The sequence below is a fragment of the Muntiacus reevesi genome, chromosome 5 (genome assembly GCF_963930625.1).
Source record: "Muntiacus reevesi chromosome 5, mMunRee1.1, whole genome shotgun sequence".
NCBI classification, from domain to species: domain Eukaryota; kingdom Metazoa; phylum Chordata; class Mammalia; order Artiodactyla; family Cervidae; genus Muntiacus; species Muntiacus reevesi.
In genome coordinates this window covers 37,679,611-37,916,088 of record NC_089253.1, presented here as the reverse complement: position 1 = coordinate 37,916,088, position 236,478 = coordinate 37,679,611, and the positions used below count along the sequence as shown (strand labels likewise).

Sequence of the window (236,478 nt, the reverse complement as noted above, 5' to 3'; positions counted from 1 at the left end):
GCACAAAAGCACCTGGCGGAGGTGACCGAAGGCGTTGAGAGGGAGCCTAGTTTCTGCCTTGCAGGTTGAGGGGGTCTCAGGCTGCCGCACCTGAAGGAAGGGAGGCTCTTTTTTCCTCCCAGAAGACTTTTGCTCTTCAGGTCTTGTGTCACGTGGGGCGTCCACCTAGAGGGAGGCTTGTTCTCATTCTCACAGAGGTACTGAGCCACCAGCCTTGAAACCAGCCCTCCACCCCTCCCCCAGGGTCCAGGGTCCAGTGTCCAGGGAGACATCCATTGCGGACCCTCCTCCGTCTGTCTCTGGAGAGAGATCTCTGTGATTTTTCCTGCCTGGCTGTCCTCCTCTCTCCTTTATTAATTTATTTTGGCCACACCGTGCAACTTGTGGGATATGGGATCTTAGTTCCCCAACCAGGAATCGAACCCGTGTCCGCTGCAGGGAAATTGCGGAGTCTTTCACCACTGGACCTCCAGGGAAGTCCCCTCCCCTCTCCTTTAAACTCTCCGATGTGGGCCCCAGCAGGGCCCCAGCAGACCTGCTCTGACCCCCTTCCCCATGCTATCGACCCACCTCCCGCTCTGGCCTGCCTGCCCCCCACCCCGGGGGCTTCCTCCCTCCCACACTGGACAGAGCGCTTAGCACAGGCCCGAGGTGACCCATTCCCAGGAGAGGAGACTTAGTCTGAAGATCGAAGCACTTTGCCCAGATGACGGTGAGTCCAGCCAGGCCTCCCTGACTCCACATTTGACTCCAGTCGTGCACCCCCTCCCCAGCCTCACCCCTCCTTTCCCGGCCCCCTCCGACACTGCAGGCACACTCTCGGCTTCACTGCTTTTATTTCATTAAGAAAGTAGCCGGGGAGCCCCCGGGGGATGTGAGAATAGGGACAGTAGCCGGCTCCTGTCCCCTGTGGTCGGCAAACCTGTGTGAACAGAGAAGAGGCCTGAGGGGCTCCGGGTGGTCCCTGCACTACCCCCCTCTCTCCTTAGATGCCCCTGACCTCCCACCCCCTATTCTGGGCTGGGGTCCCCGGGCAGGGCTGGCCTGACCCAGGACTTAGGCTGGGGGGCTGCCCCACAGTGACCACCCCAGCCTTGGGTGGGGGACCCCAGCCCCTTACCCAGGCCTCAGGCTCAGTTGGGCGCAGTGAAGTGGCTCCCGTGGCCGCTGGGGGGCGCAGTTCGGTAGAAGGGGTCCGCAGAGATCAGGGTTCTGCAGGGAAGAAGGGGGTTCAGGTGAGGGAGGGGTGGGGGGCAGGGAGCTCGGGCCTTCTCCCCCTCTGCCTGCCTCTCTCTGCGGAGACAGGGCTCAGCTCGGATGGCCAAACCACAACCAGTCTTTGCCTGCCAACTCCAGGCCATTGTTGGTGTAAATGTGATTTCTGAGGAATTGAATTGAGCAAAAAGGAGTCAGAGTGAGGAGGCAGAACCACAGTCATTCAGCTCTGTCCCCCCAACACCCCACCCCACCCCACCCCAATCAGCCAGGCAGGGAGCATGGTGGAGCCGGCTGAGCGCCCCGGGAACCAGGAGAGGGCAGGGCAGCAGCCGTGCAGAGGAGGGGTCGCTGGGGTGAGGAGGGCAGGAGAGGCAATGGATTAACCAGCGAGGGGAAAAGGGCCTCGCAGACGGACAGACGCAGGAGGGAGGCGAGCCCGGGGACAGGCGGCTGGACACAGCGAAGGACACAGCGGGGGCGCTCTACCTGCCCACGTGAGGGTGCAGGCGCCTCAGGCTCTCCGTGGGGTTGGGGGTGGCCTCCAGGCGGGTGACCGGGTTGTTGAGGGCATAGCCTCCCGGCTTCTGGGGCTGCAGGCCACCTCGAGTCCAGCCCTCGCGGTCCAGACCCTTGGGGATGTTCTCGAAGTATCTACGACACGGGAAGAAGGGCAGGTTGCCATACACTGGCCTCCGTCCACCTGGGCCCCTCGGCACTCTGCTCCAGCAGGAATCGGCTCCAGAGGAGCACGCACTGCCGGAGGTCCTCCCGCCTCGTTGGCTTTGCCCACGCCATCCCCTCCGCCAGGCTCTCCTGAAGGCCCTGTCCCCTTACTCCCCTCTTAGCCCGGAAGCCTGCCCTGAGCTGCGTGCCCCTCCTCTGTGCCACTCCGGATACTGAGACACACTCAGGAGTGGAAAGGACTTTTGAGAGATGCCTCCCTGAGTCTTCCCTGATGGTCCACTGGCTATGACTCCACACTCCCAATGCAGGGGACCCGGGTTCAATCCCACATGCCACAGCTAATAAGACCCAGAGCAGCCAAATACATATATATATTATATATAATATGTGCATGTGTATACGTGTGTGTGTGCGCATCAGTTGCTTAGTCGTGTCCAACACTTTGTGACCCCATGGACTGTAGCCTGTCAGGCTCCTCTGTTCATGGGATTTCCCAGGCAAGAATACTGGAGTGGGTTGCCATTTCCTTCTCCAGGGGATCTTCTCAACCCAGGGATCGAAACCACATATCTTGCATCTCCGACAGTGGCAGGCAGATTCTCCACCACTATATAAAAGAGATGCCTGCCTGAGACTTTCCTGGTGGTACAGTGGCTAAGACTCCACACTCTCAAAGCAAGGGACTCGGGTTCGATCCCACATACTGCAACAAGTAAGACCCAGCGCAGTCAAATAAATAAACACATACATATATACACACATGTATATATAAAGGAGATGCCTCCCTGGCCTGCGAATGTCTCAGGGGTTGGGAGAGGATGGGGGCTGGGAACTCCATCTCATCCATTCCCCTCTCGGCATTCGACATTTCTTCCATTTTGCCAGTTTTCACTGAGCTAGCCTGGGGCTGGGTTCCGAAGGTGCCAAGATGAGTAATATGTGGGCCTAGCCCTTGAGTTTACAAAGAAGGGGTACAGAGAGATAAATGAGAAAATCAGTGATCACAACCCCCGGGGTTCTTGGCGCAGGAGGAAGGAGCAGCATGCCTGATGCTGGCAGGAGCTTAGGAAATTGGACAGGTGGGTGGAGAAGGAGAAGGTGGGTGGCCTGAGCGGTCTGTAGGCGCCTGGGGAGGGGCAGGGACACAGCTGTCCCCCAGTGTCCTGAGGAAGGCTCTGCCCTCCTCCTTGCCCCCCGTGGGAACTGCAGCAGCCACACACACATCAAGATCTTGTTATTGGGCTCAGGCACCGCTTCTGCCCTCTGAGCCTCAGAGTTTCCATCCAAAAGAGGGGTGTTTAGCTCCAAGGATCTAGGGTGGGCGGGAGGGCTCCCTGGGAGATGAAGGAGCTGGGGTAGGGCAGTGTAGACACAGATGACACATGCTGATACACAGATGACAGGGGCCGTGAGGGCAGAACTTTCCTAAGTTACATCTCCTTCCTCACACTTGTACTATGCCCTCCCCACCCAGTGCTGGCCTGGGCAGCCCCCACCATGGCTCTAAGGCCGCTTCCTCCTGGAAGCCCTCCTTGATGCCCAGGACACTTACATCTTGCCCAGGGCTCACACAACACAGAGCTTACCTTCTGCGGGTTCGTGGAGCCCACCTGCCATGGACTGGATGTGTTGTCTTAGCAGATGCGCTATTGCTCCATGCAGACCCCATAGTACCCCTTTATTCCTGCCCTGCCCACCCATGGCCTGCACAGCATCTTTGGGAAGGCTGCCCTTGGGTTATTGAAGTTCACTTTGCCTGGGCAAGGAGGTACCTGGGATTTAATATCACCCCTGGGGACAGCTGTTAACCAAGGACTGGCGAAGGTGGGGTATGAATACCCCAGCTCTCTTGCTTCTTGGCCGGGATCATTCTGAATTGTGTGTTTTGCACTGGTTTCTAGAGTCTTCCCGTGGGATGTCTGGTTTAATAACACACTGCTGTTGACCACCAGCCCTTCCCCATCCAGCTTACTCCCTCCCTGACACCCTCAGGAAAGGGCCTACACCCAACTCCTCGGCTCGGGATCTGCTTCTAGGGGAATCACATTCATCAAGTGCTGGGTCCTCACTAATTAAACCAAGTAAACTCAGTACTTGTCCAGTCTCAGTCTCCCTGCCTGTAAAGTGGGTACCAGCTTCGCAAAACCAGATATAATTAGGGAAGGGGGCTCACCCTTGGTTGTAGGTGGTCAGGTAGCGATTGTCCGTGTCAGGGTCATAGGGGCTCCGGACATAGCTGGGGTTGTTCAGGCTGAACCCTGAGGGCTCCTGCACCAGAAGGGTAGAGCGGGGGCTTGTCAGGTCAGGAGGGGAGTGGGGATTTGGGGCTGGGGGCTGGTACCCCGACCTCACCTTGTTGCCCACGGTCTCCCGGCCAAGCAGGGCAACATTTGTCTGTTGCATCCTCTGGGGAGACTGGAATTGCCAATGGTTCATGCTGCTGGGTTCTGGGCAGGGAGGGGGCACCTGAAAGGAACAGAGCCACAGGAAGGGTGGCTGGGCGGCCAGGGCGAGGCAGCAGGATGGATGGAGGGCAGGCACAGAGCCCCAGCAGCCCCAGCCCCAGGACGGCATCCCTCCTCCTTCAACACCCAAGTCACTGCTCCGAACACGCTCCTCACTTTCCAGCCCCTAGGCCTTTGCCTCTCCACCCAGGGGTCCTTCCTCCACATCTCCAAAGATCCTGATTTTTCCCATCCTGCCTGGATCTAATGTCACCAGGTCCAAGAAACCTCCCTGTCCCCTCCCTTCTGGGTGCTCCCTGCTCTGAGGGAGCCCCCTGAGGCTACTCACTCTGGGATTCAGGGTCCTCTCGCTCACTCGGCTGAAGGCCGTCTCCCGCTCGGAGCCTCTGGCCAGCACCGGCAGGAACTCATCCCCCTAAGGCAGCAAGGCAGCCCCTGGCACAGCTTTCGGCATGGCCCCCACCGCCCCCACCAGAGGACTCCAGGCTGCAGCACAGATATCCGCCCCCCCCCCCTCCCCCCCGGCCGCTCTAACCCTGGCTCAGCTTACATGAGGGTGGGAAATGGGGAGAAAGTCTGACTTGGTGACACTCCGGCCGGGGAGGAGGACCTGAAAAGAGGCCACAGAGGAGCATCAGGCCAGCAGAGGCAGCAGCTCCTCTGTCCTGAGTGCAGAGGACAGCTCAGCGCCAGTGGGTATCACGGGACTTTCAGAGGAAAGGGGAGAGTTTGGAAGAAGGGAAGGAGAAGCATGGTGCTGAATGGGAACCAGCAGCCCAGGGTTCTTGTCTGAACTCCAAGTGACCTTGGCAACACTGCCTTTCTTCTTTGAACCTCAGTCGACTCATCTGTCAGATGGGGAAGTTGGACCAAAGTGGTGATTTTTGCCCAAGTTTTTTCATCTTGTGGTTAGACAAACGCATCTGCAGCATATACATATTTAAAGCTAGAATTGCCCCAGACTGGAGAGCTTCAATCACCTTGAGAGTCTAGTGGGTCCCAGCCTGACTTACTGGGTCCCCAGGAAGGGCCTGGGAGGGCGGCTGGAAGACGATGGGGTTCTTGTTGGACTCTTCGGTGAAGCCAGTCTCCTCCTTGGCACCAATTGAATTCTTCTGCAAGAGATCTGCAAAAGACAGCCCCCCCTTGCTGGCCTGGGATCAGCTGGCCCCACCCACATGGCTGCCAGGGGCTCAGGGTCCCAGAGGTGGGTAGGGAGACAGCTCCAAGGATCTGGAGGCCTGAGCCACCAGGATCATGGGTACTGGTGGGGGCTCCAGAGAGCAAACGAGGAGAGCAGAAGGAAGGGCAGGCCTCAAGCAGCCGTCCTAGGCAAGTGAGTTGTCCTTTGGAGATCGGCAGGCCTAAAGCACCGAGGTCAGGCTGGGGCAGATGGTTTCCCCAAGCTGCCTGTGTGTCCTGTTTCCTGCTGATGCCTTCGTAGTGTTGTGCCAGCTCTGGGGTCCCCAGGGATCCCCTCCCCAGGGGCTGGGGGTAGGGATGTGTGGTGGGACGGTAGCTAGGGCTCCGACTCGCGTCTGCCTACCTGGCTGATGTGACGGCTCCTTGAGATACTTGGAATTATACTCGGAAGTCATGAAGCGGGGGCCCTGGAACAGAGAATGTAGCAGTGGGGCACACGAGGTAGACGGGGGGCCTGCAGGCGGTGGGGGTGGCGCTGGCTCTTCAGTTCTCTGGGTTCTGAGTAGACCCGCTTGGTTCTCTGAGACCAGAGGGCCGGCAACGCTTCCCCCCACTCCCTGCCCCCACACAAATCTCTCTTTCAGCCAGCGTCACAGCACCCGAAATTCCACCATGAGAGCACAGCTTCTCTGTGACAATTGAAACTAAGTCACTTCCGGGCTTCCCTAGTGGTCCAGTGGTTAAGAATCCGCTGTGCAATGTAGGGGGACACCAGTTCGATTCCCGGTCCAGGAGGATCCCATATGCCACAGAGCAACTGAGCCCGAGTGCCTCAACTCCTGAGCCCACTCACTGCAGCTACTGAAGCCTGCGTGCCTAGAGCCTGTGCTCTGCGATGAGAGAAGCCGCCAAGGGAGGAAGGGGCGCTCATAGAGCACTGGGCCCCTGCAGGGGGTCAGGAGAGACGGGAGCTCGGGGATTAAATCCAAAGATACACATAAGGGTGCTCAAGGGGACCACTTTGATGCTGTCTTGGAAACACCAAATATCAAATCCTTGGCTCGCCCCTGTCTTTGTGTGGGCCCTGAGCCGACATTGAGCCAGCTACATGGGTGAGCCAGCTCAGAACCTGTCCCAGGGAGGAAGGAAGAGGTGGGTTCTGACCCCTCTGCCCCGCACAGGACCCGCATTGGGGTCACGCACTCACATGTCGGGCGTTCTCCCACTCCAGCGAGCCCTTGTTCTGCTGCTGGTGGAGCAGGGGCACATTCTTGGGCTCCAGCCCCGTGATGGCCTGGGGCCCATAGTCCTGGGTGTCAAAATGGACCTTCCTCACCTGGGAGGAGGGAGCAGTCAATTACTGTCCCGTTGAGGGGGTGGCAGTCACTTCCAGACTCTGATTCTGCCCTTGACCCCTGCAGAGGATCTGCACAGCAGCCCGAGGGTCCTTCTACAGTGAAGCTGGGCCAGACCCTTCCTCTGCTCAGAGCCCTGTGGTATCCCCATCATACCCCAGGTAGGATCCCACATCCTGACAGACAGCCCACAAGGACCTGGCTCCCCACTCTGCTCCAGTCTCCTGCCTCCCTGCTGTCCCTCCTCCTGTCAGAGGCTCCCGCCTCAGGGCCTTTGCACTTGCTGTCTGGATTGCCTGCTCCTCCCTCACTTAGCTGCATCTGGAGGAACATTGACCTCCCTCAAGTTTTTGTCTAATGTCACCAAAGCAAGCTCTTTTCTGACCCTCCTGACTTGCAGGGGCAACTCTTGCACTTCTTCATTCCTTGTCCCTTCCCTGTTATATTTTTCCTCCAGCACATATCACCTTCAAAAACAGAAGAGGTGGGACTTCCCTCGTGGTCCAGTGGTTACAACTCCATGCTCCCAATGCAGGGGACATGGGTTCAATCCCTGGTTGGGGAATTAAGACCGCACATGCCACACAACATGGCCAAAAAATTAATAAATAAAAACAATTTAAAAAGGTGCTTAGAATATATTGATTGCATGAATGAACGACAGCATCCATTCTCGTGGTGGTGATGAAAATAAGGAAGTGTCAGTTGTTAATTCATGTCCGACTCTTTGCGACCCCACGGACTATATAGCCCACCAGGTTCCTCTGTCCATGGGATTCTCCAGACAAGAATACTGGAGTGGGTTGCCATTCCCTTCTACAGGGGATCTTCCTGACCCAGGGATTGAACCCGGGTCCCCTACATTAGCAAACAGATTCTTTACGGTCTGAAACCCCAGGGAAGGTTTCATAATAAGGAAGACGGTCATACAATTACAGAAGTGAAGAAGACGGGGATGCCTGTGCAAAAAGTGAGCATGACAAAAGCACTGGGGATGGAGATGTGGAGGGGATGGGGGATCGTGGGGACGGTGTTGAGGTTGAGGGAGGGAATAGCACTAGTGGGGAGACGGTGATGATGGTGACAGGAGTGGAGATGGAAATGGAGAGGGACATGATGGGGCGTAGGGTGAGGTCAAAGTGAGGCAGGTGAGTGGACCACAGCCCACACTGTGGCTCCTATATGCCCAGTCATCTCAGCCTTGACCAACTCTTGGCAGCACAGCCCCACCCTCTGGAGGTATCCACACCTGGTCCACCCTCCAGCCCTTCCTTCACCCCAGACTAGGGCTCCCAGTCTTCCCTGGCCCTGGCCCAGCACTGACCTCCTTGATGGGGGTGACCGCACTGGCTTTCTCCCGAGAGTACCCAGAGCTGGTCTGGTGCAAGTTCCTGGGCAGTGGGTATGTGCCATTGGGCACCTCCAGGGGGCGGTAACTCTGACTGGTCACTGTCTGGAAATTGTTGCAGACTTGTTCCCTGAGGGTGGGGCAGGAGCCATTAACACCAGCGCCACCTGTCTTTGTCCCCTGCGGGGCGTCCTCCTCCCTCCAACCTCCCACAGCTGCCTCAGGAGTCTTCTTGCCTTTGGGTCCCAGGCTGAGGACCAGTCCCCGAGTCCCCCAGGACCCCAGACCCCAGGCGCGGAGGCTGGAGTTGGTCTGATGAGGTCCGATGGCCTTGAGGGCTAAGACCTGGGAAGGCAGGGGGTGAGGAGGGGTTGGACAGACTGTACCCCATGGCCGGGTTGTCCAGGGCATCGAGATGCGGTTGGTAGGAGACCACAGGCCGGTAATTTGATTTGTAGCCTGTGCCTTCGTGACTGCCCACACGGGGCTTGAAATCCTCCCGACCTGCCAGGTGGGAAGCAGGCAGACAGGACTGAGGGTCAGCAGGGTGGGAGAACAGTGACCGGGGCTTCCCAGGCAGGGCCAGCATACTCCGTCCCCACCCCCCAAGGTCTTAAAGGCTGTCCCCATCCTGTCCCATGTCCTGGGGCTGGCTCCTACACAAAGGTACCCTCACCGTAGGCTGTGCAGTAGCTGGTGGCGTAGAATTTCAGAGGGTCTGTGCAGCCCCCCGAACTCATCTTCACGTAAGGGGAGACAACCCCCAGGGGGAGTTTTCCCATCATAGTGCTGTGGGGCAGGGCCCCCTGGGGGCCTAGGATGGAAGCACACGGAGCCCTGCAGGTCTGGCAGCCCCAGAGCCTGCCCTAGGCCCAGGTTGTGGGGACCACGAGGAGGTGATGGAAGCCTCCACGCGGCCCTCTCCCAGGTCTGTGCCCTTCCACCGACACCCCGGACTGAACAAAGGACTAGTGGTCGTCAACACACAGCACCCTGTGTCTCATCTCGCTTTCCCCATACCTTATCATCCACCCCTCCCCCATTTTACAGCTGGGAAACTGAGGTCCGAGTGATGAAGGCTTAGCTCACAATAGGTGGCAGAGCCAGGACTCAGAGCCTGGGGCTCTGACTCCCCAGCCCCATGTGAACCCCCACACGCCCTCTTCTGGGGACTGAAATGGCCAGACTACTGCCCTCCCTGGGAATTCTTGGCCACCCCAGCTCAGAAGCTCATTCTCAGCCCCAGGCTCCAAGTCTGTCCCCTGGACTCCCCCACCCTGGCCCACCTCCCGCTGGAAGTTGGCTTGGCTCTCTCAAGCTCTCTCGGGGCCCAACCACAGCTGGCCCCACCCTCACCTGCCCTCCGCAGGGGCTCTGAGGTCAGGCAAGAGGCTGCAGGAGGCAGGAGCTGCTCCAGAGACGCCTGAGCCCTGGGGGAGGCGGCCAGGCCAGGAGAAACAGTGCGTTGCCAAGCAACGGGTGCCTAGCAACAGCGTCCCCTGGCCTCTCAAGCCCTTCTAAAGCCAGGGCCCACTGAGGGGCTGACCTGGCCAAGAGAGGAGGTCAGGAGCCGCCCAGGCAAGATCCTGCCTCCGAGGCTCCAGCCCCTATTGTGGGTCCCTCGCCCGAGCTGGGCAGAATGGCCGTCCGACCGACACAACATAAAAGATAATCCCGAACAATCACTCGCATTTATTGAGTACCCACTTCTCACCAGACACTTTACATCTTTTATCTCCAGTCTTCTGAGTAGCTCTTCCAGGTAGCTATTATTATCCTTCTTTTCACACAGGGAAAATGAGGCTTAGGCAAGCAAAGTGACTTGACTGGCCAGAGATCTCACAATCAGAAAATAGCAGAGTTGAGTTTCAAACGTGGGTGAGTCCAGATCCCACTCTTAAGCCTCTGGGTAAATTAATGTTTACTATGTTCTGCTAGAGCCAAATCTGTACCAAGCTCTTTTACACACATTACCTCGTATAATCCCCCAAACCACCCTCGAACTGGGTACTATTATTACAGAGCCAATAAGCCACAGCAGTGAAGAGTGTGGTTCAAACCTGGTCTGTCGCCTTCGATGAGTTATTTATCCTCTTAACACCCCCATTTCCTCATCTTCACTGAGGGTGTCCCTGGACCCGCTTCTAGGGCTGTTGGGAGATTTGATGAGAGTGTGGATTCAGTACCTAGCAGGTAGTTGAGACTCAGTTTTAAAAAGCTCTTCTCAGCTTTATTTTGCGATGGAAAAGGTGAGCCCTGGGCAGAGGCACCCAAATTAAAAGGGTATAAGCCAACGACTTCCCTAGTGGTGCAGTGGATAAGAATCTGCCTGCCAATGCAGGGGACACAGGTTCGATCCCTTGTCCAGGAAGATCCCACATACCACGGAACAATACTGCAACTACAGAAGCTTAAGTGAGAAGCCACTGCAACAAGAGGCCTGTGCACTGCAACCAAGAGTAGGCCCCGCTGGTTCCAGCTAGAGAAAGCCTGCACGCAGCAATGAAGACCCAGTACTGCCATAAATAAATAATAAAAAATAATTCAAAAAAATTTTAAAGTCCACGCTCCTTCTGTGAGGGCCCATTCACCTCATATTGACAGGCTTGTGAATGTTTAACAGTTAGATCTCTGGGAAGGGGGGCACTAAGCTGGTGGGGTTGGGGAGAAGTGTCCTGATTTGTAGCATTTATCAATTTCTGTAGAGAAGGAAATGGCAACCTACTCCTGTATTCTTGCCTGGAAAAATCCCATGGACAGAGAAGCTTGGCAGACTATAGTCCACGGGGTTGCAAAGAGTCGGACACAAGTGAGCAGCTAACACTTTCATGATCTAAACACTCATCACGGGTCGCTCTCAAATTACCAGTGCAGTTACTGAGAAGAGGACTGGGTAGACGGAGTCAGTAGCCCACCACTATATACTGTATAGTATTTCCAGCATCCAGATGCAATAGACGGAAGTAACCACAAGAACATGAACGACAGAAAAATGTAGGCATGCGATGAGAAGGTGATGACTTTGAAGTATTTATCTGCTTCATTTTTAATATAATTTAGTAGATTATAAGTTTATGTCATCGAGTTTTTAACAATGGCTGCATTCAGCAATCAGCTGGCATACTTCCTGGAAGTTTCCCCCTTCGGCTCTCAGGAGCTGTATGAGCTGGTTCCAGGGCACCCCTGCTCTTAGGGGAGAGTGGGATGTGAATGGAGCGAGGCCGCGGGAAGGGCGGCTGCCCTTGCCCAGGAGATGCCCTTGCTGCATTCACCCAGAGTGACTGACCCACCGGAGAAGGGACTGTGTCTCTACCCGACCCCCACAGGGAGGCCCTGGACCCAGAGGTGACCAGGCGCCAGTGGAGGTGTAACAAGCACCCGCCCTCCAGAGGGACAAGTCTGTTCGGGGAGCAGAAGCTGCAGGGACGGGGTCTTCCCTGATGGGCCAGCAGGGAGCATGGGCATGGTACGGACAAAAAAGAAGAAGAAAAAGGAGGAGCTGCAGAGACAGAAGTGAGTGTCCACAGCCCAGACTAACAGCCAGGAGCTCCCTGTCTAACGACAGACGCTCCCCTGAGCGCCGCACGAGAAACAAGACAGGGAGGAACAGGTGGGGATTCCCTTAGGACAGAGGCGGGAGGCTCTCCTCCAAGGCTCTCAGGGAAAGAGTTAAAGCAAGGGCTCAGACTCTGCAGTCAGATGGCAGGGCCCCGGCTCTGACAATTAATAACCAGAAGACTTGGTGCGAAGGCTTGCCTGGTGGCTCAGTGGTAAAGAATCCACCTGCAATGCAGGAGACTCAGGTCCAATCCCTGGGTCGGAAAGATCCCCTGGAGAAGGGAATGGCAACCCACTCCAGTATTCTTGCCTAGGAAATCCCGTGGACCGAGGAGCCTGGCGGGCTGCAGTCCATGGGGTTGCAAAAGTCTGACACGACTTAGCAACCAAAGCACTACCATGTTACTTGCGCCTCGGTTTCCCCTTCTGGAAAGTGGGGGTGATAAGGGTAGCTCCCTGTGGGGCTGTAACTGGCACCGAGGTGGTAGGTGCCACCTAAGAGTTGGGGAAAGGTCTTGGCAAAAGACTAGGTTCTCCCCATGGCACTGCCCTCTGGGAGCCCAAATCTACAGCAGTCTCAGTCACGGCCGGTGTGATGTAGCCAACAAAAGCTCACATCAGGACCCTGAGAGGACTGAGCTCAAACCCATGTCAGGGACCTGGTGGTCCAGTGACTAAGAATCTGCGCTCCCAACGCAGGGGGCCTGGGTTCAAGCCCTGGTCAGGGAACTAGATCCCACATGCCGCGACTAAAGATCTCGCATGCCGCGACTAAAGATCCCGCGTGCTGCAACTAAGACTTGGCACAGCTAAATAAATAAATATTTTTTAAAGTGCTTCTGTCACTCGTTAGCTGTGCGATCCCAGTTTTCACCTCTCGGAGCCCTTTTCTGCACCTGTATGGAAGGAACTCTGCATCAATGTTGCAGGGTTGCTGGTGAATCTCAAATATCCTTTGCACAGTGTCTACTAAGCAGTAGGCCTGCACCAGGCGGAGAGGAGGGAGGGCACTCCACGTGGAACTCCTGGCCAGGCAAAGGCGGGATTGCCTGGTCCCTGAGTCCCGAGCACAAAGGGGCTCAGCTAGGGGAGACAGCCTGGAGGGAGGCTGGGACTAGGTTTTCCCTTTCGCAGTGGATGCGAGGCAAAAGGGATAGTGAAAGGCTATTGTCCCATAGCGCTGCGTGGGGAGCTCTTGAACCGCTGGGGACACCAGCGTCAAGCCCACGAAAATCCTGGGGAGGAATTCTGGGAGGCGGCTGTATGTGTTTTTTTGCTGTGTGGCGACACCCAGCGGCCATCATACAGAACTGCAGGTGATCGAACGGCGCAGCCCTCATAATGCTGGGAGGCGCGGTTCCTGGAGGGGCGCGAGCAGAGAAGCTACTAGATCGCCCGGACACAGGCCACCCCCAGGTTCTCCAGAACCTAGGGGCCGGCCTAGGCCAGGAGTGCTCGGGTGCGGGGGCGGGGGCTCGGAGGGGTGGGCGCGGCACGGGCCGGGAGCCCACAAGCTGCGGGAGCCGAGGGGCTGCCCCACTGCTGCTGCTCCCAGCACTAATCCAACTGCTATTTGACTTTTGAACCTCTCACCTCTGGGCCTCAGTTTTTCTAACTTCCCCGTTCCCCTCTCGCTCCAGCCCCTGGCAACCTCCATGCGACTTTCTGTCTCTGTGAATTTGACTGCTCTCTGTTGTTCAGCTGCTAAGTCGCGTCCGACTCTTTGCAACCCCATGAATCATACAATATTTGTTCTTTTGTGTCTGGTTTTTTTCACTTAGCATGATGTCTTTAAGGTTCATCCCTATTGTAGCAGGTATCAGAATTTCCTTCTTTCTTAAGGTTGAGTAATACTTCATTATATGTATATATCACACGCTGTTCATCCACTCATCTGTAGATGGACACTTGGGCTGTGTGCATCTTTTGGTTATCGCAAATAATACTGCTATAACATGGGTGTACATGTGGCTTGTTGAGACCTTGCTTTCAGTTTTGAGGGATGCAACCCAGAATTGAAATTGCTAGAACTTCTAAAGTACATACTCATAACTTATAAAATCCATGTGCTGGAGACTGGGGTAGGCACAAAGGTAATGTTTCCTGACTTCAGGTGGGCCCCGAGGTAAGGGGGTTACTGGGGGAGGAGAATGATCTGGTGCTGCCCCCAGAAAAGGCCTGGGCTGAGTTCCTTTAGGTAAAAGAGGAAGAGGCTGGGATGCCAATGTCTTGGGTGAGCTGAGGTCACATCTCTCCTCCTTTCTGAGCCTCTTCTAGAACTTGGGCTTGCGGTCTGCCTCTGGCGCAAATGGTTCTGTGTGACTTTCCTTAATTAATCACCCTCTCTGATCTGGCTGTCCGTGAATGAGGGCGCTGGGCCAGAACAGGAGGTTTGGCGTGTTTGTATTTAGTTTGAGATGTGTTGTTTGTTTGGCCTCAAGGCCCTGGAACTCTTTCTTCAAATATACTAAAATGACAACTGGCTCAGTGTCTCCCCCATCCCCCTCATCTGTGAGACAGCAGGGCCCCAGTCGGCACTTTTTCCAGGTCCTTCCTCTCTGCCTTGTTACAGGGGAGTGTGGAGGGGAGCCTGCCTCACCTAGCCCATACTCAGCCTCACCCTCTGGGACTGATGGGACCCACACTGGCAGTACCTCCCAGCTGAGATCCTGAGGTTTGTCTGTGGAGGCCACAGGGTTTGAGGAGCAGAGCTCATCAAACCCCTCATTCTGCCCGCAGGAACGCTGTTTCTGAACCCAGATTCTCCTGAGCCCACCTGACAACCCTCATCCAGGCCAGGTGATCCATGTGATCACCTGGATCTCATCTGTTCGGAGAGACCCTCTGAGATGGAGCAGCTTGAAACTGGGAAATGATATAAAAAAGGTCATGGCAGGAAGGGCTGGCTGGGGCAATACCAAGCCCATGGGCCCCCTCTTGTCCGCGGCATGGGGGTAACAAAGTGGCCTGGATTTACACAGCCATCTCTCAGATCAGCCCTAGGTGGTGGGGTCCCCACTCAAGGGTTCAGGATGGCCAGGTAACTGAATCGAGGGAAGGGGATCTGGAGGCTCCTAGGTCTGAACAGCCTGGTCTTAGGATAGAAGCCCTGGGTTTGGGGCCTCACCAACCTGTGTTTAGATGCCAGCTCCATCAAGGACAACTTTCCTCCCTGTGACAGCAGGATGCCGCCTGCTCCCTGGGCTGTTATGAGAATGAAGTGAGGACTGTAAGTAAAGGGGCTCAGTGTGACCCGCATGGTGGAGCTGGTGAGTGATGGGGACTGGGAGTATTACGGGTATAGACAGACACTGGGTCCAGGGATCAGGCCAGTAGCCAGGCCAGGATGACTTCAGGTTTCACTATCGATTTTGCCCATTTCTAGCCTCTGCACTGTGACTTGGACCTCTTGGAAGGCCGCTGCTTCAGTGAGACAGAAGAGGCACCCAGGACTAGGGTCCTAAAACCTCCACCTTTGAAACATGCCCTGGAGGCTATGCTCCCTTAGCTGTCACCACAGGAACTGAAATATCCCGAGTCTAATGACCTAAGACCAACCCCTCTCCCTCTCTGTTTTTCCTAAAAGGAAATGATTCTCTTGCTGGTCTGAGCGCTCTCTCCCCCCACCTCCCACCCAGCTAGCATAACTTCCTGTAGTTCATTTGCACCCCTGTTGGTAGATGCTTCCTGGAAGAACTCTGCCGAGCGTATTTGATGGCTGTTCTGTTTCTGCCTGTTCTGTTCTTTTGCTGTCTCCTCTGGGGGAACTGGTTGATCTTGCACAGGGTTTAAAAATTCATGACTCCTGAGGAAGATGAAATGAGATGGAGCAGAAAATAAGAACCCAGCGCCAGTTTTCCAGCGGGACAGAGAGATTCTTGCCAGTGATCAGCAAGACACCGAGAACCGGGGGCGAGAGGAAGCCCTCTGGATGCACAGAGAGTTGGTTTTGACTCTCCACACACCTGATTTTCTGGGACCTGTGCTCGGGGACTCAGCTCCTCCAAGCCTGTTTCTTTAGCTGTCTGATGAGGTCGTGGTAGAATTCATACCTGAGGATTCGGAAAAGACAATGTTTAAGTGCTTAGCGCGTAGCCGGGTGTAGAGAAGGCACTCAATGAGTGTTTATGAGTCTTTTACTTTCCCCAGCCTCTCTTGCAGTTAGGGCCGTGTGGCCAGTTCTGGCCAATGTGCTACATAAGGAATTGAGGCATGCCGTTCCCAGTCTGAGACAGTCAGCAGTGGTGGGTTTTCTACTCTCTGTGCTTGGAGAGAGGAATGTCAGGATGGAAGAACCACAAGATGGAAGCAGCCTGGATCACTGAGTCACTGTCTGGAGGCAGGCTCTCCCTGAGAGTGGCTCTTCGCTCAGCAGACAGGGACGTGATAGAGAAACTGTGCTGCTTCCAGCCCCTGAGGGCTGGGATGCTGTTTACTGCTGCAGCAGAAGCAACAGGTTTTTCAGAGATTGGACTCTCCACACTCCTTCAGAGTCAAGCCTCTGAAATCCAGAGGCCCTTTGTGCATCCAGGGGGCTTCCTTTCGACCCCGGTCCTCAGTGTCTTGCTGTTTTTCAGAGAAAGAGAATCAATAGGATGTGTAAGAGTTCCTAACTGTGTATCTATAGTGGAATATTATTCAACCATAAAAAAGAAGGAAGTCCTGCCATTTGCAACAACATGGATGGACCTTGAGGGCATGGTTGTTTAGTCCCTAAGTTGCGTCAGACTCTTTGTGACCCCATGGACTGCCAGGATCCTCTGTCCATTGGATTTCCCAGGCAAGAATACTGGAGTGGATTGCCATTTCCTTCTTCAGGGGATCTTCCTGACCCAAAGATCGAACTCATGTCTCTTGCATTGGCAAGTGGATTTTTTACCACCAAGGAAGCTGAGGACATTATGCTAAGTGAAATAATTTCTCAGAGAAAGGCATACTGCGTGATCTCAGTTACATATGCAATCTAAGAAAAACAAACTCATAGAAACAGAAAGTAAATTGGTGGTTGCCAGAGGCGGAGGTGGGGAAGAGGGGAATGAGTGAAGGGTATAAAATTCTAATCATAAGATGAATAACTTCTGGGGATATAACGGACACCGTGATGACTACAGTTAACAGCGCTATATTGTGCACTTAAAAGTACTAATTGATGCTTTTGAATAGTGGTGCTGGAGAAGACTCTTGAGAGTCCCTTGGACTGCAAGAAGATCAAACCAACCAATCCTAAAGGAAATCAACTCTAAATATTCATTGGAAGGATGGATGCTGAAGCTGAAGCTCCAATACCTTGGCCACTTGATGTGAAGAACCAACTCATTGGAAAAGACCCTGATGCTGGGAAAGATTGAGGGCAAGAGGAGAAGGGGGCAACAGAGGATGAGATGGTTGGACGGCATCACCAACTCAATGGACGTGAGTTTGAGCAAATTCAGGAGATAGCGAAGGACAGGGAAACATGGCGTGCTGCAATCCTTGGGGTCACAGAGTTGGACACGACTTAGCAACTGAACAACAAGAAAGTAGATCTTAAAAGTTTTCACCATATACACACAAAAGGTAATAATGTAAGATGACAGATATATTAACTCACCTTACGGTGGTAATAATTTTGCAATATATGCATATCAAATCACGATGTTGTACACTTTAAACTTACCCATGATCTATGTCAATTACACCTCAATAAAGCTAGAAAATGAGAAGCAATAAATAAAATTTAAGATTTTATTTAAATTTTATGGGCAGGAAGTAGATTGAGAAATTCCTGCAATTCTCAAAGAGGGTAGAGCCCCAAACCCCTGCTTCAGATGCAATCAGGGAGGATAATGTGAAAGAAAGAGGCTCCAGTGACAAAGCCAAGTGCCCCAGAGAGCTGGTGAAAGGGGCTTCTTGTAGGAGAGCAGTCACGGGGTCTTCTCTGCCCCAGAGGAGGGACTCGCATGGTGTCTGCCCAGCAGGCTTCCAGACCATGGCTGCTGGCGCCTCCTATCCTCCTCTTCCCAAGAGCATCATTTTTTAAAATCATTTTATTTCTTTATTTGTTGTGTTTTTAATTGAAGGATAACTGCTTTACAGAATTTTGTGGTTTTCTGTCATACATCAACAAGAATCAGCCATAGGTATACCCATGCCCCCTCCTTCCTGAACCTCCCTCCCATCTCCCTCCCGCATCTTTTTAAAAATACTTTATTTCCTTGTGGCATGAGGGATATTTAGTTGTGGCATACAGGATCTAGTTCCCTGACCAGGGATCCAACCCTGGCCCCCCGCACTGGGAGCGCAGAATCTTAGCCGCTGCACCGCCAGGGAAGTCTCCTGTCCGCAGCGGCATCTTTACTGGGGTTACCCTGCCACTGCTCTGTGTTTGTATTCTGAGCGTGCAGGGGGAACAGGTAAATTGTCTCTTAAATTTGTGTATCTCTGGATCAAGAGGGGCCACATCTAGGCCCATAAAGAGACCTCAGGGCATCCAAGAGACCCTGGGCTAGAGGCAGAGATTGGGTTTTGTCTCTTAGAAAGGGGGTTCGTGTGTGTTCTGTGTAGAAAGAAGAGTGAATCAAATGCAGTATTTGGAGATCAGAGGACAGACCGGGATAGACTTCTAGGGCTCAGCTGCATCTGATTTTCCTCCCAGCTCCCTGGGAGAACGATCCTTTCCAGGCTCTTTGCAGACAGCAGGGCCACGTGATAATCTCCAGCCCACGGGCTGTGAAGAGTGACACGTGTCACTTCTGGGTTGAGGGGATGGGAGTCTTCCTCACTCTCGACTTCTTCAGGGGCAGCTGTGGAGACCACACACTGAGATGACAGGGCCTGGATGGCGGGGTCACCGCACGAAGGAGCTGTGCTGAAGAGATGCCCAGTTCACACTGGACTTGATACAAGTGAGGAGTCAACCTTACTTTATGAAGCCACTGAGATGTAGGGCTTTTATTGCTTATCATTGTCTAGCCTAAACTGGCAAGTACATTTCTATTAGGAAAATCAGAAAATCACAGCTGTAGCATGCCTAGGGCTGTCTGTGTGTGTGCAGTGGCTCAGCCATGTCCGACTCTTTTTGACCCCATGGACTGTAGCCCACTAGGCTCCTCTGTCCATGGAATTTTCCAGGCAATATGAGAGCAGGTTGCCATTTCCCACTTCAGGGAATCTTCCCAATCCAGGGATTGAACCCATGACTCTTATGACTCCTGCATTGGCAGGCAGATTCTTTACCACTGGGCCCTGGTTTGATCCCTGGCTGGGGAACTAGATTCCGCATGCCACAACTAAGACCCGGAGCAGCCAAATTAAATAAATCAACATTTAAGGGAACCTCGTAAAACATTCACACATTCTCCATTAACTTGTTGGGTCTCATGAACGGACTCCATCGGCCACACTCTTGAATGGTCTGGCATCCAGTAGAGAGAACTCCACAAAGAGCCTCCACCTTCATTTATCTGATCAGTCCATTAGTCATTGGATGAACATTAATGAGCACCAGTGACATGCCAGGCGTTATGTTAAAACAGGGGAAAGAATGGAGTGTGATATAGGGCCCCTTCCTCCACAGAACTCGTAGGAGGGGAGGGTTACACATAAACAATCTCTCCATGCTCCCCGGGAACCATGGAGGGTAGCAGAATGAGCAAGAGTATTGGAGGCTGACATGGTTGGGTTCAAATCCCAGTTGAATCCATGTAATACACTTGCTTAGAACACTGCCTGGCAGGTAGCAAGTTCTACACACACACACACACACACACACACACACACTCATGTACTTACCCCAGGCCTGGCTGACTGCAAAGCCTGCAAGCTAATCCACCTTAACTAATTTTTTTGACCACCTTAATAATTTTTTTGACTGCACCACGCAGCTTACAAGATCTTAGTACCCTAACCAGAGATTGAACCTGCGGCAGTGAAAGCACAGAGTCCTAACCACTGGACCACCAGGGAATTCCCAAGCATTATAATTTTTAAACATTATTGTCTCATTTTATTTCAGAAGTAAGCACACGAGTTTGATCATGACATAGAAAATCGTCCATCCTCCCTTCCAAGTGTCATCTCTAACCCCTCCCACCAGGTGCCCCCTGCTGCAGCCTCACGTCAAGACTTTGCAAACATGCCCTGCATTCTCGCGCTCACTCTGCCTGGAAAGCCTTTCCCCTGGCTCCGTGCACAGATCTGAGTAAGTCTGTTCCCTGATTATAGCTCTCTGATGGTTCTTGCAGGAAATGCCTCGAGGAAATCACTCTCAAGATGAATCAGATGGCTTGTTTTCATAGATGAAGGCCATTTTATTAAGTGGGATCTCGTGTATGACCACAGTTGGAAAGCGAGGCAGATAACTCAGGGCGGGGCTCGGTGCATGGGGGGAGCAGAATGCAGCGGCCAGGACAGGAAGAGATGAGAGCACTGGGCCGCTGGGCCCCTGGCAGAGGCCTCCAGAGGCCGTGAGTAGGAGGATACAGGCAGTGAGCCCCAAAGAGCAGAAGGTTCCCGAAGCAGGCAGCCTCCCTGAGCTCTTCCTGGGGGTGTAGACACACAGTTTTTGTAAAGCATTTATTTATTGGACTGTGCCAGGTCTTAGCTGCAACCTTTGGGATATTTTAATAGTGGCATGTGGGATCTGAGGAGGCATGGCAACCCACTCTAGGATTCTTGCCTGGAGGATCCCCATGGACAGAGGAGCCTGGCGGGCTACAGTCCATGGGGTCGCAAAGTGTCGGACACGACTGAGCGACTAACACTTTCATATTCACTAGGAACAGGCAACGTTGCAGCAGGTGAGGAGCTGGAACCAGGCTGCCAGGTGGGAACCCACCTTCCCACTCACCAGCTGACTGGCCAGCGGCATGACTCTTCTGCATCATTTCCCAGTTAAAGTGGGATGGCCAGAGTGCCTCTACCTTTCTTAATGAGAAATAAATGAGCTAAATTAGAAATTTGCTTCTCATGGTAAGCACATCTATTATTAGTCTCAGGACAAAGCTAGAAGAAGTGTGGTCTGTATTCCTGACACTGACCAGGACGCCGACCACATGTCAGCTTGTTTCTCCTGACACGTGGCCAATGCACGGTGTAGGTGGGGGGATCCCATGCAAACGTTACTGTTGAACGTTGAAAACTATTTTTTTTTTTAATGGGACAAACCAATAGAAAAGGGTATTGGAGAAGCCAGCTGAATTCTTTCAATCTCTCCACCTACACACATATGGCTGTTGGCATTCTCAGCATGGGATAATATCACAGCTTAAAGAGAAAACTGACTTAATGGAGAATTCCACCTCTATTTTATTTATTTATTTTGGCCATACCACATGGCATGCGGGACCTAAGTTCCCCTGACCAGGGATCGAACCTGTGCCTCCTGCAACGGTAGTGTGGATTCTCAATCACTGGGCCACCAGGGAAGTCTTCATTCTAGATCTGATTCTAGATCTGATTCTAGATCTGAATGGCATTAAACCAAGTATCCTTGGATGGCAGATGAGTCCTAACCAGTTCCATTTTTCTTAGGAACTATTTTTACATATGAACTTTTGTAACTCACTTAGACTACTTTTATTTGCACTTAATTTTCATTTAAACATTTTATTTAAAAAATTAAAATTTAATAAGATTGTTGCTGCTTTTTGTTTTTACAGTCACAGGTGTGATTTTTGACGGAGATGCCAAAGCAATCCAATGGGAGGTCTTTTTAATACATGATGTTGGAACAACTGGGAAAAAAAGAACCTGAAACTTTACCTCAACCACACCTAAAAATTCATTCGACATATAAAGATATGTTCGTGACTTAGTGACAAGCAAAGACTTCTTGAACGAGCCACAGAAAGCAATAACCATAAAAGAAAAAGCTGATAAATTGGACTCCATCAAAGTTTAAAACTTCAACTCTTCAAAAGTCTCTCTTAAGAAAACAAACAGACGAGCCACAGACTTGGGTAAAAAGATTTGCAAACAAATATCTGGCAAAGGACTGGTATGCAGCACATACAAAGAACTCCTACAATTCAATAATAAAATGACAATGAAATTTAAAAATGAGCTAAATCTTTTGAACAGATAGTCCACAAAAGAAGATAGACGAATATGGCCAATAAGCACGTGAAAAAAAAAAAATTCAACATCATTCACTGTCAAGGAAATGCAAATTAAAACCACAGTGAGGCAACAGGACATACCTACCAGGATGGCTGGAATTTAAGGCACAGACAACACAAAATGCTGGCAAGCCTCTGGGACAGCTGCATGTCTCACACGTTTTTGGTGGGAGTATAAAATAGTACATCTACTTTTGAAAAAGTCCTGGCAGTCACTTTGAAACTAGTTATACACCGTCCTATGACCTGACAATTCTATTTCCAGATGTTCACCAAGAGAAATAAGAACATGTGTTCAGAGAAGGACTTGTGTATGATATCTTCATTCATAACAGCCCCAAACTGGAAATAGTTTGGGTGTTCGTGTGCGTGTGTGCTCAGTCATTACCGACTTTGCAACCCCACGGACTGTAGCCCACCAGGCTCCTCTGTCCACGGGATTCTCCAGGCAAGAATACTGCAGTAGGTTGCCATTTCCTACTCCAGGGATCTTCCTGACCTGCAAACAGACTGTGGTTGAGTCAGATAATGAGTCAGGAATACAAATGGTCAATAATAAACAGGGACAAATACTGATGTATGTGATGACACAGATGAACCTCAAAATCATTGTGCTGAATGAAAGCTGCTGCTGCTGCTAAGTCGCTTCAGTCGTGTCTGACTCTGTGCGACCTCATAGATGGCAGCCCACCAAGCTCCCCCATCTCTGGGATTCTCCAGGCAAGAACACTGGAGTGGGTTGTCATTTCCTTCTCCAGTGCAAGAAAGTGAAAAGTGAAAGTGAAGTCACTCAGTGGTGTCCGACTCTTAGCGACCCCATGGACTGCAGCCTACCAGGCTCCTCCGTCCATGGGATTTTCCAGGCAAGCGTACTGGAGTGGGGTGCCATTGCCTTCTCCGTTGAATGAAAGCAGGCACATGTAAAAGAGTCCATACTGTGTGATTCCATCTATATGAAATTATATGGCAGGCAGAACTAATCCATGGCAGAGGAAAAAATCAGAGATATGGTTGCCTGGGCTGTAGGGAGGTGTGTTGTGGGGAATGACTGGGATGGAGCTTGAGGGAAATTTCTGGGGTGATGATAATTTCTGCATCTTGATGAGAGGTTGTTGTAGGTATTTGTCAAAACTCAGCAAACATACAATTAAGATTTGTGCATTTCATTGTATGTACATTTCACAGCAAAAGAAAAACTTAAATATAAAGTATCAAAGTCTAGTTAATAATATGCATTTTGAAGTATTTAAGGGAAATGTTCTGATGTCTATAATTTTCTTTGAAATGTATCAAAAACTGGGTGGATTTTTAAAAATATTTATTTGGCTGTGCCAGGTCTTAAGTTGTGGCTTGCAAGATCTTTTTAGTTGCAGCACATGGGATCTAGTTCCCTGACTAGGGATTGAACCCATGCACCCTAAAGTAGAAGCATAGAATCTTCGCCACTGGACCACCAGGGATGTGCTCTAAAACACTTTGGAGATGGCTATATGTTTGAAGTTTTTTAAAAAACAATTGTTAGAAAAATTCAGTAACGTCTCTCTTTTTTTTAATAGTTACCTTTTTAATTTTGGCAAGTGACACTATTGATGTGACTTTTTTCCATTTACGGTGATGATGTCATTTCCTTTTAAAATTAATTTGTTTAAATAAAAAGGAACTCAAGAGAGATAAGTAAGTAGATATTAGTATAGATGGCACATCGGCATAGATGGCAGAGCTCATGATGACAATGAATGAACAAGGTAAGTCTGGGACAAGGGGGTGCTGGGAGGTACCCAAGTTCTGGGGAGACCTCAACTTAAATCCTGTTTTGCTGCTTCGCAGCTCTATGGCTGTGGGCAAGCCTCTCTGAGTTTGTTTCCTCAGGTAGAAGTGGGGTGATGCCATCTCCTCTGAAGGGAGGCTTGTTGTGAGATGACCCAGGGAAAGCCTGGCTTGGGAGACCACAGTAAGCGCCACTCCACCGCCTGCATCTGGGAAGGCACTGCTACCCGGGAAAAGTCTGAAGGATACAGCCACGGCCGGGAGTATACATACTTGGTGGGGGTGAGTGGTGGGGAGAGATTCTAAGAAGGTCCACCACACTGAACGAGGAGTAGGAAAGCAGAGAGTGAGGGACTTCACTGGTGGTCCAGTGGTTAAAACTCTGTGCTTCCACTGCAGGGGGCACAGGTTCAGAGAACTAAGATCCTGCATGCCAAGCGGCATGGTGAAAAAAAGAGAAGGAAAGAAAAGAAAGAAGAGAGCCAGTGAATATGGAGCACCCACACAGACACAATTCCCAGGTACTTCTTCTTCCTTAGGGGAAATCTGAGGCCCACCCTCAGCAGGGGAGGGTGGACCCCAGCGGCCTGGACTCCAGGGCCCTCTGGTGCATCTATTTCCTGAAGCATGCCAGGCTTTGGGAGTTTGCTTCTTTTAGCATCTCAGGTCCTCCAGAGGCCTGGGCAGAGAACCAAGAACTCTCTCTACTTTCCACAGTAAGAGAGAGAGATCTAATTCATTAAAACCCTTCTCCCCAGTTAGAAGGCATCCAGCCACCTGGACAGAAGGGAACCAATCCTTCAAGCACACTGAACCACTGGATCTAGGCAGCGGGCAAAATCTCAGGACAGCAGGAAGTTCATGAAACTTCTGACTGACCCCTGCACACCCACAGCTCTCACTGTGGGGAAAGTTTGCTTTGAGCTCTGCACTCAGATCGACACATCAGTTTTTACTCATTTCTTAATTAGGAATACCTTCTACATGCCAAGTGATGTGCCAGGTACTACAGATCTCAGGTGAAGAAAAAGAGATCTAGTCCTTGTCCTCATGGAACTTGAAGTTCAGCAGGGTTGTTGTTCAGTTGCTCAGTCATGTCCAACTCTTTGTAACCCCATGGGGTGCAGCGTGTAAAATTCCTTGTCCATCCCAACTCCCAGAGCTTGCTCAAACTCATGTCCATTAAGTTGGTGATGCCATCCAACCATCTCATCCTCTGTCAGTCCCTTCTCCTCTTGCCTTTAATCTTTCCCAACATCAGGCTCTTTTCCAGTGAGTTGGCTCTTCGCATCAGGTGGCCAAAGTATTGGAGTTTCAGCTTCACTATCAGTCCTTCCAATGAATATTCAGGGTTGATTTCCTTTAGGATTGGCTGGTTTGATCTCCTTGCAGTCCAAGGGACTGTCAAGAGTCTTCTCCAGCACCACAGTTCAAAAGCATCAATTCTTTGGTGCTCAGCCTTCTTTATGGTTCAACTCTCACATCTATACAAGACTATTAGGAAAACCATAGTTTTAATAGTTTTATTTTTGGCTGCATTATATCTTTGCTGTGCGTGGGCTTCCTCTAGTTGTGGCAAGTGGGGGCAAATCTCGAGTTACAGTGTGTGGGCTTCTCATTGCAGTGGCTTCTCCTGTTCGCAGATCATGGGATCTAGGGTAGCTGGGCTTCAGTAGCTGCAGCCTATGAGCTCAGTAGTTATGGCGCATGGGCTTAGGTGCCCTGAAGTACATGGGATCTTCCCAGACCAGGGATTGAACCCATGTCCCCTGCACTGGCAGGTGGATTCCTAACCACTGGACCACCAGGGAAGTCCCAGAAATTTTTTTTCCCCCAGAAGGTTTGAATATCTTGTATTTTATCTATTTATTTATTTTAAAGGTTTTTTTTTTTTTTTTCAACTTTATCATTTTTGGCTGTGCTGGGTCTTCATTGCTACATGGGCTTTTCTCTAATTGCAGAGAGCAGGGGCTACTCTCTAGCTGTGGTGTGCAGGCTTCTCATTGCGGTAGCTTCTCTTGTTGTAGAACATGGGCTCTAGGGTGCATGGGCTTCAGTAGTCGCAGCTCCCAGGCTTTAGAGCACGATCTTAATACTTGCGGTGTACCAGTGTAGTTGCTCCAAGGCATGTGGGATCCTCCTAGATCAGGGAGCAAGCTCACATCTCCTGCACTGGCAGGTGGATTCTTTACCCCTGTGCCACCAGGAAAGTCCCAGGATTTTCATTTTTATTTAACAGCAATGGAAGGGTTTTCAGAAAGGGGAAGCCATGGCTGGTACCGTGAGTTGGAATACACTGATTTCAGGGCTGCAGGTAGAGAACAGATCTCAAGGGGGTTCAGATGGCCATAGCCGTTGTCCAGCTGAAGGATGCAAATGACTTTGACCATGGTGATGATGCTGAAGACAGAAAGAAAGTGGATGGTTTCAAGAGCTATTTTGCAGGTAAGTCCACCAGCCTTGGGATGTAATGGATGGAGAGGGAGCGGTTCAGCACAGTTCCTAGCTTGAACAACTGGATAGAGGCTGATGCCCTTCACTGAGAGACTACAGAGGAAGGCTAGGGAAGTTTTGGGGGGCCGGTGAGGTAGGGGTAATAGCTTCATTCCCTTTTGGACGTGCTGAGTTTGCAGAACCTTTGAGATACACTGGAGGAGACAAGCTGGCAGTTAGAAGTGCAGGCTGGAGCTCAAAGGACACTGTGGTTTGAAACACACACAGATTTGAGAATTGTCCACATTCAGGCAGTAATGGGGAGTTTCCCCGGTGGCTCAATGGTAACAACAACAACAAAGTGGTAATGGATACCCGGGTGTGGGTGAGATCACAAGAGGGAGTACCGAGAGAAAAAAGGACGACTCTTAGGACAGCATCAGGGGGAACTTCAAATTTAATGACTGCAGGGGGGTAGGGGGGGGGCACCAATGTGCCTCCAAATAGGTAGAGGTGTGACTGGGCAGGCAGAAGGAAACTCAAGGAAACGCTGAACCATAAAAGCAAGGGAGGTTTCTATCATTGGTCAGAGGGGACAGTAAAGCTTTGAATAATGATCACTGGATTTAGCAACTTGGAGGTCCTCGTGAACTTGGTGAGAGATGCTTTCATCAAACAATAAGGTGGGAAGCTAGAGAGGTGAAGACAAGGAAAGGATGGGAGACAGGGAAGTGGAGAGGAATGCAGTCATCTCTTGGAAGAAGCTGACTTCTGCAAAGAAGGAAAGGAAAAGGTTTCATGTGCCAGGGGCCACATTCACCCCGACTTTTCCTAGACTTAATTCTCAAGCCTTATTTGTTTTGCTGGTTCCCCTCCATGCCTCTCCCTTTCTCCTCAACATCTATCTTGAAGCTATTTGGAACAATTAAGTAGGAGACTTCCCTGGTGGCTCAGACGGTAAAGAATCTGCTTCCACTGCAGGAGACCCTGGCTCTGATCCCTGGGTCAGGAAGATCCCCTGGAGAAGGGAATGGCAACCCACTCCATTATTCTTGCCTGGAGAATCCCATGGACAAGAGACCCTGGCGGGCTACAGTGCATGGGGTCACAAAGAGTTGGACACGACTGAGTGACCAACACACAGACACAAGTAGGAGGCTGACCTTTAATCTGATCCTTCCTGAGACACTTCATCCAAGGGAAAGTCTTACTTTCAGGACTTTGTTGCCGGAAGCTTTGCCTACATCTTATCTTTGTCTATTTAGAGTATGGCTTTCTAACCCTGGAAGGCCCAAGATTTCTGGGTTCTATTTTCTTTCATACCTGGTGAATTTCAGACACCAGGTAATTCTTTGCTGAGCTCATCTCTTCCTTATAAATCCTCACCAATTGCAGTCAATAGTAACCAGCAGGAGTGGCTGGTTTTCTGCCTTCCAGCCTCTTCCCTGTGGGCTGTCAGCCTGGCAAACACATGAGCTTCCTCCCCAGTCAGAGCAGGCAGTAGCTTTACCCACGTTTTGCTAGTGCAGAACACACAACTCCTGCTTTTCAAGGGTCCTACCTCAGTTTCTTTGGTTGCTTCTGCTCAAGTGCTGAGCCAACGTCACCACAGGCGAGTAACTCAATTCCTCTGGGCCTGTATCTTCATTGGCAAAATGAAGACAACCGTACAACCTACTTCATAGGGCTGTTACAGGAACTGAGTGAGTCAACGCAGGTGCTGTGTTAGGCCAGAGTGCGAGCACTCAGTACATGCTGCCTGTTCAGATGGTTGAGGAGGAATTACATGTGTTAGGATGAGACGGACACTATGCTTATGAGAGCCTGATATACTAAGCAGCCGCCTTTTTAAAAGTACTAAAGTGAGGCGGTCACCTGCCCAGGAGACAGGGTGCTCACGCACACTGGCCGGTCAGTGATTCTTCTTCTCCATAAGCACGTTTATCTGGGAAGCCGGATTACCATCTGTGTCAGTTACCAACAGTTACCATAATAATGCTGCATCACAAATCACCCCAAAACTTGGTGGCTTAAAGTAATAAGCGTTTATTTACCTTAAGGGTCTCTGAGCTTGCAATCTGGACTGGGCTTGGCTGAGTTAGGGTTGGGGCCACTTGCCTATCAGCTGACTTCGGCTGAGGGGACAGGTATGACTTGGACATACGTCTCTCACTCTCTAGAAAGGTCACCTGGGGAGGCTTCCAGGTGGTGGCAGTAGGGTGCAAGAGCTCAGGCAAGCCCAATTGTGCAAGCGCTTCTCAAGGCCCCGCTTACTTGGTAACGGAGGTAGCGGATGGCTTCGGAGCACAGGCACTGTAGGCCCACTGTCCAGCTTCCAAGTCCAGCTGCCCCAACTTCTGGCCTCTGATTTGGGGCAAGCAGCTTAATCTCACCAGGCCTCTTTCCTCACCTGGACAGAGGAAATGATAGTTGTGCCCGCCTCGGATCCCTGGTTTGAGGCCTGAGTGACGTCATCTGAGGAGTGCTGGGCACGCCATCAGCCAACACCACTGGCCGTGATGACGTCACTCGGGCGCCAGGCACCGCGCCAAGCACTTCCCACGTGTGACTTTTGTCTTTGCGCCCACACATGAGGTGGCTCTTTGACCTTTCCTTTTACAGACGAGACACAGAGTGGAAAAGGTTAAACAGCATGCCCAAGGTCACCCAGCTGACCAATGGGAGAGCCAGGATTCTACCTCAGGCCCGTCTCCCTAAACTGCTCTGCTCTATTTCTCCAACCCGTGTCCCCGGGCATCACCAAACGTGGACGTTCCACAACACAGAAAGTAACTGAAACCTACTGGGAAACTATGTTCATCTTAACGTCATAATTTGCTTTTTAATGCTACATGCTGTGATGTGCAGTTGTGGAAAGTGTGTTTATGTTGTCCTCTTAAGAGAATAGTCTCATCCTTGGCAGGGATATCTGGATTTGGGTGGGACCTGGGACCCAGCTGAAGACTTTACTTCTCAGGCTACAAGGAGGTAGATCTCCCTCCTCCTTACAGATCTCCTCTTTGGATGCCTGATATTATTTATCTTCGATAGCTTCAACTTTTCTACCGTCCTCCCTGAAATGTCTGGTGCCTGACATTTTTTTTTTCCCCAGATATTTGTTTTTTAAAGGCAGAGGAGCACTCCTTGCCTCAGGTCACTGTCCCACTGATGCCCCCACGCCTGACAGGGGTGGGGGAGATCCTAATGCCAGTCCTCACTTCCAGAGGGTTCACTGGGAAACCAAACAAGGTGGCTTAACTGGGAGGTGATGAGCACTCTTGGCCCGACAGCTGCAGGATGGCAAGTCCTCCACCCTCATACGACCTCCTGTACTAACAACAAGTTACCAGACAAGTCTCAGCCCTGCTTGCTGTTTACGGCTGTGTGAGCTTCCCCATCACGGAACCTCCCTCTGTCTAGCAGATGGACGGAGAGATAAAAGTAAACTCTCAGTTTGCCCAGTGGAATCTTTCCCTAGGGCTGTTTAAAAGTAGGAGTGAGGTTTGTACCAGCTGCTGCCCTGGCTGGAGCTGAGGAGACGGGGCATGTGACCTCCAGATGATGGCTTGTGATGGTCAGAGGTGGCTCTGTAGTGACCCCAACAGATACGCCCCATCTAAGGTCCAGAGTTGGGCAAAGATTTGGCTTATGGATTTTGAAGACTTAAAATGATTAAGAGAATAAACGCTGGGGAGAAGACAGCTTTTACTGCCCCCATTTGATGTCTGATGTGGGAGCCTGCGTGACAGGTCTCAGGAGACCTCTTCAGGTGGGGTGTGGCAGGTCTCGTGAAACCTCTTCAGGAGGTGAGGGGCAGGGCCAGATGCCCGTGTGCACACGCTCTGAATGAGGTCAGCGAGCAGTGAAGTGTCAAACGGAGAGGAATGAGTCCAGATTCTGGATCCTCACAGATCCTTGGGGGGCTGCTCGCCTTTGCTGTATGTTTATTAATTTTAAAAAAATGTCCTGTGGCCAGCCAATTTCACTTAATGCCTAATAAAGGGAAAACTGTTTACATAGCACCCCTGGGTCTGACACTGAGCAGCTAAAGTTAGTAAGATCCTTCGCTTCCAGAAATGACACAGACCAGCAGCCTGGGAAGAAAACAACTTCTTCAGAAGCATGCCGTCCCCAGGTGAAAGTGGCAGCTGAGCCCCTTATATTAAATAAGACAAAAATCAGGCGAGGAGAGATCAAACCCCCAGGGGAAAAAAAAGCCCAAATTGCATACTTGGCTGCGGAGATTTGCTGTCCAGGAGTCCAGGATAGATGGGTCACAGCCCAACTGTCATGTGCGCTTCTGACAGCCCAGACATCTCTCTACATTAACATTCTCCTCACGGTACATCAAACAAGGCCAGAGAGATTGGCCAGAGCCTGTAATGAGCTCCCTGGGCCATCAAAACCGGCTTCTGCCCTCCATTTCTCACTCCCATTCCTTGCTTAGATGATCATGCTACAAATTTCTCCTTCAGAGGCCTCGACACCAGGGTCTGTTTTCTCTCCAGTCTTCACTGGTTGGTTAAGACACCCTGTGGTTCTTTAACAGGCCTGGCTTTCCTACCGGCAGAGGGCCTGGCCCTGCACGAAGCTCTGGTGACCTTGCTGACATGCCAGGCCTTTTGCGTTAAGATACAAGTTCTCAGACTGAAGCCATGACCAAAAGCTGACACCTAACATCGACCAAGAGCTTACTGTGTAATGAGGACGATGAAAGTCTTGAAACATGAGCTTTATCTCTTCATGTCTGATCTTCAGAAAAAGTTAAAACAGGGAATATATTCCCTGTTATATATACGAGGAAACTGAGGCTCAGCCGCATTCACTTACCCAGCAAGTGGGCAATGCAGCCAGGATCTGACTTGTACCTACTGCCAGCCCTGCTTCTGCCCTTAGAAGAGCCACCCTGGATGACCGAGTTCTTATTTTGGGAAGCACCTGGCGCTTCCTGTCCCCTGCATGACACACAGGTCACAGCTCAGACCTGAAGTCTCTTCACTATAACTTCTTAAAGCGAAGATTTCTACAGTTTCTACCAGTAAGGCAGCATGTTCTGGCAGATAGTTCATGAGCTTTGAAGACAGACTGAACTAAGCCAAGTTTTGGCTTCATGACTAAATAGCGACTCGATCTGGGACAGACCACTCTTTCAGAGCCCACTTTCTCATCTGCAAAATAGGCATGACAGCTTTTGTCTACAAGAGAGGTGGGAAGCTCTACTGAGATCCCGAAAGTAATGAAAGACTGGTTCTTTCCTCTCCTCTCCTCAGCCAAGGACCCTGAAGGGCGGGCAGGACCACACAGAGGTTCCGTGGGAACCCCACAGCTCCATGACGTGGGAAACAGGTACATCCTGCCTGTGTGGGTCTCCGGTGTTCACCAACCGCCTGCCTAGCAAGTCTGGCCTGCTTCCTCCAATTCACACCTGTGTCCTGGCCCAATCTGGGTGACATCTGTTCTGTCTGGATGACAGCTCCGAGGGCAGAATTCCTCCAGCGAGACAAAACCACCCTCCTAGCAACCAGAAGTCTTTTGGTTCTGGAGCTAAACACATTCTGCTAATTCATCCTAACATATTATTTCTTACACATTATCAGTTTATCAACTAAACCAATTGTGGAGACTGCAGAAATACAGAAAACGTTTGCTATAATTGATACATGGAGATTGTGACCTTGTAAAACTCTAAACATATGCCTGCATGAAAACACACAAAATTAAAATAATTGGGTGAGGGCTGAGGAGTTGTGATTTTCCTTTTTAAAATATTCTTTAATATACACAATCATCGTTCTGCTTATAAAATGAGCATTCTAGAGAAAATCTGCTGAGGATGCTAACTCTTAAGCAGCACGCCCACACTGTTCCTGCCCGCTGCCCTCATTCTGCCTGCTGGGCCTTTGAAGGGTTCTACTCAGGGGGCTTGGATCGGCTTCCCCTGGCAGAAAGAACCAACCCAGGCCGGAAGGGGGAATTTCACAGGGACAAAGCCCTGGCTCATCCGAGGAGCTTTCCACACAGCACAGGCAGCTGGCTGCCTCTTCACACCGAGCACACTTCTGGCTGAAGCAGTGAGCTGGCACAATGCTTCCTCCTATGGAGCCAGAGAGAGAGTCAGGCCCGAGCGACAGTAACATGGACAAACTGCTTCTGAGGCTTAGATGGGAGCTGAAGGGTCTTAGAATGAGGCACACTGAACATATACATGTCCTTGGAGAGAGGCGGGTCCAACACTGCAGGCAGGAACAGAGGTCTGGGTGGCCTGAGCATCTAAGGAGAAGCAGGACATCAAGGCCAGTACCCATCGCAGGCAATGAGCATCCATGGATCCCCCAAAGCCAGGCAGGCGGCGGCACGTAGCTCAGTGTGGCTTTTCAAAGAGGTATTCAAGATCCGGGGCCCGCAGTCGCTGCTCTTTGTTTTTGTTCTTAGCGAAGTCTCTCAGCAGGGCCATGACTTCGTTTTCAAATATTTCTGGGGCTGGTTTTGCTTCTGTAAGGATGGGCAAAAAGAATTACGTTGGTTAGTCAACTGTCAGATATATAAGGATTTTTTTCTTTTTTAATTTAGATGTTTATTTATTTATTTGGCCACACGGGGTCTTAGTTGCAGCACACAGGATCTTCGATCTTTGTTTCAGCAGGTAGGATCCAGTTCCCTGACCAGGGATCGAATCCATGCCCCCCGCATGGGGACCACGAGAAAATCCTGACGGTATAAGGACCTTAAAACTTGAAACTCTGGCCTGGTCTAAAACCAGTGGGTACACAGAGCAGCTGCATTCTTTCTCTGGACATACACGCAGCCTGCGCCACAGGCTGGCAACCTGCGGCAGCCGGTATCTGAAAAGAGTGTTATTGGAGCAGCTGCTCTCACTTGTTTACATATTGTCTGTGGCTGCTTTTGTGCGGCGATAGCAGGGCTGAGCAGTTGCCACGAGACCATATGGCTGCAAGCCGACAGCATTTATTATCTGGGCCAGCATTTAGTATTCAGACAAGCACAGCTGACCCCTGGCCTGTCCAGCCTTGGCTGTTCTGTTTTGCTTTGCCTTCGGTACTCCAGTTGTTTCTGGAATACTGTGTTTTTCCTTCTGGTCTATTAATTTCCTGAGGCAAAAGTCCTTGGGTGTTAAGTGATAGCAACTGATAACTCCGGGAAACTTAAAACATAAAAGAATTCACTGGAAGGCTATAACAGAGGCCATGAAACTGACATGAACCTGGAGAACCAGATTTGGATGGAGAGGCAACAAAGGCACCGAGAGAGCAGAGAGGAGAGGATGCCAGCCTCAGGGCGGCAGGAGAGAGTCTGGCAGATGCTGCACACCTCCGACCTTCTTTCCACCCCCGAGTCTCTCACTTAAGCAAAGCCTCCCAAACAAAGCCTCCTATTGGGAAAGCTTGGGTACTAAGCTTTGGAATTACCCTCCTAGCAACACTAAATACAACGTTAGGAGAGGGCATCCCTCAAAACAATGTCTGACTCTCCCTCATTCGGCACCCAGCTGGCGTCTGGTGGGCCTGGCGTCTGTTGTTTTGTGTGACAATCAGAGTAAGATCCAGGCGACTTCAGTGTCCCCCTACAATGTTGAAAACTGGACAGAACACCCCACTCATCCCAACAAGAAAAAGTCAGACAAATTAGAAACATCATAACTTTTTTGAAGTCATTAGAGAGCTGAGGTCACAAGCACCCAAAGAAAATAAAACCTAAGGAAAGAAAGGCCCCACAAAGGAGAAAACGGACATGAACACACATGCTCACTTGAGAAGGCACAGGCAGAAGGGCACTGGGCACCATACAAACAGGCAAGAATTGAGCTAAAGCTGTTCATCACCTGCTGAACGCCAAGTGCAGGTGAGCACGAGTGTAAAATCCCTGGGAGCCACAGACACAAGCGCAATCTGCCCCAATGGGCAGGTTCTTCTCAACAACCCCTCACTGAGTATGCTCACGATGAAGACAGTGTCCAGAGCAGGAGGCTGCAGAAAGCCTCCCTCAGTAATGCAGGCCAGGAGTAGGGGAAAACACTGCTCCCACCCCCCAAAAGCATAAACCCAAGCCTAGTCCTTCTTCTCTACACAACAAAAGCTTCAAGGGTCTGGGAATAGGTCAGTAAGTCCTGCCTCCCACAAGGCACATGTGAGGACCCGCTTGGGCCAGTGTAAGAATAAAAGAAAAAAATCCTCTACCCCTGTGGGACCAGCAGGATCACTGAAAAAGCCCTCCACCATGACTCACGGTCACAGGGCTGGAAGCTGGACCAGGACAACTGAGAACACCCTCCCGATCTCCTGTCCCCAAACTAATAAGCACCATCTGGAAATCAGTAGGTTTCTACTGCTGGGGGAGGGCAAGGGCACGGAGAGCCCTTTGGAGGCACAGAAGTACAGGAAAGTTCACATGGAAACACGTGTGCTCTGGTGGCTCAGTGGTAAAGAATCCACCTGCCAATGCGGAAGACATGGGTTCAATACCTGGGTCAGAAAGACGCCTGGAGAAGGAAATGGCAACCTACTCTAGTATTCTTGCCTGGGAAATCTCATGGACAGAGGAGTCTGGTGGGTTACAGTCCACCGGGTCTCAAAGAGTCAGACATGACTGAGCACACATGTATGCATATATACTGTAAATCCTAGGGCAACCACCAAAAAAATTATAAAGAGATATAAGAAACCAATGGTGGAAATAAAATGAAATTTTAAATACTCAAAAAATCCACAGAAATAGAGGGGGAAGAGAACAAAAAACAGACAGCAGAAATAGAAAACAACAACAAAAAAAAGATGGTAAGTTTTAATTCAATAACATTGGTACTTATATGCAAATGGCCAAAACATACCAATGAAAAGACATATTATAAGATCAGATTAAAAAGAATGACAATATAAGCTATCTATAAGAAGCTCAACAACAAAAAAAAGAAGCTCAACTTCAATATAAAGACAAAGATACATTAAAAGACTTCCAGGTTGGCCCCAAATATTTCCCCACTCCCCTGTGTACAAGCCTTGTGGAAACTAAGTGGAATTATGGTGTATAATTTCTTGAGAAGGGTCCATTAAAAAATGGTGTGTGCTCTCTTACTCTTTTTCCCTGGCTGAAATATAGACATGACAGATAGAGCCTCGGCAGCCATCCTGAGGTCATGAGGTAGCCAACACGGGGGAGGGTGAAGGAACAAGTCAAGGGGAATCTGGCCTTAATGACTCTGAAATCCCTCTGTGCGCTCTGGAGGGCCGAACTCTGAGCTTCTGTTATGAGAAAGAAAAACGTACTTCTGTCTTCCTTAAGCCACTGTTGTTTTGGGGTTCTTTTACTCACAGCCAAAGCTAACCCTAACTATACACAGTGAGAATTCATTCCTCACAAAGCTGGTGTCAGAGACTCCCAAGGACTTCATGCTAGGCAGTCAGAGCCGTCTCGTTCCACTTCATTCTTGCCCTGGTTTTTCTTCAACTTTCCCTTTGATGCTAGGAGGTTCTCATACAATTTCACTAAATTCCCTTTTTGTTTAAGTTAGATGGAATCAGTTTCTATTGCTTGCAAACAAAGGACCTTAACTTATAAGACAAATTTTGCACATTTCGGAAAAATCTGAAGAGAGGTTGGGTTGAGTGTCTATAAAAGAAAAACAAATTGCCCATGATACCTTTCCAGACTCAAATCAGACCACATCATCCTGTTTTTCACCTTATGCTGCTTATCATGCTCAGTACCTGTAGCCCAGTAGTAAATATCCCAGTCGTTACTGGGTTCATTGATCAGGCGATCGTAGAGGTTCAGCTGTTTCTCTGTCATGTGCTGCAGATGTTCCTTAGCGAAGAGGCTACCGTCAAGAAAGAGAAAGAAGTTGAAAAGGCTGTCTTTAGCCAGAGAGAAGCAACCCCCATTCTCCTCTTCCCCTACCTAAGCAGGATGCAGTTTTCCAGCATTCCCCTCTTCCTGCTCTCATAGAGCAGCCGGGCTCGTTTGGTTTCTATAGATTCATCAGTTCGCTCCTGCCATGGAGGCAAAGGGATTTCAATCATATCCTTCTGGGAATCTGTCGGGCTGTCACCTCTGTAGCAGCGTCTGCATGATGTCATGCTGAGAGGAGACACTAGGTGGCGCCTTGACAGAGCAAGCATCTGAAACAAAAAAGCCACGAACATCTTTTTTTCTCTTTTTGGCCAAGGCATGCAGGATCTTAAGATCCCCAACTAGAGATTGAACTCAGGTCCGTTGGGGTGAAAGCCCAAGTTTTAACCACTGGACTACCAAGGAACTGCCTCCCATAAGCACCTTTTTAACAAGGATGACCATCCTTGTCATTCACTCAGCACACAAACTGGGTGCAAAATGCATCTGATCTCCTTTAGACCTTAAGAAGTTGAGTTGACTTTGTAATAACTATAGATGGAGTTTAATCTTTAAAAATTGTGAACTACCATATTATACATCTGAAACTTACAAAATATTGTAAATCAACTACACCTCAATCAAAAAAAAAAAAAAAGAAAGAAATTATGTTGATACTGTCCCCACTACTGTCCCCACTTTACAGCTTAGGAAGCTGAGACTCAGAGAGGTTAAATGACTCACCAAGATCACCCAAATATTAAGAAAAATTCCTGAGGGTTGGAACCCAACTCTGACTGCAAACATGTTCTTAACCACTTTCCAGAAAGTCTCCAATAGAAATATTTTCTTCTTTCCTTGCATTCCTTTAGAAGTCTCACAATATGGTTTGCATTCTAGTCACGTGCCTGTGCTAAAATCTGAGGATACAGTGATGGCAGGGCCCCTAACTCCCCAAAGTTTCCCAATCTAGAGAAGGGCAAAAACTATCAAGATGCAATGAGAAGGTGGTAACATCAGCAAGATGGTGTTAACAGGAAGCCCCACACTTTCCTTCTCCTGTGGAGACACCAACTCCCAACACCACACATGGACCAGTTTCCTTTATGAGAAATCCAGAAACCAACTAAGAGGCTCCGGAACCTCAGGTGAGCACAAAAACAGCTACATCACAGCTAGAAAATTCATGAGCCTCATTCACCATAGTCCCTGTCCCTGGCTCAGCCCAGTGCAACTAGAGAAAATTCTCAGCCACCAGTTTCTCCCTGGGGAGGGAGTGAAAAGACTGAAACATACGTCCAACACGTGATCTTTCACAGGGAGGCCTGATTGACTAGTTTCCGTCCTGTTTGAATCGAAATGTGACAAAAAAGGTGCCAGGTTGGGGGCTGCTGAGAACTAGGTGAGGGTTTGGACTAGCACACCCTTACTTGCCATCGTCCCTACCTGTGGCTCAGCACAAAACTAGCAGAAGAAAACCCCCAGTTCTTGGCTTTTCTCTGGGGAGGAAGAGTTGGAATGTGTGTCCAATGTTTCAGCTTTTTGGGTAGCTGCCTGAAAGTAAGTTTTCTTTTTTGCTTGTCTCAGGGCACTAACAGGACCCAGTATACTCCAGATATCTGGGGGTCTCTGAAAACAAAAAAAGCTGGGTGGCTTGCTGCTGCTCTGAGGACCCATGGTGCAGCAGACAGAGGCCAACAGAAAGAAAAAGGAGCATGCATCCCAAACTCCTGCTTTCCAAGGAGCTGTACAAGAGACTAATTTCCATCCTGGCCAACCTGCAGCACTCATGGGAACTGGGATACTCCAGAAGCCTAGAATGGGCTGAGAAGAGCTGGGAGGCTTGCGGCAGCTCCAGAGAACCTGCAGTACCATAAACAGACACAAGAGGGAGCAAGAGATTATGAGCACTTGAAAAAAAGAAGACGGCAAATCCCTCTAGTTGGGAATTTACATGCACAAGTCTAAAGAAGACATTTCCATACAAAAGGTTTGAGAGACCCCCAGACTCTCTGGCAGGACTGATGGGAAAAGCTCTTTTCTTGTACAAAAAAAAGACTGGGAGGTGGTTATTTTTTCAAATGCATGGATCTAAGCACAAAGTTCCAAGGTGCATGAGAAATATCAAAACAAGGCCTAACCAAATACACAAAATAAACTTCCAGCAACCAACCCTCGAAACAGACGTATATGAAATTACCTGACAAATAACTCAAAAAAGTTGTCATCAAGATGTTCAGTGAGCTGAGGAAAACAACGCATAACCAAATACTGATAGAAAAAGAAAAAAAATTTTTTAACTGGAACTGAAGAATAACAATTTTGAAAAATTCACCACAGAGGTTAAACAGCATACTTGATCAAACAGAAAAAATCAATGAACTCAGTTTACTTGAGACTATCCATTTAGAGGAAGAAAATGAAAAATAAATGAGTGAGATAAGGTTGTGAGACATCACCAACCTGACCAATATAAATACTATGGGAGTCCCAGAAGGAGAAAAGAGAAAGGGGCGGGAAGATTATTTGAAAGAAAAATGGCTCAAAACTTCCCAAATTTGGGGAAAGAAATGGACATCCAAATTGAAGAAGCAGATGACACCACCTTAATGACAGAAAGTGAAGAGGAACTAAAGAGCCTCTTGAGGAAAGTGAAAGAGGAGAGTGAAAAAGCTGGTTTAAAGTTCAACATTCAAAAAACTAAGATCATGGCATCCAGTCCCATCACTTCATGGCAAATAGATGGGGAAACAAAGGAAACAGTGACAGACTTCTTTTTGGGCTCCAAAATCACTGCAGATGGTGAGTGCAGCCATGAAATTAAGACGCTTGCTCCTTGGAAGAAAAGCTATGACAAACCTAGACAGCATATTAAAAAGCAGAGACATTACTTCACCAACAAAGGTCTGTATAATCAAGGCTATGGTTTTTCCAGTAGTCATGTATGGATGTGAGAGTTGGACCATAAGGAAAGCTGAGCACCGAAGAGTTGATGCTTTTGAACTGTGGTGTTAGAGAAGACTCTTGAGAGTCCCTTGGACAGCAAGGAGGTCCAATCAGTCAATCCTAAAGGAAATCGATCCTGAATATTCATGGAAGGACTGATGCTGAAGCTCACCTGATGTGAAGAAGTGACTTATGAGAAAAGACCCTGATGCTGGGAAGGATTGAAGGCAGGAGGAGAAGGGGACAACAGAAGATGAGATGGTTGGATGGCATCACCGAGTTGATGGACATGAGTTTGAGCAAGCTCTGGGAGTTGGTGATGGACAGGGAAGCCTGGCAGGCTGCAGTCCATGGGGTCGCAAAGAGATGGACACTGAGTGACTGAACAAACAAAAAGGAGCCAAAGGACAGTAGAAAATAACACAAAAGCAAATGAAAGCACAAAGCTCACTGGTAAAGGTATCTTACGACAAACACAGGCTACTATAACACTGCAATGATGGTAGGTAAATCATGTTTAATTCTGACTTAAAAGTTAAAAGACAAAGACATTTTTAAAAAAGCTATAAAGTACACTAGTGGATACAGAATAAAATACGTCATTGTAATATCAGTAACATAAGGTGGGAGGAGTAAAAGAGGAGTTTTCGGATGAGACTGAAGCTATTATCAGCTTAAAATACATTATAAAATGCTTAATGCAAGCCCTATGGTAACCCAAAGCAAACATTTATGCACAACAGAAAACGAGAAAGGAATCAAAGCATGTCTATAGAAAAAAGTCAATAAAACACCAAAGATGACAGCAAGAGAGGAAAAGGACACAAAGCTACAAGACAGAAAACAATGAACAGAATGGCAACTCTAAGTCCTTCTCTATCAGTAATATTTTAAATGTAAACAGATTAAATTCCCCAATCAAAAGACACAGAGAGACTGAAAGGATTTTTTTAAAACCCACAAAATCCAACTATATGCCTCACAAGAAATTCATTTTAGATGAAGGCTGAAACTGAAAGTGTGAAACACATTCCACTGCAAATAGAAACCAAAAGAGAGTACAGATGGCCCTACTTTCATTAGGCAAAATAAACTTTATAAGTCAAAACTATCAAAAGAGATTTTAAAAGGCCATGAAATAATGACGAAAGGGTCAACTCGCCAAAAGGGTACAACAATTATACATACAACCAACATCTGAACACCCAAACATATGAAGCAAATATTGACAGATCTGGACAGAGAAATTGCAACACAATAGTTGGGGATTTCAAAAGCCACTTTCAATATGCATAGAACATCCAAACAGAAGATCAATAAGGAAGTAGAGGACAGGAACAGCACTGTAAGCCAAATGGGTCAAACATACATATACAGAACATTCCACCCAACAGCAGCAGAATACACATTATTTTCAAGCACTCTTAAGAACATTCTACAGGACAGAGAGCATGTTAGGTCACAAAACGAGTTTTAACAAAAAAGATCGAAATCATACAAGGCATCTTTTCTGATCACAACAGAATAAAACTAGAAATCAAGAGCAGAAGCAAAACTGGAAAATTCACAAGTGAAAATTGAACAACACCCTCACTCTTGAACTGGGTCAAAGCAGAAATCAAAAGGGAATCAGAAAACATCTGGAGACAAAAACACATCACAAAATCATGAAATTGGCAAAGAGCAGTACTAAGAGAAAATTTTACAGTGTTATCAGACTATATTTAAAACGAAAAAAGATCTTATGAAACCATGTGAAACCAAGACACACTAGAGAAGACTTAAAAAGAACAGAGGCTTAAGAACAGAGACAAAAGGCTCCCAGAAGCTGTCCGGTCAGTTCCACCTGGCAAATAGGTGACATCTGAATTGGGTTTCTCACGAAGACTGATGGGTCAACGATATTACGAGACAAGCACACAGCGGGCTCAGGCCAGGGTTGATGTAACCTGAATCTCCTACGTTGCAAGATCAACCTCTCCTTGGGTCTGCCCTTGCCTGGACTATATAAGACAAGTAGATGCTCTCTCGGTCTCCACAACTTCAGAGGAAGACAAGACACAGTTCCCACTGTGGCCTGCCCAGGAGTCTAGAAGCCCCATTCTCCTCACCCGCGCAAGAGCCGGGAAGACAGCGACCACCGCCATTTTTCCCAACCCGCATCAAAGGCCTACGGCCCGGGCACTTCCGGATACTTTCGAACACCAGTGCCGCAGACAGCGGCGCCGAAGACTTGAGCAGGAAGATGCGTCCTCGCGTATGGCGGAAGTGACTGTGCGTGTGACGCCGGCGGCGGGGGGGGGCGGGACCTGGGGCCGAGAGCGGTTCGCGCGCTTCGGGCCTAGTCCAGACTCGCCGCCGCCGCCGCCATATTCCCGGTAACGGGGGCGCGCGGCCGGGGGCCGGCTGGGCCGGAAGAGGGCTCGGGGACGGCGCTGAGGCGGGGAGGGGGTCGGTTGAGTTTGGGGCAACCGGAATTGGCGGGCGGTGGGAGGCGCGGGCCTTTGAGGGAGGGAGCCGAAGGCGTCGGGCCGGGTCTGTGGGGAGGGAGCGGGGCGGGCCTAGCCGGGGGCGAGGACTAGGCCTGGGTGGGGAGCGGAGGTGGCTGGAGCTCCGGGAGCCGCAGGGACTTATAGCCCGGACAGCTTGGGGCCTCGGCAGGTGCGGCGGACTGGGCCTGCGGGCTTCGCCGCTGTCGTTCTTCGCAGCGCCATCCGAGGGCCCGTAGGAGCAGAGGCCTGGACTTTGTCGTCGCGCCACGGGCAGCTGCGGCGCAGCTCCGGTCGGGCCCGAGGGTGATGGGCAGCGAGCCCCGCGAGCCCCGGTGGCCTGGGAGAGCGAGGGGCGGCGCGAGGCCGGGGGCGGGGCGGAGCGGGTGGGGCCGAGCTCGGACTGCCGGGATGCTGCGTCTCTGGAGACGGGAGGTTGGCAACCAGTGCCCTCCTTTCAGCCCGGGACCCTTATGCCTTGTAACTCTTTCTTTCTGGATACCGCAGTGGCATCTTTCTTGCCTTGTCCATTCTCCGGGCGCGAGATCTTTCTTCCGAAGCCATGTCAGAAGGAGTTGACTTGATTGATATATATGCTGACGAGGAATTCAATCAGGTGAGGAGTCCTCGGGAGCAGTGGGGTTTTCCTGTATCAGCTGAGGAATCACTTGCAGCAAACTTGCAGGGGTCCGAAGCTCTGTCAGTGGTTGAAGATTTGCTCGGCCTGAACACGTCTGTCAGATCTAAAATCTTCCCTCTAGCACAGACTTCCAAGACTTATGCCTATTCCGCTTTATGTCAGCTAAAGCCTCCAGGCTTACTTTTAAAAGATTTAAGAGCAATAAAAAATTAGGTTTAATAGAGTGGTATATCAACCTGTGGAACTTGTTCCTCCAGGAAGCCAAAGTTGGCCGTCAGTCTCCTGGAAGACTAGCCACATTTAAAAATCAGAATTAGGTGTTCTGTAGCATTCATGAAGACAGTGTTGATACGTGTTCCTGAAGAAATGTAGTACCCCTTCCCTTCATAAGGCAGTGCAAGTATGAAAGATAACTTTAACATTTAATGTCAGTTGTTTTCCAGTTGCTTTCAGCCTTCCTTCTTTCAGAAGTAGCTTGACTCTGGTCTTGAGAAGTCCATAGGCTTTTTAATGTTAGTTTTTTAGTAGTAAACTTTATTGATGATGTATTTGGTGGGAGGTGGTAAAGGTATTGGGCAAACCAGTTCAGAAGCAGATAGAGACCCACTCACATACTCTTGAGTTCAATTTGTTGATCTCTTTATGATATGTCAAGAAAATTATACAGTGATCTCCCTTGAAACAGTCATCTCATATACAGGTCAATTCTGAGCTCTTGTGATCAGGTCTCAAGAATGTTCCAAAGTCTGTATTTAAAACTTAATATCCTGCCTGGATTATTTTCAGCACTATTCTACTTGAGTAAATTGGTTTTTCCCATTTTCATCTTTCAATGGTTATGTGTAAGGACGTATGAAGAGGATTTAAAAACAAAACCAGGCTAGAGAACGAAAGCGAAGAAGGCAGTGGCAACCAACTCTAGTACTCTTGCCTAGAAAATCCCGTGGATGGAGGAGCTTGGTAGGCTGCAGTCCATGGGATCGCTAAGAGTCAAGACACGACTGAGCGACTTCACTTTCACTTTTCACTTTCATGCATTGGAGAAGGAAATGGCAACCCACTCCAGTATTCTTGCCTGGAGAATCCCAGGGATGGGGGAGCCTGGCGGGCTGCTGTCTATGGGGTCACACAGTCAGACACGACAGCAGCAACTTAGCAGCAGAGAAGAAAAGTGCTCTGATTGGACCCTGACTTTTTTTTTTAACTTTTTATTTTGTACTGGGGTATAGCCTATTAACAATGTTGTGATAGGAAAGGGACTCGGCCACACATGTATCTATTCTCCGCCAAACTTCACTCATATTCAGGCTGCCATAAAACATTGAGCAGAGTTCCATGTGCTGTACAGTATGGACCCTGACTTTGATATGAAGCAGCAGACAAGGTTTATATATGCCATATGTGCCGTTCCTTTCACTTGGCAAAAGTTGATCATTTTCCCATGTCTTGTCAGGCAAACTGCAGTCGTCTACATGTGGCTGCTGATTAACTTAAATACATGAAAATCTTTCTTTAAATTTCAAATAGGTCAATTATTTATGGATAAAAAGAAAGACTTAGTATATGTAGTTACAAACCATTTGCTTTCCTGAATTTTTCATATTACTTTGAATCAAGACTTTTACTACTTTTTATGTTATTCTTTTAAATATTAGATAGCAAGAAAAAAAGGTTCCCATAATTCTCTCCCATAATTCTTTTCTATTATTAATTTTAAAAGCCTCGTTTCCCTTAATTTCATTATCTGTGGGTTGATGACAGTGCTGCTGCTGATTCACTCTGGGAAATGGGTAGAACAGCGTCCTTGACCACATGTCTAGCCACATGTGAGATTTCATAGTTTCTTTTTTTTTTCCATAGTTTCTTAAGCAGTATAGCTTGTTGGTCATAGACAAGACATAGGTCTCATCCACTGAGTTGTTGGTCTCAACAATTTGGTCTCTGGTCTCCTCAGTTAAACAGGACTTTTGTGTGTGAAATCATGTAGATATTTGTACCAAAATGACAATTTGGTACTTCGTTAAGTTGAAGAAAGTATAGATTTCAAATGTCTTATGTCCTGGGGAAGGTCAGGAAAGGATGCTTTTTTCCCCCACAGATGAGTTAATTTTTAGCAAAGCAAGTTTTAGTAGAATTTGGAAGCTGCTGGAGAAGTGGTAAAAGCTCTGTTTGACTGGGACTTTTAGAAGTAAACTTAGATTGAAGGCTGCCAGTACAGATTATGTTTTAGAATGTTATAGGAATGTTACTAATTCACCCCAGTTCACCCCTGCACAAGAACCTTGTCATGTGTACTTTGCTCCCCAGGGGAAATAAGCTCTGTTCCTAGATGGAACCCTGTGGTGCTGACTCCAAATCTATTACAATATGTGCTGCAAAAGCCTTTTTTTGCAGAACTACTTCACTTCACTCCTGTTAGGGAGGAAACCTTGGAGTTCTAAGTAGGGGCTCTCTTGGGCTGAGGAGAGCAACTCAAAAAGTGACTGAAAACTGCCATCCCTGCTGAGTGTTTTGTCTCTTTTCTGTTTCTTGCGCTGAGACAGGCACTCTGCACAGTATGCTCAGTTTCCTTCTTACTTTCATCAGCAAATAGTTACTGAGCGACTTCTGTTTGCTAGGCATTGTATTAGAACTAGTGAGACAAAAGGGGGAAGATGGATTTGTGTGCTCAAAAGAGGTTCCATGCTTGGTGATGGACAGCAGTGTCCCGTGATAGGGAAGGAGAGTGAGGTGAGAATTGTGGGAAGAGTAACCACAAAGCCAAGAGCATTGAGCTTTGGTTATAGTTACAAGATAATTATGTCACATAGGTTGCTTTCAGAAAAAGCTTTATTACTGTGTCTTCTCTGGTGGCTCAAACAGTAAAGAATCTGCCTGCAGTGCAGGAGGCCTGGGTTCAATCCCTGGGTCAGGAGATCCCCTGGTGAAGGGAGTGGAAACCCACTCCAGTATTCTTGCCTGGAGAATTCCATGCACGGAGGAGCCTGGCAGGCTAGAGTTCATGGGATCCAAAAGAGTCCGACACAACTGAGTGACTAATGCTTTAGATATCAGGAAAGAGCTGGCAAGTAGGAGCATTGAGTATTCAGGTGGGGAAGTTCTTATTTAAATTCAAAATCATGCAAGTTCTCTTTTGTAAACCAAGAAGCTTCCTGAGACAATCACAGCTGTTCCTCTTCTATAAAATACAAACTTCTCCCTGGTATTAATTCAGTATTAAATACATCTATTTTAATCTCCTTGAAATCTTTGACATCAATGCCTGTAAAATACTATATTTTTCGCTTAATTTGTGGAATTAGATTTTGTTTTAACTGCATAAATCATGAGCTCATTTGATAATCAGAAAAACCTCAGGTCATTACCTGTTTTCCTGTCTTAGCCCCTTGATGTTGCTAGCAGATTTAGATGCAAATACAACTTGATACATTATTTCTTCAACAAAATCTTCAACAGAATCCTCAATAGGTCTGCCTTATGCATCAGAACAGTTCCTACAAAATTCTTTGAACTGAGGCTCTATGGCCCAGAGAGACCATTTGAATCTTGTGACAGTTTTGCATTCCTTGAATCCTTTTGTATTTCTTAAGGTGGTAAAATAATCCATACACCAGAGTCTTCTGGGATCGAGACTGTCATATTCTCTAAGGAACTTTGAAAGAGTAGATTGTTCACTGAGGCTTACGGTATGGGCAATTTCCTGGTGATACCTTTGATCTCTGAGCTGCCCATATCTGCATGTTCACTACTCAGTTATCAGCAATAGTCTTTGTTTGGACATGCATCTCTGAATCACAGATGCTTCATGGAACGAATGCCAGTTTGCTTCCACTGACCATTCAAGATTGTGAGTTTCCTTATTTAAGTTCCGTTTCACAATCCTTGATTAATTTTAAAAAAAGGTACCCTGGTTTGAAGTAGTGTTGTTTTAGGATAAGAGCGTTGAAGAGGATCAAGTGGTTTCCAAGTCTTCTTTCTACCTTGAACCATAAGAGCAAATCATATGTAGTGCATAAATAAATAAATGATTTGTCTAGAGTTAGGATTGTTTGAGACTTAGGCTGTCAAATATTTTACACACAAAATATTGAGTTACTAGCTGTGACTTTCTTCACCTTTTAAATTTATTATCCACCCTGTACTCTCCAGTGTTAGCTGCTCCCCATCATACTCATCCTTTTTTATGCAAGATCCTTATTTATAGATTTGACTACCTAATGTTCTTGTGCTTATTTACCTCCCGGATTCTTTTTCATGCTTTTTAAGTTGTCTAAAAAGTTTACTCCCTTTTCTCTTTCTGAGATTTTCACAAGGTTCAAACTCTTCTTTGGGGCTTCTAGAGTATTTGTAACATTTGAAATTACTTATATTATCTTGCTGTGCATGGTCTTCCCTTTTACTTCAGATAAACTGAAAAACTAAAAGATTGTTTCCAAAAGTTTCTGACCGTATGTAGGTCTAAGAATGTATTTTGTAGTGAGTCCTCTAGTTGCACTCCAGAATCAGGAATTCTTGTGATGGGGTTGAAGGGAGAAAGTTACTGGAGCCTCTGTGCCTGAGGTGCATTAGGGGAAATGATTCTCCTTCAGGGAACTAAGCAAGTTGCCAAATCAGGCTCTTTTTTTATTCCCTTTGTATAGATCTTTCTTTATTCCCATTTGTAAAAGACAGCAATAACATGAATGAGCTATAATGTCCCTAAAACACTCCAAATGTCTCCTTGTATCTGTTTTTTGGCAGTTTCATCTTTAGCACTGTTTGGATGTTTTAGACTGTTACCTGGGGGGGGGAAAAAACTTGTTTGATCCTTAAAATAAAAAGATCCTCTCTAAGATAATAACACTGAAAACTCTGAAACATTAAGTTCCCTTAATAGTAGTTCTTATGATTTTAGGAGTTTTGATGTGTGTTAGCTTGGTCTGCTATAACAAAATACTAAAAATGGGGTGACTTATAAGCAACAAACATTTCTCATAATTCTAGAGGCTAGAAGACAGATCAGGTTTGTGTTCTAGTGAGCAGCCTCTTCCAGTTGCAGCTTCTGCCAGCTTGTATCCTCACATGACGGAGAGCAGAGCAAGCAAGCTCTAATTCTTACAAGGGCACTAATACATTTCATAGGCTCCACCCTCAAGACCTCATCTCATTTTAATTACCTCTCAAAGGCCCCACCTCCTAATACCATCACATTGGGGAAAAGTGTTTCAGTATGGGTGTGTGTGCTCTGACTCTTTGTGACCCTATGGACTCCTCTGTTGATGGGACTCTCTAGGCAAGAATACTGGAGTGGTTGTCATGTCATCTTCCAGGGGATCTTCCCGACCCAGGGATTGAACCTGGCTGTGTCTACTGCATTGGCAGGTAGATTCTTTACCACTGTGCCACCTGGGAGGCCCTTCAAGGAGGTGTGTGTTTTGGGGGGGCGGGGCACATACAGTCTATAACAGTAATATATAACACAGACAAAAAGTATATCTCACCTATCTTCCAGAATGCACGTTCATATTCTAAATGGTTAGTATAATACAGCTTATGATATTTGTGCTTGTTCTGTTTCCTGAGCTTTATGTTTTAGAGAACTTTGACTGCTTTTGTATATCATTAGACATCTCTGGTATTGTTCAGAGATGTTTCTTATATAAATGTCATGGTAATGTGTTGGATCTGCATGTCATGCAATAGAATGTAGAAAGGAAAATCCCCCAGTTATTCACTTCCTTTTTATTGTATTCATTTTTTTATGGTTAATAGAAAGATGGGATTATACTGTGAGCTCTAGAGCGTTATTAGGTAGATTGGTAAGTTTTGTGTAGCTCTTGATTTTGGGAATAGTGTGAGATGTTGAAACTTTCACCAGTGTGAGTGTGGTCTTGAGAAGCCGGCTCCCTTGACGGCAGATGTCTCCGTGCTTTCTCGCCGTGCTGCGCTTAGTCTCAGTCGCGTCTGACTCTCTGCACCCCCATGGGCTGCAGTCCAACCGGCTCTTCTGTCCTTGGGGATTCTTTAGGCAAGAATACTGGAGTGGGTAGCCATGCCCTCCTCCAGGGGGCATTCCCAGCCCAGGGATCGAACCCCACTCTCCCATGTGTTGCAGACGGAGTCTTGACTGACTGAACCCCCAGGGAAGCCCCGTGCGTTCTTAGTGTGTTTGTTTAATCATCATGTACATTTTGAGTCTCACGGTTGGTTACAGCTAGAAACACTACAGACTCCTAATAGGGTCTTAAGAGAAACACCTACATAAACATAATTTTTAAAATTGCTTTACATGGGGAAGTTTTTTGAGTATGACGGGAAGTTTTTGTATGTTTTACAAAGTATTTGACTGTGAATTGTAAGTAAATTAGAGTGAAATAGAATGAACAAAATGAATGGTTTTCAAACCCACCTTTGCCAACGCCTCGTCTCTTAGGACCCAGAGTTCAACAACACAGATCAGATTGACCTGTATGATGACGTGTTGACAGCCACTTCACAGCCCTCAGATGACAGAAGCAGCAGCACTGAGCCACCTCCTCCTGTTCGCCAGGAGCCATCTCCCAAGCCCAATAACAAGACCCCTGCAATTCTGTACACCTACAGTGGCCTGCGCAATAGGCGAGCTGCTGTCTATGTGGGCAGTTTCTCCTGGGTGAGCCTGGGTAACCAAAAAGGCTTGGGTGGGCTGGAGGGAGAGCACTGGGAGGTGATGGCATTTTCAGAAACCACTGTTGCACTGTTTTGTGCTCTGATGGGGTTGGATTTCTTTTTCCTGGGATCAGGTTGGATTGATCTCTGAAAGAGAACTATCCTGAGGACGTACTGGTGCCGAAGAAAGCAATGATTAAGTGGGTAGTTGCTTTTTCTGCCATCTTGTTACTGCCCCTGACCCTGGGGCTTTATGTCTACCAGGGTCATCTGTGGGATGAGATTTCAGAGTGAACACCTTGAACTCTTGGTGGTCATTAGATGGTCCTGTGATAATGATGGGTGAGAGGGAGCAAAGACCTTGATAGCTGTAGTACATTCGGGGTAGGTAGTGATTGTTGTTCTGCAAAAGTTATTGTCTGACATGTTTTGGGGCTGGTGATGGGAGGTGGTTTTTTCCAAGTTAAGAATTGTACATACTGAGGGGAAAGTTGTTGACAGTGATCAACTCTGGCCTGTCAGATCTCCAACTAAAAGCTGCTAGTAATCAGTGTTTGAACTGATGATCCACATGGCAGTCAGAGTTAGAATAGGTTTTAATTTTCTTAGTCTCAGATATGGGGATTGGGGCAGAGGTGGGTGGTTTGCAGTTCTGTCTGGGTGAGGACAATATTAAAACCTGCTCTCATTGACATCCTGATGACCTTCTGGGTTTCCTGTGGGGGGTCATGGTTATGACTAGACTCCTAGGTTTGGGGGAAGGGTTTGGGACATTCTGGGGGAGGGGGTATAGCTCTTGACATTTCTTCCTTTTCCATCTTGCCGGCCCCAGTGGACCACAGACCAGCAGCTGATCCAGGTTATTCGCTCTATAGGAGTCTATGATGTGGTGGAGTTGAAATTTGCAGAGAATCGAGCAAATGGCCAGTCCAAAGGGTGAGGTCTGGATTTGAGAAGCCCCTTTTAGTTTGTAACCATTGGGATAACAGATCTGTACTGTTATTTTGGCCCTGTAATTTAATCCCTCCCACCCTGGCCCAGTTTACTGCCTTGGTTTTGACAAACCACCTTAGAATGGTGACCTCACTGCGAGGTAGGAGAACATCCATCCATTGAAGGGCAAAGAAAGCTGGTTTCTAATTTGAAATAGGAAAATTTTAGGCTGACACTTTTGTTGTTGATAGTTTTGTATATGTAATATAAGCAGAGTATCCTTTGCTTTACCAAAAGTGGAAGAGAATTTCTGTGTTTCTTGCTTGACTGTCTAGTAGATCTCACACATTTTTAATTTTTCTTCCTCAAGGTATGCTGAGGTGGTGGTAGCCTCTGAAAACTCTGTCCACAAATTGTTGGAACTTCTGCCCGGAAAAGTTCTTAATGGAGAAAAAGTGGACGTGAGGCCGGCCACCCGGCAGAACCTGTCACAGTTTGAGGCACAGGCTCGGAAACGTGAGTGCGTCCGAGTCCCAAGAGGGGGTACGTGGAGACCATCTGTATGCAGGGGGGGTATTTTGTGGGTTTGTTTTCTGTGCTGTAGGCTTGGCCTACACTGTGGAGGACTTTGGGGGAGGGTGGTAGTGATTGTGGGTGGCAGCATGGCAGTAGGTGAGCTAAAAGTGAGACTGACGTGCCAGGAGTCAGGTAGTTCAGATTATACATTTCTGCTGCTAACTCATTATGTGACCTTGGGCAGATCACTTCACTGTTGAGGGCCTACTTCCCCATTTGAACTGGACACAGTGTATAAAGTTCCTGTCACCTCTGAATTATGTGTTTCTGTTTAAAAAATCAGTATATAGCAAATGGACTTACTTGTAAGACATGTCTTTCTATCAAATACTAAGCAACCACGGTAAAATACAAATATGGTACATAAAGATGGCTGTAATCTTGTTATGAACATACATTGGAAGGGTACTCTTTAAGGAATCAACCAAAAGAAATGCTGGAGAGTAAAAATTTAACAGTGTTTCTCCAGCATTGACTAGGGGGGTTGGGTACCCTTTTGATTACCTGCTATTTTAGTTCACTTGGCAAGTGTTTCCTGTTAGTAAAGGATGTTGCATCATGCCACATTAGCCTGATGATGGTATGCCTTAAGTTCACCTTACTCCCTTTATTCTGACCCCGTTCTCACCAAGCCATCTTCTGATACTAGTTTGGTTTCCCAACTAAGGTCTTCTACTGGGAAGAGAATGCACTGACCAGCGACATGAGTATTCCAGTCTGCTTGGCAGTTGTGTTTCTCATTGTAAATTTGAAAATTGGCATTTTGGTTTAAGAATCAGTCTCTTGTGAATTTGAACAGTGTGAATCAATCTCCTAGGGTCCAGTCAACCCTGGACCACTGTTAAAATCTGTGTCTGAACCTGTGAAACCTGGGAACCAGCTTTGGATTGTCATGACCTCACAAGGTGCAGCTACCCTGCCTGAAACAGCCAACTGTCATTATTTGCCTTTTACTACAGTGGGGGCGATGGCAAAGTTTTGTTACCTACTTTCTGTAACTGCTTAAGTTCTTCTCTCAAAATAGTGCCTTGTGTTGACTGAGTAGTCTACTGGGACCTTGGATAGATTGATTGTAGGTGGAAATATGGTCACTTAACTCTTGCATAGGAACAACTATGTTCTTATAAGTAGATTGAGAGCCTAGATGGAAGTGTTGTGAGCTTCTACTGCTCAGTGTTAGAAGACACTACTTTTCTTCCTTGATAATGTGAATTTTCAGAGTCTATTCTGTATCAGAGTCATTGATTCAGCCCTTTTCTGACTTCCGTAAGATGTATAATTTTACATTTGTGTTGAATACCTAATTGTCCTAGGTGTAAACCACTGCGCTGTTTACTCCTGGGTTTTACCTTTCTTTGCTGGAATGATGGTGGTGATTGAGTTGTGTTTTTCTGCTCTGTCATGTTGATATAGTTGGACTCTGTTAATTCACTCAGTACAACTGATTGACATAGTCTGCTTAAAAATGGTTGCTACTTTTGGGATTTGTAGCCATAGCTACAAAAAAAAAAAAAAAAAAACCCTTGCTGATGTGCGAACAGTAGCTGGGAAGGTAGCTAACTTTCAGAGGATTACACTTGCTAGAATTCTTTCTTCAGTTTGAGAGAACTCAGGGAAGAAGCACGTTGCCATGTGTGTGAGACATGAAAAGCACGAGAATGCTGTGGTAGGCACTGGTGATAAACTACATTAGAGAAACCAAGGTGATTGCCAAAGGGATTAATTCACACTTAACACTTTCATCAGGAGTTCGGGTTTACTAACAAGTTTTTGTTTAAGGAGCACTCTTCTTTTCTCCTCTCCACACTTGTCTCCTGATGGCATCTTTTTACATACAAGACTCCCAAGGCCATGTTATCACATTCTTCTTTTGGATTTCACATCAACCAGGCTTAGAGTAGACTATTAAATTGGAAAAAGGGAACAAGTTTAACCCAAGTGACTCGACGGTATCAGAGCCACGTTTCCAACAGTATGCAGACATGTTTTGAGTCCATTTTGCACAATAACATACCACTGAACCATGATCATGTTCCTAGAAGGCTGCCCTGTGGGGTTGAGGGTTGGGACTGTTGAAATATAGTAGGAATTTCCCAGATTTCAGACATATTTTGTACCAAGCTTTTGCAAGGAGTCCCTGATGTCAGCTGTGTGCCATCTGCTCATTCTATGAGCTGATCTTTTCTTGGCTTATCTCCCACTTTCTGTCATTTAACTTCCAGTCTTCCACTTTTTGTCCTGTGTCTCTTCCTCATCCCAGTTACCAGTTTTGGTACTTGGATAGAAGAAGTGTTGTCCATGCCCTGCCTGTCCCTCCTTTCCTCCAAATTCACTGGCAAAAGTGCTAAGGCAAAGAGAAAATTTGAAATATATAAGCAGGATAGAAAAGGTTAACTACTATAAGCCAAGGAAAGAGTCCCTGAAATCCTACCAGAGAAAATGAGATTTTTAATCTGCTTGAATCCAGCTAAACAGTAATGAACACATTTCAACACTGTCATTTTTCTCGTGGGTTATTAAGAAGTTTCTGCATTTAAAAATAGAAAACAAATTTAAGGATAATTTAAATGTGAAGCACTGAGAGTTCTAGATAAAGAGAATTCTTTAGCACACATAATTTAGGGTGGTACTGCTTTCTGGGTTTATGTCTGAACTAGGTTGCCTCTGACCTTTCTGAGGCAGTAGATGATTTTACCTTCTTCTTCAGCCACCTGTCACCTTCCTTAGTGTGGTGTCAGGTAACTCTTGCTGACGGATGAACTTGTCCTGTGGTTATGTTTAAGGCTTGGGCAGTAACAGTAATTCCTTTTTCTTCGTAGGAATACCTCCACGGGCTCACTCCCGAGATTCTAGTGATTCTGCTGATGGACGGGCCACACCCTCTGAGAACCTTGTGCCCTCATCTGCCCGTGTGGATAAGCCCCCCAGTGTGCTGCCCTACTTTAATCGCCCTCCTTCAGCCCTCCCCCTGATGGGCCTTCCCCCACCCCCCATTCCACCCCCACCACCTCTCTCCTCAAGCTTTGGGGTCCCTCCTCCTCCTCCTGGCATCCACTACCAACATCTCATGCCCCCTCCTCCTCGATTACCTCCTCATCTGGCTGTACCCCCCCCTGGGGCCATCCCACCTGCCCTTCACCTCAATCCAGCCTTCTTCCCCCCACCAAATGCCACAGTGGGGCCTCCACCAGATACTTACATGAAGGCCTCAGCACCCTATAACCACCATGGCAGGTAAGGACTATCTTGTTCCCTTCAAATCTGAGCCAGGCATAGCAGGGTAGATAGTGTGTTAAGTTTATTTTGTTCTCCCCAAGGAAATAAGTGAGCACTGAACTATTGTGTTGTGGAAATTCTGTTGTCATAGTATTGAGTCCTGGGAAATAGTTAACTACCTGTTAGAGAATGTTTTTATTTGGTATTTTGTTTGCATCTTAATCTCTCACCCAGACTGTGTCCTTTGTATCACTTTTTTGGGTGGTTGATTAAATTGAGTGCTCTGAGTCACTGTTATGAGTGCTATGAGTGTCTAGCACTATGGGGTCATGCCAAAATTATAAAAGTATACCACATAAATCCTGTCTTTGCAGAGAACATTAACATATAAGACATGTGAACAGGCTGAGAATCATTTAAGACCGCATACAGGAGAGTGTAATTAAACAGCATAGTACTCTAGTGGATGGTAAGATAACACTGGGTGTGGGCAGTCAGGAGTGATATTATCTCTGTATTTCTGTGTGCAGCCGAGATTCGGGCCCTCCGCCCTCTACAGTGAGTGAAGCAGAATTTGAAGACATCATGAAGCGGAACAGAGCAATTTCCAGCAGTGCCATTTCCAAAGCTGTATCTGGAGCCAGTGCAGGTAACTCATCCTTAGCTTTGCTGCCTTCTGCTTATTTTCAGTTTTGTCATTTCCATTGGTAAGAAATTCAGGATAAAATTGGAGCACTGGTACATTTTGAAAATCAATAATAACCTGGTTTGGGGCTTTTGGGGAGCGCCACTGATACTGTTTATTTAGCCTGTATCTAGACCTGCCCCATGAAAACCAACTTAGTGTGTAGAATATAAATAACTAATACTATCTCATTGTGATGTTTCCTGCCTCCTGGAAATCTTGATCTCAGTGGTTGATCACTGGGTCTAGTGTCTGTGTACACCTTGGGTTTTTAGAACTGATGATGATGGTTGATATGGAATCTGATTATATTTGAGGATCGAGGCAGAGCTGACGGCATCCATGTAGCCTGTCCTAGAAAGAGACAAATCTGTTGGGTGTCATCTTAAGGCATGATACACCCTTACAGCTAACCTTTGCCCTGCCGTCAGTATTAAGTGGGCAGAACCAGCAGCCGTGCTTTTGAGAGCTGAGGAAACAGAATCTTTGGTTCCTAAGAGAAGAGTATATATAGAGAGTTTCCTGGTTCTAATCGAAGTTTCACATTGTAACACTAATCATATTCACTTTTCTTCCCGTGAGTTTCCCACATGAATGTAGATATAGATTGTCATATTTAGGAAATAACTATCTTCGTCCATTTTCCATAATTTCTCATCTTTACTACGAAATCTGAATGCAGAGTAAAGACAGAAAGCAAGTATATATTCTCTTTTTTCCACTGGAAATTTTCATTGACATCTGAGTAAATCTCTTTAAGTTAAAAAGTTACGTATGCTCATTGTAGCAAGTCAGATACACAGTGTAAAGAAAAACAGTCATTGTTCTCCACGATTCCTTCACATTGAGATGATCAGTAAGTGAACCTCTGTCTCCTCCCTTCCTTTGTTTTGTTCTCATTTCAGTCATTCAGACCACAGATATTTATTTACTGCCTACAAAACAGGCAAAAATTCCCTCCCCTGGTTGAGCCAAAATCCCAGCATTCCTTGGCCTCCACAGAATTGCAGTTCCTCCACAGTCTGTTTTGTTCTTTACTGCTCTACACGAGGAAGCTGCTGGTCCTGTTCACTGGACCCCTGCCTGGTTTCATGCTTTCCTTGCATTATCTTGTCCTTAAGGCTCTTGGCAATGCAAGAAAGCTTTAGTTAGAAGTGTGCAGGTACCCACCCCGATCACTATCCGTGAGTCTGAGTATTGCTCAGATGGGTGAAGGAGCTAGTTCTTCATGGCAGCATAATTTAAAGTGTGTGTGTGTGTGTGTGTGTGTGTGTGTGTGTGTGTGTGTGTGTGTGTGTGTGTGTGTGTGTGTGTGTGTGTGTGTGTGTGTGTGTGCGCGCGTGCGCGCGCGCGCGCGCGCCCACAACATAATGTGTTTTAACTATATGTTACTTTTGTGTATATACATATTTGGTTATAGATTACAAATAATTCAGACAGAACTATGTAGTGTTAATAAATGAAAGACTTTTCTACAAGAACTGTCAGTAAGACTACCACGCACAATGTAGTTTCTGTCCTTCAAATTTTTTTTTATGCATCATATATATATAATTTTGATTGTTTTTACAAAAATGGAATACTGTTTCACAGCTTTTTAACAATGTTCTGATCATCTATTATATAGCTAATACCTAACATTTATTGAGCCCTTACTGTGGGCCTGGCACTGTGCTTAAGTGCTTTACATGGATTGCTTTGTTTACATCCAGATTTATTACCTTATGCTTTTTAACAACTATGTAATATTCTGTAGAACCAATGTTCCTTAATTTATATAGTCAAACCCTGTTGAAGGAACTTTTAAGTTGTTTCTGATTCTTTAATACAACAAATGATGCTAAAACGAACATTGTTTAAATTATATGCTTGTGAGCAGAAGTTGAAAATTTTTAGAATTGCTAGGTCAAAAAGTGTGCACATTGTTTATTATAATGGGTGTTGTCAAATAGCCTGCAGACAATGACATACTAGTTTATACATCCATTAGCAGTATCTGAGAGCATCTGTCTGATTCCAGACCATTGGAATATCAGTTCCATACAGTTTTATACTTGCGACTCTGCCTCATATATACTGTGGTTCTGTGGGACAGCTAGTTACTCTTGATTTGTGTTCTCCTGAGTTCTCCTTTCCATCAGTTAGTTTACTGCCTCTGCTCATCCTTGGCCTTTCCCATCCGTCCCCTGTCAGGGGATTACAGTGACGCGATTGAGACGCTGCTCACAGCCATTGCTGTTATCAAACAGTCCCGGGTCGCCAATGATGAGCGTTGCCGTGTCCTCATCTCCTCTCTTAAGGACTGTCTTCATGGCATTGAAGCCAAGTCTTACAGTGTGGGTGCCAGCGGGAGCTCGTCCAGGTGAGTTGATAATTGCTCCAGTGGCGGCTAGCCCTGAGCAGCACTTTCCCAGAGGTTGACAGGGGGAGGAAAGGAACACAGGGTGTCTGGCAAGGACCCGGCTAAAAGAGCAGACCTAGCCCTCATGCCTTTAAGGGGAAGAAATTGATCAAGTGTTTACATTAAAAATGTTGTAATGTCTGAAATCTGTGTTGGGTGAGGCAGTGGGCTTATTTAGAAAGAAAGACCAATGTAGTTAAGAACATGGGCTTTGGAGCCATGCATTCTTGGATTTGAATTCTGCTCCTAACTATCTGTGTGACCTTGAGTGTGAAAGTTACTCAACTTTTGAAGTCTTATTTTTCTCATTTTTAGAAAGAGGAAATGATAGTACTTACCTTACAGATCTGTTGTAAAGATTAGGTGAAATAAAGCTTGTGAAGCTCTTGGCACTGTGCCTGATACATTAGTAAGTCTCAACAAATTTGTTCTTATTTTCTTTAAAAGACTAGTCCTTAAAGAGCTAACATCCTCAGACAGTGGGCCCATTATAGAGTAATAGAAGAGTGGTTTAACAAATAGTTGGAGACACCTCCTACCATATTCTTGAAAAAATACCATATTCTTGAAAAAAATGGGGTAGGTCTTCTGAGTGAGGCTGAAAACAATCTTTCTAATAGGAAAAGACATCGGTCCCGAGAGAGGTCACCAAGCCGGTCCCGGGAAAGCAGCAGGAGGCACCGGGACCTGCTTCATAATGAAGATCGGCATGATGATTACTTCCAAGAAAGGAACCGAGAGCACGAGAGACACCGGGATAGGGAACGGGACCGGCACCACTGAGAAAGGTGGGACAAAGCCCCGTCGCTGGCTTGTTGGTGATTTCTTATGAAAGAAAAAATATTGATAGTAAAAGTTTCTCCCTCCTTTTAAAGCAGGTAAAGGGGATGGGAGGACTTCCCATTTACGTAACCAGAAACTCAGGAGGGCAGATTTTCTGCTTGTTGGTGAGATGTCTCACCTTGAAATGGACCTGAGATTAAGCTATTTTTGCTTGTTTTTTTGACTGCTTTCACTTGACATGGTATAATGGCTAAGAACACAGTGTCTGCAGGTTACAAATCCCATCTCCTCCAGCCATATTATTTTCTGTTCCTCAGTTTCCTCATTTGTAAGTGAAAATAATAAAAACAACTGTCTCATTGGATTGCTGAGTATTCAATGAGCTAATTCCATATAGAGCATTTAGCTGTCATAGTATCTGTCACATAGTAAGTTCTTAATAAATGATAGCTTTTGTTACTGTTATTGTTATATTTTATTTTTTGCCATGCCAGGTGTGGGATCTTAGTTCCCTGACCAGAATTTGAACCTGTGCACCCTGCATTGGCAGTGCAAAGTGTTAACCACTGGACCGCCAGGGAAGTCCCTCACTGTTGTATTTTAACCCCACCAAACTTTCAAATGAAAAAATCAGGGAAATTGACCAAGACAGAAAGAAGAAAAGTAAGACCATTGCCCACTTGTAAGTTTTCAAGGTGCAACATTAATAATATTTTAGAATTAATATCTATTTTAAAAGATTTTGAAAATCAGGATACTTTAGTTAGGAGAAAGCGGATCTGGAAAAAAAAATTATCTTTAAAGCTTTAGAGACCATGTGGAGAATACTTCAATGGCAGGATATGTTTTGGAAAAACTCATTGACAGCATTTTTTTTTTTTTTTAATCAAAGCAAAAGCCAGGAGGGTTGGGGGCAGGGAACTAAATATGTTAACTCAAGTAATTGAAAAGTTGAGGTAGGCTTGGCCAGATCGAGGGACCTTAGCTCATTATTTTCATTCTCAGACACGCTCCAGGTTACATCCCACCATCTTGGCAATCCCATGTGAAACCAAGCTTCCAACAAAGATTGTTTCTGGTACATAAGCAAGCAGGAGCAGTTGTTATCTCTTGTTTCTTTGGAGATCTTTAAAAGTGGTCTAGACTCTGGTGGGGATGGTCTGTTTGTGGTTCCTGAAGGCTGTTACATGACCCAGGTGACTTTGGGGTCTCTTCTCAATTTTGTGATTTCACATCAAGTACATTAGGAAAATGTTCTTGGTTTTGGCCAATTTGGTTGGTCTGAAGTCATGGTAATTGAGGAGGGTGAAGAGTTGGGGTAGTTCTGTTTCATGTCTTTGGGGTGGATACATGGGGGACTGGATGAAGAAGGGAAAAGAAGCCCTTCCCCCTTCTCTGAGTGCCTGTCGTTCACAAGCAGTAGCTGTACTACAAACTGTTGCCTAATGATAACCTACCAAACTAATGAGAAAGGAGTCTTGTTATATTCAGCTACTGCCCTCTCGTTAGTTGTTTGACATTGTCTGCCATTAACCTAAGCAGAGGGACTTCTGTAGTCATCCAGTGGCTGAGACTCTGTGCTCCCAGTGCAGGGGTCCCAGGTTTCATCTCTGGGCAGGGACCTGGATCCCGCATGCTGCTACTGAGACCCAACAACAGCCACATAAATAAATATTTTTGTTTTTTTGTTTTTTTTTTTAAACTTAAGCAAAGTTATAGTTGGGAATTCTTTTTGTCTTTTTCTGTAGAGAGCAGATATATGGGGAAATGAAATTAACTAACATTTTTTACCTGCCTCCCTTCTCTGTTCTTGTTTATTCCACAATCTTGAAGTACTTGATATTACTGGAAATCTAAGATACCCCTCAGAAAATCAGCAGTTAGGTTATGGGTTCTAGATAACTTCTTTCTAGATTTTGCAATAGGTTGAGTTTTGAGAAGTGCCCATATATCTTCCAGAAAAGCAGGCTTCAAGAGCAATGGAGCCCACAGATAGCTTTGGCCTAATTCAGTCTCGGGGTGGGCAGGAGGGTGGGTTGAGTGGGTCTCTTGATTGAGCTCTTCCCTCCTGTAGCAGTAGCAGCACTTCCCTGTCTTGTTGGAGCTACCACAGTTGCTAGTGTTGCTTGTAGGTTCAGTGTCAGTCACCACCCTCCCCCAGTCCTGCAGCCCACCATGTGTGTCCTTTGCAGCTAGCTGTAAGAGTGACCAGGGAGCTGTTACTTGGTCTGTGCAAAGCATGGGACCACACTCAGCTTTGTAGTCGGAATGTGTAACTTCACGTCACTGTTCTTGGCGGCTTTGCTTGTCTGACAGCCCTTGATAGAGAACTTGTGAAGTCTACTGATGACTAGAATTTTGGGGGTTGAACATCTGAACCTTAGACTTTATTTTTATTTATTTTTATTTTTTTTGAAACTTAGACTTTAAAAGCTATCATCTTGCTTCGTTTTATCCACCTATAAAAATGGGAGTTTTCTTCCATTATGGGATGGTTCAATTTGGATATCTCTGAAAAATCCTGTAACCCAGTAGTTCCCAGAAAACAGTCATTTGGCTGGTGCAGGCCTATGACAGATGAGGAAAATTAACTCTTGAGACAGGTTTTCTAGTTCCCCAGTTTTCCTAGTCATCCTTTAGATACATTGGTTATTCCATCTGGATAATTAGTCTCATTTACCGTAAGAACTTCCAGGCTCTGTGTACAATACCTTTTAGTTATTAAAAAAATAGTATTTATATTGTATGGACAGGTGTTCCGGAGAGCAAAGGGTATGTTCTATCTAGAGGCAGCAAAAAACAGCAGCCTTTTTTTTGTCTACCCTTCCTCAGGATGGCCCCAACCTCTGAGGCTTAAAGTCTGATTGACCCACTTTGGCCTCAATCTGTTCAAACTTTACCACCAAAATGGAGCCATAACCTCTAAGAAGTGGGTGCTATTCAGTTGACCCTTGAGCAATGTAGGGGTTAGGGGAGCCAACCTCTGTGTAGTTGAAAATTTGAGTATAACAATCAGCCCTCCCATTTCTGTGGTTTCGCATCCATAGATTTCAACCAATCTCAGATTATATAGTATTGTAGTATGAATTTATTCAAAAAATTCTGCATATATGTGGACCAGTGCAGTTCAGTTCAAACCTGTATTTTTCAAGGGTCAACTGTAGTTTATTTCTGATGCACTAGTTTTCCTTTGAGTCTTGTTTTGTAGGAGCAGTTCCCAAATCACATCTCTTTTGTGGTATATGTGTGTATGCTTTGGAGTGTGAGGATATTCTTAGGTAGTCTGTGGCACTGACTTTTTGTAGATGTTTTAAGACATCCTATGTGATATATATTTATTCTCACTTCATTGCAATCCTCCTGATCCAGTGAAAGCTGAGCATTCTGTTCAGTTTTGGTTTAATACAAAGATTGGGAAACGCATGGATATAAACTGAGAAGGCCCTGAGGGCTTTCATTCCTCGTATAGAAATTGAGAGAGATACGTGCACACATAGACGTTTAGAGAAACCAGAGACCGTGACAGGCTCTGAGGACCCCAGGCTGAAATGGTGCCAGTGCAGAGTGTAGAAGGATCAGGCAGCTTATAAGTGTACTTTTCCTTTGGCTAGCTCCTCCGTGTTACCTAAGTGCACACATTAAGGTTGAGCCTTTATGTATAGGCCATGTTACCAGCTTGGGCACTAGTTTAAATCTTCAGCCCAAATTTCATTCCCCCTTTTCCTTTTCACCATCAGTTCTATCTTATATGGTAAGATTGCCAGGCCACCCCCTGCAGATTGGTATCACAGCACTGGAACAAGGGCTATGTACTGGGGACCTAAAGTTTGGTCAAGATGTGCAAGTGATGTAACAGTGCTTTACTGTTGAGCAGAAGATCTTAACTGTGCTTTTAGTGTTCTTGGATGGTGACTACTGATTGTTTTCTTTGATTTCCTGCTCTGCTTTCTGTTCTGGCCATATCACTCCTGATTGGTGTTGGAGTGCTTCTTGGTCCCTCCCCTACAGCCATCACCTGAGGGAAGACTTAAAATCTCTTGAGTTTTAGTACAACTTAGAACATCCCTGGCTCTATGTGTATAGCTATGTGTATGCTTCTTTAAAAGGAGAAAAGTTTAGTTTTTCGTGTATAAGTGCATACTCCCTGCTAGGGCCTCTTAGGTATTTGGGGATTAATGGATTTGGTTATGTACGCGCTTGTTTTCTTACCACTGTACCTCCCATTTCCAGATTTTCCCCCTTCCCCTTAAGGTAAGCTATGACTTGCTCAGAATAGATTTTCTGAAATAGTATTTAAAGTCACCATGCTCCCTTACAGCAACTTTTCTTGAAATGTAGTAGTTTCCATACTTTTCCAGGTAAAGTCCCCTTTCCAGTCAGACTGCTTTGATTCCTCATTTCGTTGTCACTGTTCTTCCCTCTAACCTTAAAGTAAGACGTACTCCTTTTTCCTCTCTTCTCCGCCAGCCATGCCCTCACTACTCACAGTGCCAGACATTCCCAGACAACTCTCCTGTTTTTTACTTTCCCATGTGTGCATTCTCTCTGTCTGCATCCTCTACTTCATACGTTTTAACTTTAGAAAATGCCACTATAATTTATTATAAGCCCTTGTTAATCAGAAAGTAACCTCTAACTTGTGCTTTCTTTCTTCCCTTCCGATGTTCTCATTACAGGAGTCTGGTTGGAAGCTAATGTTTTTTTAATGGACTTGCAACTCCTCACCTTGATCAGGACTAAAGGACGGAGGCCGCTCCACCCCTTCCCCTTCCTCCAAGCCCCTAACCCCTCCAGACACCCAGGGAATACCCTCTACCCTACAGGATTGAAGATTGCCTGGCAGCCCTCCCAGTCCCACTCCTTTTTGCCAGGGTAAAGAACCTAAAGACTTCATGTGGTTGGGAGGGTGGAAGACAGGAAGAAACCATGTCCAGGTCCCTGGTCTCCATAGAGAATGGTGCTTTGTCCAAGGAAACGTATTGAGTTTCTGATTCTCCAGGAGCAGTTCAGTGGTGAGGTTGATGGGAAGAATCCTTCCCAAAGAAAATGGATCCTCCCTGTGGGATCTAGGAGAGTGACTGGGTGTGCCAAATATGCCCAGGGTCCTGCCCTCAGCACTAGGTTTGATGGGGCCAAGAGGGTCCAAATCCCTTGCTAATATACCACTTTGTTTAACTCCTTTACCTTCCCAGCCCTTTGAGGAGGGACCATGGGAACGGAAACTACTTCCTGGAAAGCTCCTGTTCTTGCTTTTCCTCTTACATATTGACGGTTTGTTTCCCTAACCTCCCGAGGGCTCAAACCCTTCTAACTCCCTGCTGCCCAGCCTCCTCAGTGGACTTGCCCCTCCTAAGCAGAGAAGGCCCATGAGGTTGCTGTCTGCTGGGGGGTCTGCCGGAGCCCATTACCACCCTCTACTGCTTCTTGCTTGGTTGCCTGTTGCAATAACCAGCTCCATCCACTAGATGTTCCCTTTCCCTGGGGCTTTTCCATTTCACATGTGGAGCCCTTCCCCCAAGAAGGCGGCTTCCTTGTTTTAGAGGAAGGTACTGCCATTGGGAGTTGGGGATGTCGGACCTCAGCAGTGAAGAACCCTCATGAAGTACTAGGAATGGGGAAGGAGGCAAGTTGGGCAGGATATGGCCTACTTCCATAGGCTTTTCTTTTTTCAGGTTCGATGTGAGCATGGGCTTGCATCCTCCAGGTACATACTTTTACTTATTGTGGGATAACCTGGCACTAGTAAGTAAAGTCACAAAAATTTGGTATTTTTTCACCTTTTGACTTAATAGCTCCCCTCGCTCTGCCTGGAGGTACTTGCTGCCTCTGATAAGGAGCAAGGAAGTGGAGCCTGACCTGAATGAGCTCAGCTCAGAATTCTAAGGACCACCGCTCTGGGGGCCATTTTCTACACAGGCAAAGGAATTGCTTTTCCCATAACATCCAAATTGTGATGTGGTTGCTGCTGACAGAAGCGGCAGCAACAGGGTCCTGCAATACCCATGGGGCGACGGATGCTACTTCTTCTTGCATCTGTTAGGGCATGTGACATCTAACAGGAGACGTGGCATGTGAGATGTAGGGTCACTGGAGACCCTTCTGGCTCAGAGGGGAGAGACTGAATTGGACCGAACCCTTCCTCTGTTCCCTGCACGTTTCTGACACAGCCCTCAATCAGTCACTAAGGGAGTCCCCCCAGGGTTGGAGAGGCACATTCCCTTGGGACAGAGGCTACCGGTTGTAGCTTTTTATCCCCTGTCCCCCAACCCCATCCCCGCCTCCACTTCAGAATATGGCACTCCACCCAGCCAGCCAAGTGTTAAGTGATGTGCTTATCCTCAAGAGCAGCTCCGGGTGTCTTTTTAATGTAGAGAAAACCAAGTAAGGTGACAGTTTATGGCGAAGAAAATACATATAGAATACCAGAAAAGCCGTTTACCCGGAGAATTTTTTTTCTCCCTATTTTTTGTTTTGTTTTTACTCAATGACACAATTTTTAGTTTTATTTCCTGATAGCAAAAGGAAAGAAACCCAACCCTCAAAAAGGCCACGGCCCCGTCCCCCTGTTGTTGGTGATTTGTTTGTCTTTCTGATAGGTTGAAAATTGTGTAATAAACTTGATGACACTGTCAATCTTTTATACTGCATTGTATTTTTTTTCCTTTTGTAACAAAATATTTTTAAATAATAAATGGGGTGTGCGCTGTTTCACGGATTCCGCATTGCATAGATTTGTTGAGGTGTCTGGGACATGGGTGCGGGCTGATGTAGAGGGAGGGGAGTGAATCCCAGAGTTCTCAGCTGGAACTGGACGATGGGTGTGCAGTGTGTGTGGTACACGTAGGAGACCTCGTGTAATACTTTGGAGGTGCCCCTTGAGATTTAGCTTTTTTTCCTTAGCCATCTAAATAGCTTAATTCTAGGTCATCCTTTATCTTTCAAGATTCCTAAGATATATTCCCAGAATAAATGTCCTATCTTGTACAGTTGAGTTCTGATGTCATCAAGTTCATAAAGGGAAGAATCCTGTGCTGGGAATTAGGAGATAGGCTGGCTAGTGCTTCCTTCCACACTCTTAATCTATGACCATGGACAGGCAGCATGACCTCAGGCTTTTATCTGCAGGATGAAAATGATAGCTGTCCTACCTTCCACACTGGGATGTTTTAAGCGTCAGCAATAACAAATGGGAATGTTTTATGTAGACTGAATTGCTATCTAAATATAAGGAAGTACAGGTTAGAAAGCCGTGTTGTGGGATGATCCTTGGGATTCCAGAAAGCTGACTTTTTAAAAAGCCTGGTGAACAAGAGTTAACACAATGAAAAGATGAACAAATGACCAGATGATATACAATGTGTTACTGAGACCAGTAAAGGCAAAATCAGTATAAAAACAACCTGTAGTAGAAGAGAAATCTCCGGAGGGTCTACGATGTTACCAAACTTAAAAGGAAAAGTATCGCAGTGCCCCTCAGCACTTAAACCAGTATTCCCATGTTGAGTTCCGGGGTCACCTGCATCTCAGTTGTGAGGGCTCAGATGTGTGCCATGCTTGCTAAAGTGCCTTCCTCTGCTGCATCCACGCTAGTCTAGAAAGTCTGCTTTTTATGTTCCAGATGGCTTATGTGTGTGGGGACTAGAGTGTGAGGACTGTTAGACCAGAGAAGCAGATACATCCTGCAGTTTCCTGGGGGCTACCATGGGAATATAGAAAGGGAACACTTTGGGTCACCTCTGCCACTGCAGTCACCTGGCAGTTCTAGGCATGAGCATGAATATCTGAGCAACCTCTGTCAGCTCTCGTGACCAGCGCCTGCTCCTTTGTCCTTTTCCATTGTCCCAGAATGTTAGTTCTTCAGGTGTGTATGGCGTATGGTGGCTTCCCTTGACACTACGATGAGTACAGCCTGACACGTTAAACCCTGAAAGACGAACCGTGCTGATTCCATCCTCCACTGCCTCAGTTTCTATTGTATGATGTTCTCTGATGACTGTCCACACAGCTGGCTCTGACAAGCACCAAGAAGAATAGAACGTTTATGGGACTTCCCTGGCGGTCCAGTGGTTAAGGCTCCTAGCTTCCACTGCAGGGGGCACAGGTTTGGTCTGTGGTCAGGGAACCAAGAGCCTGCGTGTAGGGTGGTGGGCCAAAAATAAACTAGGAGGCGCATTTATGGAGCTATGCATGGGAAATGCAATGCTTTGAAGTACCCAAGGAGAAAATGTGAGGACTTTAACTCTGTGCCCCCCCCCCAAAAAAAAAATAATAATTCTGTGCCCATTTTTCAATCATTCATTGCCATCCACATGTGGTACCCATTGAGGACTGGGGTTGATCCAGACTGAGACAAGTAAGGCAAAAGTTTCTAACAAGTTAGTAACCAGTTGATGCTTGGCTCTGTTACTTCCTCATCTCTAAACCTGCCAAGTCAGGGGTGAGATTAAATTGCTCTCTAAAGCCCCTGTGAATTTTAAGCTGCCTCTTAGAACTGAACCTCCCATTCATTTTTCTGCATTGCTGGGAGGGTGGTGGTGGTTTAGTCGCCAAGTTGTGTCCTACTCTTGGCAACCCCATGAACTGTAGCCTGCCAGGCTCCTCTGTCCATGGAGTTCTCTAGGCAAGAATACTGGAGTGGGTTGCCATTTCCTTCTCAGGGGGATCTTCCTGACCCAGGAATTGAATTCAGGTCTCCTGCATTGCAGGCAGATTCTTTAACCACAACCAGTGAAGCTCTAAATGAAATAGGGAGATCAAGAAGAATGAGTTCTCCAGTTTGATACCAGTGATTTCTTCAAGGCTAGGTGGCAAAAAGGCAGTGTGAGAAACAACAGAAAATTGTATTCATGGGATATGTTATTGAAATGTCAGGGAAGTTCTGGAGTTTTTGTTACTGTTTCATGCTGAATTAGACCTATCTAATACAGTCTTTGGATAGACCCCAAAGGCAGCTCTTAGGCAAGGACACAGGGTCAGGAAACAAGAGAAAGCCTGGACAGTGGAGACCTTTGTAGGATGAGAATGAGCCTGATCACAGGAAAGAAGCAGTTAAAAACCAGCATGACATTCTTAAAGGCCAATTACTTTTTACTCTGAGTAAGAGCAGATAGTCTGGGATTCACCTGAGAGCAGAGGGGCCATATGGCTCAAGGTTTCCTGAAGTGGCTTCTGTTATGGCTTCTTGGAGCTAAAAAAATGGCTGCTATCATGTAAGATGAGAAACGGTTTTAAAGATGGTTACTTGGAGAAGAGAAGATACACATTTAGGGCAACATTTCTCCAGCTTAAAAAATAAAAGTATATGTTCTTTTTATGTTCACTTGAAAATTTAAAACAAATGACCAGAAAACATCGGGAAGTTTAGAATATGTTTCTTCCAATTAACCACGCCTCATCCTGGAACGATGATGATTATCTGTAAGTACAATGAGAGACAAGATGCTGGCTATACAACTACTGACCCTGCGTGCCGCAGCTACTGAAGCCTGTGTGTCCAGAGCCTGTGCTCTGCAACGAGAAGCCACTGCAATGGGAATCCCATGCGACACAATGGAGAGTAGCCCTCGATGACCAAAACCAGAGAAAGCCTGAGTGCAGAAATGAAGACCCAGCACAACCAAAAATAAATAAATTTTAAAAATATGCTGGCTTTGGGGCAGAGGTGAAGAATATGAGCGGTCAGGATGACAGGTCTGAAGAAGACACAGAAGCTGGCAAGGCCTTTAGGGATTCATTGAGACTGGGGCTGCGGGGGAAGAAATTCAGGAGGACACCTTCATTGCTGCCTCTGTGTCTGCACGGGTCACTAAGCTCAGCCAAGAACAAACCCTGGGGATAGTCTCTACCTTCTCTCAAAGTGGATGGAATTCTAGGGACAGGTGCCATAAGGAAAAGGCTACAATCCCCCACAATAGAAAATACATATTTATTATAAAATAATGTTTGTTTCATGATGAGAGTAGAAAAATAACACTATGAGCTAGTTAAAAAGCTCTGGAGCTCAGTCTGAGAAATGCGATGAGTGGCTTTTGATCACTCTGGGAGCACACCCTCCTGAGGCACCCCATGTTCCTGCAGGACATGTGGGGCACAGCACACACGGGGAGTCTGTGGCTCAGGTCCTGCTGGAAGCCCAGGGAGCCTGAACGGTCCACACAAGATGCTCTGGCCACGATGATCAAAGAGGAAAACCTGAGGTCAGAAGGGAGCTGGTTCCGAGAAGGGCCAGGAAGGCACCAGCCTTGCCCCTCCCTATTCTGGAGTGTAGAAGAGTCTCCTGGGCTGATGGTCCTGGTTGAGAAGACGGTGCCCAGTGGCCTTATGCTGGGTTTGTTCCCCAGGTCTCTGTGCCGAGGAAAAGCTGCAACCTTTCTCAGGACAACTTGGCCTGCCATTTCTCACTAGTGTGGCTGAAGTATCAGAGGTATGTATGGTCTCAGGCTGTGAAGGCTGCTGGCTGAAGTTTTTGTACTTCACATCCTGTCCATACTGATGGCAGAAAAAAAGAAAGAAAATGTTAAAAAGGCCAGTGAACAAGAGCAGCTGGCCTGAACTGTTCTATAATCCAAGTCTCTTGGCCCCAGAAAGCAAGAATATCTTCCCTAAGTGTGTAACTTCAGGAAAGACACCTTTCAGTGGAAAAAGACACTTTTCTCACCCTTAAACATCCTCTAGAGTCCAGACCCTTCAAGCTTTAGAAGAACAGTGAATCCCTCCCTGGGATGGGAACCCAACCCTCAGGTGATGGGAAGTGGCCCCTTAGCAGCAGTACCTGGAGAAAGCAGTCAGGGTGAGCACCTCAAGCAGGAGCTCTGAGCCACAGAAGAAGAGCAAGATGCCATTCAAGATGGCTTCCAGGCGGAGCACATAGGTCTGCAGCAGCAGGTAATAGGAGGCCATCATGGTGGACGGGAAGGTCAAGGCCACGCTAATACCAAGTGGCATCTTTCGCTGGCAGAGGTTTCCCTTTGTACCTGTCAGACACAATCCACGGAGTCAGCTCCAAGTGGCCTGCTTTCCGTGGCCTCAGAGGAAAAGGCAGGTGGGATGGGATGGACTGGCAAGCAGAGGCAAATGGTCCTGAATGGGGATGTGCAACTTTATTAACAGGATCCCACTGTGTTAAAAACAGGAGGCTTTGGAGCGGCTATGGGATTAGAGTCATTCGCAGAAAGGTCCTGCTCCCAGTCAAGAAACAATGGGATCTTTATTTGAGGAAAGATCTTTTTAATTATAAAAATAATATATAATCATTGAACGCTTGTCAGTTAATATAGAAAATATGGACTTCCCTGGCAGTCCAGTGGTTGACTCTGTGCTTCCACTGCAGGGAGCATGGGTCCAATCCCTGGTTGGGGAACTAAGGGCCCAGATGCCCCACAGAATGGCCAAAAAAAAAAAAAAAGAAAAAATATAGAAAATCATTTTAGAAAATATAGAAATTAAAAGACCCTATGATTCACCGTCTAGAGAAAGTCATTATTACAGGATGAGATATACTCTTTCAAACTTTTTTATGTGTATAGTCACGTGTTGTTATTTTCATTATTATAAAAGTAGAATCATACTCTGCATACTGTTTGGCAACTTATTTAACCATTTAACATAGTGAGACGTCTTTCCACAGGTAACTACCTTTTACTCTATCATAACTCTTTCCACACATAACTACCTTTTTAAATGGCTATGAACAATTCATTGAACCAATATCATAATTTAACTAATCCTGTATTGACAGGTTGTTTCTAATGTTTTGATGTCCAAAAATACATGGCAATAACATCCTCATATAGATATATTTGTGTATCTGTAGAAGTGTGTCTTTTTCAACCAGTTTTAGAAGGGAAATTGTTAATGTCTAAGAATATGAATTTTACCTGGTAAAACCATTAGCAAAAAAGGTTATACTAATTTATATTCCCAGGGATGAGGGAATATAAATACTCACATGAGTGTGAGACCATACAGAACTGTTTCTTACAATTATTTGAATACTGGGCATTTGGAAATCTTTTTAATCTGATGGGTGAAAATGTTACCTTGTTTTTCCAGTTTGCTTTTTGTTAGTGAATTTGGGCATTTTATCATGGTTACTGGTCCTTTGTAATTATTCTTATGTGAACTGCCCATTAGGGTTCCTTGCTAATTTTTTTTTCTTTCTTTCTTTTTTTTTTTTTTTTTTGCCATATAGCATGCAGAATCTTAGTTCACCAACCATGGATCAAAACCCAACCCCCTGAGTTGGAAGCTTGAAATCTTAACCACTGGACAGCCAGGGAATTCCCTCCCTTGCTAATTTTTAAAACTAGCTTTTTTTCTTAGCATTTTATGTGAGCTTTCTTTATCCCTTGTGATATGTGCTGAAAGTATTTTTTTTTTTCTTCAGTGTGTTTAAGGAACATTTTCAGGGATGACATATTCTAACTAATAAGGGCTTGCTCTGTATTTCCAGGAATACAAAACTTGTCCTAGAGAAATCCTTGTTCGGAGAAATGAAGGGGATCTTAGTGCTGACCTATGCAGGCATCTCCTGCCCCGGACATGGAGTTACAGATGAATCTATTCTCCCAAGCAAACCAAAGAGAGGAACAAGGCACTCTTGTAACAGTTAGACAACTGGGAAGGAATTATCTAATGTCATGTCACTGCCCACTTCTGGCCCTGCAGGGCAACACACAGATACATCTTGACCCAAAATATGAAGCAGCTTGAAACTTCAGAGAGGGGGTAATGGGATATACCACCAGATCCAATCTCTTGATTGGTGAGCCTAGGTTATGTACTTTTCCCTGTTAATCAGGTTACGGATACCAGCTCATCTCAGAAAGAATGGAAATATTCTTTGGACCAACACTCACCAAAAAATAGTCGAATTACTTCAATTCCGAGATACAGGAAGAGCATAACCACATCCAGGACTAGATTGGCTGTTGGATATGGGAGCAGGAGACCTGCCAACACAAAAGTCAGAGCTTGCAAACACAGAACAGTACGCAGGAGAACTCCCACACACGTGAGTCTTATCAGCTTTCCATGAACTACTTAGTGAGATGTGGGCAGGATCTGTTAACCTGATGGAGGATGTGTTAACTTGTTGTGGCTGCATTTCTGTTAGAGGGAGGCATGTTGTTATGGGGTTTTATTCCTAAATCGGAGAGTCTATGAGGACTCCACCCTCCACCATTATCAGCTGTACACAGGTACACAGACCACTGAATAGCTTCCAAGGATCATCAATGGGCTGAAAGTGGGGTTCAGCAAGAGGTGATGGGGGAGATTTGGAATGGAGAATCCCACATTTCCCAAACTTAAGAAATTCTTGCCCAGGAGCTTCCTACTAAATCATTCTCAAGAAATCAGCTGATGAAGAGACTTCTACCTTCCAGTGAAAAGAATCCCTAGGGGGCAGAAAAGAATAAAAAATAGGAAGGTTTTTGGTGGGAATTGGCTCTGTGCTGAAGTGGGAAGGGATGTGGGCAAGGGTAGTCAAACCCCAGGCCTTACCTTTATACAGAAATATGAAGAGTTCCAGCAGGAAATAGGTAGCATAATACCACCCATTCAGAAAGAACAGAATTTCCAGCGGGGTGGAGGACAACCGTTTACCTGAAAATGTGAACACAGAGAAAAAGAGATGGGCTGGAGGGCAGCTCAACCTCAGTTATTTCAACGGGTTTTTGTCTAACTTGAAGGTCGCAGCTAATGGAAAGGGCCACTTGGGGCACTTCTGATTGCTGATGAGGAGAGAGAAAGAGAGAGAGAGAGTGTGTGTGTGTGTGTAGGGTTGCTGTGTGTGTAGAGTGTCCGCTAAACTTGACTCTAGGCTTCGGGCGCGAAAGTCAAAGCCCCTTTAAGATCTAACCTCGTTACTATTTGGGAAGGGAAATTGGGGTGCAGAGGCCAGCACTGGCTTGTTTGAAGTCACGTTGCAAATTTGTAACTGAGCTGGCCTAGAACAGGCCCGGCCAAGAATTTGGGGGAATCTGAGACCCGCACCCCGAGACTTTCAGGAACTCAGGGAGGGTGAGGCTGCTAGACCCTGCTTTGGACAAGTGAGGAGTGATGTCCACAATACCCGAGAATAGAGCGTTTATAAAAGTCGAGCAATAGGAGAGAAAGGAGTGGAGTATAGAAGCGATCAGGACCAGCGCCTCACACACCTCCGTAATCTCACCTCGCGGCGCCATCTCCAGTCCCCATGGAAACTGCGTACGCGGCTACCTCTACTCCTGGAGCAGCGAGGCGTTGCCGGAAGCGGGGGACGGAGCGGCCCGAGATTCTGGCCTCTCTGCCCGCCCATCACACTCTATGGTTGCCTGGTGCGAAGGCCGTCTCGTTGCGTCCGCGCGTGCGCGCAAATGGCCTTTGCTGGGGTTTTGACAGGCGACCTTTGACAGGCGACCTTTGACAGCACAGTGGCCACCCACCGAGCTGGAGTCCGCAGGCCCCCAGGGCTGGGAGCAGCTGTTGGGCTTCCCCACCCAGAGTTTACAATGAATCGGCAGAAGTAGCCAATAGTGGTAATGTGACCACAGGATTGGCAAATAGGCCCTAGCCCCACGATTCTCTTTACTAAAGGTCTGACAATGCACGAAAAAAAGAAAAGTGAAAGTGTAGTCGCTCAGTCGCGTCCGACTCTTTGTGATCCTATCGACTACATATAGCCGCCAAGCTCCTCAGCCCATGGGATTTTCCAGGCAAGAATACTGGAGTGGGTTGCCATTTCCTTCTCCAGGGGATCTTCAGGACCCAGGGATCAAACTTATGTCTCTGGCATTGAGGGCAGGCTTTTTACCGTCTGAGCCACGAGGGAATCCCAAACAATGGTATGACAATGCAAGAAAGTGCTCTGGAAATGCGGGTTGGGGGTTGGGGTCTTTTGTCTAGCAAGCAGTCTTTTGGGGGAGGGTAATAGGGGATTTAGTGCGTCCGATTTATCAAACAGGTACTTAGAAGACACCAGAATTAATCAGAACTAGAGGCTTCTTTGGCAACCCACTCCAGTATTCTTGCCTGGGAAATCTCATGGACAGAGGAGCCTGGCGGGCTAGACAGCCCTGGGATCGCAAAGAGACTCCACTGAGCGACTGAGCAGGCAGGCAGAGGATCCTTTCAAGGAGCGTAAATAAGACGGGGAAGATGAAACATGATCACCACGTGACCCCTGACGTGCATGGGAGTTGGGAAGACAAAGTACTGTAGATGGGAACTGAGAGTTTTCAAGAGATGACTGGTGAACCGGGCTTTGAAATCTGATTATTGTTTGGAGCAGTTAGCATGTGTTACCGCCCACAGGGAAGGAGAAAGAAGAGTTTTGATTGGACTCAGGTTGACTTGACTGTCAGCCGCTGTTAGGGTAGGACAGAAAACTCAGCACTCTCAAACCAGGTAATTTGAGTAGAGTGACTTTTTTTTTTCAAGTGTACAATTCAGTGGCATTAATTATATTCACAATGTTGGGTAACCATCTGCACCATTTTCAAAGCTTTTTTCATCATGGTATTGGGAAGCTCTGTAAACATTAAACAGTAACTCCCCTTTCTCCCTGTAAACCTAGGCCCTGCTAACCTTTGATCTACTTTTTATTTCTATGAATTTGCCTAGTCTTTATATTTTAAGTAAATGGAATCATACAATACTTGTCCTTTTGTATCTGGCATAATTCCATTTAGCATGTTTTTAAGGTTCATTCATGTTATAGCTTATATCAGAACTTCATTCCCTTTTATGGCTGAATAATATTCCTCTGTGTGTGTGTGTGTGTGTGTGTGTGTGTGTGTGTGTGTGTGTGTGTGTGTGTGTGTGCGCGCGCACACCACATTCTGTTTATCCATCTGTTGACAAGCAGACATGAGTTTTCACCTTCGGGCTAGAAAAATGCTGCAGTGACCATTGGCATAGAAGTATCTGTGGAAGTATCTGTTTTCAGTTCCTTTAAATATACATCTAGGAGGGAATTACTGAATTTTATGGTCATTCCATGTTTGACTTTAAAAAAATGTTTTTAAGATTTAATGTTCAGATTTTAAAAAATGTGTTAAAAATTAATTGGGGCAAATTCTGTTACAAGTAGGGGTTAAGGAAACGTCAGTGTGTGGCACAAAAGAAACAGCAAGGACTGGACAGTCACAGATAATCTGCTCTCTTGTTAGTGGCATCTCATCTTGGGCAAGTTACTCATGCTGGAGCAGCAGTAGCTAATGTGACAAGATTCTTCCCTAGCACATCGTAGAGAGATGGCTTGCATCTTCCACAGAGAAAGTCCGACGGCCCAGGAGTTCTCCCCAGAGATCTCCACCACTGTACACCTTATTGCTGCTTCTGCTGATCGTAACTCACCAATGTGCACTGGCCTGGATAAGGCATGACCTCTTTACCAGTGAACATTTCACCTTGTGCACCTGCTGCTTACAAGATCTTCACAAGTGGCGGTTTTGGTCATACCTGATTGGTTTGTTCTGGAGAGATCCCGCAAGCACTGTCAGATGTTGAACACTGGGCCGAGGTGGAAAATGGTGTCATTTTGGCCATGAAGTGTCATGAAGTCTGCTGGTAAGTCTTAATGGCCACTCCGGGAGTCGCTTTCTGCCGAGTCCGTGGGTGAGGTGGTGTCAGTCACTGGCCCTGGGGCCTTAGCAGCATTTTGAAACAGTGTGTAGTCCCATGTTTAACTTTTCAAGGAGCCATCAAACTGTTTTCCACAGTGTCTGTAAGCATTTTACATTCCACCAGCACTGTACAAGGATCCCAATTTCTCTGCATCCTTATCAACACCTTTTATTTTCAGTTTTTAAAGTTATTATCATCACTCTCCAAGTAGCTGGGAAGTAATGTTTCAGTGTGGTTTGGGCCTGCAACCTTTTGATGGAGTCCTTGCACCTAGACAGACATCTTGAGCAATGGCATACAAAGATCCTTTTGGATTTTAGTGTACATAGTATCATAGCGTCAGAAAATAAAGATGTGCTACTTCTTCCTTTTCAACCCCTGTACTGTCAGTTTTTCAAGTCACCTTATTGTACTGGCTAAGACCTCCAGTATAATGTTAAATAGAAGTGGTGATGATGGATATTCTTACCAAACATCGGGGGAAAGTATTATATTTCACAATTAATATGCTAATGGTAAATTTTTCTGTAGATACTATCAGTTTAAGAAAGTCCCTTCTTCTTCTAATTTGCTGAAATGTTTGTGATACATTTTACTGGATGCTGTCTCTGCATCTATTGAGGCAGTCTGTTTTCCTCCCTTTATTCTGCTAATGTTATGAGTCACATTGATGTTTAAAGGTATAACCAACCTTGCCTTTCTGGAAAGAAACCAGTTTGGTTGTGATGTTGTGCAGAAAGGAGCTGACATAACAGGCCTGAGATTGCTATCCTTACAAGTCCTACTTGCTAGGTTAGCCTTTGGCTGGTGTCTGTGAACTTGTATTTCAGAAAGGTTTCCATCAATCCAAAATGTCTCACTGCGCCCCAATTGTTTGTGCAAACTATGTGGGTTATGCTGAACACCTGCTTCCTTCTGGAAGTCCGGATTTTTGGTACATGCTAGCAATTCTTAGGGCTTCCCTAGTGGCTCAATGGTAAAGAATCCGCCTGCCAGTGCAGGAGATGCAAGAGACTTGAGTTTGATCCCTGGGTCAGGAAGGCCCCCTGGAGAAGGAAATGGCAACCCACTCCAGTATTCTTGCCTGGGAAATCCCATGGACAGAGGATTCTGGTGGGCTACAGTCCATGGAGTCACAAAAGAGTCCGACATGACTTAGCAACTAAACAACAACAAGCTGTTCTTAGTTTGCAGATTTTTTTTTTAACCACAAGTGAATGTTATGAATTTTGTCACAGATACAACTAATTAATGATGAAATACTTTTCCCTCTTTATTCTGCTGACTTGGTGAATTTCACCCATTGATTTTTAAATATCAAACCAACCTTACATTCCTGGGATAAGCTCCACAATCTAGCTGAAGCTTAATCAACTAACTTTTCAAAGAATTAACTTTTAGTTTCATATATTTTTTAATCTATTATTTACCCATGTTCTTTTTTTTCTGGTCTTATGTTTAATATAGCCTTCTTTCTTCCTACTTTGGGCTTAATTAGCTTTTTCTGATTTAAGGTGAAAAATTAGACATTTGGTTTTAGATCTTCTTTTCTGACAGAAGCTGCATCAGATGCATTTTTTAAAATATTTATTTACTTGGCTATGTCAAGTCTTTGTTGTGGCACACGGGATCTCTGTTGCATCATGGGGAAGCTTTCATTGTGGCACATGGACTCTCTAGTTGTGGCAAGCAGGCTTAGTTGTTCTGCGGTATGTAGAATCTTAGCTCCCTGACCAAGAATCAAACCTGCATCCCCTGCATTGCAAGATGGATTCTCAACCACTGGGCTACTAAGGAAGCCCCCATGATATGGATTTTTAATGTTGTATTTTCATTATGATGTCATTTAAAGTACTCTCTAATTTCCCTTATGGTTTTTTCTTTGTGCTGTGCTATATACACTTAGTTGCTCAGTCATGTCCAACTCTTTGCAACCCCATGGACTATAGCCCGCCAGGCTCCTCTGTCCATGGGGATTTTCCAGGCCAGAATACTGGAGTGGGTTGCTATGACCTCCTCCAGGGGATCTTCCCAACCTAGGGATCGTATCCAGGTCTCCCGCATTGCAGGCAGATTCTCTACCGTCTGAGCCTCCAGGGAAGCCCGGTTTCTTCTATGATCCATGATGACTTACAAGTATAATGTTTAACTGGTAAATATTTAGTGGTTTCCCAGTGTGGCAGTTATCAACATACTGGTCCTCAGCTTCAGACAAACACCTCAGTACCTGTTCTGCAGTCATGGACTAGACTGAAAGCATGTCCCTTTCAGTGAGCACCATCTTAGGCTGCGTCAGTAGAGGGCACTGGATGGACACTGCAGGAAGAAAGGGGCTTTGCTTCCTGGTTCCAGCCTGCGATGTTTTGGTTTTTCTTGCTCCTGCTGCACAGTCAGAGGTGCATATGTGTGGGGACATCCAGAGGTGTTCTGCCCCAGCTGCGTGCCGGCAGAGGATGGGGAGCTCGCTGGTCTCTTAGCCCCAGCCCAGGCCTGGTGATCTTCACCTTGCCTCTGCCTCTCACCTGCAGCAGCATCCTGATCCCCCGTGTCCCCCTGCCTACCGGCCTTGGCTTCCTGCACCCCAGAGGTTGTTCCCTAGGGCTCTTCCCGTGTGAACTCCACACCCTCCAGACTCTGCCCCTGCCCCCTGCAGGAGTGCCTCAATGCTTCTGCACACCCGCTCACCAGTCTTGGCTCATTTCATAAAAGTGAAGATCCCTCGGGTTCTCCCAACAGAGACATGATGTGCCTCTCGTGGCATTCTACACAACATTGCATCTGATCGAGAAACTCATTTCACAGCAAAGGAAGTGTGGCAATGGGCTTATGCCTCTGGAAATAACTGGTCTTAACTACACATACTTCGTTGCCTGGAAGAAGGTGGTGTAATTGAAAAGTAGAATGGTTCACGGTAGACTCAGTTATAGCATCAGTAGGGAGACAACATCCTGAAAGGATGCGGGTTCTAATTCACGGAATGAAGTATGTCTTTGAATCAGAGACCATTATATGGTACTGTTGTCCCCCCAGCCAGTACACATGGGTCCAGGATTCAACGGGTAGAAGTGGGAATGACTTCTCTCACTATTACACCTAATAAACCACCCCCGGAGTTTTTTGCCTTTTACACTGAAAAATTTGAGCCTGCTGATTTGGAGATCTTAGTTCTCAAGTGAGTCATGTTCCACAAGGAGACAGAACAATGTATTACTGAACAGGAGAATGAGATTGCCCCCTGGTTAATCTGGGCTCTTTATGCCACTAAGTCAAAGAACAAAAAGAAGGGGGGGCATCCAACCTACTGACTAGAATGATTGATCCTGAGTCTCAAGGGAAAATTGGTTGCAGCTACACAAGGGAGACAAGAAGGACTATGTCTGGAACTCAAGAGGATGCTCTGGGGCACCTATTAGCACACCCATGCCCCCCCCTCCAAAAGCAGAACTCAGATACTTTAGGAATGAGGGTTTGGGTTACTCTAACAAGGGCTTCCCGGTGGCTCAGTGGTAAAGAATCCACCTACTATGCAGGAAACATGGGTTCAACCCCTGGACCAGGAAGATCCCCTGGAGAAGGAAATGACAACCCACTCCAGTATTCTTGCCTGAGAAATCCCATGGACAGAGGAGCCTGGTGGGCTATAATTCATGGGTCACAAAAGAGTCAGACACAACTTAGTGACTGAACAACAATAGGTAGAGAACCCAGAGCAGCAGCAGAAGCTCGAGCTGAGGGAAAGGGAATTATCAACATAGGAATTGAAGAAGGAAGCCATGGTTATCAACTACAACTTTGTGACCGGTTACAAAAGTGACCAATTACAAAAATGAGAGCTCTGGTAGTTTTTTGTGTTTCGTTGCTCCTTGCATGCCTGTGTTTTGGGGGCTTCCCTGGTGGCTCAGTGGTAAAGAATTCACCTGCAATGCAGGAGCTGCAGGAGACACAGGTTCAATCCCTGGGTTGGGAAGATTTCTGGAGGAGGGCATGGCAACCCACTCCAGTATTCTTGCCTGGAGAATCCCATGGACAGAGGAGGCTGGTGGGCTACATTCCGTGGGGTCACAAAGAGTCGCACACGACTGAGCGACTTGACACACGTGCATGTGTTTATCTGTATATACTGACCACTTTCTCCTTTTTACCTTTCTATTGACTATTGGAGGTCAGCTTCATAATTTAATCTTTATATAATAGGATATTTAGTGAGACCATGGCAAATTTGTGGAGTAATTAATATAGTCAGCTATGGATACAGTGACTGTTGGGACTGTATGTCTTCTCATTTTAGGGGAAGAGTGAGAACGTCACTTTAAAAAAATACATTTATCTATTTGACTGCATCGGGTCTTGGCTGTGACACGCAGGTTAGATGAGGCTGCAAAATCTTAGTTGTGGGGTAACCCTAATCCTAACCCTAGTTCCCTGACCAGGAATAGAACCCAGGCCTCCTGCATTGGGTTCAGTGCACCAGGAGGGAAGTCCCAAGAATGTCGCTTTTAAGAATAGATACATGTTGTCAGTAGGAATGCAACATGGAAGTTCAAATAAGTGTAGAATGGTGCGTGAAAGCTGAGTAGCTGAAAAGACGGACATGAGCTCTGCATTTACCTTCAGAACCTGTCCTGTGATTCTGGACTGGACTCGGCATTTCTCCCTTTCAGTGAGTACAGGGGTAAGCCCTGTCTGTAGAGGGCGCTGGAGGGATATTGAAGGAAGCAAAGGGCTTGTCTTCCTAGCTCCCATAAGCTCTGGTTTGTTTTTCCTGCTCCTGCGATGTGTTCTCAGCGGTGCAAGTGGATGTGTGTGAGGACAGCTAGGATATCAGATGGTCCTCTCCAACCACGTACCAAGAGCGGGCACTCCCTCGGCAACCTCGCGAACCTGGCCATGCCTGGTGACCACTTTGCGGTGGCCCTCCTGTCGAGGATACCGCGTGCTCCAGGCCTTGGCATGCATGGCAGTTCCCTAACTATGCACTTGCCCCCGCAGCCTTGTTTATCTCTGCCCTGGATCACCCTTCCCCAAGCCCTCAGGCATGGACAGTGTGCATCCACAGTGGGGCCCAATTCCACATGTCTGCTCACCAGCCTTGGCTCTTCTCCCCAGAGGGCTGATTCCTGTGGCCCTCCATGCCCTGCATGGACAGCATGCACGGCAGGCCTTGTGCACCTGGGGCATCCCTACTCTTTGGGGGCACCTGCCCAACAGCCTTGGCTCAGCTGTGCCCCAGGGGGTTGTTTCCTGCCTGGCAACTGTGAACCAGCTCTGCCTTGGCCAACCAGCGGACTTGTTTATTATTCAGTGGGCTGCCGCGAGGCCTAAACCCCAGATTTGGGGGTGGGGGACCCTACAAAGTTTGTCTTCAGCCCTCAGGTACCCTTTTAGAATTCTCTGTACATTTTTATAGGGCTTTCCAGGTGGGTCAGGGGTAAAAAATCTGCCCGCCAGCGCAGGAGACACAGGAGAGGCAGGTTCGATCCCTGGATTGGGAAGATCCCCTAGGGGAGGAGATGGCAACCCACTTCAGTATTCTTGCCTGAGAAATCCCATGGCCAGAGAAGCCTGGAGGGCTACAGTCTATGGGGCAGGGGGGGCAGGCATCGCAGTCAGACACGACTGAGTGACTAAACAACATTACATTTTTATAGTTCCCCTCTTATAATTTAAGGATTGTGTTAAACCTGCCATGTTTAAATTACTAGGTGGTTTCTGTCTTCTGATTGGACTTAGACTGAACCACCTAGTTATCTTATTGTTACTGATTTCTAACTCAAGTCCATTATTGTCAAAAAACATGCTCTTTCTCCTTTTTAAGGAGATACAATACTGATTACTGTTTTATGGTTCAGCATGTGGCTTGCACTGGTCATTACTCTGTGTACATGGAAAACACTGCATTTTATATTCATAGGTATTATAAATAACTTAATAAGAAAAACATTTTAAAATAGTCTTTATATTTACTCAGATACTATTTCTGATGTACTCCATCCCTTTCAGAGGATCTGAGTTTCCATCTGTTATCATTCCCCTTCAAGCCAAATAACTCTTTTAGCATTTCTTTATAGCGCAGGATTGCTGGCAACAAATTCTCTCAGTTTTATCTTATATCTGAAGTATATTTTTGGTAAATTTAGATTTCTGAGTTGACCTCTTTTTCTTGCAGCACTTTAGAGATGGTGTTACACTCTCTGCTGGCCTCTGATTTCTGGTGAGTAAGCAGTTGCTAATTGTTGTTCTTCTGTATGTGGTTTGTTTTTCTCTTGCTGCTTTCAAGATATGCTCCTCATCTTTAGCTTTTGACTATGATGTTCCTAGATGTGGCCTTTCTGTGTTAATCAAGGTGGCTTTGTGGAGTATCTAAAATCTGTACATTTCTTTTCATCACATTTGGGGAAATTTGGGCTTTTTTTTTTTTTCCTGCTTTCTTCCTTCTTTTTGCCTTCTAGGATTCTAATCACACATTTGTCAGACTGACATTATCTAACTGGCCTGGGAGACTTTTAAAAAAACTCTTTTTGTCTCTGTTCTGCAGTGTGGGGAGTTTCTATCAGTTTACTTTCTAGTTCATTGACCAGTTCTGTAATCTCTTTTGCTGTTAAATCTATCCATTTGATTAAAAATGTTTCAGTTGTTGTAATTTTTATTTCCAGAGTTTCTATTTTTCAAAAGTCATTTGTTTCTTTGTTGAGGTTGCCTATCTTTTTATTCACTGAGAACATAATTTCACTGCTTCTTTATTATCCTTGTCTGTTAACTCCAGTATCTGGGTCACCTCAGTATTGGTGTCAGTTTTGAACGTTAAATTGTGGAGACTCTGGTTTGTGTTATTTGTCTCCAAAGAGTGACGCTTCTTTTATCAGGCAGTTAGCTTGGGTGGACTCTTGTTGTTTAGTTCTTAAGTCCTTTCTGGCTCTTTTTTGACCCTGTGGACTGTAGCCCTCCAGGCCCCTCTGTCTGTCTGTAGGATTTCCCAGGCAAGAATACTGGAGTGGGTTGCCATTTCCTTCTCCAGGGGATCTTCCTGACCCAGGCATTGAATCTGGGTCTCCTGCATTGGCAGGCAGATTCTTTACCACTGAGTCACCTGGGAAGCTCATTTTGGGTGGATATACAGTGCAAATCACACTTAAGGGGCAGCAGCTCCAGTCTCGGTTTAGATTTTCTGTCTTTAGCTGAGTTGCTTGAATCTGAACAACACATCTGTGGTCCAGAGCTTGGGCAGAGATGTGGGCAGACAGAACTTGGTGGTTGCTGCCTCTTCCCCTCTGAGACTCCCATCTTTTCCTCCAGTGGCTTCAGTTGCCCTGGCTCAGTACTTGTACTGTGACTGTCCACCAGCATAATGTACCTACTGCTTTGTCAGCTGCCAAGTCATAAGCAGCAAAAATAGGAAACTTTCTCTGCACAATTTCCTCCTGAGTGTGAACTCCCCATCAAACTGTCTCCCTTCATTCTCCAGTAGTCTTTAAGTAGCTGTTTTTCATATCATGTTCAGGTTTTACAGCTATTTGTTGGAGGGGTCATTCTCAAGCATAGTACTCAGTCATTATTAGACATCCTTAGGTGTAGTCTAAATAACTAATCTATTTCTTCCATATTTTCCTCTATTTCTTGAACATATAAATTTAAACTCCTTTTCAACCTTCTCAACAATATTTGGCTCACCTGTTTCTATTTTCTACTTTTGCTCTGGTTTTAAATAATATGGTCTTATCTCTTGACTTGCTAGTGATTCTTACTGGAGTCAGAAATTGTATATAAAAAAAATTATAGCACCTCTAGATTTTTTTTTCCAGTCTTTTCTCTGTTACACCAAGAGAATGGGGGCTGATCACCTTAATCCACTCAGAGACCACATGGTTTGAGGTTGCACTGGGATTTTAATAAGCCTCAGTCTGCCTGTTTCACCTTGTTTCTATTAAGGAGCCCTACTGAGCTTTGAACTGAAAGACCTGTGTGTTCACCAGTCCCTGCCCCGTCATGGGTCCTGAATTCTAATCATCAGCACCATTAGTCTGCCAAAAATTCGATTGTGCTTTTCAGAAGTTTGAGGTCTAGCTTTTTATAGCTTCTGGCCCTATACAGCTTCAGAGTTTGGTAAGTATCTTAAAGAAGAAATGTGTTACGTCCTTGAGGCTCTTTCAGTCCCCAGTTTTGTTCTTCCAGTGTTATGAAAGCACTAAGGTCCACTGGCTCCTCTGGTCCCCTCTGCCTGGGCAACGCTTGGATCCTCAGCCTCTTGCTCAAACCGAGTCAGCAAATGCTCCCAAGGGAAAGTCTGCTGCAAACTGTCAGCTCACGTCCCTGGTTCTACTTCAGAATTTTAGGCCCTTTCATCATCTTTCCTTCAGCAATTCTCTAAGATCTTTTAAGACGACTTTCATATTTTGTCTGGTCTTTCTAGTTCTCTAATAGAGCATTGGTCAGCTAGAAGCAACTCCATGCGATTAAAAGTCAGCCTTTTTAAAAGTGTTTATTTTCTTCCTTTGATCTTTGAAAACTAACTGCCCCAAGCAATCAATTTACATCACATCTTAAAAATATATTCCTACTGCTAAGTGAAAAAAGAAAAGCAAACTATGTTATGGCATATTACCCATAATCACAACTGTATATAAGATATAAATACATACCATCAAAAATATGATATTATTCATTTCTGGGGTAGGATTAGTGATTTTTTCTTCTGTAAAAATGTTTCTGAAATGTTACACTGTCTGTAAGAAATTATACAACTAAATGTAGATTGTCAAGAGGGGAGGGAGAAGGAACTCAGTGACTGAGATACAGAAGTGGAAAGACTAATTGCACAAATATAACTTCAATTTTGTATCACATGAATGCATTAACTATCAAGATAAAGAAAGAAACAAAGGAAGAGGGAGGGAGGGAGGGAGGTGGGAAGGAAGGGAGGAAGGAAGGAAGTAACACACACATACACACACACACACACACACACACACACACACACACAAGGAAGGGAGGAAGGAAGGAAGTAACACACACACACACACACACACACACACACACACACACACACACACACACACACACACACACACACACACACACACACACACACACACACACACACACACACCCCACCCCCGCCAAGAGACTCCCGAGACTACAAAGTGGCATTTATACTGGGAGTGAGGAAAACAAACATTTGATTATACTCACTAGCTGCAAAGACTGCAGAGAACAATCCAGCCCTGATTCATTTGGGGGCACAAAAAATCTATCTTTCAGGGATTGTGATGAGCAAAGGGGATTATAATATTCCTGTAAGAGCTTTTATGAAAAGATTCAAAATTGGGCTATTGTCATTTTTTGTACAGACGAAGGTACAGTACACATAGATGGTGGTTTTGTTAGGACTTTTTAGATCACTTCTCCCAGTTAAGGGGATGAGATCTTAGGTATTTTCTTAGAACTCTGTAACTTGCTCTTAAAATATCTGATAAATCTTGACAGCACAGCTGATTAACTACAGCCTCTCTTTCCCTAAGACTTCACTATAGGCTTCTAAACTAGGGGTCAGCATACCATGGCCTGAGGGCACATCTAGCCCGTTTTGTATGGCCCTCAAGTTAAGATTAGACTTACATTTTTATGTGGTTGAAACAAAATCAATATATTTGTGACATGGGTCATTCATCTGAGTTTCATCTCTGGCTGCTTTTGTGCTTTGATGTCAAAATTGAGTAATTGCAACAGAGGCCACATGGCCCTCAAGATCTAAAATATTTACTATCTGACCTTTAACAGGAAAAGTTTGCCAACTCCTGGGCCAAAGTACTTTTTTTTCTTTTTTTTTTTTCCAAAGTCCTTCTGAATAATGAGTTTCATGGGGCAGCTCTCTGGTAGGGCAGACTGACCGCACCCTTGTCTTCTGCGAAGAAACCTCCTAGTGCTTTCCCACTCTGACACCGGGCTCAGTCACATGATTTGCTTTGACCAATGGGAGTTGAAGAGACAGTAGAGGCTTGAACTGGGGTTGCTCCCTACAGCTTGATTTCCTGCTTCTCTGCCCCCTGTCTAGTCAACCGACTCAGGCAAGCCTGCTGGACAATAAGTCATGTGAAGCAGAGTCATTCTAGCACAGGTCAGCCTAGGTTAGCCAGAAGTCAATGATCTCAAGATCATGACAGCTGCCTGGCTGACCCTCAGCTGACCACAGACACATGTGTAAGCCCAGCAAAAAGTACCCAAACCCAGCCAGATGAGCTGAGCCCCAACACTCAAGAGCCATGCCACTGAAATGTGGTGGTGGGTCTGTTACACGCGTCTATTCCAGCAATAGAAAACTGATACTACGGGCACACGAATGTTTAAAATTTCTTTTGCCAAAAGAGGCTAGGGAACATTTCACTCTCCTGAGGACAATTCTGGGTTCTGACAGGGGGAAAGACTGAAAGTCTGAAACTCCAGATAGGGGTGGGGCATCAGATCACATCTTGATTTTCTGCAAAACTTATCTTGTACTCACAGTGGGATTCAAGGAATACCCATATCTGCTCTGTGGCTCAATTTGCCCACTGGACCAAGTAGACGCTAAAGCTAGGCTAGCCTAGGACTTGGCATTCCTTTTAACCACAGAGGGATTGAGCAAGGCAGAGACTCCATCATTTATGGAAAAGAATTTATTTCCTATTTATACAATGTAAAAAAAAGTACCTTGGGTAAAAAATCTAAATGTCTGAGGTGTGCTCAGTCAGGAGCCCAGAAAAGTCACTCCTTGCATCCTTCAATCATTAGTGTGCAGTGCAAACAGAGCCGGGGCTGGGAGCTCCTCCTGTACTAGCGTCAGTGGAAAGTTCCCTTGGGAAAAAGCCACAGAGCCCTTGGTGAGGAAGAGGGGCAGAGAGAGAGAAGGAAATGGGGCAGGACTGAGGCAGGAGGCTGGGAAGGAATGATGTTCAGGAGTCTCTACTGGGGACACTTTAATTTGCTAGAGGGAGGCTCCTCCTCTTCACCTGCTGCACACCGACTGGCCGAGGCCTGTCCTCGGAATGTCAAGCTACTTCCTAGCACATAGGCCGACTGTCCCTCTGCAGAGCCCCCAGTGTGACTTCTGTCAGAAAGGAAAGGTGTTCATCGATGCGACAGAAAATGGTCACCTTCGAACTTGCATGAACTCCTTGCGCAGCCATAAAGAGTCCTGGTAGAAGCGAGGATCGCCCAGCCTCACAGCTGTCCGTTTATAGAAGTAACAGTACAACACTGCCGCTGTGGAGAATAAATAGGAAAGGAGAGTCAGGGATGCACCTGAGTATTTGTTTCAGGGGAAGAACATGACCAGACGAGGCCGAGGGGCCCAGTCCCATGATTTCCCAGTGACTCCCAGAAAGGGCAGAGGGCAGTAGTCTCTCCTGGTCTTGGCATGGCTGTTCCACTCCTCTCACGCTGGTTGTGATGGGCTGGGAAGCTAGGATCAAGGCCCTCACTGCCAGAGCCACAGGTGGGACCAAAGTGAGGCCTGAGGTTGTTCTGGTTCTTACCTAGCCTCTGGAATACAAACAATGTTTGAAGTCCATCTGTCCAGACAAAGCGGTTGGAGTTTTTCCAGCGTAAGTTCTAAAGGAGACATGAATAGACAGAGAAAGGTGAATAGCCAGATGACGCCCTGACATCTCCAGCCTGGTGAGGTGCAGAGATGCTGCTTGATTTAGTATTAGGCTCATCTCATCCCCTTCCACAAGCCAAAGGAGTGTTTCTCAAACAAGCTTCAACAAGTCCCCTTGTTTTTTTGCTGCAGAGGAAGTAATTCTTTTAACCCTGAAGGAGTAAGTTTGAACTAAGCCATTTATTTCCTTTCATCCCATTGCCTTGGCCAATGAGAAATGATACACACTATCTCAGGAGTTCAGCATGGTCACTGTTTTGCCTTGGAAATCTGAGGCTTGGTTCCTGGCAGATAAAGGCTTGGTGCACTCAGGGTTTAATCAGATTAGCAGTTTCACAGTACAAAGCCAGGACTATTTTGGCTCTAGGAACCTGAGCAGAGACAATCCTCTCTGGGAAGCACCTTGAGGCTTTGGCACTGTGCTGCTTCTTCCCTGCGAGTTCTTGTTCTCTCTGTGGAATCACAGGGGCAACCTAACGGGAGGTTTAGTCTGAGAACGTGCCTTTAGTAAAGAAATGACTAGAGAACCCTGAGGTTTTAATGTGTTCCATTAAATGAGTACAAAGAAACACATGAGATACCCACATAGACAGAATTTGTGGAGCAGAAGAAATCTGAAGGAGTTCTCTGGTGGCCCAGTGGTTAGGACTCCACACTTCCAATGCAGGGAGCATGGGTTTGATCCCTGGTCGGGGAACTAAGAGCCTATAAGTCACTCGGTGCAGCAAAAAAATCAAAACAAAACATGAAAAACAAAAAAGAAATCTGAAACCATGAAAACTGGATCTGCTTCAAGGCCTATGTTAGAACCAGAGGGAGGCATCTTGGAGGCACGTTCTCCTAATGTAAGTGATGGGGACACAGCAGAGGGCTTGTGGCACTCTTGCCTGGCTATTTCCCATGAGACACTGATGCCTAAGGATAGCCTGTATCAACACGTACCTGCCCAAACAGCTAATGATGGAACAGATTCAATTTCCTGTTTTAACCTGCAGGTCTTTGGGGGCAAAATGAATCAAACGTTCCACAAATGCCCCTGGACTCCTGGATACGGCTGTTCTTCAATACATAAGGCTGAGAAAAAGTGCCTTATGAAATTCTCATGTGTCTAGTTCCAGGCTGGACCACATTCATTTCACCTGTTTCTTATCAAGGATTCTGTGAGATAAACATCCAGAGATGCTGGATTCCCACAGATAAGACATCCCAAGTCCTTTAAGGACTCAGAGCCCCCCTCTTACCATGACCCAGACATGAAGAGAGATGCTCAGGGCGAAGTACACAGCTGTCAGGATGATGGTCCCTTTGAACTTATGGAAGAGGAGGTTGACCAGGCCAGCCTGGAAGACGAAGGTGTTGAAGAACATGAGGAAAATGATGATGATGTTGAAGAGGATTGCGATATCCTGGATGCTGCAAACATGGAAAACAAAAGGATGGTCAAATGGAGGCCTGGGGAGCACCCAAGAGTCAGCCCTGAATCCTAAGGGACACCATGAGGTCTGTCCTTACCTCTGAAAGCCCCCCAGAGGTAGTGTGGGTTTTAGACCCCAAATGACATGAAATTAAAACTGCCCGCTACCTACTGGTCCAATCAGTTGAATTTTAATCTATGGACAAGGCTTTCCTGCTGACACTCCCAACTCAACAAGCCTCCCCGGCACCTGTGAGAAGCAGCTAGTTTCCTCCTTGTATCCAGAAAATGCCAGCCTTGTCTGTCAAATAACCTGGTGCCTAGTGCCATTCAAGTGTTGGTTCAAATGTCCCCTCTTCAGAAACTTTTCTTTCACCCCACTACCTAAAGTAGCCTTCTCCCCATTCCACATACTTTATATCCACTATATAACATTTATTACTATTTGAAGTTATTAAAATATTTGTTGTCTCTCTCCACTAGAATGGAAATCCCATCAAACAGAACTTGTCAGGTCCACCACTGCAACTATAGCACTGTCTGGTAGGCTGATGAACATTTGCTGAGTGAAGACAGGGTCTAAAATTGTGGTTTTCTGTTTAGAACTTGTCTCATGGAGACTAAAAATCACTGTGGATGAAACATGACAATAGGTTCCATCCTCTGGGATGCATATATGTTATCAACATGGTTATTCTGGAAATTTCCTGGTGGTTCAGTGGTTATGAATCTGCCTTCCAATACAGGGGATGCAGGTTTAATCCTGGTCAGGGAACTAAGATCCCACATGCCACAGGGCAACTAGAGAGCCCATGCTGCAACGAAAACCCAAAACAGCAAAAAAAAAAAAAGATTATTTTTACTCAGGGCCAGGGCAGTGAAAGCGCCGAGTCCTAACCCCTGGACTGCCAGGAAGTCCCTGATAACCCCTTTACCTGACATTTTACAACCCTGTTTCATGGCACTGTAAGACACTTTCTACTCACAGATGGAGATAATGACAGTGTCAACAATCTGACCCTCATTTTCTATGCGCACTGCTTCCTGTGTTCCAAACCCTTGTTAGAAGTATATCAAAGCAAAACGGTGTATCCTGTGACATGTCTATGGACCATGGAGTACCCAAGACAAACTGCAATTTTATTCTCCCTGATATTTCTCTATTAATAACTTTAAAACGCTAAATCATGCTTTTGGGGGCTTTTTGAAATGATAGGGTTGAGCTGCCCAGTCCCACTCACATGAAGAGCACCAGCTGTATTACTGGAGCCATTCGGAGTAGCTCAGAGAAGGAATTGACAAAGAGGTCATAGGACAGCAGCAGGAACTGCAGGGAGAGCACCAGGCTGTAGTTACTGGTCTGGAGCATCTTCCTTCTGCTCTCTTGTGCCCCCAAGGGCACATTCCACAGTTCCTCAGAAAACAACTACTGGTCTACTCCCAGGCACTGAGTTCTTCAGAATGGCAGCTGCTTCCCTTGCTCTAAGACAAGGGTCTGTTAAAGCCCCCCCAAAAAAAGAAAAAGAAAAGAGAGAAAGGGAGGTTAGAAATTCAACAGTACAATAAATATTTACTTAGGACCTAATATATGCCAGGTACCATTGTAGGTGCTTCTGATACATCGATGACAAAACCAACAACAACAAATGCCAACTAGTCATTCCTTCCAGGGACCCTCACCCTCAAACCTGTCTCCGTGCCTGGAACCCTCTAAATGTAGAGCTCTTTCTAACCAGTTTTGAGTCCAAAGGAATCTAGAGAAAATACAAAGTGACTGTCTGGTCATGTAGTGATAATAATTCTAATTGCAGAAGCAAATCTTTGTATATCACTTACAATTCTAAGCACCAACATTTAAATCTCTCCATTACCCTTGAGGTGGAAGACACACTATAACTCTCTCCATTTTATAGAGGGGACAATTGAAGCCCAGGGAGGAAAATAATTTGTCCAACGTCATGCTAGTAATTGGCAGGGCTAGCGATCAGATCTAGGCAGTCTGGGTCTGGAGTCTGAGCACTTAACTACTGCACAAAGCTGTCTCTCACAAAACTGACAGCTTTACATGCAACTAGGCAGGAAAGGGCTTCTCAGGTGGTTCAGTGGTAAAGAATCCACCTGCCAATGCAGGAGACGTGGGTTTGATCCCTGGGTTGGGAAGATCCCCTGGAGGAGGAAATGGCAACCCACTCCAGTATTCTTGCCTGGGAAATCCCATGGACAGAAAAGCCTTGTGGCTACAGTCCATGGGGTCACAAAGAGTCAGACACAACTGAGCATGCACATGGGCAGGAAAAACATTTGCAAAGAAGTGGTTAATGGTGTAGGCAGAAAAAGCTGAGAGAAAATAGTGCTCTTATAAGGTTAAAGATTATGGTAGCGACACAGTGGCACCAGGTAAGGGGGGCTGGGCGTATATTTTCATTTATTTCAAGACAAAGAAGCTGCTCTGGGGTTGTCCTATGACCCTCTCCAGCTGGAGCAAATCCATAAGCAAATTTCAAAATGTTTTGAAGTGTTGCAGAATGATTAAATCAACATATGTAAAATGTTAGTTTACAAACTCTGCATATTTACGTCCTTATTTAATCCTATATCCATTTTAAGAACTAGCTGTTATTATGCTTATAACCCCACTTTACACAGAGACTCTGAGAAGTTGCAGAACCTCGTCCATCTCCACCTAATGATGTACAATGTGGTTTTCTCTGAGCCGAGTTTCCTTATTCATTAAATAACATTGATAGTATCACCTATGTACCCGCACCATGATAAACTTGTCAACCAAGATAAATTCCTTTAGTCCTCGAAACTACTCTGCAAGGTGGGAAAGAATTATCCCTGTTCTACAGGCAAGGACAGTGTCAGAGTTCAAGCCGTTCCTCCACGATTCACAACTAGGTGTGATACGAAAGCCCGTGCTCTTAACCGCTAGTTCACAGGCCGCCACAGAAGGCTGTTGTGAGGCTCCGTTAAAAAGAACCGCTCACTGCCATCACTAACGGAAAGATGACCATCACCTCGGGTTAGCGTAGTGGTGATCTCGCAAGGTAATGAAGCAGTTCGGTCTTCTCACCGCTATCTGTCGCGTTCTCTCGGTAGAGCAGAGCAATTTCCCCTACCCGTCCCAACCCACTTTTAAATGGGACTGCCTTAGCGAAAGACCAAAACCAAAGCAATTAACAACGAAATTCCGACTTCTGGCCTCTTTACACACTCCTCAACACGGACTCTCACCTCAAAGGCCCAACGTCGGTTGTCATGGGGATATCACCCTGGCTTCCGGAAACCGGTTTTAAATTCCGGAAGTAGATGGCGGACGCGGGCTCAGCCTGCGCCGTGCTACATGGCTGTCCTCGGCTTTCTCTCCCCGCTCTATGGCCGACTCGGCCGCCATGTTTGGGCCCCCGCTTTTCTGGGCTCGCCTCTCTCCAGGCCTTCCCAGCGTCGCCGCGGCCTGTTCCAGGGCTCCTAGATCCGGCCAAGTCCTCCCGCTCACACCGCGCGCCGCCTTGCGGAGGGCCAGCCCCTGGTCAGAGGCTTCGCCTCGGCCTGAACATTTACGCTTCAACGGAATCGTGGGGCTGAGGGTGAAGGACAGGGCCGACCCGTGACGGCGTTCCTGGTCCCCGGTACCTCGGGGTTGGGGAAGAAACGCCCGCGGAAGAACTGGAGTTGGGGATCAGCGCCTTGGCGCCCGAGAGCTAGGGACCCCCCCCCCAATATCCGGGACTTCATTTCCCAGGCGGCCATGCGCGCGACCGGAAGTATGCGCGCCTATAAGAGGACAATGCGCCCCTAATTTTTCGGCTCTAGCGCAGCGGTGCCTGGTGGTCGAGAGTGTTGCTGAGTGTCTCACTGCATCTTTCAGGAGCCTCGGGAGCAGCGGCTCCGGCGCGGGTTGCCAAGAGACGGGTCTCGGAGACCCCAGTCCCCTTGCGTCCCACTGTGGTTCGGGGGTGAGAAACAGCCCGGGCTGGGAGTTCTGGGACCTGGGTTCGAGTGCTAGCTCTGCTACTACCTCGTTTCGCGCTGTCACGACCCCTCTCTCTCTAAGTTTTCTCTCCTAGGAAATGGACACTATTCTCCATGCCCTTCCTTCCACAGGTGGTGGTTGTAAAGCACGAAAGCTCTTCGGAAGTCACAGTCAGCAGGCGGAGCCCCTCGCCTAACTTTTCACCCAAGGTTCAGTTCAGTTCAGTCGCTCAGTCGTGTCCGATTCTGCGACCCCATAAACCGGAGCACGCCAGGCCTCTCTGTCCATCACCAATTCCCGGAGTTTACTCAATCTCCATTGAGTCGATGATGCCAAGGTTAGCTGGGACCAAGGTGGCCCCGGCGGCGGGCGAGTGAAGGATCAGTCCCTGGGTTCCTAGTACCCTTCTCTGGATACTTCGGTCAGACCAGAGCAAAGTGCGAAGGGCGTCCCTGTAATCACTCTGGCGCTCAGGAGGACCTTGCTTATCTATCTCCTGCCTGTTATTTAAGGCCTCTCACTCCTGAGCCCCTGACTTTAAGGAAGCTCCTTTTGGAAGTGAGGAGTCTTTGGAGCCGAGGGGGACTCAACCTGGAGTCTTTTACCAGCTCTGTCACTCACTTTGGCCAAGTCACTTTCATAGTTTGGGCTGTTTCATAGTTTGGGCCCCCGTATTTTTAATCTGTAAGATAAAAGTTTAGGATTTGAGCTCTAACTCTGGGTCTCAAGATTCCTAAAGCCCCCCACTATTCATCTGAAAAGTGGGAGCAGCCAACTGCCTTCCTATGCCTTGATCTATTTGCACTTCTAAGTGCTTGTGAAAAAGTTTGGAATCGTAGGTTTTCCTAAGACTAGGGCAGAGTAGGGTATACCCGTTTTCTGCCGCAGGGCTTGATCTGTTTTAGTGCAGCCTGAGAGAATCTTTTTTGCTTAGGGATTGAGAGTGTATTAGGTTGGAGAGTACAACTCCTTAGATCAGGGTCAACAAACATGACCCACAGGCCAAATCTGGCTGACCTGAATGGGTTTTACATTTTTCAGTGATTGAAAAGAAAAGGATATTTTGTGATGTGGAAATGATATAAAAATTGAAATTTCAGTGTCCATAGTTTTTTGAACATAGCTTGTACATTTGTGAAAGTATTGTTTATGACTACTTTTGCAGTGTGTCAAGAGTTGATAGCACAGTTGTGACAAACCATATGGCCTGCAAAGTCTTAAGATATTTACTATTCTCACACTTCACAGGACTTTGAGGGCTTTTGTTTTCGAATGTGGCTCTACAAGTGCGGGCAGACTAGGAGCCTGCACACATCCTGAAATCTTAGCACATACTACTCTCGTGGAATAAATGGGAGGATATTCTTAGCATTTGGATGACAATTTTCACTGTGTTCTTTTTCTCTCCTTTTGCTCTCCATTTCAAGCAGAGGGAGGGCGCGTCTGTGTACTCTGAGCAGTAAAACATTCCAGCCAGTCTGTCAGGAAAGTGTCCCCTTTGTCTATTCCAAGTCTGTCCCAGAGCAGTAATCCAGATCTCTTCTAGGGGGGTGGATATGGTCCCTTTTGGATATTTTCTTTTTTCCTCTTACAAAGGGAAACAAATTAAAAAGTAGATACTAGCCAATGGATGGAGCCTGCTGATTGGGAGCTCCTTTGTGCTAACACTTCCCTGGAAAGGGGGTGATTGAACATCTGGTAACCTGAAACTTCCACTGCTCTTACAGGAACTAAGGGGACACCTCTGAGGCTGGGTAGCAAATCGCTGAGTTCAGCAGCTGAGTCCAAAAGCTTCCAGGAAGCAAGTGGCATGATTTTCTCCCTCTAACCCCCTGGAAGCTTATATGTTTTTTCCCCCCAGAACTCAAATCTTGCTTTCTCAGAGACTCCTGCCACCTTGGATCCCTTTTGAGAGCTCCGCACCTGTTTCTGGTTAGGTGGACTTCTGGCATCGAGAGAGCTGGCATGCCATGGAATCGGGACCACTGAGAGGCTTGGGCAGCCGTGGGGGCCATGGGCTTCAGGGTTTCATTAGTAGTTAGGATGAAATGCTGTAATACTACTAAGAAAACGTTAATAATTTACAATGTCCTTGTATATTTTCTCACTTGATCCTCTGGCAACCTGTGATCAAGTTAAAAACATGGAGATTGAAATGGAAATAACCCCTCACAGGATTGTCAAGAGGAGAACATGGGATCGATCATGTGTCTTAAGGTTCTGGTGTGATGTCTGTTCATAGCTGCCTTTCAGTAAGTGACATCCTGTTGCCATGGTTTTCTTTCAGATGAGAAGACAGTCCTTCAGATGTTAAGTGATTTGCTCAAGGAGCTTCAGAGCCTAAGAATTGGAGTCCAGGCCACTACTCTGTCAGCTTGTCACTGGGTATAAAGGTGAGGGTCAAATGTTTTATCTCCTTGGGAGTTCTTGGTGATTTTAGGGGCCTCTTCTCATGTTAGCTGGTTCCAGTTGAGGAACCTCAAGTTCTGGAAGCCATGTGTCACCTTCTTGCCCTGACTCCTTGGGGACAGTGTGCCTGCCCTGAGAGCTGTGTTCATGCTGAAAGCAGGGGCATCCTGTGGCTTTGCAGACTGCCTGCCAACCCTCATGCCCACTTGCCTGGCTTTTTAGAGCAGCTGCTTAGGGGGCTAGGTGTTCACCATGCCTGAAACCAGAGTTGGTTTCTGAGTTATCAGGTATACGTGGAAACCTCAAAATAAACTGTTTTCTTTCTAGATCATGAGTTCTTGCTTCCTCTTTTCTCCTCTGGACTTTCCCTAGAGAAGAGAAAGCAGAAGTTTCAGGTCTGGGGACCAGCTGCAGGCTTTTGCCCAATTCAAGATGTGGAGTATGGGGACTGGAGCAAAGACCCCATCTTACCTTCCCATGGGTAGAGGTCACTGTCTGGGGAAGAACTCTGTTGCGGAAGTGGGATCCTATAACACTTTTCTCCCAGGTGGCCTTATAATAGTGTGGAGACTGAATTTTGCCTCCTTATGTTAGAATGGAAGGCCTGGGCATTTGTGTTATCTAGGCTGGATTTTGATTTCTGCCCTTTCTTTTTGCGAGGAATGGGAGTATAATTCTTTACTGAAGAATTCTCTCCTCCTCCTGGGAGGGGAGACCCATCCTAGGGCCCTGTACTTAGCATCCGGCCACCTCAGAGGAGGCCTCTCTCCAGGGCCAGCCCTGGGGCTGAGCTGGCTGCACTGTACGCTGCCAGGCGCTGGGGCGGCGCCTCACTCTCACTCACTGTTCATAACTAGAGATGGGGTCCAGCCTGCTGTCAAGGCTTCATGGGACAGAGCCCAGGCTGATGGCAGGGGAACCACCCTTCCGGCCAAGAGCAAGGTCAGTGTTACCTCCTCTAGCCGGGGTGTGGGGCGCACCCGAGCCAGCAGGGATGTGTGATTTCCCCTTCCTCCAGGGCTGCCTGGTCAGAATGGCGGTGGGATGGTTTTACCTGGCTGTCCTGGCACTGTGCTCCCTGGGCTCCATGTGCATCCTCTTCACCGTCTACTGGATGCGGTACTGGCATGGTGGCTTCGCCTGGGACGGCAGCATACTCATGTTCAACTGGCACCCGGTGCTCATGGTTACAGGCATGGTGGTGCTCTACAGCGCTGGTGAGTGCGGGTCGGCAGCAGACACGTGGCATGGCCCGTGCCCGTGTGGGGCTGCGCTCTCCTCTCATTCTGACCTTTGTTACTGAAGGGTCAGGGCTGTGAGGGAGGGATGGGATGCGGTGGGTTGTCTCTGGGCCCAGCTGACATTTGGAAGAAGAAGCCTCGAGAACTGAGACATCTGAGAAGGGCAACTCCACGGATGTTCTTAGGTTTGCACACTTCCTGTTAAAGGCCAGATAGGAAATAGTTTAGACTTTGCATGCCCTGTGATCTGTGTTGCAACTACTCAGCTCTGATGTTGTACTGTGAGTGACCAGCGACATCACAGAAACGTGTGTGGCCGTGTTCCAGTAAAACTATTTATAGTGGTGGGAGGAGGAGAGAAATAGGTGAGGTACAGCGTTCCAGTTGCAGAATAAATGAGTCACAGGTACAGTGTGGAAAGTAGAGTTAATGATTATATATCTTTACTTGGTGACAGATCATAAGTAGAACTGTCACAGTGATCATTTTGAAATGTACAGAAATATTGAATCAGTGTGTTATGTAACAGGAAGTAACATAGTGCTATAGGTCAGTTATACTTCAAAAACAAACAAACTCATAGTAAAAGAGATCAGATTTGTGGTTACCAGAGGTGAGGAGTTGAGGGGAGGGGGAACTGAACGAAGGTCCTCAAAAAAGGCACAAACTTCCAGTTTTGAGATAAATAAGTACTAGGGATATAATGTACAACATGATCAATATAATTTTTAACACTGCTGTGTGTTAAATGTGAAAGTTGTTCAGATAGTAAATCCATAAAGTTGTCATCACAAGAATAAATTTTTTTCTATTTAATTCTGAATCTGTATGACAAGATGGAGGTTCATTAAACTATTGTGGTCATCATTTCATGATGTGTCTGCAGCAAATCATGATGTTCCACACTGTAAGCTTATGCAGTGCTGTATGTCAGTTATATTTCAGTAAAACTGGAAAAAATCAGTAAAAATTTAAAAATCAGTGTCATATAAAGTATTATTTAATATATATGATTTAATTGGGGTTGCAAAGAGTCAGACACGACTAAGCGACTTCAATTTCACTTTCCATAAGCATTAATTACCTCGGCATAAATTAACAAAAGTCATATAAATTCTACAGAGAAAAATGTATAAAACTGTATTGAGAGAAATTAAAGAAGCCTTAAATAAATGGAGGGATATACGACGGTGTAAGTGGTCTGGAAAACTAAACATTGTAAAGATGTAAGTTCCCCTGAAATTATTTTGTAGGTTAATTTCAATCCCAAAGCCTCAGTGCTTATTTTTGTGAAAACTGACAATTAAATTACCTTGAAATGCAAAGGGCCAAGATTAACAAGATTAACAAGATTAACAAGATTAATTAACAAGATTAACAAGAAGGTTTTGAAAAAGAGCACAGTTGGAGGGCTTACTCTCCCATCCAGACAGGTTTATTATTAAGCTACTGTAATCAAGACAGTGAGGCACCTACTGTATAACACAGGGGTTATATTCTCTCAATATTCTCTAATGGCCTGTAAGGGAAAAGGATCTAAAAAGGAGTGGATATATGTATGACTGATTCACTTTGCTGCACACTTGGAACTAACACAACATTGTAAATCAACTATACTCGAGTAATAAATAATAATAAAAACAGTGTGGTCATGATAAGTGAATAGACAGGTGAGGAAAGGTGGCTCTGTAGAGCTGTGGGACAAAATGTTCTTTTCAATAAATGATGTTCAGTCAGTCATAAGAAGAAAAACCCCTTTATTCCCCAAAACAGGCAGCGGCCTGGATCTGGCCTGGGATGGTAGTCTGCCAGCTGTGCTCTAGGAAGCATGAGGGTGAAGCCCCTCCTGGCACAGTCAGGTCCCGACACGAGGGATCTGCTTACTCCAGCCGGGCCATCCTTGCTTGCCCATGTGTCTGGGGCCCAGGTTGGTCTTACTCTACTTCCAAAATGGGAATTCCAGTGACATTGGTAATAGCAGCTTACCCTGTGTACTTCAGGACATCATCCTGTTTTGTTCTTACAGGCAGCTTGTGAGGTGGGCTCTATTGTTGTCTCCATTTTACAGGTGGGGAAACTTGAGATTTAGAAAGAAGATGCCAGGTAGCTGAGAGGCGGAGCCGGGATTTGGACCTCGGTTATCTGACCTAAAAACTTGTGTCCTTGACAGCTCACTTCAGTTGTGAGAGTTCTTAAAGTTAGATGAAATAATGAATGTGACACTGCTTTTCAGCCTATATATAAAAATGCATACACATGGCATATATTATTTTAATAACAGAATGTCAAGTCCATGAAAGCTGTTCCTCCCTCCCCTCGTTTTTAAAAGAAATTTAGGTTTTTGTTGTTGTTGTTTTTGGCCGTGCTCTGTGGCATGTGTGATCTCAGTTCCCTGACTAGGGATCAAACCCATAACTCCCTGCAGTGGAAGTGTGGAGTCCTAACCACTAGACCACCAATTCAGTTCAGTCGCTCAGTCGTGTCCAACTCTTTGCAACTCCATGGACTGCAGCATGCCAGGCATCCCTGTCCAGACCACCAGGGAATTTCCTAAATTGAAGTAGTATTGTTGTTTAGTCACTAAGTTATGGACTGTAGCCTGCCATTATCTTCTGTCCATGAGATTTCCCAGGCAAAGAATACTGGAGCGGGTTGCCATTTTCTTTTTCAGGGGATCTTCCTGACCCAAGGATCAAACCCACATCTCCTATATTGGTGGGAGGATTCTTTACCACTGAGCCACCTGGAAAGTCCGTTTCTCATATACAGTGATTCAGTTTTATATATATATATATATATTCAGATATTCTTTTCCATTATAGTTTATTACAAGATAGTGAATATAGTTCCCTTGTTACACAGTAGGATCTTACTGTTTATCTGTTTTATATGTAGTAGTTTGTATCTGCTAATCCCAAACTCCTAGTTTATCCCTCCCCCCGCTCTCCCCTTTATCATGATCCCTTCTCCCCCTTCATGAAGTGATGCCAGGATGGAAGATGCTGGGGAGTTGATACTGGTGTCCTAGCACTTCCTTCTCCCTGTTAGGAAGCTGTTTGGGAACACGGCAGGGTGACTCCCCTGATGCTTGGGTGAGCATAAGGGGAGGAGGCTGAGACCTGGGACTGCTCTCTCCAACAGCATCGCTGGTCTACCGCCTGCCCCAGTCATGGGTAGGGCCCAGGCTGCCCTGGAAATCCGGCCATGCGGCCATGCACCTGCTGGCCTTCCTCCTGACGGTGCTGGGGCTGCACGCGGTCTTTGAATTTCATAACCATGCAAAGATCCCCAATCTCTACTCCCTGCACAGCTGGCTGGGCATCACCACCGTCTTCCTCTTCGCCTGCCAGGTGGGTACTCTCTGTGCTCCTTGGGTACCCATTGGCTGCCCACTCCGGCTGGGGCTTCCCTGGCATCAGCACCAAATCTTCCTTCTGCTCAGTGCCTGGAGACAGTGTGGCAGGGTACATGCTGTAGGATCGGCAGTTTGAGGGGCTCTGGGAGGTTGGTGGTTCTCCCATTCACCCTGTTCTGCTCTCACCCCTCACACCACCCACTGTGGTCCTGGAGCGCTCTGAGCTAGTTGGATCGCAGTACGTACCAGGCTGACACTAAGTCACCTTTTCCACTACCCTTTTCTGTGAACCAGAAGCAATTCTAGAAGTAGTACCCACATCCTGATTTTAGCCCTGTACGAGTTGGGAGTTTTGTGAGCCAGGATAGGCAGGGAGCAGAGACAAACAAGGATGGCTGGGTTTGCAGGAGGGTGGGGGGTAGCCAGGCATCTCATGTAGGTGACGTTCCTGTTTGTGTCAGACCACAGGGAGGAGGCTGCAGTGCCTGGCAGGAGGGTTGAGCTGGGAGAGGTGGGCCAGGGTTCATTGACGAGTAGGGGCTGCAGCTGGGTGGTATGACCCAGCGTGCCTTTGGTCACACGCAGTAGTTGGGTATTTCCTGTGTCCACAGTGGTTCCTGGGCTTCTCGGTCTTCCTGCTGCCCTGGGCATCCATGTGGCTGCGCAGCCTCCTGAAACCCATCCACGTCTTCTTTGGAGCCTCCATTCTCTCTCTGGCCATTGCGTCTGTCATTTCTGGCATTAACGAGAAGCTTTTCTTCAGTTTGTGAGTGTGGGGGGTGCATGGGACCCCCAACTGTAAGGTGGGGGGCAGGAACAGGGTCTTCAAAAGATGGGTCATAGGACCTGACTGAGGGAGGGAAGCCTTTGGAGTTGAGCTCATTCCTGATCTGGATGGTAATGGACTCATCTTTCTTTAGGCTGAGATTGGTAAACTAGACACAAAATACTTACCCAGCATCAAAGTGATTTAGAACCCACTCTGTGGCAGAAACTATTCTAAATGTCTCAAATTTAATCCTCCAAGTGCCCTGCAGCATTGGTAATGTTGTCATTGCCACGTATAAATTAGGGAACAGAGGCACAGAGAGGTTTAGCAGTGTACCCAAGGGCACACAGCCAGTAAGTGGCAGAGCTTTGAGTTAGAGGACTAGAGCTCATACATCTAACCACTACCATTCTTCATTTGGGGAGGCAGTGGGGGTGCAGTGAAGAGCAAACAAGATTTGAGGTCACACCTGGGTATAGATCTTGGCTGTGCCATTTCCTAGTTGGGTAACTCAGGACAAGTTCATTTCATGTCTGGGAGCTTCAGCTTCCTCAAGGGTAGACAGCATTCTGCAGACACTAGTCATGGCAGAGACTTAGAAGGTATGTTAATATTCCAGGTTGCAGCAGGCCCTGGGAAGTCTTTCTCATCCTCTGTTAGTGGCATTGGGCAAAAACTGGTAGAAAAGTTGCTCAAGGGCCCATGTTGTTTTTGTCCTCCTCAGGAAAAATGGCACCAAGTCATACTCCAACTTGCCTAGTGAGGCTGTCTTTGCCAACTGCGCTGGGATGCTGGTGGTGGTCTTCGGGCTGCTGGTGCTCTATATCCTACTGGCATCATCTTGGAAACGCCCAGAACCAGGGATGCAGGCCGAGAGAGAGGTATGAGGTCTTGGTCTCCTGTTTCAGGTTGGGCTAGGGCCAGGTCTAGGGAGGGGTCACCCAGTAAAGGCTTGGGCTTTGCCAGGAAGACCAACCCAGTAATGTGGTGGGAAACCAAGTAGCTTGAAAGTGGGGTTCGGCTGGCTGATGGGGAGCACCAGAATGAACCCAGCGCTTCCTGTTGTGGCAAGTGCAGCTGCTCCTGGGGGCCTGTCAGCTGGGGGAGCAGGGGGTTCCTCCCCTCCCCAGATGGCTGTGGTCTCACAAGTGGAAGTGTGGCCTTACCTTCCCCAAGGGCGGGCTTGAGCGTGAGGAGATGTGCTGATTTCTGCTTCTCCAGCTTCACGGCTTATCTAGCGGGATGGGAACGTTCCTTGTGGGTGTGTGGTGACAGGTTGAGGACTTGAAGCATGTTTGGCCTGTTCTCAGCCATGCAGGCACTGAGGGATGGGGTGTGTCAGTTAAGGGACTCTGGGGCTTCCCTGAACGGTGTGGTGGGTGGACTTGGGGTTCATCCTGCAGGTTGGGGTCTGTCTGAGCAGCTCAGGCCTGGCAGGAGTCCTGCAGGTCAGGGGCCATTTTGACACCTGCTTGTCTTTCCAGGCCCTGTTGCATGGCGGGGAGTGAAGCAGGAAGGGGCTCCCAGGAGCAGTTGGTGTGCAGTCTGGACTCCTTCCCGAAGCTCTGCTCTCGCTGGTTGCGGGCCCATCTCCCCTTGCCTCTGGGTGGGCCTGCTTTCCTCGGTGGCTTTGGCTTCTCTGCCCCTTCTTGGCATTGACTTCTCAGGTCCTCTGTTGACTCCCGGCCTCCTTGCCCTGGCTGCTCACACCGCCACTGCTCGTATGAAGTCAGGTTTGCTTCCCCCCACGTGCCTGAGGATGTGGTAGGGAATCTTGAGGACTCAGATAAGCTGGGAATTGAGTGCCATCCATATTGTGAAGAGTCGGGGAGCCAGGGCTTCCCTTGGCTTTCCCCTGAAGTTTAGGCTGCCGCCCTGAGCCAGGCTGCATTTGCTCTTGTAACCTCCCATCCAGCCCACCAGGACACGAGGCTGGGTGGGAACGCCAGAGGTGATGCTGGAAGGAGAGCGGGGACTGGCAGAGCCACTTCTGCAGAAGAGAAGCTGAGAGCCGGCTGCTTGCTACTCGTTTCCCGTCGCTGCCTTCTGTGTCTGCGTGTCTACGTGCCCTGCTAGCTGCTGCTACGGCTGGGCCTGGATCCTGGCTCTTGCCTGTGACTGACGTGCCCATCACTGCCGCACAGCCCTATGTAACCTGCTCTTCTGAGAGAAGCCTGTCTGCTGTCCCTCGGAGGAGGAGCAGACCTCCTTCCCTTTCCCTGAGTGGGCCCAGGCTCGCCTGCCGGTCCCCAGGAGGGATCAGCCTCGCGTGCTCACCAGGGCCCTTGCCCAGCCAGCTTCCCTCTGAGCTCCCCAGGGAACGTGCCAGGGTTGTGGTGCACTGCCCAGCAGAGCCCTGGGAGTCCTGGCTCCTCAGGGGCATCCCTTGCTGAGCACCCAAGTGCCTCTTGCCCCCCCCCCCCCCCACCCGCCATGGCTGCTTGCCTAGCATCAAGTCTCTGGGGTGACGCGAGTGTGAGGGGTTGCTTTTCTCCCGGCGAGACTGGGGTGGCAGGGCTTCCTCCTAAGTGTTGGCACTGCCCTCTGCACACAGGCCCTGCCAGGTCCCTGGCTCCATGCTGCTGTGCTTAGGTGACAAGCAGCAGGACACCTGGTGTCCTGATTTCTGGCAGGTGGCAAGGCTGACTGTCCACCCCACTCCACGTGGCCAGATGCTGGCAAGAGGGCTGTGACTGAACCTCCCAAGCAGCTGAGACCCTCCAGAGATGCTGGGATGACCGCCAGGCAGCTTGGTCACGAGGCCAGCTCCCCCTCTTTTCCACATGGGTAGGCATTTGACTTATGAGGCTTGATTTTCATTAAATGTGTTTTTAAGAATCAGAGCCTTCTGTGCTGAAATGACACTTCTGGAGAAGTGAGCTTGGGCCATTTGCAGAAGCCGTGGGCTAGTTCTGACCCTCAGACCTGGGGAGGGACAAACCCAAAGGCACCAAAGGTCCACATGACTGTTTTCCTGGAATTGCATGTGACTCTTGGTTCCTGAACTTGTCGTTAAAAGTAAATGGCCTTTGAGGATTTGGTTATCTTACCAGGAAGGAGCTGTTTCCTCTTTCATTTTCTGGAACACAAGACTCAAAAAGGCTTAAGTGATTCGCCTGAGGTCACCCAACCAGACAACGGCAGAGTTGGGATACACAGGCCAGGTGTCTGAGGCCAGAGTTTCCTTCCCAGCTGCTGGGTGTATGCATCTGTGCCCACTGATAACTGTGCCTACGATCAGCAACCCATGGTGTGGCTGATGGATGGGGGACCCTGGGCAGAGAAGGGGAAGCCAAGGGGTCAAGGAAGCCTGCAATCAAGTTTGGGCAAGATAAGTGGTCCCAGTGTGAAGAGCTGAGACCACCTAGTGCTGGGGCAGAGGACTTGGAAGGGGCTGGATGCAGACATGTGATGCTAGTAAATCCCAGTGAGGGAGCATTTGGATGGTCTGCGGCCCTTTATCTTCACTGGTTCATTGGAATCCTTTCTGTGTGCCTTTGGGGCTTCCTGGTGGTTCAGCAGAAAGAACCTGCTTGCAGTGCAGGAGACGCAGGTTCAATCCCTGGGTTGGGGAGATACCCCTGGAGGACAGCATGGCAACCCACTCCAGTACTGTTGCCTGGAAAATCCCATGGATGGAGGAGCCTGGTGGGCTACAGTCCGTGGTGTTGCAAGAGGTTGGACACGAAGCGACTGAGCACATGTGCCTATGAGGTGGACACCATTCTTGGTTTTAGATTCTAAGAGGCTAAATAGGCCTGAGTTTATGTGTAGCTAGTTTGAAACAGGACCGGGATTCAAGGTCATGTCAGTGTCTAAACTGAGTCACGCTAATGGCTTTAACTGCACCCCTGTGCCAAGCAGGGGCCAAGGGTGCACTGTACTGTCCACCAGGAACCATGCTGACCTCACAGCCCCTCCTGCTCCCCCGGGGCTGTCAGTGATGGCTCTGGAGACGTGGGGCTGGCCTGAGCACAGTTTCTATTCTGCTGATCCTTAAGAGTATGATGATTTGTTTTCCTTTTGGTGACCCACCTGCCCATTTGACTCCTGAAGAATCAGTAAGTTCTTTTAGTCTAGTGCTGAGAAAAGCACAGCCTTCCGGGGTGTGTTTGCACCGGAAGGACAGGCTGCGGGTCCCAGTGGAGCTGGCCCACCTGCACAGGACCTGCCTCCAGGCCTCAGGTGGGAGGAGGTGGGGGCTGAGCGCTGAGCCTCAGGGCATCAGTGGGCCCACTTGTTCACACGCTTGGATGAAGGTCCTTCAGAGGAAGCACAGCTCTTTTGCTTCAGTGTGGTTTATTGGCTGGCTTTTCCACACTGGCTCAGTTCATGTGAAGAAGACCTTTCACAGGGAGTCTCAAAACCAAATTAGCATCACCAGTTAAAGGCTGTGTTGCCACCCAGGGAAAAGCCTTATCACTATCGCTCAGAACTGACTGGAGGCAAAGCCCAGTGACCCCTAGGACTGCCCCCTCCCCGAAGAGGGAAAACACATTTGACACCCACTCTAGGCCTCCAGTTTCTACAGTGGAAGATCTGTAGGCTGGTTGAGGAGTTCCTGTTGAATGCAGAGGACAGGTCTCAGGAGTGAGAGGCAGGGGGGGATGGCAGAAGGCAGAAGTAAGTGACAGTGGCTGCTGGGGAGAGCAGTGAGAGAGGCCCTGAGGGCCAGGGTGGCCTTCATGCACCCTGACTCTGCAAGACCTCCAGGATGGCACGCAGAATGGCCGCGGCTGCCACTGCCCCAGGGTCTGGCTGATCCAGGCGCGCGGAGCTGATGTAACTGGCTCTTCCAGCTCCAGCTTCCATGTTCTTGGTGGCCTCGGCTGCGGCTTCTGCACTCTGGGGTGGGGGGTGTGGGAGCAGGTTCAAGGAGGAGCCCTCAGGCTCCCTTCCTGCCATGGACCCTGGGGTCCCAGCTTTTCCAGGACCCTCTGCACAGTCATGAGGGTGGAGAGGTCACTGCCCACCCACCACTGGTAGGGTAGGGGTCACCATTTGCTGAGGACCTGCTATGTCCCAGACCTAGTGCTGGGGCCCTATGTATCTCTCTACTCCCCAGCCACCCTCTGAGACAGGTATTCTCCATTGTCAGAGGAGGAAAGTGAGGTATAGAAAGGATATGAACTTGTTCAAGGTCGCACGGAGATGGGAGCCTGGTGGTTCTGTGTCTGTCTCCCTGGGTGGCTGGGCCCAGCCTCACTCACCTTGACAGCCTTGGTCAGAATCTGGAGCAGATTGGCCCCTGGGCTCTTCCAGGCTTGGAGCTCCTGTCCTGCTGCCCACAGAGAATCCAGCTGGACAGGGTGAGGGGGGAGAGAGGCTGAGGACAGGCCCTGCCACTGAGACTGGCCTTCAGGGCTTCTACACTCAAAAGGGGGAAGGCCTGGGCCAGATACACACCATAGTCCTGTCCCCTGGGGCAGCCTTTCCATACCTGGCAGGGAAGAGAACTAGTGAGGCTCACCGCAGGGAATCACCACTCTGGGGGTGGGTGACATCAACCACCACCCCCCAGCCCACTCCTAGTCTGGGGCCCTGGGCCCTGGCTCACTTCTGCATGGCCTCCAGACCGGCATCCATGGCAGCAGACCAGGCTGGGAGGTCAGTCTTGGCCTTAAGTGGCTGGGCCGCCGCAGTCAGGAACAGGCCGTAGAGCTGGGGAGGACCAGGATGCTGAGCACACAGGGTTGGCCTGAGGCCTTGGCCAACCCAGGACCCCTCTGTGTCAGCCCCCCACCCCCAGGGGCTGCTGGCACTCACCGCCCCTGAGGAGCCTCCCATCTTCTCCAGTAGCAGGAAGGACAATTTGGAGAGTAGCTGGGCAGGGCTGGCTGGGGGTGGGCCCTCCTTTAGCCACCCCTGAATTGCTGCAGGCAGAGATGGCAAAGAATTCAGAGACCCTCCGTCCCGTCTGCCTGGACCCCAATCAAGTACCCAGACCTCGCTGCCAGGCGAGAGGAATGGGTGCTGGGAGAGGCTGAGGGAACCCACATGAAGAGACTCCCTGGCCCCCTCTCTGTCCTGCTGCCTCTGGAGAGGAGTGGGGACAGGTCACCGATGGGGACCTTGGTGGTCACTGAGCAGGTGAAGATGCTTCCTTGCTTCCCTCTTTTTTGTCTTTTACTGATTCCCCTTGTTAATGGTCTTTCTCTCCTACCAGAACATAAGCCACAAGGGCAGTGATTTTAATGTTTTTCTAGCTATTGTATCCATAGAGTTGAGGGCAGCACCTGACTGTGGTCACCACTAAATATATTTTTCTTGATTGAACGAGATAATCGCTGGATAATTCAGAACTTTTCCCTCCTCTGGGTAAGCTGAGAAAGAGTAAGGACTGAGTTTCCCTTTAGGATAATCTGAAGTTACTATTTGGGCTTCTCCCTTGTGGCTGGCTCAGCTGGTAAAGAATCCACCTGCAATGTGGGAGACCTCGGTTCAATCCCTGGATCTGGAAGATCCCCTGGAAAAGGGAAAGGCTACCCACTGCAGTATTCTGGACTGGAGAATTCCATGGACTATATAGTCCATGTGTCACAAAGAGTCGGACAGGACCGAGCGACTTTCAAAGTTATTATTCACTGAAAGATTTTATTCTGTGATAACAACCTTCCTACATTTGTAATGCTAGAAGTATCTCTTTATGAAAACAGGTGAAAAGCATGCTAAGTTTGTGATGACTTCGTTTGGCAAAATAACAGTTGCCAGCCCCATGTGAGTATTCCAAATGCTTTTGAGATCATTCTGATTCATGAAATGCCGCCACCTCCACATGAGTGTGCCATGCCACCCCGTCTCCTGCCCCAGGTAGGTCCTGGCACCAACCTCTGGCTGCACAGCTGTGAGTGGTGCCACAGTCCCCATCGCCAGCAGCGCGGTCCAGGGCGTTCAGACGTTCCTCCAGGCCCAGGAGGGTGGTGCACACCCGCTCCAGCACAAGTACCATCTGCTTCGAGGCTGCACCTGCAAAGGGAGGACAGCAGAAAGGAGGCCACCTGGCTGGCTCTTCTCACAACTGAACGTGACCAGAGTGGAGGTGTGGGTCCAGGGCCCCTGCACGCCCCTCTGCACCCACTGCAGCCTCTAGGCCTCAGGCCAAAGGCCTGGGCCACCTTCCCCAAGAGCATGGCCCCTACCTGCTGCAGTAGTGGAGTCAGGGGCTGCCAGGGGCTCCATGGGGGCGGTCCGGCTCCGCTTCCGCCCAGTCACCCAGACCTTGGCCACGTTAGGCCAGGCTGAGGCGGTGGTTTCAGCATCTAGGGACAGCAGGATGACTCTTCTTGGGGACGGGTCGGCTGGCCAGGGATCAACAGGGACTCCCCACCTGTTGGCCTGGTTCCCTCCACCGCAGTAAGTGGGTATTGAGTGCTACCTGTGTACATGGGAAATGAGGGCCCCTGGGGGAGGAGCCTAATTCCAACACCTCCACAGTCAAGTGAGAGTTGGGGAAGCCTGGGGAAGCCAGAAAGGGCCTCTCCACAGGGTCCTAATTGTCATGGTCAGCCCTGATGGAGTTGGCTCCTTTCAGCTCCAGGGAGCCCTGGTTTGGCTGACCCCAGTTTCCAGGTCTCACCTATCAGTTTCAGAAGGGGCTCATCCACCAGCAGGAGGGTGAGAGAAATGCCAGGCATCTCCAGGGCTGACATGAAGGTGCCCACAAGGGCACGGGCAATCTTCACCCCGCGGCCCTCTGCAGTACCAGAGCATGAGAGAGTGTGAGGGAGAAGGGAAGTGCTTCTGGGCAGTTTCCCCCAAAGCATCAGAGAAAGAAGCAGAGTAAGAGAAAAACCAGGACTCTGGGAGCTGGGCCCTGAGGTCAGTAGGGAGCTGGTCACATTTCCTCAGGGCGTCCTTTAAAGATACCTTGAATGACCACATTCCCTGGAGGTGTCCCTTCTATGGGGGCAGATGAGTAACAACAGGTCTCAGTTACTGGGTTCTTCTTACCAGGTCCTGCACTAAGTGTGTTAAATCTCATATGGCTACCCACTCCAGTATTCTCGCCTGGGAAATCCCATGGACAGAGGCGGCCATGGGGTTGCAAAAATGTTGGACACAACTGAGCAACTAAAAACAGTCCTCATGACAACCCTTTAAGGCAGCTACTATTACCACCTTCTTTTTACAGACAAGGCAACAGGCTCAAGGCTCCTGGCAAGCAGGTGGCAGACGGCCATTTAAGTCGGGCTTGACTGATTGCACAGTCCATGCTCCGGACCATCACTGCAAGGCTCTATCTTGGGTGCTTTTCTTACATCCAGCTTCAAAGGGTGGGCAGGAGGAAGCTCGGGGGTCAGGAGGACCGATTCCAGTGTGGGGCTCACCCAGAGAGCGGACGGCGGCGTCGGCTATGATGCCCAGTTCCAGGAATGACAGGCCACCCAGGTTGTTGACCATCAACACTACTGAGGAGCCTGTGGGCAGACACGACGCCCAGGTGAGACTCTCTGGGCTCCGTTCCCAGAGGGGGAGGCAAGGCGGGGAGACAGCGTGACAGCCCCTCACCGGACTGCACAGGCACATGGGACACGTTGGAGGAGCTCGTCATGTGGTCCAGCATGAGCGCCACAATCTCGTCGGCGGTCGCCATCTGTCACGGGGAGCCGGGCGTGAGCAGTGTCGGGGGCCCCAGTCTCGGGCCCGCCTGCGCCAGGAAGGCCGCCTACCTTTATCCGGCGCACGCCAGCCTCCCCGTGGATCCCTGTGGACAGACACAAGCACTGCTGACCCGCTCGGAGCCTGGGGATTCGCTCAGCATGTTCTGCTCAAGGATTTTCTAAGTGGTCAGCACTAGGCTAGGCACGTGTATCTGGGGAGCGTGGGGCTGGGGGACACAGATGGTCTAGTGAAACACACACAGTCTCTGCTCTCTGGGAGCTACGGCTTGGTGGTGGAGGGAGCCAGAGCTTTACTTAACTTCCAACTAGTGAAGTAGCCTAACTAGAGGCAGTCACAGAGAGGCCACATGAGGCCTCTGCCCATCACTCTGAAAGCACAGGGGAGGAAGAGGGGAAGTTCTGAAGCTGGGGTGGCCCCAGACCCGCCCTTGAAAGAAGGGCTGCATCTTGGCAGGGTCCTGGGTACTGGAGAATGGTGGGAACACAGGCAAGGAGGTGCACGGGACACGGAGCCCTGGGTGCGGAGGGCAATGGCTGGTAGAAATCGGGCAGGTTGGGCCAGAACGGCCTCATGGGCCCAATTAAAAAACCTCAGAGCCCTGAGGTGACGGCTCCAAGTGAGCAGAACCAGTAGATGGCTTCCAGGGTAGAAAATGCTGGAAAAACCCAGGGGGCCCAAGGAGTCACAAGCTTACCCAGGCCCAGCTCCACCTCATCAGCTGAGAGCTCAAAAGTGGGTTTGGAACCAGGGACGCTGCAGGAGGACAAGCTCACTCCCAGGGTTCCTACGAAAAATGAGGTGTGAAGGGGATGACTGTCCTGCTCTTGGCGTCAGGCGTCAGCTGGGCAGCAGCAAGCTCAGAAGTCTCTTCACTGATACAGGCTGCAGGGCTCTTCATCTCAGTGATGGAAGAGAACCCCTGCTCGGGCACCCAAAGCCGCCGTTCCCGGGAACCCCTCCCGCAGCCTCTGGGAGGCCTCCTGTGCTGCTTCGGGGAACCTGCTCCTGGTCCAAGGTGGGCCTCGACCTCCCCTGCCCTTCCCGGGCCCTGAGCCGGCACTCACCCATGGCCTTGGTGACCACGCTCACCCGATCTGTGATCTCCTCCAGGCCCACACCTGCCTCGGCCAGAGCACCCGCCACCTGCGCCCAGAGACACAGGCCCCCAATGGGGAAGGGGTCACTGTACCACTTGTGGGCCGAAGACAGGCTGGGGCTGAGCTTCTAGCTGGGAACAGGGAATCTCTTCGTCCTGCTGCATCAACCTGGCCCGCCATATTTAGGGCAACTGCCAGGCTCTTTAAGAATCCCAGAGCCAGAGGAACTTTACAGATGGAGAAATGGACCCAGAGAGGGGAAGTGGCTTGTCCAATGTCACACGGCCAGTTGGTGGCTAGCTTCCCAACTCTTGGCCTAGAGTTCTCGCTCCATGGCGTATGTATTGTGGCTCACTTTGGCCACCCACCCACTTCTTGCCAAGCATCTAGTATGTGCTGAAAAGGGGAGAAGGTGTCTAAATCATAGTCCCTACTTTGGAGGAACTCGGTCTGGGGAGGGGTTGGAGAAACAGACAGCACAGACTGAACGTTTCATGTGAGGTGACGCCTCTGATGACGGAGTTCACAGTAGGAGTTACGGGAACACTGAGGGCAGGGGGTCCGAGCCTGCTTGGCGTGGTGAGAGGGCAAACCTCCCGAAAGGAGAGACAGCAGGCGTGGGCCTCCACAGAATAGGAGTTAGCCAGGCCAAAGTGGGGCTGGACAGTGGAAGGATTTTCAAGGTCAAAGACTCAGCATCAGCAAAGCCCCAGAGGTGAGCCACAGCCCGGCAGTGCAGGGCACAGGTGTTCACGGAGCATGAGGAGGCCACGGGACAACGGGGAGGAGCCTGAAAGCCAGGAGGGGGGGCAAGAGCGTGGTGGGCGCCTGGCCAGGAAGCCTGCGCTGACCCCAGGAACCCTGGTGGGGGGCTTTCTGTAGCTGAACAGCCTGGTCAGAGACTCATTGTTAAAGACACCTCTGGGGTGGTATGGGGAAGAGACTGCGGGAGGAGCGGGAAGGAAGCAGGCAGAGGGGTCGGGTGAGAAGGCAGCGGCAGCCACCCGGGTGCAAGCAGGCAAGACCAAAGCAAGGCTAAGACAGAAGGGCAGGGCTGGGAGGAGGAGGTGTCTTTGGAGGCCCTGGGGAGTAGGGCCACAGGATGGGGTGATGGGTGGTTGGGTAGGGGGAGGGCAGGCAAGGGGCTGGGAGGATGCAAGCCTGTACCTGGGCTGAGCTAGTTACGGGGATGGGGGTGCCCTTCTGGGTCAGGGAGCTCTGGGGAAGCAGTGGCTTCCTGGGGGGTGGGACAGATGGCTAGAAAAGTCCGGCACCAGGTGCAGCCTGGAAAGCAAGGGCTGGGGTCCCAGGAGAGGGCCCTCACCTTGTGTATGAGCACTGTGCCACAGAGCCCGCGCCGGCCCGCCTTCTTCAGGATGGTGAAGGCACTGTCGTCCCCGACGACCACCATCTCCACGGGGATGCCCTCCGCCCGGGCCTGCTCCCGGGCCAGGCCGAAGTTGAGCCGGTCCCCGGTGTAGTTCTTCACGATGAGGAGGGTCCCCACTGCGGGAGCAGCCAGCAGGGCCCCGTCAGTGCCTGCCCTCCCCACAGCAGCCCCTCCTGCAGGCCAGGCTTACCTGTGCCCGCCTGGGCCACGGCCCTGATGGCCGCCAGGATGCTGCCCACTGCCGGGGAGGTGAACACGGCTCCCGCGATGACCCCAGTCAGCATCCCCTTCCCAATGAAACCTGTGATGGAGAGAGGAGGGGAGAGAATGCTGGGGGGGGGACCTGTGCCTGCAGGCCCTGGGGCTCAGGGCTTCATGCCCTGGTGAGCCCTACTGTGTGCCTGGTGCAGAAGAGCACCTGGGTCACTTTCCACAGATCTTTCATCTCCTTGGAGAAGTCTTTCCCAACCTCCCAACTGAACAGTCATTCATTCCATCCCCAGCTATTCGCTGCTCCTTTATCCTGCTCTCCTGTCCTCCCTACCTTACTTACATGCTCTGAAATGACCTCTTTTGTTTGTGTGTTTACCTGGTTTCTGTCTCCCCAAAGGAGAACAGAAGCTCCATGAAGGCAGGTACCTTGTCTGTCTGGGTCACTTTTGCGCCCCTAGTGGTCAGACAGTGCCAGGCACAGGTGCTCAGGAAGTTTGCTGAATGGATGAATGAATTTGCCAGAGAGACAGGAAAGATACAGAGGATACAAAAACCTGGTCCCTACTCCCCCTCAACCCCCACCCCCATCCCTGAGCTCGCAGGGAAAGTTCACATGCCTGGCACTAAACAGGAAACAATCCAGGACTGTCCACTTTGAATGTGAAAATACAGGCTGGGAATTCAGAAGAGGAATACTGCTCTAGGCTGGAAAAGTCAGGAAGGCTTCATGGAGGAGGAGATGGCAGGTCAGCTGGGCCTGGGAGGCAGGGAGAATTTGTGAAATCACTGACATTCAGCTGGAAAGGCCTGAGAGATTATTTGGTCCAACCTTGTGCTTTTACAGACATAGAGACTGAGGCACAGAGAGGCCAGGCCTGGCTTCAGAGCACAGCTCAAGGGAGCAGAGAGCCAGAGCAGACACCAGGCTTCTGACTCTCAGCCTGGCTCCGTCCTGAACCTCCTAACAGCACCAGAGATCTCCCAGGAGCCCCTGTGCACGCTGCCCAGAGCCCACCCCCCACCTTGCCCAGGGTGCTCACCGGCATGGGCGGGCTCATGGCCAGAGCCCCCACCCGACAGTAGAGCCACCCGGCCCTTGAGACTGTCCAGGTCAGAACGGAGGGCCACGCGGTGGCCCTGCAGGAGCTGTAGGCTGGGGTTGCAGGCCACCAGGCCGGCAAGGGCGTCGTCGGCACAGCCTGCCACTGAGTTCACTAGCTTCTTGGAGGTCTGTGGGAGAGAAGCAGGAGGTGGTCATGGGTGTAGCTGACAGGGACACCCCAGTCCTGCCCAGCCACACCGCTGTGACTAAGACCCCTAGCCCACACCTGCCCAGGAACTCCAGGAAAAAGCGGTTCCTTGAATTAGGCATCATTTTATCTGGTGGATGTTTCTATGACTTTGTAATTTGTGACTTTTTATTCAGTGCCTAACCTGTGCCTTAAATTTATCCTGAAGGATGGCTTTGATACAAAGAAAATGGGGGAACTGGAGTCCTCAGTACAAAAAAAATTAGGGCCCAACAGCCTTTTGTCAAAGGAGAAGAAGCCCCAGGTTGGGGCTCCTGTCCCAGCGGAGGGGGCCAGACAGGTCCCACACCCATCTGCTTCCTCAACAAAACAGGGATTTAATGAACTACAGGATATGTCCACTATACAGTAAAAGCTGAATAAAAGGGAGCTAGTCCCTTCTACGGAGAAGGCAATGGCACCCCACTCCAGTACTTTCGTCTGGAAAATCCCATGGACGGAGGAGCTCGGTGGGCTGCAGTCCATGGGGTCGCACAGAGTCGGACACGACTGAAGCGACTTAGCAGCAGCAGCAGCAGCAGTCCCTTCTACCGCCAGCTCTGAAAAGCCGGAGCTGGCTGAAAGGGTTGCATGTGGCTCCTGCCTTTGTCCCAAACAGAGAAACTGGTGCCCAATTAGGATCAGAGAGGGCTGGGCTCCCAGCGCCCCCTGGTGGCCTGAGGACAGCCTGCAGCTGAGCCTTCCCCAAGTAGGCCGGAACTTGGTTCTTTCCTGCAAACTCTGGCCTTTTCTGGGTCGGGGGTGGGCCAGGGCAGTGAGCCAGACCTCATTCTAGATCCAGACCTGATTCTAAGCACGTTCAAGCACATCTCATTCAACCTTTCAACAACCCTATGGAGTAAAATTAGCCCAGTGAGGAAACAGGCAGAGTTATATGACTTTGCCCAAGGTCACAAAGCCAGCAAGTGTCCAGGTCAGCCTGGCTCCAAAGCTAGTTCCATTTTGGCTTTATCATGCTGCTTTCCCCAGGGGCTGAAGGGAGGCTGAGAGTGGCAGACGTTCTGCTCGAGTGAAGGCATGGGCTTGTGGCTCCCAGAGCCTGCCAGGGCCTGGAACATGCAATGAAGTTGAGAGTGGGTCTCAATTCCAAGCTCAGCCTCCAACGCCACCACCCTCTGAGAATGGGTCCCCTTGCCATGCCTGACAGTCTGCCCTCCCTGGGATTTGCAACCATTCCCAAACAAGAGCCAGAGGACAGGTCAGGGGCCAGTGCCATCCGTGGCTCCCAGTGGCCTGAGGGGATGGAAGAAAGGAAAGTTGCCTCCCACGGGCAAATGTGAGAGGCCCCTAGGTCCTGGTCTGGTCAACACCCCATCGACTAATCTGTAGATGAAGAAAGAGGCTTGGAGAGGCCATGTTTCGGTAAAATGTCACACAGCTGGTTAGTGGTAGGCTGAAACTTGAACCCAGGTCTGCCCAGGCATGAGTTTGAGCACAATCTGTGACACAGTGAAGGGCAGGGAAGCCTGGTGTGCTGCAGTTCATGGTGTCACAAAGAGCTGGACACGACTAAGAGATTTCACAACATCTGCCCAGGGCTGTTTTGCTTCAGACCATTTCTAGAATGAGCCTGGAGCATGCCGAGGGTCATGTTGAGCCTCCTGCACTGTAGATCCCACAAGCCCACACATGCCCAAGGCTCAGAAAGACACAACAGGTCCTTCTTTCGGACTCCTGTCTCTGGTAGTGTCTATTACAGAGTAGGTAGCTGTTAATGTTCTAAATGCATGACCCAGATCAGGGCCATGTGGGCCTTGGAGGGACTCAGAGGCTGCAGCCACAGACTGGGCTGGGCCTAGCTGGGAAATGAAGGGAAGTCAGGGCCTGAGACAGAGGATAACTCTCTCTCTTAAGCTCAGGAGGCAGCAGCATCTCTTGGTCAGGGAGCGAGGAACTGCAACATGCGCAGGGCCGGCACACCTACTGCCCCAAGGCCATAGCCATAGTGCCCTTCCCCTGCCCTGGCCCTCATGGGACTCACCATGATGGGGAGGCTCTGAAGGAAGTTTGCCTCACACCGTCTCACTGAGCTTCTGGCAGATGGGCAATCCCGTGGGAGCAATCAGGTCTGAGCACAGTGAAGATGGCAAGCAGAATCTGCAAGAGGTGGGTGACAACATGAGCTGCTGAAGACACTTGCAGCCTACTGGCACAGTCATGCTTCCAGCGCCCTGGTAATTAGTGAGCTTCCCCAGACTGATCTAAGTCCAAAGTCTAGAATGTGAGCTGGGAATGGAGGAGTTTGGGGCTGACCAAGGTTCACATTCTGCACCTGACTGCCAGAACACTGATAGATCCATGCTGGGCACACGTCTGCCTTATGCTCAGGAGTGGCCCCCACCTTATCACCAGGGGGCAAAGTTACCCACAGAATAACTTCATCTATTACACGGGCACACATGCAGTGAATACGTTCCTAAAGATCTTCACAGACTTGCTGTTGTCAGTGTTGGCACCTCTCCAGGAAGGAGATGGCTGAGTCTGTGACTCTATTTTCCTTCTGGGAAACCAACCCAGTAAGCCCTGTGATGTGCCCAAGGCCATTCCAACGACAGCCAGGATTCAAACCTATGTTTAGCTTCTCTACAAATCCTGTGTTCTTTCTACTGATAAATTAAGTGCCTCCAAAGTCAAGGTTGAAAGTCCTGGATGTGGGAAATCACATATGTAAATCACAAAGACCTTTCGGTTCAGCCAGGTTCAAAGGTGTCTTGGGCTCACGGCACCTTTCTGCAATGGAAAGACTCTCCACCAGTCTCAGCACCTAGCTCTGCCTCTGATATCCTAGGGGATTCTGGGTAAACCAATTTGCCTGAGCCTCAGCTTCCTCATTTGTAAAATGGGGGCAGCTTCCTCTACAGCCTTGCGGCAGGTGCTCCAAGCCACGTGGTTCTCCTTCTACTCCTTGCAGAGCGTGTCTGATGTGGAGTGGCTTGCATGCTGCAGGGCTAACTGACTGCTTTCCTGGGTCACTAAGGTTCTCACCAGGGAAACTGTGGTTTCGTGTTTGAGGTCTGAGTTTACACAAACCACGGGGGCACTAACTCTGCTGGAGAAGGGCCTGCTGGGGCCTTGAAACACAAAGTTTCAAACACAAACAAGTTCAAAGGAGTCTAAGCGCCTCCCCCAGACGCCCGCCAGGTGAGCTAGAGTGATCGGTCACTCTAGGATCAGGCACGGCTGGGTTTAGAGATACTGGAAAGGCTAGGAAGAGGGAGGTACGAACCTCGGTTCTAGTCTGGGAGGTGCACAAATTGATGCCACCTTCCTCCCCCTCTCTGGGCCTCAGCAGTATCTTCCGGTTCCAAAATAGGGAATAGCCCCTAGGGCTCCTGGAGCTAAGAAGGGGGTGTGGACGGGGTCTGGGGAAGGGCGAGGGAAGCGGACTACGGATGAGGTCGGCGGGTCAGCTCCGGGGAAGAAGAAGTCGGCGAACCTCTGCGAACCGCTGTCGCCCGGGTCAACCTTTTCAGTAACCGCCACCGGGACCGAAACACTCGCGACGGAGCGCCCTCATCCGGGTACTCCAAGCTCCGGCGGTAGGGAATGGGCGGGGCCTCCGGGGGGCGGGGCCTCCCTTGGTTGGCCGCCTCTGTCTCCTTGAGTCCGCCAAGAGGCCAGGTGAGGCCGTCCCGTGATGCCCCGCGCTCCGGCCGCTCTGGCCTGCAACGTGTCTCTGGGGCGGAGACAGCGGCAGTGGAGTTCGCCGCGCGCGGGTGGGGGATCCAAGTCTTTTCGCTCGTGTCCATCCCTCAATCGTTGCGCTTGAGTCCCACTGGGCTGCCCCAGGCCTCGACATGTCGTACAACTACGTGGTAACGGCACAGAAACCCACCGCCGTGAACGGCTGCGTGACCGGTGAGGCTGCCTGGGCAGGAGACCCCTGCGAGGGAGGGAGCTGGGGGCAACTGAGGCCTAGGGAAACTCGCGACCCCCGGGTGGCCACCAAGCCCGGGGCCAGGACCGGGCCTGGGGAATGGAAGGCGCTGGCTGCGGAAGGACCTCCCACAGTCCCCGACTTCAAAGAAGCTGTCTAAACACATGCCTTTTGGGGGAGTAAGCGCCTTTAGGGGAGTCAAAGCTGCTTTTGAGGGTCCACTTTCGTTCTCGGAGGTCACTTGGCCTTGAGGACAGGGACGGGCCCGGTGGGACAGAGAGTGGGCTCTGAGTTGATGGTGCGGTGTTGCTTGAGTCGCGAGATTGGCCTCGCGAAAGGGCGGTGGTGATGGCGATTTGGGGGCACGAATTTTTAAGTGGGAGAGCCTGGGAGGTGAAGGGATGTGAAGAATGTCCGCACTCAGGCGGAAGAGAGGAGTCCGGTTTGCCTGAGGCTGTTGTTTACAAGAAGGAGCTGCTGGGGTAGAGGGTTTAGAATGGCCCAGCCCAGTGCTGGGCTTGCGTTGTTTGTTTGTGCAAGAATTGTTAAGGACACAGATGTCCAGAACCCTCGAATAATCATCTTGAGCCAAATTTTCAACAGAATAGGAAGCTCTCAAACTTGTATTTTTATGTAAATTCTAGTCACGATTCCAAAAGAAAACTATTGTTTGGAGAGTTGGAGGCGGTGAAGGAGCGTGGATGGGATTTTGGTAGACTGTTGGGAGGGCAGGCGGGGCAAACAAAGCAATATTTTAAGGTGAAGCTCTGAGAATTCTCTTTGTTTGATCTGGTCTGTTTGGTAAAGGTTTTGTGAAAATCCAACTAAGGAACTGACTAGAGAGGAACACTTTCTTCAGCATCTCTTCTTAATTAGAGAATGAGTCGGCCACTGCAAAGGGAAAAGTGAGATTCGAGGGCACAGAGCCATCTGAAGGGTTTTCACAGTCATTGTCAGGTGAAGGACATGCTGCTCTTAGGCCCAGGCTAGTTTTCTTAGTCTGATGAGGAAAGTAGCTTTCTTGAGCATATGGAGTGAAACTCTTTGAGAATTTGTTGAGAAGGGAGAGAATGGAGGGAGCCAGAGAAATATGTGAAGTAAATGAGTATTCAAGAGGTTTTAGGTAGAAGTGATAGGATTACTCAGTGCTTTGGCTTCAAAAATTAGAGGATCTGTTCTTGCAGGACACTTTACTTCAGCAGAAGACTTGAACCTGTTGATTGCCAAAAATACAAGATTAGAGATCTATGTGGTCACTGCTGAGGGGCTTCGGCCTGTCAAAGAGGTGGGCATGTATGGGAAGATTGCTGTCATGGAGCTTTTCAGGCCCAAGGTAAGTGCTCTGGGTTGGTTGGGCCCAGCAACAAAGGGAGAACTGTTGGTTGTAGTTGAGTTTATGTTGTTTTATGTCATTGCTCGTTTAGGATGGCCTAGGAGAGAATAAGGCCTAGGAGAGAAATAAGGCCTAGGAGAGAAACTTTTCTCTTTTTGAATGGCAGAGTTCAGTTTATATTCTTATTTAATAAGTTTCCAAGAGATAGAAGGAAAAATTCGCTGGGGAAAAAATTTATTTTATCAAGTTGACTTTTTTAGAAGAGAACATTAAAGCAGTTTGAAATGTGGGTCACCATCCTGTGGGCCATCATAGTGATTCAGAGAGTAGGCTCTGGAGTTAGGGCAGTACACTTTATTCCTTACTAAATCTAATTTTGGGTGTCACGTAACCTTTCAGAGACTTATTTCTGCATCTGCAAACTGGGGATAACAGTATCCAATCTTCTGGGTTATTGTGAAGATGAACAGCACCTAGCACATAATGAACATTCACTGTTACCACTTACCGTCGAATTATTATTGTTATAATCCAACTGCTTTCATCAAAATTGCCACCATGTTGCTTCATTATGTCTTTATTGAATCTGATAAGAAAGCAATGGGTTCAAAATTTAAATTATAACCCTTTAAACAAAAAATCCCTTTGTTGGAATCTATTAATAAGTAAGAAAGACTTGGTAGATGCATTTGAGCTTCCGTTCACAGTTTTTTTCTTTTTTCCAAGTATTTGGGAGGGATTAGAGGAGGCGTTACATTCATCTTTCAGAATTTGAATGGAATAACTGAGATTAGCTGACATGGAACTAGATGAATACATTGTTTGTAGAGCAGAGATAGAGAATCATGAAAGTGGACTAAATGTTTACCAGCTTCAGTTCTGACCTTTTGTACACACCCTTAGGGTGTGTGTAACTCATGTTGTTTATTAACGTACATGCTCACCATGGATTTTTTTCGGGGAGGAAAGAAAATTCTTGAAGAATTTCATATGCTTAAGGAATGATGAAAGCCTAGATAGGTATTCCTGTTTTCAAAAGAAATCTATTTTGATAGTATGATGTTGGTTTCCAGGGGGAGAGCAAGGACCTACTGTTTATCCTGACAGCTAAGTACAATGCCTGCATCTTGGAGTATAAGCAGAGTGGCGAGAGCATTGACATCATAACTCGAGCTCATGGCAATGTGCAGGTGAGGTGGTTGCTGCAGGCTGATGAGAGTTTTCCAGGTAGGGTTGTCATGATTTGGTGAAGGAAACTGAAGTGCCGGGGCAGCTCTCTCTGTGTGGTTAGAGAAACAAGGAGAAAACACTAAGGACTTCTGTAGTTTACTCAGAATCCAAGGGATAAGGTAGGTAATAATACTTCATTGATATTCAGTATATTGCAAAAAAACCCACACTGACATTTGGGCTACTTGGCATGTCAAACAGATGGCACTCATTTTACTACCACTCCTACTAAAGTCGTCCTGGGAAGGTGGTACCCAGTGTTCTCTGTTACCCTAGGTGTTGAGGTTCTTCCCTAACCCCAGTTTTATTCCTCAGGACCGAATTGGCCGCCCGTCAGAGACAGGCATCATTGGCATCATTGACCCCGAGTGCCGAATGATTGGCCTGCGACTCTATGATGGCCTGTTCAAGGTTATTCCACTAGACCGGGACAATAAAGAGCTCAAGGCCTTTAACATCCGCCTGGAGGAGTTGCATGTTATCGACGTCAAGTTCTTATATGGTTGCCAAGCACCTACCATCTGCTTTGTCTACCAGGTACTGGAGCAGGAGGAGAGGGAGAAGCAGTGTGGTTTGGCACAGTGGGGAGTTCATTTTTGCTCATCAGAATGTCTAGATTTCATGGTAGGATGGGCAGAAGTGTTTAGTGTATTTGTCCTGAAATGTTTTGAATGATGTAATTAGTATGTGTGAGGTTTTGGTTGCACCTTGAGAACAGTAGTACTTTTGTGGAGGCAGGAAGCAGTCAGGAGCTTGTAGCAGGCTTTAATCCTGAGATTACACTCTGGTTGTGTGCCTTGGAGATTTTGTAGGGTGACCCAGTTTACACTTTGTCACTTACTGGCATGCTAGGGGATTATTAAAATTTATCTGTAGAGAAATGATCTGGAAATTGCCTTTACACGCAGTGAGAAAATGTCTTGGGGATGCTTTATGTGTCTTCCAAGAAGAAGTACATTTTGATCAGCGCACAACTTTCTGGTGACTGCTGGCTCTTGACTTCTATTTTAGTCTGTGCCTAAAACTTTTGTTGAGCTGATCCTGGGCAGCTGCTCTCTGGGCCAGATCTCTTGAGGGGGTGGGGGTGGGGGCAGGGTGGCCGAGCACCAGACTAACATGCTTGTATCTTGGTAGAATCTCAGCCTTTTAACAAAGGGCCATACAGCATGAGGTTATTTCAGTAGCATGTGCTTGAATAAATGTTGGAAGGAAGCTTAGTCCAAGTTTAAGTACTGTGTGTGGGCATGTAAACACTTTGATAGCTGTGTTAAGTATTGGAAATACTGATGTATTTTTGTATATTTCTTAGTGTCACCTGAGTGCTGGTTTTGATTCTGGTTGGTATAAAGTTCATTTGAATAGGTTGAAGATTTTGTTTAATCTTGTTTATAATACATTAAATATCAGAGCTGAAATAAAAACTTAGGATTTCTCTTCTTCAGTTTTGTAAATATCAGGTCATTAAGACATTGATGTTGGTTGTTCAGGACTACTTTGGGCAGGCCCAGGGCTACCAGTTGTGAATGAGCTTCATTTCCGTATGTGGGAAATGGAGGCCCAAATCCAAACCCCATCTTGAACATGTGGTGAAGTTGAGTCTTACTCCTAATCATTGATGGCAAAATTCTCATCAGCTGTAAATTATTTTTTTCTCATGTTTTGTGCTTAAAAGTTAGTTTGAAAACTATCACATGAGGGAGTTCCTGGTGGTCCAGTGGTTAGGATTTAGCACTTTGACTGTCATGGCCTGGGTTCAGTGCCTGGTCTGGGGACTGAGATCCTTCAAGCCCCGCGGCGTGGCCAAAATTAAAAAGATAAAAGAGAAAGGAAAATACCATGTGAAAGGTAGTCATGCACAGTGCGTCAGGAGCTATAACAGTGATTGAGATGTGGCCCCTGCCTTGAAGCACACTGTCGGATTCCTTCCATAACTTCTCAGAGCCTGCTCTGGCCTTTGATGAGGCCACTCTCCACTGGCCTCAGGCCGGCTCCTTTAGTCTCTCAAAGGTGACTTTGATAGTTCCAGGTCTGAAGTGAGTCATGGTTCAGAAAAAGGAGGGGAAGATGGTGTTGATGATGGCAGGGTTGGAAGTTTCGACTAATGTTAGAGGAGCCGCATGCTCTGTTTTCTCCTGTCACCCCGTCAGAATGCGTCTGAGAATGTATCAAACAAATTTTTAAAATGTGTTAAATGTATTTCACTTCTTAATGTGTTTGATTTTCCTCTTTAGCTATTTTGTAAGTTCCTTGAAAGTAAGAATAGAGGAGATACACACACACACACAAATGTACATATATGTACATTATATTTCTGTAGTGGTTAGTACAGTGTGACATGTTCATTTTTCTACTTTTTAAATCTATTTGTTGGTTTCGTTGTTAGAAACAGTTGGCCTCAGTTGCAGTCTCCCCAGACTATCTTAAGCCCAATTGGTGGCTGTCAGCATGCTCATGGGTAAGGATGGGGAGGCTGGTGTGACAGGAGTGTCCAGTGCTGTCCCTTTCAGGACCCTTCTCCAGCCCAGGGTTCACCCTTCCTAGGGACTAAATATTCTACCTTTCCCCACCTAGGACCCTCAGGGGCGGCACGTAAAAACCTATGAGGTGTCTCTCCGAGAGAAGGAGTTCAATAAGGGCCCTTGGAAACAGGAAAACGTAGAAGCTGAAGCTTCCATGGTGATTGCAGGTTTGTTGGGGGATGTAGGAAATAGGCCCTGCCCCAGCTCTCTGTTGTTCCTTCCCCACCTTCTCTGCCCCTTTATCTCCGTGCTCCAGTGCTGTTGAGCACACGCATTGTTCACCCCTCGCTATGTCTCCACTCTGTAAATGTGCTTCTCTTTGCTTTTTGCATTTCTGTCTTCAAGATTGTCTTGTTTGTCTTGTTTTTCACTCTTCCCCCCCAAAGTGTGGTTTTCCTTTCTTTGCGGTGGTGGGTTTAACTAAAACAGTGAGATTGATTTGCCGAGTGGTACATGGAAAATAGTCTCATTTTATTGTTGGCAAACATTTTTAAAAACCAAAAGAGGCAATAATGCTTATCTTATCTGGTTCCTTTATTTCCCAGATGAGGAAACAGGGCCGAGGGACTTGCCTGTGCCTGTACCTCACTGGCAAAGCCTGGGCTGAAGTCCAGGTCTCTGCTGTTTATCCTATATCCTTCCTCAACATTGTTATGTGTTTTACCCAGTAGAGAGGTTTTAAAACTCTTGAGCGCAAATTGGTTCTTCTATATGGTAACCCTGATAATGGGGGAGGTTAAGCTAAGGAGCAAGGGGAAAAAGTAAAAACTTTTGGATTAGACATTTAGAAGAGAAAGGGGCAGAATGCGTATGGAAGAACACTGGGAAGACTCCCCATCCTTTAGACCATGTGAACTTCAAAAGAGTGGCAGTGAAAATATTTATCAGGAGTACAGAGTGAGCAGCTTACAATTTCTAAGACAGGAATCTCAGAAAAAGGTTATCGTGTTCCCTGGACTTTGATGTCTAAAATAATGATTGTCTTCCAGTTCGCCTCAGAGATAACTGGCTCAGTGCCTGAGTGGCCTCAGGGTTTGGCAGGTTCCAGATGCTGAGCATTCTAACGCTGCCCTCTCTCTTGCAGTCCCCGAGCCCTTCGGAGGCGCCATCATCATTGGACAGGAGTCGATCACGTATCACAACGGTGACAAATACCTGGCGATTGCCCCTCCCATCATTAAGGTGAGCAGCATTCTTTTCCTTTTCTTCCTTCTGTTTGTGTCTCCCTCCTTACCCTCTCATTGGTCGGAAGGGGATTCACAGCTGTCGCATTATTCACTATGTATATGAGACTGTTGGTCACTGGGAATACGAAGAGAGATTGGCTTCGTTTTGTTAACAAAGAGCTTGCTTGCTAACTAAGGGAGAGAGAATAAAGTTCAGATTATCTTTTCTATTCACTTGTGCAATCTGAAGAAAGAAGAAATTTGGGTAATTTTATTGAATACTAATGTCGTCAGAGTTCAAGACATGTAAAATAATAAAGTGAAAAATACATATAGACTTAAAACATTAGTCATAAAAAAATTCACCTTAAGATACTGAGTCATAAAAATGAAGCCTTGCATGTTTAGTTTTATCTTTTGAGGCTAAATAACAAAATCTATGGTAGCATGGTCCAGGGAATACTTACAGCTGTTTCCTCTTCTATATATTTGTTTTCCAGTAGAGTAATATGTGAGTAAACAGTTAAAGTATATTGAGCTCCTTGGAACATTGTCCTCAGAAATAAAACGTCCCTGTTTTTGGCCACCTATGTGAGTTGAGTGGACTCCTTGTTCATGAAGTGACTGGATCTGGTAAAGGGAACAGTCCGCTAGGGTTTACTGTCTGGGGTGGAAGACGCTTTACGTCTAACGACTCTGTCTCCCTCTCGGCAGCAAAGCACAATTGTGTGCCACAATCGAGTGGACCCCAATGGCTCTCGCTATCTGTTGGGAGACATGGAAGGACGGCTCTTCATGCTGCTTTTGGAGAAGGAGGAACAGATGGATGGCACCGTCACCCTCAAGGATCTCCGTGTGGAACTCCTCGGGGAGGTCGGCCTTGTCCCTACTCTTTTACATTCTACTGGGTGCCTGGTGACCCCAGATGTGAGGTCTGAAACTGCAACTGGGAATTACATGAGTTGACGACAAATGCTGAGTCCTGCTGTGGGAGTTAGTTTTGGAATGAGTAGATTCTAGAGACTCTCACAAGCAGTGGGGTGCTACCTCAAGTATCAAAAGAAAGAGAAACAGAAAGATACACTATAGAATTAAAGGTTAATCTAGGACTGATACTCATTTATGGGAGGACATTCTAAAATAGTACTATTAAAAAAAATAGTACTATTAAGAACAACTCAGTGAATTTTAGAGGTCTCTAACTATTTGGAGCTGTTGGGATTAACATGGTCATTTAGAGCAGGCACCTGCAAGACAAATTACAGATGTTTCTGACTATCGGGATTCAATAAAGGAAGAGTCACAAACTTCAGGGATTTAGGAACGTTTGTTGAGTGTTACCTGGGGATTTGAAATGGAGACTTGTTTTGGGAACCATGGCTGCAGTTGTTGTTTTCCTAGGCACAGGTCTGAGAGATGGATAGGATGGTGTCTGGATCCCTTGTGAAGTACATTCTGATGACTTTTATGCTACTGATTTTCTTTTAGACCTCTATTGCTGAGTGCTTGACGTACCTTGACAATGGTGTTGTGTTTGTCGGTTCTCGCCTTGGTGATTCCCAGCTTGTGAAGGTGAGAAGACATTTTCTTCTTTCTGTCTTCTCTTCTGCAGTCTTCACTGCTTCTTCTTCAAGTTTTTTCCCCGTGTTTGTTGCCACTCAGAGTTTCTTCAGTTCATTCGTATCCCTACTATACACCTTTTTACTTGGTTGACGTAGCATCCTACCTTGATTAACTCTTTGTCCTAAATGTTCATTCAGCAGTGTGTTAGGTTCTGTGGCTACAATGATGAGCAAGATCCAGCTTCTGCCCTCAAATAGATCATAGTCTAATATACTTTATCCCTCTAGAATATAAGAATTTGAGCCTTCTCTGCAGAAAAATGCATGCAAACATTTTACATTAATTTCCAAATTGTTCCTCTGAAATCTACCCATGGGATGCCAGGTTAGAAATCCCTGACTGGTTAGTGGGTCACCTGTAGGATACCCATGTCCCTTAGTCAGCATTTCCCTTCTGGAAGCATCCCGTAGAGCACAGAAGGGCAGACCTAGTAGAGTTGAGTTTCTTTTGGATGATAACTATCTCTCTAGGGAGCATCTGGAGCGTTCTAAGACTAAAATTGTTCTTTCTTTTTTAGCTCAATGTTGACAGCAATGAACAAGGCTCCTACGTAGTGGCCATGGAAACCTTTACCAATTTAGGACCCATTGTGGACATGTGTGTTGTGGACCTGGAGAGGCAGGGGCAGGGACAGGTAAGGGGTCATCCTGGAAAGGGATAGTTGGTATGCCCACTCAAACTGTGTCCTGGGTCTGCTTACCTTGAATGGTGAATGTGCACTGCAGATAAGTTTTGAGAGCCTCACTCACTAATTCCAAAGATGCAAGGATTACTGCCATTTACTGAGTGCCTATCTTGGTCTGCCAGGCACTTTACATACATTATCTCTGATCACCCCAGCACCCTTTTAGATAGGGATTCTTGCCTATTTCAGAAGTGAGGAAACTTAAGGCCATGAAGGATTAAACAACTTGTCCGGCGTCACATAACTACTAAAGGGCAAGTATGTCTGCCCCCAGATCCTGTGCACTTTCTAGTAAACTAGGATCCCAGGAAGGAAACAAGTTTGCTGGGAGCAATGGTAGGACCCTGTTGTTTCTTGGACTAGAGCGCCCTATCTGCTTGATAAATTTTAGACTTTGGCGGTCACCCTCTGCTAATTGTGTATCCTCAAACCTAGCTCCACAGCAGAGGGTGCTTGGATTTAGGTACACCTTGTTTACTTTCTGAGCATCAGTCCAGTTGCCCCCATCTCTGGAGGGGGTTATTTAGAAACCTTTTCTCTACTTGCAGCTGGTCACTTGCTCTGGGGCATTCAAGGAAGGTTCCTTGCGAATCATCCGGAACGGAATTGGAATCCACGAGCATGCCAGCATTGACTTGCCAGGCATCAAAGGTAGCCTTTCGGTGGACATAGGATGCAGATCTTATTTGAGTGACTTTGGCCTCATTACATGTCATGAGGACGCTTGGGAGCTAGAGGAATGCAAATCAAATGAAGAGAAAAAAAAAGTTTTAATGCCAAATAAGTGGTGGAAGGTTAAATGTATTTAAAGGTTCCAAAATAAAATTAAGATATTGACCAAAATTGGATAATGGAGTAGAGAAATGGGCAATTTAGTGGAAAATTTAATGTTGTTTACATAAGGGAACTGATAGAATCCCTAAAGAAAGAGGAGACTGAAAATGTCAGAGAATGAGGTATGTAGCCAAGGTAACGTCTAGAACAAAAGTACAAATCTTCCTAAATTCCAGGAGAACTGTAATGATCAAAAAGATCAAAGAAAGACTACATAGCGAAAGACTTTTTTAATATACAAACAGGAGACATAACCTAAAATAATATGATAGAACTCAATGTCAAACATCTGTATGAGTAACTGATACATCAGATATCTGCTATCAGTATATGTAAATAGGCTAAAATGACCTATTTTAAGAAGTAGATGATCAGATTGGCTCATAAGGTAAAAATTAATTCAAAGTAGTATACATAACACAACTTAAAAGTAATTTAGAATATAAAAAAGTAAGAAGATGAGAACAGCTTAAAAAAAACAGGTTTATGAATTAGGAAGAGATCATAAAACTACAAAACCCAAGAGAATGAATTGAATAGCTATAGACAATAAGAACTCATTAAGGTAGGATATAAAATAACTGAAATCAATAGCTTTCATGTAAAAACACAGTCAGAGGGTGTAGTAGAGGAAAAGAGGAAAAATAGCAATAAAAAGATAAAATACCACAGAATAAGTTTAGCAAGAATTGTGCAAAATTTATTTAAGGAAAACTTTAAAATACTTCTAAAGGATTGAAAGGATAGATTGATCAAATTAAAAAGACATGCTAAGGTCTAATAAATTAATATTATAAAGCTCTGTTTCTCTTTGATCTTTATTTTAAAATATATTTCAGTAAAAAATACCAGTAGGTTTTTTTTTTTCTTTGACCTGGACAAGTTGAAGTTCAAATGGGAAGCAGAAGATGCAAGGAAAGGTAGGAAAAACTTAAAAAAAGAACAATGAGGTGAGTCTAGTCCTACCAGATAATAAAAGATACTGTTAAACCTTAGAAATTAAAAGTGTGGTTTTGGTGCACAAATAGGCAGGTATCCCATGAGCAAACTCAAATGTCCAGAAATAGACACAGTTGTATATAGGGCTTTAGTGTAGGATAGTGGTGGTATCTCAACTCAAGTCAGGTAAGGATGATTCTTTTGAATAAACACTGTTGGGATAACTAGAGTCATTTGAGAAAAGATAAGTTTGGGTCCATACTGTATAATGTGTACCTTGCTAGAATCTAAATAGATCAAAGACTTAATATAAAAAATTGAAGCCATGCAAAAGCTAAAAGAAAAAGTTGGTGATTTCCTTTCTAATTTTGGAGTGGGGAAAGTCTTTCAAACTCTGAGTCAAAAGTACAGAAGCCAAAAGGAGACTGATAAATTCAACAACATAAAAATAAAATACTCTGTTTGGCAGAAACGAAACACTATAAGCTAAGTTAGGAGAAATGGTAAATTAGATGAAAACATTTGTAGTTCATCTTATATACAAAGGCCTGGTCTGTCTAATTGATAAAAATTGATAGAAAGACAACCAAATTTCCTGCCCCCAAATTGACAGAGTACATGAATGGACAGATAACAAGCCTAACTTATAAGTAGTCCAAATCAAAACAAAATAGTCATACTATTCTTCACCAGTTGCCAAAATCCAAGTGTGACAGTGTCTGTGTTGGTGAGGCTATGAGGAATGGGCATGCTCATTGGCAGTGTCTACTGAAATTACAACTGATTTACCCTGCAATCCCAGTTCTGGGCATCTGACCCATAGACTTTCATGTACATCAGATGACATAAATACAAGATTATTCACTGTGGTATTGTATGTTATGGCAGTATACTGAAAAACCGTCCATCATTGGGAACTTGCTAATAAACTAGTACATCCATAAAATTAAATACTGTGCAAAGGTCAAAAGCAAGGAACTGTTTTGTTCTGATAAGGACTCAGACATATATTAGATGAAAAAAACAAATGTGTAGACAGTTTGTGAGAGGCTACTGTATTGTCTTGCAATACAGCATTTATCTATTGAAAAGAATTGGAGGGATAAATTATTATTGTTTACTTATTTGGGGGCTAGGTTGGAAGGAGAGGTATAGGGGTGAGACTTCGTGTTAAATATTTAAAAAAATAAATTTTGACTTTGAGTCATGGAAATGAATTATCCCATCCAAAATTAAATGAAAAGCTTTGAAATATCAAGCTCAAACAGTTTAAAAAATACCAAACATCTTCAAAGTCTTGAAGCCAGGGAGGAACAGAGTGGGTCTTTCATCTTAGGACTGGACTCCAAGTTTCTTGCTATTTTTTTGGAGTTAGGCTGCTGTGGAGTCGAGTGTCGGTCCGTGCTGTGCCTCTTAATCTTTGATCTGTGTTCCAGGCCTGTGGCCACTGAGGTCTGATCCCAACCGGGAGACCGATGACACGTTGGTGCTCTCTTTTGTGGGCCAGACAAGGTAAGACGAGTCAGCTCCAAGCGTCCATGTAAAGGTTGCAAGGTGGGGCAGCTAGTCCGGCTAACCCCAACCTTCCCTTCTGCTGCAGAGTTCTCATGTTAAACGGAGAGGAAGTGGAAGAAACCGAACTGATGGGTTTTGTGGACGATCAGCAGACTTTCTTCTGTGGCAACGTGGCTCATCAACAACTTATCCAGGTAGTAACTGAGGAAAGGGCAGTCCCCATTTATGCATCAGTTTGACCTGGAATGCAGTATGGAGCACCACTGGATTTTAAAAGTCAATTTTTATGGCTCTAAAAGTAATGTAAAAAGGCTTGGGGAAAAAAATTGAAATTACCTAATCACCCATTACTGAGAGGAACCTAACTCTTTTTTTTTTTTTTAAACTTTGGAGTTCTTTTAGTTTTAATTTTCTTTTGCAAATGTATGTATAGTTGATCCTTTGTATCTGTGGGTTTTGCATACATGTACTCAACCAACCACGATGAGAAGTATTTGGGGTGGGAATTCCCTGGAGAGCCAGTGGTTGGGACACGATACTTGAACTTCAATCCCTGGTCAGCGGACTAAGAGCCTGCAAGGCACTCAGTGCAGCCAAAAAAATAAAAAATTAGGTGGGGGGGAACCATCAGAAAGTTCAAAAAGCAAAACTTGAATTTGCTTTGCTCCAGCCACTATTTACATATCACTTACATTGTATTCACAGTTATTTACGTAGTATTTACATTGTATATTATATTGTATTGTAACTTCCTTTGTAGCTCAGTTTGTAAAGAATCTGCCTGCAATGCAGGAGACCCAGATTTGATCCCTGAATTGGGAAGATCCCCTGGAGAAGGAAATGGCAACCCACTCCAGTATCCTTGCCTGGAAAATCTCATGGACAGAGGAGCCTGGTGGGCTGCAGTCCATGGGGTCGCAGAGTCAGGCAAGACTGAGCAACTAACGCTACATTGTATTAGGTGTTACAGACAATCTAGAGATGACTTAAAGTGCACTGAAGGATGTGAGTAGGTTATAAGCAAATACTGTTCTGTTTTATATGAGGGACTTGAACATCTGGGCATTTGGTATTGACTGGAGATTCTGGAACCAGTCCCCTGCGGGTACTGAGGGATGGCTGTATATTGTATTTATTTACATTTTCTGTTATGGATGGGATCATTGTATGTATGTGTGTGTGTATATATGTATATTTGGGGGGAGCAGGGCGATACGGTTTTAGTACTAATTATATCCTGTCATCTGAGACACATTTTTCCACTCATTGTAATAGTAATATATACATATTTGGAAAATACTGAAAAGCACAAAGAAGAAAAAGATTAGTCATACGCTACCATCCATATATGACTTTTGATAGCACTTCTAGTGTACTGCTTATAACTAGAGCTCTAACTCTGTTCAGATACTTATTTTAACTTTTTCTGTGATAATGGGGATCATATAGCCCTTTGGTACTTGTTAGCCACGAGAGCCTGATTTCTTTGCGCCTCTCAGGACCTGGCAGGCTTAAGTTTGGAGTGGCCATGATGCTCTTGGTTTTTGCACACCCTCCTCACCTCAGGAGCCGTTCTCCACACTGAGCAGAGTCAGTATTTGCCTGTCGTGGCTGTAGCACTTGAGGGCCTAAGGCTTACTGAACTGTCTCCATAGTTTTATTCTCTTGGTCTTCCTTTTAGCCAACAGGTAGTGGTGGGTTTAGTTAAAAACCAGAGGGAAGGTCTGTCACTTTGTTGAACAAGTGTGGGAAGTGCCCAGATACTGACTCAATGCTTTGTCAGTGTTTTCTAACTGGGACCTGAATTCTGGCCCCAGCTCACATATCTTATTATTCAAGGGCCTTCCTCTTTTTTAAATTTTCAGAATTATGCTGCTTCACTGGTTTTGTAATTTGTATTGGACCAGACTCTTCAAAAGCTGATTTCCTATTTTATGCCAGCTCAGTTATTACTAATGATGGGCTTCTTTACCAAATGGAAAGACTAATAACTCTAGGAAGTATTATGTAATCGCCTTGTAGTTTATTAGTATCAGTAATAGCTTGTGGTGTTTTTCTGCATCTCCCATGATGTTTATAGTTCTAAAGGTCTTTAAGTAGAAACTCAATCTTGATAAATAAAATATATTGATACATAATAATATTATCAACCTGCTTTTTGTTTTTACTTCAGTAATGGAATAAATATAAAAATAAAATGCATTTTAATACAGTTTTGTAGACTTTACTAAAGAATTTTATATCATTTTAATGGTTCATGCATAGTAAAGAACTTGGATATTTTAAATTCTTTTGGCTGTGCTACCCAGCTTGCAGGATCTTAGTTCGTTGACCAGGGATTGAACCTGCGCCCTCGGCAGTGAAAATGTGGACTCCTAACCACTGGACTACCAGGGGATTCCCAGAAATTGGACATTTTTTTTTTTTTTTTGGACATTTTAGAGATCTGATTTTGGGGTTGAGAAAAACAACTAGACTGGTAGTCGCAGGGTCTTACTCCATTGATACCTTTCCATAGGGTGCCATTTGTGATACCCAAGCCTTAATCAGAGAGAAACAGGACATGCCTTCTCTTTTTTGGGCTGTAGGTATATGAGCTGTAAGCTGCTTGAAGTCAGTCTTCTTCAAGGATTCAGTTTAAAATGACATGCTCATGTAATCAGTCACTGCGGAATTTGGAAAAATCTATCTCCATGGCAGAGGAGGACTTCCATAGCTTATTCTTAGGGTTCCGTGAGGGTGGCATTTACTGCCTTCTCCCTTTGTGTAGACCCCTGCAGGGCTTGGGGACACTGCTCTTCTTTCTCTAGATCACTTCGGCGTCTGTGAGGCTGGTCTCCCAAGAGCCCAAGGCGCTGGTGAGTGAGTGGAAGGAGCCTCAGGGCAAGAACATCAGCGTGGCCTCCTGCAATAGCAGCCAGGTGGTGGTCGCTGTGGGCAGGGCCCTCTACTACCTGCAGATCCACCCTCAGGAGCTCCGGCAGATCAGGTGTGTGTTTCTGTCTCTGCTCCTTCTGCCTGCCCCTCTTCTCTGGGACTTCCTGGATCCCTGGAGTCCTTTCTCTGCCATATGCTTCTTTGTTCAGCCACACAGAGATGGAACATGAAGTGGCCTGCTTAGACATCACCCCTCTAGGGGACAGCAATGGAATGTCCCCTCTCTGTGCCATTGGCCTCTGGACCGACATCTCAGCCCGAATTGCAAAGTTGCCCTCTTTTGAGCTACTGCACAAAGAGATGCTGGGTGGAGGTATGTTTCTCTTTTTTGGGGGGTGGGGTGTATGTGTTTCTTTTAAGGTCCTGAGTTAGGATCAGAATCAGAATTTGGAACAAGAGCTCGAAGTACCTCTTTCCCACAGAGATCATTCCCCGTTCCATCCTGATGACCACCTTTGAGAGCAGCCACTACCTCCTGTGTGCCTTGGGAGACGGAGCGCTCTTCTATTTTGGACTCAACATCGAGACAGGTGAGACTAGCACGTCAGGTGAGGGGTGCTTTGGAGAATCTGGGGTATTGAAGCTGGCAGGGTTCTTAACTTCAGGGTGCAGCTTTCGAACCTTCACAGTCCAACTCTTTGTCCTGTTTCGTTTCTGTTTTTCTCCTGATGCTCTTTCTGTAGGCCTGTTGAGCGACCGTAAGAAGGTGACTCTGGGCACCCAGCCCACGGTATTAAGAACTTTCCGTTCTCTTTCAACCACCAACGTCTTTGCTTGCTCTGACCGCCCCACTGTCATCTATAGCAGCAACCACAAATTGGTCTTCTCCAATGTCAACCTCAAGGAAGTGAACTACATGTGTCCCCTCAATTCAGATGGCTATCCTGACAGGTGAGCCTCTTTTTCTTTCTTCAGTGAGAGCCAGAACGGAGGGCATCATGACCCTTCCCCTCCAGCCTTTCTCCAGTGACAAAGCCAGTGATTGACTGAGACGTGTAGAACAGAGGTTTGCAGACCTGCAGTAGAAATACCTCGGAAGCCTATTAAATGTACTGAATTGTTTTTGAATCTTTCTTAGGGTTTGCTTTGGTAGATCTAGAGTTGGGTCCAAGATCTGAATCTGTATTTTTAGAAAACCTCTTAGGCAATTCAAGTGATTGGTCAAGTTTCAGAGTCTCTGATGCAGAGATCATTCATTGTGTGTTCCCCTGAAGCAGGTATTCTCAGAGTGGCTCCCTCACTGCAGCCATGGCACTACACGGGAACTCTCCATTAGAAATGTACATTCTCACGCCTCGCCCATGGACCCACCAAATCAGAAACTCCAGGGGCGGGCCCGGCAGTCTTAACCTCACAAGCCTCCCAGGTCGTTTTGATGCCAGCGTGGTTTGATAGTTTGAGAATCACTGTTCTGTATCCGAATGCTGCACTTCAGTGTTAAACAGATAGCTGTTAAAATCTCAGCTTAGGCCCAACCAGACCAATTAAATAAAACTTGAGGGGTGGAACTGGTCTCCAAGTGTATTTTAACAGAGAGCGGTAGTTGAGAACCACTGCCCTGGAGTAAACTAATGTAATTCTGCCTCGTTTTTCCGCTCATGGAGCTGCCTCATAGAATCCTTTCCCTCCTTGGGTGTACTCAATCTAAACCCAGAACCTTCTTTCCAGCCTGGCACTGGCCAACAACAGTACCCTCACGATTGGCACGATCGACGAGATCCAGAAGTTGCACATTCGGACGGTCCCCCTCTATGAATCTCCCAGGTGAGGGGCAGGGTAGGGGAGCTGCGGGGGAGGGGCCCTGGGGGTTGGCGCGTAGTGCTTCAGCCTTTTCCTTAGAGGCCCTGTTGTTCCATACTTGTTGCAGGAAGATCTGCTATCAGGAGGTGTCCCAGTGCTTCGGGGTCCTCTCCAGCCGCATCGAAGTTCAGGACACGAGTGGGGGCACAACTGCTCTGAGGCCCAGCGCCAGCACCCAGGTGAGGGCAGGGGCCGAAGAAGAGTGGTGTGAGCAGCGGCAGGCTGCTCGGAAGGGGTCAGACAGTAGACGCTTTAGGCTTTGCAGCTCATGTGATCTCAGCCACAGCTACTCGCCTCGGCCGTTACAAAGGCGTCTGTAGACAGCAGGTGGGCGTAGCTGGGCTCCAGTAAAACTTTAAAAAAATAGGCAGTGAGCTGGATTTGGCCACCTGGTTAGAGACTTGAGAAGAACTTTGAATAAGTGTGGCCTCAGTGATTTTGCTACTTGGTATCCTTGCCTGATGAATGATTCCTTTTCTCTTAGCATCATTTTGGGTACTTTGTGTCAGGTGTGGGGAACAGTGTCATACCGTAGATAAGAGCTTGGGACTTGGAGTCTGACAGAACTGGCTCCAGGGTTCCTTGCTCGCTGTGTGAACTTGGGCAGCTTCAATTTTCTCATCTGCAAAAATGATAATGGACCGTCTAGAGCTGCACGTCACAGACCCAGTGGAGATATTAGCCAGTTGTTTTATTCCATGTATTTTCGGCCTTTCTTGCTTGCAGACATCCATGGTCTGACTTCTTCCCTTAATCCAGAGTAGGTCTTTATGTATTTCTTTTTATTTGCAGTGGTTTCCTGCTCTTCCCATTGAGAGGAAGCCTGTCACTTTATGAGGTTGCCTGGGTTTCTTGTTAGCTTTCTTGATTGACTTAGCATCACTGTTTTAGTGCTGTTAAATGCCCTTAGATTCTGGCAGTGTTTTGGACTACCGTGTCAATTCCATATGGAGTTTGGATCCTTAGCCTCAGTCCCTGTGTCCTCTCTGAAGCCTTTTGCACTTGGGCTCTGTGCAGGCGGCCAGCCTCAAGTTTTTCTCGTTCAAACTCTTCCTTTGTTCTCTGATCCTGTCTGATGTTCACACTGCTGTCCCAGCACCCGTTCTTTTGAGAGGGGTGATGTGTGTTCTCTCTGTTCTCAGGCCCTGTCCAGCAGCGTCAGCTCCAGCAAGTTGTTCTCCAGCAGCACAGCCCCTCACGAGACCTCCTTTGGAGAAGAGGTGGAGGTGCATAACCTCCTTATCATTGACCAGCACACCTTTGAAGGTGCAAATGAGCTCTTTCTATCATGCTGTACCTACATCCTCCTTAAGCTAGGCTCTTCTGGGCTCTGCTGTATTCCAGAATGTGATAGACACTGGCAGACTCCCCTAGGAGGAGAAGAAAGGGGTGGGGCCTCAGAGTTGGCTGTGAGTTCAGAGTACTGGGCCTCCTCATGTCAGAGCAGGCTGGCAAGGAGATAGGAATAGCAGGAGGCAGACGCCTTCTGTACTGTGCTCCAAGCTGAGTTGTGGACCTCACAGAAGCGCAGAAGCACACATACCTGTGGGTCGTCAGTCAGTCACCTCTCTACTATTCTTCTTCTAGTGCTTCATGCCCACCAGTTTCTGCAGAATGAGTATGCCCTCAGCCTGGTCTCCTGCAAGTTGGGCAAAGACCCCAACACGTACTTCATCGTGGGCACGGCCATGGTGTACCCAGAAGAGGCAGAGCCCAAGCAGGGTCGTATTGTGGTCTTTCAGTATTCAGATGGTAAGTGGACACAGTCGCTGGCTTTTGAGAATTTTGAAAACTGGGAAAGGAAGCAGACAGACAGTTTTAGCTTTCAGCCTCAGTTATGCAGAAGAACTTGGATTAATTGCAGTGACACGAGATTTAAGATATTTCTCTCTTTAAGCTCTTGATGGTCTGAATGAGTTTTGGAGTATGTGAGCAGCGGCACAAATAAAATATACCCTTTTTTTCTTCCTTTTTTACTTTTTGAAAGGAAGAGAAAGGGAGAGGCGACCAGAGTGAGAGTTAGGAGTTCTGGTAGGACTCCGTGGTGTTTTCCACCCAGCTGCTCAGCCTTTTAGGCCCTCTTCCCAGCATCAGCACTTGGTGTTCGTTTCTGTATCTTTTCTCATCTCCCCTACCCATGATGGCTCTGAAGACTAGCTGTCAGCCCCAAAATCTCAGGTTAGATGGCTGAGGTGGAGTCTGGTCTCCATCTTGAGGGGGAGATCGCAGTCCCAGGTGGGAGGCAGAACCTGAGCGCTGTCTGGGATCGCTGCATGTTATGTGGGGGCCCACACTTCTAGAGGTGGTTAACCCCGGTATATACGGATTCTACATTCTCTGCTTTGAAATGAGGGGTTTGGGGGGGCAGGAATTAGAGCCGGGGGGGAAGCACAGGATTCTTCTGATTTGTTAAACTGTGGGCTCATGAAGGAGACTGAAGGGTGCCTTTCTTCCCCCAGGAAAACTACAGACTGTGGCTGAGAAGGAGGTGAAGGGGGCCGTGTACTCCATGGTGGAGTTTAACGGGAAACTGTTAGCCAGCATCAACAGCACGGTGAGCGTTCCCTCTGGCCTCCGGCCTCACCTCTGTCCACAGAGTGCTCCCCTTGTATTTTCTGAACTGGCTGTGTGTTGCAATTTTAAGAGTAAGAGTAGCGAGGATGGAGCTGGGAATATGGAGAGCTGGGGTTGGAACAGACCAGATTTGGTTCTGTGAAGCCCTGTATATATTGTTCTGAGTGTTGTGGGAATTGAGAAGAGGGTAAGAACTGTGGTCCCTGCACTCAGAATATGTCATGGCATGAGAATATTTCATCTGTGTGGGACAGAGTGAGCCAAACTGCATTCATCGTGAGTAAATCCCTGAAATACTAGGCCTGTGAAATTCTCCACTTTTTTTCTGGTGTTGACCCCACATCCTCCTTTGCCAAAAAGAAAAAAAGTTACACAGTCAAACCGATTTGGGACCTGCTGTATCCTGTATCTTCTGCTTAGAAGCGTCTCAGTGCATTGTAGCATATGAAAGATTCTGAGAAGATCAAGAGTAGAGAAGCATTGCTTAAATACTTCTTTTTTTTTTTTTTTTCCCAAAGAAAAAGCAGCTTTATTTATTTTTTGGTTGTGCTTTGCAGCATGTGGGATCTTAATTCCTAGACCAGGTATCTCACCTGCACCCTCTGCAGTGGAAGCACAGAGCCTTAACCACTGGACCAGCAGCGAAGTCCCTTTAAATACTTTAACTTGATACTCATTCGGGAAGTGCTCACTGAGCACTTGAAGTATCCAGGCACTGTTTTGGTAGTTGGGATGTAGCAGTAGATGAAATGGACAAAGAGCTAGCCTCCTGGGGCCTGTGAGCAAATAGAATATATACGTGTATGTATGATAAGTACCTTGTGAAAAATAAAAAAGGGACGAGAAGCTGACAAAGTATCAGCGCGAGCATGGCGGTGGGGCTGTTTTGACATGTGGTCAGGAAGGTTCACATGGTGGCTTTTGGGCAGATTTCTGAGGGAAAGGAGGGAGCCAGCCATGCCTTGATCTGGGAGAAGACAAGTGCTAGGAGTCCACGTCCGGCCTGTGCCCAGTGTGGGAAGGCAGTGCTGGGTGCTGGGAGATGAGTTGGAGAGGCAGCTGGGAGCTAGCACGTGTGGAGCCAGATAGGCTGTGTGCTTTAGGTTTGTAAGGACTTTGGGTTTTACTCTGAGGGGATGGGAACCTCTAGAGGGTTCAAGCAAATGTGTGACATGACTATAGTTTTACATGTATTTATATATAAGGTATTGGTTTACTTATTAGGCTGTGTCCAGTCTTAGCTGTGGCACACAGGACTTTTGTTGTAGGTGCGGGCTCTCTAGTTGTGGTGTAAGGGGGCTTAGTTAGTTGCCCTACGGCATGTGGGATCTTAGTTTCCCAACCAGGGATTGAGCTCATGTCCCCTGCATTGGGGGGTGGATTCTTTTCCTTTTTAAATTTATTTATTTTTAATTGAAGGATAATTGCTTTACAATTTTGTGTTGGTTTCTGCCATATGCCATATGGATTCTTAACCACTGGACCATCAGAGAAGTCCCTGTAGTTATATTTTGAAAAGCTCACTGCACATCTTGGAGAAGGTGGTAGAAGACCACGGGTAGAAGCAGTGAGATCAGCTCAGAGGCTCTGGTGATGATCCAGAGAGCAGTGGATGGTGCTGGGAGCAGTGTGCTAATAGAGGAGGTGAAGGATAGTGAGATCCCACAGATGTTAGTATCGGGGGGCTATAATGAGGGACTGAAGATGAGTCGTGAGAGGGGAATAAAGGGTCAAGAGTTTCAGCCTGAGTGACATGCTGTTGCTCTGTACTGATGGAGGAATACTGAGTGGAGCAGGTTTGGAGAGTAAAGGAAAACTATCTTTACTCACAACACTTCTGCCAGCATGTATGAGGAGTTTTTATCACTATGACAATCAGTTTTCCAGCTTGGGGGTCCTATAATTTACTTGAATTCTGACTTTAACTACTCAGAGTTGGAGTCAGATGTCACAGGTTCAAGGGCTCGGTCCCACAAGACTGTCTTTATTTAAACCCCAAGTAGTGTTACTCAAACTTCTGTCTGATTTGCTACTAAGTTAGGGGTTCCCACAGTCTCCTACCACCCTTAGGTTTCATAATTTGCTGGAAGGGCTCACAAGACTCAGAATGTTTACTTGCATTTGCCGCTTCTTCACCCCACTCTTGGAAGTCTGGAAGCCCAGCCCAACTGGTCTTATCCCAATCTGTGGTGTTCTGGGCTCACTTGACCCAGAACAGGAGGTGTGGTAGCCCTTGTGATTATTACGAGTGAGCCTTGGAGTGTACACCTGTGGAGCTAAGGTTCTTTGGACACATCTTGAGAAGTCATGGCTTAATATACGCTTCCCAGGAGTGTCTGTATGTGCAGAGGTGAGGGTGGGGCTGCCTGGACCCTGCAGGATCTCCTGGGACTGGGCTGTGCCGAGCGTCTGTTCATCTGTCTGTTGATCGTAAAGCATCTTTGTTCTTTTGGAAATATGGTCATAACTGAAGAAACACTGCGGTGAAGAAAAAAAGGGTATTTTTTTCCCCTTTGGGTAGAGTGGTGGCCACAGACTCTAGGTCTTTAGAGTAAGTTTCTGTTGGACTTTGCTATTCTATTTCTTTGCTCACTGGATGTACATCAAAAGGTGCCAGGGATGTATGTGTTTTGAGAAGGGTTCAGAAAGGGCAGTTTTTTGGGAGGTGATCTTGTTTCTTTCTGATCAGGAAATTGGAAATGGATCTTCTCTTTCTAGAGATATTTCTGTAGACAGTTACCAGACTTCAGTCACAAAACCATCTCTTGTCATTTCTATAATGTTACTTGCATTACTATTTACTTAGTATTTTTCTTTATCCTGACTTATTATTTTTTTTTAGTATAAAGGAAGACTTTGTAGTATTAAGTTTCACGTACTCACTGTGTTTTGGTCTTTCATGAATGTATAATAATTACAAGCGCTCACCCAAGTTCCATAGCAAACCCTTTCACACCCCACACTGCACCTGGGAAAGTGGTGCAGCAGATGGAGGTTGAGGCTGGCACAGGCCCCTGGGGCTGAGAGAAGCACACTGCTCCCCCGCCCCCAGGTGCGGCTCTATGAGTGGACGACGGAGAAGGAGCTCCGCACCGAGTGCAACCACTACAACAACATCATGGCGCTCTACCTGAAGACCAAGGGCGACTTCATCCTGGTGGGCGACCTGATGCGCTCGGTGCTCCTGCTTGCCTACAAGCCCATGGAGGGCAACTTCGAAGAGGTACCCGGGTGTGGGCAGTCGGCTTGCTTAAGCTGGTGGTGAGGGCTGCTGAAGCCCAGTGTGGGCAGAAACGCCATCCCTGGAGCACACATTGTGCATCTGTTCCATCATTTTAGAGAGCCCCAGCTTGAACTCTGAGTAGGCCGTTTCAGGACCGTGTTCGCCAGACAAAGGGGAGGCTCTCTCTAGAGGGGCGGTGGTTAAACACAGGGCAGGGCAGGCACTTGGCCAAGTCCCAGCACTGGCTTGCATGCAAACTGCTGATTGTATTTCCCCTCTTGTATTTTCGTCTTTTTTAAGATTGCTCGAGACTTTAACCCCAACTGGATGAGTGCTGTGGAAATCTTGGATGATGACAATTTCCTGGGGGCTGAAAATGCCTTTAACTTGTTCGTGTGTCAGAAGGATAGGTGAGTGGCCAGCTGTGGGAGCAGCCTGTGGTAGGTGAGGACACAGGGCCCTCACAGGCTCGAGTGTGCCTCTTCACAGGGGTAGAGGGTATCCGTGAGAGAATCAGGCTGCAGAGATGAGCCTCTTCCGGCCGGCTCCTCTGCTGTGGAGTGGGTGGGCACACCAGGGTGTCTGTCCATCACTGCACGTGGTCCTTGAGGCCCCATCTGGGGGGACAGGAGGTCTGGGTCATGAGTGTCTCGCACCCCTTACAGCGCTGCCACCACGGACGAGGAGCGGCAACACCTCCAAGAGGTTGGGCTCTTCCACTTGGGCGAGTTCGTCAATGTCTTTTGTCACGGCTCTTTGGTTATGCAGAACCTGGGCGAGACCTCCACCCCCACACAGGGCTCGGTGCTCTTCGGCACGGTCAACGGCATGATTGGTAAGGGTTACCCCGTGGGGCGTGCTTCCACACTGTCCTCCTGCCTGGGCTCCCCTTGGCAGACAGTGCTCGCTGTGGGCTCTGGAACACCCTGTAGCTTTCGGCTCCCTTTACTTCCTTAGGCCTGGTGACCTCACTGTCAGAGAGCTGGTACAACCTCTTGTTGGACATGCAGAATCGACTCAATAAAGTCATCAAAAGTGTGGGCAAGATTGAGCACTCCTTATATCCTTCTCAGAGTTGTCCCCTTGCTCAAAAACATGGCCTGGCCCAGGCAGAGAGCACTGGAAATTTGTCCCTCTAGAAAATGTCTTGACTAGGTATTCACGCAGCGTGTTTGCTTCTGACCTTTCTGGCGTTGCATGTCAGACGTAAGTGTAGATCACAACTTAGAACATCCTTTCAGAGATCTTGTTGGGCGCAGCAGTGTTTGAGGACCCTTGCTAGAGAGGCTAAATGGAAAAGGAGGGGAAGAGCAGAGAAGCTGTACATTCCAGAAGTCCAAGGATCAGCTCCCTGGACACTGAGGATCCAGGTACTGCTGGAAGTTTGTTTTTCATGGGAGAGGGGCGAGGAGCCTTCGAGACTCTGGAGGGGATTCTGCTGAGAGTCTGTTGTAAGGCAGGATGAACCAGCTCTCGCCAAGGAGGGAGGAGGTAGGCTGACATGTTGGGTGTTTTGCTAACCCGCAGGACTTCAGGCACATCTCTTGTTTCACTGAGCCTCAGTTTATTAATCTGTGAAGGCTGGACTTAAAGAGCTTAAAGAGCGGTTCTTCCTAGGCAAGCATCCAGTTCACAAGGAGCACTTGTTAAAAAAAATCTATACATGTCCATGCTCTGAACTAAGAGTCATCTGTATTCTATCTGTTTTTTAAATTTTTATTTTTAATTTTTTAATTGTTTTTGGTCTTGCCGTGTGGCTTGCAGGATCTTAGTTCCCCGACCAGGGATTAAGCCATGCCCTCGGCATTGAAAGCCCAGACTCCTAACTCTGGGCTGCAGGGGAACATCCCTGTAATTTTTAAAATGTTATTTTGGTGATTATTCCAGTTGAGAGGATCATTGGATTAGGTAATGGTTTATAGGTCTTTGAAATTGCAAAACTGTCCAAACAGCTGTGATTTTTAGTTGAACCTGTTGTTTTCTGTTCTCCTCCTGATGATTGCTTCAGACTGTGGTCTTGTGCACAGAGGTGGGGATGACTTCGGAGAGGGTATTTATTATTTCCAAATGATCGGCACATTCCTTAACTCACCTGTCCACCTGGAGATCCTTTCATACTGAACGAAAGACAGAACCAGCCACCGGCTTCATCGATGGCGACTTGATTGAGAGTTTCCTGGATATCAGCCGGCCTAAGATGCAGGAAGTTGTGGCAAACCTACAGGTGAGCTGTGCCATTGTGCAGGGTGCAGCCCCGGGGCACTGACTCAAATCCATTGCAGGGCCAGGCATGCCAGGAGGCCTCCCCTCCGTGTGCCAAGAGCCCTTTTTAAGTTTTCTCCTACCCGCCTGGGAAGGTAGTGTCCGAGGGCAAGGAGAGAAGGCTAAGGCTCGGGGGTTCCCCCACCAGGCATCAAGCACTATAACTTTAGCAACAAGGGCACCTTCGGGCATGTCTGGGATCCCTGGCAGATCCTTAGGAAAGGGGGCAGGGTCAAGATCCTGCAGGGAAGAGGAGTTTCGTGGTGCTGGAGTTTGGGGTGTTGCCCACTGGTGGTGGTGCTTCTGGGGAACAGCCCGGTGGAGGTGGGTGTATATACTGGGTGTATATACTGGGTGGCAGCCTCTGGGCAGCTTTGCTGCCAGCCGACCCTGCTCACCTGGACCCCCAAGGAGAAGCACGGGCTTCTGATGATGAGTCCTTGCTCTTGCCACGGCAGTGTGGTGCAGGGTACCGTTGTTGTGGGCGTCCCCTTCCCCAGGGAGGGAGAGCCTGCTCTCAGCCCTCACGGCCTCCCTTCCTCCCCTTTCCTCGTTGCAGTATGACGATGGCAGCGGGATGAAGCGAGAGGCCACTGCGGATGACCTGATCAAGGTGGTGGAGGAGTTAACTCGGATCCATTAGCCAAGGGCAGGGATCCCTTCCCAGACCCTCTCTGAAGGCTTTGCCCTCCTGCTCTCCTCCTCCCTGCCACTGTCTCTCAGCCATGGGAAACCTGTCCCTAAGCCCCAGAAACCACAGCCTACCTGAGTGGAAATGGGGATTTCGTAGAACGAAAACCAGTTCACTGGAGACCTGGGCAAGGGCTGAAGGTGAAATATTTTCTCCCTGGATTTTTACCAGTCTCTCATGATTCCAGCCATCACCTTGGGCCACCAAGCCTGGATTGGTGCAGCCAGTTGTCCTCCTTCCAGGGAGCAGTTTTGCAGCTCTTTGGCTGAAAGGAAGCTGTGTGTGTGTGTGTGTGTGTGTGTGTGTATGTATGTATGTGTGTGTCCCACACTCATGCATTGTCCTCACTATCTTTTTATTTAGGTTTGGGGTCGGGGAGGGTTGTGGGTAGGGGGGAGGTGGGGTGGGAAGGGTTCGTTGTCTTTGAGGTGAGAGCTTCCTTCGCTTTCTTCTGTTGCCTCTGAGAGCTTTGGGTCTGGAGGGCTGACCACCAGGCCGTGGGCTGCCTGAGTGTAGTAAGACCTGCAGATGGTGGATGATTTCCAAGCCACAGCCTTTTTGTCTCTGGGGAACTGCCTTCTTCAGAGGGAAGAAGGTGGGGGGACGTGAACTGGTGGTTAGTTTCTTGAGTTTTACCAAATAAAGTAGAGTCTAAGAAGAAAGATGCATTTGTTTCTGCTCTTCTTTCCCCGTCTGGCTCTCCAGCATCCCAGGCGCTCTGTGCCCAGGGCACTGCAGGCGCCCTTCTCTCCTTCACAGCCACTGCAGCGGCCCCTCGTCCTGGCTGCTGGAACACTCCTTTCAGGTAGAGAAGTGTCCTCTGTACCCCTCCTTTGTCATGTGGTGGGATCCCAGGCATGAAGGGAGTCAGGTTTTTGAAATTCAGCTGTCTTGGGTTGCCTCTGACTCCAGTCATCCTTCTATTCCCAGTGGCCTCTGTTAGTAATGCTGCTTGGGCTGCCTCTCCTGACGTCATTTTACAGCCAGCTGTACGTGCAGCATTCAGCCAACTAGCCCCCTAGGCACTGCTCCTCACACTCCTCCCAGCTTCCTGTTGCCACATGCCCTTTGGGTTCAGATTTTATTTCCTCTGGTTTCATTGAGTAAACCGTTGGTGTCTTAGGTTTGAAAATACAGGCGTAGGGCACACTTGGGGTTCACCCTTCTGTTCAGCAAACAGAGCCGGTCTTCTTTCAGCCCAGTGGGTCAGCGTGTCCGGGCCCAGTTTCCACCAGTGATCCAGTGGGAATAAAGGCTGCTCTGTCCCACCAGTGGAGCGGGGTTGATCCCAGGCATATTGGCTGGCTCCTTTAAGACCAGCCTTTGATACGCTGTCAGGAAAATTGTGGTTTCAAGTTCAAACTGTGGTTTTGGGAGATTCTAGCTTAAAAGGAAAAGAGCAAGGAAGCATCTCTGCTTTGGGGGTCTTCGGGAGTAAGTTTCCTTCCCTGGAGGCATTCCTTGAGTTTCAGTGCTATTCTTTTACCCTTACTCTCCTGGGGTTTCTGAGGGTGGAGGATAAGGGTCTTAAGGGAAAAAATAATCATCTCTCAAAACCCACAGTTTGAACTTGAAACTCAACACTGTGATTTGAATTCTTCAAGTCATGGTTTGAATTGAAAAGGCCTGCCCCCATGCCAGAGACCAGCTTTAATAAGGCAGGCGTGCAAAGGCCTCCAGATTGTGATTATTTAAAAAATTTAATCCTAGAGGGGGGGAAAGACAGAATGTGACGGGGCTATTATTCTGGTGCTTCTCAGTGGTTTGACCTGTAGCTGCGGAGACCTGCCATGTTCAGGAGAAGGTTATTACTTACCAGTAGCTTCCGTCTTGACTTTGGAAACTGGAATGCGTGCAGCTTTTTGTTTCCTGCAATCTGGGGTATATTCACTTCGGATTGAATTTCACCAATCCTTTGGAAACTGACATCCTGCTGCCACACTCCCACATCCCCTCTTAAAACCATTAATCACCTCTCCCGGGGTGAAAGGTTGCCTTTGGAGCTTTGCTGCAGCCAGCTGGAATGGCTCCTCTCCATGTAGGCGCTGATGAGCTCGCCTCACTCCCGGCCTCTGCACGAACGGACCTTTGGGAGAATAATAGAAACACTGACTCATCACATGACCATTTGGAAGGGTCACAAGCCAGAGGCCTCCTTTCTACAGCCAACAACAACTTGAATCCTCCACCCTCGGTGGAGGGTCCCTTTTGTTACTGAGCAGCCACAAGCCACAGAACTGGGGAAGAAATACTGAGGAACCGTATGGGCCTGAACTCGTCCTTGAGGATGGATGATTTTAAGTGAGCAGCTCTCTGGGTCCAAAGTTTGAGAAGCCTCGAGGTCACACAAACCAAAACACAAAACAAACAAAATAGTGAAAACCAAACTGAAGAAGTGAATTTGGTATGACGAGCAAGGTGAATGCCATAAGGTCAAAGAAACAGGAAATGAAAGAAATGTCAGGGGCTATTTAGAAAGTTGTTTCTTTCAAAATTCACCGGTAGGAATTTACAGATTTAAATATCCTGGGCTTCTCCTGTTGAGGGTAGGTAAGGATTTTCTTTATACACAAAGTTACATCTCGGTCATCGTGGCTGCCCACTGACCCAAGTCTGCCAGACTTACAGGGTGAGATGGATGGGCTGCAACTCCATAAAGTAGTCAAGTTCAGAAATGAGGTAGCTGAGGTGTGCTGGAGCATGGGAGAAGATGGCATGAAGGGTGACAGGTGTGTAAAAAACTGTCCTGTGCAAATGTGTTGAGAATTTGTGGGTAGCCTCTAGATCCAGGAAGACAGAGCACCTATTTGACACTGATGGTGGTCTAGATAGGAATGATAAGGACGGTGGTGTGATAGATTTTGCAGGCTCGAATGAAGAGTTTTCTGTTTATCCCTATTTAATAATTCAGGGCTATGGGATTCCCCTGGTGGTCCGGTGGCTAAGACTGCACACCCCCAAAGTAGGGAGCCCAGGTTCCATCCCTGGTCAGGGAACTAGATCCCACACGCCACAACTAAGACACAGTGCAGTCAAATAAATATATATATATTTTCAAATATTTTTTAAAGAATGATTTCAGGGCTAGATTTCTGACTATGTGACCACTGACAGTGGGCATCAAAGCACTCTGAGTGGTGGTGAGGAATGCAGTCTGAATGACAGGAGGAAGTGCACCTTTGGATGTTTAACATAAAGGAAAGATGCCCTAAGACTCTGAGGGTCCTCAGGACTCAGAATGGACATAAATATCGAAGTGGCATTCATCTCCCAATACAGAGTATTTTGGCAACCTATTAGCTGAATACGTGTTGCTCAGACCGGTCAAACTAACACGATGAGTTATTTAGTTACTAAGTCATGTCCAACTCTTCTGCGACTCCATGGACTGTAGCCTGGTTCCTCTGTCCACTGGATTTCCCAGGCAGGAATACTGGGTTGCCATTTCCTTCTCCAGCAAGGTGAGATAACCACCCTAAATTGAACATCTGCAAAAACTCAGCCACACAGGTTCAGGTAAGGAGATCGGCTTAGCAATTTGTGTTCAACAACAACAAAAAGACATGACAACAAAGAGCACCGGAGGCTTCCCTTTACTGTAAATCTCATGTAAGGAACTGACAGAATCATTGGCTTGTCAAAAAGGCCAAGTAATATCAGGTTGTGTTAATAGAAGTATGGCATCTGGAAGGGAGGAGGCAAGAATCCAGACCACTGTTGGCACCGTGTTCATTTGTGGCCACCAATGTTGAGGACCTTAGTGACAGGCTGAGGTCGCCAGTGGAAGGGCTACTGCACAGGCTTCTGCAAAGGCACGGGGGTTATTTAGCTGGGAAGGAAAAACACTTGCCAACAAATGGAGTTACTCACAATCGGATTGCGCTGCCTTCTGATAGGTACTGAGACCTTCATCCCTGCAAGTGTTTAAGTAAAAGCTGGACTGATTGGGTCTGGGTGTCCAGGGGAGGTTCCTGCCCAAAGCAGAAGGTAGAATTTAGTCAGCCTTTCAGCTTTCTCCCAGCTGGATGATTCTGATTTACGTCCACCACCTGCTCACCACCTCCCTGCCTACCATCTCTGACTGGCCTGGGGCAGCTGCTGAAGGGGACAAGAGGAGTCTGTCGGTTCAAGAGCCGCTAGCGCCCCCAACCAGGGAGCAGGGGAACCCACTGACCGGCGCACCCAGGGAGGGTTAGGGTGCAGACCTGCTGGTAGGCTGGGGGCTAGCCTAAAAGTGCCCAGCAGCGAAAGGACCCAGCGTCCCACCTTCTCGTACAACGCAGGTATCTCGGGCTCCATCGCGACCAGCAATTCCCGGGGCGCGCAGCCTCCAGCCTTGTTCCCGGAGTCTCTTTCCTCCCCGGGCCTCCGTCTGACGCCCACAGCCCTTCGCAGGAAGCCGACTCCCAAACCCGGGCAGGGGGTGTGGGCCGAGGACGAAACCCCGCCCCCAGGGGTCCCTGATCTTTGCCCCCGCCCCGGGCTCCGCGCCTCCCCAGGAGGCCACCGGCCGGCCAGCGTGTGCCGCTGCCTTTTGTGTGTTTCGAGGTGCAAGAGTACCCCCCAGCCGTCCGCCGCGTCCCCTCGCGGCCCCCGGCGCCTCCTCTCGGCGTTCCCAGCCCCCCTGCTCGGCTCCGCGTGCCAGCTCGGGGCTCGCTGGTTCGCTCCCCGCGGCGCCAGGAGGAGGGGCGAGGGCCCGCAGCCCCCTCCCCCGCGCGCGGCGCCGGAGCCCAGCCGAGCCGGGGGGACCCGCCGCCGCCGGTCATGTGGGCCGGACTGCTCCTCCGGGCCGCCTGCGTCGCGCTCCTACTGCCGGGCATCCCGGCCCGCAGCTATACCGGGAGGAAGACGCCGGGGCACTTCGGGGCCGAGAGGTAAGCGCCCCGCACCCCTCCCCTGCGCCTCCGCCGGAGCGCTACCGGCGCGGAGCCGGGAGGTACGGAGGGGCGTCCCGGAGTCGCGGGTCCGGGCACCCGCCCCCGTGGCACTGTCGGCGCGGGCGAGTCCGGGAGGTCGGGGACAAAGGGACAACAGCTTGTGGTCCGGGCCGGGTGGCCGTCCAGCGCCCCTGGCCGGGGCTGTCCTGACTGGGATCTGGCGGGGGGACCGGAGATCCCGACGCTAGGTGAGCCCCTCTGAGTACCGTGGAGCGCGGATCCCTGGCCAGGGGGCCGGGGATATGCCAGCTGGTCTTCGGACTGGCGGGCTTTTCGCTCCCAAACGTGCCCGTGGCTCTGCCTAGGCAGTGCCTGGCCTGCCCCGCGGGCTGGCTGCTCCGCGGCTGGGGGCTTTGCCTCTGTCCAGGCTCAGTGCCCGCCGTGGACCTTGGAACCGCCGGGGTCTCTCTAGGTTATGTTTCGGTTTCTGCCAGTGTGTGCACGCGGGCGGGGGTGGGGTGTTTGTCCCTTTGCTCTTTCCCGATTGATGTCTCCCTCCCCTCCTGTCTCCTCCTGGGAGGGCCGGGTCGCCGCAGGCGGAGCGCGTGTGTGCGTGATGCTCAAAGCGAGGGAACACGGTGTCAGCGGGCGGCCTGGCCCGCGGCCACAGCCTCGGGGGCGGGGGGCGCGCAGGGGGGCGGCCCCGCCAGGCTCGCAACTAGCACGTGTGTTCCGCAGCCACCGCCAGTTCCTGCTCAGATCCGCCCGCTCCGCCGGCGTGTCAGAGTCGTGCTGCCTGCCACCTGTCTCCCCGTCACCGCCCGCCCTCGGCCCCTTGGGGCGCTCGGCCCCGGCCCACCTGAGGGTGAGGCTCCAGTGGCCTCCAGGGCATCCTTCCCTCTGCCGCTTTGGTGCACCCCTGTCCCTCTGAGAGCCCCATCTGAAGAGCCTCCTTCTCAGGCTGCTGCCATAATCACTCCCGCGAGGGCAGCGGGTGAGACATCCCTGCCGCACCCCCCCACCCCCTTCCAGGGCCCCTTCTTGTGCGATGACTTCAGAGAGGGAAAAAGCTTTTGGAGGCTCCAGGGACAGTTTTCTGCAGACGTTTCTGTTTCACCCTGTGCCCTGAGTTTCCCTTTCCAGAATACTTGTCACTTTTGACACAGATTATTCTCCAGAAGAACAGACTGACTCTGTCTTTCCATCCATGTCCCCAGTGCCTGCTGCACATCGTGGATGCTCTGTAGAATGCCTATTGCTGTTGTTTAGTCCCTAAGTCGTGTCCAACTCTTTGGGGTCCCAAAGGCCCCAGAGGAACCCTCCAGGCTCCTCTGTCCATGGGATTTTCCAGGCAAGAATACTGGAGTGGGGTGCCATGTCCTTCTCCAGGGCATCTTCCCGACCCAGGGATCGAGCCCACGTCTCCTGCACTGGCAGGCGGATTCTTTATACCCAAGCCACCAGGGAAGCCCAGAGAGTGTCTGACTGGCAGGATATTCCCACCAGTCTGCAGTCTTGGGTAGAACACTGTTGGGGGAGATTTCTTGTCCCTATTCTGTTGGACTAGGATTCCTAGTTCAAACTAGGCTGGGCTTCACCATCCTCTGCCCAGCCCAGAACCAGTTCTTGTCATCCTCTCTGACCCCTTCCAGGCCCGTGCACATGCCTCTCCTGCCTGGAACATTCCTCCACTCTCACCGGCTGCCCCCATTCTCTCTCCAGCCTCAAGGGAGGAAACCACTTCTGTGCTCCCTCCCCAGCCTGTAACATTGTGGCGCTTATTGTTACAAATAGTTCCTTGTCTGCGCCTTGAAGGTAGAGGAAATGGCTTGTTCATGACTCGACTGCGTTGCCTCACCCAGCTTTGGGTACACTGGGACCCCCTTCACTCCCTTGGGCAGCTCACCAGCACCCTCTCCCCCTTCCCAGAGATGTCACCTGGGGACTGACATTTCACCATCTCCCCACTCTTCTGTTGTTATCCCTTCTCAGCGTTGCCCTCAACTGCCATTGATTAAGCACCTACTATGTGCCAGATGCTGCCCTTGGTGCGGAGTTGAGCAAAAAGATGAAGCCCCCTGTCCTCAGGGTATGGTAGGGGAACCAGAGAATGAGTAGATCAACAAACTAGTGAGTACTGGGTTGGCAAAAAAGTTTAAGATGTTATGGAAAAACCAGAACAAACTTTTAGTTCAACCCAATAATTCAGTGTCCCAGGAAGTGTTATGAAGCAGAATAAAGTGAGATAAGGTTGCACAAGTAGGGCCTCTCTGAGAAGGTGACTTGAGCAGAGAAACCTTTTATAGGAAAGGGGGTGCTGTGTGTGTGTGTTTGGGGAAGAACTTTCCTGATGGGGGAAATTGCAAGTGCAAAGGCCCTGAGGCAGCCGTCCCTGGGGTTCTTCATCCATTGCAGTCTTCCCTTCTCAGCTCTGAGGGCCCTCCTTGCTCATTGTCTACGTGACAGGCAGCTAGTGTCTGTTCTCTTACAACTTTGTCTTTGTCCTGCCTCCAGAGGGGACAGACCGTCGAGTCATTTTTCTTTGGCAACGTTTCATTGTCCGTTGCGGGTGGAGGTGGGGGTTTCCAGAAGTGTTGGTTGACTGACTTACTGACTGGCTGGGAGGCTTTCACAGCCCAGGAGATGAATCCTCCCCCGACCCCCAGGACAGAACTCGGAAGGTACTCTCTCCTCTCTTGCAGACGCCGGCTGGGCCCCCACGTCTGCCTCTCGGGGTTCGGGAGTGGCTGCTGCCCTGGCTGGGCGCCCTCCATGGGCAGTGGGCACTGCACCCTTCGTAAGTGGCTGTCCGTGTGCCCCAAACGTCCTCCTCAGCAGGCTGCGCGCTCCCTGGGCTGGCCCGAGGGGCAGACTGGGGGGCTCCAGCCCCGACTCCCTCACCTATGTTTCTCCTCTCAGCCCTCTGCTCCTTTGGCTGTGGGAGTGGCATCTGCATCGCTCCCAATGTCTGCTCCTGCCAGGACGGAGAGCAAGGGCCCACCTGCCCAGGTAACTGGGGGCGCGGGCCCTGGCTGATGGGAAGAGCTCTGTTTACACTGAGGCTGTGCCAGGCCCTGGGCAGTCGTGCCCTAGCGCATCATTTTCAAACAGCCCTATGAGGTAGGCATTCTCATTCCCATTTTATAGATGAGAAAACCGAGGCGCAGAAGCTAGTGGCTCGCCCTGGGTTACGTGGCCAGTAAGTGGCAGAGCTGCATTTAAACTCAGTCCTGTTTGCCTCCAGGGCCCCCTTCCCCACAGAATTTAGGAGGAGCCGGGGGGCAGCGGGGAGGGGGCGGCTGGGACTGCTGCGTGGCGCGTGCTCACGGGTGCGGTGATTGTTTCAGAAGCCCACGGAGCCTGCGGGGAATACGGCTGTGACCTCACCTGTAACCACGGTGGCTGTCAGGAGGTGGCCCGAGTGTGCCCCGTGGGCTTCTCCATGACCGAGACAGCGGTCGGCATCAGGTGTACCGGTGAGAGGCCTGAGAGCAGCAGGGAGGGGCGGGCGCGAAGGGGGTCTCCTCCCTGGCCTCCGAGGCCAGTCTCCCGGGATATGCTGGAGTGAAGCCGAGCTCGGAGCGGCTCTGAAGTCTGCAAGTGGGCAGGTGGGCAGGTGAACACAAGGAATCTGCGCCTTCAGCTATTCCACAAATACCTATCGAACATGTCCTATGGACCAGGAACTGAGCTGGGATTGGGGTTATGCGGGCCATCTCTGCTCGTATGTTGCTTCAGGATATGGTGCAGGGAGATGAGGAAGGACAGTGACAGTCCCACCTAATGGGACCATCATCGGAGGAGTGCACAGTGCCAGGACCCACAGGGGCACAGGGAACTGGGTCCAGCCTTTTGCTGGACTGCGAAAGGCTCCCTCGAGAATGTGACATTTGAACGATGAGGCAAGGGAAACTCAATAGTTATTTTGTAAAAGTATTATTTGTTCCCGATTTAAAAAATTTCCTATAGGCCAAGTCTGTTACCTTCCCCATAGATGCTACTGTGACCAGCTTCTTACTTGTCTTTCCAGAGAGCTTGAAAGTCATCCCTGCCCCCCCACCCTTGTGCCTTTTTAACATTTTGTGAAAATAAACATTTCTCCCCCTGAATATAAAAATAAAAAATAACTTACCTTGGAACATTTGGAAAGTAAAAGAAGAGTAGAAAGGTGAAAATAAACATGTCCCAGAAGTTCCTACCCAGAGATATTTGTTACTAAAATGAAGTTATTTTTTTTTTCTGCCCTTGTTCCTTTGGTCTGTATGTGTATTTGTGTATTTGTGAGTGTGTGTGTGGGACTGTGTGTCAGGCATGCCTCTCTGTTTTATAAAATTGGGATCATACCTTATCTATCACTTTCGTTCGTTGTTTTTTAACTTTGTGCTGTGAGCAGGAAATATTAGTAGTCCTTACAACATCACTTTTAATGGCAGCAGATGTGGCTACTGTAATCTAAGTACCTACTTCTGTGCTATCCATCCTTAGCTTGTCTGCAGTGTTTGGCTGCTATGAATAATGCTGCAGTAAAGTGGCTTCCAGTCGGCCTTTCTGATTATTTCCAGAAGGAAGACTATTGAATCAAAGGTCCCATGAAGGAGTTTTTGTTCTTGCTCCTCCCCCACCCCCTTCCCGGCCTTTTTCAGAAGGTTGAAGTACTTTCCAGACACATTTCTCCTTGCAGAGGCAAATTGGACTAAGGAAAAGCCAGAGACCAATGTCGAAGCAAGTGCAGGGCAGGGGAGTCACGGGGTTGGGATAGGGTGAGTCAGGGTGGATGTCTTAGAGGAAGTGGGCATAGTCCCAAAGGTGCCTGCTGTGGAAAGAGCAAGGAAAGAGGATGGAGGGCACCAGCAGGCATGGGGGCCAGGGGTGGAAGGGAGGCTCAGGTGGGCAGACTAGACTGGAGTGGGAGCTGACCTCCTAGGTCCTCATGGTTCTGAGATAGGAAGGGATGCTTTGAAGCTGGGTGGGGTTTCTGTCTCTCAGCACCCTCCCCTCCCCCCAGGCTTGAACCTCCCTAAAGTACTACTGGCCCCCCTGAACAGAAGCCTGGAGGGCTCCTTTGTGCCCCACAGCTGAGCCTTAACCCACCACCTCTCCAACTCCGCCTCCCACCAGACTGACCTCCCACTCCTCCACTGTGTTCCCTGTGCTTCCTGGAAGCTCCACTCGACAGCCGCCTTCTGGCTGCCCCCTGGTCCTCTCAGCCCATGTCTCCTCCATCACACACCTGCCGTGGGGGGCGGTCCCTGCTGGGGCACATGCGAAACCCTGCCCCACACTGGCCTCTCATGGATGCGCCTCATGACTCCTGTGTTCTCAGGCTGCGACCGTCTGGAGAGCCAGCACTGTGTCTTAGTCACATTTGTGTCCTCGACAGATCCCTTCCAGGTCCGCTGCATGCCAGCGGTGCTCCACGAGAACTAAAGGGAATTTAATCAACCTTCCTGCCCACTCCCCCGACCTTTTTGGGGTTGCCTTGCAGGTGGGACCGTTGGAAATGGTTCTATTTCAACCAGCCTCTCCCGTCATCTGTTCTGTGTGGGTCAAAGAGGCCTGGCCCCGTGACCTCTTCTTTCTTGGACTGGGGGTCCCTAAAACCAGAAGATTTACCTAGTGCCTTCTTTCTCCCTGGGGTGGCAGTGAGGCGCGCCCCATGTGGGCTCAGGGTCCTCGTGGGATGCACGCCCTCCCCACATCCAAAACACATTCAGAGTGAGCTATGCAAGTGTTTCCTCTCTCCCCAGACATCGATGAATGTTTAAGCTCCTCTTGCGAGGGCCACTGCGTGAACACGGAAGGCGGGTTCGTGTGCGAGTGTGGGCCGGGCATGCAGCTGTCTGCGGACCGCCACAGCTGCCAAGGTGAGCGGCTCTGGGAGGGGTAGTGATGCTGTGTGCCGTCGCCACTGCTTTTAGGCTCTGACATGGACCTCAAGGCCCTGCCAGGCCCAGCCTGTGCTCTCCAGGCATGACTGCACATCACCTTCACCATGGTCCTCTAAGCAAGATGCTGCTCACTCTCTCTCTCTCTCTTTTTTTTTTTGGCCTGTACCTCTTGGCATGTGGGACTAGTTCCCTGAACAGAGATTTAACCCATGCCCCCTACATTGGAAGGCAAAGTCTTAACTACTGGACTGTCAGGGAAGTCCCAGGAGATGGTGTTCTCATCCTCACTTTATGGATGAGTCTTGCCCAAGGTCATTCTGTCAGTAGGAGGAGGGAGAATCAGGTTGTGTGTCTGACACTATGGCCTTTGCTCTGGACCACGACTCAGTAGAAACTGCTGCTGCCATCGTTGCAGGGTTGGGGGAAGGGGAGAGAGAGGCAGAGGGAAGGGCTGGGGGCAGGCGGAGCAGACTGACCAGAGGGAGGAGGCCCCTGAGATGGGGGAGGCCTGAGGGGAAGGGGCTGTGACACCCTGGGGGTGTGTCGTGTGGGAGGCCGTGCTGTGATAGTCATCACCTGCCCCTGTGCTGGCCCAGGCTCTGGAGACACACAGCCAGTAAGAAAGCATCCTGCCCTCCAGTGCCCCACCTGATGGAAGGGGAAGAACAGTGAGGTTTTTCAATGAGATTCTGATGGCTCTTCTTCTAAGGGCACTAATCCCATCATGAGGGCTCCACCCTCAAGACCTCATCTACCTCCCAAAGACCCCACCTCCTAATACCATCACATTGAGGGTTAGGGCTTCCATACATGAATTTGGAGAGAATGCACTTGAATAGCACTTGGTCATCAATCTGATGAGTGCCCTGCCTGCCTCTCCCCAGTATGTGAACAGACACACATGTGCCCTTATAGAGATAGAAGGATAAGAGATGCAGGGAGTAGGGGGGGTGGTTAATAGTTATTCAGCTCCTGTGTTCCAGGCATCATATTAAGTACCTCACACACATTTTCTCATTTCATCTTCAGAATTGTCCTATGAAGTTGGTACTGTTCATTTCCATTTTCCTGGTAGGAATAGTGAGGTTTAAAGAAATTAATTTGCTCAAGATCATGTTAGAGCTGAGATCTGAACCCAGTCATTGCTCCACCTGCTTTTCCCCCCTTAACAGTCCATCTTTAAGATATTTCCACATCAGAGTCAACAGATTTGTTTTATTCTTGTCAGCTGCTGCCTAGTGCTCTGCAGTGCAAATATCTCATAGTTACTAACTCTTCTCTTATTGATGAACATACAGATTATTTTCAGTTTTTTCCCAGTTTCAAACAATGGCTTGGGGAGGCTTTGACAGAGGAGGTGGTATAGATGCTGGGTTTTGAGGTATGAATAGGAGTTTTCCAGCCAGACAAGATGAGAAAACATTCTAAGCAGATAGGAGAACATGTGTAAAGGAGGAGGCCCACAAGAGCATGGTACATTTGGAAGATGGCCAGAATTTAGGCCAAAGTCAAGGCGAGGGGGAAAGAGGGAGCTTGGAAGGCAGCCTTGGGCTCATGAGCTATGGTGGATCATTCGTACCTGTGGGAGCCTTGGAGGGATTTTAAACAGAAAGTGGCCTGATCAGAGGTACCCTTTGGTCAGAACTTCCTGGAGGCTGTGTGGAGGGTAGCTTGGGACGAGCACAAGGAGAGGCAGACACACAACGCAGTTGTTATCCTCTAGACCACAGACAAAGGTGTCTTGAGCTAGGATATGGCAGTGACGGTGGAGAGAAGTGGGCTGGTCCATGAAGAACTTAGGAGTTGATAGGCTGGATGTCGGTTTTGAGAAGGAGAGGGGTTAAGAGTCTGGTAGAAGATGGTGATGAGAGAGGTAGGTAGAGAGGACTGTATGTTTCCAAAACCCCACAGGGAAGTGAACTCCAGCCATGTCCCATTCCCTTCCAGACACCGATGAATGCCTTGGGAGCCCCTGCCAGCAGAGATGTAAAAACAGCATTGGCAGCTACAGGTGCTCCTGTAGAACTGGCTTCCATCTCCATGGCAACAGGCACTCCTGTATAGGTAAGGCCAGGGACCCTGTTGTCTTCATACTTAGGTTGCCAATCAGGAAGACCGACAGGGTGAGCCCAGGGACAGGGAAAGGTCAGTAGTCTGGACCTCCTTGGTTCCCTGGAGCCTGCAAGTGCTTGAGCCTTTGCTCAGAGCCTGCCTTTCCCTGGGGTTGGCGTGACTCCTAATGGAAGACCCTGTCTTGGACTTTTCCTGGCCACATGCCACTTTCATCCTGTTATGTTTCTCTTCCACCCTCTCCCAGATACACCCCAAGGATTCCTCTCTGCTCACCCATTTTCTTGGCTGCCTTTGCTCCCCTTGGTAAATAAAGCACGTTATGTCTTGGTTCCTCTGGTTTAGAAGGAGACCCCTGTTTTCTCAGCCCATTAGCAGAAATTTCCAGAAAGGGATTGGCATGTTTGGCTTGAGCTTGGCTCATGGGTTGAAGGTGGGGTCCCATGGGCCTGAAAAAAGACCTTGTTCTAGCAGAGTTGGGTGTTTGTCCTGAAGCCTGCCCTGAGCAGTGCAGTGATTTTTTTGAGACTCTTTTTCAGAAGGGCCCACAGCACCCGATGCCCAACATTGGGATGGTGGAGGGTTTGGAGCCGAGATTCCCAGTGGGGGCCCATCCCCACCAGCCAGCACTTAATCACTGCTGCTCAGTGCTGGAGCGTGAGTCACTGGTGCATCCATTAAATGCCTACTGGATGTACTGACCTTCCAAGGGGACTAGCACTAGACTTCAGCCCCATTCCCAGACATCTGAGTCACGTCGTCGCCCTGGGGCAGGGAAGGACCCCGTAAGAATGTGGCAGGGAGACTTCCCCGGTCTTTTGGGCTAAGAGATGGAGGAAGGATGACTTGGTAGCCCCGACAGCCGTCGGTAGCGAGGCTCTCCCGCAGATGTAAACGAGTGTCGGAGGCCCCTGGAGAGGAGAGTCTGCCACCATTCCTGCCACAACACCGTGGGCAGCTTCCTGTGTACCTGCCGACCTGGCTTCAGGCTCCGGGCTGACCGAGTGTCCTGCGAAGGTGAGCGCCAGGCCCCGCCCCCGGCTATGGGCCCCGCCCCCGGCTCTAGGCCCCGCCCCCGACTCTAGGCCCCGCCCCCAGCCTCCCCGCTCTCTTCCGGAGCGTGGGGAGGCAAAGTGCCTCTTCCTTCCGCAGGAATTTTTTTCAGTGCATTTTCTTTGTTATTTCCTCCACCGATCTTTCATCCCCTCTGTCTCTTTCCCCTTTACCCATCCTTCTTTTATTTTCCTTTCACTGTTTCCCCAGCCCTACCGTTTCCCCCCAAATAGTAAAGGGGGAAAAAACCCCACCAAAAAACAACCCATGATAGAGAAGCCTTTGATGTAGGAGTCCCAGTAACCTGGGCTTCGCGGGACACTTGGGACAGTGTGGGGTCAGTTCTCTGCCATGCTTTAACTGCGAGTGTGCCTGTCAGCGTCTGTGCAATATCGTGTCAATATCCGAGGCACGGGGCCAGTTTTCCATGGTGTGACTGCCTGTGTTGGTCTGAGCTTGGCCACCCAGGTTCCCCTTCCCTGCCCAGCCTGTTTTCCCCCGGGTGCACTCTGATCCGTGACTCTCCCTTTCTCTGCGTACCTTCGCCCCACATTTGCCTCCTCTCTCGTGTTGGTCCGTCTCTCTTTCAGACTGTTGGGCAGTTAGTGTCCATCTGCAGAGAAAATGTGTGCTTTCCTAAGCCTGTATGTGAATGTGTGTGTGTGTGTGTGTGTGTGTGTGTGTGTGTGTGTGTGTGTGTTGGGGGAGGCAACAGCTTGTAAGCTGGCCTGTCTGGGGTGGGACGGGAGAGGACCCTGGGCACTTCCTTCTCCTGAGCCTCAGCATCTCCTTGTGGGAAGTCCCATCTGGGTCAGGGAGCAGTGGACACACTGCTGACTTGTCCGGACACAGAAGTTTCGAAGGGTCATTCCTGGGATGGATACCTGAGGGCTTAGAGAAGGTCTGCCTGGCTCGGGAATACCCGAGTCTCCTCTGTGGCCAGCGAGGAGGGGAAAGGAGAAGACTGATTTGGCAGTGGCTGAAGCTTCTGACTGCTAGTATCACCAACTCGTAACTTCGGTCGGCTGCTTTGATACTTTTTCATCAATCTTCTCTCCTGATCGTCACTGCAGCCCCATTAGTCTGAGGTTGAACTGGTGGTGTTAGACCCATCCTGCTGATGAAGAAACTGACCTGGAGACGTTCAGTGCCTTGTGATGGTGGACCCGAGTCCTCGCCCCGCGAATCTCGCCTCCTGCCCCTGCTGCCTCCTTCCAGATGCTTCTGTGTTTCCGTTTCAGCTTTCCCCAAAGCCGTGCTGGCCCCATCTGCCATCCTGCAGCCTCTGCAGCACCCTCCTAAGATGCTGCTGCTGCTTCCAGAGGCAGGCCGGCCCGCCCTCTCCCCCGGGCACAGCCCTCCTTCCGGGGCTCCGGGGCCCCCGACTGGAGTCAGGAGCACACGACCACCACCTCCCACACCTGCACTGCCCACATCCTCCCCTTCTGCCCCGACGCTGCTGCTGTCCACCCTGGTGGCCACCCCCGTGCCGCATCCCTCTCTGCTGGGAACCCTCAGACCTCCCGCACAACTCCAGGAGAAGACGGCGGTGACCCCTCCCTTGCCCAGGGGCCCTGAGACCACACGGCTGGCACCAGGACCTTCTGCCTGTTGGCACCGAGGGGCCACATATGAGTCGGGGAGCCGCTGGACAGAGCCTAGCTGTTCCCAGTGCTGGTGTGAGGTGGGTGTGAGGGGTCCTTGGGGTTTCCCTGGTCTGGTGTCTGGGGCCTCGTGGTGGCTGGAACTTCCATTTCTGCTTCTAGGATGGGGAGGTGACCTGTGAAAAGGTGACGTGTGAAGCTGCTTGCTCCCACCCGATTCCCTCCAGAGATGGAGGGTGCTGCCCATCGTGTACAGGTGGGCGCTAGTCCAGGGAAGGCTATGAGTTTCCTGCAGGGTCCTGCCTCTTCCCTTTTCCTGCCTTTCTGCAACTGAAAAACAGTTATCTAATTTTCATATATCACCTGAAGGCTGATCCCTGGGCCTAACCCCCAGAGCTTCTGATTTAGCAGGTGTAGGAAAAGTCCTGGGAATTTGCATGTCTCACAAGTTTCTGGGTGAAGCTGATGCTATTGGGCCAGGGACCATACTTTGAGAACCACTGGTATCTGTGTTCCCAAGGGGAACGTTTCAATCTTAAGGGCATCCTTTTTTGAGCTTTATTCATTCATTCAGCAGGTTTATCCAGACCCAGTCTGCAGTCTCCTCCCCTGCCCCACTCCCCCTCCTAACTGCAGAAAGAGTAATTGTTCATAAATTGTATCACTTTCCTGGTTCCCTCCCACTATCTGCTGACAATTTTTTAAGTTTGCTTTCATTGCTGTTAGGATAAAGACCTCAAATCTTAACAAGTCCTTCAGCAGAGTGCTTTAAAACTCACCCTACACAGAAATTGCGGGCTTCCCAGATGGCTTGAGTGGTTAAAGAATCTGCCTGAGATGGGAGAGACCTGGGTGCTATCCCTGGGTCAGGAAGAGCCCCTGGAGAGGGGAATGGCTACCCACTCCAGTATTCTTGACTGGAGAATTTCATGCACAGAGGAGTCTGGTGGGCTACAGTCCACGGGGTCACAAAGAGTCAGACATGACTGAGCAGCTGGGCACACACGCATGCACATGAATCGCTGGGGATCTTGTTAAAATGCAGATTCTCATTCAGAAGACGTAGAGAGAGGGGTCTGAGCTGTTACATTTCTATGAAGCTCCTGGTGATAAGATACTGATGCTGCTGCACTTTGAGCAGCAGTGAAAAAGTCTTTCTAAGGGTGACAATGGAAATGCAACTCACTGATTTTATTAAGGATGATTGTTATCTTTTACGGTGTCTCTACTGTGTTCTAAGCCCTGAATGTCAATTGCTGTCTACATTACATCTGAGGTTGTGGCTCCTTCCAGGTTCCCTGCAGGGCATGTGGTGGTGTTTCCATTTAACAAAAAAGACAGCCAAGTCCCAGAGAGGTTAAGTGACACATCCAAGTCCGAGGCCACTCAGGCGACAGGCCAGGTTTGGAACCTGGGGCTGTATGGCTGCCTTTCTTGCTTTATGGGAATAAAGGGCCACACTTTCAGCACAGTTCTGGGCTTATCAGACTTGAATAGGACCCTCCCGGGGCACAGTAAGTAGGTGTCTCCTGTGGTTTTCCAGAGGTCTTAGGACCCCACAATTCTGAGTACCTAGATCTGGCCACTGTTGAGGCATCCAAGCCAGTAAGAGAAGGTTCCAGGTACGTTATGCCTGGAAAAGGAGCGAGACCTCCAGCTTCCTCTCCTTTGAAGAGGTTTGATGCCTCCACTCCTATTTGTCTTTCAAAGGTTGTTTTCACAGTGGCGTCGTCCGGGCTGAAGGGGACGTTTTTTCACCTCCCAACCAGAACTGCACCGTCTGTGTCTGTCTGGTGAGCATCCCAAGCTTCCTGAAGCCTCCTGGGTGTTTTCTTAACCTTTGGGGGTTTTAGAGGAAGAGGGAAAGACGGGATGTTAAAGGTGAGCTCGTTGAACAGAGGGAGGGCTCTCAGGCTGTGGATTTGGGTTGGAACTTGTCACATTTAAAAGTGTGGGGGACGGGAAGGCGGTAGTCTGTGGGGTCGGGGAGGCTTCTGCTGAGCAGAAAAGAGCCAACAGGCAAACAGGGTCCATCTGTCTGCGAAGGGGAGGGGAGGGTACTCCTTCGGAAACTTCCTACCAGGGAAGCTGCTTTTCTCTCCAGGCAAAATATTTGCCGGCACAATAAAGGTGTCCACACGGGGAGGGAGAAGGCCCGTTACCGGACTCAGCTTGTTAGTGTTTTGCTAGAGGCAAGTGCACTCCTCCAAGAATAGTTATTAAGCTCCTACTATGTGCCAGATGCAATCAGGTACTGTCCTGAAGATTGGCTCATGAGCATCCAGTGCGCACAAGTCCGGGGGCTTGGTACTTTCCATCTAGTTCCTCACCTGAGGCTCCTGGCAGCTCTTCAGGGTTGGCTTTACTGTCCCCATTCTACTGATGCAAAGACTGAGGCTGGGAGGTGACAGAACTGGAATTTGAGCCAAGGTCTGTCTGCATCCAAACCCAGGCTCTGCCCATCAGTCCTCACTGCCTCTGATCATGTTTAAAAGTGGTCCCAGCCTGGCAGGGATGATGGAGCTGCAATATAAAATGGGGGAGGGGTGGCACATAGACCGCTACCACCTCCCTTACTGAGCCCTTCCCATGTGCCACACTCTTGTGCAGGAAGCTCTTTTGTGCCTGATCGCATCTTACGCGATCCTCAACAAGCTCCTGACTCTTCTCACAGGTAGGGAGACTGAGGCTCAGAGAGGTGATATGCTCTGCCCATAGTAGGAGGAGCAGACCCTGGGCCTCAGGCCTGGCTGACTCCAAAACTGGGGACCTTTTTTTGGTCTTAGCTTCAGTTTTTGAAAATTGAGTTTTGAATTTAATTCTCTGGCCAGTATCAGGAACTTGGTTCAAAACTCAGATGCACAGGAAGGTGGAGTAACCTCTTCCCCACTAGCATGAGGCCTAGCATCCTTCTTAGAGCTTCTGAATGCTATAGGAGGGAATGACATAGGGGGCAGTGCCATGGAAGGGGAAAGTGCCGTGGGGGACAGTACCATGGGAAGCAGTGCCACTGGAGGAATGCCATGGGAGGGAATGCCATGGGGGGATACCACAGGGGTAATCAACGGGGGGCAGTGCCATAGTGGGAAAGTGCCATGAGGGGATGCCGTGGGGGGCAGTTCCCTGGGAGGGAATGCCATGGGAGGGGGTGGCATAACAGGGGAAGTGCCATGGGGAGAATAGCATGGGAAGGAATGCCACGGGGGGATACCATGGGGGTAATCAATGGGGAGCAATGCCATGGTGGGGAAGTGCCATGGGGGGATGCCATGGGGACCAGTACCATAGGGGTCCAGGCTCGTCCATTTTCGTGAGGAAGGCAGCATGCTCTGCTCTCTGTTCTGCCCCTCATCTTGGAAAGAGGGATGTTGGAAACCAAGACCATAATAAACCCTGCTACTGGGTCCCTGCTTGCATCCCTTGTGTGTCCATGGTGGCATTTAAAGGTCTCGGATGGCTTCCTTTAGGAGACTTTTGTGTGGGAGAGGAGTCCTGTGGGTGGTGTGAAACCGGGACCGAGCTGGTTCTGACGGGCCTGACGGTCCATCCTCCCCGACCCACGCCATCTCTCACCTCCCCAGGCTGGAAACGTGTCCTGCATCTCCCCCGAGTGTCCCCCCGACCCCTGCCAGGCCTCCCCGAAGTCGGACTGCTGCACTTGTGTCCCAGGTAAGGGACTCTGCAGGACGAGGACAGCAGTGTAGGAGGGGTGGAGGGGTGTACTTTGAGTGTGCTTTTTTTGAGGGGGAGTGAACACAGGATGAGATGGTTGGATGGCATCACTGACTCTATCAACATGAGTTTGAGTAAGCTCCGGGAGTTGGTGATGGACAGCAGCCTGGTTGTGCTGCAGTCCATAGGGTCGCAGAGTCGGACATGACTGAGTGACTGAACTGAGCGCAGGAGAGAGCGAGGACATTGATTTTTGCTTTAGAAACTCAGATTATGTGAAGTGTTTCAGGGTGCTGGGTTTTTTTTTTTTTTGGCTGCACCACCTGGCATGAAAGATCCAATTCCCCAACTAGGGGACCAGGGATTGAACCCGTGCCCCATGCATTGGAAGGCAAAGTCTTAATCAGGGAAAGTATGGTCTATTGGACCACCAGGGAAGTCCCAAGATGCCGGTTTTAATTGAGCACCTACTGTGTACACAGCAGCTTGGATGCTAGCTTGGGCTCAGAGCCTGGCCTGCCCCCAAACAAGGGTGGTGCGTTCAGCATTGACAGGAAGGGGTTTGGGTCCACCCTGGGCATGGCTCTGTCCCAGCACTAGGAGGGGGTCTCCCGTGCCCCACCCATGAGCCGGTTCTTTGTTAAAATGTACTTCTCTTTCCTGAGATACTTCATGGTTGTCACTGCTGGCTCTGGGCCGCTGCTGTGTGGGGTGCTCGCCAGCCCTTGATCTCATTAATCCCTGTGGTGCAGCCCTGAGGGAGTACTATTCATAGCTCCATTTTATGGATTAGGAAACTGAGGCTCAGAGCGGTCATCACTGCCCAAAGGGGTATGCCAGTTAGTAAAGGAGCAGAGCTTGCTCTCAAGTTTACCTGATTTCAGAGCTAGTGTTCTTATTAAATACTGCTTTTCCTTTGAAGTTTTGAATGTTATGTTATTTTTAGTTAAAACATGTTTTGAATAGGCAATATGCTCCCTTTGAGGTAGGAACTGTTAACCCCATTCTACAGATGAGAAAACTGAGGCTAAGGAGAGCCTAAGTATTTTGCCCCTAGCGAGTTGAGAAGCTAGAATTTGAATCCAGTGCTCTCTGATTGAGCCCAGGTGGAGCCTGGACAGGTTTTTAAGTTTTGTTTTGTTTTGTTTTTTACCAGCAGGGGTGAGGGATGTTCCGATAAGAGGTTCTTACCGAATCCTCCCCAACCCCATCCAGGGAGTGGTGGCATTCCCAGACCTGGCTGCAGGTGTCTGGGGCCCTCTTTTTTCCTTTCTTCTTTTCTCTTACTCTTTAAAATTTTTTAAAAAATGTGTATCATTTTAAAAGTCTTTATTGCATTTGTTACAGTATTGTATCTGTTTTATGGTTTTGGTTTCTTGGCATGAGGCATATGAAATCGTAGCTCCCCAACCAGGGATCGAACCCACATCCCCTGCATTGGAAGATGAAGTCTTAACCACTGGACTGCCAGGGAAGTCCTATTTACTCTTCAGTTATTCAGGGCTTCCCTGCCTTCTTGGTTAAGGACCTTATTTTGTATGTGATTCATTCTCTGTCACTTTTTAAGCACCGATCTAATTTTATTAATAGTTGAGGGTTCGGAGGGTAGCAGTGGTTGGGCTCTTGGGTTTGGGCAAGCCGTGGAGTATTGTGGGGGTGCATTTTCTTCCCAGAGACCCCCTTACCTGTTTCTTTAGCTGCCCAAAGACCTTGAGCTGCCTCTTTCTTTTTCCTCCACAGTGAGATGCTATTTCCACGGCCGGTGGTATGCAGACGGGGCTGTGTTCAGTGGGGGTGGTGATGAGTGTACCACCTGTGTCTGCCAGGTAGGGGGCTGAATTGGTGGGTGATGGGCAGGGGCACAAGACTTTTCCAGGAGCCCCTGACTGGGAGAAGAGGAGACACTGCACAGCAAAAGGGAAACTGAGGCAGGAAAGAGACTAAAGGGACCTTAGCATCCCCCAAGGCCTTCCCGCAGCCCCCTTGAAGGTTGTCCTTCAGCATTGTTATTATAGAGCACCTACCGTGCACCTGGGACAATGCTGAGTCCTGGGGACACAGCCGAGGACAGGGCAGCCTCAGATCCCTCCATCAGGAGGCCCACAGCCAGGCGGGCAGTGGACAGGGGACCGGGGCTCTTAACCAGACTGTGGGCTTCAGGAAAGTCTTCTTGGAGGGTAAGGTGCTAAACTGAGACCTGAAGGATGACAAAGACTAACCAGGTGAGGAGCTGAGACAGGTGTGCCTGGCAGAGGGCACCGTGTGAGCAGAAGGCAGGAGGCGGGAGAGAGTATGGCATAGTCTGAGGCCTGGTGGTGTCCATTCTGGCTGGAGGCCAGATGGCGAGAGGGACTGGAGATGCAACCGAGGCAGGGATCCTGTTTGGCCTGGGTTCCAAGAAGCAGGGCCTGGGGCGGGCCTCTTGTATAAGTGGTTTTCTGGGGGTGGTGCTCTCAGGAGGAACTGGCCAGGGAAGCAGGTCAGGCGGGTGAAGGGGCCACGTGGAGATGGGGTCCCAGGCTGATCCCATGCAGAGCTCTGGAGTGGGGGGACACCAAGGAAGTGGGTGTGTCCAGAGGCCAGGGAGCTGGGCTCTTACACCCCCAGCATCAGGTGGTTGTATATAGTCCCTTGATTCCCAGGGAGTATGGGGGGAAGGAACCTGAAGGACGCTGTCCCCATCGGCCAAGGGCAGTGCCTAGGGGACTGATGGGGTCTGTGTGTGTGGGTGACAGCCTCTGCTTCAGACTCAGTCAGGAAGGGCTTTGCAAGCCAGGCGGAGGGTTTTAAGCGATGGAGGGATGCAATCAGATTGGTGCGTGAGAAGGTTCTGTGGCTGCAGGTGAGAGTAGGTTGGAGTGGGAGCAGAAAGCTGTTGGAGGAAGCGAGGGGAAGAGATGCTGGAGGCTGCAGCTACGGCAGCCTGGGACGCTGCAGTCACACAGTTGAAATGTTCCAGGGACCCTCTCCTGGCCTGACCCCCAACCCCCAGGGAAGGACTCACCCTTCCTTCCCCTCTTGCTCCCTGGAGATCTGTCACTTTCAGGGGAGGAGATGGCAGCCTGCTGATTTTCTCTTGGGCCTCCCTGGTTCGTGCCTCTTGGTTCTCTTCCAGAATGGGGAGGTGGAATGTTCCTTCACGCCATGTCCGGAACTGGACTGCCCCCGCGAGGAGTGGTGGCTGGGCCCCGGGCAGTGCTGCTATGCCTGCAGGGAACCCGTGCCCATGACAGGTGAGGGCCACCCAGCCTGCATCCCGGGCCGCACCCAGCTCCAGGCCGGGAAGCGGAGAGGGATGAGGCTGAGCTTCGCCCACTGAGACTCTTGTGTGTGTGTGTGTACTCTGGAAGCATGTGTGTGTCTGTGTCTGTGTGTGTATGCTTGTGTGTTTTAAGTTTGTATATGAGTAGCATCTATGTGTGAGTTTGTGTCCATGGTGTCTGTGAGGGCTATCTGTGTGTTTTTTTGAGTATAATTGCTTTACAATGTTGTGTTAGTTTCTGCTGTATGATGAAATCAATCAGCTCTTTGTATACCTGTATCCCTTCCCTCTTGGACCTCCCTCCCACCCCACTGCCCACTCCACCCCTCTAGGACATCACAGAGCCGAGCTGAGCGCCCTGTGCTGTGCGGAACCTTGCCCCTAGTTATCTGTTTTACACACGGTAGTGTAGACGTACATATATGTCAACGCTACTCTCCCAACTTGTCCCATCCTCCCCTTGCACCCTGTCCACATGTCCGCTCCCGATTCCTGCCCTGGAAATAGGTTCGTCTGTACCATTTTTCCGTCTGTGTGTTTTTGTTGAGTGTCTGTTGCACCTGTATGAGCGTCTCTCTGTGTGTGAATGGGGGTGTTCATGGATGTGTATGGATGTGTAAATTTGTGTGTGTGTGTGTGCCCGTGTATACCAGGTGCATGCTGGGAGGGAAGCAGTTGACTCACATGGGGAGCCGGGTGGCAGCTGCTGGGGCAGGGTTGCGTGGACGCAGCGCGAGTGAGCAGAGGTGTCTGTCTGTCCTCCCCGGGCGGTGCTGTGGGTCCCTCCGGCATCAAGGCCGCTCCTCGGCACTTCTGCCCACTCGTGCTGTCTCCCTCGCTGTCTCCCACCAGGCTGCTCTCTCGATGACAACGGGGTTGAGTTTCCGGTTGGACAGATCTGGTCTCCCGGTGATCCCTGTGAGTTATGCATCTGCCAGGTGAATGACAACCTGCGCGCCTTCAGCTGCTTTCCCCGCCTCCCCGTCCCGGCCAGTACTGCTGCCTCTGCAGAAGGGGGCCACGTCAGGCCCCGTCCCAGTCTCCCTTCCATGGTGTTAGCTCCTGTTTTGTACAAGATCTGGGATCCAGGTTATTTTGTCCTCCGTAGATTTTCAGGACGGCAGAACTTGGCAGTCTGTCTGTCGTAAGAGTGGAATGTGACCCATGGTGCGTGTGAGGGGAGCCGCTGGCCTCAGGAGTCAGAACTAGGATTCCCGGGACCAGATTTTTCCTGGACAGGGATAACAAAGGGAGCCAGGCAGCCTGAGGCCCAGTAGCTAAGGCCTTTTCTGTGCAACTGTGATGCCTCCTTCATTAACATCAGTCCTGTGACCTCACCTCTTCAGAAATGGATAAGGTGAGGGGGTGTGAGTTTGAGAGTCAGATCAACAGAAATGCAAACACAGCTGTTTACCAGTGCAATTGTTTTAGCTCCTGTTTGAGTACAGGTTGGCTTTCCTTTCTACTTTAAAAAATATTAAAAAAAATTTTTTTTGTCTGCACCATTGGGCATCCGGGATCTTAGTTCCTGACCAGGGATTGAACCCATGCCCCCTCCAATGGAAGTGAGAAGTCTTAACCACTGGACCTCCAGGGAAGTCCCCAGCTTTCCTGTCTGCTTTGAAAGAATTTTTAGTCCCTTTGAACTTCATTTTTTAAAATGGGGTCCCTGCACTGGCTGTGGGCTTCCCAGGTGGTGCTTGTGGTAAAGAACCTGCCTGCCAATGCAGGAGACATAAAAGACGCTGGTTCTGTCCCTAGGTTGGGAAGATCCCCTGGAGAAGGGGATGGCCACCCACTCCAGTATTCTTGCCTGGAGAATCCCATGGACAGAGGAGCCTGGTGGGCTACAGTCTATAGTGTTACAAAGAGTTGGACATGACATGAAGCTACTCAGCATGCATGCACGCACTGACTCTGTCATTGGCATTGCTGGGGGGCCTGGTAGAACCAAGGTTGGTTCTTGGACTTGGCCTCAGGCCTTGGACTCAGCATCTGCATTTTAATCCCTGGGTGACTTGTGTGCCCACCAGCTCATGAGAACCACGGCCTTCACGTCCTCTTGATGCGGCATTTGTTAAAAGGTGTTAGACACTTACAAAACTTGGAAACATTTAGTTGGAATTAGAGCGGGCAGGAAAGGTACCTCCGCTGCCTGTTTTCTCCTTCAGGACTGATCTAGGGCACTCAAATTACAAGAAAATCACACAAAAGTTCAGCTTCTTTTGAAAGAAAAGAAACTGTGTACAGCGCTTTCATCTTCTGAAAGACGTTTCCGGTGGAATAGCTTTCTATAAAAATAGGGTTTTATTGTACTCCGTAGGTTTGGGGTGAGCCAGGGTTTCAGGGAAACGCTGAGAGAATTTGGATAAGATTGTGGCACAGCCTTGGCTACTGGGGGAAGAGACTGGAAGCTGAGACCAGAATCCCAGCTCTGACCTTTCCCCTCTGGGGTATGGGAAGGCTTTCTGGAAGGCTCAAGCCCCCTCTCCCAAGTAGCTGGTTCTCTTTGGGGAACTCTGACACCTCCCAGCTTCATTGTGATGCCCCTTAGGCCAGGTCCTGGCCAATTCGCAGCACTGCCCTTTCTTTTGGGGGGCTGGGAGGGTGGAGTGGGATGGGGAGGTGGGGACTGGCGTGGCAAGTGGGGTCTTGGTGAAGTTATTCCTTCCTCCAGGCAGATGGCTCAGTGAGCTGCAAGAGGACAGACTGTGTGGACTCCTGCCCTCACCCGATTCGAATCCCCGGACAGTGCTGCCCAGACTGTTCGGCAGGTAATGTTCTGCCTGGGGGGTGGGGGCAGCAAAGAACCCCCGGCCCCCGCATCCAGGCTCACCCTGCACCAGGCTGCTTCGTGCAAAGCACCACCCCTGCTTCATCTCTGCTCATCCTTGCAACAAATCCATGGGACAACCTCATTTTAGAGATGAGGAAACTGGGGCTCAGGGACGGAAAACAGTTTGCCCAAAGGAAGCTCCATCTGGGTGCTGGAAGCAGATATGAAAATGTGCAGAGCTTGCAGCCTAGGTGGGATGTTAAACGAACATCCCTGTGAGACAATTCTAGAACAGGGAGAGGAAATTAAAGCGATCTTTTATATTTTAATAGTAATTTTCACCTTTTCCATTATTTTACAAGTAACATTTTGTTATAGAACATTTAGAATATACAGACAGCAAAGGAAAAAATTAAAAAGCAGCCATTACCACTTTTAACTTGATGGTTTTGTCTTTCCAGTCTCTTTTCATGATATAACATCAATATCTATATATCTCTATCTCCATAATGTATCTATAACGTACATCTATATATCTATCATGTCATAGATATATAGCATATCATAGATATATATTACATATTTTTTTCCTCTTCCTTTCTTTTTTTTTTTAACTGTGAAATCTTAATTCTTCAACCAGAATTAACAATCAATTCTTAATTCTTCAAACTTAATTCTTGTACCCTTGATAGCGAAAGCACGGCATCCTAGCCATTGAACTGCCAGGGGATTTCCTATATAATTTTTCTTATACAATGTTTCTCCACTGTCCCACCACCTGTTTTTTTATACTTATTGTGTGGGATAAATGAGCTTCCCTGGTGGTTCAAATGGTAAAGAATCTGTCTGCAATGCAGGAGACCCAGGCTCAATTCCTGGGTTGGGAAGATCCCCTGGAGAAGGGCATGGCAACCCACTCCAGTATTGTTGCCTGGAGAATCCCATGGACAGAGGAGCCTGGTGGGCTACAGCCCACAGGATCTCAAAGAGTTGGATACGACTGAAGACTAACATGGGATAAATACAGAGAAGGGAGCTGTGGAGGACCCTCCTGGAGGGTGGGGTTTGGGGTTTGGCTGAGTGCAGAGGAGCAGAGAGGGTAGCTGTGGCACCCAGGTTAATTGAGTCTCCGAGTCCTTCATCCTGATCCTACCTGGTGAGGGGTAGGAGGAACGGCCCCCTTCCCCAGGTGAGAACCCTGAAGTGAAGACTCTGTGATCCCTTTGCTGAATCCACTGAGAAAAGTCAGCACCTGATCCAGGCGTGTGTTCTGTCCCTTCCCCCCTCCCCTGGGCAAGTGCCTGCAGAGCCTGTTGGCCTGACCTTTGCTGCCCCGATAGGCCTTGGGCTTCGGCCCTGGCGAAGGCCGGCCACCGCACCCCCTCCCCCTGCACCCCATCCCCCCACCCCCGGCCAGCCCTCACCACGTGCTCTCTCTGGCAGGCTGCACCTACACAGGCAGAATCTTCTACAACAACCAGACCTTCCCCTCCATGCTGGACCCGTGTCTGAGCTGCATCTGCCTGGTACGACCACTCTGACCCGGTCCCTGTCGGTAGAAACTCCCCAGGAACTGCCTCCAGCTTTTGAACTCTGGAGGCAAACATCCAGAGACCTCCAAGAGAACGGTCGCTTCTGGGTCATGGCGAAAGACGGCTCCCTCCAGCCCTGCCTGGGGTGAATCTTCACCTAAGGCCAGAGAAATACTTTTACCCTTGCCCAGCAAACATCCTCTGCTTCTGGGTGACCAGGGAGGGTCTGGGGGAGCCTTAAGGTATAAAATGTGGCCCAAGGTTCTCCCTGAGAGTGAAGGTGTGGAATGCAAACCCAGGACTCTGCCTGGAATCTTTAATATACTCACGTTTCTGAGCCCCTTCCTGAGCTCAACACAACCTCAGTTAATCCCCGGGGAATCCTATGAAGTGGGTACCACCGCCATCCCCAGCTGCTGAGTAAGAAGACCAGGCACAGAGAGACAGTCATGTGCTCAAGACTCCATAAGTAGTCAAGTGAGGTGCCAGGAATCAATCCTAGCAAGCTGAATCTTTCAGAAAGCACACATTTACCCTAAACCATATCACCTAGGCCATATCTCAGTCTAAATGACAGGAGTATCATTTGGTATTTGGAAAATGGAAAAAATAAGCCCTTATTGCTTGTCATGTTGGATATGTTTCATGCTAATGGATCTTCTTTGTTGACGGTGGTCTGCTGAAAAAGATTGAGACACTTGGGGTGAACATCCCTGGCCTTTGGGTGACCCTATTCATTCATAGCCATTTACTTTGGGGAGTTTTGACTTCTGGGTCCTTTCTCCTAAATTAAAAAAAAAAAAATAATTGATAATTTATCTTTGGTTGCGCTGGGTCTTTGCTGCTGCCCGTGGGCTTTCTCTAGTTGCGGTGAGCGGGGGCTACTCTTGTTGCAGCGCATGGACTTCTCCTTGCGGTGGTGTCTCTAGTTGCAGTGCACGGACTCTAGGCACACAAGCTTCAGTAGTTGCGGTACACGAGCTTAGTTGCTCCAAGGCGTGTGGATTCTTCCAGGATTAGGGATCAAGCCCGTGCACCCTGCCTTGGCAGGCAGATTCTTGTCCCCTGAGCCACCAGGGAAGTCCTTCCTAAGTTCTGGGTGCTCAGCTTCCCTGGGCGGTTCATGGCTTGTTCAACAGGTACCTGTTGACAGATGAGCTCTCAGGGCAAGGCCGGGCCCTCGGCCCCGGGGGGCTTGCGTTCTAGCAGGAGGACAGGCTCCTATTCAGTCTGTCCCCTCACCATGGACCCCTCGCCTGGCCTTGGTGGCTCCGATGGGCCCTCAGCGGCTATGTGGTCTGTCATTCCCGAGTGTCCCTCCAGCCCCCAGAAGGAAGGGCCTTGCGAGCTCTCTGTGTCCTGCAGCTGGGCTCCGTGGCCTGCTCGCCTGTGGACTGCCCCATCACCTGCTCCTACCCCTTCCACCCTGATGGCGAGTGCTGTCCCGTGTGCCAAGGTGAGTGGGACCAGCCGCCCCCCTTCCAGGACTCCCGGCTGGGCCCTGGCTCTCACAGCTCCTGTCTCCCCTGCCCGCTACAGACTGCAACTACGAGGGGAGAAAGGTGGGGAACGGCCAGGTGTTCACCTTGGACGATGAGCCCTGTACCCAGTGCGTATGCCAGGTGAGCTGTCCCTGGGGACCCCGCAGCTGCCCAGCCGGGGGCTGCTTCTACCCTTTAGTCCCTTTTCCAAACCTGGAGCCTCTTAGCCGGTGTACGCCCATCTTCCGCCCGCCGTTTTGCAGCTTTAATTACCTCTGGGGGCACCTTTGGGTTTGACGGTATGCTTTGCCTGTATAGTTTGCTTAAGGCGGCCCCGCTGGGTCTGGTTTCACCTCTTGTTCAGGTGAGGACGAGGCCCTGCAGCTTCTGCCCGAGACCTTTCCGTGGGTCCAGCTGCCGGTGTAAGAGTTCCTCGAGGGTGCTGCTCCGGGCAGGTGAGATGCTCTTCTCACCTGTCTCCTTCTGTTTCCCCAGCTGGGAGAGGTTACCTGTGAGAAGGCGTCCTGCCGGCAGGCCTGCTGGGACCGCACCATGCCCCGCAGGGACTGCTGCGCCTCCTGTCCAGGTAAGCAGGCCTCTGTGACCTGGAGTCTCACCACCGTCTTTTTCCCACTCTGCTCTTCTCCGAAACACAGAACTTGTACCGGGCTGGATGTGGCAAACCCAGGCTCAGAGACGGAATGTGGCCCACCTGAGGTCACACATCTGGCACACGGTGCGCCTGGGCCCACGCCTGGGCCTGCTGACCCGCGCCGGGGCTTTTTATTCTGCACTGTGCCATGCTGTCAGACGGTCTGTTTGCTGTTCCTTTTTCTTCATTTCCTCCTTTCTGAGTCTCTTTCCCTGCTTTCTATTTTTTTTTTCTTTGTGCTTTTTCTTTTTTTTTCCTCTGTTTTCTAAATCCTTTCTCAAAAAATTAGAATTTAGGAACTGAATCAGTTTTGCAGAAGAATAATTGCTAATATGTATTGAGTACTCTTTATTTATCAGGGAACATCATATATTATTATTTTTTAATTGATGTGTAGTTGACACAACACCTGATATTTGTTTCAGGTGTACGACATAATGATTTGATATTTTGTATATTGTGGAAAGATCGCCAGAGGAAGTCTAGTGAATATCTCCCTACACACAGTTACAATTTTTTCTTGTGATGAGAACTTCTAAGATCTAATCTCTTAGCAACTTTCAAATATAATATTTCAATACAGTATTATTAACTGTAGTTATGTTGTACATTACATCACCATGACTTATTTATTTCATAACTGAAAATTTCACCTTCTGATCGCCTTCACCCCTTGTGCCCATCCCTCACCTCCCATCTCTGTCAACTACCGGTCTGTCCTCTATATCAGTGAGCTCAGCTTTTTAAAAATGATTCCATATATAAGGGAAATTATATGATATTTATCTTTCTCTGATATATTCATTTAGCATAATACTTTCTAGATCCACCCACATCGTTGCAGATAATAAGATTTCATTCTTTTCTGTTGAGTAATATTCCACTTTATATATATATTAATATAAGTATATATATATATATAAATATATGTATAGACCCTGATGCTGGGAAAGACTGAAGGCAGGAGGAGAAGGGGATGACAGAGAATGAGATGGTTGGATGACATCACCGACTTGATGGACATGAGTTTCAGCAAACTCAGGAGATGGTGAAGGACAGGGAAGCCTGGTGTGCTGCATTTCATGGGGTTGCAGAGTTGGACACAACTGAACGACTGAACTGAACTGATATATATATATGCACCCACCGCATACTGATCTATCTTTATCTTTATCTATTGATGGATACTTAGGTTGTTCCCATGTCTTGGCTATTGAAATAATACTGCAACGAATCTGGAGGGGCATATATCTTTTTGAATTAGTGTTTTCATTTTCTTTGGATGTATATCTGGGCATAGGTTTCACTGGTAGCTTAGCAGGTAAAGAATGCACTTGCAATGCAGGAGATCTGGGTTCGATCCCTGGGTTGGGAAGATCCCCTGGAGGAGGGCATGGCAACCCATTCCAGTATTCTTGCCTGGAAAATCCCTATGGACAGAGGAGCCTGGTGGGCTGCAGTCCACGGGGTTGCAAAGAGTCAGACAAGACTGAGCACGCACGCATACCTGGGTGTGGGATTGCTGGATCGTATGGTAGTTCTAGTGTTAGTTTTTTGAGAAACCTCCACACTGTTTAACGCAATGGCTATACCAGTTTGTGTACACCAGTTTACATTCCCACCAACAGTGCATGAGGGTTCCCTTTTCTCCACATCCTCACCAGTGCTTCTTATCTCTTGTCTTTGTGACAGTAGCCATTCTAACAGGTGTGAGGTGGCATCTCATTGTGGTTTTGATTTGCATTTCCCCAATGATTAGTTATGTTGATCATCTTGTCAGGTACCTGCTGGCCATCGGTCTGTTTTCATATGTGTTATTCCATCCCCCGTTCACAGCAAGTCTTTGTGATAGGTTCTCTTGTGTGTGCTAAGTCGCTTCAGTTGTGTCCGACTCTTTGCAACCCTATGGATTGTAGCCTGCCAGGCTCCTCTGTCCGGGGGATTCTCCAGGTAAGAATACTGGGTGAGTTGCCATGCCCTCCTCCAGGGCTTCTTCCCAACCCGAAGATCGAATCTGTGTCTCTTTCATCTCTGACATTGGTAGATGGGGTCTTTACCACTAGCCACCTGGGAAGGCCCATAGGCACTCTTAGCATCCCCATTTTCCAGATGAGGAGACTGAGGCACAGAGAGATGAGTGAGGTGTTCAGGGTTACACAGCTGATTGGCAGTAGGGCTGGGATTTGAGCCCAGAGTCAATGCTTTTAGCTAATCTGCTGCATTAACTCCTGGACATTATTATGATCTCTATGTCATGAGTGTTCATCCATGTAGATCTTTTTGCAGAAGTATAAATGAGATATGGACATCCTACTGTAACATGCCTGTGTGCATGCTAAGTTGCTTCTTTTTGACACTATGAACTGTAGCCTGCCAGGCTCCTCTGTCCACGGGATTCTCCAGGAAAGAATACTGAAGTGGGTTGCCATGCCTTCCTTCAGAGGATTGTCCTCCTCTCAATCCAGGGATTGAACTCACATCTCTTATGTCTCCTGCATTGACAGACGAGTTCTTTACCACTAGGAGCCACCACACAGTTTCTAAGAATTCATGTAGCCCGCAGTTGGCCGTTTAAAAAGTTCCCGAATGTTATGGTTTGCTTACCCCTTGTGGTTTTGGCTGACATTTAGGTGGTCTTCTTCTTCTTCTTTTTCTACCCATAATGGACCTACTGTGAAACATCTTTGACCAGACACTACTTTTTCCCAAATGTGTGAGTTGTCTTCAGACCCCGTGGTTAATAGGTGGAGTGTGTCACAGGGTGTCAGGAGTGGTTTGGTGATTCCCACGGCATGACAGCATGTTGCCAGATTGGGTCCTGGAGAAAGAGGACGCTTACAGAGATGGATGTAACTGGTTCCCTATTTACCCACCAACTCTACACTGTGTGTTTTGAATTTAATTTTTCCAGTTTAGCATGTCCGTAGAGTACCTTACATGTGGCTATTTTGCACTTTTTTAAACTTCTAAGAGTACAGTAAATTTTTCCACAGATTTGTGGCCTGAATTTCCTCTTGTATAAAAGAACTCTTTAACTCCTTTGACCTTTTGAAGAGGACATTCTGTATTTAGAGCAGCTCTTCAGATCTGTAGATGAGCAGCTGCTGTCAGGGATTGGAAACATTCTGATCCCATACAGTCATTAAGTTGGGAACTGTTGAATGATTGTAGATTCGACTTTAACCAGCACAAACCCCTCTGCAAGCTGATGGCTATTATTCCCCCAATTTCTAGAGACTAATCATTAGCTAAAGTGCCAGGCAGTGTATGGAGCATTTTATGTGTATCGTTTCATTTAAACGCCCCAAGAATGTTCATGCATTTTGTTGTTCAGTCACTATCGTGTCTGACTCTTTGCACACCAGGCTTCCCTGTCCTTCACTATCTCCCAGAGTTTGCTCAAACTCATGTCCATCGAGTCAGTGATGCCATCCAACCATCTCATCCTCTGTCATCCCCTTGTCCTCCTCCTCCCTTCTGTCTTTCCCAGCATCAGGGTCTTTTCCTGTGTTTGCTCTTTGCATCAGGTGGCCAAAGTATTGGAGTATTCAGCATCAGTCCTTCCAATGAATATTCAGGGTTGATTTCCTTTAGGATTAACTGATTTGGTTGCCTTGCTGTCCAAGGGACTCTCAAGAGTTTTCTCCAGCACCACAGTTCAGTTCTCTGGTGCTCAGCCTTGTTTATGATCCAGCTCTGACATCCATCCATGACTTCTGGAAAAACCATAGCTTTGACTATACGGACCTTTGTCAGCAAAGTTCATGCATGGGTGCTCTTATCTCCATTTTGTAGATAGGGAGGTGGAGACTCAGAGAAGTTAAGTTTCTGTCTTTTTTTTAAAAAAATTATTTATTATTTATTTATTTATTTTTGGCCATGTCACCAGGATTTTCCTGGTAGCTCAGACAGTAAGGAGTCTGCGTGCAGTGCAGGAGACCTGGGTTCCATCCCTGTGTTGGGAAGATCCCCTGGAGAAGGAAATGGCAACCCACTCCAGTATTCTTGCTTGGAAAATCCCATGAATGGAGGAGCCTGGCAGGCTACAGTTCATGGGGTTGCAAAGAGCCAGACACGACTGAGCGACTTCACTTTCTTTACTTTACTTTCTTTCTTTACCCGGCCTGTAGGATCTTAGTTCCCCAACCAGGGATCAAACCTGGGCCCCCAGCAGCAAAGTTGCCAAGTCCTAATCACTGGATTGCCAGGGAATTCCCAAGTTTTTGTCTTTAAGGCCATGCTCTAGGTGATGGTGTCCTCAGACTCAGGGCCAGGTCTCTGATTCCTCATTCCCTGTTCAGTCCCATTCTGCTCTGTTGCCCCCTGATGGGGAATCAGGCCCCAAGAGGCGAGATACAGAGCCCACCCACCTCCTTCTCCTTCACCTGCCTCAGCTGCAGTCACCTCTTCCTGATGAGATGTATTTTTAAGGAGAAACTGCTTTTTACTGAAATACAAGGTGAATTGTTTCCTTTGGATAATTTAAAAGAAATACATAGCTTACTTGAGATATAATACACACACCATACAAGTAACACACTCAAAGTACACAACTCAGTGGTTTTTGGTAGAGTTGAGTGATTTTCCTTCTGATGGTTTATATATATATGTATATATGTATGTATATCTTTAATAGAAGTATAGTTGATTCTGGCTTCCCTGGTGGCTCAGATGGTAAAGAATCTGCCTGCAATGCAGGAGACCTGGATTCGATCCCTGGGTCAGGGAGATCCCCTGGAGAAGGGAATGGCTACTCACTACCATATTCTTGCCTGGAGAATCCCATGGACAGAGGAGCCTGGTGGCTGTAGTCTATGAGGTTGCAAAGAGTTGGACATGACTGAGTGACCAACACTTCAATTCATAGTTGATGTACAATATTATATAAATTTCAGGTGTATAACATGGTGATTCACAAGTTTTAAAAGTTTTCTCTTGATGATTTTTAAAATTTAATCATCCCAATTTTTAATGTGTTTGCCAGCCTCTGTCTCCTCCCTTGATCATACCTTTTTCCAGTAGTTTTTTTTTCCTTCCACCATGGTTTAAGTCCTTATGATGCTCTGGACTCCAGGTTGCTACTTAAAAAATGATTATTTTCCAGTAGACTTTTTTTTTTTTTTAAAGAGCAGTTTTAGATTCAGAACAAAATCAGGCAGAAGGTTACAGAGAGCTTCCCATGTACCTACGTCCTGCCCTCCCCCAGGCATAGCGCACCCTTCCCCCACATCATGGTCAACATCCCCCACCAGATGGTGCCCTTACTACAACTGATGAACCCACTCTGACACACATTTGTCACCTGAAGCCCATAGATTACAACCGAGTTTAGGCGAGCCTTCTCGGGCTCCATTTCATTCAGTCCTCACTGCATGGGTTCTGTGGTCATCACAGGAGCAGTGGTTATTATGAAGCCCATTTTACAGATGAGGAAATAGAGGCTCAGAGAGTTAAGAGCCTTACACAAGGTCACACAGCCAGTGCCTTTGGTGCACTGCCTCTGTCCATGGTTCCTCTTGGGCCTTCCCTTCCTGGAGGCAGGAGCTGGTAAGTCCCCCTTCTCCCGGGCCCCCAGCTGTGCGAGGACCCTCAGAGGACACATCCGGGGCATCGTCCCGGGGCAGCTCATGCCGGACCTGCCTCAGGGAGAACCACTGTGCATCTTCTCGCCCCCGCCCCTCTCTCTAGAGTCCCTGGAGGAGAGCCAGACACTCTCCCCTCGTGGAGACGTGGAGCTCAGCAAAGCAGCCCGGAGCCCCCGCGGAGACCCCGAGGCCCCCGTCAACTGCAGCTCCTGCCCAGGGCCCCCAGCGGTGCCCCCTCAGAGGCCAGCGCTTCAGCTCCTCCAGCTCCTCCTGAGAACGACCCTGTCTAACACCCAGACTTTACCTGTGAGCCCCTCGGGAGCCCAGGCCTCACCCTCACCGTCTTCGAGGCCAGGGGTGTCTGGGGCCTCCCAGCCTCCTCAGCCCTCATCGGGGCCTCCGACCCCTCCAGGAGCCTCCTCTCTACCTCCAGCCTCTCCCAGGGCTCCCGGATCATCTCCTTTGACTCCAGCGCTCCCGTCCTCCGCCTCTGGGGCCCCCTCAGTGTCCAGACGGCCTTCTCTGCCTGCTGCCGTCCCACGTGGAGCCTCAGCCCTTTCCACGACAGACCCCGGCGCCTCAGAGGCCCCCGTCACTGTCCTCAGGCCTCGCAGGTCCTCTCCAGCCACCTCCAGACTCTCTGCAGCCCTCGCGGCCATGGCCAGCCCCGGCCCCCGGCAGCCTACCCTGGGGACCTCACAGGAGGAGGAGTCCACGGTGTAAGCAGGCCTCTGCTTCAGGGTCATGCCTGGGACATGAGGGACAGAGAAGACTCTGCCGGCGGCCCTGGGAGCTTGCAGGGCCGCTCTGGGGACCAACGAGGCTGCTGATCCTGCAGGACTCCTGGCAGTGCTGGAAAATGCTCAGGGCCTGATGTAGCCTTGCTCCCAGGAAGCATTTGGGATGTGTTGTGGAATCCAGCAATGTGTTCTCCATGGTCAGCCTCCTGCCTGGACCACGGCCTGCCTGTCTCTTGAGAAAGGTTGGGCAGCTGAGTCCTTGCTCTGCAGGAGGAGGAGAGTCCAAAGGGCCTGGGATTCCACTGGGATTGTGCTACCAGGCGCCACATGTCCTCACATGGGGTTTCCTGATTAAAATCTGTCTGGTCTCCCACAAGCTGCCCTGCTCATTCACTTCTCGCCTTTGGAAAGTGAGAAGTCACTGCCTCATTACTGCCAAGCCCATGGGGGATGAACTAGCGCCCACCTCAACCCCCAGCTTGGAAGGAAAGCCTGTGTAGGCCTGGGGCTGGATTGGGAGGGGTCTTAAGTGAGCACCTGGTGGCCTTTGATTCTGGGGCACTTCTAAAGTGAGGAGGGGGAAAGACAGATGGAGAGGGCTTTGCAGGATGGCTTCCTTGGGAGGGAACCTCTGAGATGGAGTAGGAGGCAGATGGAGTCTTAGGGCCTGTGCTCAACTTTAACATCTCTGGGCGTGAGGGAGGGAAGCAGGAGGCCGAAGGGGTGGGGCTGGGCAGTGCCAAGGTCTCAGCCAACCCTCTGTGGAGCTCTGAGGCTGAGATGGCCCTCAGAGTCATCCTGAGTTGGAGCAAGGGGACAGGGCTTCATGCTTTCATGTTGACCAGTAATTCTATCTGGGCCACTTCCAGAAAGGGGCGTCAGCCAGGGCAGTTCCCTGTGAGGGCTGGTGGCCCAGAGCTGCCACCCAACAACCTTCTTTCTGACTGGGGGAGTAAATGTGTCCATCCTGAAGGGGGCATCTGGGTGGTGCAGCCCAGTTTCTATGACAGTTAGAAAGAGGACGGTGCTGTCATTGATGGGGAGAAGTGAGATGGGGGTGGAAGCCAGAGAACTATGGTGTCACCAAGTCACCAACTTGCTACCCCTGAAACCCAAGAAGGCTGCATAGTCACCGCAGCCCCCAGTGCACGGACCCCACTTGTACTGGCCCAGGCCGCCCTCCCCTTGGGTCTTCTCTGCCCTGGTGTTCACCTTGTATCCCGGGAGGAGGATCCCCAGTGGGTGGTTATTGACTGCAAAGGCCATCTGGGGGCATCCAGCCCAGATGTCGGTGGAGTTGTTGTTTAGTCACTATGTCGTGTCCAACTCTTTTGTGACCCCATGGACTGTAGCCTACCAGGCTCCTCTGTCTATGGGAGTTCCCAGGCGAGAATACTGGAAAAGGTAGTAATTTCCTACTCCAGGGGGTCTTCCCTACCCTGGAATTGAACCTGTGTCTCCTGTATTGCAGGTAGATTCTTTACCATCTGAGCCACCAGGGAAGCCCTCATGTTAGTGTAAGGAGGGGTCCTAATCCAAGCAGGGTGGCAGGAATAATGAATTTGGAATGAGAAGCCTGAAGACCAAAGACTTTAGAGATGCGAAGGACTTAGAGACCATCAAGTGCAGTAAGACCCAAAATGTGTGGTAGAATGAACTCTGGGGTACCATGAAACCCAGGTTTAAGCCCTACACTCTGACTAGCCATGGGACCTGAGGTCTTAGTTCTCTCATCTGTATAATGGGATTATGACAGTCCTTCCTCCTGGAGTTGAGATGGTTGGATGTGACACAGACTCCATATGTCTCTGTGCTTTGTGATGGTGACCTTGTGCAGTCTGCTGAGCTTCACAATGCTGCCTGGGATCTAATTTCAGGATGAAGAGTGTAGAACACTGGCTGCCCCTCCTCAAACACACCAGCTTTCAACATGGTAGAGGCTCAAAGTCAGTGCTGATTTTCTCATCATTATCCCTGTATTCAACAAAGGATGCGATTCAAGTTTTAGTACTAGTCTTCCCTGTCCAGAACACTCAAGTATAATAAATGGCATTCATTTTGAACATTAAAAAAAAAAAGGGCTGAGGGGTGGGGGAGTGGGAGGACAGCTGTGAACACTTCCTCCAAGTTGGTCTAAGTATAAAAACATACTTATTTGAGACTCCCCCATCCCCTACTTACAGCTGAGAGCACAGAGGCCCAGAGAGGTCAGGAGAATGTCCTAAGGTTGCACAGATTAGGAAGGCTGAGCTGGGAGGAGGGCCCAGGCTTCTGACTCCCAGTCTGGGCTTGTTTCCTTTGCGTGGCATTTTGCTGGCTTCTTCCATTGGAGTTGCAGAGAGGCAGTTGATGGCTGCAGTTTATGCGAGGATGCTGTGACCCCGCTTGTCTTAGTTTGAGCTCTGTGAGAGAAGAACCGGAGAGAGAGATTGGGTGAAAGTCACCGCCCTGGAGGTGATCGCAGGGAGCATGGTGGGGATGAGGAGGAGGGAGAGAAGGGAAGACAGCCAGTCAGCTTTTGTTAAAGAGTGGGTCACTGCTGTGGACCAGTGGCATCCTGTCTTTCTGTGGACCCGCTGGGAGGTTGTGTAGCACACGCTTCAGAATTGTCCCCCAAAGCCCTGAGGATGTCGCTCTTGTCCCTCTCTTGCTCATGGGCTGCCTGCTCCCCATTGAGCCCAGCTGTCCCCACCCAAGGACCATGCCTGCCTCCTGTCGGCTCGCTCCGGGCCCAAGAAGGCCTGGCTGGGGGAAGGGAAGGAGGAAGTGCAGGAGCTGTCGGCAGAGCACTCCACCCCCATCCCGCAGCTGGGCCAGGGCTCTTACCGCCCACACTGTGGTCACCACAGTCCCTTCTCAGGACCCCCGGGGTGGGGAGGCTTGTGCTCTCCCCACCCCTTGTGGGCAGGCAGTGCCAAGTGAAACACGTGGGGAGGCCCTGGGGGGACGTGGTAAGAGCATGCTCTGCTAGCAACAAGCCCAATATGATGCCCCTTGCCCAGGGCTGGCTGGCAGCAGCAAAACCACCTTCAAAAATGTCCCAGATAGGCATAGAGTGCAGATCTGTGCTTTTTTTTTTTTTTTTTTTTTGTCACACTGCTTGGCTTGTGGGATCTTAGCCTCCTGAGCAAAGATTAAACTGGTCCATGACAGTGCAAGTGCAGAGTCCTAACCACTTGACCACCAGAGAAGTCCCTGGCACAGAGTGCTTTTCGCCAACAGATGAACTGTCTGAGTTCTCAGCAGCCTGCAGTCCAGCAAGTGGGGGTGGGGAGTGCTTGTTCTTGGGTGAGTTCGTCCTGCACTCTCTCTCCTAGGAGTCCACCTGTCATGTTCTGAGAAGAAGTAGAGGACAGGGAGGGTGGGCTGGAGCCTGTTCCCCCAGGTCAGTTTTACTGGAATCCAGGGGATTCCCGAAGGGCCAAATGATCAGACGTGGTTCAAGAGACTTGCTTTTGGAGTTTATTAGATAAACAGGCTTGAGGATAAGCCACGGTCGGTTTTGAATTGGGGCAAACTCTCTGAGGTCTAAAAGTAGCTTTCATTAACTTATTTTCTATGTGTAGTGACCCACATCATTAGAAATAAAGATCTGAAAAATTGTATGCGGGGCTTCCTTGGTGGCTCAGATGGTAAAGAATCTGCTTGCAATGTGGGAGACCTGGGTTGGATCCCTGGGTCGGGAAGATCCCCTGGAGGAGGGCATGGCAACCCAATCCAATATTCTTGCCTGGAGAATAGTGAGGCATCTTCCCTCACCACATCCACCTAGACATCCCCTCCCTTGCCACCCCTTTTGTGGTTTCTGGTTCTTAGGCACCATTTCTCTGTTTAAATATGTGCAAGCAAATCTTATTCTCTTTATAATCCAAAGATAGAATAGTCTAGGCTCCGTTATCACCGGCTGTTCAGCATGTGTGTCTTTCTCACCTAACAATCTCTTCTTGAGATCTCTCCTTCCCATCCCTAGCTCGTACCTTCATTCCTTTGCTTTTGACAGCTGCACAGCAGCTCACAGCAGAAGCCATTTAACCATTTCCTGGGGGTGGACTTTGGGTCGGTTCAAATCTTGCTCTTACAAAAGATGCTACAGAGAATAACCCTGGCCTTACATCATTTTGCACGTGTGCAAGTCTATCTTTAAGATGAATTCCCAGAAGTGAACTTGTTGGGCCAAAAGGTAAACGCCTGTCTGATTTTGATGGATAGTGCCAAATGGCAGTCCTTAGGGGTTGTACCAATGATACTCCCACCACTGGTGTACAGGTATCCGAGTCTGGGAGGGCCCAGGTTCCCCAGATCAGAGCAGAGACCTATGAGATGAAAATAACACTTCTGGGGAATTCTCTGGAGGTCCAGTGGTTAGGACTTGGCACTCTCACTGCCATGGGCCTGGGTTTGATCGAACCCATGTTGGGACCTAAGATCCCACAAGATGCATGGTGTGGCCAAAAAAAAAAAAACCATCAAAACGCTCCTGGACGAGTATGAGTGGAAAGGAAGGATTGAGCTGAGCTTAGACCCCCAAGGCCCTCAGGAAGTGGGGAAAGATGGATGGGAAAGAGGCCTGAGACCATAGAAACAGAATGTGAATCCATCTTATCTCGTGGAGGGAAGTGTCAGATCAGACAAGTTAGCTCAGGGTTTTCTAGTATGGATGATCTAATGGGGAGCCTTTTTAGACTGTCTGGATCCAGGAGTCCCAGGGTGAGGGAGCGGAAGAGGGGCTAAGAGGGAGTGGCTGAACTGCAGCTGCTGGGCTGAGTAGGGAGAAGGCAGCGGAAGAAGCGGGGAGGTTGGGGCCAGGAACAGGAGAACAGGAAGGGTCTGGGGAGACCTGGCTGTATCCCTGGAGCCTAGAATACTGCCTGGGGTATGGGAGGAGCTCAGGAAATAGCAGAAACACAAACACAGTGAAGAGCCAGGACATGGTGAAATTCATCTCCAGAAACCTGAGAATACACCTGTTTGTCCCGGGACCAAATATGACTAGGACAGACTGTCAGTGGGAGTGGACCCACCTGTGGTCTCAACCATAGCCTCTCTCAAATCGGATCCACACTCTCATCTTATCCGAGTTATTTCCTTCTAAAACATCTCAAATTCATCACTCAGTCAATAAATATTTATTGAGCACGTCCTGTGTGCCCGGCCCTGCTCTTGCTGCTGGTGCTTCAAGAATTAAATATTTGATCACAGGCTCTGCCTTGGTGGATTTGAAACAAGTGCTCCTACCAAGACATCATTACCAGCTGTGCCCAGTGCCATGAAGTAAAGGAGGGCCACCCCGTGAGAGGGTGGCCAGGGAGGGCTTTGCCAGGAAATGATGTGTAAGCCTGATAACCACAGGAAGCTAGGAGGGCACAGTGTGTATGCATAAAGGCCTGAAGTGGGGAGAACTTGTGTAGACAGTGGGCAAAGGCCAGGGTGGTGGGAGCTAAGGGTATGAGGGATCAAAGTGAGACAGAAAGTCCATGGGTACCAGAACGTGCATGGCTTGGAGACCACGGCAGAGATTTATTGTCTTATTCCAAATGCAAAATTGCAGAGCATTGATGAAAGGGTTGAAGCAAGGGAGGAATGTGATCGAATTTATATTTTAAAAAGATTGGGACATCCCTGGTGGTCCAGTGGCTAAGACTCTGCCCTTCCAAGGCAGGGAGTCTGGGTTCGATCCCTAGTCAGGGAACTAGATCCCACATGCCTCAGCTGAAAGACCCTGCAACAAAGATTGAAGATCCTGGTGCTATAACTAAGACCCGGCACTGTGAAAGGGGAAAAAAAAGAATAGGTTTCATGAAAGACTTGCATAAAATTTAAAGAAGAAAGAGAAGATTTTGCAGCTCTGGAAAATAGGCTAGAAAGGGTATAAGTGACACTGGAGAGACCTGGGGCATTGACTGGGAGAATTCACCCCACCCCTTCGTTGATTCCAATATCTTGCATTTATGTGATAAATTACAAATTGGGGAATGATATGACAAGAGCGCCCAAAGCCATTTTGTTCTGAGCAGCCCAAAGTCAGTCCCCCTCAGCAGGGAGGCCGGCTCCAGCCCTCAGGCCGGTGTCTCCAGCAGACAGTCTTCAGCACAGCAGAAGCAGGCGCCGTGGGAATTTTTCGAACGAGTGCAAGCAGAGACTGAGATAGATTCACCAGCAAGAGGGGAACTGGGATCAAGCTGGTCTGAGTCCAAGTGAAACAGATCACTTTGCGGCAGGAGTTCTCAGAGCCTTTGATTGGGGTCTGTTCCCTGTGAGCCTTGAAGAAGGACCTAGAATCTAGCCCATCCCATACTTATTTTGGCACTTTGAAAAAATGATTTTATTTGTTTATTATTGGCTGTGCTGGGTCTTCATTGCTGCACAGGCTTTTCTCTAGTTGTGGCGAGCAGGGACTGCTCTCTAGTTGTGGTGTGTGGGCTTCTCGTTGAGGTGGCTTCTCTTATTGTGGAGCATGAGCTCTAGGATGCACGGGCTTCAGTAGTTGTGACACTTGAGCTCGTTAGTTGCAGCTCCCGAGCTCCAGAGCACAGGCTCAATAGTTGTGGTACATCGAAAGTTGTGGTGTCTGGGTTCCATCCCTGGTTGGGGAACTAGATCCCACATGCTGCAACTAACTTCACATGCCGCAACTGAGAGTTCAATTGCAAGCCACAGCTAAAGATCCTGAGTGCTGAAACTAAGACCCAGCACAACCAAATCAATCACTCACTCACTCACTCACTCTATATATATATATATATATATATATATATATATGTATGTATGTGAGAATTCAGGTGCTCTATTCTATGAGAACTTCAATCCCTGGGTCAGGAAGATCCCCTGGAGGAGGGCATGGCAACCCACTCCAGTATTCTTGCCTAGAGAATCCCCATGGACAGAGGAGCCTGGTGGGCTACAGTCCATAGCGTCGCAAAGAGTTGGATATGACTGAAGCAACTGAGCACGCATGTGCGATTCTGTGAATCTGCAACAGCCCTGGCATGTCTGGTCCCCAGGTCTTTATATGACGCTCCCAGCTGGTCCAGCAGAGGCCCGTTCATCTTCCTTGCTCTGTTACAAAGCATGTGCTGCCACTGTTTGGTGCTGTCCAGATGAAAGTGGTCAATTCTGTCCCCCTGCTCCGGTGTTCCTACCCCAGTGATGTAAAGTGGAACTCCGACAAACAGAAGCAACCACACAAGGCATTTTCCAGGAGGTTATGATTTATTCTGTATTATTGATGTGACAGGGAACAGGGCCAAGATTCCACCTCCAGGATCCCAGAGAAGGAACAACCAGGAGAATTATCTACATCAAAGATCAGGGGCAGAATCAGGGAGGGATTTTCCTGGAAGTGGCTGGAACCATGTGGGCTCAGGCCACGGGAGCCAGGCCGATCTGGTTGTTGGCCCTATCGAAGACGGTGTAGTACTGGCGGATGAAGACATCACCCAGGATCCAGAGGTCCCCGGAGGAGGTGGAGAGGTCCATGCCCTCGAACCCACTGGAGCAGACCCCGTCGCTCTGGAGGAAAGGAGAATAAAACCCGAGCTGGGACGCAGACCCTTTGGGGACAGGCACTGGGGCCTGAGTATCCAGGACCATGGTGCGCTGCCAGCCACGTGCAAGGAGGAGCTTCCTGGCTCGTGCCTGGGGACTTGGCTCTTCCTGGCCTGGGGTCTGCCTCTGTAAGCGACTCACTGCTCTCAGGGTTTCCAGGGATTACCAGACATTATCCAGTGTTTCTGGCAGATGTACACACCCTGACGTCAGCATCGGAGCTAAGGGGTTTAGGGAGAACTCAGCTGCCGGGAAGGATTCTGGAAGCACTGGTGACACAGCCTTTTCTCATTATTCTGATCCCCACCAGTGGCAAACTGGATCAGCTGCTAGTCCTTTTCATTCACTAAGTCACTGACTTTCTGACTTTGGCTGCATATTACAATCCCCTCTGGAACTTCAAGCCCTCTACACCCCATCCCCCACCATGGCTTAGGCTCCACCCCCTCCTAATTAATCAGCATCGCTGGGGGAGGGGCCTAGTTAGTTCTTGTGAATGACATCTACCCACTGGGCAAAACTAGTTTCCCATCCAGCTTTGTACTAGAAGGCAGGGTTTTCCTGGGTGCATCTGATTAAAGATTTACTAGTTGGTAGAGACCGTAGGAGCATTATAAGCTTTGACCCTATGGGTGGTGTGGTTTCCATTTGCCCAACACGTTGTAGCTTTGATGTGGGCAATCTCCCATCATTATGATAACTGCATCCTGGTTGTGGGGAAAGCTCTCAGTTTTAGATGAAGGAAGGATCCAGGGGCTAGTACCTTGCTCAGGATCCTGGGGCTAATCCTTGAGACTCAGAGCTTGGACTCCGGGGCCCAACTAGAAATCCTCCTATCACACCACCAACCTTTGCCATGCTTTTCCTCCCTGGGGGTGCTGCCTCTCAATTCTCATTCGCACATTTATCTGTGATGTATCCCTTTTCTCCAGAGGCTGTCCAGAGCAGATGGCAGCTCCAGCTTGTGGAAGTACCCTTGCCCTTGTGCCGAGGGGCAGTCTGTGGCCACATTCTGGGTGGGCACATCTAGTGGAAGGCCCAGAGCCCCCTTACCTGCAGGATGTAGGCACTGGGGGGCACAGGGTACTGGACACCATTGATGGTGAAGACAACGTCGGGCAGGCTGTCGATGGAAGAGCAGCTGATCACCACCTGGAAGGAGCAAGGATTAGCAGGGCTTTCATTGCACGTGCATGGCAGAGTCATCGCTTGGGTCTAGAACAGGGCAATCAGGGCTGGACTTACTTCGCCAGAGGAATCCTCGCTGGCTCCAATGTAGCTCTGAATATTGGAAATGGCAGTGGTTGGGCCGGCCAACAGAGAGGTACCGGTGTCAACAATGGCCTGGCAGCCGTCGCTGCAAGCGATGGACTCTCCATTCATGGTGATGCTGAGGATAAGAGGCAAGTCAGGGTTCCCTGAGCCCCTAGGGGGTACATCTCTCAAGGAGGAACCAGGTGACGCTGGTTCCTTCCCCATCCATTGGCCAATGCATAAAATTTCAGCTTCTCTTGTTCACACACTCATTCTCTGAATTCATGTATTCTACCAGGAATTACTGAGCGCCTGCTCTGCGTTAGGCACAGGACGTGCAAAGCCAGACAAGACGGGTGCACAGTTTCTGGCCGCAGGGAGCTTCTACTCTAGCTGGAAAGATAAATTATGATTGAGGAGGAGCAGGATGAGTAGAGGAACAGAACCCAAACCAGGGTGAGGGTGCTGGTGTGGACCGAGCCAGGGAAGGCTTCTTAGGGAAGTGGACACCCAAAGGTTGCTAGGGAGAGGAAGAGCTAGAGGAAGAGGTGACAGAAGGTGGGGAATGATGATGGAGAGATGGCCAGGTGAGTCCAGCCCTGACTGCCCCATTCACCTAAGAGGAGCAAAGGCAGGGATTCAAGGAACTGATGGGGTTTTGGCATGGCTGGGGCAGACATAGGGAGATCAGTGTGCCCCAGTTTCCCTGGGACTGTCTTAGTTTAACTACTGAAAGGCTGGCATCCCAGGAATCTGCTCACTCCAGGGCAAACCTGGGCTATGGGTCACCCAAGCAGGCCAACTGAGGGCAGAACAGCTGGGGGTTAAGGCTGCCTGCAGGCAGTCTTTGAAGAGGAAAGTGGGAGGAAATGTGTGTGTGTGTTAGTCGCTCAGTCTGTCTGACTCTCTGCGACCCCATGGACTGTAACCTGCCAGACTCCTCTGTCCATGATATTCTCTAGGCAAGAATACTGGAGTGGGTTGCCATTCCCTTCTTCAGGGGATCTTCCTGATGCTGGGACTGAACCTGTGTCTCCCGCACTGAAGGTAGATTCTTTGCCGTCTGAGCCACCAGGAAAGCCCATGGGAGGAAATGTTTTGAAACAACTTCACCACCATCTTGCCCTGACCTTAGACCAAAAGTAACAAGCCCCCAAAAGCCAAGATGTATGGACAGGGGACCCCCTCCCCTCCCCAGAGATTCTAGTAGACTGTCCTGTCTCTTTGCTCAGAAGGGAATTGGCTGTCTCATCTTTGCTGAGTCTCTGGGTTGGGAGGGGGGGTCCCAGACACTGCTTATCCTCCAGGAGTGTGCCCTTCTCCGGGTCTCTCTGACTCAGCCAACGGAGCACATTTCCCTGTGCTGGCTGTTCCAGGAGGGTCCTGGAATTCTTAGTTAATTATGAGTGTGTGAAGAAATGGGGTCTGGGGCCCATGCCAGGATATAGCCCATCCATGATGACCTCACCTGTCCACAGTGATCTGCCAATAGCCCTCAACAGAAACAGGCACCCAGTTCAGACTTCCCGAGTAGTAAGAAGAATCGATGTCACCAAATATCACCACGCTGCCGCTCTCTTCGTTGCTATGGAGAGTGGAGGGAAATCAGGAATTCATTCATACATTCACAATTCCAACTGAACATATGAACTGTGTGCATTCTAAGAGCTACTTAAAAAAAAAACTTTTTATTTTGTATTGGAGTATAACTGATTAACAATGTTATGATAGTTTCAGATGTATCAGATGTATTCAGATGTGATGGAAGGGACTCAGCTATACATATGTATGTATCCATTCTCCGCCAAACTCCCCTCCCATCCAGGCTGCCACATAACACTGATCAGAGTTCCATGTGCTCTACAGGAGGTCCTTGTTGGTTACCCATTTTAAATATAGCACTCTGTACATATCCATCCCAAACTCCCTAACTATCCCTTTCTCCTATCCTTTCCCCAACAACCATAAACTAAGAGCTACTCTTGATTGGGATCTTGCCAGGGTCAGGAGCTGAGCAGTGTGTGTGGTCCACAGGGTTTCTTATAATCCTGACACCAAGACCCATGCCGTGATCACTATTATTTCTGTTCTACATTGAAGTAACTGAGGCTCAGAGAGGTGGTGCCATGTGCCCAAGGTCACACAGCCAGGAAGTCACAGAACCTGGGTCTTTTTGGTTCCAAGGTATGTGTGGTTTCCACCACATACTGCCTTTGCTGTGGGGACCTCAAGAGAAATAAATGAATGACCGCGTCTGCTCTTAAAGCCTTGATAATGTAGTTCATGGTTTGTCAATGTCTTCAGGCGTTTTTCTTTGCCATGACTAGGTTGGGGTCGGGGAAGCCACTGGCCTGTAGTAGGTGGAGGCCAGGGAGGCTGCCAAACATCCCAGAGCAGTCCCCAACAGCAAGGAATCATCTGGTCCAAAAATGTCAATAGTGCTGGGATTGCTAAACTTCAATCTAGTTGGCCTTATGTGAATTACCTAACTGCCCATAAAAACAGATTGTGTTTAAGAGAGCTGAAACTTGAATATTAAGTGGCCAAGAGAAAAAAAGGCTAAAATGACCCTCCTATTATACATTGTTGGAGTCCTGATTATTGGAATATTCATTGTCTAAATCTCTGCAGTTTCAGTTTAGACAGGAAAGCAAATGTAGATGACACTAAGAAATTATTCAGCAAGCAACTGGTCACAGACAGACCAGTCACAGACAGATGATTCCACTCCCCTAACCCAACCTCACCCCACCTTCCTTGTAAACATCTGACAGTACCAGTGAGATTATAGAACAGTCAATATCTTAAAAGAAAACACCCATCAATGACGACACATCACTTCAAAAGAAAAGGATGTGAGTGTCAGAGGAAGGTTGAATGTCTTGAGAAAGTCGATGACACAACATCAGATATTCTGGCACAAACCTCTACTCAGCCAAAACCAAGGCTTGGTTATTCTTTATTCTTAGAATTAACTCATAGCCACACCTGGAACCTAAATTTTGTTAACTAATAAGAGAAACTTGATTTCATCATTTAAAAGTATCTCTTCTCAAGGTCTAAATCCCAATCAAATCTTCTTTTCATTTATTGCTATGAACTTTTGGCTCCAATTTTAAGTGGATTCACTCTTAAAAAAAATTTTTTTTTTTTTTAACTTGGCTGCATTGAGTCTTAGCTGCAGCCGGTGAGATCTAGCTCCCTGACCAAGGATTGAACCCCAGGCCCCTACCCTGGGAGTGCAGAATCCTAATCACTGGACCACGAGGGAAGTCCTTAAGTAGGTTCACTCTAAATGATGGTCTTCTGGAGAGCAAATGGCTAATGATATTTGATTTGCATAAAACAAAGCGACAGAGAATCTGACTAGTAAAATAAGACGATGAAGGTTGTTCATCAGAGAGGAATTTGGCACCGTTCTCTTCAAAGATATACCTCTCAAGTCTAACATACTGACTCTGCCAATCCCTCTGCTTGCCAAGATTCCAGCCCATCCAGCCTTCGACAGCCTCCTGCTAGACCCGTTGACCATGATCTTCTTGCTTCACTTACCTGCTCAGGTAGACGGAGAAGAGGTCTTGGGAAACCAGACCCTGGTCCCATATGTTGTCAAAGACAGGGGTGGCCCCAGAGGAGGAGATGCTGGGGTAGGCGAGACCCAGGATGCCGTCGAAGGGAGCGTAGTACAGGAAGGAGCCGGGCTCTGTCTCACTCAGGCCAAAGATCTGGTTGGTGTCGGTGATGCCTCCGACCTGCGCGGGGGAACCAAGACGTTTCTCATTAGCTTGTGCTGACTGAGTACCGTGGGGTGCCCACCCTGGGCTCAGAGCCTCCCCTGGTTCATTTCATGTAGGACTTGGCTTCCAGGGCATCAGGCTGGAAGGAGGGGAGAGGGATTAGCCCTGGAATTTCTTGTTATTCTGTTGGAAAGAAAACTGAGGCTGATCCCCAGATGGGCACCGTCTGTGACTTGGTGTGAGAATGTGCTGCAGAACAGATGGTCACCATGTGTGTGTGTTTCTGAAGATCAGATGCAAAGCAGACGCCAGGCAAATCAGAACCCTGGACCCCTGCTGTGCCCTGGAAAGTCTTGTGGTGGAGCTTTTGTGACTCAGGGGGGATGTGGGCTTCGGGAGGAGGAAGAAGAGGAGGTGCTAAAAGAGAACTGAGCCTTTTCTTACCTTTTTCCTACCCCTTCATTGCATTCAACTTGGGTGGTGCTGACGTTAGCTTCTGGCTTCTGGCATTCCCCTCCCTTACTATTTCTGCTCCCCACTCCACCGCCACCAAGCCCTCCAAAATATCTGTGGTATCTCTGCCACTTTCTGCATGCCCCCGTTAGGTTGCTTTTGTGATACCACGACCCATATTGAATGAACTGGTTCTGCCTCAGAGGGTGAGGAGGGGGTGGGGAGAGGTCTGTGCTGTGGCCTCCAAGGTCCCTGAAGTTGGAAGCTGTGCAGGAGGAGGCGGCCAGCCAGAGTGTGCTCACCTGGACGGTGTCGTATCCAAGGATGCCCGTCATGCTGCCGGTGCCATAGGTGATGGACAGTGTCTCGCTGGTGGCCTCATAGGTGGAGGAATCTTGAGGGTTGAAGCGGTTGTGGTTGGCTGTGAGGGCAAGAAGAGACATGATCAAACTCCAAAAGTTGAGCCAGAGTCATGGGCTGGGGGTGCCTTGGTTTTGAGTGTGGTTTTGGAAGAGAAAGTTAACTTTTTTCTTTAGACTTTGGCAACCTAGTGTTCCCAGGTTCCATTCCTGTCTGGTTGGACCAATTGGGATCATTTCATTGTGAATGGAGACTGCGGCTATGAAATGAAAAGACACTCGCTCCTTGGAAGGAAAGCTATGACAAACCTAGACAGCATATTAAAAAGCAGAGACATCCCTTTGCTGACAAAGGTTCCTATATTCAAAGCTATGGTTTTTCCAGTAGTCATGTAGAAATGTGAAAGTTGGACCATTAGCAGACTGAATACTGAAGATTTGATGTTTTCGAACTGTGGTGTTGGAGAATACTCTTGAGAGTCCCTTGGACTGCAAGGAGACCAAACCAGTCAATCCTAAAGGAGATCAACCTTGAATATTCGTTAGAGAGACTGATGCTGAAGCTGAAGCTCTAATACTTTGACTACCTGGTGCAAAGAGCTGACTCACTGGAAAAGACTCTGATGCTGGGAAAGATTGAAGGCAGGAGGAGAAGGGGGCAAAGAGAGGATGAGATGACTGGATGGCATCATCGACATGATGGACATGAGTTTGAGAGATGGTGAGATGGTAAAGGACAGGGAAGCCTGGCGTGCTGCAGTTCGTGGGGTCGCAAGGGGTCAGACATGACTGAGCGACGGAACAATAACATTGCTGATGGAAGGTCCTGCCAGGCTCATGCTGACTGGAGCAGGCCCACGGCTGCCCGTGGTGATGTGTACCTGCACACTCTCTTTGCCACTAGACTGAACTTCCTGAGGGATGGGACCACATGTGATTCACCCCTTTACCCCCAGGGCACCTAAGCCCAGTGCCTGGCGCATAATATATAAGGTGCTCAGTGAATGCCTTTGGAGCAGATCCCTGAGTGGCTTCAGCAGAATTGAAATCAGACCTATGTGAGGCCCCTGAGCATTCAGGGCTCCCAGGTGACTCAGTGCTGGGGGCCTGGAGAGGGCGGGGCACACTCACTGCAGGCCTCGCTGGAGCAGTAGATGGAGGGCACCCACAGGTTGGAGGAGCCGGTGTCAAAGATGACGGTGAAGTCCTGAGCGGGGGTGCCGATGCCGATGGTGCCGAAGTACTCCGTCTGCCGGGGAGAGGGGTGCGCAGGACACATAGCTCACCGACTGGGAACTCCCCAGCCTGGCCTCCCTGGGGACTGTCTCTGGGTCCTCTCGGCCACATCCTGCCTCCCCCTTCACTGGCCTCCTTGCCTTTGTCTCTTGATCCAGGGCATCCATCCATCCTTCAAATTCCAGCCAGATCTCCCTTCCTCATTGAAGTCTTCCCCGACTGCTCTCCTGTCAACCTCTGCCTATTCTCTTCTAAGCCTCCTGAACACCCACCAAGCAGCCTTCTGTCCCCTGTTGCCTTGAATGTCTTAGTCTTGCTATGCTAGAGAATGCACACTCTTGGATAGGGTGGCAACTTACCCAGCAGAGTAAATCTGTTCTTAGTTGCTCCATTGTGTCTAACCACCTGCAGCCTGATGGACTGTAGCCCACCAGGCTCCTCTGTCCTTGGGATTTCCCAGGCAAGAATACTGGAGTGGCTTGCCATTTCCTACTCCAGGGAATCTTCCCAACCCAGGGATTGAACCCGTCTCTTGTGTTTCCTGCATTGGCAGGCAGATTCTGTACCACTAGCGCCACCTGGGAAGCCCCAGCAGGGTAAATGCATAAGAATTTTTTCTTTAAATTGTTGATGGGGAGGTAAACAAGTCACCTAGAGGTGAAGACCCCTTGAGATATCTTATTCCTAAGTCTAGATGACTGCAGTGAGTTTAAGAAAGTGTATTCATGGGAATTTCCTGGCAGTCTAGTGACTAAGAATGCATGCTCCCAATGCACGGGGTCTGGGTTCCATCCCTGGTCAGGGAATTAGATGCCTTCATGCCACAACTAGGAGTTTGCATGCCGCCACTAAGACCAGGTGCAGCCAAATAAATAAAAAAAGAAAGAGTGCCTTCAGGAATTTTATTCTTAGTGGCAGCAGTTTTTCCCTGGCTAGCTCTGCTCCAACCTCGCTGTCATGGTTCTTCAATGACCAGCTCATCCCATCCCAGGGCCTTTGCACTTGGTATTCACTGTGCTAGGAAAATGTTTATTCTAGATCTTTCCTTGGCTGACTCCTTCTCATCCAGTCTTTAGCGCTCTAGTCAGATATCACCTTCATCAAGAGGCCCTCCCTGACTACTTTATCTAAATCTGCCCCTGCCCCATTCTTTTTCTCCTTACTCTAATTGACTTTTTTCTCTGTGGCACTTGTGATTACCTGGAATTATCTTACATTCCTATTTATTTGTCTCCTGTTTGTCTTTCCATCTAGAATATAAGCTCTAGGATCTTTGCTTAGTCACCGTTGTTTCCCCAGCTCCTGGTATAGTCACTGATAGAGAATAGGTGTTTTATAAATATTTGTAAAGTGAACAAATGGGCTAACTTTACCAAGCCTTTACCAAGCTCTAACCAAAGGCCAGGCCCTGTTCTAAGCACTCAAGAAAACCTGACAAAACCCAAGATGAAGAAACTTCCCCCAAATCAACCCTCCCCCACTACATTACTTCTTGAGTTACTTGAAACAACCCTCTGGTTGTGGATAGTAATGGTTCTGTCTTACAGACAAGGAAGCTGAGTCTCACTCAGACTTGTCCAATGTCCCATGACTTGGAAGCGTGAGAGCCTAGACTTGCTCCAGGCCTGGCAAATGTCACAGGCCAAGCTCTTAATGACAGACAAGATTGCTTCACGACCTTGGCTTTCACCCAGGGGATGTATAGTATCCACCGAAGGGCAAGCCCACTGGGTCTGAAATGGAAGAATCAGAATGATCTTCCTGAAACTCCAGTCTGATCTTGTCAATCCCAACCCCCAGCCCCGGAGTCAAGGTGATCTGGTGGCAATTAAGATGCCAATCCTTATCCCCCCCACCCACTCTGGTCTGGCTCCACCCACCAACCCCCATGGACATGGGCCTCGCTTTGAAAATGGACTCTGGCTTCCGTTCCTCAAATGCACTCTGCTCCCTGCTGCTACAGGGCCAGGTGCACGTCTTCCCACTCTCGGGGACACTCCTGTCCTCTCGGAAGCCCCCTCTCTTCAGTGCCCCAGGGAGATGTCCCTGCCTGTCATCTGTCATGCAGTCAACGTGTCACCTTCACTGGGTGGCTCTGGCCTGGTTGTGCTTGTCATGCTTTGTGAGGCTCCCTGATTATCATCTGTCTCTCCTACTAAATTGTGGAACCCTGAAGTTTGTTCACTGCTGCTCCTCTGGGCCCAGCACTGTGCCTGAAACATAGGAGGTGCTCCATCTAGGTAAGCACTGGATGAATGAATGAATAAGTGAATTGAGAGCAACACCTCTGACTGTGTTTTTCTACTCTCCCTGTGTCTCTGAGATCCAGGGAGCAGATCACTGGGTTACACTTGCCTAAGGGTTTAGAGCGCTGGCCCGTCTTCCCAGACCCTGGGATCCCCCCTCTGCCCTCTAGGCTGAGTCCTTGGAGATGGCCCACTGCCTGCCCACACACTCACATCCAGGTAGTTCTGAAGGGGTTGGTCAGACACCAAGGTGGCGGTCTCCCGGAAGTACTTGCTGGCCAAGTTGTATTTGTGCGTCTGCATGAATTCCTTCAGCTTGCCATTCTCCATCAGGTTCCGTCTCAAGGACTTCTTTTTGACGAGTGGGATCCTGTGGTGAAGCATTTGTACACAGTTGGTTTGGAGGAAGAAGGGTGATTAGACAAAGGACCTGCTCATGGGGTGCTGTGGAAGACCCGGAAGGAAAAGGAAGCTTGGCCGAGAGTGCAAGAAGGAAGTCAAGAGGGGAGATGCTCCCGTCTTTGGGCAGAGTAGTGCAGACAGGAGAAGTGATTGCTGGAAGTCATCCGGCCCAGTGCTGGTGCTGAGAACCCTACCCAGCCTGGCCTGGAGGGTCTGTGCTGTTAATTATGTCTGCTGTGCTGCGTCCCCCAACGAGCAGAGAAAAGAGGCTCTGGACGGATGCAGAGAGAGGAGTTGTGGGAAGGAAGAGGGAAGGACAGCAAAAGGAAATAACCCCAGGAAAACAGCTCTTGGTGTAGAGCGTCCCCCAGACTCACTTGAAGGCGCTGCACTCAGAGAGCGCCACCAAAGTAAGCAGGAGCAGCCACTTCATGGTTCTTCCTAGCTCCCAAGTCTCCGGAGAAGGGAAGACAGGAAAGTGTACAGTAGTAGGCAGGAGCCATTCCTTATATACAGCCCAAGTCCTCAGGTATGGCCTTATCAGCCACGAACGTCACCCTTTACTCACAGCCCAAGCAGAAAGTTTCCTGATAAGATTGTCCCTGCCCTATGCCATGTTCAGGGGAATTTCCAGTTGAGTACCTTTCCATTGGTTACCCAGACCTCGGGTTGGAATGACTCCACAGAGAGCAAGTGGCCAAGTGGCGGCTTATTTCTTAAATAATAGAAGGCATCCAAACTCGATAAGCGGAATATTTCAACAAATTTGGTCCAAAGTGCACTGAATGTTGGACAGATGTCAGAGGAGCTCCAGGTACCCGGATGGTCCTGGTGGGACAGATGGTGGGACACAGCGGCTGTCCTTGCGGTGATGGGCCGTGTCCCCAGAGCTGCTGTCCTCAAGCACATCCTTAGGTGGGTGGTGTGGGACTCAGGACACATTTCCCCATGAAAAGATCATTATATGCGGTTGCTGGGTGTCTAGCTAGCATATGGGCCTTATTTTGCTCTTGCTGCTTTTGACTCTTGGGCCCCATCTTGGGAAGGTGGTGTGTGTAGTACAGAGCAAGGGGATGGGGTGGGTGGAAGAATGCTTTCGACCCTGGAGGAAGTAAACTTGAAACAGGCTGGGTTTGTCTTTGGAATCTCTGCCCCTAATTTTCTGATTCCCTTTTCTTCATACTGCTCCTCTCCCACCTTCTTGGTTACTCAGAGCCTTTGAGACCCCATCTGGGTCTGACTCCCAAGTGCTCCATGCTTAAAACTTGACTGAATCAGCTGCAGTGGGCCAAAGCAATCCAGGCAAATTCATACTAGGGTGTGAATGACTGAGAAAAGTTCTCTCTCTTCCTCTCTTCCTCTTCTTGGCTCATGACATGCTGGATCTTCGTTCACTCACCAGGGATCAAACCCATACCCCCTGCAGTGGAAGCATGGAGTGAAAAGCTCTCTTCTTAATTAAGATGCTTTCTAGCTCAATGGATTCTTCGTCCCTTTGTGGGGTTTATTCAGTGGACCAAGTGGAGTCAGAAGCTTGATGTAGGAATTTTGGTGAGGGGGTGGGAGGTGGGGAACACACAGGAGGGAGGTCACAAGTAGGTAACAAGACCTGTCTGTGGGTCTTGTTCTGATATCAGATTCCCTGGGCCATGCCTGGTTTTTCCAACAGTGGGAGACACAGATTCTTTAAAACTCCAATTTCCCTACGGCCTCTGGATGAACATGGAGGGGTGGGCAGTGTGGATCAAGTTCTGGTCCAGTGGTGGTGAGCCTCACTACAAAGCATGTTTGCATTCAAAACATACCCATTAAGACACCTCTGTGCCCCAATCACGGTCCTTGACCTGTATTTTGCACTTTCTCATCTTTTAGTGCCTGCTTCCTCTCTGCTCTCTTTTCCTCCCCTTTGAGCATTTCTTCTTTGAGCTATGCTGTCCCCTTTGGGCACGTCTCAGTGCTTCTAGGAGGAGCTGATGGTCCTGAAGATGCCTGCCTAGGTCCTGGGAACAGCAGATGGAAACCCTGGCTCAAGACTCCCCCCGGGGCGGGTGGGGGGAAGGGCATGTTCTGGGGGCTGGCCAGGGTCTTCGGAGGTACTTGGTGTCTCACGCTGGGCAGTGGGTACATGGGTGCTCATCACGGTTCTTTACACTTTGTGTGTAGGTTATGCATATATGAAACTGTTTACGATGCTTTAAAAAAATAAAAGGAGGATCTGCATACTTTTCAACTTAGAAACGGAGGCAACTGAGGTTGGGTGGAGCAGGGTGAGTCAGGGAACCCTCAGGGTTGAGATGTGGGCAATGAACCATGAAGAACATTACGTGTGTTTTATTCATCTTTCATCTCCCTCTGTGAATTATATGGTGCATCAAGTGTTCAACACAACGCTTTAATTAATCCCATGTAAGCTCAGCTTAGTTAAGAGCAGCTTGGGAGTGTACTCAGAGCAGGATCATGATTTCACAGTTAGCAGTTTGTGCCGTTTGCCAGTCATTGCAGTAACTGACTCAAGAAGGGCTTCATTCATGTGTTTCTCTTCCTTGACAGTGAGGGGAGATGAGAGAGTTTAGATTCACTACTCTTAGCTTGTTGTGGTAAGTGATATTATTATTCCCATTTTACAGATGAAGAAACTGAGGTCCAGAGAGGCTGTGCCACTTGCCTGAGGTGACACAGGTAAGAAGTGATTGAGCAGGGGCTTGAATCTGGGCCCCTGTCTCTCCCCACGCTTTTCCCTTGTGTACCCACTGACTGGGGTTTACTGGAGGCTGTGGAAGAATCTCAGGAGGAGCCCTGGCTTCAAGATCTGGGTTTGAATCCCAGCCCTACCTCTGAATAACTTCCAGACCTGGGGCTACTAATCCAGTTTCTGAGACTCAGTTTTCTCATCTGTAAAAGGGGGATAATAGTACCACCAATTCCATGGGATTGTTGTGAAGATTAAGTACAGAGTCCTCACCAGCCAGACATATACAGTGGCTGAAATTAAAAGTTCTGATCAGGATGCTGAGCAAGCAGAATGTTCCTCTGTTGCAGGCGGGGAACTTGAGATGCTATGGTCACTTTTGAGAACAGTTTAGCAGTTTCTTATCAAGTCAACATGTACCTACCATATAGCCCAGAAACCACCCTCCTGGGTATTTACTGAAAAGAAATGAAAAAACATATGTCCCCACAAAGACCACCCAAATGTTTATAACGGCTATTTTCATAATAGCCCTGAACTGGAAATAACTCAATTTTCTTTAGCAGATCCTTGGATAAGTGAAGAGTGTACAGCCAACTATGGAAGACCATTAGTGATAGAAATAGAAGAACTGAATCTCACAAGCGTTATGCGGAGTGAAAGAGTCCAGATGCAAAGGATTCTATTTATATGACATTCTGGAAAAGGCTAAATAATGGGAACAGAAAATGGGTCCATGGTTTCTAGGGGCTGGTGTCAGCGTAGAAGATTGACTACAAGGGGCCGTGGTGGAATTATGTGGGTTGATGAAAATAGTCTAGATTCAACACCTGAAAAGGTGGATTTCACTTGGTGACAATAGGCCAGACACACCTGACTTTACAGCAGGTGAAGTGCTAAGCCAGAGATGGCTGTTCAGTAGGGGTGAAGGCAGAACTGGGCGTCAGGCACTGCCCAGGGCCATGGAGGCCTTGGATGGGATTCACTGGGTTCATTTCACACAAAATGATGCAATCCCACAAAAGAAAACAGAAAAGAACAACCGGTCGTCTCTGCTTCTGTTTTGGTCCTCTGAACCATGAGTAAAATATGTCCACACTCCATGTCTGTGGCAGGGGTGACAAATTTGGCAGGTGGCAGCGAAACACCCAGGAGCTGGGTGGGGACTGGGAACATTTCTCAGGCTCCTGGGTGCTGGGCTGTCCGGATGGGCTCCTTCATGTCACCCTGGGGGTAAGTGTGAGATGGCCCGAGTTTATTTAGGAGGGACGCTCCTCTGAGCATCCTGGAGCTGGCATGCAATGCTTGGAGCCCAAGATTAGGCATCAGTCTGGGGGAACAGCTTGTCTGTGGGACCCACATGGGAGTTTTGGACAGAAGAGAAGTCTGTTTGGGAAGCAGGAGGGAGACTCCTCTTGCAGTAACCTGCAGGATCCATGTGCACAATCATTCAACACATTTTTATTTTGTACCTACTCTGTGCTGGGTAGGCTGTCCTAGTTGCTGGGGGTACATCCCTGAAGAAGATGGAGCTAGGGTGTGCCTTGAGGAGTTCATGGTCAGGTTGGGAGACGGCAGAGGGGAGGTCCCTTTCCTTCCCACCTGGAGACGCCTTTGGATCACACTCATGGGAAGCCCTTGGATTGGTGAGAATCTGAAGTCTGGGGAAACCTTCACGGGGGCTGGTGCTGACATGCTTGGTGGCATCAATTCCCAATATATGGCAGACTCTACGATGGCCTCCAATTATCCTCACCTCCTGGTGTTCATGCCTCTTGTAATCCCCTCCCCTCGAATGTATGTAGGACCTAGGACTTGCTTCTAACCAGTAGCATATGGCAAAGAAGATGGGGTGTTACTTTTGTGATTATATTATGTGAGATTGTCACTTTGGTCTTGCCAGCAGGCTTTTTGTATAGATTTTTCTCCTTGGCTGGCTCTGAAGAGGCAAGATGCCCCTGAGGAGGCCCACATGGCAAGGAATGGAGGGTGGCCTCCAGCCACCGAGGAACTAAGGCCCCTTGTCTGATAACTCACAAGAAACTGAATCCATGGATTTCCCTGGTACTCTGTGACTAAGACTCCATGCTCCCGATGCAGGGGGCCCGAGTTTGATCCCTGGTCAGGAAACCAGATCCCACATGCTGCAACTAAGATTTCACATGTCACAACTAAGACCCAGCACAGCCAAATTAAAAAAAGAAAAAGAAAGAAACTACATCCTTCCAACAACCCTGTGAGCTTGGAAGATGACCTCCATTGGAGCATCAGATAAGATCACATCCCTGGCTGACACTTTGTCAGAGGCCCTGAAACAGAAAACCCAGCCAAACTAGGCCTGGATTCCTGACTCACAGAAACACTGAGATCATAAATGTGAGTTGTTTTCAGTTGTTAAATTTGTGTTAATTTGTAGCGGTGATAGAAAATTAATACAGGGTTAGATACCTCCTAGAAAACTCCACGAAGACCCACCTGGCTTCCTCCTGCTCTTCACCGTTTGGGGGCCATTTCAAGGTGGTTCTCTGCTCAGGCAATATGAATGATCTGAGAAGGAGGGGGCTGACATCATTGGTAGGCTTATCTGTAAATCCCCGTCAATATAACAGGGACTGCGTTTCTGTGGCTCTTCATGCTTTTCTGAGTGCTTTGAGATACATGACCTTTTGAAAAAGTATTATTCCTGCATCATCCCCATTGACACAATTCAGAAGAGTTAAGCGATCAGCGCAGGTTCACATAACTAAGTAGTGATGTGGGCAGGTGTAGACCCCCCGGGTCTTAGAAGGCTCTGGTCTTGGGAGGCTTTTGTCCTGGGCCAGGCTCTGTGCCCACATACATCCACCTGGTTTTCGTCCATTGGTTAGAGTGTACAGTGGACATTCCGTGGAGTCTGATGTCAGCCAGGACTGATCCGTGATTGCCTGCAGGGAAGCTGTGTAATCTCATTGTGCCAGACTGGCGTGGCAGAAAGATTAGACAACAATGTTTACTTTGCCATTAGGCTTACCTGGCACTTGGCTTCTGGAGGCTTTCGGAACTGCTTTGCTAATGCATGGCATCTCCTGCCAAGGGCACAGGTGTTCAGAAATGTTCTTCGAACATGTCAAATCAAGCAATGGAAGGAAATCTAAAGACCTGAATCATGGCAAGACTGGGATGGAGCTCGTTAAGCACGATTAGTGTCATTGAGCTGGTCTGATAGGCCTTGGGATGGCTGGTCTCCTGGGAGCTTTCAGTCAGGGTCTCACCCCAGCCATGTGGTCATCCAACAACACAGAGAACATGTCTCCACTTCTCAGTCCTGAATCTGTGGAGTTTCTCCAGAGACAGACAGGTTTTAAAAATTAAATTTATAAGAACATTTTTGGGACCCAATTATTGCAAATAATTTAAGTTCATTGTGGTCTTCCCCAGTGGCTCAGTAGTAAAGAATCTGCCTGCAATGCAGGAGACATGGGTTTGATTCCTGGGTCTAGAAGATCCCCTGGAGGAGGGCATGACAACCCACTCCAGTATTCTTGCCTGGAGAATCCCATAGACAGAGGAGCCTTGCAGGCTATGGTCCATACGGTCATAAAGAGTTGAACACGTCTGAAGTGACTGAGCACGCACATGCACATGTTCGTTGTAGATATTTATAGACTTATAAACACTTCATTTATTTATTTATTTATTTTTTTCATTTATTTTTATTAGTTGGAGGCTAACTACTTTACAATATTGTAGTGGGTTTTGTCATACATTGACATGAATCAGCCATGGATTTACATGTGTTCCCCATCCCGATCCCCCCTCCCACCTCCCTCTCTACCCGATCCCTCTGGGTCTTCCCAGTGCTCCAGGCCCGAGCACTTGTCTCATGCTTCCCACCTGGGCTGGTGATCTATTTCACCCTAGATAATATACATGTTTTGATGCTGATCTCTCGAAACATCCCACCCTCGCCTTCTCCCACAGAGTCCAAAAGTCTGTTCTGAACATCTGTATCTCTTTTTCTGTTTTGCATATAGGGTTATCATTACCATCTTTCTAAATTCCATATATATGTGTTAGTATGCTGTAATGTTCTTTATCTTTCTGGCTTACTTCACTCTGTATAATGGGCTCCAGTTTCATCCATCTCATTAGAACTGATTCAAATGAACTCTTTTTAATGGCTGAGTAATATTCCATGGTGTATATGTACCACAGCTTCCTTATCCATTCGTCTGCTGATGGGCATCTAGGTTGCTTCCATGTCCTGGCTATTATAAACAGTGCTGCAATGAACATTGGGGTACACGTGTCTCTTTCAGATCTGGTTTCCTCGGTGTGTATGCCCAGAAGTGGGATTGCTGGGTCATATGGCAGTTCTATTTCCAGTTTTTTAAGAAATCTCCACACTGTTCTCCATAGCAGCTGTACTAGTTTGCATTCCCACCAACAGTGTAAGAGGGTTCCCTTTTCTCCACACCCTCTCCAGTGTTTATTGCTTGTAGACTTTTGGATAGCAGCCATCCTGACTGGCGTGTAATGGTACCTCATTGTGGTTTTGATTTGCATTTCTTTGATAATGAGTGATGTTGAGCATCTTTTCATGTGTTTGTTAGCTATCTGTATGTCTTCTTTGGAGTAATGTCTGTTTAGTTCTTTGGCCCATTTTTTGATTGGGTCATTTATTTTTCTGGAATTGAGCTGCAGGAATTGCTTGTATATTTTTGAGATTAATCCTTTGCCTGTTGCTTCATTTGCTATTATTTTCTCCCAATCTGAGGGCTGTCTTTTCACCTTGCTTATGGTTTCTTATAAACATTTTTAAATAACTCAACTCTACTACCCAGAATTATCCACCCTTAACGTTATAAATGAATATATTCACTTACAAAAATGAGGCCATTCAATACAGTATGAATGATATTTATTTGATATTCAAGTTTTATTGAGACATAATTGACCTACAGCACTGTTTAAGGTGTACAGCATAATGATTTGACTCAAATACATCATAAAATGATGACCACGATAAGTTTAGTGAACATCCATCTATTCACACAGATTGAAAAATTGAAGAAATAGAAAAAACTTTTTTTCTCGTGATGAGAACTCTTGGGATTTACTCTCTCTCTCTTAAATTTTAGCTGGGCTAGGTCTTCACTGTGGCGTACCGGCTTTCTCTAGGTGCGGTGCATGGACTTCTCTCTTGTGGAGCACGGGCTCTGTGAATTCAGTAGTTGCAGTGGATGGGCTTAGTTGCCCCTTGGCATGTGGGATCTTAGTTCCCTGACCAGGGATTGAACCTGTGTCCCCTGTATTGGAAGGTGGATTCTTAACCGCTGGACCACCAGGAGAATCCCTGGATTTCCTCAAACAGCTTTCACAGATTTTTATGTAACAGCAATGATAGTTAACTTATGATGTTGTACATTACATCCTTAGTGCTTATTTATCTTATATCTGAAAGTTTGTATCTTGTATCTTTTGACAGCCTTCAATTTTCCCTTCTCCTAATCCCACCTCTAATAACCACAAATCTGATCTCTTTTTCTATGAGTTTGTTTGTTTTTGAAGTATAATTGACCAAGAGCACTATATTAGTTTCTGTTACACAACACGGTGCTTTGGTATTTCTATACATTTAAAAATGATCAGCACAATAAATTTACTTACAATAGGTCACCATAAAAAGATATATAATATTTGACTGTGTTCTCCACACTGTATGTGTCACACCTATGACTCATTTATTTTGTAACTGGAAGTTTGTACCTTTTAATCTCTCTCACCTTTACCTTTCCTTTTCCCATCCTGCTCCTGTCTGGCTACTACTTGTTTGTTTTCTGTACCTCTGACTCTATTTCTGCTTTGTTACGTTTGTCCATTTGTTTCATTTTTTAAGATTCGCCATATAAATGAAATCATACAGTATTTTTCTTTGTTTCATTTTATTTCACTAAGCATAATACCCTCTAGTTTCACTCCTGTTGTTGCAAACGGCAAGATTTTACCCATTTTTATAATGGAGTAATATTCCATTGTGTGTGTATATATATACACATATGTGTGTGTATATATATACACACACTATATATATATATATTTATCCATTCATTTCTTGATGGGCACTTAGGTTGTTTCCATATCTTGGTTATTGTAAATAATGCTGATGTGAATGTAGGGGTGCATATATGCTAATTTCTTAAGCTCAAACGCATTTTAACAGCTCTGCATTTTATTTCCCACCACATGTCTACAGTTTTTGACATCATATTTTGCATCTTTTTGTTTTGTGTATCCCTTAATTATTGCAGATACAGATGATTCTATTACTTTTGTCTTTTCATCTTCCTTCTAGTCTTTTTTCCCTCCATTTCCCTTAGCTATGCTGGGTCTTTGTTGCTGTGTGCGGGCTTTCTCTAGTTGCATCAAGTGGGAGCTACTCTGTGTTGCAGTGTAAGGGTTTCCCACTGCAGTGGTTTCTCTTGTCACAGAACACAGGCTGTAGGCACGTGGGCTTAGTAGTCGTGGCAGATGTGCCTAGTTGCTCCATGGCAAGTGGGATCTTCCTGGACCAAGGATCAAACCTTCACCCTCTGCCTTGGCAGGTGGATTCTTAACCACAACCACCAGAGAAGTCCACCTTCATACTAGTTTTAAATGTGATCGATTTACTACCTTTCCCGTATAGTCGCCCTTAACAATAGATTTTTCCTTGTGTAATTTTCATGTTTCTAGCCGTGACTTTTTCTTCTTCACTTAGAGAAAGTCCTTGGAACATTTCTCGTAAAGCTGGTTTGCTGATGCTGAACTCTCTTAGCTTGTCTGTAAAACTTTTGATCTCTCTATCAAATCTGAATGAAAGCCTTGCCAGGTAGAGTATTCTTGTGGTAGGGCGTCCCCTTTCATCCATTTAAATATACCATACCACTCCCTTCTGCCTGCAGAGTTTCTGCTGAAATGTTAGCTGATAGCCTTATGGGAGTTCCCTTGTGTGTAAGTTGTTGCTTTTCCTTTGCTGCTTTTAATATTAGCTCTTTATCTTCCATCATTGCCATTTTAATTACAGTGTGATTTGGTGTGGCCCTCTTTGTGTTGATTCTGCTTGGGACTCTCTGTGCTTCCTGAACTTGGATGACTGTTTCCTTTGCCAGGTGGGGAAATTTTCAGCTATTATATCTACAAATATGTTTTCTGCCCCTTTCTCTCTCTCTTCTTCTGGGACCCTTATAGTGGGAATATTCATGTGCTTGATGTTGTCCCTTGAACTGTCCTCATTTCTTTTCATTCTTTTTTCTGTTCAGCTTCAGTGATTTCTACTACTCTGTCTTCTACCTCGCTGATCTGTTCCTCTGTACCATTTATTCTACTGCCGATTACTTATAGTGTATTTTTCATTTCAGTTATTGTATGCTTCATCTCTGTTTGGTTCTTCTCTTGTGGAGTTTGCTCAGCGTTCTAATGTTCTTTTGATGAATTTGTAGGGGAGAAAGTGGTCTCCCCGTCCTATTCCTCTGCCATCTTAGCTCCTCCCTCGTGTTTGGTTCTTCTTTATATTCTCTAACCCTTTGTTACGAATGTCTAACTTGGTCTGTTCATCCAATCTTCCCTCAGTTTCTTTGATCGTTACTTTGAACTCTTTATTGGATAGGTTGCCTGTCTCCTCTTCACTTAGTTCTTCTGGGGCTTTATCTTGTTCCTTCCTTTGGAACATATTTCTCTGTTTCTTCATTTTGCCTAATTTGTTATTTTTATTTCTATGCACTTGGTAGGCTGGTTACATTTTCTGACTCTGGAGAAGTGGCCTTTTGCCCTGTGCACTTCCCTATATTCACCAGAGCTATGTGCTCTAGTGCACGCATTCTCAGTTGTGCAGTTGTGTCCAACTCTGTGACCCCATGGACTGTAGGCCCCCAAGCTCCTCTGTCCATGGAATTTTCCAGGCAAGAGTACTGGAGTGGGTTGCCATTTCCTTCGCCAGGGAATCTTCCCCACCCAAGGATTGAACCCACATCTCTTGTGTCTCCTGAATTGGCAAGAAGATTCTTAACCACTGTGCCATGTGCCCTAGGGGTGCCCTCTGTTTGGGCTGCATGGGGCCTTCTGTTGTGGTGAGCTGATTACTGTGGGTGGTCTGAGATGCGTGGATGGTCCCTAGTCTGGTTGGTTGCCTGGCCTTGCCTTATGCAGAGACTGCCGGCCCCTGGTAGGTGGGGCAGCGGCTGGCAGCATGGCCCTTGCGATCCTGTGACTAGTGCTAGCCTACTAGTAGTCAGAGCCAGGTTTCTGGGTCTCTGGTGTCAGGGACCTGGGAGTCCCAGAGCTGATATCAGCCCATTGGTCGTTAGTGCTGGGTCTTGGGGCAGCTGGCTGAGGGACCCAAGGTGTCTCAGAGCTATTGTTGGCTTTCTGGTGGGAAAGGATCCCAGGGCTGGTACCCACCCACTCACTGGTAGGTGAGGTTGGGTCCTGGGGTTAAGGCCAGGCCAGTGGTGGGTGAAGCTGAGTCCTGCAGTTTCTGGCTATAGGTTCAGGGGGTTCCAGGGCTGGTGTCAGCCTGCTGGTGGGTGGAACTGAGGCCCACAGGGTCTAGGGGCTAATGATGGCCCACTGGTAGGCAAAGCTGGGTCCTGGGGTCTCTGGCTACAGGGCCCTGGGGGTCTCCTGGGACTAGTGCTAGCGTACTGGTGAGCAGGGACAGGTTCTGGACCCTCTGATGGGCAGGGCTATGTCGCTGGGTGGCCATAGGCTCAGGGGGTCTCAAGGCAGCAGGCCAGCTGGTGGGTGGGGCTGTGTCTCCAACCAGCTAGTGCAACTTGATTTTAAAAGAAAAATTGTTTTCAAGTATTTTTCAAGTGATTTCTTAAAAGTTTACATCATCACTTTTTAAAGTATAATATGTACACAAAACAATTCAAGTCATAGGGAATAGCTTGATGAACTTTCACAAATATATCCATATAACCACTATGGAGATCAAGAAACAGAACATTACAAGTAACCCCGCCCCCTCCCCCCAAGCTCTCCCAGGCTTCCTTCCAGTTACACACCCAGCCTCTAGAACCAAGCGTAATCAAAGCTCTAACTTCAAACAGCAAAGATTACTTTGGCCTATTTTTGTAGTTTAGATAAAGGGTACCATGTGACCAACATGCTTCTGTATCTAGCTTCTTTGCTGAAAATTATGTCTGTGGGATTCACAGCAGGATAGTATATAGCTGAAATAGCTTATTTTCATTGCTGTGCATATTTTTCCATTGTGTTTATTTATCTCTTCTCTGGTCAGTGGGCATCTGGGTAGCTTTCAGTGTAGGGTTCTTAGGAACAGAGCTGCCGTGAACATTTTAGTACATACACTATGGTGAACATATGCATGCATTTCTGTTGAGTATAGGCCGAGGAGTGGAACTGCTGGAGCAGAGGGTAGGCAGATGTTTTAGCTTCAGCAGAAACTGCTAAACAGTTTTCCAAAGTGGCTGTATCATTTTGTGTTCATCCAGCAGCATATGAGTGTTCTAGTTGCCCTATACCCTCATCAACACTTGCTATGTTGGTCATTTTCATTGTAGCCATTCTAGGAGTTGTAAGGAGGTATCCTCCTATAGTTTTGACTTGTATTTCCTGATGAGTAATAATGTTGGGCACCTTTTCACGTGCTTTTCGACTCTTTGTATATCTTCTTTTAGGAAACGTCTGCTCAAGTCTTTTGCTCATTAAAAAAAAGTTAGGGTGTTTGTCTTTTATTAGAGGTTGTAGGAGTTTTACATCAGTAATTTAATTTGATGGTGCAAAATATCTTTGCATAAAACATGACACGCATGTGATGTCATTGTAGAAAAGCGAGGGTAGCTGGGCTGTTCAGAAAGCAGAGGGGATGAAAACTCCCTAGTCCCACAAGACAGATCTTTGGAACCCTTGGGGATCAAAGGAACACCATTTAAAAAACCCCTGAAATAGATTTTCTTCAAATGCTTACCTCCCATATATCTATCTCATCTGCAATTTTTGAGTTTTGGGGAAAAGAGGTGAGAACCCTTCTAGAAATCTACTCTTTAACTGTCCCCACCCAAGCTAGCAATAGTAATTGGTTTAAGTGTCGATCACCTACATGTGTCAGGCCAGGTACCCACAGTCTCTCTTGGTGAGGTAGATACAGGACTAAATGGCACCATTTTACAGATTTGTCCCTGGTGAACTGAGGCTAAGAGAGGTTCATCAGTCGGCCTAGAGTGCAAAGCAGTGAGGCAGAGCTGACATTCCTGACTCCTCTGTTCTACTCCTCTGATCAGAGCATCATGATGCTGACTGTGCCTGCCCTTCAGGGCCTGAGAGATTCTTGGGAGAAATGCGGGTGAAAGTTCTTTTGGATGGAGCCACATGAGAGGCTTCGGCAGACTGGCATGCTCTATTTCTTGGCCTAGGTGGGGTTACTTGTGTGTTTAATTTTATGTGTTAAACTGTGTACTTATGCTTTAAGCATATTTTTACATGTTTGTTATGCTTCACAATCAAAAAAATAGAAGAGCAGCTAGTCCATTCATTCTGGCTCTGGTGCTTCCCTATCCATTAAGAAAACTAAATGTCAAGTTGGGTCTGGTTTCCAGACCTCTGAAGGCTGGCAAGTGGCATGTGGAAGAGAGAATGCTTTCCCCAGTACAGTCCATATCCCTGGGGCAGGTGGTACAAAACCCCTTCCACCTAGATAAGTCATCTGGACAAGGAGGCAGATAAAAGTCAGTGGCAGTAAGGCACAGGTGCCCAAGAGCATGACAATGGCTAACATGTATAAAGGCACATGTGTTATGTAGTGAAGAAGTCTCATTTTGACAACCTTATCCAGTAGGTACTCCTATTCTACTGATGGGGTGCAGAGATGTTCCTAAGTTGTTGAAGGGTTGCACAGTTTACAGAAGGCAAAGCTGGGTCTCAAACCCAAGCTGTCTGGTTCCTGAGTCCACACCTATAAGCATTCACTGCCTTTTAGAATGTGGTGAAAACTCAGGGCCCCCTTCTCAGGAAAAGACACACACACACACACACACAGGGCCCCCTTCTCAGGAAAAGACACAAACACACACACACACACACACACGCACCCTTAGTTTCAGAGCTCCCAAAGCCCTTCCCTGGGGTCCAGCCTTGAGCAAGTTGAGTTATTTACCATGGATAAGGTAACCTATAGGTAATGAGCTCTGCTCCATGGGAAGTATTTAAGAAGAAGCTGAGATACCATCTGGCAGCTGGTGCAGAATAGATATTCCATACAGATTAAGTTACCTACCTGATGGCTCAGACAGTAAAGAAACTGTGGTCAGGAAGATCCCCTGGAGAAGGGAATGGCTACCCTCTCCAGTATTCTTGCCTAGAAGGACAGAGGAGCCTGGTGGGCTACAGTCCATGGGGTTGCAAAGAGCTGGATTAGACTGAGCAACTAACAATTTCACTTTCACAGATTAAGTGAATGAATGAATGAATGAATGACTTTTCCCTTGAGGATAGGGGCAAGGACCACGGGGAGTGAGAAACATCTTGGCCCCTGATAGCCCCCATTGTATGGTCTCTTGAACAAGAAGGGCATGGGTACTGTAGTCCAAGCTCCTGAGGACACGTGGAAATCACAGAGTAGGCAGTGGTTCCTGGGGGCAGGAATGTAGCCATGTAGAGTCCTGGGAAGGGACAGGCATAGCCAGGAACCCCAACACTAACCTCCCACAACCAGTCTAGCCAGCTTTCGGAAAGCGTTCTAATACTTGCTTTTGAGTAAAATGTAAGAGAAGGGCTTGGGGGAGGCAGAAATTCGAAACTGGGCCAAGCAAGAGTTAACTGGAAGCAGAAAAGGAAATGTTTGGAACCTGGGAGGGGGCCGGCGGGGGATGGAGATATTAACCAGGGTATGGAAAATTCCTGAGAACTGGAGCGTAACAAGGAATTGGCTTGAAGTCCCACAGCAGGGACAAAGGGGCTCTCAGAAGGCCCCCACTGCCCTTGCAGCCCCCCGCTCCTCCTCATGGCGCCTCCTCTGAGCCGGTCCTCCCCCCGGCTGCAGAGCAAACCTACTGGAGATGGTGGCCTGGGTGAACCCCACTTGAGGACTGAGGTTAAGTTTCCTTCTGCTGATAACGGGTCCCACTCCGGCGGCCCCCATCTCCTTTGTTCTCCTTATCTCTAACTTCACGTCACTCCCTGGTGAACACAGCTCTGGACCCAATCCTTTATGCCTTTTCTGATCCAATCTTATTCGATGTAGGTCTTGTTCTTTGTTTCGATGACCTGGGTCCTGGCTTCTGACTGGTATCTTTATCATGTTTGGTTACAGTGGAGGGAGTTGGGGTGTGACTGGAGGGTATTTATTACCCTCCTGCTCCAGATGGACAAAGCCATTTTTAAGTCCGCCGCCGCAGAGGCACCCAGCCCTCCTGGCCCAAAGAGCCTGCAGCAGCAGCAGCTTCAGGCACTTCATGCCTTGGCGGAGGTGAGGAATGAGGCTGCAATCAAAGCAGAAGGCTTTACCATCTTCTCATGCCCTGCTGCCTGCCTCGCACCATCCGGGGTGGCTGCGTTCCCGAGCACCCAGACACTTCTTTTGCCTTATTCATCTCTTCGTTCATTCATTCTACGTGCCAGGTAGTAAGCTCAACAGAGATGAATTGGCTGTGAATTTTGCTCTTAACGTGTTCACATCCGAATGGGAGGGATAAGACCCAATTTAAAATCCCTATAAGACAGAAAGGGCTTCCCTGGTGGCTCAGATGGTAAAGAATCCTCCCGCAATGCAGGAGACCTGGGTTCGAATCCTGGGTCAGGAAGATGCCCTGGAGAAGGAAATAGCAACCCACTCCAGTATTCTTGCCTGGAGAATCCCATGGACAGAGGAGCCTGGTGGACTACAGTCCCTGGGGTCGCAAAGAGTCGAACACAACTAAGCAACTAACACACACATGCATAAGACAGAAAATGACAGAGCTCGTTAACTAGAGCAGGATACTGAAAAGATGCCGGGGTCATTTACAAAAAGGAGCTCACTTCCAGAGTGCCTCTAGGAGGTTGCCATGGACGAGGAGGCATTTAAGATGTCTTAATAATATTCGGATTGGAAGTTAAAACCCCCCCAGGGGGAAATCACATTTTCACAGGGATCTGCACTTGGCACCCGTTGGACTAAGGGTTGAGCAGTAGACACCCGAGCTGACCCTGTGGAATGAGCTTTGGATGGCTGGGTTAGGGAGAGAAGGATTCTAAGGCCGGCTGGAGGCTCTGAAATCACACTGCTGGAGTACAGGCAGCGTCAGCCGCTCACGGCATCATTCTCAGCAGGAGGCGGGCCTGTGTTATGGGGAGTGGAGCCCTGGGCCTGCCTCCTCTGGGCTCTCTGCCCCAGGCCGCAGACCCCATCGATGGTCCAGGGAAGGCTGCAGGTGGACCCATAGCGATGGGTTGTATGGGTGGGCACAGTGGATGGAGGGAAGGAGGTGTCACAGTTCCCAGTCCAAGGCTGAGAGCTGGGACATGGGCTGAAACAGCTTGATTTGAAACAGCTTGAAACAATCTTCCAGCAGGTCATCCCGGGCTGTCTGAGTTCTCCCAGCGGGCCAGCCTTCTCTGCCTCTGGGCCTTGGCACATGCTGTTCCCTTTGAATGTGCTTCTCTCTCCTCCCCGGGCGTAGGGGTCAGAGTCCTTGCAGAAAACAGGTGACCACCCAGAGGTTTCACCAAAGAGACTCAGGGAAAGGGGCTGTGTACAGAGGGGCGGGCAGGGTGACCCCAAAGAGGGATGTGGAGGGGCACAGGAGCCAGCAGCTGTGGCGGGGGCAGGGAGGGGGCAGCACACCTGAACCTGGGGCTCTGAAGGCAGAGGGATGCAGCGGCCAGGAGCACGAGAGTGTCGGCCCCCTCCCCACCTTCCGATCTCCGCTAGGGCTTTTAGGCCCACCCTAGGGGCCTGTGGGCAGTCTCCTGGGCTCTGAGCAGGGCAGATCCCCGAGAAGGAATTTGGAGATGGAGGAAAAAAAGGGCCCCTGGAAGCTCCCGTCTCCCTTAGGTTTTGGCACCATCCCCTCTGTCGTCCTGTGACTGTCTCGTCCCCTGGCATCAAGCTCATGGGGCCTGACCCCCAGCAGTGGACTGTGAGCCTAGGACCGGGGCAGGCTCTTCCCAGGCTTTCGCCGCAGCGCCTGGCTCCGCCTGGCCCAGAGCCTGGAGAACACAGTATGCAAAGACGGAGCCTATGAACACATGTCAGACCCTGCTTCTGCCCTGCCTCCAGGTTAGTGACCTTGAGTGACCTTTCTGTGAGCCTTCCTGCCCTCATTTATAAAAAGGGGCATTAACATCTAATCTGTTGGGTCACTGATAGAGTGAAATAGGTCCACAATTGGCAGCAGAAAAAATGGAGAGCCCTTCTCTTCTCACTTCTGTTGTGGGAAGGAGAGAAATGTGACCTTGTTTATGGCCAAAGTTCTGGAACAGTGTTGTTGTTGTTAGTCACCAGGTCACGTCCAAGTCTTTTTCGACCACCAGGGAAGTTCTGGAACAACAGTATGAGAGATGAAATCACTCATAACTTCCCTTTCTTAAAAAAGATAATCCTTTTTTTTTTTAAAATTTTTTATTGAAGAATAGTTGGCTTCAGTTCAGTTACTCAGTCGTGTACGACTCTCTGTGACTCCATGGACTGCAGCATGCCAGGTTTCCCTGTCCATCACCAACTCCCGGAGCTTGCTCAGACTCATGTCCACTGAGTCGGTGATGCCATCCAACCATCTCATTCTCTGTCATCCCCTTCTCCTCCCGCCTTCAATCTTTTCCCACATCAGGGTCTTTTCCAGTGAGTCAGTTCTCCACGTCAGGTGGCCAAAGTATTGGAGCTTCAGCTTCAGCAACAGTACTTCCAATGAATATTCAGGACTGATTTCCTTTAGTTGGTTTACAGTGCAACTAATTGCATTACTTTCTGCTGTAATTACAGTAAAGTGATTTAGTTATGCACATATATATTCTTTTTTCATAATGGTTTATCACAGGACATTGAATATAGTTTCTGTGCTATGCAGTGCATGCGTGCTCAAGTCGCTCAGTCGTGTCCGACTCTTTGCGAACCCCTGGACTATAGCCAGGGGGTCTTCCCGACCCAGGGATTGAACCTGTGTCTCCTGCATTGGCAGGCAGACTCTTCACCACTGAGACACCTGGAAAGCCCCAGGCTGTACAGTAGGATCTTGTTTATCCATCCTCTTTATAATGGCTTGAATCTGCTAATCCCAAACTCCCAATCCATCCACCCCTCCACTTCCCTCCCCCTTAGCAACCACAGATCTCTTCTCTATGTTTGTGGTTTTGTTTCTGTTTGCTAGATAGGGTTTGTTTCTGTCATATTTTAGATTCCACATATAAGTAATATCATATGTTATTTGTCTTTCTATTTCTGCTAAGGTAAATCTTTTCTTTTGAAAAATATTCCCCCTCCCTTTTTTACTGGTAGGAAACATTTAAAATTTTAAAAGACTACTTTAAATTTTTTTTTTTTTTAGTTTGTTGACTATGCCATATGGCATGCAGGACCCTGATTCCCTGACCAATAATGGAACCCGTGCTCCCCTGAAGTGTGAGCTCAGGGTCTTAACCACTGGACCACAAGGAAAGACCTTAAAAAACTTTTCATTTTGAAAATTTTCAAATCTACAGAAAAATTACAACTACAGGGCCACAAACTCCTATATATACTTTATCAAGATTCACCTACTATTGCTATTTTGCATTTACTGTTTCTACACACACACACACACACACACACACACACACACACTGTTATTTATTATCATTTTGGTCTGATAATTTGAATCAGTTGCAGGCACTGTGATCTTTACTTCTAAATCTTTATTGTTATTCTCCAAAGAACAAAGATATTTGCTTACAGAACCATAGCACAAAAATGAACAGATTCAGGAAATGTAACATTGATGCAATACTATTATCAAATTGTTGTTGTTTAGTCACTAAGTTTTGTCCAACTCTTTGCAACCCTACGGACTGTAACCCGCCAGTCTCCTCTGTCAATGGGATTCTCCAGGCAAGAATACTCAAATGGGTTGCCATTCCTTTTTCCACCCTTCTCAACCCAGGGATTGAACCTGCATCTCCTGTATTGTAGGCAAATTCTTTACCACTGAGTCACCAGGGAAGCCCTATTGTCTAATACATGGCACATATTCAGTTTTCATCAGTCGTCCTAAAGCTGCCCCCTTTTAGTGATTTTTCTGCTGCAGGATTTCACCGAGGGTCATACATTGTTTTGGGTTGTCTGGTCACTTCACTCCCCTTCAGCCTGCCTTTGTTGTTTCTGATGAAAAATTTTGAAAAGTGTAGGCCATTTTTGCAGAATGTTGTTCAGTTTGGGTTTGTTTGATGTTTTCTTATGGTTCAATTCAGATTATGTTTCTATTTTTTTTGTCCACGCTGCATGGCATGTGGGATCTCAGTTCCCTGGCCAGGGATGGAACCTGTGTCCCCTGCATTAGAAAGTGGAGTCTTCACCCCTGGACCTTCAGGGAAGTCCCAGGTTATTTGTTTTTTCAGCAGGAATATTATAGAAGCAATGCTGTGTCCTTCTCAGGACATCATATTGGGAGGTACATAATGTTGATTCATCCCTTTATCGGTGACATTAACCTTGATTATTTAGTGAAGGTGGTGTCTCCCACCAAGCTTCGCCACTGTAGTTATTGAGATGTGATCATGGAGGTATTTGGCAGGGAGATACTTAGCGATTGTATAAGTAACCTGTGGTCCATCCACTCTTCACCCAAAGTTCAAGCAACCATTGAGGATTTCTGCCTGAATCAGTGACTGAAATGATGGTTGTAGAGCTGTAATTTTCTAACTCTGTTATTTCCTTTAAAAATTATTGGACTTCCTGGTGGCACAGTGGAGAAGAATCCGCTTGCCAATGCAGGGGACAAGGGTTCGATCCCTGGTCCGAGAAGATTTCACATGCTTCGGAGTAACTAGGCCAGTGCGCCATAACTACTGAGCCCACGCTCTAGAGCCCGTGAGCCACAACTACTGAAGCCTGGGCTCCCAGAGCCTGTGCCCCAAAACAAGAGAAGCCGCCACAATTAGAAGCCTGTGCACCGCAAGGAAAAGTAACCCGCTTGCCACCACCAGAGAAAAGCCCTCGAACAGCCACAAAGACCCAGTGCAGCCATAAATAAATAAAAACTGAAAAAATAGATCGTTGTTCTTTGGTAAGGAAGAGATTTCCTTTCATCTTGTTTGTCTATATTTGTATTTACTGATCAGTGTGAACTCATAGGTTCTGAGTCAGTCAGTGATAATCCATTATTATCGTAATTTTCAGCTGAATAGTCCCACGTCTGGCCCATTGGCATTCTATATGCTGGCTCCTGTATTCTTTTGACATGTCTCAGGGTTACTTTTGTGTTTATGATGTTATGGGCTGAATCGTGTGTCCCTACCCTCCCCCCCGACCCCCGGAAAATCCATATGTTGAAGTCCTACCCCCAGTGCTTCCGCATGACTGTAGAGATGTTTAAGTAGAGATGATTAAGATTAAATGAGGTCACCAGGGTGGGCCCTAATCTAATCTGACTGGTGTCTTGAGAAGAGGAGATTAGGACACAGACTTGCTCAGAGGAAACACCCTGTGAAAACACAGAGAGAAGACAGTCACCTATACACCAAGGAGAGACGCCTTAGAAGAAACAGCCTTGCAGAACCCTGACCTCAGGCTGCCAGCCTCCAGAATCCTGAGAAAGCAATGCCTGTTGTGTGAGGCGCCCCGTCTGGCATCTGCTATTGGCCCGAAGACACTGATACAGTGTGTATGCGCTTGGTGGCTCAGCCGTGTCTGACTCTTGTGACTGCACGGACTGTCGCCCACCAGCCTCCTCTGTCCGTGGAATTCTCCAGGCAAGACTACTGAAGTGGGTAGCCATTCCCTCCTCCAGGGGATCTTCCCGACCCAGGGATCGAACTCGGGTCTCTGGCATTGCATGCGGATTCTTCACTGTCTGAGGCACCAGGGAAGCAGCAATACTCGTACCTCTTACTTTCACAGAGTTGGACTCAGCATGAACTGTGACGCGGTGTTCACTTAGCCTTGGTTTCACTAATACTCATAACCAAATATTTATTGAGCATCTGTGATGTCCTAGGCTCTAGTGGAAGCACTGGAGACTCATCAAGCATCAAGACAAACCCAAATCACTGCCCTTGTGTCTCCAGGGAAGGAGACAGATAATTAAAGATAGAGAAATGATATAGTGTGTGAAATGGTGATGCTGGAGGAAAGTGAAAGCAAGGGAGGGAGCAGGGAGGGTTAGCATTTTAAATAGAGGAGGGGTCATTTCTCTATTGATTTGAAGGAGGTGAAGAAGGGAGAGTGAGTGTGTTTGTGACCTGAGATTCAGGCTGTACATTTCTTTATTTAGGCATAGTCCACACTCACCACCTAGAGAGCCAGGAGCTGATTCCCTCCTGGTGATAATTTCCTTGATGTTAGAATCTAGGGTGGTTTCTAACTTTTTACTAGTATAAATCAAATCCTTGGGACAGTATTTATAGTTAATACATCATTTACAGATAAATACACATACTTGGAATCCATTTGTCAAAGTGTGATTATCAGGTCTAAAAGTGGGAGAGCTGATGGGAATGACTTCATGTTGTTAAATAGCCCTTCCAAGTAGATGAAGTCAACGGGTAGGTTCTCCAGCAGAGAGGTCAGTTCAGTTCAGTTCCGTTCAGTCGCTCAGTCGTGTCTGACTCTGCGACCCCATGAATCACAGCACGCCAGGCCTCCCCGTCCATCACCAACTCCTGGAGTCTACCCAAACCCATCCCATCGAGTCGGTGATGCCATCCAGCCATCTCATCCTCTGTCGTCCCCTTCTCCTCCTGTCCCCAATCCCTCCCAGCATCAGGGTCTTTTCCAATGAGTCAACTCTTCGCATGAGGTGGCCAAAGTGTTGGGAGCAAAGAGATGAGTGTGAAATGTGCCTGCAATATCCATTATGGCCACTAGATGTCAGCCCTTCACCATCTGTTGCAGGATGGCTTTTTCTATGGGAATCAATCTGCTCCAGCAGCCAACTCCAGCAAACGGTCCCCTCTGTCGGAAAGTGAAGTGAGTGAAGTCGCTCAGTTGTGTCCGACTCTTTGCGACCCCGTGGACTGTAGCCTACCAGGCTCCTCCATCCATGGGATTCTCCAGGCAAGAATACTCTCTTTGTCGGAAGGCTCTGTATTTTATAGAATAACGCTTAACTTTCCTCTGATCATAAATGCTATTTCTGAAAGAACTAAGAAAAGCATAAGGGGAAATATTTTCCGAATTGCTACCACCTTGATATAAACCACTGTTACACACATTTGATCTTTCTCTGGTGTAAAGTGAAATATAATAACAGCTCATGCTACTTTAGGCACTGTCCTAAAGGCTTTCTGTAGATTAATTAATTTCATCCTCTCTATAGCTCTAGAAGTTAGGGGATTATTCTTTCCTGTTTATATATATATGTGAGTATATAACTATCTGATTGAGATGTATTTCAAATGTCATAAATTCTACCATTTACAGTGTATAGCTTAGTGATTTTTCATATATTCATGGAGTTATGCAGCCATCATCATGGTTTAAATTTAGAAACTTTTCAACACCCCAGAAAAAAACAATGTACAAATTAGCAGTTAACCTCTGCTCCCTTCCGTCCAATTAGAAAGGACTATTCATTTTTAATTTTTTAAATTGGAGTGTCATTGCTTTACAATGTTATGTTAGTTTCTGCTGTAGAACAACGTGAATCAGCTGTGTGTATACATAAGACTTCAATTTAAAAAGGTATTTGTTTCTTTGTTTATTGTAGTAATAGGAGAGGAAGGGGCAACAGAGAATGAAATGGTTGGATGGCATCACCGAATCAATGGACATGAGTCTGAGTAAACTCCGGGAGATTTTGAAGGACAGGGAAGTGTGGCCTGCTGCAGTGCATGGGGTCACAGAGGCGGACACGACTTAGTGACTGAGCAACAATAACAGACGTGTAGAATGAGACCATTGCCCTAACAGAAAGTTAAGTGCACAATACAGTATTGTGAATGACAGGCAGTAGGCTGTATATCAGATCTCTAGAGCTTACTCATCTTGCGTAGCTGAAACTTCATGCCATTTGAATAGCAGCTCCTCATTTTCTCCTCTCCTTGACCCCTGACAACCACCATTTTACTCTCTGCTGCTATGAATTTGACTATTTTAGAAAACTTGTATGGGTGGAATCATACTGTGTTCATCCTTCTGTGACTGGCTTCTCTCACTTCACATAACATCCTCCAGGTTCGTTTAAATTGTTGAAAATGGTGGGATTTCCTCTTTTTATAAAGGCTGAATAATATCCATTGTTTGTCTCTACCAGTTTTTTTTTTAATTCATCCAACTGTTGATGGATCCAAGCTGTTTCTGCATCTCGGCTATTGTGGAAAACACTGCAGTGTACACAGTAAGACAAATGTCCCTTTGAGATCATGATTATAATTTTTTTTTGTAATAAATACTCAGGCGTGACATTGCTGGATCAAATAGTGATTAAAAAAGTTTTTTTTTTTTAAAACTTCAATTCTGTTTTGGAGCAGTTGCACCATTTCAGACACCCACCATTGGTGTACAGAGTTCCACATCCTCATTAGTACTTGTTACCTTTTGATTTTTGATAATGACACATCCTCATAGACATGAGATAGTACCTCATGGTCATTTGACTTGGGTTTTCCTGATGATTAGTGAGGGAGGAACAATCCCTACTCCCAAATATACAGAATAGGAAACTGATTTCCAGGGATGAAGTTATTAAGGTCATGACTGGTAGGTCTCAGAGGTGGGATTTGAGCCCAGGCAGAAAAGCTCCAGGATATGCATGCCTGGCGAGGATGCTTCACTGTCTTCCACGTGCTCTGCAAGCCTGGGATCATGCTGTTTTATATTCTGTTCTTTTCTTTCAGTGTCCTGAGAGAAAAATTGGAAGAATTTCTCTTAACATTGAATACTATTTTCAGGCAGTTGGTTGCATGATGGCCTGTCTATGCTGTGGACACTCTATGTGGAATGGACCTTGGGAGGTCCCAGTGTTTCCTTTTTATAAGAGACTCTGAGGAATTCTTTCTTGCTTCTTTATGTTTCTGGGTGCTTCTGATCATAGAAGTGAAAGTCACTCAGTCATGTCTGACTCTTGCGATCCCATGGACTATACAGTCCATGGAATTCTCCAGGCCAGAATACTGAAGTGGCTTTTCTCTTCTCCAGGGGATCTTCCCAGCCCAGGGATCGAACCCATGTCTCCCACATAGAAGGTGGATTCTTTACCAACTGAGCTACAAGGGAAGCCCAATAGCTTTACATAAATGTTAGAAGCAAAATTGCTTGGACAAAAGGTCACAGGTATATTTAGGACAAATCATCTCCAAAAAGACTGAACAAATTTACACTCTTAGTAGAAGTGTTCATGACCTATCTTTTTCTTGTTGTGGTTTTTTTTTTTTTTTTTGACCTTTTCTCTCACCAAAGTCTAATAATCTATGGTCTACAATTTGTAAAGGATAAAAGTGGAGGTTAGGGGAAGATGGTTGCTTTGAAGATCAGAATTCATCCTCAAGTTGGTGGTGCAGGCTGCAAATACAGAGCCTCAAGACCAGGGGGCTCATTAACAGACTCCAGCTCCAGCCCTGGCCTTGGGCTGATCTGGGGGAGCAAAGCCTGACCTTCTCCAGCTGATACTATCCATAGCCATGCTGGGACCATGCATGTGTTCCAACATGGCTGAAGCAATGTGTCCCTGAGAAGTATCTACTAATTCACCCATTCATTTACCCAACATGCATTACTTGAGGGCCTGCTATGTGCCTCTCACCAGTGCTGAAGTCAGAAGATTGGAGAAATCTTCTTTTCATCTGTACAATGGGGGTTATGCCTTGCCGGGACTCCTTGGGGGTCAGTGAGATTTAGCATCTGTAATTAACCGGAGTTATTATTCTTACTCTTGTTGGTGATTTCTCATTGACAGAAGCACTGCTTATGGTTCCATGAAGGCCACCTGGAAAACGAGGTGGAGAGGCTGTCCACTCGACTCTTCATTTAGCTCACTTCATGATATTTACTATTAAAAAAAAGAACCGCCAGTTCTATGCTCACCTCTTCCCCATTTATCAGCTTTAAACCCAGTCTGCTTCCACTCCCCTCAAGCCAGTCATAATCCAGCATCATCTCAGAGGAGCCACAGGTGCTCATGGACATACGGCTGATCTGCTCACAGATGGTAACTGCAGGGTTTACGGGTGTGTTTCAGGGTTGGGGGGACAAGCCAGAAGGCAATGCCCCTCCGCTTGTCCTATGCCAGCCATTCCCCATCTGCCTGAAGACGAAGCTCTTTCCTCCTGTGGTCTCCCACCCACACCCCTGTTGTTTTCTCCATCTGTGAGATGGTCTAGCACATCCCCCTGTCACTTCTGTGGGCTGCCTTTTCCCAGTTTCAACCATGTGCTTCTGCAGAAATCTGTCAATCATATAGGGCCACATGATCAACTGAGCCAAGCATAGGACCCCATGCCCCTGCCAGGATGGTTGGTCCGGGGCTGGACACATGCTCTGAAGTGGCCCATTCAGAGCCCTCCCTGGAACCCTGATGTCTTCTGAGCTTCTTTCCTTACTGGTTAGTCATCTAGAGATAAAACTCTGGGGCAGGCAGCTTCAGACTCCCTCACTAGGTATAAAGGCCTGAGGGAAGAAAGCTGTCAGGTAAGAGAATCAATGATGAGAGAAGATAAACAGCCAGGGGGAGAAAGAGTGACCTGATGATTTCTTATTTCTTGGGTCCAATCTCTGAGATCTTTAGATCTCTGGTTCCTGTGTCCCAGACCCTCAATGTCCTTCCAATAAGTCTCCCCTTTTCTTGAAGCCAGTTGGAGTTGGGCTCCTCTCACTTGTGGTTGATTCTAGATCCTGCCCAGTTATGATGCATCTCCCAGACCCAAAGAGAGGCACCCATTCATATCAGCACCATTGAGATGAATCTTTTATTCTTTACCGAGAATAGGGCTTTGCAGAGCCTCAAGCATAGTTCACCAGCATCCCTGGGTGGAACAGCCCTGCATGTGAGTGAGTGTGTGTTTGTTCGGCCCTGATTTATTCCTGTAGCAGCCCAAATTTATGCTGCAGGAGCCAGGCCAATCCTGTTATTTCCTCGGTCATAAACTGAGAAATACAGCCTCAGGAAGACATCACCCAGGATCCAGGTCTCTGAGGTTTCCGAAGGGTTCAAGAGCTCTGTGCCCCCCTGAAAGCTGCTAAAGCAGATCTCCTGAGAAATCTGGGGGAGACAGAAATACACACCAGTTAGCCTGAGCCCTTACCCATCACCCCTGTCAATATCCAGAGCAGACAGCTTTTTCATTTTCCCCCTCCTTTGGGAAGAATCAAGTGGTTCTCTCAGCAACTGCAGAAGTGGGGGTACGGGAACAAGAAGGGCCAAAACATGTGGTTGTCAGGACAGGGGTGTGGGGAGGGGAGGACTGGGAGTTTGGGATTATCAGATGCAAACTGATATACGTGTGCTTAGTCGCTCAATTGTGTCCAACTCTTGTGACCCCATAGACTGTAGCCTGCCAGGCTTCTCTGTCCATGGGATTCTCCAGGCAAGAACACTGGAGTGGGTTGCTATTTCCTTCTCCAGGGGATCTTCCTGACCCAGGAGTCAAATCCAGGTCTCCTGCATTGCAGGTAGACTCTATTGATTGAACTACGAGGGAAGCCCACAGTTAAACAACAACGTCCTACTGTATAGCACAGGAAACTGTATTCAGTAACACGTGATAAACCGTGACAGAAAAGAATATGAAGAAGAGTATGGATATACCTGTATATATATAAAACTGAGCGACTTTGATGTATAACAGAAATTAACACAACATTGTAAATCAGCTGTATTTCAACGTGTGTGTGTTAGTTGCTTGGTTGTGTCTGACTCTGGGACCCCACAGACTTTAGCCCTCCAGGCGCCTCTGTCCTTGTGATTCTCCAGGCAGGAATACTGGAGTGAGTAGCCATTCCCTTCTCCAGGGGATCTTCCCGACCCAGGGATCAAACCTGGGTCTCCTGCATTGCAAGCAGGTTCTTTACTATCTGAGCCACCAGGGACGCCCAACGCTTCAATAAATTTTGGTTAAAAAGTACAAGAATGGCCTGAAGTTCCCCTCACACTCTAAGTTGCTTTCATTATGACCCCAATCGCTGTTTTCTCTGCAGAGAATGGCTGTTCTTCTCCCCATTCCCCACAACCCATTCTTTTTATAAAAATTTTAAAATTTTGAATTGGAGTATAGCTAATTAACATTATGTGATAGTTTCAGATGGACTGCAAAGGGACTCAGCCATACACATACATGTATCCATTCTCCTCCAAACTCCCCTCCTATCCAGGCTGCCACATAACACCAAGCAGAGTTCCCTGTGCTACACAGTAAGTTGGTTTTGGTTATCCATTTTAAATATAGCGGTGCCCACAACTGGTTATTATACTGCGCTAAGGCCTTCTAGGGCTTCCCTGGTGGCTCAGCGGAAAAGAATCAGCTTGCAATGGTGGAGACTTAAGAGACATTGGTTCGCTCTCTGGGTCTCGAAGATCCCCTGGAGGAGACCATGGCAACCCATTCCAGTATTCTTGCCTGGAGAATCCCCATGGACAGAGGAGCCTGCGGGGCTATGGTCTACAGGGTGGCAGAGTTGGACACAGTTGAAGTGACATAGCACACACTTAGACCCTCTAGGAAGCCTTCCTGACCCACACACACCATCCCTGGATACTCCAGGCTGGCTTGGGTGACTTACCCTGGTGCTCCTCCAGTCTGCAGCTCTCATCACCCCTAATCTGTCCCCAGCTCCCCTTTGCACAGCCCCTGGGGGTGCCATTTGCACATAATCCAGTGTAGATTCTACTTGACCAAGCAGACCTCCTCATGCCTCCATGAGGCTGGGGGTGTAGAATTACTGAAATTCCCTCTCTTCCTCAAAGCCTTCTTTGAGCCCATCAGCCTGCCCTGAACTCCCGCAGGGAGCTGACATTAAGTCTTAACCCTGGGCTGGGGCTGTGCAGTCACTGTGCACCCTTTATGCACCTTAGCATCCAACCTTCCCCACCGAGGGGTCTGGTAACCCCAACTCCCAGAGGCGGGACTGTGAGTGCAAGGGGAGGCTGCAGCCAAGGATCGGGGTGACCATGTAATTTATCATCCCACCCCGCACTCTTTCGAGAAGGGAAGAGAGACTGTTAGTCACTATACGGGGACAGGACACGGGGACTGTTTGCAGCCAAACCCTCCCTTGTCACTTGGCTTATTTCAGGGATTACTAGAATGGACTTTCCGTGTTCATGCATCTGAGGGCGCTGGTTGAACTGACTCTGTGAGGCAGAGGCCCTTAGTGTTCCCTTCTCCTTGCGCCAGGCATCATGCCAGCACGGGGCGGTGTCTCCACGTTTATTTCAGGAAGAGGGATGTCCCAGACTGCCCTTCACTCTCACGTGGCTGGTATTGTGGGAGGCACTAGCTCAGCCACAGGGGCTCAGCAGCATCTGCAATGGTGTGATCAGGCAGAGGGCGCCCTCCTCCCAGCAGCAGCCCAAGGGTTCCTGCAAGTCCCAGTGAGAGAGCCAGCCCCCTGCATTGCCCCCTCACCTGCTGGACGTAGTAATGAGGGGGAACAGTGTAGATGATGCCGTTGATGGTGAGGAGGAGCACAGGCAGGCTTTTGATGGCCTCACATAAAAGCACTTGCTGCAAGACAGAGAGGAAGACAGGTGGGCCCAGGTGATCCTAGGTGTGGAGGGAGCCCAGGAGGGATGCTGTGGCGTGACCCTTCACCTTGTCATCCAGGATAGGCTTGGGGTTGATGAGCTTCAGGATGTTGGTGACCAGGTGAGTTGGCCCAACCAGCGACGAGGTCCCTGTATCCACAATGGCCTGACATCCTTGGGAACAACCAACCACATTCCCGTTTATGGAGATGCTGAGAGAAAGTGGGACAAAGCAGGCACCAGGTCACTCTGAAGTCTCCCCCACGACTGACCCCTCCCTGACTGTCCGTGAACAGCGCTTCAGCTCTTGCCCAGACTCTGCTGTCCTTTGTTCTGGTCACATCACCCTTTGACTTCCTTTCAGTTCTTGAATGTACCAGGTTCTTTCATGTCTCAGGGCCTGGGCACGTGCTGGTCACCCTTCTTAGACCATCCCCTCTGTCTCGCAAATTTCTGCTCCCCTTCCAGGTTCCAGATTAATTGTCACTTTGTCAGGGAAGACTTTGCCCCAGACTAGATCGGGCTCCTGTCTTGGTCACTCTCTGTAGACACTTCTTCATGTCTAGCAGGTACCAAAGTGGTAATTCATTACGTGTGTGAGTCGTTTCACGTACATCTGCCTTATTGGGTGTATGGGCAAGCTGTATCGTTACTGCCTCCCTAGGTGCCCAGCATATGGCAGATGCATAATGTGTGTTTGTTGAATGAATGAATGAAAACATGAAAGAGGAACACCCAGAGATCTGTTATCTGTCAAGCGACCAATAATAGGTCAACCCACACAGTGAGGAGGGAGGTTCCCTGGGGAAGCAGATGCTTAAAGTGGGGGTGGGGGAGACACAGGCTGCCCTGGGAGAAGGCGTGTCCCATCACTGCCCCCTCGCCCGGCTCAGACACTGAGGTCCAGGCCAGAGGAGCATGAGCCAATCCAGGGGACCGCTGAAGGACAGGAAAGCTTTTGTCTGAGGATATATCATAGAGAATCCATTAATTATTGCCCCTTGTTCTCAGGCCACTTCTGAATCCCAGCTTCCTGATTCGGTCACAGCCCCTGCCCCACTGTGTCCCCAGTTTGGGGAGTAAGTAGCACTGGCTAGATGGGGTGTCTCTTTTTATGCGTTGCTCTCAGGTCTCAAGATTTCAGCCACCCTCTCTCCACTGCTGGGTAACCTCTCCCTGAGGAGACCAGTTTTCCCGGTTTGTCCTGGACTTTTTCTCTATTTCAGCTGACAATTCTGTATACTGAGGACCCCCTTGGTCCCAGATAGCCTTGGTCAGTAGGTCCTCTTATCGCAGCTCTGTTCAGGTTGGTGAAATTCCCCCTGATTCTCTTTCACCACACTGTAGGGTCCTCTAACCTCAGCACAGGGGTGCAGCCCTCCCCCAGCTGCCCAGGCCTCTCTGGACCCTTTCAGGACCCTGGTCAGGGGGCTGGTCAGGAGCCCTGGGGCAATTGTGAACCTATAGGTGATGTGTGTATCTGCGTTTGTGTGTCTGTGGGTGTGCCCGTGTGTATCTGTGTGCCTGTGTGTGTTTCTGTGTGTCTCTGTATGTGTTTTTATGTGTGTCTTTGTGGGTGGAGTGTGTGTCTGTGAGGGAGTGAGTGTCTGTGTGTGCATTTGTGTGTGTCTGCTTGTGTTCCTGTGCAGGTGTGGGAGCATCACTTGGGGTGACTCTCAGAGGGGAGACTTACCTGCTCATGGCTACCTGCCAGAAGCTGGTTCGGGTCACTGGTACCCACTGGATTTTCCCCTTGTGGTAGGTGTGGTCCACCCCACCAAACATCACCACGCTGCTGTTTCCTGGCTGGCTGAAGAGAGAAGGATGAGGGGGCTCATTGGAGGAGAGGCACGCCAGACACTGTCTGAGGGCTGTGCTTCTCCATCCATCAGAGGCACTATTATGGTCCCCATTTTACAGATGCAAAAACTGAGGCTCGGAGGGATTGAATACCTGACCAAAGTCAGTCAGCATCTAATGAGTATCAGAGAAGAGGTTTGAAGCTGGGCAACCTGGACTGCATCTGACCACCCATCCTTCTGAAGAGGACCTGGTCCCCTGCAGCTACCTGAGTGCTCAGATATACCCTCAGAGGACTTCGTGCTGGAGGGGTCTGGCTTCCTTCTTGTCTAGGCTTTCAGTTTTCATAAAAGTCGAGGCCTGAGGGTGCTATGGCATAGGTTCAGGGTCACCCAGGGTTGGTTTCACCGGTCTGCTCCCTGTGCCATCCATGGCACTCCAGATTCAGCAGGCCCCCCACCTCTTCTCTTCCTGTCTTAAAATTCCTAGTATATTTTGAACACAGGGTCCCATGTTTTCATTTTACATGGGCTCCTGCGAACTGTGTAGCTGGTCTTGTGTTCCTGGTAGATTGTTAGTGAGGAAGGAACATTCCTGCCATCTCTTTCCTTCCTTCCATATCAAATTCATCAGGAAATTCTGTTGCCTTTTCCTCCAATCCATTTCCTGACACCTTCCACTGCTCTTCCTCTTATCTCCACTGCCTTAGACCAAGCCACTGCTCTTGAGCCCAAGAGCACGGTTATGTTCCAATAAAACTTTACTTGCAAAAACCAGTGATGGGGCCAGATGTAACCCTGAGGCGGTAGTTCTCCTGAGTTAGACTATCATGAACATTCTGGATCAGGTAGTCTATAATTTTTCATGCAGCTGCAAGCATTGTACAGCTAATTTGAAGAGAGGTCTGGTCTACCTCAGACTTACGAGCTCAAGTAGAAGGCAAAGACTGGCTCAGAAATGACTCTTTGATTCTTCAGGTTGTCGAAGACTGGGGTGGTACCTCGGACGGCGAGGCTGGGGTAGGCCAAGCCCAGGAGGCCATCATAAGGTACTTGTTCCAGGACCCCACTGGACTGATTCTGGCTCAAGCCAAAAGTCTGGTTCACGATGACAAGGTTCCCGATCTGTGGGAGATCAGAGTGTTCCCATATAACGCTTTGGAAAATGGGGCGGGTATGGGGCTGGGGAGGAGATATCATTAGCATTGCAGAGAAGAAGTGAGAACTGCCTTTGCCCGGGGTTAATATCACATGGTTAGACCAAGCTGGGGCAGGAATTTGGTTTCCACTGGTGTGGGGCTGTGTATTTTAAGAACATCTACTTCTCAACTGCAAACGCCATCTGAGTCAAATTGGCTTCCTGCCTTCTGTTCAGGGGCGACAGGACAGAACTGAATGGTGCCCCCTTGTGGACAAAGCGAGTAGAGAGCCGGGTAGCCTTCCCTTTGGCATCACTACGATCTGACAGAAATGGACCGAATGGTGCCCCCTTGTGGACAAAACGAGTAGAGAGCCGAGTAGCCTTCCCTTTGGCATCACTATGATCTAATGAGAGAAATGGACTGAATTCACTGTAATGTACTGTGGATTAAGCATCTGCCCAGAAAGACAGAAGCCCATTATACAATGTCGCTGGCAGGGTTCTTATGAAAACTCTGCCTGGCAAACCGGCTTTTCAGGGTGTGAACACTTGTGTGTGAGTGCCTGTGTGTGTGAGAGAGACAGAGAAACACAGGGAGCGCACACTCAGGCCCTTAAGGGGAGGCAAGACACAGATTTTTATTAAACTCTCAAGGGCCCCCTAGAGTGAGAATGCGTTTATCAGGCCCCTCCCACATCTACGACTCCTACTTTACCTGCCTGGATACCTGAAATGCTGGGCTGCCCCCAGGGACCCCAGATGAGTTTTAACCTCTTCCCAAATTCCCACGCCTGCTTGAGTCCTGACTGGCCAGCCCAGCTCCACTGCTTACCACATGTGTGACCTTGGCCATGCCCTTGCTCTCTGTACCTCAGGTCCCTCACCTGTATCATGAGCTGATCATAGTACCTGCTGCGTGGGTCGCTACCAGATTAAAGAAGTTATTAGTGTGAACGTGCCTGGTAGAGCTTCTGAGAATACAAAAGTGGGAGCTTTATTCCCCCGCCTCCCTACTCCCAGCAAAGTGAACCTTGGGCTGCTCACGGCCAAAGGAGCTCCGAATCCACCCCCCAAGCCACTCTCTGGATTAGCCACCGTGAGAGCTTGTGTGTCTGCAGGGACGCTGTCTCCCCAGGCAAAGGCCCTACCCAGCAGGTGGTCAGCCACCAGGGGACTTTGGGAAGTGGTCGTGTTTGGCAGGGTCACAAGGGAAAACTCCAGTGGGTACCTTCCCAGCTGGTCCTGCATCTGTTTTGTAAGCAGTGGCCGCTCCCAGGGCCAGCTCTGACTCACCCCCTAGTTTCCGTGTTACCTGAACGGTGTCACAGCCAAGAACTCCATTCATCCTCCCAGAGCCATAGCTGAGGTTGATTTTCTGGTGCAAATGCCGGAAGGTGGTGGACTTCTGAGGGTTGAATCTCTTATGTTTAGCTGCCGACACAAGAGATGGGTATCTGTCAGGTGGCAAGATGGAGGAGGGGGGAGGGGGAGGACACGATGGGTGGGGGGCTGGTACTCACAGCAGGAGGGACTTTGACAGTCGACAGAGGGCACCCACAAGTCAGACGAGCCGGTGTCAAAGTTGACCTGGAACTCTTGAGGAGGTGTTCCAATGCTGATTTTACCAAAGTAGACGATCTACAGGGGCCGGGGAGGGGAGTTTAGGGCAGACCTGGCTGTCTGGATGCCCCCTGATTCCTGGAGTCCTGCCTCCCTCTGGGCATCCCAGGTCTCCAGAAATCACTTTGCAACTGCTACCCCTCCTTCACAGCCTCTGCTCAGACCAGTCCTTTCATTTGAGAAGCTCTGCAGTCTCCTCTTTAAGGCCCAGTCTCAGGGCCTCCTTCTCCAAGTGGCCTTCCTAGGTCACCCCAGGCCAATCCCTCTAAACTCAGAGCATGTCCTGTCAACAACACGCAGGTGGCCCTTTTGTTTGACATGTATTCAATCTTTGCCTCTCTCTCAGCCTAGCCTGCTCATTGTTGAAGAAGATAAAGCTCTTTTGTTTTTTAAAATCACTATAGTGTTAATTTTTTATGATCTCACATGCCTTCGGGGCTCAGTAAATTTTTAGTGGTGTCATTCCCGGATCTGCCAGGGTGAACTTTCTCTGCCTGGGCTTCACACTTGATGCAGTTGGCTTTGCCTTTTGATCAGTCATGGCTCACCCTTCATCTGTAACTGAGTAGGTCACTTTGTTCAGAAAGAACAATTTCTCTCTAACTCCTGCCGCATCTTTAACACAGAAATGGATGTTTACCCGCCCCCTGGTCATGCCGGACCCAGTCACCACAGACCAAGAGTTGAGGGTGAGAGTGACTTCTTCTCTGGGAACGGGGTCCCTTTCCCCCCGTGTTTCTGCCTCTTGCAGAAGCCGCACCCCAACCCCCCACCCCGACACCTCCAGATGAACCCCAGTGCTAGGCCAGACCACCAGGGGGCGTTGTGGAGCACCATCCCCCCAACACACTCACATTCCGGAAATTCCTCAGTCCGTGAGAAGAGAATTTGTGATCAGGATGAGAATTCTGGGACAGGCTGTGAGATTGTTCATCCAGGAATTTTCCCTGCAACTGTTTTTCCCTGATAGGTTCTTGCGTGATCTTCATCTTCGTTAGAGGGATTCTTTCACCGAGCATGGGGAAAAGGAAACAAGGATGGGGCATCAGTCAGTTGTCCCTGTTATATTACGACTGTCATACCTGACATTGTCATGGTACTTTGTAGTTTTTAAGCCTTTTTATGTGTCACCTTTATTATTAGAATACTGTGAAGAGACCATGGCAAAGACCTAGGTCCGACTACAAGCTCTGTCGTGTAATCTTGGGTAAGCCATATGACCATTTGGAGTCTCAATTTCTCTACTGGTAAAAAGGTGGAATGTAATAATCCTCCCTCCCCCATATGGAATGTTTTGGGTATTAAGTGAGATGATGGATATAATGTTTCTGATATATAGGAAGTCTCAACAGTGACAGCCAGTACCATTGCTATTGCCATCCCACTGTATCTTTTTCAAAGACTCTCTGGGAGTGACATAGAAGGGGATCATTTTACTGTTTTTACAGGGGAAGAAAGGAAATGCAGGGAGTTTGTGACTTGTTTGTGGTCATACATCTTGTTAGAGATAAAACAGCATAGAAGTAGCCCTCCTCATCTTCCTCCAAGGCGCTAGCAGAAAAGATGGATGAGAGTAAATGTCAGGGGATGGAGAATAAATTAGAGAAATTAAGAGTCTAGAGAAGTAAGGAAGAATCAAAATAGAAAAAAACAAAACAGAGACTTCTGCATGCACAGAGATATCAAGAGGTGGAGAGATGGAAAACAGAAATACACAGACGAAGACACTGACACATACGCACAGAAGTGGAGAGAGAGCAGAGAGAAGACCTGGAAGCAAATGCAAGAGAAATGCTGTTTCACAGCACCGCACATACAGTTGCATAGGTTGTGCACTGAACAATTCCAAGAAGTGCTGTTTTTACATAGGTCATGATGTGATTGGCACCCGCAGAGTTGTGCAACCAGCAGGTGTGCCCCAGGATGCCTGGGCCCCACAGTGCCCTTGACAAGGGTCTCATCAGTAAGTGAGAGTTGATCTTTAAGACTGCCAGGGAATGACTACTTTCTCTTCTTACCCTGGTGGGTGGAAGAATAAGAGGATGACAAAAGAAATCCCCCAAAAAGAGATGATGCCACTAATAGTCCCCGTACTTACATGACTATGCACTCTGAGAGGGCTACCAGCCCAAGCAGCACAAGCCACTTCATGCTTCTTTCCTGGTTTCAAGTACTCAGGGAATATCGAGTTCTGAGTTTGCAGTGGTGAACAGGAGCTGCTAGTTATATATACTCTGACCTGCCCTAATTGTCCCCTTTAGGCTAATGGTGGATCTGATAAGAAATATCAACCTCTCCATAAAATCTTTACCTCTATCCGTCTCTGTGGATATTCGACATGGAAAATTCTGAGAATACAGAGAGACTACTGTAATCTCTTCCTTGAGACTTGGGTGGAAAATTAAACTAAACTAAAGTGGCAAAACTCTTGCCAACTGGGGCACAAAACACTGCTAATAATGTGATAAAAGTAAATGCTGGGGGCCTTGCTAGACATTCGTGATCCCATGTGGTCTTTCTAGACACTTCCCGAGATGTGTATGGCTGTGCTCAGTTGGGGAGGAGAGTGCTAGGAGGAAAAAAAGGTCAAATGGCAAAGTGAGGACTTTATGGGCAGCCCAGTGACATGTGAGTTACTAGGTAGTGGGACATTGGCACAGATCAGGGGCACCTTTGATGCCAGTCTGTGTCAAAGATCTAGACTAGAGCCGTATTACAAACTGCACGGTTTTAGTATTGGAAGAAATGTGATGCAGGCATCCACAAGATACTATATCATCCAATAAACATATAAGGAGAGCCCTGTGTGCTGGGGTCTGGTTAGGATGCTGAAAAGTCAGAGTCATATAAGACACGGGTGGTTCTGTATCCTCAGGGGCTAGCAGCCTAGGGCAGTTCTCACAAACTCAGGCCCAGGAGGCAAGAGGAACAATGGAAGGGTGGGTGGGCATCCTGGACACCAGGCATAATGGGCCTTACCACTGGGGCAGCCTCTCCTCAGCTCCAACCAGCGGCTGCCATGCTGGAAAGCTGGCCAAGTTTTCAAGAGAAGTCAGAAGTTTGGATATTTATGTACAATTTCTTTATTTTAAATGTTAGCCACTTATCTTTTTTTTCCCCCCAAAAACAATTCCCCAACAAATGTGTTCTGGATTCAGCCTGGGGGCTGTGCAGTTTTTTATGTCTGGCTTAGAGGTGGGAGTAGAGAGGGGACAGGGAGGGTGTTCAGTTGAAGCTGGTTGATTGCATATGGGAGTGAATGCATATGAAACATGTTAATTTTCCTTCCACTTGTAAAAAAGAATAGCAGGGTCATATAAACCATGAATTTAATAATGTCCATTTGCTGAGGAGAAATGGATTGAATTCTGATGTAATTCACCAATAGGGTCCATGCCTGTAAACATTTTGTCTGCTAAACCAAACATTTGTTGTTGTTCAGTGGTTCAGTATTTGCGACCCCATGGACTGCAGCACGCCAGGCTTCCCTGTCCATCACCATCTCATGAAGCTTGCTCAAACTCACGTCCATTGAGTCAGTGATGCCATCCGACCATCTCATCCTCTGTAGTTCTCTTCTCATCCTGCTTTCAATCTTTCCCATGATCAGGGTCTTTTCTAATGAGTCCATTCTTCACATCAGGTGGCCAAAATACTGGAGCTTCACTTCAGCATCAGTCCTTCCATGAATATTCAGGATTGATTTCCTTTAGGATTGACTGGTTGGATCTCCTTGCAGTCCAAGGGAAGCTCAAGAGTCTTCTTTAACACCACAGTTCAAAAACATCAATTCTTCAGCGCTCAGCCTTCTTTATGGTTCAACTCTCCCATCCATACATAACTATTGGAACAACCATCGCATTGACTATACAGACCTTTGTCAGCAAAGTAATGTCTCTGCTTTTCAATATGCTATGCCAAACATACATACAACCAAACATACAAAGAGATAATTTTGAAGCGTCTTATCTATCAAAGAAGACAAAAAAAAGAAAAACCAACTCACTCAGGGCTCTTGCTCAGCCTGAGATGAACAGTTCAGCTCATTTGCTCAGTCATTTCGGCTCTTTGTGACCCCGTGGAGAGATGAACAGGGCTACCTGTTAAAATGTTATTCCAGCTGAAGTAAAGACAGTGTTGTTTTACGGCTCCTTCCAGGACTCCCAAGGAAGGGCCTGGGTGTTCCTTTGTGAGATCTATGCAAGCTGGCGTCTTGGGTAGAACACGGGGAGGCTCCCTTGTCACCAGGTGTGTAAAGATGGGGTGCTGCGTCTTAACCCTCATTTTTGCACAATTTAAACATTCAGTGGTTTTGTCTATAGAGGGGGTTTGATAGCGTCTGACAAATGACACACACATATGCCCTTTAACCCAGCAATTCTACTTCTAGGGATCTATCTCAAAGATATACTGTCAAAAATACAAAGCATCATATGCACAAGCTATTCACCACAACACTGCTTGTATGCAAAAGATAAGAAACATACCTGAAATGACCATCCACAGGGGACTGTGGAATAAGGCGCAGGGCGTCCCAACACCTGGGTATGGTGTGGATGGAGGGAGGAGTGGAATGGATGAGATCTTCAGGGTACACTGTTCAGTTTTTTAAAAGAGGGACCAAAAAAGTGCTTTTAGTTTGTTGCTTTTGCATACATATATGAGTCTATTTTCATAAGAAAAAGTGGAAGAGTACACCATAAACTACTAAAAATGTAATTTATGGTTGAGGAGCAGAGACAGAAGTGGTTTTTCTTGTTTTACATTAACTGTTTGACTTTGCAACCATGTAAATGTGTAACAGAATTAAAAAAATAAACATATCTGTAGAACTGAGAATAAAGTAAGACAAATGAGCTTAATTGTATCAAGTTGGTGACAGAGCTGTTACAGAAAAAAAAATATTAAGTAACCTTAAACTTCAGAATTTTGACTCTGCATTCAGAGTGGAATATTTTCAAAGGACAAAGAAACAAAAATAAGCCCCCACATCCAAAACAAGACCAAAAGGAAACAAAAAACAAAAAGGTAAAGAAGTCTGAGACTCTATTCAACACCTTATTGTTGGTGACACAGATTTTGTAACGGTGAGAGTATCGTATGTACGCTACTGGTGAAAGCAGTGTAGTGTGAAATTGCTCAGTCGTGTCCGACTCTTTGCGACCCCATGGACTATACAGTCCATATTCTCCAGGCAGAATACTGGAGTGGGTAGCCTTTCCCTTCTCCAGGGGATCTTCCCAACCCAGGGATTGAACCCAGGTCTCCCGCATTGCAGGCAGATGCTTTACCGGCTGAGCTACAAGGGAAGCCCAAAAGCAAGTCACTAATTAATGCAAATGTTCCAAAACAAGACTTTCAGTGGATAGAGAAACCATTTATTATTATTTTCCTTGTTTTATTTTTCAAAGAATATCTGGACTTCCTGGCTCTGATGCCAGAAAAGCCTAGAAGCAATGACAACTTGATAACAGTGATTATCCTGAGGCATAGTGTGTGAGCTCTAAATACCATCTTCTACCAGAGGATCCAGAGATTGCTGAACAGATGGTTGATTTCAGGCCTGGGCCAAGAAATGCATAAGATAAGCCTGGGAATCTTGAAGGACCAGAATGTTGAGGGCCTACAAAGACAACCAAGAGCTGGACAAAAAGTTTCGGAATCCAAAAGAAGTCAGAAGTGGGGCAATCTTAGCATCACATCAAACTAATGAAACAAGTTAAATATATAAATAGCCAGAAGCTCCAAAAACTAATAGACAGCTCTTAATTAGTCACTGTGACAGGTTGCTGGGGCACCAGCTCACCTTTCTGGCCACTGAAAAAGGGAAATAATATTTATGCTATTTTTTTGTTTGTATGAGGCATATTTCATTAACTACAATTGAAGGAATTTCTTTTTTAATTGGAACATTCCAGGAATTAAACTCAGGAGTGATAGAATTAAGAAATCAGTTTTGCAACATCCTCATAAAACAATGAAACTAGGCCAGATCACTAGTGGATGCTAGAATCATGTGACGGATGACCCAAGGGGACGTTTATAATGGATGCATGAGGTTGCCAACGCCAGGATCTGCCGCATCTCAGCATCTGTCAAATTGGGACAACTAGAAATTATGGCATCTCTTGAAGTGGTGCCACAGGGAACATATGGAACTAGACAGGAAGTATTCCAATGCAATTTGTTGATCTCTAGTCTAGATCTAATTACTGGTGTTGAGCTTTTCCAGTAGTCATGTACGGATATGAGAGTCGGACCATAAAGAAGACTGAGCGCAGAAGAATTGATGCTTTCTAACTGTGGTGCTGGAGAAGACTCATGGAAGTCCCTTGGACAGCAAGGAGATCAAACCTGTCAATCCTGAAGGAAACCAGCTGTGAACATCCATTGGAAGGACTGATGCTGAAACTGAAGCTCCAATACTTTGGCCACCTGATGTGAAGAGCTGACTCATTGGAAAAGACCCTGGTGCTGGGAACAATTGAAGGCAGGAAGAGAAGGGAGCAACAGAGGATGAGATGGTTGGATGGCATCACTGACTCAATGGACATGAGTTTGAGCAAGCTCTGGAAGACAGTGAAGGACAGGGAAGCCTGACATGCTCTTGTCCATGGGCCTCAGTCCGTGGACTGTGCATAGTCCGTGGTCACACATAGTCAGACATGACTTGGGCACAGAACAACAACTACCAGTTTTCAGGGAAACACATGGATAAAGGTACAGAGAAGCTATTCTCTAAATTAGTGGTCCACAGCTTTTTGGGCACTAGGGACTGGTGTCCTGGAAGACAATTTTTCTATATCAGGGGTTGTGGATGTGGTTACTGGATGATTCAAGGATATTCTATTTATTGTGCATGTATTTCTACTATTATTACATTGTGATGTATAATGAAATAATTATACAAGTCAACATAGTGCAGAATGAGTGAAGCCCTGAACTTGTTTTCCTGGAACTAGGCTGTCCCATCTCTGGGTGATGGCAGAAGGATGGGAGCAGCTGTAAATACAGATGAAGCCTCACTCACTGGCCTGCTGCTCACCTCCTGCTGTGCGGCCTGGTTCCTAATGGGCTGAGACTGGTACCCGTCCATGGTCCTGGTGCTGTGGACCCCTGCTCTAAACCCAATACATTCTATAAGAAAAATGATCCTACCTCCTTCCACTTTTTAAAAAATAAATGGCATAAAAAGGAGACCACTTTGTTTTTAGTTTTAGAACAACCAAATGCAACATATCCTCTAGATCTTGATATTACTGCTTAAGGACATTTTTTTAAGAGGATTAGGGAAAATTTGAACATGCATGAGATATTAGATGTTAATTTTATTTGGAACAGATAGCATTTATGGTTATGTATACTTTGTGAAATGGTCATCTCTTGCTTGAGCTTCCAAGGTGACTCGGTGGTGAAGATGTGCCTGCAATGCAGGAGATGTCGGTTTGAACCCTGGGTGGGAAAGTTGCCCTGGAGCAGGAAATGGCAACCCACTCCAGTATTCTCACCTGGGAAATCCCATGGACAGAGGAGCCTGGTGAGCTAGAGTCCATGTGGTCACAAAAGAGTCAGACTAAACAGCAACAACAACGATAATCTCTTCCTTAAAATACTTCGGCAAAAGTGAATACATAGTAAAAAAAAAAAAAATTAAATGAGGATCTCTCTTGATTCAAACAACAACAACAACAACAACAACAACAAGAACCCAGATCTGTGTAGTTGCTGTAGACTGAACTGTATCACTCCCAAATTCAAATGTTAAGTCCTTAACTCCCAATGTGATGGTATTATGAGGCAGAGCCTTTTAGTTCAGTTCAGTTCAGTCACTCTGTCATGTCCAACTCTTTGTGACCCCATGGACTGCAGCATGCCAGGCCTCCCTGTCCATTACCAACTCCTGGAGTTTACTCAAACTCATGTCCATTGAGTCGGTGATGCCATCAAACCATCTCATCCTCTGTTGTCCCCTTCTCCTCTCACCTTCAATCTTTCCCAGCATCAGGGTCTTTTCAAATGAGTCAGCTCTTCGCATCAGGTGGCCAATGTACTGAAGTTTCAGCTTCAACATCAGTCCTTCCAATGAACACTCAGGACTGATCTCCTTTAGGATGGACTGGTTGGATCTCCTTGCAGTCCAAGGAACTCTCAAGAGTCTTCTCCAACACCACAGTTCAAAAGCATCAATTCTTCGGTGCTCAGCTTTCTTTATAAGCTGAGGCAGGGCCTTTGGGAGGTGGTTGTCTTGAGATGGGATCTTGATGGTCAGGCTGTTATGATGGGATTAGCACCTCTATAAGAAGAGCCACCGGAGAGCTTTCTCTCCTCACTCTTTCTCTCTCTCTCATTCTCCCTTTCCCTTCCTCACTTCCTCCCTGCTTTTCACTCCCTCCCTGTCCCCCATCACATGTGAGGACACAGCAAGAAGAGAAATGCCTGGGAGCCTAAAGAGCGTCCCCGCCAGGGACCCAACTGGCCTGCACTTTGATCTTGGACTTCTAGTTTTGGTCTATGAAACCTGTGCCGACTAAAAGAGTAATGTAGTTCTTGAGACTGAATGGTGAAATACAGGTTTCATGATACTATGCATTTTCATTTTTGAGATGTTTGAAATCTTTTCGTAATGAGAAGTTTTCAAAATATTCATTTTGAAATTTCTGTCTTTAGGGACCAGAAAAGCAGAGTCAAGTAGGTCCCTAGCAGTTCAGTGACCCACCTGCTCATTATTCCAGCTGTTTTCCTGTCATCTGATCACCATCCCCCACATCCATCAATACCCCCTCACACTTGCACTCCACTCCCCTGCTAAGCTGCTTGGCCGTCCAGGTGGAGACTGATGAGCCAGGTCAGGGCCTGGAGGTAGAAGCAATGAGGACACTTATAAAAGAATGAACTGGGCCTCCCCCTCCCTGATTCTTTCTTTTCTAGTGCCATCCGTAGGTGAGGGATAGGGCCTGGGTAGGCAGAGAGCCAAGGAGAGGGTCTCTGGCCATGTTTGGAAGGGAAGGGAAGAAGAATTCACAACCCAATAACCAAGAGGTGGGCAGCTTGCTCAGGACCCAGGAGGGAAGGAAGAAGCACTGGGCAAAGAATGGTACTTACCAGAGGGCCAGACCCACATGAGTCTTCTGGTTAATCTTGCTGGAGGTCATCTCCTTAGTGCTGGAATTCCTGCTCTGGACACGGAGGGGATAGAGCCATAGTCACTACTAATGAGACACAGGGAGAGAGACAGCCTCACCCAGGGACACTTTGATCCCACTCTTGGGATGTTTGCATCATTCTCAGCTGGACAGCAAAGCAGCAAGTCATCCAAAGCATTTAAAATACTACCTAATTTATCTAACCATCCTGGTTATAAAAGTTACAGTAAAGCCAAAAGCCTATATGATCCATTATAGTTATATAAATTATCAGGCCAAATTTTTGAGACCAGACATATTTTGCAAACAAATTAGTCTTAATTTGGATATATTTGGTAGAAACGAGTATAATTTATTATACTAGATATGCTGCTGCTGCTGCCAAGTCGCTTCAGTCATGTCCGACTCTGTGACCCCATAGATGGCAGTCCACCAGGCTCCGCCATCCCTGGGGTTTTCCAGGCAAGAACACTGGAATGGGTTTTCATTTCCTTCTCCAATGCTTGAAAGTGAAAAGTGAAAGTGAAGTTGCTCAGTTGTGTCTGACTCTTTGAGACCCCATGGACTGTAGCCTACCAGGTTCCTCTGTCCATGGGATTTTCCAGACAAGAGTACTAGAGTGGGTTGCCATTGCCTTCTCCATACTAGATATATTTTATTTTAATATTTTATATTATATTTTAATGAATTTTATTAGAAAAAGATTATATTTTAATGAATGTTAAATCCAAATTTTGTAAACAGAGATCTGTATTTAGTGACTCACTTCCTAGATAGTTCCTTGCTGTTACTCTCTATTAAGGTTAAGTTCATTGAATTATTAAAAGGATCCTGTAAGTTTTTTTCCTGAAGCTTATCTCAGTAATCTTTGGATGAAATGTAGATTTTCCATGACCTGCAATCAGGGGATGATGTGTACTAGAAGACATAATTTACAGGACAGTTTCTAACCTGGATGGAAGGAGGTTTATAAAGTACTCTTCACTAGCTCATGCACAGTGAAACTGAAGGGAGGCTAACTCTTGGATTAACTCCTGATTCCAAAGGCAATACACCAGATAGGAATACAGAGAGGACTGCTGACCTGAAACTCACCTTAAAATGATGCTCAAACAGAGAAAACCACACCAGGACTAGACGAAGAAAAGGGACCTGATTTGTGTGATTATATATAATGTTTTTGTGATTTCTTAGACCTTTGCATACCAATCAAATGTTTCCTATCATGGACATGGTCATATGCTATTTTAAAAATCAATCCAATTGTTTGGTTGTGGCCATTACCTCTGTCTAGTATGTCTAGATTACCTTGGTGGATTTCTCCACTCCAAGATTCTTATTGGATGATTCTTAGAAAATTTATTTTAGCAGAAAGAAAGTTCAGT

The 236,478-nt window shown here is 48.3% G+C and overlaps 11 protein-coding genes, 1 non-coding gene and 1 pseudogene across 20 annotated transcripts; 5 read left to right on the top strand and 8 right to left on the bottom strand.

The window, feature by feature from the left end:
- Positions 1-1,133: 1,133 nt before the first annotated feature.
- Positions 1,134-8,998, bottom strand: SAXO4 (stabilizer of axonemal microtubules 4). The gene is made up of 12 exons (XM_065938155.1): positions 8,890-8,998; positions 8,600-8,717; positions 8,190-8,343; positions 6,718-6,846; positions 5,914-5,977; positions 5,381-5,493; positions 4,918-4,977; positions 4,696-4,782; positions 4,255-4,368; positions 4,076-4,170; positions 1,705-1,869; positions 1,134-1,212 (listed from the first exon to the last, which is right to left on the bottom strand). The coding sequence occupies exons 1-12, from the start codon at positions 8,996-8,998 to the stop codon at positions 1,134-1,136; spliced, it is 1,287 nt and encodes a 428-aa protein (XP_065794227.1).
- Positions 8,999-31,700: 22,702 nt separating this feature from the next.
- Positions 31,701-41,126, bottom strand: SDHAF2 (succinate dehydrogenase complex assembly factor 2). The gene is made up of 4 exons (XM_065937459.1): positions 40,969-41,126; positions 35,981-36,201; positions 35,791-35,900; positions 31,701-32,560 (listed from the first exon to the last, which is right to left on the bottom strand). Exons 1-4 carry the CDS (start codon positions 41,002-41,004, stop codon positions 32,430-32,432), a joined length of 498 nt encoding a protein of 165 aa, XP_065793531.1. The 5' UTR covers positions 41,005-41,126; the 3' UTR covers positions 31,701-32,429.
- Positions 40,983-63,845, top strand: CPSF7 (cleavage and polyadenylation specific factor 7). Of its 3 annotated transcripts, none has more exons than XM_065937457.1 (10): positions 40,983-41,235; positions 41,854-41,962; positions 48,399-48,617; positions 49,446-49,549; positions 49,917-50,062; positions 52,942-53,356; positions 53,869-53,987; positions 56,217-56,385; positions 57,045-57,212; positions 61,884-63,845. In XM_065937457.1, exons 1-9 carry the CDS (start codon positions 41,117-41,119, stop codon positions 57,205-57,207), a joined length of 1,563 nt encoding a protein of 520 aa, XP_065793529.1. In that variant the 5' UTR covers positions 40,983-41,116; the 3' UTR covers positions 57,208-57,212; positions 61,884-63,845. The 3 variants fall into 3 exon arrangements, with proteins under 3 accessions (XP_065793529.1, XP_065793528.1, XP_065793530.1); XM_065937456.1 differs by having other exon boundaries at positions 49,917-50,089; XM_065937458.1 differs by having other exon boundaries at positions 41,185-41,308; positions 49,917-50,089.
- A 1,602-nt stretch (positions 63,846-65,447) lies between these two features.
- On the bottom strand, positions 65,448-71,456 carry TMEM216 (transmembrane protein 216). Its single transcript, XM_065936510.1, has 5 exons — positions 71,381-71,456; positions 70,711-70,812; positions 70,065-70,157; positions 67,979-68,180; positions 65,448-67,695 (listed from the first exon to the last, which is right to left on the bottom strand). Exons 1-5 carry the CDS (start codon positions 71,391-71,393, stop codon positions 67,680-67,682), a joined length of 426 nt encoding a protein of 141 aa, XP_065792582.1. The 5' UTR covers positions 71,394-71,456; the 3' UTR covers positions 65,448-67,679.
- Positions 71,457-72,184: 728 nt separating this feature from the next.
- On the bottom strand, positions 72,185-74,069 carry LOC136169604 (protein Mdm4 pseudogene; annotated as a pseudogene).
- A 10,377-nt stretch (positions 74,070-84,446) lies between these two features.
- On the bottom strand, positions 84,447-90,344 carry TMEM138 (transmembrane protein 138). Of its 3 annotated transcripts, none has more exons than XM_065937453.1 (5): positions 90,099-90,344; positions 88,103-88,356; positions 86,689-86,860; positions 85,323-85,398; positions 84,447-85,050 (listed from the first exon to the last, which is right to left on the bottom strand). In XM_065937453.1, the coding sequence occupies exons 2-5, from the start codon at positions 88,228-88,230 to the stop codon at positions 84,938-84,940; spliced, it is 489 nt and encodes a 162-aa protein (XP_065793525.1). In that variant the 5' UTR covers positions 88,231-88,356; positions 90,099-90,344; the 3' UTR covers positions 84,447-84,937. The 3 variants fall into 3 exon arrangements, with proteins under 3 accessions (XP_065793525.1, XP_065793526.1, XP_065793527.1); XM_065937454.1 differs by lacking the exon at positions 90,099-90,344 and adding an exon at positions 89,882-89,979; XM_065937455.1 differs by lacking the exon at positions 88,103-88,356.
- Positions 90,345-90,353: 9 nt separating this feature from the next.
- On the top strand, positions 90,354-100,693 carry CYB561A3 (cytochrome b561 family member A3). Of its 3 annotated transcripts, XM_065937450.1 has the most exons (8): positions 90,354-90,820; positions 90,969-91,174; positions 93,125-93,230; positions 94,265-94,463; positions 97,629-97,837; positions 98,454-98,608; positions 99,336-99,492; positions 100,096-100,693. In XM_065937450.1, the coding sequence occupies exons 4-8, from the start codon at positions 94,280-94,282 to the stop codon at positions 100,117-100,119; spliced, it is 729 nt and encodes a 242-aa protein (XP_065793522.1). In that variant the 5' UTR covers positions 90,354-90,820; positions 90,969-91,174; positions 93,125-93,230; positions 94,265-94,279; the 3' UTR covers positions 100,120-100,693. The 3 variants fall into 3 exon arrangements, with proteins under 3 accessions (XP_065793522.1, XP_065793523.1, XP_065793524.1); XM_065937451.1 differs by lacking the exon at positions 90,969-91,174; XM_065937452.1 differs by lacking the exon at positions 90,969-91,174 and having other exon boundaries at positions 90,354-90,913.
- A 779-nt stretch (positions 100,694-101,472) lies between these two features.
- TKFC (triokinase and FMN cyclase) lies at positions 101,473-114,802 on the bottom strand. 3 transcript variants are annotated; one of them, XM_065937447.1, is made up of 18 exons: positions 114,470-114,802; positions 113,225-113,340; positions 110,974-111,163; positions 109,911-110,021; positions 109,655-109,836; positions 108,298-108,376; positions 107,928-108,017; positions 107,281-107,315; positions 107,120-107,204; positions 106,939-107,028; positions 106,188-106,304; positions 105,751-105,870; positions 105,440-105,577; positions 104,378-104,484; positions 104,169-104,272; positions 104,018-104,051; positions 103,822-103,911; positions 101,473-103,456 (listed from the first exon to the last, which is right to left on the bottom strand). In XM_065937447.1, the coding sequence occupies exons 2-18, from the start codon at positions 113,225-113,227 to the stop codon at positions 103,295-103,297; spliced, it is 1,737 nt and encodes a 578-aa protein (XP_065793519.1). In that variant the 5' UTR covers positions 113,228-113,340; positions 114,470-114,802; the 3' UTR covers positions 101,473-103,294. The 3 variants fall into 3 exon arrangements, with proteins under 3 accessions (XP_065793519.1, XP_065793520.1, XP_065793521.1); XM_065937448.1 differs by having other exon boundaries at positions 114,680-114,802; XM_065937449.1 differs by lacking the exon at positions 105,751-105,870.
- A 102-nt stretch (positions 114,803-114,904) lies between these two features.
- DDB1 (damage specific DNA binding protein 1) lies at positions 114,905-140,825 on the top strand. Its single transcript, XM_065937446.1, has 27 exons — positions 114,905-115,101; positions 116,305-116,453; positions 117,527-117,643; positions 117,999-118,220; positions 120,255-120,369; positions 121,287-121,384; positions 122,083-122,241; positions 122,857-122,940; positions 123,509-123,625; positions 124,225-124,327; positions 126,886-126,961; positions 127,050-127,158; positions 129,775-129,953; positions 130,051-130,214; positions 130,324-130,431; positions 130,585-130,792; positions 131,570-131,665; positions 131,769-131,880; positions 132,844-132,967; positions 133,289-133,453; positions 134,161-134,255; positions 137,328-137,498; positions 137,799-137,908; positions 138,164-138,333; positions 138,456-138,558; positions 139,599-139,722; positions 140,320-140,825. Exons 1-27 carry the CDS (start codon positions 115,041-115,043, stop codon positions 140,401-140,403), a joined length of 3,423 nt encoding a protein of 1,140 aa, XP_065793518.1. The 5' UTR covers positions 114,905-115,040; the 3' UTR covers positions 140,404-140,825.
- A 4,390-nt stretch (positions 140,826-145,215) lies between these two features.
- VWCE (von Willebrand factor C and EGF domains) lies at positions 145,216-175,714 on the top strand. Its single transcript, XM_065936564.1, has 20 exons — positions 145,216-145,325; positions 148,031-148,125; positions 148,248-148,337; positions 148,676-148,804; positions 151,076-151,192; positions 153,164-153,280; positions 154,175-154,303; positions 155,581-156,023; positions 156,106-156,199; positions 157,654-157,736; positions 159,525-159,612; positions 161,356-161,441; positions 162,731-162,848; positions 163,730-163,815; positions 165,555-165,651; positions 167,097-167,179; positions 168,551-168,641; positions 168,725-168,807; positions 169,162-169,252; positions 175,007-175,714. Exons 1-20 carry the CDS (start codon positions 145,216-145,218, stop codon positions 175,624-175,626), a joined length of 2,850 nt encoding a protein of 949 aa, XP_065792636.1. The 3' UTR covers positions 175,627-175,714.
- Positions 175,715-181,259: 5,545 nt separating this feature from the next.
- TRNAG-UCC (transfer RNA glycine (anticodon UCC)) lies at positions 181,260-181,332 on the top strand. Its single transcript has one exon. It is a non-coding gene; the product is annotated as a tRNA-Gly (tRNA).
- A 1,670-nt stretch (positions 181,333-183,002) lies between these two features.
- On the bottom strand, positions 183,003-193,308 carry LOC136168812 (pepsin A). The gene is made up of 9 exons (XM_065936509.1): positions 193,253-193,308; positions 192,687-192,843; positions 190,123-190,240; positions 188,935-189,053; positions 187,995-188,194; positions 185,911-186,027; positions 184,434-184,578; positions 184,242-184,340; positions 183,003-183,152 (listed from the first exon to the last, which is right to left on the bottom strand). Exons 1-9 carry the CDS (start codon positions 193,306-193,308, stop codon positions 183,003-183,005), a joined length of 1,161 nt encoding a protein of 386 aa, XP_065792581.1.
- A 25,439-nt stretch (positions 193,309-218,747) lies between these two features.
- On the bottom strand, positions 218,748-228,137 carry LOC136168811 (pregnancy-associated glycoprotein 2-like). Its single transcript, XM_065936508.1, has 9 exons — positions 228,049-228,137; positions 226,805-226,955; positions 225,851-225,968; positions 225,643-225,761; positions 224,115-224,314; positions 223,084-223,200; positions 221,458-221,602; positions 221,272-221,370; positions 218,748-218,909 (listed from the first exon to the last, which is right to left on the bottom strand). The coding sequence occupies exons 1-9, from the start codon at positions 228,099-228,101 to the stop codon at positions 218,748-218,750; spliced, it is 1,164 nt and encodes a 387-aa protein (XP_065792580.1). The 5' UTR covers positions 228,102-228,137.
- Positions 228,138-236,478: the final 8,341 nt, after the last annotated feature.

Coding starts and splice junctions, on each gene's coding strand:
- SAXO4 (XM_065938155.1), bottom strand. CDS start 8,998: ATGATGGGAAAACTCCCCCTGGGGGTTGTCTCCCCTTACGTGAAGATG. Junction 4,369..4,695: donor AGAGGACCCTGAATCCCAGA/GTGAGTAGCCTC, acceptor TGTTCCTTTCAG/GTGCCCCCTCCCTGCCCAGA. Junction 1,870..4,075: donor CTGACCACCTACAACCAAGG/GTGAGCCCCCTT, acceptor CCCGTGTCGTAG/ATACTTCGAGAACATCCCCA.
- SDHAF2 (XM_065937459.1), bottom strand. CDS start 41,004: ATGGCGGTGGTCGCTGTCTTCCCGGCTCTTGCGCGG. Junction 36,202..40,968: donor TCTTCCCGGCTCTTGCGCGG/GTGAGGAGAATG, acceptor TTTTTGTTTCAG/ATGCTTGCTCTGTCAAGGCG. Junction 32,561..35,790: donor TATTTACTACTGGGCTACAG/GTACTGAGCATG, acceptor CCATCCTTACAG/AAGCAAAACCAGCCCCAGAA.
- CPSF7 (XM_065937456.1), top strand. CDS start 41,117: ATGGCGGAAGTGACTGTGCGTGTGACGCCGGCGGCGGGGGGGGGCGGG. Junction 41,236..41,853: donor CCGCCGCCGCCATATTCCCG/GTAACGGGGGCG, acceptor TGGATACCGCAG/TGGCATCTTTCTTGCCTTGT. Junction 48,618..49,445: donor ATGTGGGCAGTTTCTCCTGG/GTGAGCCTGGGT, acceptor TGCCGGCCCCAG/TGGACCACAGACCAGCAGCT.
- TMEM216 (XM_065936510.1), bottom strand. Junction 70,158..70,710: donor CTTCATATTTCTGTATAAAG/GTAAGGCCTGGG, acceptor TTGTGTTGGCAG/GTCTCCTGCTCCCATATCCA. Junction 68,181..70,064: donor AGTAATTCGACTATTTTTTG/GTGAGTGTTGGT, acceptor TGTGTCTGACAG/GTACAAAGGGAAACCTCTGC.
- TMEM138 (XM_065937453.1), bottom strand. CDS start 88,230: ATGCTCCAGACCAGTAACTACAGCCTGGTGCTCTCCCTGCAGTTCCTG. Junction 85,399..86,688: donor CTCTTCATGTCTGGGTCATG/GTAAGAGGGGGG, acceptor TGTCTCCTTTAG/AACTTACGCTGGAAAAACTC. Junction 85,051..85,322: donor GTTTGTATTCCAGAGGCTAG/GTAAGAACCAGA, acceptor TATTCTCCACAG/CGGCAGTGTTGTACTGTTAC.
- CYB561A3 (XM_065937451.1), top strand. CDS start 94,280: ATGGCGGTGGGATGGTTTTACCTGGCTGTCCTGGCACTGTGCTCCCTG. Junction 98,609..99,335: donor GAGAAGCTTTTCTTCAGTTT/GTGAGTGTGGGG, acceptor TGTCCTCCTCAG/GAAAAATGGCACCAAGTCAT. Junction 99,493..100,095: donor GGATGCAGGCCGAGAGAGAG/GTATGAGGTCTT, acceptor TTGTCTTTCCAG/GCCCTGTTGCATGGCGGGGA.
- TKFC (XM_065937447.1), bottom strand. Junction 107,205..107,280: donor CTGGCGTGCGCCGGATAAAG/GTAGGCGGCCTT, acceptor TCCCCGTGACAG/ATGGCGACCGCCGACGAGAT. Junction 106,305..106,938: donor CGCCGCCGTCCGCTCTCTGG/GTGAGCCCCACA, acceptor CTGGTACTGCAG/AGGGCCGCGGGGTGAAGATT.
- DDB1 (XM_065937446.1), top strand. CDS start 115,041: ATGTCGTACAACTACGTGGTAACGGCACAGAAACCCACCGCCGTGAAC. Junction 122,242..122,856: donor GTGTGGAACTCCTCGGGGAG/GTCGGCCTTGTC, acceptor ATTTTCTTTTAG/ACCTCTATTGCTGAGTGCTT. Junction 130,215..130,323: donor CAAAGAGATGCTGGGTGGAG/GTATGTTTCTCT, acceptor TCTTTCCCACAG/AGATCATTCCCCGTTCCATC.
- VWCE (XM_065936564.1), top strand. CDS start 145,216: ATGTGGGCCGGACTGCTCCTCCGGGCCGCCTGCGTCGCGCTCCTACTG. Junction 156,200..157,653: donor GTGCTGCCCATCGTGTACAG/GTGGGCGCTAGT, acceptor TGTCTTTCAAAG/GTTGTTTTCACAGTGGCGTC. Junction 165,652..167,096: donor CTGCCCAGACTGTTCGGCAG/GTAATGTTCTGC, acceptor TCTCTCTGGCAG/GCTGCACCTACACAGGCAGA.
- LOC136168812 (XM_065936509.1), bottom strand. CDS start 193,308: ATGAAGTGGCTGCTCCTGCTTACTTTGGTGGCGCTCTCTGAGTGCAGC. Junction 190,241..192,686: donor CCCTTCAGAACTACCTGGAT/GTGAGTGTGTGG, acceptor TCTCCCCGGCAG/ACGGAGTACTTCGGCACCAT. Junction 183,153..184,241: donor CCAGTGCCTACATCCTGCAG/GTAAGGGGGCTC, acceptor CCTTTCCTCCAG/AGCGACGGGGTCTGCTCCAG.
- LOC136168811 (XM_065936508.1), bottom strand. CDS start 228,101: ATGAAGTGGCTTGTGCTGCTTGGGCTGGTAGCCCTCTCAGAGTGCATA. Junction 226,956..228,048: donor CTCTCAGAGTGCATAGTCAT/GTAAGTACGGGG, acceptor GCTCGGTGAAAG/AATCCCTCTAACGAAGATGA. Junction 223,201..224,114: donor TTTGCCTTCTACTTGAGCTC/GTAAGTCTGAGG, acceptor TTCTCTCTTCAG/CCAGCCAGGAAACAGCAGCG.